The sequence below is a fragment of the Myripristis murdjan genome, chromosome 15 (genome assembly GCF_902150065.1).
Source record: "Myripristis murdjan chromosome 15, fMyrMur1.1, whole genome shotgun sequence".
Taxonomy (NCBI): Eukaryota; Metazoa; Chordata; class Actinopteri; order Holocentriformes; family Holocentridae; genus Myripristis; species Myripristis murdjan.
The window spans coordinates 6,301,183-6,532,072 of NC_043994.1; the positions used below are offsets into that span (position 1 = coordinate 6,301,183).

At 41.1% G+C, this 230,890-nt stretch overlaps 7 protein-coding genes and 1 pseudogene across 11 annotated transcripts in view; 3 read left to right on the forward strand and 5 right to left on the reverse strand.

The window, feature by feature from the left end:
• ccdc88ab (coiled-coil domain containing 88Ab) overlaps positions 1-39,562 on the reverse strand; it is an 87,130-nt gene extending 47,568 nt beyond the window's left edge. For both annotated transcript variants that reach the window (XM_030070319.1, XM_030070318.1), the window contains exons 1-4: positions 38,855-39,562; positions 38,589-38,689; positions 25,765-25,873; positions 5,260-5,329 (exon numbers count right to left, since the gene is read on the reverse strand). In XM_030070319.1, coding sequence (XP_029926179.1) covers positions 5,260-5,329; positions 25,765-25,873; positions 38,589-38,689; positions 38,855-38,917 — 343 coding nt within the window. In that variant the 5' untranslated portion in view covers positions 38,918-39,562. The remainder of the gene's footprint in view (positions 1-5,259; positions 5,330-25,764; positions 25,874-38,588; positions 38,690-38,854) is intronic.
• Positions 39,563-49,974: 10,412 nt separating this feature from the next.
• Positions 49,975-59,575, forward strand: pnpt1 (polyribonucleotide nucleotidyltransferase 1). Its single transcript, XM_030071144.1, has 28 exons — positions 49,975-50,211; positions 50,436-50,496; positions 51,302-51,376; positions 51,550-51,655; positions 51,780-51,829; positions 51,947-52,010; positions 52,124-52,171; positions 52,351-52,464; positions 53,123-53,309; positions 53,710-53,761; positions 53,915-53,972; positions 54,269-54,365; positions 54,482-54,584; positions 55,178-55,248; positions 55,520-55,556; positions 55,668-55,734; positions 55,858-55,947; positions 56,079-56,132; positions 56,221-56,330; positions 56,514-56,585; positions 56,708-56,771; positions 56,880-56,963; positions 57,080-57,163; positions 57,422-57,528; positions 57,831-57,886; positions 58,041-58,119; positions 58,458-58,505; positions 58,616-59,575. Exons 1-28 carry the CDS (start codon positions 50,093-50,095, stop codon positions 58,769-58,771), a joined length of 2,313 nt encoding a protein of 770 aa, XP_029927004.1. The 5' UTR covers positions 49,975-50,092; the 3' UTR covers positions 58,772-59,575.
• Positions 59,576-59,871: 296 nt separating this feature from the next.
• Positions 59,872-74,044, forward strand: ppp4r3b (protein phosphatase 4, regulatory subunit 3B). Its single transcript, XM_030071143.1, has 16 exons — positions 59,872-60,330; positions 60,953-61,008; positions 61,568-61,666; positions 61,922-62,545; positions 64,194-64,271; positions 65,928-66,044; positions 66,247-66,363; positions 66,917-67,048; positions 68,247-68,349; positions 68,590-68,631; positions 69,015-69,173; positions 69,481-69,650; positions 69,783-69,922; positions 71,072-71,220; positions 71,315-71,457; positions 72,670-74,044. The coding sequence occupies exons 1-16, from the start codon at positions 60,207-60,209 to the stop codon at positions 72,772-72,774; spliced, it is 2,358 nt and encodes a 785-aa protein (XP_029927003.1). The 5' UTR covers positions 59,872-60,206; the 3' UTR covers positions 72,775-74,044.
• Positions 74,045-76,178: 2,134 nt separating this feature from the next.
• cfap36 (cilia and flagella associated protein 36) lies at positions 76,179-93,337 on the reverse strand. 3 transcript variants are annotated; one of them, XM_030071145.1, is made up of 12 exons: positions 92,988-93,337; positions 91,549-91,613; positions 91,247-91,348; positions 86,654-86,768; positions 86,473-86,560; positions 83,315-83,474; positions 82,791-82,898; positions 80,708-80,822; positions 79,989-80,170; positions 77,996-78,157; positions 77,523-77,606; positions 76,179-76,443 (listed from the first exon to the last, which is right to left on the reverse strand). In XM_030071145.1, the coding sequence occupies exons 1-12, from the start codon at positions 93,091-93,093 to the stop codon at positions 76,360-76,362; spliced, it is 1,371 nt and encodes a 456-aa protein (XP_029927005.1). In that variant the 5' UTR covers positions 93,094-93,337; the 3' UTR covers positions 76,179-76,359. The 3 variants fall into 3 exon arrangements, with proteins under 3 accessions (XP_029927005.1, XP_029927007.1, XP_029927006.1); XM_030071147.1 differs by lacking the exon at positions 82,791-82,898; XM_030071146.1 differs by lacking the exon at positions 77,523-77,606.
• A 7,160-nt stretch (positions 93,338-100,497) lies between these two features.
• On the reverse strand, positions 100,498-184,222 carry LOC115372707 (inactive phospholipase D5). Its single transcript, XM_030070801.1, has 10 exons — positions 184,052-184,222; positions 125,368-125,504; positions 114,149-114,335; positions 109,787-109,895; positions 109,212-109,339; positions 106,205-106,402; positions 103,867-104,003; positions 102,853-103,018; positions 102,646-102,736; positions 100,498-101,371 (listed from the first exon to the last, which is right to left on the reverse strand). Exons 1-10 carry the CDS (start codon positions 184,220-184,222, stop codon positions 100,833-100,835), a joined length of 1,863 nt encoding a protein of 620 aa, XP_029926661.1. The 3' UTR covers positions 100,498-100,832.
• Positions 184,223-196,024: 11,802 nt separating this feature from the next.
• LOC115372627 (SLC35A4 upstream open reading frame protein-like) lies at positions 196,025-199,537 on the forward strand. Its single transcript, XM_030070676.1, has 3 exons — positions 196,025-196,114; positions 197,458-197,556; positions 198,059-199,537. The coding sequence occupies exons 1-3, from the start codon at positions 196,100-196,102 to the stop codon at positions 198,254-198,256; spliced, it is 312 nt and encodes a 103-aa protein (XP_029926536.1). The 5' UTR covers positions 196,025-196,099; the 3' UTR covers positions 198,257-199,537.
• Positions 199,538-200,962: 1,425 nt separating this feature from the next.
• On the reverse strand, positions 200,963-207,194 carry cd74b (CD74 molecule, major histocompatibility complex, class II invariant chain b). Of its 2 annotated transcripts, none has more exons than XM_030070675.1 (8): positions 207,074-207,194; positions 206,892-206,983; positions 205,483-205,652; positions 204,722-204,792; positions 203,737-203,770; positions 203,411-203,635; positions 202,008-202,051; positions 200,963-201,717 (listed from the first exon to the last, which is right to left on the reverse strand). In XM_030070675.1, the coding sequence occupies exons 2-8, from the start codon at positions 206,969-206,971 to the stop codon at positions 201,709-201,711; spliced, it is 633 nt and encodes a 210-aa protein (XP_029926535.1). In that variant the 5' UTR covers positions 206,972-206,983; positions 207,074-207,194; the 3' UTR covers positions 200,963-201,708. The 2 variants fall into 2 exon arrangements, with proteins under 2 accessions (XP_029926535.1, XP_029926534.1); XM_030070674.1 differs by having other exon boundaries at positions 200,963-201,716; positions 202,004-202,051.
• A 2,841-nt stretch (positions 207,195-210,035) lies between these two features.
• Positions 210,036-224,107, reverse strand: LOC115372870 (solute carrier family 22 member 13-like; annotated as a pseudogene).
• Positions 224,108-230,890: the final 6,783 nt, after the last annotated feature.

A 230,890-nucleotide genomic window follows, 5' to 3' on the forward strand; every position in this document is an offset into this window, starting at 1 on the left:
TCCGTCTATTCTCTGCAACACACCATCCGCCCATCCTCCTTGTTTCCTCCCTTCCTTCCTTCCCTCTGATGTCAGCTATGTTGGGAATCATCAGTAATGCCTGTGTGTTTGTTCCCTACCTCCTTGCCTCCTCCCTCCTTTATCCTCTTGGCAGGAAACAAGAGGTCAGAAGGACAGTGACTAACCCTTCTTCCTGCAATGCCATTGTGCATCTGTGTATGTGGATATGACTGAGAGAGAAATAACAAACTGTGTGTGTGCATGTGTGTGTGTGTAACAGTGTGACCTTATAAGAGTCATTCTCGACCTGATGACTGGTAATTCGGCTACAGAGCTGGTACAAGCAGGCCAATATTGCTTTGACAGCATGTCACGATGAACTCAGCAGACAGGAATAGTTGCCCGGGCCATACTTTCATATTGTTTGAGTGCATTTTTACTTCATAAGACAGTATAGAATGGCAAGGGATATAACAGACATGCTGATGGGTTACAACTCCTATCAGTCATTTGGACCCCAAAAGGTAGAAAACTAGGTCCCAGGTTGATAAATACCAGCATTATCCTTTAAAGGAATAATGCTGGAACAATTCACCCAAATAGATTTTTTTTTTTTTTTTGGTCATTATCTACTCACTCCTGTGTCTTTGTTCATGCAACACCAAGGAAGGTAGGTAGTGCAACTCTGTCGCAGCTTTCTCCAAAATAACTGATATTGCTTTTTTAAAAGGTTTTTAAGAGTACTCCATACAGCTTGTGCAGCATAAACCAAGTTAGGGCTGGGCATTATAATGATATTATATCGACATCAGGGTGTAAGACGAGATGTTGTCGAGGATATTGTGATATGGCATAAGTGATGTGTTTTCCTGGTTTTAAATGCCGCATTAATGTAAAGGGATGCATTTTTCAAGACCTTTCTTACCTTTGTTTTACTGCATTAGAATAAATGAAAGTCAATCAGACAGTCAGCAGAGCAGCCATTCACTGCCATTTGTTTTATATCATGAAAACTGTGACAATTTAACACATTCGAAGTCTTTTAATAAGGGCTTTGAAATTATTATGACGTGGTCTCTGTGTCATTTCATTCAATACCGCTCATAAAATAGCATTTTTATAGAGTCTTAACACTGGAGTCTACAGCACCTCTGCATCTAATCCCCCTCATGATACCACAAAACAATGTAAATATAGGTCTTTTCCTTTCTGATCTGATCATTTGGCTTCACTTGGATGATGTTGCACGAGCTGTATAGAGTCATTCTGTTGTCTTTTTTTTTTTTTTTTTTCTTTTTTGAACCCTAAAAAGCAGAACCATTTGACTTCAGGTGTTTTGTAGAGGGCCGCTGTGGAGTCGTGCTAGCTCCCTTCCTGTGTGTTGTATGGACAAAGACAGTTCACCTGTGTTTCAATTGGCATGGGGGTGATTAGATAATGACAATTTTGGCTGAACTGTTCCTTTAAGTCTGTAAGTAAAATAGATAAATGAATAAATTAAATACACTGGCATTTCCTTCTGCAATGTTCTCCTCATTATTCAGCCATCCACTTTTCATTATCCACCCCAGCACTTAATGTCTTCTCAGTCCCACACACACACACACACACACACACACACACACACACACATATATATTATTGCTTTTCTGTACTTTCATGTGGAAACACTGAACACCACGAGATAGTAAAAACAGACTATCGTACACACACCAAAGTTACCTACACACCCGGAATGTTCCAAGATTAACTTTTCCAGTAAAAGTAGCTGGCTTAAACTTCACACACACACGCACAAACACACACACACACACACATATATCTGTCAGTCCCCCTCAATTTATCCTTTGTGCCAGCTGTCTGTGGAGAGCAGTTGCCTCTCCTGTTGTTGCTTTTGTTCACTCAGGAGCTGGTCTCTCTTTTCCTTTTGACTCTGTCACCCAAATGTTCATATCCGGTGCAAAAGACGATTGCATTTGGAACTGCATCTGGGCTTTTTACAGGGACAGCTATGTAAACTGTGCATTGTTTCCCCCCACAGGAATAGAGGAGTGGAAGGATATGAGATTTTTGTGGGAGCAATGGTTGCAGACTTTTTATATGCTATATGACACCGTCGCCTGCAAGTGAGTATGAAGTGGCTGTGGAGCAGCTAGAGGCCAGTCAGCTCATCAGGAATCAGCCTCAGTCAGAGGGAGAAATATAAGACTGATAGATGGGAGCTGAGAAAGGAATAACGTGGGAGTTTTCACAAGATCAGACCCGATCAATGTTGAAAATACACATGGTTTCAGACAGATTAAACAAAGGAGGTCTATCTGTGTGTGCGTGTGTGTGTGTGTGTGTGTGTGTGTGTGTGTGTGTCCATGTGCATGAAACATACACTACCTGCGTGCACAAGTAGGTGTGTGTTAGTATACAACCATGTATATGTATATTTGGCAGACTAGAGGGCCTGGAGAGACTACAGTGAGATCCCACAGAGCAATGTTGTTAACACACCCCTCCCCCCCTGCACAAAACACACACTCGTGCATGCTCACACACACACACACGCTCACACACACACACACACACACACACACACACACACACAGAGGCGGCCCCTGCCCCCTAATGAGAGCATAATAAAAGCCACATGGCCGATGACTTTCAGCTGGCAGCCACTGAGCCAGATAGCCAGACTCCACAGCCACCGCTGGCCCGGCTGCATGACTGATTATCTGACTAGCTGGGGGGGAAGAGGGCAAGAGCAACCCTGAGGAATGCAGTAGAACACTTACTGCCTCTGAGCTGCACAAGTTGTCCGAGTAGTGTATCGTACATGCACACCGAGGCTATATGTGTGAGAGGAGCTGCTGAAGACACTGTGGCCAGATCTTCTCAACAATAGCTTGCTCTGTTGTTAAATGAGCTGTGACCACACATTCCACCAGCAGACGGACCGACAGATTTTTAGACAATGTGACACCCTCTGTTAGTAATAGTGGTGTCACTAGTCCACTTCTTGCTCATTTGATTGCATTCAGTTTAGTTTTTGTTGTTTAAAAATGTTTTTTTTTTTTTATTTATTTATTAGATTCACGATTAGTGTTAGTTTATTATTATTATTATTATTATTATTATTATTATTATTATTATTATTTGTCAGGTGCAAGATATATGAAGTTCAGAACAGGTATTACAATCCAAACACAACACTTTGTGAAGGCAGTTGACTCCCAGTCCCATAGACATCCCAGTCTCAATAAACATCACTACCAATGCCTCCTCATGTTTCTTTTAACCTAGTTTTAGTTTTTAGTTTAGTTTTAGTTACCTATAATAACCTCGATGTGTATTACACGGAGCAGCAGGGAGAACAACTTTCATATTTCAATCTGCTATAAACATGACAAGATACACTTTATGTGTTTGATCTAAAAGCTTAAAGCTTGTGTTGTGTTTTTATCTCTTCTGTGTGAAGGTGACGGCATAACAACAGAAGTCAAACCTGCCCAAAATAGAAACACAGTTGAACATGGCGCTGCATACAAATGTGTGCATACTGGCTGCAGCTTCTTATTGTTCCAATTATTTGCACTCCACATGAGCAGGGGTGTACGAGGATTAAAGAGGTAACTGTAAACTAGGGACACTGGAAAGAGCAGTGACGAAAACGGCAACAACCATGGCTGTGGTGAAAGGGCGACAAAGGCAGCTGAGAGTGGATGGAAAATTCGAAGCCGTTTGATTGGTTGGAAAGGTGCAGATATCCTCCAAGAACCGAGCCCCGAAACGATTATTTCTCAAAGAGGTCACCACGAGATGCTGGAACAGAGGCCAAGCGCGTCATTTTGTGTACAGATGTGTTTTTGTCCGTACAAACCGGCCAAAATTCATTTCCACAGCAACACCACGGCCTTAAATGTGGAGCAGCTAGTTATGGTCTCACCTCAGTGGCAGACTGTTGGCTTTGCCAAGGTCACACTGGAATATCAAATAGCCTGCCTGGGCTACAAAGGTCAAGGCAGTCGGGGCCCTGCTCCATGATGTTTTCATGAAATTGAAACACTTGACGCTGCGCTACAGTTGCTTAAAGGCCTCCCATGGACATATCAGATATCATGGCTGGGCTCAAGGTCGGGGAGTAGCTGCAAAATGGTTAAATGCATTAAACACTTACTGTAGGGCAACAGAGGCTTATGATATGGCCTGTGGGAACATCTTTTATGTCCCCACAACTCAGATAAAAATAACGGCGATATCATTAACATTTGTGTGTTTTTTGTGGATTTAGTGGAATCTTCTGCATCAAAAGCAATTTGTAACACTGGAAAACCAAATCTATGGACTTATGAACCAGCATAACTACTCAATATTAAAATCATTTTCAATGACAGTTTTGGCTTCTGACGGTTATGAAATGAAGATAAGCAAGATAAAATTATTATTGTGCAGCATTCCGTTTTGCAACAGTGCTCTTGTTTTGTCTCGTGTGGTAAACTTTTCCTTCGCAGCGGCGCCCTTTCAAATTCACTGTGGCATGTTTATATTTAAAGTTCAAGGAAATCCACTATGACTATTTTAAAAAAAATTCAATAAAAGCACATTTCCAAATTCAAAGAGTAATCGTGTTAAACAATCTTAAGATTATTTAACACAATCACACAATAATAACACAATTTTGCCATAATCAAGCAGCCCTACAATGGGTAGTATTGTTGTATGAGGGTAATACAGACATTTTTTGTCCGTGAAAGCAGACTAAATTTTCCCTAGTAGATTTTTTTTTTCATCATCGGGAGAATAAAATCAGCATATTTCTACTTTTGTCTGTGAAATTCCCTTGAACCCCGCAATAATGTCTAATTTTTGGTGGAACAAGTTATGCATGATAGTCACATAAAATGCTGATTATTCAGTGTCGGAGTAACAAAGACAGACTGGATGTGGAAAATGAAATCTACAGCCAGAGAGAAACTCATTTCAAGCATAAAAGCGACGGAGAATTACAGCAGATCTATTGTTGCATTTTAATGAAGTGACAAAGGCTTAGTGAAAGCACATGTTCCCTGCTTGGGATGGGAGCTGCATGCCTGCTTGCTCACAACGTGGCCTAAGACAGAGGTCCGTCTTGTGGATGGGAGGCAACTCTTTTTTGTTATGCTTCAGGTGATTTGCTGCTTAATGTTCAGACGCCTTGAGCATTCTGCCTGGTATTGATTGAAACATTTCTGTATAACCTAATGTGGTACTGTGTAATAAATGGACACATACCAGAGAGAGGGTTCCGGCCCAGCACCAGCACATTAGGGAGAGGCATCATCACCAGCTGCTGCAGACTGTCCTGTTGCACAAACAAAGGAAAATATTCAGAATTAGTCAATACAGTCTCAAAAGGGCCAAGTGCATCAATGAACTGATAATACAAGCCACTCAAGCCTAATGAGGACCGGTAGCGTAACTCCATTGAAACTGATCTTTCAATGGAAGTCAATGGAAGAGTCGATCATTCAAATCACATAAAATTTACACAGTTATTGAAATAATTTACATTGCTGCTGCAAATCAGTCTAACTTAGCAACTTCAACCACCAGCAACAAAAATGTCAGTGTATGTTGACAAGGATTCATAACGTATGCAAGAGCTTTATGTCGCCAAAAAGCCCATGAACTAAATCTGGACAAACGATTTAGTGAAGGCTGATTCTAGCTTTGTTCCTGGGAGATAACTTCCAAGCTCCGTTGTTAGTCTAGGGTTCAGCAAACAACAGAGCTTTGCTAATTCTAACAAACAGACCAGAGGCTCATTCCATTGAGGCTAGTTGATAAATTTAATTAAACTATTGTAAGGAAACATTTTACCCTCTCAGAAACACCCTCAGCACAAAATGCTACTCTGGCTGTTTTTAGTTTGAATTTATTTAAAACAATGTCAATCTCCCTGGCTCTGGTACAGCTTGATGGTGTCAACTTTTTAAATGTGAACAGGCAATTCATGGCCGGACATGTATGATGAGCCCGGCTCATCATACATGTCCAGTTCCACTGGTGTAATGCCAAAATGCTGCCTATAACAAATCATCAGCAAAAGCTTTCAGCCTGTCACATATTCCCATGTGGGGAGATTGAGATGGTGGGATAAGTTTTCAGCCCCATGAGAGACAGTTACAGGAAGAAACATATAGAAGACAATTATGATTATCCTTAAGGCTGTAACAGTGTGGGAGTGACAGGCCGTGGGTGTTAGGCTATAATATCACCTTCAATAAAAGACAGTTCTAGTGGGTGAGAGGCATGAGGTATAGGTTTCATACACAATGTCACAGCGTGGGTTAGGAGTAGATTTTAACCTTCAAAGGCACAGTCCAAATAACCAAGACATCGGAGGGACAGCAATATTAACAGTATCAATCTCCCACAGTGGACAGGGTGATGGTCTCATGTGGCCGGTGATGTCATCCACTGTATGTGTGTGTGTGGTCTGCTGATGCAAGTGGCAGTGGTATGTGAGTGGGTAAATTGCTTGCGTGGCTTGTGCCGCAAGGCCCTTCCTTCACATGTCAATCATGACAGCTCGAAATCCTACACACACGTGTGCACATGCAGAGACAGACTTTCCAATCAGGAACACATAAAATAAGGAAAGAACATTATGTCACTGCAGCACATGAACCCAAATTGGTGTCAAATGTGGAAAGTTTCCACACGGTTGACAAAGTGGTGAAGGAGTTTGTCACCCCTCCATTTATAAACCCGCTTAAACCCCCAGCCAGGTGTACGCTGGTAACAGAGCAGCCATGATATAAATAGCAGGGTGACCACAGGTATCATCATACTAATTATGATACTATTTAAGGTTCAGTTTCATTGAGGTCTAACAGAGCCAGGGTCCTAGTGTGGTTCATGCTGGCTCACTCAAATGGAGCAGAACCTTAATTCATTTCATAAGTAACGCCTGTGTTTACCCTGCTATTTCATGCCAAAATGGCTGCCATGAAAGGTCTATTTATTATATTGTTTACTGGCGCAAAAATAATGCTGTCGGTCAGTTTTTAAATGTGGCTAAGATTCACATTGTGTTGTTAGATACAGCTGGACTATGTGGAGCTGCTAGATAGACATACTGGATTAAACAAACAGCTGCCTGCATTATTCAGTCAAATTGAAGCTATTTATACATGGATTTTCCTTGTCCATCCCCATTCAATATTTGCACCATCCAAAGTTGGCACCAAATCTGGAGAGTTTATCACCACAATACATTTCCTTCTTTTATCCCCCTGTGTGTTTTCCACCATGTAGCGATATTTTTATGTAAATGTCATCATTATAACAAAATATAACCAGCACAATTTCAGTGCACAAGCAAGCTAGCAACATCAAATTACTCACAGTAGACCCATGTTTTCAATTCACCAAATCCAAGTGCTGGCCAAAATGAGCCAATGTGCATTCACTTAGCCAGTGTCTGATGCCTCTAAATCATGCAAGGAGCCTACGTCTAAACAACTGTCCACCACAATATATTTATAGTCCTAACCTCTGGAACAGGATAATGCAAAACACCACCACGACTGTGCTGACATGGAGGGCTGGTTAGTTTAAGCAGAAAGGACACTGATGGTCTGCGGCCTTGAATATTTCATATTTACCTGATGGCAAAGTGCAGACTGCACTCATCTGACCCAGCTGTTCACCTGTTCTGTGCAGTTACTTGCTGATGTCATGAGAAAGAGGCTTACATATAGAAGAGAGGGGCTTTGGAGGAGCCTCTCCCACTGTAACCATCTGTCCTATACATATTGCATTACCTCATCAAGGGAACAGGGGGAGGGGTGGGTAGGGGTCCACAATACTGTAATTTGGCAGTTTTGATTGCTTATGCATCATAGAGATTCACATTGTTAAACTAATCAACCCACCTGGTCGCTGGTCCTGATGAGGACTGGATCATTTCACGCTTGTATTCTAATACGCCTTTTCTAACCATCCTGATGCAGGGTCCCTTTTTTGCGTTTCTGCATCCCTGTTTCCTTGTGTTAACAGTAATTTGTTGAGTACAGTTACAAACACTGCTTCAACTGCATCCTCCTTATCATGAGTTCCCAGCAGAAGCGGCTGTCTGCTGGTGCGACTCAAACCTTTGTTGGCTGTTTGCTCTGACACAGAGACAGAAAACCAGTGGCTCGCACTCACATCTGGCGCCAAGCAGATAGTAGGACAGACTGATAGATACACAAACAAGCAGGCAGGCAAAAGACTGTTTAAACTGTGTATAGAAGATGATTTAAAGCTGCACAGGGCAGCTCCAGACACTGGTAACTCCAAATGGCTCTGAGAGGAAACTGTTTAACATCACGGATGTTCATGTTTGCCAACCTGGACAGTCTGTGATAGCAAAGGTTATCTAAGAAAAGAGAGAAGCACATATATAAGCTTGGCAGGTACAGCTATCTGTGGATGGAGTGCCCACTTACTGCTGTGCAATGTGACTCTATGGCTATAGCCAAAGAGTCATCCATATCTGTCACAATTTCCTTTCCTCCTAGAGAGTTTCTTGGTGTAAACTGATAAGATTCTATATAAAAACGTTGCCCCGTGTTACAATAAAGGTGCTGATCAAATGAGTGCACACAGAAAAGGAAGAAAAAGCATGAGGAACAGAGCTGAGCACTGAGCACACAGCCACCCACCCACCCACACACACACACACACACACACAGCAGCTCCTAAGACCTGAGGTGAAGGTCAAAGTGCAGGTCGAAGTGAAGGTCAGTCATGGTTACCAGCATGGTTTCCATGGTTTCCTGTCAGAGGAGATAAGAGCTCTGACCCCAATTGCCCTGCGTGTCTGTCTGTACTGGCGTGGTGGGACAGGCAGGGGGGAAGGGTGATGTATGTGTGTTATATTTCTATCTGCATCCTGGAAAATACACACGTTCCAACATGTCTCCAACTGATCTTACATTTGGAAAATGACTGATCCTGTAAACGGTAAACAGACAATCTCAAAGCCATATCATCTGCAGCACAGTGTGGCAATGAGACAATTTTAATTCTGAATGAATACTAACAGTAGGGCCGATAATACCAAGCGTGATGATGGTAATGATGACTCTGATAAGAAAAATGATGCTGTCCAGTGATGCTGACAGCGATAATGACTAATGTCATGCTGTTTTATATCACTGACCGGAAAGCCATGATGTTCTAAGGCTAAAACAGATCGGCCCAGCGTACATCAGACAGTCATTAGTCTGACCAGGACAGCTCCTGGCGGCGTCTCTCTCTAAGGCTTTTGGTGTGCCTGACAGCCACTCCTCCATGTAGAATTAATGTGGGCAGACCCAGAGGATTTTACCGTTGCTCGACAGAGTTAAAGAGCCAGGAAACCCAAATTTGCTCCATGAAGTTATCTTTATATGTCAAGTTTTTGGGGCTTCTCTTTAAGTTTTCCTCTGAATGCTTGGGGTGGCTAATTACCGCTGAATGTCACACCTTGTGTTTTGTGCGCAGACTCAATGCATGGATGGTAAATGAGATACTGGGTCAGATGAAAGTCGCAGAATCAGACCAGCGTCGAGCATTTTTGAGAAAACCGCGGGTTGCGCTTTTAGCTTTATGGAGAATGCTGAGTGAGAGTGGAGGAAAAAAAAAAAACGCATCTGGGGTCTCTGGAAATGCATGCACACGCGCACACACAGGAGTGGTTAGAAACTGGACAGGTGTTTTGGGGGCAGGGTGGAAACACTGTTCCTCATCAATACACACACACACACACACACACACCTGTCCCTGTCACTGGCAGCATGTGTTTGCTGTGCAAGCAAGCAGCACGTTTCAAGTTGTGCTTTATTTCAGCTCATGTCTGTCAGGCCTTTCTCATATCACCCAAACATAATGCCCACTCCATTTATCAGTACGGACTGACACCACTACCAGCTATTCACATTTCAGTTTGCACTAGCGCTGAAAAAAAAAACTATGCTTTAAAGGTGCCGCTTGTATGCAAGCCTCATTTTTTACATGAACCGGGCAGTATTTTGGCAGTGCGGTTTCACCTCTAAAAGGAATCATTTGCAAAGCTGGTTTTCTCTCCTTTCAGCGGTCAGTGTGCATGGAATGATCTGGCACTCAAGCGGCTGAGAAGCAAGAGTTTAGTGTTACACTATACTGCCTTTTCAGTGCTGGTTTCCCCTCTTTCCCTTCCCTGCTTAAGGAGCCTTCCAGCCCCTCTTGCCAGTCCGCCATTTACTGTTTGTTCGTGTGAATGATCTTCAGTGTTAGCTTGGAGCTCTCCGACAAGCTCCGGGCTCCTCATGACATTGATGTATCTGTTCTCCCTCGTTTTTAATCTGTATGCACGTCCTTGGTTGCACAAGTGCTTTGCGACAAAGCGTTTGAGTGCTTTGTTTGATTTCACTTTGTTTCGGCGCTTAAAGAGAACAGACTGAGGCTGCGACTGCAAGACGAAGGCGAAACAGAAGCCGGAGAAGCAACACTCCAGTCTAAGTGTTAATATAAGAGCAGCTTTCTTTGGATTTTAAGAATACAGCATTGTCACAACTTTATCTCTCACACCCACTGAGCACAGGGGGGTGTACAGTGCAGATAGTGATGGTTATGCCACATGAGAGGGAAATTAAATCACCAGTTATGAACTAAAGGGCATTCTGAAAGCTTAAAATAACAGTTCACCCATTGTGCTTGATGACAACTTGCAAGATACATGAACTAGAAGAGTTTGGCCAGTTACAAAGCTGTTGGAGCTTCAATTCTGAGCATAAATCATTTTGAAAAAATTTCAAAGAAAGAAAGTGTGCGTTTTTCCTGGATGCTGCACTCATGTTGAGCAAAACATGTACATACAGGGTTTAGGTGTGTTTTAACGTCAACTGTTTCCTTATTAAAAGACAGTGAAGATTTGAGACAAATAATGGTGGAAATATGGGTCTGTTCAGAACTCTAAATAAGTGCTACCAATTCATTTCAGATATTCTGGAGGAGGCTGCTACAGAGTTGTGCCAGCTTCCATCCGGTGTGTTGATAGAGACGAGAATCAAAAACCGGTTCCAGTTGGGGAGGCATTTGATTCCAAGAACTGGAATCAAAATCCTCCAAGAATTGGAATCGCATGCCTCCAAGAATCGGAGCGGTATGCCTTTGAGCCAATTCCTTTTATCAGTGGCGGCATGGAGGTTTTTCGTCTCAGTTTGAGCACCAGCAAAGCGGTGCAATGCAGTCAGTGCCTCCATATTTTCCCTTTTCCTGGTGACCAAAAAAAGGGTGGTTTGCTGGACCACAGGAGAGAGTCAGCAGGATTTCCAACACTGGGAGAAGAAAATTGACCAGGAATCAATAAGGGAATCAATAAAGAATCAATCCAATAAGCAAAACTGATAGTGGCATTGATATCAATATAATCAATTCCCATCGCTGTGTTGTACAGGCCAGTAAGGAGGTAAGTAGATAATAACATTTTCTTTTTAACTTCTCACGAGAGCTCCAATATAGAGCGAGCCAAAAAAACGGCATCAAACAAAGACATTCATGTTCAACCACTTTATAACGTGTCTGCAAAAATACATGATGCTGGTGGTCCCAATACAGATCCACATGGTTGCTGCAAGTCATATATAAGCATAACAGACTGTGTATAGGAAGGGTGTGGGGAATGATATGCTTTGAGGATTAGCTGCATGCTAATAACAAAGCTAAAGTACAGTAGACCAATATGCCACTTGGATTAGCTGGCGAGGGCTTAGCTCTCATACATAAAACATGATGGACACTGCAGGAGAGAGAGCGCAGCTACCACACTGAGCATGTCATGGTGATGTGTGATGAACACCAAGTGGTGCACACACACACACACACACTCACTATGTGACAAGAGAAATGGCCTTGAATAAGTCGCAATGTGTGCAATGTGTCTAATAAAGTACAATTCACAACCCAAATTAGAGAGAGAGAGAAAGAGGAATGGGGGGGGGGGGTGACTGAGAGAAAGAGGGAGAGATGCTGCTTTGATTCCATCACTTCGCACGCAGGGCACGCAGGGCTGAGCTGCCTCCTCCTCTCCTTTCCTTCCTTTCCTTTCCTTTCTTTCCTTTCCTTTCCTCTCCCCTCCCTTCCCCCACTATCACTATATTGCTGTATTATTGATTCCAGCAGGACTTGCAGCTCTACAGTACTGGTTCATCTTACGTTCCACAGAGACCCCGAGACAGACTCATGCGCTTGTTAAAGGAGAGCCTGTCAAACAATAGAATTCACCCCATCAACTCCACACCCTGGGTTTTGCCTGTGCGCATATTACATACAGGGTAATATGTGAACAGAGCAATTACATTACGGTGGGTTAGACCTTCGAGTTCATCTCTGCCATCCTAAATTCAAACCCTAGCCAAAGATCTACTATTTTGACAAGCGCAAATGATACGAGGCCATAGTTTCACGTTTATGTGAACATCCTAGCTCTGCACATTGTTCTGCCTGTAGTACTGGGCTCACAGAGGGTTTGAATGGAGGTGTGCTGACAGTGGGGATAACTGACATGTAATACTCTGCTGAAAGAGACAGGAGGCTGTTAGACTCACTGCAGCACTGTTCTGCTGATATTAACACACACACACACACACACACACACATACACACAGATACACACTTCCTCATGGTTGCCTATTGCTGCAGCCTCAATGCATGGCAAAGGTCCTATTATGGAAAAGACTATGTGAGTCTGTTTGCTTACACTAGCCTGTGTGTGTGTGTGTGTGTGAAATGGGTGTCGATGGAAAGGTTGTAAGGCTTGCTGTATTATGGTCTCACAGGAGCCCTGTCTGTTGAAACAGCCCCACCAACACACACACACACACACACACACACCCCTATGCCCCCCCAACCCAAAGCGCAAGTTCCGCTGCCGGCAGAGCTTTAACAGGGGCTAATTGTACTGCCCATGTGTTTGTGTGTGTGCGTGTGTGTGTGTGTGTCAGTGTGTGTTTGCTCGCACATGCTGCCTGAACCCTGAGAGCCTGAATCACACCCATTCTGCAGACATGGAGTGAGTTACCATAGAAACGAGGAGATGGGTTTATTCTCCCCATCCTCGTGAATCTGACACACATAAATGCGCAAACACCCTCTCTCTCTCACACTCACTCAATCACTCGCACAAACACACACACACATACACATGCACACGCACACACACAAACCCTCTCCTGGGTATGGCACTGCGGACTTCTCTCCTGCAGAAAAACTGTGCCGAGATGATGAACTTGAAAAGACTAGAGGGGAGGAGAGGCGATTCCTGCTACCATTAACAATAGAAAGGGGCATGCTTCCTCTTTCTGCTCTTCTAATTTAACATACACACACACACACACTCCACTGGCAAAACAAGCAGCACTTCACACCTTTCATCACAACATCCACATGCGCTGAATGGAGGCACAGACAGCTCTCCTATTGTTCAGCTCCATAAAAAGTCACCTATGAACACAGAAGGAGCCTGTGCACTGCGGTTCAGCAAATAAAGCATCATCCAGCAGCTTCTTATTGACAAAAGGCTCTCTTCTGTCGCACAATATTCTCCATCTCACGCTCAGGGACTAGCATTTTAACAAACAACTCCGAGGGCTATTGTCCATGGATGCTGAAAGGAAAGCAAAATTATTTACAGGATAACATAAATAGACTCTTTCATACTGATGAGGCCAAATGGAAGCACTATTTTTAAAAGTATCTAATCGTTTCTGCAAAAAAAAAAGAGAAAATGTGGTGCAAATGTTTAAGCAGGAAGCCCTGGGCATCTTAAAGAGATCATAAAACCATATTTCTTTGCTAATGATGTTTTCTAAGTTAAAAAGAATAAACATTAATCCCGTTAAACCAATCAACTAAAGGCCATGTGCTTGAACTAATTCGGCCTGACCTAATGGCCTTTAAAAAACAGTTGCTCTTGCTGCAGCAGCACCAGCCGTGTCCTCCTGCTGACCAGATGGACAGATCACCTCTTACATGAGGAGGTGGAGAGAACAAGCCATTAGTGCCCTCTTTCTTTTGTCCTCCACTGTTATCTATCAGCTAGAGTGCTTTTACAACAGGGCCCCGGGGCCGCAGGGGTGCAGGGGAAGACCCTGCTGCTCATCTCCAAGATAGACACAGGTGGGATGGGGCTGCAAACCCATCGCCCTGGGGTGCTGCTTCCCACTGGCTGGGGAAGTTATTCCCCAGATACTGTAGGTAACACACAACCACACCAAAAACACCGTCTTTCTTCTCATTCAAACCATTTCAACTGCTGCTATTCAAGATGTTCTTAAAATGAAACCTGGTCTTTTCTCCTGATTGTCCCCTCCAACACCAATCTATTGTTGTCAATTAAATCTTGACTTGCTCAATTTCATCATAAACTAATTACGAAGGCGGTTCAATATGTACAACATTGGGCCGCCTGTTATTGGAGGATACTAGGCTAAAAATATAGGTTTTGGCAATATCTCCATGTCTTTTGTCTTTATAACAAAAAGTGGGCATTCTAAACATTGGCCCTGCTTTTTTTGAATGCCGCGGCAGTGCAACTGAATGAATGTGGGACTGAACACCGTAAAACCACTCGAAATTTTGGAAAGCAGCGTGGCAGGCTGGATTTCTTAACCATGCAGAAGCGGCGGCCGCAGAGACGACCCAGCTGCTCTAGTTCAGCGGTGGACTGGGAAAAGAGAAGCCGGCCTCTAGCTTCCTCTTCATACAACAACTCTGCCAGCAGCGCCTAAAATTAGCCCCTCATTTAGCATATGGGAACCTAATGTACGCTGCAACGGTATATGAAAGTCCTCTTCACATGCATGTACTCTCACTAAATGCTCGCATCCATGTGTGCGCGCACACACACACACACACATACATAAGCAAAAGCAGTTATTTTGGTTAGGCAAGGTTCAGCTCCCACTCTAGGCTGTGATTATGTCGTGATTGGTGTGTGGCTCTGGGTGTAAACTAAACACCACTCAGTGGGAAGGGTTTGAAAGTGTGTGTATATGTTTGTGTGTGTGTGTGTGTGTGTGTGTGTGTGTGTGTGTGTGTGTGTGTGTGTGTGTGTGTGTGTGTGTGTGTGTGTGTGTGTGTACAAATATATATTCAAAAGAGAGATTGTTTACAGGGAGACCAATGACACTTGCTAGATTTTACCCAAGACTTGGACAAATATGACCTAAGTTAAGACTTGAACTAACTAGGATGTGTGACTACATTCCTACTAAATCATGTAAAAGATTAAAACATGATTCAGGATGTAATTCATGGCCTCGCAGAGGGAAGGTCTGGTCCAGTTGAGTCAGCCACTGCCAACCTTAATGGGAGGTTATGTTTCCCTTTCATTCTGCCAAATCACTTTAACCCAGCCAAAGTGAACGTAGGGTTGTAGTCTTCTGGCTGGTTGGTCCATTTGCTCTTGTCCAACCCCTGTTCTCATTGGTCAGACAAACGCAGATGTTATTTTCATAAGCAGGAGGGACATATGTAGACCTGATTTATTTTCATGTGCCTCTCCCTTTAAGCATCATCGGATTGGACTGAAATGTCAGATTGATGGGACATGAGCACATTTTAGATGATGTAACTGTTTAAGACATATGACAGGTGAAAAGCATCGTGATTCGCTGAAATGCTCGTGGGGAAGGTGAAATACAGTATGGGATGCATCAGATCCCAGATTGAGATTATGATGCGACTGCTAGTCCGCTAGAAAGAGAGCAGTTGTACACAAATCACATAAAGTAGGTGCAAGGCTATCGAAAAGCTGTGTCAGTGAAGGAGCAAGTACTGCCTGTACACTCTGCTCCAAGCCACAAATTTTATTGAGACAACGTTTCGATCTGACATTTCAATCCAATCCGATGAATTGATCCTGTTCATTCTTTACCTGGCAAAGATCTGGCTTGGAGCAGAGTGTGCAGGCATTACTTTTTCTTTGCTGTTGACCCACTAGCCAAGGCTCAGTGGATGAGAGGCATGTTTGAGGGGGAGGACAGGAGGACAAAGAGGACGAGGAGGTCGAGGAGGAAGATTTAGGTGAGTTGACAAGATTGTAAGATGACTTGAAAATGGGAAACTTTCACCCATGCCGTGAAAGTGAATATCACCATGAGCCAGGGGTAAATATTGGCCATCATGTTCTTATAAAATTGTTTGGTTAAAAAATTATTTAATACACTACACTACACCTTTTTACATTAATTTATAATTCATTTAGGCCACTGGTTAGGCTGGAGTGCACTCAGTGAACTGTACGCTTGATTAACTAAACTGACATGCAGACATCCTGTATTTTTATCTAACCACCAATCGATTGGTGGAAGAGTCGGTCAAATTTCAGTTGACCAAGACTTTCTTTGGTTGCCTACAGCCCTAAATGAAAAAGCCCCCTCCCATTACTGAAAGGAAGATACTGTTACTGCTTTTTATAAGGCTGAACCCAACTGCGCTGAGTGCTTGGAAGCCATGTTAGCTTGTGGCTTGGGTGCCTCTTGGTTTCAAAGGGGAATGACTGCAACATTTCATTTTTAGCAGGGCTGCAGGATTAAGGGTATGCGATAATCCTTATTGTTTTGATCGAGATTTTGAATACTATTATTAGTCATGATTTCTAGTCTTGATCATCTGGATAACAATACTGTGTTTCTGCAGCTTTTCCCTCTTTAATTAACACCTTGACTATTTTCAACTAGAGCAGAACAACACTATAAGGTAACGATGATGGCCATTTGAAGGAGCAGCTGTCCAGTCCTGAAACATGAAATCCCATTCTTCATCACTATGAACTGACAGAACAAACACATCTTTACATTTTCACCTTTCAGAACCGAGCACAGATATGACTCGGGAGACAGAACAGGACAAAGTTTGGTCGTGTTTCCTGTGTTTCATAGTCCAGAACTGATTTTATACAGAGTTCCAACTAGGGCTGCATGATATTATTATCATTATTTTTTTAATCAAAATGAAGCACTTTAAGTATCTTTAGCCCCTCACACTGATAAATCGATTGCTCAATAGCTTGTCAGGAAAACACAAACTTCCCAGTTTCAAAATGTGTCACTAACCCAGAGATGTACAGTGAAAGTAATGTAATTGTAATTTTGAGCATTTTATTCAAATCCAAGCACTTTTCAAACCTTAAATATACCACACTGAAGTATTTTCAAGGATTTCCATAGCTAGAAAATTCAATTTGATTCTATTCAATGTGGGTCAAATTCAAACTTAATTGCATTCTCTTATACAACCCCACTATGTAGACTACAAGTGACAGACTGTTAACAAACCTGCTAGCTACTACCTCATCATCAACAGGATGTTCAGGCCAGCCAACATGTGAGTTTGCATGACAACACACATTCGGCCTGAGGCTACAAGCACATGCCCTAATAAACTGATTTGTTTAAGACTGATGCAGAAAGCAGCAGCAAAGCAAGGAATCCCCGGGGAATTACAGAGATTAAAAAATAAAACAAAACAAATAAATGAAACCAATATGGTGGCAGATGTCTCCATCCAGTAATCCAAAGCAATAAAAATAACCAGTGACTTGAAGTAAAAGCTATAATAACAAAACGGCAACAACACAGAAATGCATTCCTTTCAATATTTTCCATGATGAGGTCCAAGTCAAAAACAAAAACTTCCATCCATAGCTATGTTGACCTAACCAGACTGTGTGTGTGTGTGTGTGTGTGTTTGTGTGCATGCTAACTGCACTCTGGCCCGCGAACAGAGCATCTTTGTGAGGCTTTAGGTCAGCATGAAAGGCTCTCTTAGCCTCCACCAGGCAGCAGCCAGCAAACTACAACCTTAAAAATACTTTCCTTGCCTGAAGAAATTCATGATAGGAAAGAGCAGTTGCAACAAAATAAGTACTGTGTATTGTACAAGCAGTGAAAAAGCATTGCTAATGTAGCTAATGCAAAAAAACATGCTTTGAAAGCGACAACAGAAAAGGCAGAGGAGTGATCGGACCATGGCCGCTCACAGCTTTAACGCTCATACAGAGGATTATTGTTGGTTTTAATGCTTGCAGGGGGGATGTAGATTGTGATAGTGTTACCAATGCTGAACATCTGAAACCTCCATTCACCCAAATTTCCAAATACCACACATAGGCCCATATTCTCCTGAGCACTGAATGCTCACCAGACAGGAAGGGAAGCTCAAATGTAGGACATAGAGGCTAAAAAAATCTGTGCTTTGATGTTAAAAAACTGACTGAGAGGCTGCAGACTGCTGGACTGCTTGTGACAGTCTGTGAGCACAGTCACATGGGCCCAGGGGGCAGCAAAATATTGTCAGCCCTAACTGGTCTCCAACCAGCTGGGTCCTCAGATCGAACAGAGGAACAGTTAAGCAGAACTGAGCCAGCCAGGCCAAAGAGCCTTGTGAAGCTTCAAACCAGACAAGCTCTGGGATAAATGGCGGCCTCTGTTCTCCCTTTAAACTCAGTCAAAACAGAGCGAGCTCGCAGCCTCCCTGCCACACCCCAAACCAAAGCAGCCGCCACGGACAGAGGACACAACTTTCTTTCCAAAGTAGCCGCTAAAGCTTTTTAAGGCCCCGATCAGAGAGGTTACCATAACAACACTGCAATCTGAAGTAGCTTGCATAATTATCAGTGAAAATAAGGCTAAATAACATACTCTGGAATGCGAAGAGCTGTTAAAGAGTGTGTATTGGTGATGAAAACTAAAATAATCAGTTCATCAGTTTGAGCTTGTGGTTTTCACATTGAAGAGTGATAACAGCTGCTCTCTGAGCCCCTTTTTCAGTAAACTGGGATCAACAGATTCACTTAGCAAGCCTTGAGAAAAGCTTGAAAAAACAGGAGTGGAGTAGTTGAGCCGGCTGGGGTACAGTATTACATCCTCCAATGAAGGCCAAACCAAGGCCAGTAAATTAAAAAGAGGCCCAGCGTACCATATATTTGGGCTGACCAACAGAGAAAAGAAACCTTCACAGGAGTCTGCGTCCTGTGCAGAAATGACCAAGTAACCAACCAAACAAACAAACAAACAAAAAATCCACATGACGATCCAAAAGACGAAAATGCATCAGTGTATCATCATGTCTGTTACAACATAACCTTGTGAACATACACATCAAAACACAGGCGCACACACACACACACACATCTGTGCAGATGCATGCATGTGAACGCCCACATGCACACACACAGCTGTTCTGATCCATATACCATATTCTGAAATCAAAGAACTGCGTTAAGTCTGTCTAGACATGGAACTCCTCCTACACAATCTACTGAACAAGAACAATAACAGACACTTTGAACACACACACACATACACACACACACACACACGTGCACTTACACTCTTTTATGCATGCCCAGCCCACGAGTACTGACACTGGGAAATAAAAAAACACTATTACTATACTATGATTATGGCTATTACAGCAGCAAAGGGGCAGGGAGGGAGGAAGTAGCAGATTGAAGGAAAGGAGTGCGGAACGAGAGGGGCAAGGGAAAGTCCCAAGATCCCTGGCTGTCTGCCTCTCTGTCTGCCTATTGATAATTCGAAGAGGTTAATGAGTGAGTCTTCTCTCAGCACTAGAGGACACTTTGCTGACTCTGCAAGAGCTCAAACTCAATAAAGTCCTTCCCCACCTCCCCTTCCTCTCTCGCACACCCCAAACACTTGGAGCAAAAGATGGCACTTTTGTAGAACGGAACACGGTTTAATGGACCATTGCATTTCCCTGAGAAACTGTTCTAGACATTTACTTTATTGGTGTGAATCCAGCTTAAACTATGCTTTACTGGGGGAAAACAGATGACCACTCACTTTATAAAGCCACTATGCAAAACCTGGCTGCCAAACACATGAGCCCATTAGGACTAGTTGGCATACAATCCAATGCTTAATGAGAATAATATGATGTTGGTTTCTACCGTATTGGTTCACTGGATAAATTCAATTAAAAAGAAGTCTTAAGTGAGGTCAACTTATTGAGTCAGACGAAGCAACCAACCATATCAAACCTCTTCCAGCTCCAAATCCTCTTTCCAAAGTGCTGATCTATACAGTAAACTGAAAAGCTGCTACATTCATTAGCTGAGGCTGGAGTGGGTCTGGGTACATCGTCATGGCTCTGGAAATCTGAGACTGATAAGTGATAAAACAACCACAGAAAAAGGGAAATTGCTTCATGTTCGATTATAAAAGCCAATATGCATCACTTTTTCCTCCAATACTTTGCTCCAATTACTGACTTTAGAGGACTCCTATCAACTTTAGAGCAGAAATTTTAAGTGGGTGGGTGTATAGCTGAGTGGGAAGCTGTGTGTGCATGTCCCACAGAGAGTCTGCTCAAATGAAGATATGTCTGCTTCATACCCCTCATGTTTCACACTAATGCAGTGACCTTAAAAACTGGCCTGAGCAGTCCTACCACGGTTACAAACCCTATTGAAATAAAGCAAATGTGACAGTGAATTGAGCTATGCTGTGCTGGCACTGGTCTCTCATCCACTATAGCGGATGTGAAGACCTAAACTAGATGGCTTATTAATGATATGCAGAAGTGTGATAATGCATGCACACACACACCCACACTGAACCTTACTCAGGGCAAAGATAAGGGGGCAGGCCAGGACAGGAGGGTGAATACGATGGTTGTATGTTAACTACAATATTGAACTACTCGTGGAGACACCAACTTAAAAAGCTCTGCAAGTCGTCCATGAAGCTACCTCACCCTCTCTCTCAAAATAGTCTCTTTTTCTTCCTAGGGTGCAAGTGGAAGGCCCTGGAACAGTTTCAGGCCTTTGACTAATGTCTCCACAGGACTCCAGACATGGTCTGTCCTACTGACCAAATGACCTTTTAGACCTGTGTCTCCCTCTTCAGTTGTGCTTGTCTCTTTTTCCCTTATGGCTTTTTCCCTGTATTATTCACATAGGATCAGGCATTGTGGCAAAAACATGAGGAATCTCACCGATTTTAGACTGAGGTAGTGTGTTTCAATTGTTGTAGTTTGTGCCACAAGAGGTTCCACAAAAAACAGAGCGGCATCTGGCAAGAAACTTGAACCAGAATCAACTTTTGTTGCAATGCAACCCCATGTTGCACTGTGGCAGCCAATCACATAAGCCAGAGATCAGAATGAACAGGCAGAGAGTAGACAGACGGGCCATGGACTGACACACCCACACCAGCGGACGACAATACAACAAATCACCAGATTGCCTGATTTTGTGTGAATTCAGCTTTAGTGGTCTCACCTCTTTTATCCTGACCATCTCCTGACCATTACCTATTTGAGTCATTCTTTAGTTTCCAAACTTTATCAAATATCTTAAGACTTAGACATGGGGCGGTGTGGCTCAGGAGGTAGAGTGGCTGTCTGGTGATCGGAGGGTTCTGGGTTTGAACCCTGCCTCCTACAGAGATTGCTCACAGTGTCCTTGAGGAAGATACTGAACTCTTAACTGTTCCTAATGGGCAGCTTGGCACCTTGCACCTCTGCTATCAGTGTGTGAATGGGTGAATGTGAAGCAAACATTGTAAAGCGCTTTGAGTGGTCAGTAGACTAGAAAAGAGCATAGAAATGCAGTCCATTTTACAATTTGATCTTTGCTTGCTCTACTGCTGCATTTATTGTGAGTGCTAACCAAATAAAAATCCCATTACTGATGGTATAGCTCCTGTAAGGCAAAATAGAGTGTGAGATTGAAGAGAAAAGGTATGGATGAAAGCAGCAATCACCAGGGTCTCAACCTAACAAGTGTCCTCTAGTCATGACCCAAGTTCTTGCAAACAACACCTCTTATAAGAACCACACTACAAAAAGGCCACTGGCTTTTGTCTGATGGTTGCCCCATTGTCTATTTTAATACCTCAAAGGGACAGCCTTTCCCATTACAAACTGCTTGAGTGGTCTTCGGTGGCTGGATAAGTCCCTGAATGGCCATCATGGGCTCAGAGAGACAGACAGTGAGGGCAAGTGGAGACTAGGGGGTCTAAAGCTGCCAATGGTCTCGGTGTGCAGACATTGTGGCTGGACAATAGTGGGACCATGAGGTTAACGGAGCAAAGCAGGGATGAACACATACAATTAACCAAATACCACAGAGGAACAAGAGTTTCATTGTTGGCTGACATCGTCCCCCCTAGAGCTAAAACAAGTTGCAGCTATAGATACATGGGATTAAAGCCACCACAACCAAATTATCCTTGTGTGTCTTACCCAGGCATGCCTAGAACACCCAAAAGCTTTCCAAAAACTGCATGACACTACTCAGAAAAGATAAAACAATAACACTAAGACCATGCTAGATGGATGTTGGTTAAACATCCATCTTTGGTGACCCAAATACATGTGTGTCACAATGGCATTGTGATCCAATAACTCAAACCACCTCAGGGATACATTGGGCCAGAAAGCGTTTGTAGTGTGGATGCTAATGTGTCCCACTATGTCCCCTACAATGGCCTAGTTGTTTTTTTTTTTGGGTTTTTTTTTTTTTTTTTTTTTAAGATTATTTTTTTGGCATTTCTGCTTTATCCGACACTCACAGTGGAGATAGACAGGAAAGGTGGGGGAGAGAGGGGGGATGACATGCACCAAAGGACCTGAGGTCAAATTTGAACCCTGGTTGCTGTCATCGGGACTAAGCCCTGGTACTTGGTACGTGCTCTTAGCCGGTGAGCCACGGGTGTGCCCCATGGCCTAGTTGCTTTATGGAAGGAAGGAGCGTTTAACAGAGCCAAGTGTTGGTGTGAAATTCAAATTTGAAAAAGTTTGTTTCTGTGGTGAGATGATGGTGTCTTCAAAAAATAATGCTTGCTCATGAATGGACCAAAGGCAAGTAATAGGATGGGTGGGGAACAGCAGGAAGATAGTTACAGCAGGAAATATAGTGAGGAGAAAGAAGAGATGGGAGGCAGTTGGAGTAAAGTAAAGAGGAATAAAAGTGAGAATAATGGAAGCATTTATCAGATGACCCAGGATGATTTTAAAACCATGTCTGAGCAGGGCTTGAATGCTTTTTCAAAATATTCTAAAATAAATATGCATAAAACCTTAAACAAGGTCCTGCTGATCTTATATGCCCTACCCATTTTCACCATTGTCTTTGCATTTCCGGTATTTGGACTTTATAGCAAGACACCAGCTATCATGGAAACTGAATAAACTATGCATATAGGGACATAACTGAATGCCCAGCTCATTGTCCTTGCAATAGAATTGAGATGATGGAGTACACATTTAAAACACAACTCATGTTCTTGTGTTGTTAAATATGGTATTTATATACAACACTGATTGGGACCCTGGGTGTTGTGTGCATATGCCTTTGTCAACAGAGCCATCAAGCCACTCCCAGCTAATGTTCTTAACCCTTCCCGTCATCTCATCATCCAGCAACACTAGCGGCCACCACTTATCCCCCAGCAGCCGACGACCACGCATTGACTCTGTGACGGATAATTCTGCTAGCCGTTTTGAGGCAGAGCTTTTGAAGGCTTATAGCGCTGAAGTCGATACAATAGGCTGACTGTTTAAATAAGATGACCAGGGAGTGATTAACAGGATGTCTACAGCCAAGATAATACAGATCTGATGCAGCAGTTATCCAATCAAAGTCTCTGTTCACTTGATTTCTGGGTCAGAGCTAAAAATGGAACTTCTGAGTTAACAACATTACAGCAGGCCTATAGATTTAGAGCACACACGGGGCAGTTAGATAAAGCATAATTTCATTACGATAACAGCCCCGAAGCTGCTCAGTGTTATTCCAGCATAATTACATATAAATTTACAGCCCATATGTACTTACATGCACAGTGCAAATACATAATGTAAATCCTTTAAAGTCACTGTTTTCCCAATTTCACGCATCTACGCATCTAAGAGGTAAGTAGCTTCCTCTACACGGCTTCCAAAGAGACCCTGAGGGAAGGGTCAGTCATAAATCCGAAGCGTGGGAAAGCTTTCTTTGTCAGTGCAACTACTTGGCTGAAACACAGTGAGATCCTAACATTCCTGGACTCAATCTAAAGCAGGCTGGATCATGCCCACGTCTTGGTTATCACTGACACAGGCCACAGCAGCATCGCAGCTTATCATATTTTCTCCGAATTGTTTTGATTTGCCAAGGACAACGGGTTCACAGGCAATTTGACCTGCTTATTTGGTACAATTTCTGTCGCACATTACAGGACTGACAAACTAGATACGGGATGAAAGCAAATCATATATAATGCAGATAAGACAGTGTGCAATAATTTAATAAGCAAACAGTCAAAGCCAAAGAGTTGTTCCATTACAGGAGCACATGCCCGGTTGGTTGGAGAGGCTATTTCTGCTTTGATTTGCATTACAGTCACACTGTTTTGAAGTACAATATCAGCAGATATTTGCAGTTCTACGATTTGTCTTGCATTATATCATCATGCTCATCATCTGAGATGTGTGATAATGGATGAGCTGATTTATTCACTTTCCCACTGCACAAAAACTAGGGCCAAGACTGTTACCCACTCTGGAATTGGTTTAGTACTTTTTAAAGAAGAGTTTTCACAGAATTTACAGGGGTCTGTTAGTCATTCAGGATCTCACTCTGACATTTTATCATTAAGAAGCCTCTCTTTCATCTTCCCTCCATCTCTTATACCCCTCACATCCCCTTGTTTATCCTTCTCACTTTGTTCTGTAGCCCACTGGATTATTAGAGTCTAAGACATTGCTTGGGCCGCAAGGAAATGATTAACTGTGAAAACCATCATGTGTGAGGGCCTGATGAGCTGATATGGTAGCAGTAAACACGCCGCTGCTTTGCTTGAGATAAGATTTGACTGCCTCTGACACGGCCTGCTTCTGTAAATTTCACATCTTTCCAACTAGTTCAGCTTGCTACATAGGCTCCGTTCACGGGCTGCATGTTGCCATTTGAAGGTCCTCTTGGAAGACCTGAGACAAAATGAAACCTAAATAAATATACTTGAAACATCAGGTTTATGTGCGGCCGTCCAAGAGGGGGTTGCTAAGTGGAAGGAAAGTTCATTTTGCGAGGAAATGAGGTAAAATATATCACTGCCAGACGTTCATCAGGAAAAAGCGTGAGAGACAGAACCACATCAGGGGCGTTCCATCCATCCGATGTCTCTGTATGTTTACTGGGCCCTGTCTGACATCTGGACGGAGGTCACGGTACCACATCACACAAGTCACACGCAGACACATCTGCAAATATATAACTCTGTTTATATTTCCGAGTCTTGTGTGTTTATGTGGCATGTGTACGTGTGCATGCATACATGCAGTTCTGTTTGTGTATGTGTGTGTGTGTGTGTGTGTGTGTGGGAATGGGTGAAAGCTTGTGTCCCAACTTAATTGCTGCCCTGATTTTTCCACTTGAACTCCATTCCACCAAGCTAAGGCATAAAGCCACCATTTGAGCACAGACCACCCTATCTGAGGTGTATGGGAAATTGGAAACAGAGTGTATGGATTGGCTAAGAGCTACAGGGATGGTAGTTTCTGGCCAAGCCACAGCTGCTAAAATTATTACGACAAGCTGTCTGTCAAAATTTAACACTCTTCTCCTATAAGTTGTATAGAAGCCCTCTACCTTGGCTTCAGTATGGATGTATAACAATAATCTCAGACAGAGCTAACAGAAATCAAAGACACAGTGATCTTTAAAATGCAGCTGTGCTGAAAGCTATGAGACTGGAGGGATTCCCACTCAGCTCTTACCTGATAATAGGCTTTAATCTGCCTGATGAGGATAGTGAGGTTCTGGATGCGCAGCGTCGGATCATTGTTCACTTTCTTGTTGGTCCTCTGCACGGTAGCTTTGGGGTTTCTGCCAACAAAGCGACATAATCTTATTAACACATCATGTCAGAAAATAGATCCCAGTCATGGCAGGCAGTAGCGATAAAAGTAGGTTGATTCTAAAAAAAAAAAAAAAAACTCATGAAAAAAGATTTTGTTCAGAACTTGAAAACTCCCCCACAGACATATATATTAAGATATTCAACATAAAATTATAAAGACAGACATATATTACAAATGATAGCAGGGGGGGTTGTAACATTTGAGCGTTTGCATGCCGCTGGGTTGTTTCAAATGAGCATGCGTGTTTCAGTTTCACGCTATGTTGCTCTGAATGATGGCACTTGTCAGCTTAGCTAAAAGCATTAGCGGCATAGTGATAATGTAGCCTTGTTTGAGTGCGGGCAGCACCATGACCATGTTAAAGTGACCCGAGACCTATGAGGAGAAAGTACATGGGGGGAAAAAAAAAAAGAGTCTCAAACCCTCAATCTGGCAGTGAGGGTGTTTCAGACAAAACATTCTTTCAATGCACAGATATCCAGCCCATAAATTAAAAAAAAAAAAAAAAGTTCCTTCTGTGGTAAATGAGCGAGTTAAAGCCTATTCAGACATCTCTTTAAGCAGCATGGTTAACATGTCCTAAGCCCTTAGGCTACATTGTCACAGATATCAAATCCAAGATCAGGGAGCCATGGTGCTATAGAGTCAGCAGGCTGCCATTCCAACCAAAGATTGCACCAAATACTAACCAGCCATTTCACTGGCTAGTTCCTCTTTTCCGGCTGTGCTTATCAGTGAAATCAGCTGGTGTTGTGTCTTAAGGTTGGAATAAACCTCTGCAGACTCTTGCCCCCCTTGCCCTGTGCATAGTTGCTATTCCTAATCCAGTGAAAGACAGGACAGTGGGTTGCAACTCTCCTGAGCCGGTTCCATTTGTAAAATTAATTAATTTCACTGGCACAGTAAGGGGAGATTTCCAACAAATGGTGGTCTGACTGCGTATTTCTCTGACCTTCAACAGTGACCTGCCATTTGTTCCGGTTTGTTAGAATCGGAGGAAAAAAAAAAGTTCTTACAGAATAGACAGTGTTTGTGTGTGAGTGTGTGTTGCCCAAGGGGTTCTGAAGTTGCATGCATGACTGCTGATGTTATCACGGGTATCAACACGTTTTAGTGAGGGTCATAGACATTCCATGCGCTCACACAGTGCCACCTCCAAAGCCTCGGTTATCAAAACAATCCACACAAGCCATTTGCATGTGTATGGAAATCCCTTGTCAAATCTCAGATCCTTTCTTCACCGTGTTTCAGTGACAAAGGCTCATTAGCCAAACGCCCTGACAAGTTTATTGTTGCGACTGACGGTATGATACAAAGGGGTAGTCGAGTGTTTCCTTGCACTGTGTGCCTCTGTCCCCTTGGAATGTGTGACATGCCAGCTCAGCTATCTGTCAGTTACCTGATCACTACCAATCAGTCATCCATGTATTCATTCGCTAATTATTTTCCCATGTTTGCATTTAGAGAGAGCCTGTCAGGGCTTGTTGAAAGTTTACCGAGAGGGGAAGTCGTATTCACGGAAGAACTCACTGAAAATGAAAACCTTTCACACTGGCATGGCAGTCTTTGGAGACAAGTTGTATGCAGACCTCATGGCCTTAATGTGATATCTACTGATCCCTGTAGGGAAATTCCCATTCCCCTTGCCTCCCCGTCACAGGGAGGTTGGATTGCAGGGTCAGTAACAGAGACTCACTTGGTTGTTTCATAGCACTTTGGGTGAGCGGACGCTTGCCGAAATGCGGGGCTTTAAGTGTGTTTTTTCCTTATTTGCCGTGCCAAACCGTGTCTTATCCTGTTCATTCAAAAGGCAGCCATTGTTCCCAAGAATAATGCATTTTTGCTGCACCATTCCACAATTTTGCCTCCCATCTCAGAACCGTCTAAACAGGCTGTACTATAATATAAAGGTCCACTAATGAATACTATTCATTCTCAACCGGGACTGTCACCAAGTGAATATGCAGTTGTGCAGTGACAGAGTTTGACCTTTAAGCAAGTTTTCATCGTAACAGTGCAGGAAGTTTAATTTTTAAACTTTCTACACTACAGTGTTATTAAACACAGTGGAACATACTCTGTCAGGACACTTTATTTAAACGACCTGGATGAATTTGTATTTTGGTGATGGAATGGTTTCTAAGAACACTGAGATCTCTGCTTGTGGCATACTGATGTGTGGACGTGTTTGCATGCTTCCATCGATCACAACACAGGTTTGTTGTCGCTATGTACATCTTTCTTCAAAGCATGTACATTCCATGACCCATATACAGTGTAAGGATCATTAAACATGCAACTCAGTAAAGGGGGGAGGAGAGTCCTGTGCATGTGTGTATGTGTGTGAGTGTGTGTGCACATGTGCAGTCATGCATGTGTCTGCATGTCTGCATCTGCGCTCCAGAACAACACAGCTATGTTTGTGTCTGTATGGGGGAAGTGCTTAATCATGAAATCTCACAACCCAGTGTGCATTTGTTCGTAATGTTATTCAACTTTTTCGCTTGCGCTGCTCCAAAGGGGAGGTCAGAGCGCAGGGGAGGGATTCGGTGACTCTCTCAATGACACTTCAGCGGGGCGGATGCTTGCTGTCTCATGGGACTTCCGGTTGAGTGACGTCTTCCTAATCACAACACCACCCCGCTGCCCTGCTTCTACCAACACCAGGCAAGCCGACATCCATTTTTTACCCAAATAAATCCACTGGAACCTGGTTCATGACCGGAAGAAAGAACTTTATCAAGCTGCTTCAAAAGTTAAGTGTTTATCTGTTTATTTATTTAATAATGTTTTTACAGTTTAAGCTTAATATTAAGGGAAATCATTTTAAATGAAGCAACATACTCAAAGAAAAGTGCAATATTTCAGATTTGGAGTGGAGAGGCCTTTTTTCTCAAGTCAAGGTCTGCAGTGTGGATGTGTTAATAGGTCTTTTGATCAGCCTCCAACGCCCCCCCACATACACACACACACACACTAATCATGCTAATCAGAAGGACACAGTGTTCTTTCTAACAATGGTCTAAATGAACACGGTCATGTGACACCCCCCCCCGCCCCCCCATTACCCTCCCACCACCCCACACGCGTAGCCCCTTTCAAGGCCTGCAGTGGGGGGTCCTATTTAACCCCGTAATTAAAACGCACAGAGGAGGGCATAATCCTGTCAGGGTGAGGAGGGTGACGTGGTGAGGGAGGTGTGAGAGACAGAGAGGGAAAAAGAGCGAGCGTCGCCCGTTCACACATTCCATCGCCACGCGGACTGGAAGCCAAGAACATGGCGGACACAGTGGCACGACCGTGAAAATGCCACACAATTCTCCCTTCAGCTTTCGTTGGCTCCGTCTCTGATCCCCTGCACACACAAACACACACTAGCACGCGACGGAGCACCCCCCCCCTACCCCATGTGGGTCGGCAAGCATATGAATAACAGGGTTTAGTTAGTGGCGGTTAGGGGGGAGGAGACGCGATCCCAGATACTGTCCTCCTGCCTGTTCCCAATGATACAACAAAGTGAGGACTTTGAAAAGACAGACAGCTTAAAAATAGACAGTCAAGCCAGCAAGTCAGACAACCGATCAGCAAGTCAGTCAGAAGGCCAGTCAATAAGTCAGTCAGTGCTGTCAATAGTCAGCCTTGTGCACAGCCTGGGGCTACTGGGCTTTCTCCTCTCATCTCCTGGCTTTGATTGGCTGGGTAGGTTAGTGAGTAGCTTTAACCCATATATGACAGGCTACATTACAGTCAGCATGAGCGCCCAGGCACACGCACGTGCATGCACGCACACACACAGTGGAAAAGCAGGCTACATTTGGCCACGTGCTGGGGATAGAGCTTGTGAGCCATGCTGTCCAAATATAGTGGGGGACTGTGTGTGTGTGTGTGTGTGTGTGTGTGTGTGTGTGACTGGGAAAGCCAAACAGCCATGAGGAATGTGGGGGATGAGCAGTTATTAGAAGTTACAGTGTCTGAGCTAAACAGCTCAGAGTAAGATGATTGTGTGTGGGTGTGTTTCGATCAAGATCCTCAACTGAAACAGGTTAACGTCAATAGAAAACATGAGGAGTCGTCCACTCACAGCAAATTACAACATACAATTATGGTTGTAAAAATACCAAGGTTTTTGCCTAATGATCCCATCACCAGAGCCAGGACCACATACAGATGTATTATCTAAATGACACAATGGTATGTGGATTGTGTCTTGTTGAAGCTCTTAAGCACAGTGAATGCAAGCTCGCGTTTTAACCCATGTGGCTTCACAGCATCTTTTAGAACTGGACATAACACTCAAATCAGTGGTGTACTGCGAATTTTAATTTTACACTTTATGCTAATGTGACCTAACACATTATACTTTGTAATACTGAATAGCATTTGCAGTTTGTAGCATCTCATGTATGTCATGAGGGCAGGCAAGTCAACCAATTGAGGGACCACTTCACTGCAAAAACTACATATTCTGTATCTTTTAGTCACATCAAGTTGTCTTGAATGCCCAACAAAAGAAGTTTCTAAATCACAGAGAACAAAGGTTGCAAAAGCTGTGGTCATTTCTGTAAGAATGGAGTTGATGGGCAACCTTAACAATTGTCAGAAATTCAAGCCAACTCAGGCCAAGTAAATGTTACAAAATATATAGCTTTTGGGTGAAGTATTCCTTTACAGAGGGCCAACCAACAGCTCATTCTTTAGCCTATATTACAACTACAGGTTTTGCCTGTTTGTAGCTACCAATAAGAAGAGGCAGGGGAAGAAAATCAGTTAGCAATGCAAACATAAATGTTGGGGGCGTACCGTTCATCAGGTCATGCCAAGGTAAACAGACTGTCAGAGGATTGCATTGCACCACAATGAAACGCTACACTGCAAAACCAATGTATTACAACACAAACGTAAGATGATTACATGTGGCATTTTCTCATTGCCCACTCTTTACCCCATGGGAAAAGCAGAATACAAACAGTGACCATCGGACACTCGGTATGTACTTCTGATTGTCCTATTTCCTCGCCTTGGCTTTTTCACAGACCCTATTCTCTCCAGTCTTTGTCTTCCTGTGCATTTCCATGGGGCCTCTTCCCATTCCTCTGCCCTTGTATCCATAGGGACCGCTGCTAAACTCTTTCCTGCCTTGTTTCACAATTGCAATTAAGGAGGCACCCAAAACCACCTTCTCGCTGGCAACGCTGAACCCGAGTCATTTGCAAACCCCAAAGATCAATTATTTATCTGATCCATTATTTTCAACTGGCTACACAGACTCGCGTTTCATTTGGGATTTGTGGGGAACAAAAGGGCTGATACATAATCCATTTTTCACCATTAGCTCATTTAAGATCGCGCCGAAAATCAAGCCCCAGTTTGATTTCTGAAATATTACTGAGGTTCTTGGCAATCGTGGTTGAGCACGGGGGAAATTTTCCAAGACAAATACCCTGTTCCAACTGGTATGAGCCCAAGTAACCAGAAATATTATCAGTGCATCACAGTTGCAATCTTCTCTCAACAGCGAGTTACGTGAAATGCAAGTAGCATGCTGTAGAATTGGTTAGATATGTCACTATGCTATTTCTTCAAGCATGTTGAGACACGGTACAGCCCTGAAATTCTAATTAACATTGAAAACACTTTAACTCGAATGTCCGCAAGTATAAGATACAGGTTTAGCAGTTTGGTTTTGCATGGCTCAGGCTGAGATACACATAAAACAACAGACAGCCCATTCCTATAGGGGTTGCTCCTATGGGCTTTGATATGTCCTTGGTCTATGGGTTTAAAGTGGCCACATTAACACAAGCTTGTTAAAAGTTCTGTCCTCAAGGTCACCGCAGCTGTTTCCTGTCCAACTCAATATGCATCCTCCTGCCAGACTGATGCACAAAGAAAGAGTGGCATGGCGAAAGGAGGAAGATGAGGATGAGGAGTGGACTCTACTCTTTGAAGTAGAGGACTGCAGACCTGAGGGCCAGGGCAGCACCAGTGGGGGAACTCAACAGACAGACACCTCAGCGGCAGGTCTGCTCGCCTCTTTTCTCTAGTCCAGCTGGAATCCCAACTATGCCTGCTGTAACTAGCCCTGGAGAAAACCAACAAAGGCCTCGGCACGCTGCTCAAAGAAAACAGAGAAGGGGAGAAAGGGGGAGGGATGGACAGAGCAAGGGAGGAGAAAGGAGCAGAGGAGGTGAAGCATGGAAAGTGAGGAAAACAGAAGGAGGGATGAGAGAACGGGGGAAAGAGCAAGAGGCAGCAGGGGAGTTGAGGCATGATGAAACAGAGATGACAGAGAGAGGGAGAAAGAGATGCAAGAACAACAGTGAGGAATGAGGGGGAAAAAACAGGTTGAGGGAAAAGAAAGAGGGTTAAGAAGTGAATGCCAAGTGAGGAAAAACAGAGAAAAGAGATGGTATACCGACAAGCTGTGTCCAAGGCATTCAGTGCTCATTAAGCTCTAAACTGAGCGACCCGTTCTTTTTTCTGACCACTTAATTGAAAATGGCAGAAGGTATATTTTGTCAGTTCCCTTTTGTAAGACTAAAAATGGATTCCAATCACATCTTTTGCTTGCTTAAGTCATCTCAGAAGGGCTCCATTGAGGTTATTTCTTGCTCCCGTGTGCCCGAAGAGGGAATTTTTCAATGTCCATATAAAACCTTCTCCACTGATAACGTTATCACCTAATCCTCTGTCAGCCCAGGATTTTACAGCAAGCATAACAGAGGTGAATCACATGAACCATGCTTGTGGGATGTATCTGGAATAATGCGCTGTGAGACGAGCAACTAATTTTCAGTTCCTTCACAAGTACAAGAAGCTGAATGACAGAGATTGAGATAAACTGCAGCCATGAAATCTCTCATGAAAATGCAGCTCTGACTATCAGACAAGACCTTACCTCTATGTCTGTTGTCTTTTCTAGACAGTAAAAGAAGACTCTTTGATCTAAAAAAAAAAAATGTGCATTTGTGAAGGATGATTTGAGGTATTTTTCCAATGCGATTATTAGATGATTGCCTCAAAATATTTACATTCCAGCCAATAATTTATTTTATTTATCCTTCATTTAGCCAGGACAGTCCCATTGAGATACAAATCTCTCCCGGTCAAGACAGCAGCCCGATTCGTTTCATGTTAAAACAATCTCACATGACAGAATCCATACGCTACATGAAAGCAACACAAGGGAGGCACGCAGGCTATATCAGCGATATCCAAACACAGTCCACCTCAAGTCAAGGAAATCATGTAAAACAAAATGTTTCATAGTAGTTTGTAAAGGACCTTTAAAAATAGGACATTTGAAAGAATCCAATTAGTGGATCTGGTGCTATAGTTGCTTGTATGGAAGTATAAAATGCATGGAATATAAGCAGGTAGTTTACCTAACAATGCCGTGGCAAAAAATAGCAACATATGTATTTTTCTCCTCTGGCATAAAGATAACTATCCTAAAGAGTCATATAAAATGCAATGATGAGTGTGTGATTTGTTGCAAAATGTGATGCAGCATGATATGCAGAATCCATATTCTTCAATAAGGATGAAGTTGATGGGTATAATGTTGCTACTATGTCCATGTAAAAAGCCCCACAGAATGAAATAGTGCATTTAACAAACACAGGAAAAATATCTGAATATCTTTAAATATCTGAATATCTTTAAAAGCACGGCCAATCAGACTCGGCTCTCAGGCCTTAGCACTTCATTCAAGTGCCTTCCCTTGACACAAATCTTATCTGCTGTTAAGCTGGTTGCTCATGTGCAGAGTGTGTGTGTGCGTGTTGGTGCTGAAAGCCAATTTGGTCCTGAAAAGAGGCGATGACAGAAGAAGTGCGGACCGCTGCCAGCCAGTGTATGTGCGCCTATACAAGGGCCGTAATGTGGCCTTGAGAGAAAAAAAACAGGACCGCCTGCAGGCTGGAGTTTGGCTGCCACAGAACATTTAACTATGTTCAACAAACCATTTGGCTTCTTGGAATTGCTTCAGTCCTTAGTGAGAATTATGCACGGGAAGTCCATATTGTAACCATTACAGAAAGCCCATCAGACATTGCAAAGGCTTAACATCTGCATTCAAATGGATCCATGGTCAGTGACTCATCAGTTTACCACTGGTATCAATCCCATCCATGTCTGTGTGCTATCTGCAAGAACATGCAGTTGACTATTTGGGGAGTACAATTCACTTTAGGTAGCCCATAGATTCTCTTCTTCAATTCTTTAACCATTAGGACATTAACCTAAAGAGTATATATAACAACAACAACTTGCCCATACCTGCATGCTCTTAACCCAAACCAGCAAACAATCAGTTCTTGAACTGATCTGCAGGGTGAAAGCCGCAGATATTCTGGACATCCTATTGGTGAGAAACAGCCCATGAAGACAAAAGCTGTGTAACTGGTTTGCAAGGAATCATGGAGAATACATCAAGTTGAATTTGTACTTGTGCAAGCATTACACACACCCACACACACACATAGACATTATCCCATCAACAGGTCAGCTGCAGAAGACTGCCTGGTAAAGAACTGGCCAGGAGAGCAGAGAATTCAACTGGACAGTTGTCACTCACACAAAAATTTAATTGGCTCCCTCTCGCTAAGCGGGAAAGCCAATTGGTTTGACAGCACTGAAGATGCAATCTAATTGGCTAGGTGATGTCAGTCATGGTGGGCTGGGGAAGGGGAGGGGGGTCATGGTGCCATCTGGGTCTCAGCAAACCGTTAGATAATCCTGGAGTGTTTTTTCTTTTCTCTCTCTCTCTCTCTCTCTCTCTCTCTCTCTCTCTCTCTCTCTCCCCTCTGTTCCGTCTCTGTCTGTCTCTCTCTCTACCAGTCTCTGTATTCTTGTTACGTGACAACTGCTGCCAGTCTGTCTCTCTGATATGTCTGCCGGCAGCTTGGTTAGAGCCAGACAAAGACATGCACACAGCAACACTATACATTTTAGTGCAGCAGCTGAAGTCACCAGCCGTTTTCACAGAGGCTGTCAAAACCCTGTGCAACAACTGGAGCACAAAAAAAAAAGAAAAATCAATGTTTTTAAAAAGCCAATGCTGCTAATGCCAGGTCAGTTTAGTGTAGTGTGTGGGTGTGGGTGAGAGAGAAGATGAGCATTTAAAGAGCATATTTAATATTTTCTGTATGAATGAATTCCATCCTGGTTTGTGCTTGATGGCTTGTACTTCAAAGTTGCATCCTCCTCTGTGGAGTGTGTTTCTTGGCTGCAGACACCTTTTTGTTGAAGAACAGTGTTATCAATGTAAGTACCAGCAGCTACTGAGTGAAGGAAGGCACCGGGCAAGTCTGATCACAGGCGGCTCCATGCCAACTAATTGTTTACACAGAGTCTTGTGTGTGTGCCCATGTATTGGAACCTACACAATCTCAGTTCATTATCACCATAAGCTCTGCAAAGAAGTCGGGGAAAAACACGCACCTCAGGTTTCTAAGCCACTTTTAATGAGAGCCAGAGAGGCTGAGTGGCACATTGCAAAGTACCTCATTCTTCCAGTCAAAACAAAGCCTGCCGAATATGATCATACTTGTAAACCTGCACCCTATTCAACCAGCTGAATTCTACTTTTGATCTGTATCAAATTATCTGGTAATATAGTTTACTTAACTAATTACCATCCCTTCTCCCCATAATACTGAATGAGCCCAAGTTATGTCAAAGCACCAGCATCTGCACTTCTACATAAAGGAAGAAAAGACATAACTGGCATAGCATATAGTCTTTGCTGGGTGCTTTTATTCAAAATGTATGAGTACATATGAAGTTTATGTATTACAGGTGGCCCCAATGGCACTCACACCCTTCATCCTAGCAGTGTTATAATCCCATGCTCATGTGACAGAGACTCTCACTCATTTACAGCCATGCCCCAAAGAGGATGATGCATGATGATGTGTAATGTGAACATTAGCTTGTGACAAGGTCTGTTTTAGCTGGATAAGCCTGTCGGAGGTGAGCGCGCAGTCATGGCTGAGTGGGAGAGGCAGGCAAAGCGCAGCCTCACCGATGCAACATCTGACAATAGGCCTTCTGTGTGGGAGGGTGGCTGGGCAAGACGACTGCCAACAGCTGCCTGACTCCCAAACCAAATGCAGGCACACACACACTCCCACAGAGGCACAGAATCCCAGCATAAAAGCACACGCGCACACACATATACTTAAAACACACACACACAGAGCTGGTTGTGGACTGGCAATCCCCAACATCCTGTCAGGTGATCAGTAAAACAGTCACAGTTCATTTCTGCTCAACAGTGGCTGTTCTCTGTGTCCACAGCGGTGCTATAGCAACCACAGAGGAGTCCCTCCATCTCATTTCATGTACAGGCCTTTTGTATCCTGAAATCCTATCGAGTAGCTGGTCAGAAATCTCAATATACGAAAAGCTGTGAGGTCACTGTATGGTATTGCCAGGCAATACTGGCAAAACCAAACATTCAATATCAACGTTGTGGCCATACTATAGGGATGACTATTGTTTTTTGATAAACAACCACAAGTGATGTGAATATGATGACCAAACATAGACACAAATAACAGAACAGCTAGAATGGTCAGATAAAGTTGCAGCTCTTGACTGTAATGCAACCTTTAAAACCAGGGAAAGACAACACTTATATCATATCATATCCCAAATCCCACATGATATCTAGTGTCATATCACAATATCAATGCCATATCAATATATCACTCAGTCCTGGTATGTGGCAATCTTTTGCACCTCATCCCCCTCTCTTTGCCTGTCTTGTTTGTGGTTTGATGCAGATTTCTGCACGACCAATTTGGCGTGTCATTTTTTATCTCCCTCTCTCTCTCTTCCTCCCTCCTCCCTCACATCCTTCCGGTTGCTCTCAACTCTATAACGTCCCATAGGGGGAAAATGCTCTAAAAATAATGAACTGTTTGCCACAGCGATGAGGCAGTGGGTGGAAGTGGCAAGACGTTTCATTTAGACCAACTAAGCCTGCCCGTAACTTGAAGATACCACTGTGACAGGCTGGGGGCTTTGTGGAGGAAGAGGAGGAGGGAAAAAATAGGCACGGATAGGGAATAAAAGCAGAAGATGAGAGGGTGGCTGAACCCTGGGTTGGATTAGGAGAGAGAGAGAGAGATACAGCGGAAGAGGAGGAAGTCGAGGACACGAGAGGAAAAGGACACCGTCCGGTGTAAGGCAATGGCCTGTGAGGTTAATCAGCTCCTCATGCCGCACAGCTCCAGCTTAACCCTTCTAACACAATCTGCAGCAGATACCAAGAGGGATACTTTGAACACACAGAGACAAAGAGAAAGAGAGATTTACTTAAGAGACCCTGACTGCTCCTTATCCACACCACCATACCATCCCAGCTTTAGGCATAAGGTAGCCACTGAATCCCGATGACACAATCAATACAGTCTGCCTATGTAAGCAGTTCCGATCTATTCATTTTTCATGACACATTCTACACCCCATCCTTGCGCCCACAAAACTGCAACACCGTTTTCAGAAGTGAAAATCAATCCTATTGTTGAGAGGACTTGGTTGAATGATTCCATAACAGCCAAGGAGGAGGAAGGAGTAAATGCTGACAGTGGGGACCGTGGCATTAGAGTTGAAATGTGGAAAATATTAAAAAAAAAAATGTGCTGCTAGCAGGAAATAGCAGCCCAGAGCCAGACAAAGGAATGGAAAGCCTTCTTATGTGGTGCTATATGTGTCAGGCGGTGACTGGAAAAGACAGATTGATTTCCACATCTAATGCCTCCTCCTCCTCCTCCTCCTCCTCCTCCTCCTCCTCCTCCAGCAGCCTCTCTCTCTCTCTCCCTCTCTCTCTCCCCATCAACAGAGCTGTCAAGCATCTGAATGAAAAGAATTTTAAAAATGTACAACCAGCTTATAATAACCATCAGATCGACTTGTACGACTGTGGCGCCCTGCATTATCAGCGAAGGATCTGAAGTGTTTTGCATTCAGCACCCAGACTCTTTTCAGTGTTTCTGCCGGTCTGCATCTACAGTAAGAGGTCAGACAGAGCGCCGCAGCTTGCAGGGGCGGGGTGTCTTCCAGTCGTCTGCAGATGACGGTCTAGGGCTGCCTGAAAAAACACCGACCGGCCAACTGGAAGCTGATGAGCTGACTGCTGCCTCCTCCTCCTTGCACCAGAGATTCTTGAAGACGGTCCCGCACGGCTCCAGGGGATCCAAACAATAACCGTCTGCAAAGATTTCTGCCGGTGTGACCTATCATTGTCCCCAATACAAGGTCCCATTGTGCCTAGCCTATATTCACACTATTCTGTCTCAGTAGACGATTCACAGGCCTAGACAGAGGCTGAGAGTGATTTAGGAACCGATGGGACGGCCCATGCTGGGATGATCCCGCTTGGGGCCTCAAGGCAACTATCTTCTAGGTTATAGCCCCCCAGACAAGAGGTCACCAATGGACTATGTACACTATGCAAGGGTGATACTTCACATTTTCTAAATTTACATCCAGATAGCTGGGATAGTGTGCAAGTTTATCTGGCAGGGCTATAATTCACAAATTTCAGCTTGGAGTTTTTGGGTCACTTGGGAATGCACGCCCCCATAACCGGCTATGGTTGCCAACTGGGACTCCAGGTGTTACAAAAAAAAAAAAAAATGAAGGGGTGAATATGTGGAAAAATTACTTACATCTCCAGCATTATCTCATTCAGGTAAATCCCATCCACTAATTCTATATATTCCGATAATTTGGTGCCATCGTTCACTGTGGGCTGCCCGACTGTCTTCACCTGCAAATGAATGGGACAGTGCAGAGGTGTCAAGATGATTGATACACACTTATAGGGAATGCATTGGCAGGGCAGGGGTGTGTGAGGTGGGGGGGGGGGGGGGGGGGGGGGGGGGTCGTTAATTAGAGGGCTTAAGAAACAGGAATGGTTAATTAGGCAGCTTACCCAGGAGACCAGAGGCGTGAGCAAGAACTGCTCCAGCAACGGGGTGAAAACCTCGCTTTCCATTTTATCCAGGCCAACGACTTCAGAAAATCTGGGAAGGAGGAAGAAAAAAAAAAAAAACCCTACGAACTCCTTGTCGGGAGGTTCTCTTGAGCGGCGTGTATTTAGACTCCGCTCCTGTTGGTTGGTTCAATTAAACCGACGCTCATTTTGGCAAAGCAGGTAAAGGCAAATGACCAGGGAAAGGCCTCCGCTTCCTTTGAAATATATTGGGGAGGGGGAAAAATGTAATCCAGTACAATCTTCCGTTTCCAGTGCCAGCGAAGGGGCTTGGGTACCTCCTTGGGAAGGGCAGGGAATCACATTTTTTCTTGAAAAGCTTTAGGAGGCGATCTCAGGTTTTGCGGCTCACAGTCAGCTGACCTACCTACAGAGGCGAGGGAAGGTAGACTACATGAGACCTGGGCAGGTAGTCTATGGGGTTTTGAGGCAGGCTATAGTACAAAAAGCCCCATTAGTCAAAGATCCATGCAGGAGCACAGCGCACAGACAGGCAGGGGAACATGCATCCAGCACGCCGAGATAAAAAGAAGCAAATCCCGCTGCAAACGAATGAATCAGAGGCTCCTTGTTTTCTACAAGCGCCGGCTGCTTTTACTCCTCATCTTTATTGGCGAGAAATCCGTCTTGTCTGCTCGCTCGCGTCTCCCCCTCCTCCTCCCTTCAAATGCTGCATACTACTGATTTGAGGGAATTCAGAGGATGACTGGAGGACACATAGTACCGCCTCTCTCTCTCTCTCTCTCTCTCTCTCTCTCTCTCTCTCTCTCTCCCTCTCTCGCTCCCTCCCCATACATCTCCCTCCGCCAACCTTATGCTCCTATAGCTGCCAGAACAAGAAAAATAGGGCACTGATCCCTTTCTATTTAGATTTTCTATTCCAAGTCTCATTAATAGTAATGTAAACACTTTGTATTGGAAAACATCTGGGCATCCAGTTCACTTCATTGATTTGAAGTAGAGTGGGCAGGAGCAAGGTTTTCAAGCAAAGCTAGGTCTACAGAGGAAGCATATGCAGCTCTAGTCCTGCAATGTGTGATATATATACTGCCTATGCTGTCTCTTACGCTTATGCTGTCTCTTGGCTGGCAGAAATACTGGGCACCTACATGCCCATTGTGTGCAGTTAGTCTCCAGCAGGCTGCATGTCTTAGTCAGCAGATAGAGCAGGAAGGCAAGTACTGACACCTGGTGGATAATGTCCATCTAGTGTCAGTGTTTTTGGCAAATGACTATTAAGACTGTTGGCGGTAAGATGCATTGTTTCATGACCAGCAGTTTTGCCTCAGGTGGTTCTGCTCTGAGATGAACTCTGCCCTCGTTCCTTTTGTCAAATAAAATACCACGGCTGAGTGTGCGAATGCATATTCCTGTGCGCTCATACAGATTGTGAGAATTAATGTGTTTAATGTCCAAATGTCATATCATCTAAGGTCATGGCGCAACAACAAACCTTTTTATTTTTTAAATATAGCATAAAGTGGAGATCAAACATTACTATATGATAATCCCGGAGTGACTTGTGATTGATTTGTGGGACACTTTATTTTGAGTTGTGACCTACTTAAAGGCTGAGGATTTTCCAACAATTAATCTCATTTTCAATACATATGAATAGGGGATGATTATAAAGGGAAAAAATAAGGAAAATAAACTAACAAGAGTAGATAACTGATCACTGTTTCTGAGTGAAGCCCTGTGATGTGGGGAAACAGTGCCAACAGACTGTGATAAATGGCCATACATTGTCTTTGAAACAGGAAATGCAAAGTAGATTTGAACTTTCCCAGTAGCCAATAATTACAAATTTCCTGCTACTAGCTGCATCAGCAACAAGGCAATGGATAAAAAAAGGCACTGTGAGTCTAGAACCAAAGTCATTCACTATACAAGAGATAAGAGACACCTAATCAACAATTGATTAATCGCTCTGTTGGTGTGAATAGGGAGCAGAGGCCATGCAACCAAACAGCCAATTAAAAACACAATCACTGATTTGGGAATTAGGGACCCGGGACCTCTCAGGAACCAGACTATAATCAATGGGATTTTTCATGTCTCCTAAAAAGTTGAATAAGCATAATTGAGTGGCAAACATAGTGGGATAGGCAGAGCTGCACATTTGCATTTAGAATAACGGTTTGTTTTGTTGCTGCAGACTAGCTGTGTCTTGTTTGTGCTTTGCTTTGACCTGCCAAACTTGAATGACTGGAGCGGAGCGAGCTTTGGTGCACATGGACGGGTTACAGGGTGAAAAAATCCAGTTTCCTGTGAGTCGCCTGTGAAGCTGCCTGCTTTACTTTTGAAAAGCAACCGTCATTTGCGCGGCTGTCTCTGGAGTAGGAGGAGCATTAAAGCAGTCCAAAAAGGGATTTTATTGCCTCATATTTGATCTAGCACATGGTTTCAAGTGGATGCTGAGCCCAACTGAGGTATATGTGCTATAATTTTAACTCTAAGTCTGTTAATGGTCTGCTACTTTTCATGATGGATGAGTAAAGGCCGGTTTGAAGCAAGACATTCTCTTGATCTACAGAAGTACTTACTGTATTCTAGCTATTCTCTCTGAAACCAGTTGTAAAAAGTATTTTTCTTGCTGTAAAAAATGGGTGGCATGGCTCAGGAGTTATCAGAATCAGAATCAGGAATACTTGATTCGTCAGGGGGAAATTGGGTCAGCTGCAGTTGCTCTCAAGAGAAGAATATTTATAAGCATAAGTGGAATTATAAGAAATAGAAAAAGAAATAAAAAATATGTGCATTAGAAATTTGTGCATAATGCAGTTATATGGGCATTAGTCCTAATTTGTTTTAAAAAAGGATGTGTATTATGTAGAAATATGTGTATTAATCCAACAATAATATTACAGTACTAAGTACAGAAATAAGAAATTGAGAATATATAAAGACTCTACCTATATACACTGTATATACACTGAGGTAATGTGCTGTTATAGTATTGTAAAGTCCTACAGGTATGAAATTATTACACAGTTAAATAGTTAAATATGAAAGTGTGCATTTAGACATTACATTTGTAGAGTTTGATATGAAAACGTTTTGTAGGACAATGCAGAAAAAGATTCTTTGGGTAATTTAGAAATGAATATTTGATCATTTTCCCTTTTTTACTTCAAGTGTAATTCACATATTTAAGTATATAGTTATATTTGTTGTTTATTTATAGTTATTCATAATTGTTAAATTTCTGTGTTTATTTGATATCAGTGCATTGATGTTATTTTGGACAATAAAGTTCATTGTTAAATTGTCTTCATTATATATCTTTGTCACAAGTTTGATAACTGCATTTGGGGGATCATTGGAAAAAATGTGTTTCTGCAGGCCTACATATCAGCCATTGTATTGACATGTTAGACAAATGTTGGAAAGCACTTTGAGTGGTTGGTAGACTAAAAATGCTATAGAAATGCAGTCCATTTTACCATGTATCATAAAAAATATGTAAATATGTATGTTTTTGATTGGCTCACAGGCTGAATTCAAGTACCTATTCAAAATTTTGTCTTTTTTACCTTCTGTTCCTATCCTTTACTACCTTCTCCACCTCTGTGATTTGCCTCCCATGATTGAATTTCCCCTTGGAAATCAATATACCTCATCTTATCTTAATGAGGTAAAATAAAGAGAGGGCAAGTTGCGTCAAAACCATATCAAATCTAGCCTCTCTTGTAAGCTAATAAAACATCCCACACACTATTGACGCCCCATCACCCTGGTGGACAATTAAACCCAGCGGCAGATAATGAAAACCCATCATGACTCGCGTAGCGTTTGCTTACACACGTCGGCCTGAACACAATTAAGTTGTGCTCAATTACTGCGGAGGAGTCGATGGGTAATAAAGCTCAGTGTGTGTGTGTGAGTGAGATTGCTTGCATGCATTTGGGTTGGTGTGGGATTCATTAACCTTGGGCCGCACAGGACCTCATGCCTCTTTTGTCAAAATGCATTATTCATGATGCCTCTGAGTTGTTTTGTCACAAAGCGGCATCCTCTTGCAGCCAGTGACTCAGTGATTATGCAGCCTCACAGCAGCATTCCTTACACACACACACACACACACATACACTCAGATTTCAAACCAGGCAAAACTAACCAGTGGAATTCTCACCTCCTCCAAAGCTGCACCGCCTCTTTTGGGGGAGCTCCTCAAACCTTGCACAGCCAATGCACTCACAGGAGAAATCCATGGAAAATTTTCCTCCGGTTTGTGTGAGCCTAGCCTAGGGATAAAGACTCCACTGGCCAAGCCGCAGCAGCAACAGCAGCAGCACGGCACCAAGAAAGCCACAACAGCCAAAGTACACTCAGAGTTCCCCTCAGAACAACGGCGTGACCTTGTTGTCTGGTCTCACATTCAAATCTCTCTGTCTCTTCCAGATGACTGCTGTTTCCTGTTAGCTATTCTGTTGGAATTTATAAGTAACCACAGACATCTACAATTGGCTCTGTGCTGATCTCATGCTGTCTTTGAATGTGAGGCAGGCTGACTAATGCTGTTTGCTATAAACCTGAATAGAACCTGAATAGAATCATACATCATTTTTGAGACCTTGCCGTTTTTCTTCTTCATAAAACATGCTGCCTGTACTGACATCCCTTATTAAACGAACCGTTCAATACACAATACACCCTACAAAGTTCTCATCAGTGATGGTTGGACCTCCAGGGCGACTGAGAGTTAACTGACTGTGGGTGTTCATTACATTTTGAACTGGGAGCTGCAAACACATCTGCTGTATGAGAGCCATACAAAAACACACTTATAAGTTAATGAATATACTCAAACTATTCTTACGTTTGGTGTAAATTGTCTAAGCAGCACTTTTGCCATGGAAAGAATAGTTGTTGATTTCATATATTGTTGTCAAATCTGTAAATGAAAAAAAATTATTTTTGCAAATACAGAGAGCATGACAACACATTGTTGAACCGTTACATGACTGCTATATATCCATACATCTCTATAGCTATCTAGGTTTATATCTATCCATCGATCGATAGATACTGGGAATATATTTTGTGATAGATAGATAGTCTGGGAAAAATTGATTCACTTAAGTATCATGAGTTTTTTTAGGATTTTTAAAATCAATTTGCTCATTCTGAATCACTTTAAAGAAAAGATGTTGGTATCATATGAGAGCAGACGCCCTAAGAAATCCATTGGTACCAAACATGTCATGTTAGGTTGTTGGTAAGGGGACCAAATATTGCCAGGCTAAATTCTGAAAAGGGAAAAACTGGCATTTTCAGCAGGGTCCCTTGACCTCTGACCTCCAGATGTGTGAATGAAAATGGGTTCTCTGGCCACCCATGGCTCCCCCCTTTGCAGATATGCCCACCTTCTGCTAATCCCATGCAGTTTGGCCTGTTGTAAAATGGTGCATTTGTGCAGACTGGGGCCTAAACAGTCTTGGAGTTGCATCAATTGGGTTTGACTAGAAAGATTTTAATCTTCAAGGTAGTCAAAGCTTCATGAATCTTTACATCCACACACTAGAGGATAATTCAAAAAACAAAAATCACAATAAATCAGAATATCAAAGTGCAAAACTTGAAACTAGAATCGCAGTACACATCTAATACGGACCCAACTATCATGATGGTATCAAATTGGGAGATAAGCATTGTCCAAGCCCTGATAGATAGATGTGATGACTGCTCAGAGGTAATCGGGTCTTTGCAGGTCCCAAGGCTGTGGATCACTTTGTTTGGGACACTTTTTTTTTTTTTTTTTTTTTTTTTTTTTTAGCATTTTGAGAGTTTCACTGGCACTGCAACATTATAATGAGCTTCAAGTCCTGGATCACCAAAATGGCCTGGATTGCAAACAGAGCTTATTAAGGAGTGCAGCAGGGCTATGGTTACAGTGTAATGCCCTAAAACAATCACTGTGACCACAGAAAGATCATGTAAGAGAGGCATGTGAAGAAAAACAACAACAATAAAATGAGAGGTATGAAGAAAGATTTTTTGAAAGATGAGACAAAAACTGGAGCGTCCAGGAGGAAGATGAAGGAGAGAAGACAGAACGGACTTTGAATCTTATGTTATACTTAAAACAGAGTTTAGGCTTTTTCCGGGCTTTGATTTAATATATTTTTCCTGTCATAACAAAAAGACCAGTCTCATGAAATGAATTGATTTTATTTTCAATTATACAGTTTATGCTTGGACTGATGCTGAACAGATGATTCTCCCCATTTAACCTGGTTCAATATGTTTTAAACAGAAACGCTGGCACTATTTTTCCAGTACCCTTAACTGCACCCAGATCATAGAAACTGAATGGAAATCAAATTAACTTTCTATGAAACAAACACTAACAAACAAACAGTATAACCTTCATACTCAGGCTATGAGGTAAAAAACAACAAAAAAGTGGTATGTTGATGAAGACAGTTAAATTTAATTGAGTGTTATTTGTGTAGTGTCAAATCATGACAGAAGTTATCCCAAGGCACTTTACAGAAGCCCAACAAATTAGTACAATCAAAGTCTATGAAGAATTACTTTGCTGTGTCTGATTTCATTATATGACTTTATTTTGTCTTTTGTCTTTATTCTCTCAGGCACTGAAACTTAGTCATTTGACTGATGTGCACTGATTTCAGATTATTGTTGAGTCTTCATTTGTCATACAGGCTTAGACACTTAACCACTCATCAGTGAACCATCAGCCATCTCTTTGCAAGGATTACTTATATGATATCAATGGAAATTTGCTAATTTACATAAAATCCATAGGCCAGTCCTGCCAGGCTGATCTATTAAGTGATCTGTCCACTGGCCCAGGTATCCATGCAGGCAGTGAGCTGGATGGGAGTTTATGTGTGTAATCAGGTTTGGTGCATGTTGTGTGGAGAGCAGAGCCTTTTGGCAACACCAAGCCTGACAGACTTCACTATCACCATGACTCTCAGCGTCCTGGAGGCTTGCCATGCGCCATAATGTAATTACCACGCTTGTGACAAAGGCAATCATGCTTTGCCAATTCAGGTCACGGTGAGCTGTCTAAACGGCGGTTCCCTCAAGCTTATGCATGTCCATATCGGACTTTGGGGGGGAGTCCAATTACTGGCTTCTCAGTGACAGACAGGAGCAACGGTGAGAAGTCTGTCAGCCATAGGGGAGGCGGAAGGCAAGCACCATCAAATACATAATACATGCAATCATCCCATAATTGGTATGTTACAAAAAATATAGAAAAATAAAGGTTTTATTTATAAAGTGCTTCACAATAAATGTGAAAAAGGATGTGAAAGATGATACATAATCTCCTTTTTAAGGCACAGTCATGTGTGGCTGCCAGGGCGCAGAATCCTCAGTTCTCACCCCTGCTGAAAAGCCCTTTGGATTTGCATGGAAAATAAATCACCCAGGTTTGTGTGCATGTGTGTGTATGTGTGTGTGTGTGTGACTGTGTGTGTTCGTGTGTGTCAGAGATCTGTGCAGCACTCATGCAGGCTCTCCTGTTGTCACCTCCTGTAACACCACAGCATGAAAATCAGAAAAGCACTTAAACCTCTTGAGTCCAGAAGTGACCTAGACACACATACAAAATGTGTTCACACACACACACACACACACACACACACACACACACACACATACACCCAACACACAGACACAGATAGAGAGGAACATTAATGTTAAAAATAGCAACTAATTTCTGATGTCATCTGTCAGCATGTATTTATGTTACTGTCAAATCAAAGCATGATTTTAGACTTTGACATTAATCCCAAATCTGGACAAAGGAAATGGGAAGAGGAAACAATCCTGCGCTATGGTGATTTTGGTAAAAGTATTTGCATTTTTAGTGCACCCGTTCAATAGTCAGACATTTGCAAACAAAGAAATGTGCACCCAAGTTGACCAATGCTACTTAATTTTACTATGGCCTATCATGCGACTCCAAAAATAAATAAATGCATTTTTTTTCCTGATCTGTTGGCAAAAACCTGAGTATGTTAACTGCTTGTGAACAAATATTAAGGTGTCCAATCTAAGTGAAAATATGAAGAGTATACATCAACAGCATTGTCTCAGGAAGATCTGATCAATCAGTTGATCCCCACAAATCACATCAGTGCATTGTTGTCTTTTCATAGCAGAGAATCCCAGCTATTACAAAGGTCACAGAGGTCACTGTAAATCTATTAGGTGAGGATTTAAGAATTTATTGATGTATACACCAACAGCTGATAGCTATTGGAAGAGACCAACAGCGGATAGGTGTTGGATTGATTTCCATATCGGTCGATGCGCATTTACATAATAAGATCCTAAGCAAAGCCATCCTTCCCTACCAGACAAAGCGACACAACATGCTACAGCGCTGAACTGTATATATGATACTGTTGTTCCACAGAGCAATGAATGGTCCATTATGCACTAATAGTCCTCTGGAGCCGGAATTGGCTATAACGAGATCTCAGCATGACCTGAAGCCATGGCAACGAAATGAACCTCTCACAATTAATGCTATTAAATGTAGTGTATGTGTGTGTGTGTGTGTGTGTGTGGACATGCGTGATACCCAGCTATTTTCTCCTGCTATTAACTGGATTGCTTGTGTGTGTGTGTGTGTGTATGTGTGAAGTTGATCAAAAGAGAGTGTTAGAGATGTTGACACTCATCTGTTGCCATAACAACTGCAGCAACCACACTGTAGCGAGTTGGCTCACTGAATGCATGCATGGATGGCTGGCTGCCTGACAGATTGGGTAGCTGCTCAGATAGAAAGATGGCTGATTTGACTGACTTACTTGACTGACTGTCTGGACGAGTGCTGGTGCTTACCAAACCCTCTTCAGCCCTGCAGGTCCCTTCAGTGGGTTTGTGACTGCTGCATGGCCAAGCTTTGTTCCGAGGTCAAGGTTTCCGAAGATCCCAAGTATGTCCTCCAGAATTCCTGGGAAAAGTTTATAAAATTATGCAAAAGACACAGAATTTTCTATTTGATGCACTGCTGCAGCAACAAACAATGGAGTCTTAGGTTCGCTCAAAATGAGCATGATGTAGCTTCAATGAAGTGCTGAAATCTGCAGAGAAAGAGCATGAGTGACAACACAATTCAGTTCAATTTTATTTCTATAGTGTCAAACAAAACAAAAGTTTTCTCAAGGATAATGGTAGCAATAATAATAAAACTTCTGATAATAGCAGTAGTAGTTGGAACCATGATAGCAAAAATAGTAATAATGCTAATTATAGGTCTGATTGTAGTGGCAGTTAGTAACATGCAGTATGGAATATGGATATGTGAGAGAGGAGAGACGGGAGAGGGGAGAGAGTGAGCCCAGTGCATCATGGGAGGGCCCCCAGCAGTACAGCAGCATTGCTATGGGACAGTCCTAATTATGAGCTTTATCAAAAAGGAAGGTTTTAAGCTCAAAATAAAATAAAATAAAGATTTACTTAAAAAAAACAACAATCCTACTATTTAGCTCACATGCAGTAAAGTACTACTGATATGTCTCTGTGGGCCTCTCTCATTTCTCAGTCGTACATCCTCGATTCCTCTCCTTACCTCCTATCCTTGTGCCTTATCCCTGCCCACAGGAGATGTGAGCTGAGGAGGTGAGGAAGAAACTGGAAGAGAGTGGAGGCCACGCAACAGATGATGATGATGATAATGATGAAGCTCTGTCTGAAAGCCTTCAGACCCATGGCCTGATATACTGTATGTAAGAAAAAGTCTATTGAGGGTAAATAGTTTCACATCATTACAATGGCACAGACGCATATGATGCAAGTTTGAGACAAATAATCTGAAGAGTAAAAATTAACTGCGTGAATTAGGAGCATCAGGCTCTGATTCCTTCTGTTTCATTTTTTTTTTTTTTTTTTTTTTTCATTTTGTGCTCAAAACACACAGCAAAAGTGCTTTTATTGACTGAACAGCTGCCTCATACCTGCAGGTCAGTTTGCATTTGGTCCATCAGGTGACAGTTCAGCTGTGCTCAGCAGAGTCAGCAGGATATATATAGATATATATAGATATATATATATATATATATATATATATATATATAGATATATATATATATTGAAAATTGATGGTTCGAGTCTGTGTCGAGATTAAAATACAGGGGGTCAGGCTGGACCAGAGCTGGTTCTGGATGGGTATGGAGAAAAATCTCTACAAATAACACATTGATCTTTGAGGAAAAAAAAGGTCTAGAATGATCTATAGAAATAAAAGGAATTTGTATGAGGGGAGAAAGTTAAAAAAAATGAATGACAGCACATGATCCTGCTATAATTCCAAATGCCAGATAAAGCCGCTGGATTTACAGCCATTCATGAAAAAAGTGGAAATACTTTCGTAAAGGATACACCTGTGCATCCTCATGCCTCTCTACTCCAGGTGCATTTTGGGAATTGGGACGTCCTAGAGGCTGAGATCAATTTTCGGGTCAAGGTAGGAGGATGGAGGAGATGAGGGGGCACAAAATAGAGGAATGATACCGTCCCTGTGCAGCTTATAATGCTGCTGTATGAGGTGACCCTGACACCTAGTGATGAATATGTAAAATTGCATAGTGAGAATACAGTGCCAAATACAGTATAGCATCTCTCTATCAAGTGATGCATGTCTTAAGTAGCCACTTCGTTTATTTCCAGTCAATGCCTTTATTTTTTATTCAATTTCAGGCAGAAGAAGCGCTTTACATTTGAGAAACCTGGCATGGGGTTATGAAACGTACAAGACAGAAAGCGGAACGTTTGTGGACAACACGGGGACACTTTTTGAAGTTACACACAAACCTTAATTTTTTTATCTTTATTGTAAACATTCAAATAGACAAATATTTTCAGCATAGTGCTGTACAAAGAAAAACAAGAGTATAGATTAAAAAATTTAAAAATCTAAAGAAAACAATAATGGGGAAAAATAGATTCCATTAATATAAAATCAATACAGAAAAAAATACAACACATAAATTATTCCCCTTTAAAGAATTCACAGCACAGGTTGACGGACACACTAGCCTTGTCCAATCAGAGGACGGCGCTTCATTACGTAGTTCCGCACACGTGACGAACTGTCATGGAAGCCCCCATGCGCAAACCTCCCGTGTAAAGACACACTGCCGGCAGAAAGACGAGTAACTGGACTTTTGTTGTGGTGTTGCTGGAGCCATGAGACATTTGCTTCGGCTCGGGCCGTCGCTCGGCCGCCTCGGTGCCCGGCTGTGCCACCACAGCGCGTACAGCAGCCATGCGACGCCGCGCAGAGTGGGAGTGGAGCTGGGGGCCAGGTGAGTTGACATTCTCAGCCTCCACAGTTTGTTGTAGTCTCCCCTCACTGACTTTCACAGTCAGCGCGCTAGTATTCAAGCTACACCGTTTGGTTTTATGAGTTTATAGCTTTTCTGGTGGTGGTTTGTACCCCTGCTGTCAGCGTCTCTGTGATATACTCATGAATAACCAGTGTAGCTGTTGTTTCAGGTAAAGAGCTATGTTGTGGTTTCTTCTCTTGTAGGAAGCTTGAAATCTCTTCAGGAAGGTTTGCCAGATTTGCTGATGGAGCTGCTGTAGTCCAGGTACAGAAAAGCGGAACCCACTGGTGTACACAAGAACTGTTTTACTACAGCTGACTGGAAGTATATTAACTTTCTTGCTGACCAGTTGCATTAAGCAGAAGTTGAGTAATAACCTGGGAGACATGCAAGTGTTTCCAGGGTCCTGTCTTCCATGGAGTTACATGGTACCTAATGAGAACATGACAAAGGGTGGGGATGTTGAACAAGGGAACATAGATACACTCTGATCACTGGTATTTTCTGCTATTATGAGTACTTCTAATATAAAACCAGTTGACTGAGTAATATCTGATTCTGATCTCATCTATGATCTTAAAATAAAGAGTTGTGCTGTTCTATTGTGCCCATCCTTTCATTCACTCCTAAATTTAGACTCCAGGCTACATGAACTTGAGCCTTGCTGTCCTATGCCAACTTTTTTGGAAAGATCTATCTGAGAAGTTAAGGCTGGAAGAGATATCAATTATTTTTAAATCACCTCTTGACCTATTTTATGTCTTGAATATGAAGTACAGACTGCTATACAGATAAAATTAGAATTGTAAAGAGTTCTTATACAGTTATTAGTTTTCTCAATGACTATAATGTCCAAACTTATCAAAATAAAACTTAATCAGTTGAATTATAAGGACTTTGCACTGGATACTTAAATGGCATTCTCTCAAATATTTCACTAATCTAAGAGATGGACATTTCTTCAGCATCAAATTAGGAAAAACTGTTTTTCTTCTTGTTGTTGCTGGATAAGTCCATGTGAAGTGTGATTTTTCTGTGTGTAAACTGTGCCATCTGTGTCTGTCTGAAGCTGGGGGACACCTCTGTGATGGTGACTGCTGTGAGCAAAACCAAACCCTCTCCATCTCAGTTCATGCCTCTTGTGGTACGTTGCCTGAACAGTATTTCCAAGTTGTCCTCAAATTTAGAATTAGATTGTGTCGTTTATTATGTTCATTGTTCAGTTTATTGTGTTGTGCCATTGGGAGTCAAAGCTGTTAGATGATGTACGTGTTTAGGTGTCCAGGCTGTCTGCTGAATGACCGCTGTGATTGACAGGTGGACTACAGACAGAAGGCTGCTGCTGCCGGCCGGATCCCCACCAACTACCTGAGACGAGAGCTCGGCGTCACTGACCATGAGATCCTCACCAGCAGGCTGATAGGTGAGGGGATCATCATGTGGCTTGTGATGTTTTGGTGTAGCAGGTCTCTGCACTGTTGTAGCATCAATGCCATGCTTCTGACTACGTAAATGAACAGCCTCTCCTGTTTTTCTCTGTCTCATAGATAGGTCCGTTAGACCCCTTTTTCCTGCTGGCTACTTCTATGACACCCAGGTATTTTTACTATTGCACTGCTTATGTATGTGCTGATAGTTTTACCTAAATGTTGTCTGATACCAGGACTATTGGCCCACGAAAAATGAAATGTGTGTCTCCGTGTGCATGTTACAGATCCTGTGTAACCTGCTGGCTGTTGATGGTGTCAATGATCCAGCTGTGTTGGCTATTAATGGAGGTGAGCCAAATGTCAGCCGGCCCCGTCAGTAATGACATTTGCACAGTTTCTAGTCAATGTGAAAACACTGTATTACTGTTTCTAGCTAAAACCAACTCTTTGTTTCCCAAAAGCTTCTGCCGCTCTGGCCCTGTCCGATATCCCTTGGAATGGACCCATTGGTGAGGAATCTATTGGCATTTTTATGGCTGTCTCATATGCACTATTAAATTTCGATGCTTGTTTAATCATATGCAAGTACACTTGGTTAACTGTGTGTGTGTGTGTGTGTGTGTGTGTGTGTGTGTGTGTGTGTGTGTGTGTGTGTGTGTGTGTGTGTGTGTGTGCGTGCGCTGTCCAGGAGCTGTGCGAGTGGGTCTGGTAGATGGAGAGTTGCTGATCAACCCCACAAGGGCAGAGATGGCTTCCAGCACTCTCAACCTGATAGTGGCTGGAGCTCCCAGCAGTCAAGTGGGTATGTTAGCACATATTGTAAAACTTATTTGTTTGCTCCCAAAACTAAAAAGACCTAGAAACTAATATATTCTCCAACGAAGAGACAATGCAATTACTGTCATAAAATGTAACAATATGTCAAATGTAACAGTTGTCCCTCTATGATGCCTGAGAATTAGAAAAAAGTTAATGTAATTCATCATAGAGTAATAACATCATGTTATTACATCAATAACACATTATTACAGAGTCAATGTAAATAATGAATGTAGTGTGCAATTTCTTATGATGTGACAAGTTATTAGCAGGTTTTATTATACATAAAATTTGGACACCACAGCTGATCAGTTAGGTGGCCAGAGAGCTGACATCACTTTCAAATAAACTGCAAATGAAATGAATAAGGTCTACATGTGATCACCACAATTGTGTCACAGGACTGTATAGAATTTGTACAGTTTTTTTTTTTTTTTTTAAATATATCTGTCTCACAAATCAATTGGACCAGCTTTTTTTTTTTTTTTAATCTCAGCTTGTATTCACTTTGCTTCAGTGCTTTATCACTGTGAATTAACTAAAATGAAACCAGCTAAACCAAACATCACTGTGTGTAAAGAGGATAACACCATAACTGCATCAAGCAAAGCTTATTTCAATGTGGGCTCTCTGCCTGTCAGTGATGATCGAGGCGTCTGCAGAGAACGTGCTGCAGCAGGACTTCTGCCACGCTGTGAAAGTGGGAGTCAAGCACACCCAGCAGATCATCCATGCCATCCAGCAGCTGGCGCGAGAGCAGAAGGTCACCAAACGCAACCCCATCAAGATCTTCTCAGCCCCGGCTGACATGGTGGATCATGTTAGGCAGTAAGACCACTGATTAAATCCCAGCAGTTACTAGAGATGGTGACGGGTCAGGGAGATCAATGAGCTGTGCACATGCAGCACAAGAAGTTCCATTAATATTTTAATGTGTTAGTTGGGGAAATCTGTATATAGTAGGTGAACTATACCTGTATCTAGATGTGAGTTCTAGTCTAGTTCTGCTCCCTTTTCATTACTTTTTTCCTGGTGAAATTGTCTGAAAGTTTGAGTAAAGGCAGAAATATATTCAATAATGTTAAAGGAAAGAAAAACTTACTATGTGCTTTAGTTTATCTGCAGCACCAGACACACAGAGATAAGCAGTAAAGTATATATTATGTGGCAAAAACATTACTTATGTTTATGGTCATGTGTGATGTTTTTCCCCCTCTCTTCCATGCAGAATAGCCTCAGAGAGAATCAGTGCTGTTTTCACCGACTACACCCATGATAAGGTAAGACATGGCCTCTGTTCTCCATATTCTGACTTAAAGGGATCTCTAAAGTGACTCTCAATCAAATCTCATTTAGTCTGTTTTTGATGGGAAAGTTCATTCATTTCTGACACCTACCTGGTCTCTTCATAAATAATAATAATCTTTTCTCAGATTTCAAGAGATGATGCTATCAAGAAAATTCGACTAGAAACAGAAGAGGAGCTAAAAGGTAGATCATGCTCCATGTTTATGCTGCATGCAAAGACAGTTAATACCACCTTAACAGTATTCATTCCCATCGCCTTTTGCACAGTCCAAATCACACTTGCCTTAAGGTACAGACATGCTCCTGTTTTGCACACTAATATTTGCACACTGACTGCAACGTGTCATATATTTCCATGCCTCCAGACTATTTTAAAGTCATTTGCAATGAGTTACAGGATGTTCTTCTTAAGGTTTCATGATTCCTCTGGGCTCTCACTTGTCAGCTAAATAGTGTGCATTAATGTTTTCCATGTGTAGAAAAATTCCCTCAGGCTGAGCCCTTTGAGGTCATTGAATCTTTCAACAGCGTGTGCAAAGAGATCTTCCGCAACCTGGTGCTTAATGAGTACAAGAGGTAAGCTTGTAGAGTGTAGAATCTCATTATATCACCTTGAAATTGGATTTTGTGCACATCGCTGTTTCAATGTGTGTGTCTGTGTGTGCCTGTGTGTGTCCATGTGCGTGTATCAGGTGTGATGGGAGAGAGCTGACGGCTCTGAGGAACATCTCTTGCGATGTGGACATCTTCAAACCCCTCCATGGCTCAGCATTGTTCCAGAGAGGACAAACACAGGTAGAAGGCGGCGGACCAAGTTTTGCCTAATGACTTTAACAGACCAGTAGTGTTGCTCTTGTATTGGCAAAAAATCCAATATCAGATATATCAAACCAAATATGGCTTGTTTGACATAACCTAAGTATATTTTGCCCAGTGAATGTGTCCATTTTGAAAAGCATTGTATTTTATGTCTGCATCTGCCAGCCGGCCATCATGGAAAGATTAGATATAATAATGTATTGATTCCACTACAGGAGAAACTTGATGTTCTCTGTAATTAGATGGAAAAAAATGATGTGTGTATATCGATAACAGCGAAACTATATCTGCATCCCTAGCTCACACATTATTTAAGGGATAGAAAGTTCTGGGTTTTGTGGCCGTTTTTTACACTCTTTTGAAAGACACCACAGTGCAGGTTTCACAACTTACACAATGGCAGCATTTCCTGATTCATCATTTAGTTGCACAGTGTATGCATTGTCTGCAGGGGGCTATTGCTTGTTAATGAAATTTTTAATTGACTAAAAAAAGAAGAAAAAAGATTTCAGAGTGTAGAAAAAACAGCAGTAATTTATCTGAGTCCTTGTCTTCTTTTTTTACTGTAGGTGCTGTGCAGTGTCACTTTTGATTCACTGGAATCCAGTGTCAAAGCGGATATCATCACCACAGCTCTGAGGTAAAGGTAGCATTGATTTTCACACGTGCATTAAACCACACTGTGTTTCCATTCATGCAGTTTACCACATCTAGGCAAGGCAGATGATATCAGGTTGGCAGTCAGTCACACTTAAAATATTTTCCTGCTATTTCTAAATCTGCCCACACTCATTTGATTGTCCTCTGTGATAAGCCCGGCTAATCTCGTACATGCACAGGTTAAAATAAACCATAAAAACTACTTGAAAACACAATTTAACCCTGGTCTTCCACACATGTGATTGTAACAGTGGCATCAAAGATAAGAACTTCATGCTCCACTATGAAGTGAGTAAAATCTTGTTTTCATTTTCAAAGTCATATAGGTATAAAATTTATGATCCTATTTTCCTTAGCTTTACAAATGACCTTAAATGACCCTTGAATCTTTAATTTCAGTTCCCTCCATATGCAACGAATGAAACTGGGAAGATTGGAGGCATAAACAGGAGAGAGCTTGGACACGGTTTGTATTTGTTAACTGAATGACTCTTCTTTTTGCATTTTTAATCCCAGCAGGACCCTTTAACCAGGCCTCTTAACTACAATTATGTTGTGACTGTGTGTGTGTGTTTATGTGTGTTCCCAGGAGCCCTGGCTGAGAAGGCTCTGCGGCCACTCATTCCTAAAGACTTCCCTTTCACTACCAGAGTCACTGCCGAGGTGTTGGAGTCAAACGGTGAGCCCCTAGGACCCCAAGCGCTGTTTCTACGGTGTAACACAATTATCACAACAGGGTGTTTGTTTATCGCCTGGTGATTTTGTGTCATCTTTTTTCTGCCTGTCCGCCTCTTGCTCTCCTCCTCTCAGGGTCCTCATCGATGGCTTCAGTGTGTGGAGGCAGCCTCGCTCTCATGGATGCAGGTACTAGGCACTACTACCACTACTACCCAATACAATATATTGTATTGTATTGTTGGCTGGCTAAAATACCCAAATCTGTGTGCTCCAGGTGTGCCCATCTCCTCTGCTGTGGCTGGTGTAGCCATTGGCCTCATCTCCAAGGCTAACTCAGAGAAACCCACAGAGATCCAGGACTACAGATTACTGACTGACATTCTGGTACATACAGCTTGGACTGTGATTGTGGTCAACTGGTTTATCAAAGTGGCGGAAAGAGCAATCTAAGTCATTCAAAATGAAACTCAGCAGGAGTAGTTAGAACTGGATTATGGAAATCTTATTCCCATTCAACTGATATTTTGTGGATTTTTATTTTGGGTTGACTGTTTCATTTCTAAATAGGGAATAGAGGATTATCTTGGAGACATGGACTTCAAACTGGCAGGAACTAGTCGGGGTATCACTGCCTTACAGGTATTGTGTCTGATCACCTGTACACTAATGTAATTGGTGCTATGCTCACATTGCTGATTCTAGTTTCTTTCTATTGCTGTGGTTTCTATCTCCTCTTCACATGACCTTTATCAAACCTATAGGCTGATGTGAAGATTCCAGGCTTACCACTGAAGGTGGTCATGGAGGCTATCCAGCAAGCAACAAGTAAGTACAAATGGAGGGCAAACTTGAAATATTTTTCACCAAAGACGGAAATCACTGTATTTATAATTCTTTTGATTTGTGATTCATTTCAATATGCTCATATTCCAGTGGCAAAGAGAGAAATCCTGGGCATCATGAACAAATGTATTCCAAAACCCAGGGAGAATAGGAAGGAGAATGGACCTGTTGTTGGTAAGGTTTTGTTTTTGAATGTGTACCTGTGCATTTTAGGAAATCAGAAAGAACACCATTGAAGATGCACAGGTTCTGCTCTGTTCTAATGTGTTTGGACTTTATGTTCCCTGTAGAAAATGTCCGGGTTCCTGTCTCCAGAAGAGCTCGCTTCGTTGGTCCAGGGGGCTACAACCTTCGCAGGCTGCAAGCTCAAACAGGTAACGTTCATGTACACTATATGTTCTTTTTTTTTTAACAAACTGGGCTGCATTTTAAGAGCTATATGATGGACACAGATTGAAAGAGATTCAGAATGAGTTGATTCAGTACAGCAACTGTTGCAAATCTCTGTGTGTTTGAAAGCCCACCAGTAACATGACTTTGTGCTCATTGTCGATGGGCACATATGATCATGCACAGTACAAGCTTCTCAGGAGGTTGTTGAAAGTGCAGCACATTCTCTTTTCCTTTCCAAGGTGTTACAATAAGCCAGATGGACGAGGAGACTTTCAGTGTGTTTGCTCCGACGCCAGGTGCCATGAATGAGGCTCAGGATTTCATCACTGAGGTCTGCAAAGATGATGTAAGTTTCGGCCACTTGCTCTGGATTTTGGTGCATGTAACAGTCCTCTCACACTGTCAGACCCCAAACCATAAAATGGTCTTCCATAATCCAAGTTAGGGAAGACTATGAAATCACTTAAATCAGCACAAGACAGTTTAAAATCTTACACTGGTCTAAACTTGAGGTTATATTTTTTGTTACATGAGGTTATGTGTGTGTGTGTGTGTGTGTGTGTGTGTGTGTGTGTGTGTGTGTGTGTGTGTGTGTGTGTGTGTGTGCGCGTGTGTGTGTGTGCATGCACACATTTTTTTCTTTTGCAGCAAGAACAGCAGCTGGAGTTTGGTGCTGTCTACACCGCCACCATTTGCGAGATAAGGTAAACCCTTAACACTAAGTTTAAACATGCCTTCTAACGGGATCTGAATCCATGATGATAACTCTGCCATATTCTGCTGCAAATAAACTATGGATTAATAAGACATTTGTAGCATTCAGACAACTTTTAAAGCTCTCCTCCCTCTCTGCCTCAGGGATATCGGCATAATGGTGAAACTCTATCCCAACATGAGTCCTGTCCTACTGCACAACTCACAGCTGGACCACAAACGGGTTAGCAAATGAGTGTGTGTGTGTGTGTGTGTGTGTGTGTGTGTGTGCACCAGGTCTTAGTCAAATGTGGTTACAAACAGAACAGTTCTCTTTTTACATCACGGCAACTAAGACAGCATCAGTTAAGATATTAGTCACCAAAAACAAAAAAAAAAACAAAAAACATATTTTTCCAAACTCTTTCTGGTGATTGTAAAGTTTCTGACAAGCTATTTGACTTAGGTCTGGTGTGTGTGCAGGTGTACATGATGTGTGAAATAGGTTCTCTATTTGTTTTGGCAAAATCCACTGAAAAGCCCTTAATCAAATCTGATTCATTCTGCCTGGTCCTCTTTTAGATCAAACATCCGAGTGCTTTGGGTTTAGAGGTGGGACAGCAGATCCAGGTATGTATCAGTAACTACAGACAAACCTGTCAAAAGTACTTTTTAATCATAATACAAATGAGAGCTTGTTTACATTCTGGACTGGTCTCTGTCTGGACCCCTGCCAACAGGTCAAGTACTTTGGACGCGATCCAACAGACGGCAGAATGAGGCTTTCACGGAAGGTTCTCCAATCTCCCGCCGCAACTGTTGTTAGGACGCTAAGTGAGAAACAGAGCATCACCATGGGAGCAAACAGCAACCAAGGGTCCGGCACCGATTTGTGACATGCTGACATGCTGTGTTAGGCCAAATTCTGACATTTCCCCTGAGCGGGAATAACACTGAGTGGATACTGCCAACAAACACTGTCCCGTTTAATGTTGGTGCAGCAGTACGCTAAAGAAATCTCCCAACCCCAGAACGTCAGATTTGATCACAAACTGAACCAGTGGTGTACATACAGAAGCTTCCCTCAGTTGCTGTGGGTATGGACTAAACTGCAGCTCATCAGAGGCAATGTACTGCTGTCAGTGCACCACCACAGATCTACACACAACCTGATACGTGCTCCATCATAGCTGGGGGATAACAGGCAGAAAAATGCAATGAGGAAAATCCTGTTCATATGTTTTGTTTGTTTTACAGATGAAAATTAGGTCTTTTTTTTTTTTTTTTTTTTCTTACATATGATTTGCTGTCAGTTTGAATATAACTACACTCAACTGCTCTTATCAGCACATTAGTTAGCATTTCAATTTAATAACATTACCAGAAACTCATTATATTGTCCACTTTATCCCGACACCATATCTGGCTTTTACCATCAGTTGCACTGTGTGTACACCCTTGTTTCCATTGTTCACATCAGGCCATATGACTGATGCTGGCATGGCGCTTCCAATTTTTGCTTTCAGCCAAGTGCAGTGGGTCTTTTCAGCCTTTCTGAGACAGAATGCAAAGAAACATTGGTGGTGATGTACTGTTAAACTTTTTTTTTTTTTTTTTTTTTTTAAGTTTTTTATATATATATATGTATTCTGTAAACGTTGTGTTGACTTTTATTCATGTAAATAAAACATTTAATTGTTGACAGTCTAATACGTCACGAAGATTACTCTAACTATTAGTAGTCTGTTCTGCATGTTTGAGTGGAATAAGCAGAACAGCCGACACTGCATCGATGAGCTGTTTGTGTGTACGATGACAATGTGAAATAGAAGCATATACAACACTTGGGACTCAAGGATTCAACGCTTTCAATTTTGCAAACGTCGGGAAAAGCGCAGTGTGTGTGTGTATGTAGATGGTCGCGCAGATTTTGGTCGAAACGTCCTCAGCGGCACCCGTAGCCCCTCAGAGGAGACCCCGCGGCGCTTAGCGCTTGATTGACGTTGAAGAAGAAAAAGAACACAAGATCGGATTACAAGATGGCGGTCTGTGGACGTTAGCAAAGAGGCCGTCGGAGTTGTTGTGTTCTCTGTGAATTTTACTGTTTGATATTTGGCCTTCCGTAGAATTGGTATACATTCGGGACGTAACATGTTTGTGTAGTAGCAGTTACATTTTCTTCTTAATGCTATCGTGAAGTAGACTCAGACGTATGTGTGGAACATGCGGGTAGAAACAAAGTTAACAGCTCGAGGATAGGAAAACACCAGACAGTGTGAGGTGATAGCTTGTTAGCAGCTAGCTAGCCTGCTAGCTCCGACTCGGTTAACCATGTCGGACACTCGGCGGCGAGTCAAAGTATATACGCTGAACGAAGACCGACAGTGGGACGACCGGGGTACTGGGCACGTCTCGTCCAAGGGGATATCATTATTAGTTCGGGCCGAATCGGACGGTAAGTCACCAGTTAACCTAGCCACACTGATGCTATGGGGGACGCTATTAGCCTGCTAACCCCGGTTGTTAGTCGGAATGCATTCATTGAGAAATTTGTTTACTTGGTTAGGGTCTTAAACTTGATTTTTAATGTCTCGTAGCACCGATGGCTAACTATTCTAAATTATTAGGATTGCTGCTGGCTGCTTTCTCTTGTACAAGAAGCCAGTGTTAACGGTAGTTGATAACTAGCTTGTAGGCTAGTTAGCTAACATTAGCTAACGCTACGCGATCTCGCTAGCATGAGGGCCTCAAAGTCAGCTCTCAACAAACTTGCTGGTTATATTGCTCGATAGAAAACTGTTGTGTGTTTATGCAGAGATAACGCCAAAAAGTAGGCTTATGAAAAATTAGGCTATATAATACGTTCCAGGCGATGGAGAATTTTACTTTTCTGTTATATAATAACATTCAACATCTCACAGTCTTAACTTGGAAGCGTTGTGCTAGGCTGGTTAGCCTAAAAGACAGTTTATTTACTTAACGTTTAGTTGATCAGTTAGCCGTTCAGGAAATGGTGTTTGAGTTATGGTTAGTGACACAAGTTTGACAGTCCAGTAAACACAGACTTTGTGTTTTAGGTTCACTGCTATTGGAGTCGAAGATCAGTCCAAATACCGCATATCAGAAACAACAAGTAAGTATGGTTTTGTCTGGTAACGTTACAGAAAGCATGGTGCCGGCGCACACTTTTTTCTTTGTCCTGGGAAAGTTTAAACTCGCAGCGTTTGAAGTAATTTTCATTCATCTTGCCATTCATGGCTCTGCTCTCCGTGTTGGGAAGTCACAGCTGCCACTACAAACATGTAGATAATAGAAATGATCTAACTTCAGAAGCCTTTTAGAATAAATAATGGGCAAATGCACAATTACTACTACTTAGAATATTAGTATACCTTTGTCTCACGCTATTTGAGCCAGTAACTCACTGTGACAGTAAATGTTAGGTTACACCATAAGTTTGTTGCTTTCATAAAACTGGCCAGCTGAATTAAAAGAACCCAAAGTAAAATATATTAAATATAATTCACGGCAAAGCTTAAGCTATTTTATTTTCCAAACATAAAAGACATTGTATGTATTTGGTTTTACTGTGAGATGTTAACGCATTCTGTATTTGTGAACAAGCGAATGAACACAGTCAATATATTCAGGAGCACATCTTTATTGACCTTGCTGTTGCTTTCTCCTCCTAGGACACACTGATTGTCTGGTCAGAAGCAGAAAATTATGACCTGGCTCTAAGTTTTCAGGAAAAGGCTGGCTGTGATGAGATCTGGGAGAAGATTTGCCAGGTAAAGCAAACTCAGTTTTGATTGAATTTATTTATGTAATTTATAAAAGGAGAGATTCATGAAGCTGATATTTTCATAGTGTCTCTTTATGGCTGAGGAATTGTGGAAAACATTTGCATGCTGGGGAACACAAACATCTAAAGTGGTGCTGGTGGGTGGGTGCTGAAAGTTGGCACTACCTCATTTGGCACGTAGGCACGAAGCATACTGGTAGGCAGATTTTTCACTATGTGTCAATAATTTGCCTTTTACCAGGTGCAGGGGAAGGACCCTGCGTTGGAGATCACCCAGGATCCCATCGATGAGTCAGAGGAGGAGCGCATTGAGGAGATGCCCGAGACAAGCCATCTGGTGGAGCTGCCTGCCTGTGAGCTGAGCCGCCTGGAGGAGATTGCCGACCTGGTCACCTCTGTCCTCTCTTCACCCATCCGCAGGGAAAAACTTGCTCTGGCCCTTATGAGTGAGGGCTACATCAAAAAGCTCCTGGGTCTCTTCCAGGTATGCGAGGACCTGGACAACAGGGAAGGCCTGCACCATCTGTATGAGATTGTCCGGGGCGTCTTGTTCCTCAATAAAGCAGCCCTGTTTGAGGTGATGTTCTCTGACGACTGTATCATGGATGTGGTGGGCTGCCTGGAGTACGATCCTGCACTGGTCCAGCCTAAACGACACCGGGAATTCCTTACCAAGACAGCCAAGTTTAAGGAGGTGATCCCTATCACAGACTCGGAGCTGCGGCAGAAGATCCACCAGACCTACCGGGTGCAGTACATCCAGGACATCATCCTGCCCACACCGTCCGTCTTTGAGGAGAACTTCCTTTCCACACTCACCTCCTTCATTTTCTTCAACAAGGTGGAGATTGTCAGCATGCTGCAGGTAAGGAGGCAAAACAAGTAGCCTAGAACCAGAAAGCCTCTTTGCCATAAAGTATCATCTCTTTACGTGGTTGTGCAAAATTTTATATTGGTAACTGTTTTTAGTAGGTTGACTTGGAACATACATGTATTGTCAAATGGCTTTCTTTTCCACTCTGACTTGAACAGGTTGGGGTCAAGTTGAGGTTGTATTGTTTATTAAGCTAATTTAGTTTATTCCTCTTAATTTTCAAAGCGCTTCTACTGACTGAAAGTTACTTGAGTGACAAATGCAGTGTGTAATATTTATAATTTACAGCATTATTCAAGTGAACCTTAAGTTGACATCTGTTCAGTGTTGATGATCTTGGTTTTTCGTTTATAAAATATTTTGCTTCAGTGGCACAAAAAGCAGGTACATATTAATAACATAACTTTCTTGCTGCCACTGCCTGTATTTACTATTATTAGTGATGTTCTGCCATTATCTTAATTAATTTATTTTGGTAAAAGTGAATCATGGTGTGAAATGCTTGGATTTTAGGCTTCTGCCTTGTCAATTGTTATTTTCAGTTGTAGGAATCTTTTTAAAATGGACCAGTGATGTCACACTCCACTTGTACCATTGCTGTCATCAGTGAATTGCATCTGTTTTTGTTGCTACTCTGGGGAACTTTTGATACCTGTGAAAGTGTGTGAGAAAGATGTCCTGTAAACATTGACCTGTTTCATCAGCATTTTGTTTTCAGCATATAAATTTGTAAGCTATTTAAAATATTTTCATTTGTTTTGTTATTGACAATGAACTTGTTTGAAGCTTGGAATTATTGAAAGAAATTATTTTACCATACTGTTTTTATCATGATTTTAGTGCATTCATTTTATACTTCACTAAATCCGGTGATCAGTTAAGCCACACCTCTGCAACACGCTTATGAAGATCCTGAGAAATTTTTGTTAGAAAAGGTTGCTTGACAAGACTTTGTGGAGTTTTGTCAAGCACGTCTGTTTTTTCTGTCTGGGTAGAAACAAGTTTCCTTTGTTAGCTTAACTACACTAATTAAAATGGATATAAGCTTTGACTGAAGACATAAGCTGTTCACTTTTCTCTGAAGTATGTTCTTAGCATCAACTGACTTGATGAAGGCTTACAGCTTCCGGGCTTAAAGACTTGTAAACAGAAATGTAATGGTTTATGCACCGTCAGACTACAGTAAAGTCTAATGTAGCAAACCAGTCAAAAGTGAGGTTGGGATGGATGTGTGACTACAGAAAATTAGCCCATACCTAGCATGGAGTAAATTCATTGTTGCTGATAGGGCAATATATAGGTAAGCACCAGTGCCCTGCTCCCCTCTAGTGCAATTTTACTTATTTTAACCATCACAATAGCCCTCAGTGTCTCTCCCTTTAACCAACCAGCTGTTTGGCTGGAATATCTCCACACTTTCCTGAGGTGAGATGGAGGCATAGCTACACCATTTTCATGTTTCTGTGCCGATGAACAATGGCTATTGTGAAGATAGATACTTTGTACTTTTGCATGGCTCCGACTACAGGAATAGTTGAGAGTCATTGACTCTGCAGCTTCAGCAACTAAACATTAAATTATTTCAGCCTGGACTAGTTTTGTGTCTTGCTTTGTTAACCTTGTTTTCTCTGTGCCACAGGAGGACGAGAAGTTCCTAACAGAGGTCTTCGCGCAGCTCACAGATGAAGCTACGGAGGACAGTAAAAGGAGAGAGCTTGTAAGTTCAAATGTGGTCAGATCCCAGCCAAGTCCATGTCTGGTGTTTTATTAAAAGGCAGAAACATCAAATGTAGGCCAGATAATGTTTGCATCGATTGTTGGAAGTATGTAGTGCACAATCATTGTTGCATTTAATTTTTTACAATAAAGATGGATTCTGCTGCTTGTATAATACCATTTCCTTCCCTAGTTTCTATGGAATTTGATATTTACTACCTGTCTCTGCTCAGGTATCTCAACACAAAGTTCCTCTTTATTAGGGCTGGGCAGTAATTCGATAATGATGTATTTTCTACTGGTGGAATCATTGCGATCATATCAAGATGCTGCGATATGGGGACAGAGTTTTGTTGCCTAAATTAAAAAAAGCAAGTTTTATCTAAAAATCCATACATTTTCAAGAATATGTGGGGGAAAAGGGTTTCATCACATTTAACATGCAGTGCAATACCATGAATATTTGAATATTTAGTTTATGATTCTTGCATATGTGAACCATATCAGGCACACATTGACATTGTATAAAAAAAAAAAAAAAAAAAGTTGTCAAATTAATTTCATATGTCCCCGTCTCCCAGTAGTACGTGTTACCCATCAGCTTTTAATACAACAAATAAGTTAGCACCCTGACATATGTACCAGGTTTCACTAGTGCACTGGCTTAAGTCCAGGTTCCAACCCAGTACTGGTTCTGTGCGAAGCATGAAAAAGTTCACAAATTTTGTATAGTGTTGTGGTTTGTTGTGGTTTGTTGTGGCTACTGTATCGCAGTGTCTCATCCAATCCTTTGCAGTTCAACCCTCTCAGCCAATCAAAGTGATTGTACAGATGGAAGTCCTTGTATTCAGTGAGGGGAAAGAAGCAAATGTTGGAAAAAAAAAAGACAAAGATAACGATAAATGACATCTTTTACATTGACATCTTTTCAAAATAATCAGTTTTTCATCCAGTAAATCTTCTATGTTTTTGTTAAGCATAATCTGTTAGTAGGCCTGCTTATTTGTATTTTTCTTACTTTTACAATGTGTCTAATGTTAGAATGGCTGGGAAAGGTACTTATTTTTGAATGTGCTTTATTACATTTTATAGGTACGAATAGACACATGCATCCTCTGTACTACATCCATACAGGCCTACAAATCACAAGAAAAGTTAGATATAATGGCTTGGACTTTAGTTGGGAAAGAAGTTTGAGTAACCAGACATCCTAAATTTGTCCCCTCTCTGTAAAAGAAATCATTTTAAAAACCCATCATTCAATTATTCTGCCCCAGCTCAATATGTAGTCAGTGTTTACTTCACTTTCGTTACTCAGACCAGACAAAAACTTTACTCATTACTACTAACTCGCTAACTCATTACTGTGGTATTGCAGGTCCAGTATAATTGCCCCTACACCTGGTCAAACTGACTCAAATTTCAAAAATCAAAATCAGTGCCATTTTGGACATTGGCGCGATCTAATGGAGTGGAATAGAGAAAGGGACTGTATTTGGGACTCAATCAGAACAGAGCTGGACTTCTCCACCTTCCCACTGCTACAGAATATTCCAAATCAAACATTAGTTTTGGTACACGTAGCCTTGAACTGTTTGCTTGAATGTCTCAAATGTTGACCAACCATTATGGCTGTGTTTCGTCTCTGCTTTTTCAGGTGAACTTTTTCAAAGAATTCTGTGCTTTTTCACAAACGTTGCAACCGCAAAACAGGGACGCGTTCTTCAAAACGCTGGCAAACCTAGGCATTCTACCTGCTCTGGAAATTGTTATGGTAAGCCTCATCCACTGTTTAGTAATATTTAAATTGCTGTAAAATATTTTAGATACTGATTATTTCTTTTTTTCTGTGAATAGTTAGGAGTGAATAGTTAGGAGAGAATCTTGTATGTGTAGAATTTCCGCAAGTGCACTATTTTCGCTTTGCCTCAGACTCCTATTTTGCTTCACTTTTTTTTTTTTTTTTTTTTTTGAAGGGAATGGATGACCTGCAGGTGAGGGCAGCAGCTACAGACATCTTCTCTTACCTGGTGGAGTTCAGCCCGTCCATGGTCAGGGAGTTTGTCATGCAGGAACCACAACAGACCGATGACGTAAGCATCTTAACATCACTGTAAATAAGCACACTTGCACTCCAGGATTTTCAAGACTGGACTTAAAAAAGCTACCTGAAACCAAACTGCTATTGTAGCATGGTGTTAGTGTAACTAAGAAAAACATTGAATAAGTTACCAGTTAAAAACTCACAAGCTACTTCCTGGTGTGTGAGGCTAGAGTGTACGCCAGCCTCACAGTGGTGATGCTTGTTCGTTTCTACTGCACTACTTTCTGTCTGACCACATGCAGCATTTTTATCCTGGATGGATTTTATGGTTTTACTAAGCCATAACAGTGCATGTTCTAATCACTGCTCAAAGCAAAAAGTGTTGCACATAAATGAGCATACAGATCTTATAGAGCTGTTCATCTTAAGCGCCGTAATAATTGAATTGTAAGGGCTTTGTCATTGTGTGTGTGTTTTGTTTTTGTTTGCTTATTTTACTTATGGTTTTCCCTCATGATGCTGTGTGGACCGACAAAGACCGACAAAGTAATAACTATTAACTCCATCTTGCATTCTGTATCTCTGTTTAATGTTGGTCCCAGGATGTCCTGTTGATCAACGTGGTGATAAAGCAGATGATTTGTGACTCAGACCCTGAGTTAGGAGGAGCTGTCCAGCTCATGGGCCTGCTCAGGACACTCATTGACCCCGAGAACATGCTGGCTCCCACCAATGTCAGTAGGACCAAAACACCATCACACACAGACTTAACATGTGGCATACTCATGTTCCTCACATGCTGCTTTCTAGTGTACTAGGAACAAGATCTACTTTTCCGTGGTTAGGTTGAGATGAACCCCCAGTCAAGCACCTTTTGTTAAAGTGATGATTCAGATTTTTACATAATACAGTGGTATTTGTTGGTCTATACAAGTGTAATACAGCCACCAAATTTATCTATTAAATTGTTCCCTGTCACAAGAACAAGAGTTTCACTGGGTGTAAATTGCTCCAAAATGAATGAAATAGATACAGACTGGGAAACGATGCAATTTGGAGAGGCGGCACAAAGTTGTACAATACAAGCTTGTTGTGCATTCCTAAAAAGGAAAAACTTCAGCTTTTTGTTGCCTCTCAGAATCATTGTTTTCTGGTCTGTATTTGTTGCATTCATTTTAGAGCAGTACACTCCTGGTGAGACTGTTATTCTCGTGACAGGGAATGAGTTAATCAACCAAACTTTACATATGTATTACACTCGCACAGACAACAAATACCACTGTATGTGTAAAAATACCCCCTTTGACTTGATATTAATTACTAAAACTATGCAAGCGCCGTTAGTAAAGCATAGTTTCAGTTTTTTCAGTTGGGGAAAAACATTTAAATTGGTATTCAAATGTGAAATGATGAAAACAAGTTCTTAATTCTTCAGTTCTCCACAATGCTGACAACAAATTGCCCATGTGGCTCCCTGCTCACCTGTTTTCTAAAAGCATCACTGGCTTCATGGAGAGTATTCTGTAGTGTGAGGAATTTTCCCACTCTTGCTTCATCATCCATGACATTTATTGTTGCAGTGTAATTGTTATTCATGCAGCCCTCAACACTTTTCTGCCCCCATGGTTGTGACTCATACCTCCGCTGAGAATTTTTAATGGAGACCATCCCACAAATGAAAATTTCAGTGAAGTGATGCTAAGGAATAGGGCTTGGATTTGTATAACTTTGTTGAATTTGTCAATTCATATATCCAATCATACTGATCCTTTCATCGATACAGCTTTATCTGACTTAAAATTCTGTTTTCTCAAAATCATCCTGACTACTAGGCATGCTGTGACCAAGTAATAAATTGCCAGCCCCATGTTGTACACGCCAGAGCTACAGCTTACGTTTTACACTTTTGCAATGATATTTGTCCCTTTTCAGAAAACAGAGAAGACAGAATTTCTGAGTTTCTTCTACAAGTACTGCATGCATGTCCTGACTGCCCCGTTACTGGCCAACACTGCCCATGACAAGAATTCTAAAGGTGAACTGAACTTTGCTTTGATATGGAGTTTTATTACTTTTTATCTTTGCTAACAAAGTAACACAGTGAAATCCCAGCATAAATAAACTCTAAAAACAATTGAATTTATTGTAAAAATATATAAATGAGTACACATCCATACATAAATTAGTTAATTGAATTTGAATTGGTGCCGGGAGTATGAAATTGTAAAATAAATTTGACTAAGGCTGATTTTGGCATTTTTGGCTCACTTTTCAGATCTGCAAGAGGGCTCAACTAAGATCAACCCAGTGTGTCCAGGTAGGTGTCACACATTAGCCAGCAACATGTGTGAATGATTAGTGATTTTTCAAGCAAATGCTAACAGTGCATTTTCATTTTATGCTGGTTCTGTACCCACAAGTGATGGGCAGAATAGAATTATGGTCCCCAGGAACATACCAGTTAGCATCAGTTTGATATATATTCCAGCATTGATTGCACACACAAATGGAAAAGAAAATCTGTCTGTCTATTTATCTGTCTGTCTATTGATAGGTCGAGCCATATTTTATCTATATGCACAAAAATGCAGGAATTTAAACTGTACATGGTCTCATTTTCAAGGAACTGGAACATTTGGAAGTGTTGCATATATTTTTCACAGTGGACTCGTGAAGCTACTGTACTGTTTTGTTATGTAGACAACTTCCAGACAGCCCAGCTACTGGCATTGATCCTGGAGCTGCTGACCTTCTGTGTGGAGCACCACACCTATCACATCAAGACCTACATCATGAACAAAGACCTGCTCAGGAGAGTGCTGGTGCTCATGAACTCAAAACACACCTTCCTTGCTCTTTGTAAGTCCACACAGAGACAGTCTCTCTTCCAGTTTCCTTGGCACCTCTGGGAATGTGCTCTCTGGTGCTTTCTTTCCTTTTGTAAATGTGCTTACTGTGTATATGCTATGATTTTACTGGGTAGTGACCAAAGATTTTTTTTTTTTAATCCTATTTGAAGGAAAGACAGGCTTTTTTTTTTTTAACCTATCTATGTATGGGCAAACCCATGCAAAGCATGTCCCTGGCACTGTTTTTCCTCACAAACTAAACCCACAGCCTTGTCAGCCCTACATGTTTTACAAATCTCTTCTTTTTTTCCCTCAAGGTGCCCTGCGTTTCATGCGCAGAATCATAGGTCTGAAAGATGAGTACTACAACCGCTACATCATCAAAGGGAACCTCTTTGAACCTGTAATCAATGCCCTGCTAGACAACGGCACTCGATACAACCTCCTCAACTCAGCCATCATAGAGCTTTTTGAGTTCATTAAAGTAGTAAGTAGACACGCAAACCAGACCTCTACTAAAAAGTTTTATTCACCAAGTGGGAGACTGGCACATTCGATAGTGACTGGTAGTCTCACAGGGATTGTTTGAATTATTTCCCACCGTGCCTTCTCTTTCTAGGAGGACATCAAGTCTCTTATAGCTCACATTGTGGACAACTTCTACAAAGCACTTGAATCCATCGAGTACGTCCAGACCTTCAAGGGCCTGAAAGGACGGTACGAGCAGGAGAAGGACAGACAGAGTCAGAGGCTCAACAGGTCAGAATCTGACTGCTCAGCCCTGTGATATGATGTGAAACCTCAGTGGTGTTCCTCTGCTTACCATAAAAATGATCAGCCTTACCTTTTTTGCTAGAAAGGTTTGATAGGCATCCCTGCTTTTCCAGTACAACCACAACTGATGTTGCCATCCAGCATGTGAGCTTTTAATTTCGAGTATCTATTTTTTTAACTTCGGTGCTGCGCTGTACCCAGTGCAGAGTGCGGCCCAAACCACGCACTATGTGAAAGCCCCTTAAAGCATGGGAATGCATTATTTTACACTACTTAATTCTTGTCATTTGAATTTTATTTTGGAATTTGGAAATTTCAAGAGCAAGGGTTGTATTTAAAAAAAAAAAAAAAAGTCAAATAAATATTGAAATGTTAAGAAATTAATGTTTTTTTCATTGATATACATAATATACCATGTGTAATTGCATTGCTGTATTAATCAACTAATGGGAAAATAATTGATAGTCAAAAAAAATTGTTTAGGTAATCGAAAAATTAATCGTTAGATTAATTGGAAAAATAATCACTAGATTAATCGTTTAAAAAAATAATCGTTTTGCCCAGCCCTAAAACACAGCTGTAAGAGGCCTGTACCTGGGTCTTTGTTTGGTAATATAGACTGGGAGAAAGACGTTTACTGTAGAGTGACAACTTTGAGGTACTAGTTGACTTGGAATAACATTGGAGGAAGGAAAGTCTTATTATAGACAGTACTGTATTTAAATCCCCAGCAACTTGTATGAAGACAAGGCATGAAACATCTGGTCAAGGACACTACATTCCAGAGCGGAAGTATTAGGGCTTTTGTTTTTTCCAATTCCTATGGGTTTCCCATACATTAGCAAAACCTGTCTTATGGTTGGCTCACATCACATTTGAAAATGCTTACACGTTCATTAGAGCTTTCTGATCAAGGTTCTGTTGACTTTTTGTATATTGGATTTTGGGTTTAGCATGCAACTGAAAATCTTTTTGCTGAAGTGCAGCCTTCTCTTCCAACCTGCCTTTTCATTACCCTAGTAGATAGACAAATACGTCTTATCCTACAATCCTGGATTGGTCATTTTTGGGCTAAATTTAGAAACCATGCTGATGAGTTCTTGACTGTTGATTTTAATCTTTTCTACCCCATAGGTATCGTCGGGATGCACGGTCATTGGATGAGGATGAGGAGATGTGGTTCAATGATGATGAAGATGATGATGATGGAGAGACCGTGGAGAAGAACCGGATGGAGGATGACTTCTCTGACAGCTATGGAAAGTACATGGAGGCCAAAAAAGGTATGCCCCTCTATCATATGTGACTTGCATGTATCTGTTTAGAAGAGACTTTCCCAGATTGCATCAGTTTCATTTCTGTCCTCTGTTCCTGCAGGAGCTGCCAATGGAGCAAACGGTGCCAATAACAATGGGAAGGCTGCTGCAATCCCACCTGCCTTGCCAGCCGTCACTCCACACAGCAACACTTCAACTTCCTCAGTCAAGACAGCTGCTCTGCCTGCCACGCCAGTAGTCAAGGTGTGTACACAATATTCAAATCTGGCCAAAGTCATCTTCTTGATACACTTACACATGAACTCAGCTGTTTGCCAGCCAATTTAGATTAGTTATCATCCTTTTTAGTATGTCAGAGATTGAACATTAGCCATGTTGTAAATATGTGTGGTTTGTTTGTGTGAGATGCTAAACGAATGTGTGGCAAATGCTGATCTAACACAGTGTTGGGTTAGGTTCAACATGGTCACAATCGTTTGAGCAAAATCTGATTAATTTCCACACCACAGCACTGTTTCCCATACAGTGTTAATATTTGGGTGAGTTCCCCAAGGAATTTAACAGCCTGCCTTTTTTTTTATTCAGGATTTAACACTGCAAAGTGTTCAAAGTGTGTTGGCAAACTACTGTTCATCTTCTTTGAGTCACAGTGTGGAAAGACAGATGTAGAAAGACAGATGTAGCTTCAGTAGTAAAAATGAATGAAATGTAGAGTGAGTTTAAGTTGACATTAGCTTATACATGATCAAGAGGATTAACTGCCTGAAAAATGATTTGCATGGCTCACTTACTGAAAGGTCAGTAACTGTCTCTAAAAGCAACCCAGCACCGCTGAAGTAAACTGAGTACCTGAAGAAAACACTGTACAATTTTCAGAATTTTAAATCATAACTAAGACCATTTAGTGCCACTTGAAACAAAATGTAATACCAGTTTAATCTCCAAATAAGCCTGAAGAGTCTGTGCTGTTAGGGAAACTTCTCAATAGAGAAGCCGTACAAAGAGGCATGGCTACATTTTTAGAGTGTTTACTTAAAGTAAACGCTGCAGTTAACCAGAGATTAAACTTGATGAGCATGCTTAAAGCAAAGCTTGATGGAGCATCATTCATTTCACTTTCATCTGTGTTGCCTAGTTCATCTGCACAGCTAAGGCAGCTGAAAGTGCGATGAGTAGAGCTAAAATCTGATAACCTTGTACTGTTTAGTATTCAAACAGAGGAAAACAAGAGAAGATGACTGATCTTAGACTACAGCTGAAATCAGATGTTTTTCAGCTCCATAATACATGTCAGAATTTTAGATCAGGTAATGTCATGTCACATACTTGAAAGGTGGCTGTGACAGAGAGAGACCACAGAAAACAGAATGCAGGCTTATAGCAATGCCTTGCATGTTTACTGTTGCCTCTTACTTTTCTGTCAGTGTTTGTTTATTTTCTCCTCTCCCTCCTTAGACTGGTCTTGTGGGACTGGTGGACTATCCTGATGATGAAGACGAAGAGGAAGAAGATGAGGAGGAAGAGCAGTCTCCAAGGAAGCGGCCCCGCCTGGGATCTTAAAAGCATCCTCTCCTCCGATTGGTCATTGCGGATGGACGCAGAGTCCCTCCCTTCCTCCCTCCTCTGGTTGTCTCATTGGTTCTTGGCCTGCCTGTGCCACCTGTCAGTTACTGTCCCTGTCTCACTGAGGAGGCGGAGACCAGCTCCCACTTCATTCCCGCTCTCTCTCTCTGCTCCTTTCTCCTCCCTCAGTGGAAAGAGATGGAGACCTTTTCTCCTCTCCCACTGGGAAGAAAGACAGACCTATCTGCTCCCTCAACCTTTCGACTTCACCTCTTCCTTCTGGCGTTCTGCTCAACAGCCTTCCCTGGGAAAGCTTGTTCTTTCTCTCCCCAAAGAGGAAAAACACCGACCCCTACTTGACTCATTCCTCCCTCCTCCCTATGCTCTCCTTGTTCTAAACCTTCTCTGACAAACCTTCTCCTCCTCAACCACCTGGCTACTTGTGGACCAGAGAGGCTGCAGTGCTCACGAAAAACAGTGCCAAGGCAGTTCCCAGTACTGCCCTGTTGCTATAGCAACAGTAGCTAGGAGGCTGCGGCACTACAAGATCCTACACCTCAGACATCCTCCTTTGAACTCTCCCGTCCTGTCCCCTGTATACCCAAACCAATGCAGACAGAGGAGGAAGTCAGAACACAACCAGCCAGTGTATGAACTCTCCAGCAAGCCAGTCAGGCTAGCAGGACTAGCCGTCATAGTTGTAGGAAGCTTGACTGGCTGAACCAGTGTGTGCTACTCTGCCACAGAACTGTTCATTTTTGTCAGGAACGGAGGGATCTAGGCAAGATAGATGAATTAATGAAAAATGTTGAGTGACAAGGGAGGTAACGAATGACAAAACGTACCAGAAAGAAACCTCAGCAGTCATTATGAGACTTAGTTTCAGAGGAGCAGGACTCGACCGTCAAGAGCCAGGGCATCAGTTTGGTCGAGGCACACACAAAACACAACTCACATGCTTTCACACAGGACTGTGTTAGCCAGAAATCCTGTATTAAATGACTTTGTTAAAAAGTACTGTACAGATGTTTTTTTTTTCTTTTTCTTTTTAATCGTTTGCCCCAGATCTGATTTTAAAAGGGGAGAGATATACCTACCTACCTGTGTATTTTTTTGTTGTTGTTGCACAAAAAGGTGGGGTCACTGTTCACCCTTTTGATCCAATTCATTTGATTCATTGTAAAATGCAAAGAAGTTACAAATGCTGGTTTTAAAAATAACATGTATTAAAACTGCAGTAAAGTCATTTTTGCAGCCAACCTTTTGAGGATGTCTGAAGTTTTGTGTGTATTTCAGTAGCCTGAAGAACTTGCAGGTCTTCTCATCAGTGCAGCCCCATGTGTTTTAATTGGGTTACAAACGTGAGCTGCTGGTGGGCTCAGAGCAGTCCATGTAGTGCACACACGACTCAGGAGACTCAAGCCTTAGCCTTCTCCGTAGGCAGTAGTAGATTTGAGTTTGTGTTGGAAACATGGAAGCCTCGCAAGCCATTGGTTCTCCTCAAACCACTAAACTGGTGATGTAGTGTCTCAGATCATTTTAACTGTGAAGGGGGAGGTTCTAGTCTACATTTCATCCCAGCTCCAAGGGTCCAGTTCTGTGCATCCAAGACAGAATTATCAAGCATTTCTCCAGGTCTGAATCTGCTGCCATTCAACAGTGACCCTGATTGTCAAAGTCAAGTTCATCCTGTCAGCCTCTCCTCAGCCTGCTTCATAGACCTCACAGACCAATGAAGTGTTTAAAGACAGCAGGACTTTGCGGTTTCATTCAGTCATGACTGGTTAAGCTCTTTTAGTGGGTCATGAGCAAAATTTAACCTCCACTTGAGGCTGTAGAGCTTTTGGATGGACAGTGTTGTTAATGTCGGGTATTCCCATTGACAACATAGGAAAGTTGTATTTCAGAGGTATTTCCCATACAGCATCTGGGGGTTTTGCTACAAACACCGAAATAATCCGATGAAGGGGAATAAAAATTGAAAGCTGCTGTCTAAATTAAGCAGTGGTTCCTCTGCATCCTCTCACAGGGATGAAATCAAGGAACAGTACAAGAAACACTGCCATCACGGCCAGTGTCCTTTCTAGGATTTGAGGAGGTACTAATTGAAGCATGAAACGGTAATTTGTAATTCTACCTGAATTCTGCACCACAGTTCCTGTCTGTCAGTGCCACCCCACATTACCATGACTTGAGAGTCCATAGTTGATTTTTTTGTTCTATCACCCATGATGAATTTGTACCAAGTGCATTTACTACCACTATCCTCCATTCGTAACATTTGTATGCATTTATTATTTCATAAGTTTTCCAATTAAATGTGACCCTGGCATCAAACCTGTGAATCTAGAATTATTTTATTGAAGTTTCCAGATTGTAAATTGGATCTACACAACCGTGTTCTGTGAATACTTGAATTGCCTCCATTGCTTTGACCCTCCTGTACCTTTATGTTAGGAATCTTATCTCTGGAATTACTCCTCTCTTATTGGTAAGTTAAAGTTGTAGTATTAGATTCTTGGTACAGATTCCATATTGGAGCCTCCTGAAATAACAAAAGGAGAAAACAAAGCCTTGAACAATCTGAACTTGTGATGAAAGCAACTGCGGCCTTCTCGTTCTCATACACAAACCTTAGGCCAGTCAAAGTAGTTTGTATAAAATTGGATTTATTAAACAGCATACATGATATCATTATTACATAGGAACTGGTGCATTATTATGATAAAGTGAAGACTCTAGATTGGTCCGAAGATAAATACTGAATTCCTCGTACAAATCTCAGTGACACACTGTTGTGTTGGCCTCTTTGTGAACGCACGACAGTCCAGCCTGTTCATCTTCACACCTTTCACAGTGCTGTTTGACTAGAGTGAGCTACACAATAATCACCTAGATGATGTAGCAGCTGACTCCTCTCCCTAAAAACACTAAAGACAGTGGGGGACAACAAGACTGCACACTCATGCCAGCTAATGTCAGCATCACCTTGACATGAGACACCCATCTTAATTGTCTTTTTACTTGCATCATGCCAGAAGTCATTGATTCATAGTCATGCCAGAAGTCATTAATTATAACACATGGCCATTTAGCCGCCATTCATAGCCTAACATTGAATCTATATCCACTTATCTGATCTTTTGACTGGCAGCATGTGCACTTACTGGTGCATGCATCTTTCAGAACGTCTAACAGCGTCTTCAGAACTTGCTGAGGACTTCGACAGATCCATTGCTTGGGCTGGGCTCCAGCTCTGGCTTGGACCACATGCTGGCCCAGCCAAAACACACACAACAAAACCCCAGAAAGGTTTACATTTTTCCCTGTGTCGACAGCAATGAAAAGTTCACATCAGTTCCACAAGCACAACCTCTCAACTGAACGAGGAAGATCTCATAGTCAGTGTGTTTTTTATTTTTTTTATTTATTTGTTTTTTTTAATTTTATGTTTTTTGGAAAAGCCCTGAACTTTGATTTTTGAAATCTGATGGGAGGAGGCGGTGTGAAGGAAGCCGTGAGGTTGAGGTCCGGAGTAAAGGGACAGGATATAAAAGAGTATTGCGAAGGAAGTTGACCTTTTTACTTCTTGATGACTTCCTCTTTCAGCTTCTCAGCCAGGTGTTTTCTCTTCTGCAGCTTCTTCTTCTCCTCAGCAGAGATCTCCTGTGGAGGCCAGGCACAGTGGTTACCAATCCAGATGAATAATGACCATGAGCCTACAGGTTGTGAGCACTTTGCCTTTACCACAAAAGGATTAAGACAAAGTGTTGATGACGAGAAAAAGCACGGAAGAGACTAGCAGCACAGAGAGAGAGAGCTACAGGGACTGGCTGGAAAAACACGCTGGGCGGAACTGGAAACTATGACTACATCACACCTGCTACACAATTCTCTACACCAGGCCTCATTTTCAGGATGCTACCTCAGTAGCTGGCACACATGAGTTTCATCACACTGATTTTCAAGATAGGGTAGAAAAATGCGTCATATACCGTAGGTGTCCAGAGTTGTGTCTAACACTTGAACACAATACCAATTAAAGTGATACTGCTCCATACAGTAACTTAAAATCCAACTTGTTTTGCAGTAATTACAATTTTAAAGTAGCAATAAAATGTTAAAGACTTTCTGAAATTTATAATCAAAATTCCATTACTTCTGCATAAACCTGCATCTTTCTTACTTCTCGTTCCCTTCCTCCCTTCCTCCCTCACTATCACTTCTCTCCTAGCAGAAAGTAAGTCAAAGGAAGAGAGGAAAGGAAGGAAGGGAGGAAAGAAAGTGAGAGAAGGAAGCATAAGAGAACAGAATTGGGACTGTTGTCTTCTAATATTATTACCCACAGCCAACTACAAAGATCTAAAATAGCTGGCATATTCAAAATGTAAGTTACAATAGTTACAACAGGAAGTACATCAAATTATGAAAACAAGTGTCACAAAATTCTGTTTCATTGTGATTTGAAGGTGCAGTGAAAATGAGGCCTCATTCTCTACAGCTGATGGCCTTGCAGAGCTATCAGTTGTAGTAATGAAGGAAAAAAGCTCAGACTACTGTAGTACATTCTTTTTATGCTTGAGGGATAGAGATAAAGATTCAAAAGTCACCACTTTTATAGTGTTTGTGTGTGTGAGAGACAGTGTGTGCATGAGAAAGAGAGCACTGGAGGGAAGATCACAGCAGCGCACTAAGTGTGTATACAGGCGTTCACATCGGGCAGAGCTGGGCAGCTGAGCGGTCACCTTCTGTTTGGAGGGGTTGGCAGAGTGTTGTGCTGGTGGAGGGGGGAGGCAGGCCCCGTTCGTCTGGGACTGGCCCACTGCCCCCTGACGGGCCGGACCAGGTCAGACAAGAGCATGAGCCCGATAAACAAAGTCAAGAGAAGGTGGTGAGGAGTTTGAAGGAGAGGGGAAGAAACATGAAGAGGAGGAGGAGGAGCAGGAGGAAAAGTGAGTTAAATGATTCAGGTGAAATCAAGAATGACGATTTAGAATGAAAGAAAAGATAAATATGCAACTAAAATGAAACTTAGGCATGAGCTGCTGGTGTCATTTATTACTGTGACTCAACTCCAAAGCTCTGAAATTCACTGTATATCAATATTTACTAACTATAACTTAAACCAAGTGTTTTGTGGGCTGCAGTTTCAGCTGAGGAGTACAGGGGATCCAGCTGGGAAATTTATGAGTGGAGGGCAGGAAAATGCTGTATTTACCGGGGTGGGGGGTGCTGGCGTCGGGATGGTGGGCGTCTCCTCTGGCGTGGCTGGCAGCTTGGGCTTCTGCTGCTCCTTCTTCAGGGCCTGCAGCTTGTCCCGCTGCTGGCGTAGATACAGCGCCCTCTGCTGGAGCTGCTCCTTCTGGGACGCTGTCAACTCCTGAAGGCAAGAGGAGGACGAGATCCAGTGAGGGCACGGTACACACAAGCACCCATGCACAAGAACGACATGAATTTTGCTAAATGATTCCTCTGCAAACCATACTGAAATAATTTAAAAAAAAAAAATTCTAAGTGTCAGCTGAACCTTTCCCATGCCATTTCTGGACTGTATTTGTTTTCATCCACAGACACAAAACATTCACAAAATCTGTAACTTGAATTTGTTGTTGAGGGATCTCAAAGCCCCTCTGTGTCTCTACAACAAGCGGTACAACAATGTTTGTTGCCTGATCATGACCAGCTGTAATTAGTAATGAGTAATGAGTAATTATTAATTAGGAGCTGGCCGGTGCCTGTCTCTGCCTTGAATGAAATGCTGTCCAGTCTCCAAATTCTTTGTCTTTCCTTGTTGACCTGATTATACTGCAATGGAGGTTGAGAACCAACTGTATGATTTATTTTGCCTGCCCTCATTTGTGCCTTAAAAACAACTAGGTACACAATATGGTGTATGAAATGTTTGTGGAAAATAGAAAAACACAAAGCCCATGATGATATTTTGATGTGTTTAAAAGGACCATACCAGTCATTCTGTATGTTCAGCGTAACATCTACGAAATGTAGATACTTTGTGTTTCTGTTAAAAAATTTTCCCCAAAGCAGTTGTATTTTAGAACTCCAGTATTATTTTTTCTCCAGCCATTGGTTTACATTCATTCCACTATGATATGATAATGACCTTTCAGAGACTTCAAACTTTCTTCACACCAGTGTTCCATCACTGGAATAACGTCGTCCACATTAGTTTTCCTAACAGCAGCAACACTGTTGTGTTTTGATGACTTGAAGTGAAACGGCCCCTTCACCAGGGGAAAACAGTCCTCGGGGAAACGTTTACTCTACACAGCCAATTATCAGTTCTATGGTTTATGAATGGTGATGACTTTTTATGTTGCAGAAGCAGAACATTATCAGGTGGGTGTTTCAACCACAAATTTAAATTAATACCCCCACATGATTTGCAAAATGGTTTGTTGCAATATAAAATGTGGTTAAAGTGAATGTAGTGCATTTGAATGGGCCAAGAATTGCTGCTGTGGATTTTGTCTTTGATCTCAGTTGACCATGGCCACCTCACTGGCCACCCTAAGCACCACGTCACTGATTTTTTCCCTGTGTGGAACCATTCCTGACCTGCCAGATGCTTTAGCTGTGCACACATCCTGTGGTTATACCAATTTCTCACCCATTAAGCAACCTGAGAAAACACTACGTCATGAGGCAGACCATTTGCAACAGAGAATAAATAAGTTGAAAATCACAAAAGCCATTTGACCACACTGTGTATTTTACTGCACTCTTAAACTGGCTGACAATACAAGGGCTGTGGTGCAGCGTGAAGACAGCAGTGACATGTGACAGTAGAGACCTTGAAGAATCCATAGATATCTTTTGATCCAAATTAAGGACATTCAAACAGCCTATTTTCTTAACATCCTTCTACTGAGTAGAATCAAGGACTTAAGCTTGGTGTTTATTTAGTAGTCACTGTTGCCTAAGTGAGTGGATTAAAGGAAAAGGGACCTGAAATAGTGACTATCTGGCCTACATTGCCACATTTTGCGGAAAAAAAACACTGGACAAGACACTGATTTCTGTGGCACCCCAAAGTCACCACTGGTCCCAGCCTGGCCACCCCAATGAAAACTGTCTGGTTCTACCACTGCTGACCTCAAGATCTTTTCCAGGAATGCTAAATTGTGGCTAAACTCATGATGCAGCGTGTACACCATGTGTGTATGGTGTGTATAGTAGGCGAACAGACTCACAGTGTATGGCTTGGAGATGCCAGCTTCCTTGCGTGCCTCATCCAGCCACATCTCTGCTGCAGTCTGGCTGTTGCTGCTCTGCTCCTTGCTGCTGGGGCCGGAGCTGGCCGAGGGCTCACTGCCCTTCACTGGAACCCTCACTGCTGGAAGGGCTTTGGGCTCCGCACAGTTACTACCACGCTCTGGACACACACATTCAGTTCAATTCAATAACTCCCATCTTTCATAGATGAGTTGTGTGAAAAATGTAATTCCACAGAACAGAGCACTTTAAGATAATTCATATGAAAGACTGCCAAATTGATAGAAAGACAATGTAATCATATTTATGCAATGGACCTTTTACACAGCCGCTATTCTGAGATGAAATAGCAGGTAAACACAGGTCTTACCAATGACATTAATTAAGGTCCCATTCCATTTAAGTGTAGCAGAGTCTTGCCAGCATGAACAACACCAGGACCGTAATATTGAAACGGAATGGAACCATTATCCTGAGTAGTAATGCCTGCTTTTACTCTGCAATTCATGTCAAAATAGCTACTATGAAAAGGGTCTATTCATGTTCAGAACTGACAACTGTCAGAGTTCATTTCTGAACACTAAATCAGCCAGATATAAGTTAAAGTAGAGTTCTAGTGGATCCCAAGAGACAAGCAGAGTTTTTGAAGATTTGGAACTGGGGACAGAGGTTGGATAATGATGTTATTGTGGTCTACCTGAAGGGAGTTTAGTAGAAGCAGAGGAGCTGCTCTTGGCTGGACCTTTCTTATCTCCCCCTCCTCCTTGGGCAGCCATCTTCTTCTCCTCTTTCCTGGTGGGTTTGCCATTGACCTGGAGGAAGGTCCAACAGGCTGTGAAACACGTTACACAAACAACAAAAGAAACAAATCCAGTCCACTAATGCTCACATTACTGAGTACAAACCAGCAGCTACTACAGTTGTCACTTGTATACTCAGGTCTTGTCTACCCGACAGAAACAATCACATGATCCCTGTCACAGTTTCTGACAGAACAGCATACAAACCGTTCACTGAGCAACACATGGCTCTCCTCTCCTCTTGCTGCTGACATTTTACAGTCAACCTTGCCTCTGATGGGTCAAAAACTTACCACGGAGGCTCTTGATTGGTGAATAATTCAGTTGCTGCAGATGCTGACTGCTCTTCTCAGTACTTCACAAAAAGCCAGAAACACTGGCAAGTTCACCTTCAGTCCATACATTTACAGTGCAGATATTCACACAGTTATCAACAGGGTAGTCTACTAGGCTCTATCAGGCGTTAGACTGCTGCTGGATGGTTGTTAGCTGTTATGAAGGATCAACATTACAGGCTATAAAACTACAAAGCTACTACATGGCCTGCCTACTCAGACTGAACAATAATGGTAAGCTTGTCAAAAGATTATGATTATGCAGCCAAGTGCGATATTGAAGTCACATAAGCTGCATTTTTTTTTATAAAGTTAAAATGTATGACAAAATAGAGACATTGGCCTACAAATAACATAATTTTTTTCAGTGGAAATCAAAGTTATGATGCAAAGATTATCATTGACACTAAAATCCTGAATCAGACTGCAAACGCAATATCTGTCAAAACAACTGCAATGTGAATTTTTTTACCATATTGTTCAGCCCTACTATCTACCACACAAGCTGTAACACTCTAAAAGATAACGTCTGCCCTCGGGATGCACTGATACTGAGGTTTTGAAAATCAGGTCGATGTTAGTCAAAGACAGAATAGTACAGTAAGTGGCTGTCCTCTGCACAGCCACTTACTTTCTTCAGGGGGCTGGTATTTCTGACTAATCAGAATAACTTATTGAACTCTTTAAAGATGAGAAATTATGTTTGTTTTTTTTGTTTTTTTTTATGTGTATATATTCAGTCAACAGCCACTTGACTAGCCTGTATATCACATCAGAGACCAGTCGGCTTATGATCAAGTCTGATGAAGCAATATGCAATATGTGTTGCTTTCAATGGCAAAATATGTTCATAGTTATATATGAGATATATAGGGTATAAATAGTTTAGAGTATTTATGAAGTGGGTCTAGAGCAGGGATACAAAAGTAGTTTAGGCCAGGGGCCAATTTTGGAAAATAAAAAGGGGCCAGGGTCCGTTGGAAAAAGTGAGTCATTACTGACCTCTTTCCTTTCAACATGTACATGTCCCAAACATTTGTCCTGCTGTACCCAACGTGCTAAACATACCATGGCTTAAGGTATTCGCCACAATAGAAGTTAAGAAAAAAAAAAAGTATAAATGAGTAGCAAAAAAGTGCAGCACAAAAACTGTAAAATTATAAAGAAAAAAGTGGAAAAATAGAAAATAGAAAAAATGACCAGAAAAACATATTTGTAGTGATTATGACCCACAAAAACAAAAAAATAAAAAGGACTGAAGTGAACTTTGCTCTGATGGTGAAATAAAAGCTTTCAGAACAAAAGCTGCACTATCCATGGGCTCCTGGGGGAATCACAGGGTTAAAGGGAAACTCTGGGATTTCAGTTATCCTGCACATATCCTTTGGAATTTAATTGGCTTTAAGGGGGCACCATCAATGTCCTGGAGGGCTGCATGTGGCCCACAGGCTGGACTTGTGTCCAGTGTCTATGGTCTAGAGCTTTGTTGGTGTGCAGCAAGATGTTTGACTTGACTGTACTAGAAATGAAGAACTGGTAGTGGCAGCGAAGAAGCAGCAATGCATGCCTTAGTTTGGGCAGGAAGCTGTGGTGTGGTTTTATGAGGTCAGTGACTAAAATACTACTACATGGCTGATAAAGTTACCAGTTCAGATTGAGTGGCAGTGTTTCCATTCATTAGCGGGGCCTGGTGACTACTAATGCTGCTGCTGCTGCTGCTGCTGCTGCTCTCACCCTTCCCTTCAGCTTTGGCCTTGACATGGAATAGATAACACATGGACAGGCGGACACGTCAACAAAAGAGAGATGGGGCTTTGAGAGTCAAAGGGAAACTGGACTCGTACACACACCTTAATCATTAAAAATCAGTAGCATATCTGTGGTATTCTAACACAAATTCAACACAATATTTAAACATTCACAAAGCAGAGATTACTCAATCCAATACAGGTAAGAGAATAAATTATAGAGAACAAAGAGAATAAATGATTACAATATGCACTGCAGTATTCCATAAAGATTTTATTCTTACTAATATCAGTGTATCTTTTGTACGGGTGGCTTACGTTTGGTGGGGCTTGAATAAAAGGCTTACAGGGGCCATCTGAGGTTCCAGAGGCTAGCTGGGTCACAGGTCTGATTCAGTGCCTAATGCTTATAATGGCTTACCTTGGCAGTGCTGCTTTGTTGGGTGGCGGCAGGCGCAGCTTTCTGGGCTTCAACGCTATCCCTCATTGGCCTATCCGAGGAGCTGCTGGAGGTAGAGCCTACCTCTTCCTCCAATAGCAGCCTCCGGGACATTTCCTCGTCATATTCCTCTTTTGACTTCCTACAGATCAAGAAATGAGACAGAGTGAGAAAAACAGAGTGTTTGTTTAGTCTTAGTCTGGGTTTCATAGTGTGCATTCTTGGCCACAGGTTATCCTTGACCTTAATCTTAACCTTGGTCTACTTTTCCTCTAATCACAATTCACAATTGTGCCCAAGACATAGAACATTTTTGCTCGGCCTGTAAAGTCTGTAAGTATCTCTTCCCTGGGGTGAAAAAGACAACTAGAGATACAACAACTTTAGTTATTCCCACTCGGTAACCAAGATATGCCTCAGCTTGTTAACAGGCAACACCAAGGTGCCACTCACAGAGAAATCCCTTAATTTAATTTATTAGCAGCTTGGATTTCCTTCGAAAAGACTTCCCCAAAGGATTAACAATAATCATACAGCAAGAAAAGGGAGTGCATGTAAGAGAGCACAAAAGGGCACAGGACAAAGAGAGATGATGTAAGAGATGATGTAATATTTTACTATTCCCAGAGAAGATGTACAATATCTTCACATCTGACAGGGGATCAAGAAAACTGAACATAAGCAAAGACTATTGCAATGAGAAAAAATAAGCAAAACACCAGCATAAAGGCTTCTCTGGTGGCCTGGCCATGTTGCTGCAACCATCCATAAGAGAAGTTGGTAGATAGATAGATAGATAGATAGGTATACTTTATTGATCCCAGATCCAGATTGATCCCAAATTTGATATTTATCAAATTTAGATTTTTATCCCTTTCACTCTTTGATCCTATTGGGTTTTAGAAATGGTACATTGCATCAAACTAGAAAAGCCCAGGCTTTTCTAGACCTGTTCAGGTAATGCACTGAAAAAGATTTACTTCCCGTTGTGATGAACCGAGATGAAATTCTTGCAATCAAACAAACAATAAGACAGTTACTGGATGCATCATACGACTCATTCCCACTTCACTTTCGGCTGCACAGAAGTCAGCGGTCAATATTTTTGCTCTAGTTGAACATGAACTACATCCCACTGAACACACTTCTAAGCTTGTGGCCTAGTTGGATCCATTCAGATCCTAGAGGTTAATGCAGTGCTGATGACTGGCCAAGGTACCCGGGTAACACAAAGGGGATAGAAATACTATTTTTCTCAGTTGCCTGTTTAGTGTCAATCCCTCCAACCTAAATTAGCTGAACCCTAAGGAGCTTAACTGCGGTCCCGCTGCACACAGTGTGTTCTCTACTTGGCCAGGCTGCCACTGGGGAAATCCCATTAGACAGAGAGCAGGGGCAAGAGCCGGTCAAGCTGCAAGAAACCTGCACACATACCACCACAGCACTATGGAGGGAGTATTCAGACTAAATGACATAATGTGATAAATGCATATGCACATAAATAAATACATAGATGCATCAAAAAATAATGTATTTGATATAGCAAATCAAATACACTTATTATTCTATCTATTCTATATCTATTCATTCATTCATTATGTTTACATAATTCATTAAGTTTACATTAATGCCTCCACTTGCTGTGCACAAATCACCTTTTGTGCACCAAGCTGCTGTTAACAATGCATGGAGTGATTAAAGGGAGGGAACTTGCAGCTAATTGTAAGTTCACAGCTTCCAAAAGTTGCTCTGAGTTAGTTGAGGCAGCAGCTAGCTTGATGTGAAAGGCTATTGCATTGATTTTTAAGACACATAGCACATAACTGATTCAGCAGCAATGCCGACAGAAGTGTGTCCATGTCCAGGGCAGTCATTCCTGCTACCGCCTCTATTTTGCAGCCTAATTCCCTACAGAGGCTCCTGCAGGTTCTCAAGCACGGCCTCATCACTGTCATGCTCAGAAACTGCTGATATCAACACAATGTCTTCAGAGAAAGCTTCAATTGGCTCCAAGAAATCATGGGACTGACCAGTTGCTTCCAACACTATATTATGCAATATTTCTAGGTAAGACTGGGCAACATATCAATATTGTTTTGATATTGTGATTTGAGATTAGATATTGTCTGGGGTTTTAGATATCGTGATATTGTGATCTGGTGTAAGCGTCATCTTTTCCTGTTTTTAAAGGAAGCATGATAGTAAAAGCCGCAGGTGTGTGAACTTATCAAGCTGTTCTAGATGTTCTAATATTTGTTTCTAGCTGCTGGGCCATCATATCCAAATTACTAATGACTGTTCATAAAATTCCTATGTAAATAAGTGGTCATCCCTACAATATTGTCACAATATTGATATTGAGATATTCAGTCAAAGACATTGTAATATTTGATTTTGTCCATATCGCCCAGTCCCATTTCTGGGCAAAACAGTTGCCCAGGACACCACTATTTTGTAAGAGGCATGAACAGTTCCATCACCAAATGTCAGCAGTGGTTACAGCCTGCCTATTGATTATGATATATGAAGCTGATACATTTCATCATACACACCACATCTTGCTACACTTAAATAAACTAATAGATGAATGGATGAATAAATGAATAAATGCTATATCATATAACTGTTTATACATTTTGACAGATGCATATGTGATGCATTTCTTATTTGATAACTGTCCTCTAAGATGACAATGCCCCTATCAATTATACAAGATTGGCCACCACAGTGTTTAAAATACATAAAAATAACACTAACCATGACCAAGCCCTTCTAAAAAACCAAATCTTGAATGATCTGATCTTGTATAAGCATACATTGTACTCACAGATCCAATAATCACCACAGATCAAAGTCATTATGATTAGGACTTATCTTGCCCTGAAAGAGATGAATGGACTGAAACCATGTCAGAGGAGTCAGTATGAGGATGCAAAACATCTAGCATGCCAGCAAATATCCAATATGATGTCTTTTGTCTCAACTGACTGGTATGGCTTTTGTTTCAGAATATCTCACAAACATTTGCTAGGATATTTCAAAGAATGGACACACAAGAAACCAAAAAAGGCACAAACTATTACAGCAAACGCATCAGGATTGGCAAAGACTACAAATTTGCCACTGAGGTTGTGTCTTACTTGAGAACCTCCTGCAGGATCCTCATCTCCTGTTGCTGCAGCTCTGTCATCACGTCCACACCATCCGTCAGACACTCCGGAAGAGCCCCTACACACACACATACACATTATTTACAGCATTGCCTGATTTGGATGTGTTTGTCTGTCTGTGAGTGTGTGTGTGTGTGTGTTTCTTGCCTACCGTTCCTCTCCTTTATGACCCTGAGGGCTTGTAGCTGCAGCTCCATGTTCTTCTGGACCATCAGCGAGCGAAACATCTGGAAGTCATCTGTGGCCAGAACAGGCTGGAACACCGTCTGAACAACAGCATAAAACGCCAAATAAAACCACTGTCCTCGGTGGATAATGATGGACCAACAGTGCTAAGACTTGACAGATACAAGTCTGCCTGCCTTTAGAATGAAGTAGGCCAGTGGTTTTCAAACTGGGGCCCAGGGACCACCAGGGGTCATTGAGAGGGGTTCACAGCAAAAGGAAGAATTTAACTTTTATGACATTTCTTGACATTAGAACAAGGAAATGCACAGAATGGCTGTTTCACTTGGGATTCATGGTAATCCTAGTTTCATCATAGTTTGGCTATAATGACTTTTGTCATCTTCTCACCTATTAGGTTTGCACATTTTTGGAAGTTCATTAATCCATTAGCTTGTAACATTTACAAGCAATTGATTAATTAATCTGTTAAAACAACCATACAATTTTGCTTTTGAAAATAAAGCAATAAATGTGTGTTTTTTCTCTATCAAAGACTTAACATTTGAGATGGGTATTAACACAGATATAGAGTACATGTATGAAAATAATTTAGTGATATGAAGGTTGTTTTGGAAAATGAATAGGGGCCAGGGGTCACTGGACATGAGCCATTATTGACTTCTGTCCTTCTCAATCATATAGTATATAGTGGTCAATATTCAAATCATTTACTTAAATTGATTAAAATTAATTGAATTAAATTACAAAAAAGACTAGAAAATTGTAGGATAATTTGTATGCAATTCATTAAAAAGAATACTAGAAAATGAGCAGAACATTTGCCAAAAAAGTAAAAATTACAAAAATACTGGAAACAACCAAAATTTTAGTTTAAAAAAAAGACCAGAAAAAAATATATTAATATATATAAAATATTTGTAGATTGTGATTTTGTATTTAAAATTAAATTACAAGAACATTTCCATCAAATTTCAAGAGAAATAAAAAATAATTCCTCCCAGTATTGAAAAAGAAAAAAGACTGGAGTGAATTTTGTTCAGATGGTGAAAAAACCTTTCAGAGAAAAAGCTCCACTACCCACAGGCTCCTGGGATTTCACAGTAAAAGGCAAACCCTGGGACTGCAGTTCTTCTGCTCATATCCTTTGGGATTTGACTAGCTTTTGGGGGGGACAACCAGCAATGTCCTGGTGGGCTACATGTGGCCCGCGGGCCGGACTTTGAGTATCTTTGGTCTATAATGAATCAATGAGTCATGGGAGAAACCCCACATTACAGACATTACATAATAAACCAGCCTTCAATGAATTATCATTAACAGTAATTGAGTAATTGATTATCAATTAATAATTAACATCCTTACCCACCTGGTCTACTGTGTATCTATTTTGGGGTTCCTTGTGATGAAAAATTTGTGAACACCTGCGTTATGATACACATCTACGTAGACACAGAATAGGTCTAAGTAGATGTGTATACAGTATCTGCCCTAGTATCTAAACTCAAAAAAGTACTTGAAAACAAACCCTTTAAATGATTCTGTATGTTTGTTCAAATGGCAGATGTCTTGCTGGGATCAAACCCTTCCAGCAGGCCAAACCTAAGCCACAGAGAGACAATCATGGGGACTGCATGTTCCTGTCAGGGTGTATTTGCCCCACCAACCCCTGGTAGATCAGGACAGGGTGTATGTCTGGCACAGGAGGCACACAGCTCAACAAGACCCTATAAAAATTAGGCTATGTTTAAAAGAAATGTACTTAGGCTTAATCCTTAGGTAGCTTTACCAGTAACCGTCTGTCATCATTCAAAACTTCATACCTCATCTGGACTAATGCCAGGCAAATCTTTCTGACTCAAACTGGTCATAGATACATGTTCACTCTAACTGGGTCACCTGGTTCTGTCTCTCAACTCTTGTCCTCCCAATTTCCTTTCTTCCCCTCCTCAAACGCTCTCATCCCTGTCCTCTCTCTGCTTGTCTGTCTCTTTCTGTTTGAGGGCTAGACCTATATCCTGTTCCTCTGAGCAACTTAATCACAGATGAAGCTTTTTCTGGCACAGTCAGCTAGGTAAGTCTAAAGGGATATGACACCGCAGCACATTGCAACACAACTTGCTGGCCTCTCTTCATCTCCCCTGGCTGGCTGTGTGACAGCTGAGAGAGCGGCCAAACACCGCTGTTTCACTATGTATTGGCCCATGCAAATTACTGATGAGATCCACTGCTTTTTATTTAATAAATAAACACTGAGCATTAGTTTTGAGTTATGAGGATCTACCAACACTTGTGAAAAGGTAAAAAAAAAGAAGTAATTTGGCTTAGATTTCTCAAATGTGATGGGATTCTTGCTGAGAGATCAGGTATTGGAAAAACTCGGTAGCCAAAAATGTAGAGCTGCAACTAACAATTATTTTCATTATCAATTAACTGTTGATTATTTTCTCGAATAGTCAATTAGTTGTTTGGTCCACAAAATGTGAGAAAATGGTGAAACATGTTCACAATGATCACAGTTTCACGCAGTCCAAGGTGAGGTCCTCAAAAATGTCTGGTTTTGTCCCGTCTACAAGCCAAAGGTAGTTCACTGTCATAGAAGACTAAAGAAAGCAGAAAATATTCACATTCAAAACAATTAATTATCAAAATAGTTGGCGATTAATTTACTATTGGCAAATGGCAACTAATCGATTATTCGACTAGCCTAATTGATGCAGCTCTACAAAAGTGTCTCTTTTCTCATATTTTAGCATTTTAAAAAAAAAAAAAAAAAGACTACTAACAGTGTGCTGCAAATGGTTTTTGTTTCAGCACAGGGGCTTGTGAAAGGAGACCATCATCTTGCTCCAAAGACCAGCCCACACTTTGACCCGTTTTGCACATGATAAACAATTGATCTCAGTGGTAACTAATAAGATCAAACTCTCTTTGAGATCTCATCAAAATCTAGATATCTGTCCCTATCAACATATAACGCCAACATACAGCCCCTAATCACTAATCTCCCCAATGGACCTCTATGGATAACTGGTAAAAAGTTAACCATTACAATTTTTACATCTTTACCTGACAAATGTAATGCACTTCTCAACACTTTGGTAATCAGAACAGGACATTTTGTCCAGAACAGCCTGGGGAATAGTCAGAAGTTGGAATACACATATACACACTTCTAGGCTTTACACGATCAGGATTTTTGGGGCCAATCACCGATCACCGATCAGTGAGTTTAAATAAACCGATCACCGATCCGATCACATGAGGGAGCAATATGTCTATTTAAATAACTTGTTTATTTACGGTATATACTTATATACCGTCTACTGAGTATCAACAAAAGTATTCAAGCATTTTTGCCAATGGTTAACAATCTTTGCCATGCCCCAAACTGACAGAGGTACTGTAGTGTTGTACAGATTGCAAATAGCTTGAGTTTTATCTGTTTCAGACACTTTGAACAAGTCCCACACCACCGACATGTTTGTTTGAATCCGACAATGATTCAAGATTCAAAGAACTTTATTGTCCGTCACATAGTGACAGGGCTCAAAACTAACATGGCGGTGGTGTGGAACTTCTTCCGAGTAAATGAGACAGATAAAACAATGGAATGGGAGCATCTGCAAAAAGTTTCAACACGACAATGACGTCATTGATCGGATCGGTGAATTATAACGTTACAGCCGATCACACAAATTGCATAAAATGCAAAATATCGGCTGATCCGATATGGCCAATCAGATCGGTGGAAAGCCTACACACCTCTATCCAAGGCACCCTCATGTACTGAGAGTGTATTTTTGGTATGATGGGTCCTCGAAGGAATCAAAAACCAAACCTTGGAAGTGTTTTGCTCTATCCATCGAGTTACTCAAGACCAAAAACATGAACACACAAACATGTGCTGCCTTGCACAACCACAATCCCGGGCATGAACATGACATGAACAGTTGGGGTTATGTGCCTTGCCTAAATACTGGTGAAAATGACAACTGTGCATTTCCCTTGCCCAGTTTTTTTTTTTCAGTCTGCCTCATTTTTCCAGCCGTGACCTTCCAACCACAAGCTTGTTTCTCTAACTTTCCACCTTCCACAACATTTTTACAGCCCAAAACCTCTTGCCAGTTCACGTTTTTTTCGATCGAGGTTATGAATTAAGTTAGTACATTTTTTTTTAAAGATTATGAATCAGCATGCCACAGTTATGACCTCTAAATATGCATGGGCCTAAATTCAGTTAGAATAAAAGAATAAATTATGTGTATATAGTAAAGGAGTAGAAACAAAAGTACAATTGTAAATTACTTCTTAAAGTTAAAGTTAAATTCCCATTTTGCTGATTTATCAGAAAAATAAGCACCTCCTGCTAAAAGGGAGTCCGTGAGCAACTAAATTTAGAACCAAAACAGATCTTCTGCCCTGTTAACTGATCAACTATAAGTAGACAAGAGAGTACCCAGGCTTTTGTAAGACAATCCCATCCTCAAATCAGGTTAGTTGGCAGGGTGACAATGGTGGACCGGCAGGACAGATTGCGCAATACTACTTAACATACCTGCAGAGTTTTTGACCTGGCAAAGGGAGAGGTGCATGCGTCTAGAAACTGCTGCTCGTTGATGCCAACCTCCTGCATGTAATTCTCTAACAGCTTCTCCACCTGCAAGAGCAAAGCAGCTTACATCAGGCCACCGCTTGATGAGTCAGTAGAGTGAAAACCGATGAGTCATGGGATGAGTCTGTTGTCTGCTCAAGAAAAAGTTGCACCCATCATTAAAATGCTTTCTGTCGAGCATGCTTGAATGCACACTACAACTATAACAAAGCATGACAGACCCCCGGACCAAGGAGCATACTCACCAGCTGTTTATACTGCTGATGGATTTCTGTGTATGTTAATTTGTTTTCATCTTCTTCATCAAAAACTGAAAAATAAATCACAGATTAATAAAACACTAGACATTCAGGCTGGAGCCAAGGTGTGTATTTTCAGCAATTATGATAAACACTGACATTTGTTACACCAACCCTTGCTATGTTAGACTGCAGATATTTAGGTTGCCTATTATTTTAGTCACCCATACCTGCACTAGATACCTATAAACTAGGGGTGCAAAACTGAACCGTTCAATACACCACACACCCTACAAAGTGCAGTGCTCCAAACACATCCATACACTTGGCTGATGAATTAATGAATATACTGAATGTATTTTTATGTTTGTTTTAAAAAGTCAAAGTAGACTTTGCCTTTGAAAGAATATTTGTTGAATCCATATTGTTATTCAAAATCTCTAAATGAAATAAGTTATTTTAAAATACAGAGAACTTCAGAAATACCTGTGTTTTTTCTGCCGGATGTACAAAACAAACTGAACTGAAACCAAAGTTGTGACCCAAAAACTGCAAGACAAACCAAACTGTGGCTTTCTTGAACTGTTACATATCCTACTATACAACTAAACCGTTATCCACATCTGCTCTGTAAAAAAAATAATAAAAATGTATAATAAAATAAAAATAAAAATAATAAAGAATCAAAATTAAATTAAATAAATTTAATTTTAGTTTATTTTTTATTTGTTTCAGTATTCGTTTTTTTTGTTTGTTTGTTTGTTTTAATAATATAGTGGGGTCTCAGGGACAAGATATAAGAAGTTCACAATAGGTATTACAGTATAAACAGAACACTGTCAAGGCAACTGACTGGACAAATTTGTCAAAGGATTAAAACTAAAGAAATGTTTGTATGTTATTTTATTTTAGTTAGTTTTTAAGTGCACAGTATCGTTTCAGTTAGTTTTCGTCCCCACCCCCCACCCTAAAGTCTAGTTTTTTATTTTATTTCTGTTAACTAAAACGTTTTTATCCACACGTAGTTTTAGTTTATAGTTGAGTTTTAGTGAACAATGATAGCCTTGGTATGTCGCCGGTGTTAATTAGGCATTAGCTTGGACATTAGCTGGGCTACAGTAATATGATTAGCCACCTTTAACTCTACCTGCTGTGCTGTACCATAACACCACCTAACACATGGGCTTTGTGGCCTGGGCTAGCTGCTGCATGTCTGAAACTCTGACTGACGTTACTTCGCAGCGTGAACAGTAACATAATGCTATGTAAAAATGTCTGTTATCACAGCTGGCCAGCAAACGTCAACAAAAATCACCGCAGCCACACGCTAGCGTTAGCTTAGCCACAATGCTAACGGGACACAAGAGGCGTTCCGTAGAGTGGCGACACTTTGCTGCACACCTAAATCTCCCATGAAGACATGACTGGGTATATTTTTTTTCTACCTGTGCATTTGTTTTCCATAAAGTCGGTGACAGGAATGATCCATTCGGGACTGCCCAGGTAACCAGCGATGCTCTCCACGACCCATTCGCTGTCATCCTCAGCCATGTTGGCTGCTGGGGAGCGCTAGCAACAACACCCACACGGCTTCACACAGGCTCGTCCAGCTCCACCGGGGTAAGACGACGCACCACTCAGGCCAGAGTAAAAAGACATTTGGTTTATTGTAGTGGCTAAACTAGTCCATGGCGCGTAACGGTCGCGGGTTCAGAAACGCGCAGTAGTGATTTTGCAGTCTAAAGTAGTGACGCCGTTTAATACACCGTGAGTGACGCCTAATCGGTTGCTATGGTAACCGCGTTACGTCAGTCCCCCGGTGCTCCGCTCCAGCCCAGTAGCCCAGCTTCTCTCTCTCTCTCTCTCTCTCTCTCTCTCTCTCTCTCTCTCTCTCTCTCTCTCTCTCTCTCTCTCTCTCTCTCTCTCTCTCTGAATGAGCTTGAGTTTCCAATATATTGCCAAAACTTTACAGTTGTAGTTATAATCAGCAATAATAATGTAAACAGTAATGATGAAACAGTCCAATAAATTCATAACAATCAATTATAACAATGATTACAATAATAAGCCTGACTATGGTGATAACAGGCAGGTGAAGAACTAACATAGTGTCTTAGTCAGGTGTTGAAGCACTGTTAGGTGCCACAACAGCTTCAGTGTTTCTTTATTTTCGCATCGGTGAAAATTTTTTAAGCCATTTTTTCTGTCAGATTTAGAGGGATATCTCATTTGTCATTGTTTTTCTATTTTCTCACCACACCTACCTCTGTGTTTCTGACATAAATCTATCTATCTATCTATCTATCTATCTGTCTGTCTGTCTGCATGTGTCTCTCCGTCTCTGTGTCTCTGTGTCTCTCTGTCTGCCTGTCTGTCTGTACAGATAGATAGATAGATAGATAGACAGACAGGCAGACAGACAGACAGACAGTAACGTGCGGTGGGGTCCTTGGCTTGGCCAAGGCTCAATTAACGCAGCAGAACTCAAATTGCATAGCACGTGCATAAGAAATATCTACTATACAACACGTAGATCCGACCAAGCAATCTGATTGGTCAATCAGACGTTTAGAATGTGCTCAAATGAGCATGATAGCACGGCTCGCCCTGCTGAAATGAAAAATACCTCATCACTTAAAATATTACTCTGCCTATATTACTCTGCCTTGCCCGAGTCTGTGTGGTTTCTATGGCAACACGAAACGTTTCACGAAACCTGCATCAAAAACCACTGTCAACTTTGTTAGCCTGCATAATGAACCGTTTTACTGTCAATTTTGATTTATTTGCCGACCTAAGTTTGGATGAATGGCTGAACGAGGAAGACAAGACAGAACAGTTAAAGCCGAGATATGCAAGAGTGAGGAGTGACAAGCTGGATCAGCTGGAGAGGTCAGGAAATGAAGCCAGTACAGCCAGTCGTCTTGGGCCATCAAATGCCTACAAGACTACCTGACAACACCTGGCAAACAGCTGATTTCACAACCGTAAGTAAAGAAGAGCTAAACAAGATCCTCCATGAATTTTATGGAGCTTTAATTTCTATAATAAAGACAATGAAACACCTCAGAAGATTCAGCACCACGGACAGTACCGGCGGAGGCAGATTCAGCACTATGGACAGTATCTGCTGAAGTTGATTCAGCACCATGGACAGCACCTATAAGATTTTCCACGGACAGTATCTGCTGAGGCAGATTCAGCACCACGGACAGCACCTGTAACATTTTCCAAGGACAGTACCTGATGAGGCAGATTCAGCACCACGGACAGTACCTGTAAGATATTCCACTGAGATGTGCGGCTATAACTTTGTTCTTGTTATTAATGTGTTAATGTTATCAGTTATTAATTAGCCTATTAATCGTTATTAATTTGTTTATTCTTTATGAGTTGCCTAGGCCATTTATTTAATTAATTTGTCAATTTGTTTGCATCTGTACATTGAAATGAACATTCAATAAATCAACACATCTGTGAAAACTGTCGTCTTTATTTCAGAGATAAATTGATAACCTGAAAAGGTGATTAGAAAAAGCCCCAAAATGTAGGGTTGAAATTATACAACTCTGTACAGCCTTAATGTTACTGCTTACTTTTGTGACACACCCGCAGCTGAAATAAAACATCTGCCGGTGAGTTTTTGAGTGTTTTGGCGCCAACACTTGAAAGCAGTAGCCTATGTTTAAATATAACGGTTTATATAAGTTCTTTGTAGATAAATATCAGCTGTGCTGCTGAGTCATTGTCAGGGCACCTATTAGATTAAAAATGACTGAGAAGTCGGCAGAAGTATAACTGTCAGTCAATGGAAAAAAAAAAATCCAGTGGATATTCTAGTTATAACATGACTTAGCTAGCAAAGCAGTTTTGTGTTGCTATGTGTGGTATTCAATTTTGGGGAATCATGATGTCTAGAAAACATGATAAGCCCAAGGCGCAAGCGCCTCGTTCCAGGCTGCATCACTGTCATGACAATAATAACAGTCAAGCACACCCTCTTGTGTAAGAGAGAGAGAGCAGACGGACCAAAACACCTTAGCTAGCCAAGCTCCCAGTCAGTGCACCCTGTAGCAAAGTAGATAAATGTAGCCTACCTTCCGCCTGGAAGCTAGCAGGTCAGGTCACGCTCCCTGCCTCTTTAGGGCTCACTCACAGCTAAGCAGCCGGTATTGTTCATGCTAAAATAATTTAAAATTTGTTTGGCATCCATATTTGTAATTAATTCACTCCGATCAAGTTTTTTTTTTAACAGACTAACATTAAATCTCTGTCCCTCGCTCATTCCCCTCCCTTGCGCGGTACGCGAACATGATCGGCCCGTTCCTTGGTTGGGATTGGTCAGGTTTTAGGCAAGAGAAGTTCGATTGGTTAAAGTAATATCAGGTAAGCCAATAAGATGCAGAATAGCCCGGGAGTCATCACAGAGATTTAATGTGATGGAGATTTAACTTAAAGAGAGAGAGAGAGAGAGAGAGAGAGAGAGAGAGATTTCATGAAAAGAGACAGTACTACAAACGTTTTGTGTCAAAAAAAAAAAAAAAAAAATCTTTTCATCGCTTTTCGTTCAGGGCGGGCACAGCCCCCTAAAGCCCCTTGAACATGGGTCTGGCATGAACCCACATTAGACAATTGAGTGGTGCAGAAACCACAGGTGGACCTAGTAGTCTACAGAGATGTGGGAAAAGTGATGTGGTCAGATGAGTTGTATCTCGCTGTATTCACAAGTGGGTGCGTGCATGTGTGGCGTCCACTGATAGAGCACTACAGGCCTGAGTGGTGCATAGACCCATATAGCGAGAGGGTCCTAAGGCTCTGTTTCACTGTGGGAGGCATTTTCCTCTTGTTCCCTTGGAGGGAAGCCACACTGCAAATCAGTACTAAGTTCTGAGTGCTCATCTTTATCCTATTGTGAAACATTTCTATCCTGATGGGAGTGCTCTCTTCCTGGATGACCACGATGAAAATGATGTAAACCACACACTATGGCCTTCACACTCACCAGATCTCAACCAAAGTGAACACATAAGGGAACATCTTTTGGAAGGGCGGAGTTCCCTCCCTTCAGTAGAGTTCCAGAGATGAGGAGAATCTGTGCCAAGGATCACTGAGGCTGTTTTGGCAGCATGGTGGACTAATACCTTACTAAGACACTTTATATTGGCTGTTCCTTAAATTTGTCACATGTCTGTGTGTGAAATAGATAGATAGATAGATAGATAGATAGATAGATAGATAGATAGATAGATTAGGTTATCCAGACATGGCACAGAAACAGTAGTACAGTATACAAAATTTAACTGTCATCATTAGTAGAGAGAAATACATAGCTTTAGAAAAATAAACACAATAAACAACAAAGTAAAATAAAGTAGCTAAATATAAAGAATATAAGAAACCAATTTGCATACATAATAAAAAAATAGAACACACAAAAATATATCTATAGAATTTTTTCAATCTTTCACCTTTAAATCTTTGCATTGCATCACTGATCCTCCGATGCATGCATTGTGTGTGTGTGTGTGTGTGTGTGTGTGTGTGTGTGACTGTGCACAAGCTGCTCATGTGAGGGCCTGACAGGCTCTCTGCAGGCTCAGTCAGAGGTCCAGTTAGGCTAATACTCTGCCACGCAGGGCCTGATTGACAGCTGCAGTAATGCACGGGATTAATTGGTAGGGTAAGCCACCTTGCTTTAATTAACAGCTTATGTGAAAAGGAAAGCCAAGTCACTCATACCCAAACACACACTTATTCACCCACCCACCCCCACGCACACACACGAGCACATCAAAATGAACCAAAGATTATGAATACCAAAGATTATGAGTACAGATTTTTTATTAAGAGTAAAAATGTACCGATCATATAATTCAGTATTCAGTGTGCATTAACAAGGATATTCAATAAATATACACCCTTTTTGGATTGAAATATATATCATATTCTAATATTATCATCAGAAGGCTCTTATCTGTGTACAGTTCATGAAGGCAAGGGCATGCAAGCAGCAGTCATGCCGAAAAACGTCAACAAAATATAGGTAGCATTAAAAAGCTTCAACAAAGTGCATCAGAATTCAGAATCAGTAATCGAGCTTCACTCTGTATTACTTGATAAGCTACTTCACTCAAGCACATCTACTCTCCACATGGGCTTCTCTCTCAGGAGAAACGGTATCTTGCACAGACCTCGGTCAGCAATTAAGTAAAAACTTCCCTGCTTTCTTTAGCCTCAGTGCAGTGGGAGTCAGGTGGGCTCCACTGGGGAATAAAGGTACAATAATAAATGATCCAGTTGTTCAGTAGGACCTTTAAAGGTCATGCGGGGGTGAGAATTTTATGCCTGGAGTTTGTGATTTCCATGTTGTAGATTAGACTTGACTTAAAAAAAAAAAAAAAAAAAAAAAAAAAACAGCAACAACTGGTCCCTGCTAATTGGAAAGCAGTCATAATTTTTACACATTTACCATTTCAAGTGAGTCAAAAAACAAAAAAAAAAAAAAAAAAAAAAAGAAGAAGAGGAATGGACTGTAAACCCAGGTGGGGTTATTCACAGAGGCTGTAAGACTTTTCCAGCCTATTTGAAAGCTGTAGGTGACACTCTTAACCTCCAGATGGCAATCAAACAACATAGCAGCCCGTTACAGCAGCGGTTCTGATTTAAGACGAGCTGTCAAACAATCCAGCTCCAGCTCCTCTGCAGCACCAGTGATGAAACAATGGGTGACTTTGTGCTTTTCAACCAAAAAATATCGATTATGCATTCTTGAGATAATTCTTTTCAAGTTATCACTCTGTATGGAACCAGGGCAAATTTCTGTTGTTTGCCACGGTGATTGTTTTATATGACTGTTAGATGGCCTTTTACAGCATTTTACAAGGCAGTTTATGAGGGAATGAATGGCTGTTTCCAACATACAGTACATACACACAGACAGCATGTAAAGATAGGGCACACTTTCAGTGGCGGGGTCTGTTTTCTTGTAATTAGAATAACATAATTATTATTTTTAACATTACTTTCTTTTACTTGAACACATCTTTATTGCTAGGGATTTGCTTTTTTATTTATCTGTATTTGTCCTATCTCTAGCTGAAGCTGTAATCAGTATAATTTCAGTTCAAATCAAACAAGGTAGAAATATTACATCCTTTCCCATGCTGCTTTCCTTTATGTCTTTGCAGATCTAACATGGACCTTGGTTAAAAAAATGAATGAACATGTCTTAGTTTGGCAAAGAATCGAGAAATAGGTTGCTCCTGGTGATATTCTCTAGAGGACACTGGTCATCCATCTCGTTGCGTACGGCTATCTGGGGCTCAAACATTCAATCTACAACTGATATCAGTAGTTTGGCTACATATGTCATGTCTGTGCTCATAGGCAACTTGTTATCATTCATCATGCGGTAAATCCAAGTCTGTCCAGTGAGTCACTGTTGATCTGTTGCACCATACAAAACAGGCACAAATAGACTGGTATCACACAAAAAAGCTCTGAATGGTTGCATGTCTATAGCAGTGAAACAAGAAATATTGGTACATTCTTTTGCCATATTTGTTGCCCATCTGTTATCCACCCAGCTGAAGACTGTTACACTTTCCGTTTCCTGGCAATGTTCACTTATTAAATTGTCCATCCTGTCATATTAATTTAGACAAAACACTGAATACGCTGCCTTTGGTTTCATATCAAAGCACCCTCTAAGACCACTGGGACATTTTATTTCCAAAACAGCTTGCATTCCACTGATAAAGACATCACTGTGCAGCTCCATAGAGAAGGATTTCCCATTTCCTTCATCAGTTGCCTTGAATGTTAAATTAAAACATTGCTTCCCCATAAAAAAAACCCAAGTGTTGAAGAAAAAAAAAATCACAGCAAAGAGTGTGAAAAGGTCTTCATAACTGTTAAAAGTAAATTGATCTAAATTCAGCCGCTGTTCACCAATAATCACATTTTTAGATTTACCTGCTGCATGTTATGGATAACACACTCAGCAACAGGCTACACACATGATGCTACAGGCCGCCATGTCCTTGAGGTGAAATGCAGATGGTGTCAAGCTGTGTTAAAATTTCATTGTATTGATCTGGCCCACAGCAGACCCTCTGGCCTCTTACTTTTACTGCTCTCTCAATATTTGTTCAATAAGTCACAAACGCTGCTTTCACAAGTAAGCCATAGATATCCTATTGATCAATCAACTAATTATCTAGAGGGGTCCTCTCAGATCAATAGCCCATCTTCCATCACTGAAGAGTATCGCACCTATTTTGAGTCCTGTCCTGAAAAGTTTGAGAATCCTTAAGTAATTTGTATTGGTAAAATTACGTTTTAAATAAACAAAAATGTTGAATATTTCAACATGGCACTGAAACACATTGTCCAGTGGCACAGTCAGGGCCAAATTAAGTCACGGTATAATGCAGTTTGTTTTTTACTTTTCTCGCATTAATTTTATTTGATCAGGTTTAACTGCTGTCAGTAAAACAGGCTGTATCACTCAGAGGTTTAGTCCAAGGCTTAAGGTTTCACTGGAACGTGTTGGCAACAAATGCAGGTTATTAAGATTGCAGTGATTAAGTGATTATATTCTTTCAATGAATAGTAACGTACCCAGAATACTGCAGAAAATGCACAAAACTATTTACATAAGGCCCAATTACCAACAACCAATCTTAGTAAGGAGGCTTGAAGAAACCACAGCTTGTTTGTAAAATTGCATGGTAACTGCCAGAACTTTTTCAAAGATGCTTAGAGTCGCTTTGATCGATTCATACCGTTTAAAGGGTCATAAATAAAACTGCCACAAATCGTTGAAATGGCATTCGAAGTTCAGGCAATCGATAACATTCCATCTATTTCCTCTACTTGAGGAATCTCAAAAGAGAGACAGAGAGAGTAAATAAGCAGCAAAGGTTGTAAGTTTGTAAGATTGTAAGTGTTTCCTCCTTCATCTTATCTGAAGATTTACAATCGACCCAGTCCTAATTTTCAGTCTCAGCAGTCCCAAAGTTTTGGTTCAGTCCTTTAAGAATCCCTTAAAAGTGCCAAACCTCAACGGAGGATTTACTGTCCAACCTGAGTTGTTCCGTGTGTGTCCTCCTTCTAGCTATTATCTGGAACAGATATTACTTGAATCTTCAAATTCCTTTGTGTGTTACAAAAGGACAATAATAAAATGCTACAAAGACCCAGTGTAAGTCTGTTGTAAGTTGCTGGAAGAAAGAAATTCTCCAAACATCATTCAGTGAAAGGGAGGTTAGAACCATAATGCTTTGCGGTCACAGGGACCCATTGGGGATTTCTCTGCTGCCGCTGCTCTCTGCTGATTGGCTGGATGCCAGTGGTTCCATTTGGTTGTCATGGTTATTGATTTTGATTTGCACATGTCCACTGTCAAGGTGACTCATTTTGACCTGTCCTCTCTCTTGGTGACCGCCTATAATTGGCTTCAGTCCTTTGGCTGCGTCTTGTTGACTAATTTTGCCGAGTTCTGGTCTGTTGTCATGGTGATTTGTCTTAATTGGCAAGTGTCCATTGTCTTTGGGAGTGTTCCTCATTGGTGCAGGACCATGCACCAGCCCGCTGTCTAAGTGGCTGGTTTTGATTGGCACCAGCCTGTTCATCTGGTGCTTGTTGCACACAGGGATCTTATTGGTCTGCAGGGAGCGGGTGTAACGTGAAAACCAGTCCCTCTCAAACGCAGCTCGTAGCTGCTCCACTATTGTAGAGTTCCTCTCCTTTATGCCCTCTGCCTGGCTGATCACCAGACCTGCGCCGGCGTTGAAGGTAAACTCATTTCCCACCCAGTTGAGGTTACCTGTCAGGACACAGACGAGGTAAAGAAAAATGTCACCAGGCACCACAGTTTTAGGTCCAAGATGCTCTTTAAACAGGATAACAAACAAGACAAAAACACCAAAACATCATCCCTCAGGGCAAAACACATTCAGTGCTTTGTGACAATGTTGCATTGTGAATGGAGTATCAAGTGTCAAGCCAAACTGCAAAATGAGGATATCATTACACCCCTGGTAAAAGCCCTATAATATTGCCTCTCAATGGGTTTCTTTTTTATGGGGAAATGGACTTCCATTTGTTTGTGTCCCTCTCAGTTAAACTTGTACTTGGCCGGCACATTCCAGACAAAACTGATTCATTTGATTTAATTAATCAACATGTAACTGTGAAGCCTCCAGGGCACCAGGTGCTTTGAGACCATGGGGCTTTTGCCCAATTTGCCCTGTTGCTAATCTAAGGTTTTCTAAGGTATTTGGAAATTTAAAACATCCAGTGACAATATTGCCTGATATTGTGTTATACACAAAAACACATACAGTATCTGAAGCAAGAAATCCTCAAACTTGGCAATCAAACAGTTGTAATAAAGAAATCTTGATATTTTACAGTTTAAAAGCAAAATTAATGGATTGACACACTCCACAGCACCATCTGCTCAGCTGTGATATGTTGCTCTGCTAACTCACTGCTAAGTATTGTAAACAGTGGATCTACTGGACAAGCTATTTAATGATACTTCTGTTTTTAAACAATATCAAGTACTTTTAACTACAATATTTACTGTCTTTTTTGAATATTCATCATATATGGCAATATTGATATATGGATATATTGTTGATGAACAAATATCAGATGGTAATTTTGGTCTTGCTATAATAATGAACAGCATTTACAGACAGCATGCCATGTGGTTTCACTTTTTCACACTGTATTTCAAAAACAAAGTTCTAAATCATCAATATGAACATTTGGATTTGCGTTAGTTGGTGGCAAGCCTCGTATATCACTGAAATCAATGGGCACTGCTTGCAGGCTTGCCATTATTATCAATCAGGAATGCTGTCAAAGTGTGCAAGTTCCTTTTAAGATTACTTATAGATGAATACTGAAGCCATTTATCTATAAGGGTGGCAAGTGCTGAGTGATGAAAAGTAAAGGACTAAAATTACAAATAGAAAAGAGTTTCTGACAAATGCATTTTTATGCCTCAGTAAAAATTTAATTTGGATTAAGGATATGAGGTGATAGAAGGATACAGGTGAAGGCCCTAAACAGTCTAGCCAATGAGCTCACCTAAATAAATGGCGTTCTCTGTCACCATAAACCTGTTGTGGTTGACCCCCTGCAGGCTGCCATCCCTTCGCTCTCTGGGGGTGAAGAACTTCTGCACACATGCATTCACAGACACATACACAGATGTGGAGAGATTATACAAGGCTGCAGAGTAAGCAGTGATAAAGTCAACCTGCAGGCTGTGAAGAAAACATGCATGGCACTCACAGCCTCCAGCGAGCAGTTGGCCTGCTCCATACACAGGCTCCTGAGTGACCAGACGAAGTTGAAGGTGAGCGGGTGAGTCTGTTCCCGGCAACTTATCAGCAGACGCACCCGCACCTTCCTGAGGATCAGAGCCTCGCGGATAATGCCATCAATATGAGACCAGTACCTTGGCAAAGACACAAATCACACACACACTTACAGAAACCTAGACACATATCCAAATGGACACATATGCATACATAGAAGATGTATCCCAAAAGCATACTACACACTCATTCAAACCAACTAACCAACTTTTGAGTATGTAGTGTTTGCACTGTGACAGTATGAAAATACAATACACTGAAAAATACCAATATACACACTCAATGAGCCCTGTCTCCTAAAAATTATGTTCTCATGCAACTAAACTGCATTCTCAATTATGTTTTGAGTGTATTTTGTAATTAGATTACATTTTCCCCCAACCTTAACCAAGTTTTCATGCCTAAATCTAACCTTTCCCTAACCTTAACAAAGAGGTTTTGGTGGTTAAAGTTAATGAAAATGGCTAAAATGCCTCCTGACATGATATACAACATATGTTGATTAGAAATATATTTATGACACGTCAGAAACAAACCTAATATTCAATAAAAAAATTTTTTATTAATTTTATATATATATATATATATATATATATATATATATATATATATATATATATATATATATATATATATATATATATATATATATATATATGTATATTTACCTCGAAACATAATTGAGAATGCAGTTTAGTTGTATGGGAACATAATTTTTAGGAGACAGGGCTCACTGAGTATGTATATTGGCATTCTTCAGTAACATAATGCAATATGTTGAATTTTTATCACACTAACTGCCATAAAAGCATACTGTGGAAATGACTGTACTGTGGGTGCTATTTACTATAAGTATGTAGAGTTTAATCACCTGAATCAGATCAAGCTGTGTAACAGCATGTACATGTGCACTAAAGCAGGGTCTCACCTGGGGTCTTTGCTGTTGAGGAGGGGCAGGTAGTCAGTGATGGAGATGTATATGAAGTGGTGGGCCTCCTGGATCACCCTGGAGATTGCTTCCAGGTCATTGCTCCGATCTTTAGGGATGAACACATTCGGGGAGCTCTGTCAACACAAAACATGAAACACCAATAACAATTAGGATGGCTTTCCTATAGAAAAGATCTAATTTCTGATCAATAGGGCACGATGTGATGCTGGAGGTGACCAGGCACTCTGACCCCTCTGAATTAAGGAGGTTAGAAGGACAGGTACAGCCCATAAAATCATAAGTGATGAGTGACCATTGTTGCCATTATGATCATCATGTTTTCATCATCTCTGACTCTGGCAAAAAAAATAAATAAATAAATAAAAAAAATAAACCAACAACCAAAAACCTCAAGACCAGCTACAAAATGATTTCATAACTTCAGCCATGACTGAAAAGCAAATGTAAGCATTAGTATTCTGACAAAGTACTTTGCTCTCTCTCTCTCTGTCTCGCTCTCAGTCTCCCAGGAATCTGTCACTCCTCTGATGCTGGAGTTCTTTCTTTTCAGTGTTTCCATTTCCCCCTCTAAAAGTAAGGCAACACTGGCATGATTATTAGTGAGCAAGCTTTTTCTAAACCCACTGTGTTGGGAATTAGATTTTTCCAAATATGTGAGTGTATATTCCTGTGAGAGAAGCCTTTCAGTGTCCACTGACCAACTAGATAGGCACACACATCATTTGTACCCAATGTAACTATGGGTAGGAGTGTGTGTGCTTATGTGTGTGCATGTGTGTGTGTGTGCATTCATCTTCTGGAGTGGAGGACACTGTCAATTTCAAACCCTGCTGGAACAACTGTTCCCTGCAGCGGGCAGAGTGACATCACTCTTCTCCAGGAAGTGGATGACAGACACACTGTCCTGCAGACACACTCCACATGAAAAACTGACTGTCTCACCTCGCTGTCACCTCCACTGGAAATGGCTGCCAAACTTGAGAATGTGTCGTGCACAGTCACATCCTTCATGTCACTGTTAATGAAAAACCACCAACAAGATATTTGGTCCACCGGAAAGGCTGCTTAAAAAGTCAGGATGAACTCTGAAGCCTCAGATTACAGTGATACTTTTGTTCATTAATTTTCTTATCCCATTACAAGTTAGGTGATTCAAACTGTGACTGATGATAAGTTTAACTTCATACAGTTTGCTATATGCAAAAACTAAATACTCATAAGTCATAGGGCCATTGTATACAATATTTAATGAAACTTTGACTAATTTGGCCCATATGAAATAGAAATAGGTTTTGTGGGGCTCTACAACTGAACCTATGAAACTGTGCAAAAGAGTCGATATGGAAAAAATGACTTTGTTGACTAATTTTTGATATTATGATCTACACATTTTTAATAGTGAAATCCAAAACCATTGGTTCCCCAGTAGCTGTTAGAGCCCTCTGCTGCATGTCTTCCTCTCTCTTTCTCCCCCGTCTTTCCTGTTTCTCTCTACTGCCACTCTCAAAATAAAGCAAAATGCCAAAATAAATAAATAAATAAATCAATAATAATAAAAAAAATATATATATTGTGCTTTTGCACCAAAATAAAAAACATTTTATACCTCTTGGAAAACAGCCTTTGTTTAGTGGTGCATCAGTAGGCACACATAAAAAATGCAGTGAATGATACTGCCACAGGTTTTTTTTTTTCTTTTCTTTTTTTATTTATAGATCCTCCATCCACCACTGCTATCATACAACATCTGCCACCTCATAACTCTGAAAGTGACACATGTGGCATTGTGATACAGAGGTGCTTTCAGTGTTCACCAGTTTCTTTTCTCTAAGACTCCATGGCTTTGTATTTTACATTTTGAAAAAGCTGAAATCTGTGAGAGATCAAAATTAAGCACAAAGCACTGAGCTACTTTCCGTGTTTGTTATGGTCCAACCTGCCCTCTTGTTATGTCCCACCTCAACCTCGGGTTTCACCTAAAAATGCATGAAATCATGGAAACCACCGCCTAAACATCTTCTTATGACTTAAAGAAATGTAAGAAAATATAAATATAAGGATTTCTTAAGCATGTCTTAATCGGCAAGTGTCCATTGTCTTAAGCATCACTTTAGGACAATTGTAGAAGCATAACTGCATTTAAAAAGCCATATTAGCCTTTTTTTGGTCTACCCAGTTATTTCAATATCATCTATAACACACCAACAATAACAGGTAACAGGTATATACATTATTTTCAGAGAGCATTATATCCTAAACTATGATTTAGTTGCAAGGCCAATCACTGACACAGACACACACTGCTTCCACTTACAGAGACGTAGGCCAGAGCTCTGGTGCCGTTGAGTGTCAGGTTCAGAGGTGCTTCTCTGTTGAAGAGGGCAAAGAGGCGCTTGGACCAAAAGGAGGGGATGAAGTCTTTATATTGGAGCCCCCAGTAGAGGCTGAAGACCCTGTGCAGGTCCAACGCCAGACAGCTGCAGTCCAACACCAACACACCCAGCTCCTTCCTCTGGGGAACCAACACACATCATCATAGTTTTTTGCTCCTTGCTCTATCTTTAATTTTCATTTCAAAGAGACACTCCTCAACTTCACACTGTCTCAGCTTGTATCGAAACCCTTTTCTCCCCTACTGGCTCTCTCCACTAGCTGTTTACATGGGCAAAGTGTTCCAGATCTTAAATCCCAGCTACTAAGGTCTAATTTGAGATGTGCTGTTTCATATGCACACATAGTACACTTCGGTCTATGGAGAGAAGTCTTATTGAGCATTTCTTCTTTAGGATGACTTTGGAAAAGATACTAATATAAAGATAAAATCCATACTCAGATACTCACACTGTTACATATCATCTACGTGAGATTCAGTGAATTCCATGAGGTATTTTATGATTATTTATTTTCTACATTCCTGCGTTTCCCAAAATGCTCCACCGCCCCCTGATAATGTACCTGATCTTGCTGTGCTCAGTGATAGATTTTATTTGACATTCAGAAAATACATATAATACTGCTTCACCTGATGACAGTTGTAACATATGTGGGTTATATATGTAGGTGGAAAGAGTGATAGCAATAGAATAAGAATGAGAATGAGGTTTTCCAGCTCAGACAAAAAAAAAAAAAAAAAAAAAAAATCAAGAGCCATGCCCCAAACTCCAAATGCATTGAATGCAAAATGATGAGAACCGCTTACTCTTCCATTTAAAATCCGAGGTGTGTACTGATGTTTTAAATAGCTAAAACCAGGTCCACCATAGCTGTGCTGGAATTATTTCAGTATGATATCATGTGTTAGGCTACATTTGGCCAGTAATTAAGGTTCACAATGTAAAAAAAGTAGACTGAAGTATGGACTGCTTAGACTCAGCTGACAAAAAACATGAAATAAGCATTTAATGTAACAGTGAGACAGGCTGGTGATGAGAACCATGTAGGCTCAGAAAAGAAAAAAGTTGTGGGTCGCACACAGGTATGTCCATCAGCTAGTGAAATCTTTTATTCAGGCTTTTTCAAGCATTTGCACAACAGAGCACTTTCGGCCATCCGGCCTTCATCAGTGTAAGTTACAAGATGGTGCCTGCACTGATTTATCAGCTGTAGTGCAGAGCAGGTGTGTTAAATTAGCTACTCATCTCTGTCAGTCTGCATGTTAACCATGTAGACTCAACCATCACATTTTGTGTTTATACCACATTTTTTATAGTTGAGTCTAAAGAGTCTCAATAATTTTGTGTAATGCACCTTTAACCAAAAACACCAAAAACACAAAGAAATGCAAGCTAGAAATGTATGAATTCTTTAAGAAATTATTTAGACATGAAATTAATATGTAAATAAGTTCTGGTTTGGGGCAGTGAAGAATCTCTACTTGAGCCCTTGTTGCTCCAGGCAGCTCAGCTCCCAAAATGAAGGCTTTTGGGTGTCTAAAGATAGATAGGGCTGACTAACGAATGGGCTGCAACATAATGAACCATCCAAGATTCTCAGCTTTGAAGAAGGAGATGAAAGAATGGCCACTTTCTATTTTTGGAAGCCACTGCACCTTGCTTGCCCCGTGGTCCTGTGCCCTCCGCCCCTCTATGACTTTTTACGGATGAGGACATCAGTCGGCCGCCTGACTGCTAAGTCTAATGAGCATAAAGGAAAAATCTCATCCTGTCTGTGGAAATGTGTTTGGATAGGCACCATGCTGTGTGTGGAGGTTTGTCAGGTTTGTGTGTGTGTATACTGTCATGTGCAGGCAGGGCAGGTGGAGTTAAGTGCTGGAAACAGCAGGCAAGCAGGGTTGAATATTACGAGAACAAAAACCAAACTGGCATGACAGGACTTGAATGCAACTGAACTAATGAGACAAGAAGCAACAGGTGAGCAGACAGGGGAGCAGGCAGGGAGCTGATTGGCTGGGAGAGGGCAAATGAAAAGGTACCACATGGGCAGGGCAAACGAGACAAATGCAGGACAGTCCGCCTTGCATTTATTCTGGGGAGTGCGTAGGGGTGAAAGAAGGCAGGACTACAGGAACCCATGCGGGACACACAGAGAAAACAAGCAAAAACACCAAGAGACAACAAAAGAAGAAAACAGAAACGACACAAATTGCAACCAAGGACATGACAGCGTACATCGACTGAACACTTTGGAGATTACATTATGATTTGCAAACCCAAGCTTCTACAAATACAGATGCAGATAAATGGGATTCTAACCCAACCTTTTTAATTATAGTCTTCATGATACAATTATAAATCAGCACTTTTGGCTTCAAACTGACAAACTAATGGTGTTTTAGAGCTTTGGAAATACTAGATCATCCTCTGAGTTTGACAGTAATTTGATACATGCGCTATTTTGGCAACTCATACATAAATTAATAAATTTAAGCTGCAATAACTGAAATTACAGACATAAGGAGTGTTTAGACTCAACTGTGTAAAAATGAGGACTAAGCATGCAGTTGATCAATTTATGAAAAAAAAAGTTGACACAATGAAATATAATATGCTCCCAAGATTTAATATAAATCTAATCATCATTTCAATTGTACAGATCTGCAGAGAACAGAATAAGTGACTGCGACAGGTGAATCTAATCATCATCATCATCATCATCATCATCATCAATCAACCATGTAGACCCAACCATCAAATTAAATGTTTATTTGACGTTTTTTGTCAGTTGTCACTTAAATCAGCCCTCAACGATTTTGATTATTGCAACTTTAACAAATAAAAAGAGGAAATGTGTGCGAGCACTGCAAGCCTGTGCGTGTGTGTGAGCATGTGTGTGTGTGTGTGTGTTTGCATTTGATGGCGTACCGTGGCCAGGGACCTCCAGTCCATGCTGGCACTGCCAATGTAGAGGTGCTTCCTGTCAACCACCCAGAAGGAGGAGTGGAGGTTGCCCTTGGTCAGCGCTGTCATGTTCACGTAGTGGATCTCAGCACCTGGAGAGGGAGTCGTGGAGCAAGAGAGTGACACATAAAGAGAGAGATGAAAGAAAAGATGAAGAGCGATTGTCAGCAGCACAAAGAGAAGAGCAGAGAGAGAGAGATCAATGGCAGACAGGCAAGGAGAATGATAAAGAGAGAGCGAAAAGCAGACGGGGACAAGATAAACAAGAAAGGGAAATGGAAAGACAGATAGAGATGGGCAGAAATCAAGATGGACAAAACTACTGTGGAGTCTTTTTTGTGTCTTTATCATGCAATCACAAATTTATGTTACTTGCAATAAAACATGTATTGATTGCATCAATAGTTTTGCACTCAAATATATTTTCCTGTTTGATTGCATAATAAAGAGACAAAACCTAACTGAGATACTTAAGCTGATAACTAAGCTGCAGCATGTCTGAATCCACACAATATGACGAGGTGAGAGTGGGGGCTGACCGTGTCTGGCAAGTGCTTTGAGCTCGGGCGAGTCGAATATCCCACTGGAGATCTTCAGCTGGATTTTTTTATCCTTCAGCCCCTGCAGCCTGGACAGGAGAGCCCTGCCCTGGGAGAGACACATGAGAGCAGCTCCTCAAACCACTGCTGTCACAGGAAAATCACAAATACGCCTTTGAGAGTTTATCCATGCGAGATGCGAGAGGCAATATTTTTGGTGCTAAGCATTTATTGCTGTGTTGTTTTTCACTGCACGACTCATCAGTGTGTCCAGCGCTGCAATGTTATTTTTCTATTGGATTTTTGTCTGAAAACGTTTGAATTTCTGTAGGTGATAGTTTGCTCTGTTCAGACACAATATCATTGCCCATGCTTACTACAGAGTTCTTATTTTATTTGAACATGTAGGAAAAAAAAACAACTTCTGTTTATCTTCAGTGAATGCATATGGGCACAACATGTTGGCTCCTTTTAATACTTTGAGAATGATATAGCCAGTCGAATAAAAGCATTAATAATAATAAATAATAATAAGTAATAAAAGACCTACCCACCATCAGTCTTAAGAGCTCCAATGAATGCATATGGCCAAAACATGTTGGCTCCTTTTAATACTTTGAGAATGACATAGCCAGTTGAATAAAAGCATTAATAATAAAATAATACATAACAATAAGTAATAAAAGACCTACCCATCATCAGTCTCGAGAGCTCCAATGAATGCATATGGCCAAAACATACTGGCTCCTTTTAATACTTTGAGAATGACATAACCAGTTGAATAAAAGAGTTAATAATAACATAATAAATAATTATACATAATAAAAGACCTACCCATCATTAGTCTTTCATGAAATGGGCATAAGCTGAATTGCTATTGTATTACATCAGTGAGAGAGGGCATCAAAACAGGAATTTTATTTATAGGAAAATGTTGCAGATTATTGGTGAGGCAGAGTAGTGGTAGTACAGAAGACTCGTTCCTATTAGGATCAGTAACCTATTCCACTATTTGGAGTTTCATGTTGAGGGAGAAAAAAACATACCTCATACCCCTCAGTTAAATACTATTTTCCAGTTTCCAGAGGTTATTCCATGTCAGCCTAAAAGTGCACTGAATATTAGGGATGGGAAAAGAATCAATTAACTTAGGTATCCAGATTCTTTCTTTTCTATTATTTTCAAATCATTTTTCCAATCATCAAATGTATTGGTATCATAGGACCTAGATGACTTAAGGAATCCACTGATACTGAGTATGTCATACCAGGAAAGGCGGAAAGGTGACTAAATATCGCTCCAATGTTAGGCAAAATTTTGGTCGAGGGAAAAACTGGCATTTTCAGTGAGGTCCCTTGACCTCTGACCTCCAGATGTCTGAATGAAAATGGGTGTCTTAGCAGCCACGGCTAGCCGCTTTGCAGACATGCCCACCTTCTGCTAATCCCATGCAGTTTGGGCCGCAAACCATGCAGTCCAAATGTGCTCTTGTGACCTGTTGTAAAAGTCTTGGAGTTGCATTAATTGGATTTGACTGGAAAGCTGAGACTGTTAGCCCCCATAGGAGCCATTTTATTGTAGTGAGCCAATTTTTTTGAAACTTGACACCACTGTATATAATGACTCATTGTGACCTTTTTGAAACTTTACAACCACAAACTAGACACTTAGGGCATTCAGAGAATGTATGGTTTTTCTAGTTATATTACAATATTTGTAGAATCACAATACATATCAAATCAGCATCTAAGTATGGCGATAAACATTTTGTGCCAGCTCCTTTGAATATACAAAAATTCTTAAGGGACACTTTCTCACTGATAGAATGAATCGTGTTAAGAGCCATTGTCGCTAATTAATTTCCCTTATTAAACCTACACCACAGTGCACAGTGCAGCAAATGTAGATAAAGAGAATAAGATGAGTGAGAGATGAAGTTTTAAGCTTTGATTTGATTTTGATTTGGTGTGGATTTTGCAACATGAACTGCAACTTGATATGTGGATAATATTCTGTCCAATGAGTATATCATGTTACACCAGACTTGCCAAAGGGAGCACTGTTGACACTGGAAATTAAACTTTGTTGTTTCAAAACATATTGAGCTTTTATAGAATGACCATTGTTTTTGTAAACTACAAAGATTTGATGAAAATATCACTTGTTGCCTGTGTTGCACCATGCAAGGCTGCTAAGCTGCACGGAAAAGGGAATTTAGCCGTCAGATGACTTTTTACTTGGTGTGATTGGTGGTGTGTTTGCCTATCAGGCCAGAGCAGAAGAAATGAGTCAAGAGAGCCTGAATGGGAGTCCAGAGAAATTGTTAATGTTATTGCCTTCAACAAGCTCATAGTGTATGCAGATAACAAGCAACCACACCACTACCACCACAGTTTGTCTTTTGGCCAATTTAAGTGAGCTGACTGTTCGCCTGCAGAAAAAGTACAGCAGAATGATACACAGGGGAAGCTCTTCATTTTGAACACACATATTGCAGGTAATTACAGCAAGCACTAACTGGAAAATCTTCAATTTTCTATGATTTGAGGCAATGTTGACCAGGGTTGCCTTTATTTCCTCATAAACTTTAGGATGATGTTGTGCATTTGAATGTACCAGAATTATGGTATCACGATGTAGAATGAGGTTAGAAAATGACAGCCAAGTTCTGCAGAAAGGGTTCTCGAAATTTCCCCGCAAGTAAAGAAGCTCTTTACTAATTCTTAAGTAAGCTAATGTTCATGACTTTCATATTATTAAGAAAACGCATGCCAAGCCCATAGAGCCTCTCCACCCAGATCCCCACACACTCATAACTTTGTTGTTAAAGTAAACTTTGTGGTCCAGTTTCCATCCCAGTGAGGTTTCATTTTTTGGCTGGAGATTGCTGCAGGCTGGAGCCATTAGCTGTCCTCTGCCCTGAGGCCTCTAAGGCAGCTATTACTCCCCAATCAATAGCCTCAGCTTTTTATTACACCTGACACATCCCATTTTTTTTAAAAGGAACCTTTGTGTGTGTGTGTGTGTGTGTGGCAAACCTCCCTGGCCAAATGTCTAAAACATCCATTCAGTTCAGCTCTTAAAAAAGCCTGAAAATAGTCTAGAGTGGTGTTTTACCAATAAGTAAATGACATAAAGGAGGTTATTGATTTTCGAGATGACTGTCACTGTTCCAGTTGACAGCATGCTGTTGGTACATCATGGATTTGACCAGTTGGGCCCAAATATAATAATAATAAAAAAACTGTCATTGATCTACTCAGGATCATGCCTGTCAAAACACAGTGGAGTGTGTCAATCAATATTACAAAAAGTGAATTTGCTACTTCAGCTGTCACCAAAAGTACTGAGAAGGTCCCAAAATGGCAAAAAATTACCATAAAACTATTCCAAGCTAATTAAAATGACTGCAGACTTTCATTACAGTTCATGCAGTATAATCCAAGGCTTCACAACAATTGCACTGGGGTTCAAAAAGTGCAGTATTTTCCTTATTTATTATTATTTTGCATTAATTTCCCAGCTCACAGAGCTCTGGTCGCCCAACAGCAAACTGGCAAACTGGAGTCTTAATGTCTTCGCTCCTCATGAGTTTCTGCCTTTGTGTTTTTTAATGAAGGCGGCTGTCTGAGTGATGATCACAGAAACTAAGAGCTCATTTGTGCTGCTATGGAAGAATGAAGAGGAAAACTTAAATACAAGTAAAATTCAGCTTTGACTCTACTACTTAATTTGGTTGTTGAAATTCACTCCAGCTGTAATTTTGGACAGAATTTGAAAGCAGCAAGAAAAGCTGAGATAAGATGATGAGATCAAATAGCTAATAGTTATGAGTAATATGAATCACTTCAGCACTGAAACAGCTCCTCTTGCACACTTAAAGGCACAGTTCACCCACAATACAGAAAAGAAAAGATGTTTTCCTACTTATTCCTGCAATCTATCCATCTAGGTAGGTTCTGTGTGGTTTGACTCTTCCAGTCTGTTTCCAGTATCTAATTTATCCTCATTGGGCATGTGTACATACAGTTTGCTGGTATTTTTTGGCAGGAAGTAGTTCCCAGTGAAACTTGTCACCTTTTTGAATGTATTGGGGTGCTGGGGGTTATGGAAGGTCACAACAGATTGGAAACTTTACTAAATCACATAGAAACTATATGAATAGCTCAAGCTCAGGTTGTAGTTGGGACAATATCTTTTTTTTTTTTCATTATTATTTCATTATTATGTCTAAATGGTGGAGAATTAGTCAAAGAAGAATAAGATTTTAAAAAAATCAAAGAGACACAGAAATTATTTTAAAACATGTCATATTTTAAACTCATGTAGAACCTTGTTCCTGCTGGTTTGTTGTGGTCTTACCTGCCTGGCAGCAGGCTGGAAACTTGATTCATAATCGGAGGAGTTGAGGAGCCACAGTGGGGAGACTATCTCCACAGCTCGGGTGGCACGGTCCAGTAAGTTGTGGAGCCCCACAGAGAGTGGGAGATGGGATGTACCATTGTCTAAAAAGGAGACATCCTCTGGAATATGCTCAACAAGCACAACACTGCAGAAACAAGGACAGACAAAATTGGAAAACAAGTAAAGTAACCAACAAAGTCTTTAAGGTTCCATTTACATTTTGTTACATAATGACAATAGATGGGAGAAAAAAAAAAGTCATCCCGGACCTGTAATTGAAAAAAGCCTGAAAACCACAGAATAATACCATTAGACAAAGCCACAGAGGCCTGTTAATGGAGAACTGTAGGGAAAATTAATGTGAGGTTCTCATTCTCCATCAAGGCAATTATGTCTGTTTGTATTAGACGCAGAGTTATTATGAGCCAGCGTAGATGCACATGGCACTGTGCCAGTGAAATGAGGTTATATTACTTTTTTTATTCAGCTACGAATACTCCATGACACATCAGTTCTAAGCAGCTTTCTTTCCATTTCCCCGGATCGTTACCTTAATGAGAGGAAATCAAAGTTTCTGGGCATTACATGCTCTTACAGTCGATCAAGCATCATTAAATATGGTGCAGGTCACAGTAATGCCTTCGGCGAGGATGAGGATGATGGAAGCTTGATGCCCTGGCCAGCAGTGCAGAGGTTCAATTACACCTAACTAAGAAAAACAGACTCATTTTTAGTTGTTTTTTTCACACACACTACTCCCTAAACTATCACATGGTGCATTTTGGTGCAGTCATCAACAATCTGAAAGGAATGCATATGCAGCAAACAGTGTGCACTGAACGAGATACAGAGACAATGCCAGTGCACTGGGTCTCATTTGCATAGCGAGGAAAACTATGTGTGCCTCAGTGGATCTATTAAAGGAACAGTTCAACCAATATACAAAGAGAGATGTTCAGAGCGTTTTTTTTTTTTTTCAGTCTCCTGCAATCTTGCCTGTCTTCCAACTCGTTCCAACGATGGATATTGTTTTGTGGAGCTCAAAAAGTAAAAAATTTACATGTAAGAAAAACTCAATGACACAGACACTCAGCATAGTTCACAGCCCTTGGTGGCCAACTGTTCTGTTGTGCACAGTTATGTGTAAAAGGACACCAGCAAACTGTATCTATATAATTTGTACTTACAAGGGGTACATTTTTGAATGGTTAAATTTTTCATGGTTTGAGCCCCACAAACAAAGACTAGTCCATCCCAGTTATACTGTGGATGTGCAGAAACTGGATGGACAGATTGCACCTGGGGTAATTGGAAAATATCTTTTTTTGTACTTATTCTTTAAAGCTTCAGTACACACGGTACTGTATTTGCTATCAAAACAGTGTATCACCAACTAGAAATGAAAAGAAAACAAAGGAATAAAAGCTTTCAGTGATTTTTTTTTTTTTTTTTTTTTTTTTTGTACAGTAAATATCACTGTCAATGTCATTTTCTCATGGTTCACTGTCAAGTTATGTCACTAAACATGACTCTCAACTGCCTCTAATGTCTGAGTGCCATTCCAGCCCAACTACATCGTTAAACAATAATTGTCAAGAAACTCAACTTTAATCTGAACACTGCAACAATCTGTAAGAAAGGCCATCAAAGACTATATTTCCTACAGTGGTTTAATGCCTTTGAATATGACCATAAATGAATGGTGCTATTTTGTAGATCTTTCATCGTGTCAGTTTTAACCTTTTCACCAGGATCCTGGAATGGAAACCTGAATGTCCAAAATAAAGACAGATCATCAGCACAAAGCAGAAATCTTTCACTGAAAGGTCTTAAAGGCAGAATTGATTCGAGGAGCCCAGACCGTCCTCTCTTTGAGGCATTGGATCTTCTCCCCTCAGGTCAGAGGGACAAGCATTCCAGGGCAACGTGAAATAGATGTCAATTTTCCCTCGTGCAATACGCATGCTTAACGTGCACAGAAGGTAATGGTTACCTTACACTAACGCCCTTTTTGTTCACACTTAGCTCCAGAGCACTTTATCATATCCAATCTTGTACTAAATCAATGTTTTTATAGATTTTATTGCTGCATTGTTGTGTGTGCACTACTCTATACAAACCCATCTTTTATTGATCTATTGTTTTATTACACTCTACTGAGTGCACTCTTCTAGTTATTTATTTTGTTTTACCTTTATTTTACCAGGGAGTCTCACTGAGATTAAGTTATATGTGTATTACAAGTATGTATAAACAAGCAAATACACAGTTGGTTGATGATAGAAGATGAATGTATTTATATTGTTGTACACAACAAGGAGGATATAAGACAAAGACAGAGTACACCTCAGTGGCCGTCTTTCCAGAATCCTCCACTCAGACAGAACATCATAGAGCTTATAGCCTTTAGTCTCACACATCTGGTTTCCATTACTCTATGGACTTTATATCCACCCTTTACAGGTGAATATACAGAGCCCAGCAGCTCAAACTTGAGTTTTTGGCCTCACCCCTGTATGTCCTTGCAACCCTGACGGCTCAAACAGAATAAGACTTTATATAATGATAACAAGAAATTAGCCAATGATAACTCAAAAGATGTTTTACTTTCACAATGTACTGTCACTGTTTATCTGTGTGCTGCTGCAAGTTGCATTTCCCCTGGTGGGACAATGAAGTACTGAACTGAACCGAAGTAGATGCCTGCAAATGACAGAGGGATTAAGACCGGAGTCAACATATTGAATTGGCTGTGGCAGCCCTTCCAGCTGCAGGCACACTCAGCCAGGCTATTATCAAGCCTGAATGCTCACCACATTCTGCTTCCCCAGCCTGGTCATCGATTCATGCCACTTGCACTGAGAGAGAGGGCTTAAGTGAGAGAGGGAGGATTTCACAAGTCAAGTGCTCACTCAGCGATGGTGAACAGCGGAGATAAAAAATTCCAAGGCTTGTGCTGTGGTTGATTAGTTCTCCGGATAAAATGCTGTCATTGCAATCAGCAGAGCCTATCCTGCCCAAACCTTTACACAAGTGGGGATGAAACTTAGTAAATTTATTATCATAAATATACTGCAGTGTGTTCAGTGGTTAGAGAATGGCTTCATGAAATGTGTCCACACGCAACACACACTCAGTACTTGGTGGAGTGGTGAATGACTTGTCAATACGTCGTTATGGAGGTGCACACCATAGCAGTGAGGCAGGGGATGTAAAATCATTACATGACAACAATTTGTCTCATTTTATACCATTAGTAATGTTGTAAAACATTTGTCTGTGATCTGTAATCTACACAGCGGAGTACTCGCACACCATTAATATTACAGTTCCTTACTTATTAATGTGCCTATGGACAGGTTGCCATTACGAATGGATGTGCAATTAATTTACTTTCTGCTCACATAAAAATGTCATATATCGGAAAGCAGACATGAGTGTAAAATATGGTTACTTTCAAGTTTAATATGCTGCTGTGTAGTCCTGGAAGCACACACATGATGAATTTTTATTGCTTCCTCACATATCAGCTCATACATCATATACACTGAATTTACAAAATATGGAGGTCATCATCGTAATGATGAGCTGCAGCCCTCTTACACAATCCATATCTCGATTTTCTCAAAGCTTAAAACTTCTCTAAATTATCTGCTTCACTTAATCCACATGTCCTCCTTTGTGACTGTTGATTTAACAATAGCTTTCGACTAGATTCACGTCTTCAGAGCAAGTGTCCCTAATGCACTCCAAGTAAAACTGTAAATCTATTGATCCTGCCGAATCAATAGATTTAATATGCGGTTTGTAATTTCGTTTAGCTGGTTGCTGTAACAACATAAATGTGTTCATGCAACATTTAGTTCTGGTACTGCATTCTCATTGGCTAAGAGACGTTTCATGAGTGCTGATATACAGTATAGTATAACAGCACTCTGAGGGAGTGCTGTTGAGGGAACTATTTGTGTTGGTGGAGACAAAAAAAATAGTAGTGTTAGTACTGTTGATAAGTGATGTTGTTGGTAGAACTGTTGTATAAAAGCAATATCACAATCAAGGTCGTGCTGTTCTACTGAACATCAGTGCGGCTGTGATTATCTTCAGCACTACGACTGACTCACAGCCGTGCACATATTTAGTAGAACAGCACTCCATCTTGTGTGATATTGCTTAATTAAAATTTCCTAATCAATCCCTTCCAAAACGCGTGTATGAATTATATATGCACACTTCTCTCTCAGTCTAATCTTTACCTAGCTTTGTGTAAGGAGAGGAAAACAAACCTTTTAGATTTACTGATTTTTCTCCCGTTTTAGTAGCTATTTCATGGGAATGTTGAGGGGCAATCAGTCACATTGTGTTGTTCTCAGGTCATCAACATTCTGGGTGATTTATCTTCTCTGGATCTAATTATCTCATCTGACTCATCAGAGTAATAATTTCAGAAGATTAATGATTCGTTTTGTTTGTCTCATATAGTTTACATTTGACTGAAGTCTGAGTGGCTCTATAGCTGGTGAACCTGGCTGTGTAATACCTAAAGGATCTTAGCCTTTGGACTGATCAGACCACAGGGTCAGCCACAGTGTGACAGCTGGAGGTCGAGGAGACGCTTCACTCAAGGACACCCTGGCAGCAGTGGGTACGGCAGGTGATAATGCACTGGCATGATGTCTGGGCGCCATTTGCCAGCACACAGCTTGAATATATTGCATATTCTTGGCAATCGAAAGCTCACTCAGGTTTTGGAAATGGGCCACGGGTCAAACTGTGGCACTCACACCCTCTGTGATCATAACATACTGATCTTTTCACACAGAAATGGTAATCAATGGTCCACTGAAGTGCTGATGTACATTTTGCTTGGGAGAAATCAGTCCTGGAAGTGAACACAAGAGTGTAAGTGCAACGAAAAGAGAGAGAGGAGAGAGAGCAGGGACAAGAAAACCATTAGGAGGGGATGTGATGAAATTAGGAAGAAAATGAGTGTTTACATCCCACACAGTGTAGTGTGTTACTCTGAAAGGCTGGAAGAGACAGCAAAAACTGGGACAGAGTACAGACCATAAACAGCGCACAATGAAGAAAAACAGGGTATAGATTGAAGACAGAAAGGCAAGGATGAGTTTGTGGAAGGAAGAAAGCAGAGTAGTAATTTTCTGAGCCTGTTCTAATGGTAGTCGTGGGTGATGAATGGTGATTTTGAGTAGCTTGAACAGCCAGAAAAGCCTCGGTATTAAAAGAGGAGAAAGCAGGGAGCGAATTTGTTTCTGCCTGCAGGGAGTTTATCGATTGATTCAGTCTGTGGCGTCCACTGGCCCTCTCCTTTGTAAACCATCTGTGCACTCATGGGTGTGATTCAGCCCCAGCACTTGATACCTAAGTGGTGTAAACTATAAGTGTATGTGCACGTGTATATGCGAGAGAGTGACAGAGAGAGACGGTGTGTGTCTGAATGATAATGGATTCTCTTCTTCACAGTCTGATATACGAAAGCACAGCTTTCCAAAAAAAAAAAAAGTTAATTAAAAAATGGAATGGGAGTAATAACTCAATTTTATTTGTCCTCCAGGCACACAAAGATTGCTCATTAATACTAAGAGGAACTGTTTTGGGTCCACAGGTGTGTGTTCACTGGGTATTTTACAGCAGCTTCGACTGTGATACTACTAACCAGGAGGATTGGAACATTTTTTTTTCTTTAATGGTGTAAGGCTCAAGTAAAAAGAAGACTCCCTGGGAAAAAACAACTAAAAGTATATTTTCTATTTATAAAACTGACAGATGAAAAATATCTGAAATATGTTATGCACAGTTTTGTGTTTTTGCTTATCTGCTGGGCAAAAGGAAAGTAACTTCTGGTTGGGAAGGGGAGTATATAAAAAATAAAAATGAACAAAAATGTACAACTCTAATAACAATGCCAGATATGTTTCCATAGCTCTCCCATGCCTGTGATAACTTAGGTCTGTAAGAATGTTAACTGGGCTCAACAGACACCTTTTACAATATATAGAGTACATAAATACAAATCGACATACTAAAGTTATAACAAATCACTGCAGTATGTTAAAATAACATCGGTGATAATGCTTATTCTATGCAAATGCTTGCCAGCAGCAGGACTTTTGAGTAATAGCAGGGGTTCATGTTGAGAGTAGCTGTGTGGCAGAGGCAGCTGCTGACATCTGATATTAATTATTCATCCTTTCATGCGCCAGCCTATCTTCTGGGTGTATAGTGGTTGTGGTGATTAATGCAGATATCACAGTAGCCTTTTCTTATTGTGTTCCTTGCATGCTATCGATTTTGAAGATAGATAGAGCCCCTGTAAACTCTATTAATGACAAGAGGCTCCGACTCCATCTATTATAAGCTGCGCATTGGATGAAAAATTGAATCAAGTTCAAATCTGTAATCTTGTGGTACATTGAGATGCCTCTTCTTCTATGATCCTCTGTGTTTCAGTCCTAAAATTACTGGCCAACTCATGGCAGTTTGTCCTACCTATGTTAACTGTATTGCATGCGTTTTATAAACGCTGTCAACCTGTTACCATTTCAACACAGTCCACTCAAATACTGCTTTTTTATGAGGTTGGCCAGTTTCATTATCATGCATAAATTGCACCACTGTGAGATGTTTTTACGCTTAAGTATTTTTCTAGTTTATATACAGTATATATCTTTTTTATATACTGGCACAAGCGGGAAAAAAAATGGGCACAACAATAATAATAATTTCATCCTGAAGCAACCGTCTGTTCAGCAGGCAATAGACAGTGCAGATTTTGGAGACATAGCATGTCTTGTTTCCCAAGCTATTTAGTTTCTGTACCTCCACGACAGAGCAGTGGATCAATACTAACCTGCTTATCAGCCGTCTGACACCAAGCAATTACACATGTACATCAGGTATCCATCAGACTTGCATGTGGATAAGATCAGATGAGGGGGGATAAATAGCTCCTAATTTGCTCCCACAGCCTTGTACTACACAGCACACAATGCAATACCAACAAGCCTAATGGCAAAATGAACAGCTGAAAAGGAAACTAAGACGGCGTATGATGTTGTTTTGCAGTCACTTTGGATCTTTCATCATTAGAAGGTTCTGTTTTGGGTTTTACAGCCAGTAAAAGACATTTGAAACAACTGTCTGCATCAGTGGAAGCAAAAGATGTTTTTGTGTGCAGTAAGATGAGGGTGTGATGGCAGCGGCCCAAATGAGGGCCTGCCTCTCTTCTCAGTTTCCACTCCTTATTAGTTACAACTCCACATGATTCATTCTCTATGCAAAAAGCAGATAAAAAGGGAAATCTGCATAACAAAAGCAAGTGTGTCTGACATTTTTAACTTATAAAATTGCAAACAAAAACCTGCTGAGTCATCTTTTGGGCAGTTAAAAGGCAGAGGGAGGGATTTTTTTTCTATATAGGAGAGGAGAGGAACGGCTGTGAAAGCAAGGTAACTGATTGGTCTATTTCAGTTCAATCCAACGTACAATGGGTTTCATTGTCAACTTGATGATTTCTCAAACCATGAATGTAATTGCTTTTAAAATGACTGTGACTGAATATGGATATACATATATTTCTGGCCATAAATTACAAGTACCTCTGGAATTTAAGTGTGCATGGACAAGCTTTGAAGCACCCCATTATGAATGTCTAATGACTAATAGTAACTGGACTTGGCCAGGTGTTTCCCTGCCTTCTACCTAGTGCATGCTGGGATAGGACCCAGCACTCCATGACCTTGATTAGGAAGAAGTGGGCATGGAAAATGCATAATAGTATCTGATTATGACTTTTTGTTTAAGTGCAACAGTGCTTTAAGTTTAGGTATTGCTCAACTGATTACGGGCTTTGAGAGAAATACCCCCAGATTTTTAAGATGTGCAAATAAGAGTGAAACTTTTTCACACTGAGGGCCCTATCTTGCGCCAGACTCCCTAAACCCGCTATTTGCGGATTTAGGATTTAGGAAGAGGCGTCCCCCGTAAAAGTTGCTATCTTGTGCACCTCCCGCTATCCGCAAAACACCTGCGCTACCCGCTATATTATGCATAGGTGTGTTTTGGGCGTTACGCCAGTTAAACCAATCAGTGTGCCAGGTGCCATTGCCTTTAAGGGCAGGATGCGCTATCCTAAATCCTAAATCCTAAACCCGCGATGGAGAGAGGGAGGTAGATTTTCTCAGGGCTTCTACTGAGGCTAAAGCAAGTTGGCTTTATATACATATTATATATTATATTATAGGCGAGTTAATTCGGGAGGTGGAGCCACATGTGTCCAAGTGGACGTGTCACAAGGTTATACTGATTGAGTAGAATCCCTGGGTCACACCACACACACACACAAGAGGCAGAGGTGGAACTATGTGTAAACTAATTTATTGACAAGGTAGATTGGGCAAATTAAATATTAAAAATAAAAATATAGCACAGCTGCTGGCTTATGATAAAACGATAAAACAATAAAACGTGCTGGCGTAAGTGTCCAATTAAAACAGTCTTTCCTCTAAACAGTCTATATGAGTAATATACTCAGTCCATTCCGACGGCGTCCCGGTATCAGTCCGACCGTGTGCGTGGTGAGGCTCCGTCGGGGCGCGCATTGAAGCCGCCTGGACGCGCTCTCCTAACAGCCCAAACTTTAGGGATAGCGGATAGCGGGTGGTCCTGACCACCCGCTATGTGTGCGCAAGATAGCAACTTTAGGGATAGCGCATGAAACACGCCCACGACGCACCTCCAGGCGCAAATGATGCAGTCGGCATAACGGATAGCGGGTAGCGGGTGGCGCAAGATACCGTTTAGGGATAGCGGAAGTTCCTAAATCCGCAATTTGCGGGTAGCGGGTCGTGGCAGCGGATAGCGGGTGGCACAAGATAGGGCCCTGGGTCTATAAATTGCAGCATACACTTGCAATTCTGACTGCACACATTTCTGAAATATGACTGAGCAGTTGTAAAGTCTTGAAATGACAAGATCCCCTGTCACACATAGCAATCCAGCAGCTGCTGAATCGATTCATCCCTCTCTCTCTTTCATTTAATCACCCAATCTACCTTCCAATCTCTTCTTTTCACTTGCTCTCCTTCTCTTTCCATCTGGTTTCATCCCGACTTCCCATCACCCCTTTCTCTCCCTATTTATCTCTACCGCTGCGCCCCGCCGTGCTTGTCCTCCAAAGCCTTGGGGTCCTTCAGAGAAGAGGAGAGGAATCAATTTCAGCTTTACAAGTTGGAATTACATTTTCAGCCGTCAGTGGAATGGGGAGATGTCAGATGGATTTTCTCTGCAGGCTTGGTAAATGGCTGGTTTGGAGGAGGAGAGGGAGAGAGTAGCCTCCCGGACAGACATAAACATAAAAAGAAAGAGAGTGGGAGGGATCCTGGTGAGAAGAAACTCAAGGCTGAATAGTAAATTGAATGATAAAACTCTAATAGAGGGTACCCAGTGGAGAAAAGAGAGCAGGTCTGCTGTATCAGCCAAACAAATGTGCTGACAGGCCTATTCCACTCTAGACCCCCATGACATGCTGCAGTGGTTTTCTAACCTTGTTTTTTTTTTTTTTTTTTTACCTTAAAACCTGAGATTCTATTTTATGGGAATGTGTATCTGTTGTACCATCTGGTTTAAAGCAGCTTTTATAATGTTAGAAACCTATCATTTCACAGGAGTCGGACAGACAATGGCAGCACAATATAGCTGTGTCCTGTCATTCATTCAAATCCACATGAAAACTAATGTCATTCTGATGGATTTCAGACCTTTTAGTGATGCTATATATAGCATTTTGACATCAATACATCATTACCACATTGCTTTTTTTTTTTTTTTTTTTTTTTTTTTTGAGGCAGAACACTAATTACTGTAAATGTAAATGACTGGCAGTCTCTAACAGCCTGTGCCACAGTGAACATGTGTGTGACCATATCAAATTTTGAGAGAAACCTGTTGTATTGTTTCATGGCACGAAAAGATATTTTGCTTTGTTGCACAAAACCTGAAGAGGCCACTGTTCATCTTGCATGAGTGAACCCAAAGCCTTTGGAGTTTCACCCAGTGGCAGGTGGTGGAAGGAGGGAAAGGCTGATGCAAGAGCCACTTCCAACATGTTTATCCCCCTCAGTCAATTGATCCGACAGTTATCACACCACTGAATGGACATTATCAGTCTTAATCTCCCTCACAGGTATGGGTTAGTAGGTCCCTACTGCACCTTTTAGTGGGTCAGAAGCTTTTATCATTTATTCCTACGATCAGTCTGTCTTAACCAGTCAAATGGCACCCTGGAGCCAGACGTACCATGACACAGTATGAAGACCAATGAAGTCGATTATGTAAGGAGGCAGATGGAGTGGTGGATGGGTAAATCATACGGACCTTCACTCCTTCACTCGATGTTTAATTTTAACATAAGCTAGAGATGTTAACAAATATTGCATTAAATTTCCTATCGTTAGCCATTACCTTTTCCTAACCGTAACCATAACCCTTTCCTAACCTTAACCAAGTAACTAACGAAACCTAAGCTAATGAAAGCTAACATGTGAATGGTTAAATGCAACGATGATGATAGGAATAGATGACAACAGCCTTCTGACCCACTAGAAGGTGCAGTGGCCAGCAGGGACCTACTGATCCATATTCTGTGGTGGTGATTACCATGGATAATGTCCATTCAGTGGTGTGATGATGATTGAAGTAGGCCCTTCAGTGAAGTGAAAGAGAAAACAAATGCATGAGGAATGACACCAGGGGAGCAGCAACATCCTCTTTGTTACAACAACCAATATGGTTTCAAGCAGTGTGGTGGTAATCTTGAGAAAAACTACAACTGTTGGCATTAATTACATCGAGGTGTTACAAGCAACTTCAGGTTAATTGATGGTTACAACTGCTACACATAGCACCTTTAATTAGATGAGACTTAGCTATTTCCATAGACGTGCTCATCAGGATGTACACCTGCATGCACAGGAGTTTTTTGAAAGAGCAGTTAACGTTGTGGTTGTCTTAAAGATGCAAGCAGATGTGTTGATAATAAGATAGACCAATATGTGATGGGTGCAGTTCAAATTAAAAACATGCCACTTAACAGCAATGATTTAATTGTAGATGGATCTTATATGATGGTGTAACAAAGTGTGTGTGGTTGCCTAGCTCACCCGCAGTCCTTGCTGCAGTTTTCCTCTGTGATCCCATCCTCATCTTCACCCCAGATGTCCACCGCTGAAAAAATCAACGCCACCAGAACAGCAAAGCAGCACACCAAAGCAAAGATCACAATGCACTTCTGCTGAGACTGCAAGAAAAAAAACAACACAGAAAACAGCATTGATTTACAAGGCTTATTTTCTACTTACCAACACAACCATAAAACAAGGCCAAAGTGCCCCAACCTTGGCTCCCTTTAGCTGACTGCTCTGTCTGAAACCTTTTCTGATTTAATGCACAACTCAGCAGATTATTGAAAATGATACAGAGGAGAGGATTACCAGGGGAGTAACACAAACATGCACAGAGTGTTAATATAGTCCATGACCTCACACATTCGGGCTTTCATGTAAAGGACACGAGGGGGAGAATGAGTGTTTGATTTTAGCTTTGGACTTATTTTTAGCCATTTTTGTTGGACATTTGGGTTGTGTCCAAACGGGTCCATATGGTTGAGAAAGGAGTAAGGGTCACCCTGATCTATGAGGGCGATGCAGACAAGAAGGAGAGAGTTTCACAGCTGTTCGACCACTTAATCACCAACGTGGTTAAACCCATCTGCTTCTGTTGAGTATGCTGCTCACAACATGCCCTTAAGTGTCCGTCTAGTTAGGAAGCAATGCACAGATCTCTGAGGAAAACCATGGAACTGGGGCTTCTGCAAACATGACACTGTAAGCCAATGGAACATTTTGCTTTTTTGTTGATATATCGAGCCAACAGTTGCTTTTGTCCACCTTTGAATTGAATGGATATAATGGGATATAATCATGTTTGTTCAACTGTTCATTGTGTTACTTTTTTTTTTTTTTGCATTTTAATTGTGTAATTGATCAATTGACCAATTGTCTATGGGAACACCTGAACCTGAATTAGTGCTAATGCTACATTATGCATGGATTTTACACAAGCATGCATTATGTTGTTATTATATAACATTTTTATTTATTTTGTTGTTGTTGTTTTTGTTATTGTTATAATAAATCTGGTTTTCACTGACAGTTTTAGTGTCCCATTGTCTAAATGATGTTTCAGATTCTTGTTCTGAGAGACACTGAATAGGTTACTTTATTTGTTTAGTTATTTAATATTTATTCATTGTATATTTATTTTTTGTTGTGGAAATGGTTACATTTGTCCTGGTGTTTATGCATCACCATGCCAGGATTAGGTTTTGGCTTATGTCCCACAAGTCGTATTGGGAACCAATTACAGAAAAGAAAATACAATGTCATGCACTCATCACCCAAACAACCCCTCTGGGCGCAAAATTACTCAGTTGGATCCTTGTGAAAAAACGACCCGAGATCCATTATTGATGAGAGGGGGTGAGAAAGTGCTGCTGTTTCAGACTGCAGCCAAATCCCAAAGGACCTATGGACATTTGGAGGACTCGCAGGCAGCAGCAGCACAAAATCATGGACTATAAACATCATAACCGGAGCTTAGGAGCTGCTTTTACACTATGCTGTCCCATAAATGCAAGCATAGAGTCATAACACCTACACTATACACTGTCAAAAGCTATACATCTTGCTGGTTGACAGTACCTGAACCGCAGCATAAACTACAGTAGATAAATCAAACAGGCTTTTGCATTAATTTAGACAGATGACACACACATAGTTCACAGTATGACCTCTAGCATACAAAAGCACAGCTGTGTCTTAACACGTTCAAAACATCTTACTTCCAGCTGATTAAAGGTCATTTACATACTCCTCATGCTCTGCTGGTGAAGAGGGAGCTCTGCAAGGCGCATTATGCCACTCCGTTAATTATGACCCTCACAGGACACCATCTCTTCACCAGTGTGATGAGATGTACTTATATTTGCAAATACTCTGGAAAAGTCAGACTTTGCTGATTGCTAGATATGCTCTTTCTTCCTCATCGAGCTTGTTGAGAGTTTGTTTTTCTGATTCTTAAGTGTGGACAGTCACTTGTGTAATGTGAGTCATTCTGTGAGTCATACCAGAGAATCTCCTATCTCTATCAATAATGTATATGTCCTATTCATAAACACACAGCATATGGAAATCATTATATTGAGATACACATCAGTTCTGTGATAGAGAGGCCACGGTGCAGCGTGGGAAGTGTTGTTCCAGAGCATCATAACTCCTGCTGTGTGTGTTATTGAGCTCCTGATATACAGCCGACTTGACCCAATTACTGAGAAACACCCCGACGATTTGTAAAACAATAACAGACATATCCTGATCCCTTTGAAAGCCATCAGAAGAGCCAAGACTAATTATCCTCAAACACAACCGATCATTAGCACTCAGCCTGACTCACCTCATTATCCACAGAGACAAATCTCATATCATACAGCACTGACCTCTAGAAGCCAAACACACCCAATCCCATTGGTAATTCTATGGTATCTATGGTACCTGATGTGATTCATACCTGTTGGTTCCCATGTGAGTGTGGACATTAAACTAATACTGTATACCAGCCAGCCGGAGGAGTGTGCCCTATAGCCCAGAGAGGCACATCTGATGCAGAGTAAGGTGGGGATATTCTGTTACAACAACAACTTGCTCCCTCCCAACAAGCCCACTCCACATCCACCATCTGACTCAGCTGATAGCTGCCTTGGGAATAACGTTCTCTACTTGGTGTATGGACATTTTTTCTCTGTTTCTTCAACACAAACAGTCTGTTCAGTCAATTTGTTTGCTCCAAGTCCTCTGTAGCTGTGTTTCCATCAAGCCATTTTTATGCACATTTTGCTGTATTGTAAAAAATGTGTTATAGGAGAAGTAAATGTCAAATAAAACATAAATAATGCAACTACACGTTTACATGCTTGCTTGAGGTGGATGAAGTAATCATTTGTGATGGAAATGTGTATGTGCAAAATTTTTAATCACATGACCGGCTGCTCTTCGACCTCTGACCTCAGACAGAGCTGGCTGCCATGATGCATGCTGGTGACCTCAACAGGTACAGGTGGAATGATGAAAAAAACCAAGACATTCCTATATGTTTGTCTCATATGTACAAGGAATGTAACAGTGATATAAGATGGTAATATGTTGATAGATTTTGTTGTCTGTGTAAACACACCTTAATTTGCTTTATTTTTTAAACTTTTGCAGCATTTACTCATTCACTTGCAATGAATTTGACTGTATTAAGGCGATGCAGTGTCTCATGTTACCCATACTTAAGGGTGGCAGTTGCAGGAGCTCCCATCGAAGAGGCCAAAGCATTTAAGAACAACTACTCACAAAGCAGAAAGCCAGGCAGCTCTCAGGTCTGTTTAACTGTTTGCGTATGAGGCAGAGTGTTACTGTAGAAGCTGCATGCATACTCAGCAAACCTTCCCAGGGTAAGTAGACATTAAAAAACGTTATCGCTCATCAACTGCACCTTAAGCCTGACGTACTGCAATAAAACCCAGTATGGAAGACAGTGTGGCTCCATAAGACTGGATATGCTCTATATATTCTTCTCAGGTTTCCAGTGTGTGTCAGTGTATATTGAGTACTGTGTGCACATGTGCATAATGGCAGCTATATGAACAGGTCTGACTCCAAGTGTGCACTAGGGACAGTGTTATCTGACACCGGAGCATGGCCAGCGATCAATAGACCTTCAATTACAGGAACTGTTCTGCCTTGCAGTAATAGTTAAGAAATGGAAAGGCTCTGTATGAGTGCACCATTCCCAAAAAAGTAAAAGCAAACCACAGCAATCTTGGATAAAAAGTGGATAAGCTGCCAATGAGTCTAATGCAATGTTAACAGGAAAGCCAGAGGATGAGACTGATATTAAAGGCATTGCTCCCTATTCTTCAACTATATGGCTTTCTCTCTTTAAATTAAGTATTGAAAACCATCACTGATGCATTGATGCTCAACTGAATCCCAACTGACTCATATCCTACTACAGTAATGTGGCGCCACATGTTTTTTCCCCGACTCGGTGCTTTCAAGATTTATTTTGCATGTTTACATTCATAACTAATTATAACTGTGTGCCAGACAATGCAAAGGAAACCTTGAGTGACTTGCAAAAAGAGTCATAAATAACATGATTCAGTGAGACTGCTCGCTGGCTGTTTTAAAAAGCTCCCCAGAGCCTCTCTGAAAAAAAAAAAAAAAAAAAAAAACGGCTGACAAGAACCATGCAAGGTGGATGGCAGGGTGCCAAATCCACACAAACACACGCTCACAATTTCTTCCTCTTTCTCTCTGTCCATGCTCCTCTTTTTTCATTCTTGCTCTCTCTAACACACTTTCACACACACACTTTCACACACACACACACACACACACACACACACACAGACAGAGGTAAAGGCGAGGCCAGTGACGGTGGATGTTTACATGTAGGGATCAGAGGCAGGCGGCTGGAGTTTTAAACAAAGTCTGCCCTTCTCCCCCCCTCTCTCTCCAGCATTACATCTCTCTGCCAAAGCCCTAAGTTGTTTAAAGTCTGCTCTGTGCTATCTGTGGGAGAGATTGGCACATTCTACTCATCTTCCGCTGAGATGGAAAACTATGTGTTGCATGGAGTGCAAGGACAGAGACAGCGCGGTCAGCACATCACAGCAAGCTGCATTTTCATATGTCTCTGACTGTTTGGTGCTACTGAAAACATCATATGTCTGTATGACACAAGTACAGCACAAGGGCAAGAGAAATACTGAAGTGAGACAGGAGTTGGAGAAGACAATGCATCAGTCATAACGCCCCGTGGCATGGCAGAAACACAGTGTAGAAAGATTGGAACTATAAAAGAGGGCCCGCAGTGCAAGAAAACGAGTTTCTCCACGGTATAGTCAGAGGAAACTGAGTGTCAGGGACCCAATTATCCCCTTGTGAGCATTTCCTCTTCTCTAAGGCATGGTGTAAACAAGGAACCATGCTGTTCAGAGGGGAAGAGGGGCACTAGAGCACTGCAGCCGCACAACAGCAATCAGGGAAAAACATCAACAGCATACCCTGGGCCCATTTGTCTAACGAGAGCTCTGAACGCCGCAGATGCTGTGAGAAGAGAAAGGGGCGGGACCGGGAGGGGAGGGAAGACGTCACCACGGGCATGGTGACAGAATGTGTTTCACCAACATTTCAAGACACAGGCTTGTTTTTAGTGCAGCCAAGTTTCCATCTGAGAGTGCAGCTGTTATAGAGGGCAAGAGGGGAGATGGAGACGAAAAAAGGAAAAAGTGAAAGGGAAAGGAGAGGACAGGAAGGGAGGAGACAGGAGGCAGTAGTGGCAGTAATAATTCATGCTACTGTGTGTGCAATTCCCTATTCTCTTTGAGGCGGATGGAGACTGTGTTTGTAGTGTAAAACAGATTGGGTCAGGACTTCGGTATTGGTGGTTGCTCCTTTTGATTGCTAATCAACTTCTAAATTATAGCAGCCAATACCAGTGTACAGGATATTGAGCAGCCATACATCTACAAACCCGCACTGAGCTGCTTCACATCAATAAACTGTTTTCTTCTTGGGTGAAGCTCCTTGAAATGTTGCTCTGTGGGATGGAGCTGCAATTCATACTGGAACAATCAGTGGAGCTGTCAGGTGCTCTGACTCCCGGATGGATGAATGCCACATAACTGATAGGCCAAAGACAGATAGCTGACGGAGAGGTTTCACCCATCATATCATGAGATTAAGGGAACAGTTCACTCATAATGCAGATAGGTTCTGAGTGATTTATCAAGGTTTCACCAGCTGGCCAGTACTGTGATTTGTTGAGGTTTCCAGCTGTGTCACCATCTTCCCTGTCTCCTTACACCAAAATGGACTGGATGGGTATTGTTTTGTGGAGCTCAAAAATGTACACATGAAAAATTCAACAGCAACAGCACTTTCCAAAAACAATGGCTAAGGAATCCAGCATAGCACACAGCCCAATTTCAATGGGAACTATTTCCTGCCAAAAAACACAGCAAATTATACCTGAACTCACTTGGATAAACAGTTGTGTGGTGTTCAGCAGACAACAGTTCCAAACAAAAGTTTTCCCACTGATGGCTATCTTTGATCAGTAGAGGGGATTGGGGATTCACTTTTTCTGTGTTTTGGGTGAAATATTTCTTTAAGCCAATGTTTACATACAGAAAAGCACGCCCGACAGACGCAAATTCAAATTTTATGTGAGGATGACAAGCTGGCAAAGTAGTAAAGTAAAAGTAGTGCAAATGCCATGGTAGCCATTAATACTGTGTAACATACAATCTGTTGTGTGCAAGGTTACAATACAAATGATACCAATTGTTCCTGCTTAAGGCACCAAAGAGTCAGAAAAGGCTCTGTGCATAGATGTATGTGAACGAGTGATGCCTCTGTATGCCATCAACTGCTCTCTGTTATACCCGGAACCTTTTATTTTTAGAGAGTGAGATGTTGAGGGAATAATGGCCCTGAGCAAATTCTGCTTGGTATGCCATGCCATCCATCCTCCTCTCTCCACCCTTCCCTCCCTCTTTGCTACTCCACATCCACCCATGGCTTAATCACATTTGTAAAGAGGTAAGTGTCCTGACTGAAAAGACACATGCTTCTCCTCTGTTTCTGGCTCACCTCGCAGGCACAAACAGATGGCTCATACATCTGTTCAAGATTTGACAACAAAAGGGAAACCATAAGCAGACATACATTTGCACACAAACATGTGCACAATTGCGTGTGCACACACCCACATGAGACTTTAGGAATCAAGGCAGTGTTTTCTGAAGACGCTGAAAGGTATGAAAATAATGATGCTGACAAGCTTAAAGTGTGGCCTATTCATGAGATGCTTTTTGGAGGGATATGAACTTGACCAATCTTTTATTCTGTTTTATACATGTTCAAGGTTCCAAGCCCTGGTCTCCATCTCTGTGACCCCGCCTCGTCACTCTCTTATCAACAACAACAGTTTATTATGAGCTAAAGTTACAATTTAAAGTTAAGTGACATCGTTGTCATTGCAGTGGTCCTGTAACGAGACTGTGGTGTAGCATTAAGGAAGCAACAAATCAGACCCAACGCAAGACAAGTTTTTAACACAGTGGGATTACATACAAAGTTGATGCAAAGATGCGATTAGACGTAAATTCATGTCAGGCAATGCGAATGACAGCAAACACAGGAAATTCATGTCATTCACGTATTCATGAGCTGAAACTTTTCAACTTGAGTGAAAAATTCATGGCCAAATTTGCATGAATATCTGATGCAAGAACATGATTTGCATTTGGTCCGACCACACAGTCAGGAAATTCAAATGTTTTTCTTGTAACCCTAACCCTGACCTTTTCCTAACATTAATCACGACAACAAACCTTTCCCTAACCTTAACAGTTGACTGAGTATTTTTAATGGCTAGAAAGCTAGCTTGCTCAGGAAATGGTCCTCTGGGTGTATTAGATACACTCCTGTTTGTCATATTACAGACACTCCCATGGGTCGGAACAAACAGCCTATATGGTCGTATGGGTTGGAGGTCTTGTTCAAATGAGAATACCAAACTGTTAAAAATGACATGCTATGATATTAAAGTACATTCCACAGGAGGTTAATCTGTGTTTCATAAATATGAATTGTTTTGGATGAGGAAATGAACAATATCTGGTTTCACCGCCACTGGATAATGCTGCCTTGCTGTATGGGACAAGCTAACAAAATTTGTCCACTGTCCAGAATATCAACATATTGTAAGGTTTTGGGGCCAATTAAATAGCAAGTTCCTCTTTCTTGTGTCACTTTCCACCATCAATCACACAGGGAGAAATAAAGTGTACAAGAGGCAGAGATCCCAATTTATCCACCTACTCTATTCTAAATAAACCAGAGTGCAATGCAACCAGAGGAAATATTGCATTCTGATTAAAGAGTGTGACCACAATCACAGTCCATCCTCCCTGTGCCCCATACACATTTTGGCTGGGTTTACCAAGTTTATGAAATAACGAAGACCATCAGGGAGGTTGAGAAAGAGGCTGTCAAGTAACCTGGTGAGTTCAGAGATTGATGATGTGAGAAACTTCACAGGGGCTTTTGCTTTTGAACTCTGAATAACAGGCTAGGCAGTGCTGCTGTGGAGTCATTCGACAGCCAGTAGGTATCATGCTTAAAACTAAATCTGCTCCCTGAATATTGTTTTGGACAGTCACATTCCTCAGGCTTATCATATTGACAAGTACAAATGGTTGCACTACTAGCAGACAGCAGCTAAAAGAGGCAGAAAAAAATTTGGCACTCACAGTGACAGGTACAACTAAAACAAAGAGCTGGACGGAAAGTGAATGTGGGACACAGAGAAGGGAGCAAGGGAAGAGAGCGAGAGGTGGGGGAGAGAAAGAAACAGTAGAGTAGCATTGAGTGAATTCTAGAAGCTGATAAGAACACACCTTCATGCTGAATAATGTTGCCTGGAGGAAAAGCCTCTTGATGCATTATCCCTCTTAGTTTATTCACCTGCCTGAGAAAAGAACTCGCCTTTCAAAGGTATTTGATTCTTTCACTTAAAAGATATTGGATTATCTTACATCTTAGGGAAACTGAGAATTTTAAAAAGAAGTGAACCACATTGGCCACAGTATGGCCTGGCATCTTGACTTAGACTTAAAAAGACATTTTGTTTAAGAGCAAACTCACAAGTTGCAAGAGAAAACAGACCAGCAAGCATTTCATTTCTGATTTTAATTTTAAGCAAAGGCTAACCTAGCAGTGTGATCATAAAAGTGAAGGTTGGTAGAAAGTATCCTACTGGGAGGCACTGGCTCCTGTAACTATTTGTCCTTTGTTGTTGGATGTTTCCTTTTTTTAATCCTTTGTACATGGTACTTTTAGGCACTTTGATGTCTTCATGCCTGCCATCAACTTCCTTGAGGTGGAGGAATAACAAGAACTATAAAGGAAACAATTCCAGGACTGTTTTACTGACAATTTACAAGCTTATAGGTATTTCAAAATTTGTCCAGTTATAGACAAAAGATGTCGTAAGATAAGATAAGATAAGATAAGATAAGATTATAAGATTTGTCTTGGACAAAGACAGTGAAAGTCCACATGTACAATTTCTCCAAGTCATTTGGAAGGCAAATCCTTTGGATCAACTAAATGGACACAAACTGTCTTGCATCTAATGAGAATACATAACATTATGGGATTTGAAAACACTTGATTATGGCACAGCTTAACAAACATAAATGGTTAATTTCTTTGACAAATTCACTTATGAGATGTGGGGCCTATACAGGCTAATTACAGTTTTTTTCATTCGCTTTTTCCAGTATAATGAAACTGGGATCCACTTTGTCGTCATCTTCACCTCCAAACCACAGCAGAAGTTTTCTTTTGCAAATGTGTTCATACCTTTTCATTGGATTCACACATTTTTCAGGCTCTTTTGCACAACACTTCTCACATGTGTCATTTACATGGCCCTGACTCCATTGACTTCACTGTGATAGTCAAAAGCAAAACATCTGCTCAGAACTGATAGAAATAACCTGCATCACTGTGAAATCACTAGTGCACCTGCATCACTACCCTTTCCACAAATCACCATTCACCAATCAATCAGGATGCACCTACAAAAAAGGGGCCTATAAATTGTATTCTGTATTTTTTTTTCTCAACTCCTTTGAGTTTTTCTGTGTAATACTGTATGTGACTTACAGTATTTCAGTTTTTCCCATCAATACAGTATAATTTCACTTCAAAGTCTTTATGAGTTTGGATGCAATTCTTTACTGTAAGTTCACATTTGAATGTGCAGCACACAGGAGAACCTTGTTCAAACTGATAGCTGTATTTTGTATTCTGCTGTCAGCTGTGTTACAGTACAGTAAAGCTGATAGAAGAAATCTACTCATTTGGGCAGAAGTTGAGTTGTTTGAGGGAAATATTGGATTTTGCTACTTGCTTTACAATATGTAACTATGTAAATTGTCAAAAATATGACTGCAATACACACAGGAAAAACTAAGGTTGAACCTGCTCAGACTAAAAAAGGTATGTTGCATTTTGGTGTTGAGTATGAAGTGAGTGAGTGGCTGGATTATGTCGCTTGACTGCGAGTTGTATTGGGCGGTGACAAAATGTACTTTTGCTGCATGTCTGAAATGTTTTGTCATGGTAAGAGCCTTTTGCAAACAAAATGTGTTATTTTGGGAAGTGCGCCTCTCATTAGGCCTATGGATTAACTGTTTTGATACCAGCATTTCTGAGTTGACAAAGGAGGTAAAGTGATTGAAAAAAACTGTAATCTGTTTTTCAGTAGTGACATAAGCCCAAAATACAACTGTTGTGAACATCTGACACTTCCTTAAAGCTTCTGTATGTCCAAAGAACCATATTGGTCCATTGTTTTCAGGTGAGTGGTGTCTTCAGTATTACTGTCATTATCTGGGACACTGTGATCTGTATGGCTGTGTGTATTCATGACTTTAGACTGTAGACTTTGTATACTTTCAGGTGAGGTATAGCCGTCACACTGCTGGTGATGTGGACCAGCTAAATAACAGTGCACTGGCCCTTCCACGAAAAAAAAAAAAAAAAAAAACGAGCTAAATTAAATGCACTTTTATGGTCATTCATCTGAAAGCTTTAACCAGGCAAGACAACTGTTCAGAGCAATGTCCCAGTCACCACCAGGACATTGCAGGGGAAAGGGATGATGAAACATATACACACACACTCACACCTCAGTTACTGAGTGTGATCTAATGCATCACACAGATGAAACAACACTCATGAGAAAACAGTGTGAATTTAATAATCCCAAACAGAATGAACCCATATACATTAAAAATTGCATATTGCAAATATTTGCAATAACAAATATTGCACATTTGGCAGAAAGAGACAGTACATTCAGTATGAGAGACTGTTAAGAGCAGCTTGTTGTCCAATTCTCAAATGTCTTTAAACTCTGTCTATAGGAAAACCAAACCCCTCAAACCCGAGCTCACTGGTCTAGCTTCAAAACTACCACAACAACACACACATATGGAACCCAGCCTGTATCAAGTTAATTCTAGCATAAATGATTCCAAACATTGTCATGTTAAGGGGATCCCAAAGTAATGCATGGATCCACAAAATGTTGACCCCATCTAACCCAACTGTACCTGTTGGACACTTGGCGAGCGGAAGCCTCATGATAGAATTTGTTTTGGGCCCAAATTTGGTCAGGGGCAGCTCTGATTAAAAGAAATGGAATGGAAATTGAATTGGAAAAACATATACCAGCAAACTGCAAAGGCAACGCTTGAGCTGGAAGCGTCCCATTTAGATTTGATTAAAGAGGACAAGCAGTGCTCCACATCCAATGGGTCAAGCTTTTCTGTTTTGGGTGGGCAGTCTATTGTGCTTATTGCTCAAATTTTGTGAGAAAGATCTGGACACATTCTTTTGTCTATTTGAGTGTGTTGCTGAGGTCAGAAATTGGCCCGGTGCCAACCGTGTGTTGATGTTGCAGTGAGTGCTGTGCAGGAGGTGCAGTCCTCCTTTAGTTTGGCAGATAGTTTAGAGTATGCTAAAATCAAAGCCATGGTTCTGAAGGCTTACAAACTAGTCACCGAGGCATACCAGCAGTGTTTCAGAATATGGGGAAAGGGAGCTTCGCAGATATATGTTGAGTTTGCAAAGGACAAACAATCCTTTAAAGAGCTGTTGGTGTGCATCAGATCTGAGTTCCTTTGATGACCTCTGCAATCTGACTGTTCTTGAGCAGATTAAAAATTCTGTTCCAGGACAGATTGCCACATACATTATGAAGCAGAAAGTGACTACCAGTGCAGATGCTGCTGTGTTGGCAGATGAGTTTCTGCTGCTCCATAAAAGCAGTAGCTGGACTAGGCGTGTGAGGATCTTGGCCGGCGCAGGAGTACTTTTCAGGTTGGTGCACGTTCCCCAGAACCAGCACAGGCAAGGAAACCCAGTATAGGTCATGCAGCTGACCATTAGTCATGCCAGTTGTCTGCTTTGCCTGTTCCCCTGCACAGATTCTTTCCTCAGATTCGGTGCAATATGAGGTGGCAATTGGTTTGCACCCCACAGTGCCTATTGCGGGGGTGGACCTCATTTTGGGCAATGGCCTGGCTGGTGATTGCATCTGAGCCGACATTGCTCCTCCTCTTCCTGTGGTCACTTCTTCTCCACCTGTTTGTGGTGTGCTCAATGACAGTGTCAGTGACAGTTGTCCTATTGCTGTGACATGGGCGATGAGCCAGCCTGCACCAGAGTTGGCTGTTGAGGACGTGAAAGGTGACAGAGGTGACCCCTTTGCTCTTTCTCTGCTAGAATTTCCTTTGTCCACATCCTGTGCTGATCTCGTAAGGACGCCATAATGACCTTTCAATGTTGAAGACTAAGATCTTGCTCTTTTACCGATTGTGTATTTGCTTTTCCAGGCTAGATTCACTGGCTCTCATACTGTACTGTACTGGAGAAGGTGTCTGACCTTAATTATTTGATTCTACTCCAGAGTGGAGGAGGGTAAAACAACTCTGCCATGTTAATCTCCTTAGGAGGTACTAGGACCGTTTTCAGGGTCCTCCCTGTTCATTTTGCAGATACTGTGACAGAGGGTGAGCCTGAGCTGTGTAACAGTATGTTATATAGGTTTGTAAGGAATACTGAGTTGCTCAGTAAGCTAAATGGTTTACTGGGGTATTTGCCAAAGGCTAAGAGGAAGGATTTGGCTGACTTGATCAAGGGTTAGCCATGTTTGGTACTATGCCTTCACACACACACTGGATAGAAAGTGATGGTTATATGAATGGCACACAGCCAATTAAATGATTCTAACGCTTTTCTTCCTACAAACTGAAATGCTCTGCAAATAGGCTCTGCAAATTTTGTGAGCAAATTTGATTTGCTTCAGGGTTACTGGCAGGTGCTATTGTTGGTCTCTTTTTTTTGATATGATGTGAAAAAAAAAACATTGAGAAAATAGAATACCACTGAGGCAGGAAGAAAGTCAAGGGGAAACACTTAACAGTTATATTTCCCTTATATTTGCCTTCCTGACTAATTTTATCATCATGCCCTCCCTGCAGCTCAGCCCCCTGGCTGTGGGCATAACAAGAGCTGTTCTGGACCAGCTCCCCTCCTGCCTGACATCCACAGAGCATCAGGTCCCCTTCTCTCGCTCCATCAGAGATGAAAAGGCCCTCTCCATCCAGGAGAGGGTCAGACAGAGGTACATCCCTGATGTTCTGGTGGGGCTGCTGAACCTCTTCAGCAGTCGGTGCAGCATTGTTGCCACCAGTCCAGGAGGTTTCTGCAATGTCTGAGCTGTCAAAACATACAGAGGTCAGAGGATGTGCTCACGTGAACTGTAGGCTATAAGACACTGTAATGTAAACAAAAATCTCTCAACTATTTCATTTGCCAAAAATTAAGACAGTTCGTCGTCTTCTTTAGGTGGAGCTACTACTACCAGAAATGGACTCTCCACTTGCTGGACACTCCACCACCACCCATGATGGAGGTACAAGTGAGGAGCCTATCCTGGAGGAGAATATCACCTCCATCCCAGAAATGGACTCTTCTCCAAACTCTACCAACTGTCACAACAGAGGTGCAAGTGAGGAGCCTGGCCTGGAAAGGGAAACCACAGAAGTGGAGTCTGTTGGTGATTCAGCTCCTCTGGAGCCCCCCACTCTTAATTTATTTTCATTTTAAATGAACCATCCTGAAGGAGTAACAAGTATAGTAACAGTACAAGATTAGATTGTAGAGGTGGCACTCAGCAAGAAATGTGATACAGTGTGGGAACAATGGGGCAAAGGGAGAAATATCACTGGGGCAAATGAGAGTGAATGAAGTCTAACAACGCCTCTGATGGAGACTGAAAGACAATGAAGCTTGCACTGGAACACACAGAAAAAAATACTTGTATATTAATATCATTAACAAAAAAACAACAACCTTGCAGCCCATTAGTGGTGTTGACTACAGCAGTACGAGCAGCGGAAGATCCACACATCAGTGAAGCTCTTAAATTGATGAGGATGACGTCACCAAAAGTGCTGAGATCTCTAAAACCCATCTCTGGCACAATGAAAATCCTCCAACTTACTGTAACCAGACCAGGGGTCATCAGTGTTGTCTTGCTTCTGCTAAAAGGAATGAGAATGCATTACCATGAAGAGGTTTAGCCTCTTAGACAAGGAAGCTGTATAAAAGAGGCTCATAAAAAAATTTGCTTAGGACCCCAATTTGGCCATGGGCAGCTCTGACTGGACTACTTGGTACAATTTTAGAAAATGCTTAAATGAAATGGTGGGATGCATTATTCTCATAGATTTGTCAAGATCCAATCTGTGCTGTTTGAGTTATTCTGTGTGACACATGGATGGGCAGACAAATGATGCTGTTCCTTCCTTGTGGATTAGTGTCATTTTCAAAATGCCACAGTGGTCATCTGTGACACGCATCATTCCCCAAAGTTCTGGTAAAATCTCATCATGTCTGAATGTTGTGAGTGATGGATGAACACATGAACACAGATATTGAACACAGATATTCTCCCCAAAATCAGAAAAAAATTGCTAGATTTGTCGTAAGTTGCTTTTTAGGAATAAAGTCGCCAAAGTTGTCTGGAAACTCATTAAATCTAGACCCTGTACTGACTGCTGTCTGAGGCTGTGGTTGCACTTGTCTTTTCAATGTGACTTTTGTCATCCAATCATGATGCATTAACTATCAAGTCTGTACACTCCGAGATCAGATCTCAGACCACATGCCGAGGTGATCTGGCTTGCATTGAGTTTGGATCTCAGTGAGGTGTGGACATCATGTGGGCACAACCCGGACAATCCATGATGGAATACCGTATTGATCTGAATATAAGACGATATTTTTTCCATTGAAAATGCCCTGAAAAAACGCCCTCGTCTTATATTGGGGGTCTAAGCAAATACACATGTATTGTACTTGCATATGTTCCATGCTTGAATGTGTACACTTCCCCCGCCCTGGCACGGTTGGAAGGGGTGTGCTCCAGCACGGTACGGGCGTTCATGCACGAGCACATGAACGGTCACGCACGCAGCGCGCGAACGTGGATACAACGTAAATCATGCAACTTTCCTCCTGCCTCCGCAAAATTGTTTAATGCGAAGCGCGATTACCCGGTTGAATGTAGCAGCCAGCTGACATGCCGCTCCGGTTGTCAGTTGGACGCTTTCTGAAGTTACCTCCGAAGTTGCCACAGAGCTCAAAATACCCCGCACTGAGTTTAAAGCTAGCATGGGCTGGTGTTGCAGAATGCAGTGGCAGATTTAAGAAATTTGGGACCCAAGGCAAAGGCAGGCATGGGGCCCTCTGAGATGAGAGGACAACACACAAAACAGGGGCCCCGAGACACACATAATACGATAAGCATTCTGCTGGCATTTTAGCAAAAGTATTTTAATCAAAAACATAATTAATGTGCGCAAATAAGTAATAACTGTATTAACCATAAGTGTATGAGGAGTTTTATGGGGCCCTCAGGAACTTGGGGCCCTAGGCCACCGCCTAGTTTTGCCTAATGGTAAGTCCGCTCCTGGCAGAATGTCCATATAAAAAGTATTTTTCCAAAAAAGGGTCTTGAAAAAGAGGGGTCGTCTTAAAATCAGGGTCGTCTTTTATTCGGGTCAATACGGTATATCCAATCACTGTCTGATCAGGCAGGTTGCATTGAAGTGTCAAGTCTGGACATACATATGCGGACACAGTTGAGTTCTAATCTTGTGCATCCCATCTCAAAAGCCGCATTGAAAAGACAAGTGTAACCATGGCCTGACTTGGCATCTTTGCAATTGACCTTAACTATAGTTGTTTTGTGTTTGTGTTTTTAATTCTTGATGTGTGACCATTTTTCGAGGTCTGTAAAAGGATTTCTTCTCCGTTGTTTTCCCTACCTAACTGGATCAGTCATCCACACAAGACAAGTTGACCTGACAAAAGCTGACTTGGCGTTTACAGTGCTGACATTAGTAAGATGAAGTACAGGCAGATGAGCTGCAATTATGTCCTGGTTTTCAAGCATGAATGCTGGCTTTTAATGTCTGTGTGTGTGTGTGTGTGTGTGTGTGTGTGTGTGTGTGCGCGTGCGTATGCATGTTTTACATAAGTGATGTCTATAGCTTTTGACTGCGAGAAGTGCATACTGAGTGAGTGAGCGACAGTCAGAGAGCAATATCAGACATAGTGCTGTCACCTTCTAAAGTATATGCTGAGCAGGTAGGTTTGTGTGTGCGTGTGTGTATGTGTGTGTGTGTGTGTGTGTGTGTGTGTGTGTGATGCTTGGAGCAAAAAGCTGGCAACACTTCATTTCCAATAAACTGTCTGGTTTCTCTGCCCGTCTCTTTCCAGCTCTCTGTGTTTAGTTGCCAGATAAAGTTGCGCCCATCATTACACTATAGCTACCTATCTGAGTCAGTGTATTTGTGTTCTGTCTCTTTTGTGTGTTTCTATCACTCTGTATGTTTTTCTCTCTTTCTCTTAATCACTTTCTACTTTCACCTATCTGCACCCTGTCACCCTGTTTGCATACCTGTCATCTGAGCAAAAGTAGTGATGCAGTCGAATGCATCTAAAGCCTGGGGATTAAATGCAGAACAAATAATGGCCTGCTCTAGGCTCATATTTACACACACTCACTGCAGGAAGCTTGCCAATTCAATCAACTTCCCAAATGGAACATTTAGGGTTTATGTGCCTTGTTCAAGGGCACATCAACAGTAAATATAGGGGGTTGAGTGACATTAGCAATTCTCTTTTCATGTTGGCCCTAAATTGCTTGTATCTCTAGCCTTGGGGACCCTCTGTCTTTAAGAAATTGTTTTTTTTTTTTTCTTTCTGAGGTCTGAACTAAGTTTCTGGCTTCCATAAAACTGTCCTGGTTCTGGTGGCATCAAGACCTGAGTGGAGGACAGCCAGTAAAAGCCAGTGTTGCTGAGAATGGTGTACCACAGTTTGGTAAAATGCAGAGTTGAGTGATGCAATGTTTTATTCTGCGAATGATGTGTAGAATTGGGCCAGGATGAGTTGAGAGAAATTCAGCTTCTCTCTCTGGCACAAGAAATCCATGTCACGCCTCCCTGGGATCAAGGTGACGTGCTTCTTCCACTCTATAATGTCCAAGAAGTGCATCAGTATTGAATGGTACAATGATGGAAACATATGTACGACATGTTGAAAGCAAATCTTTCCTGACACCTCAATTGCGAATCATACATTTCAATAGTTAGTGCTTTTGACTAGTGGCAGTTGCAAAAGCTGGCTTCTCTTGACCTGTTATTAACATATTGTCACACACTGTACAGTATAAGTGATGTGTTCAGAAAACCAGAGGTTCAGCATGAGGAGCAGTGAGCAACGGAGATCAATCTGCCACTCTGCTTTTGAAAGGCTGAGTAGGCACACTAGTTATATATGCAGTGACAAGGGAGTAGCTACTGGATAATGGGATTTGATAGGAATGACGTTAAACTTGGATGACAGGGTGCAAAATAAAAAAAATGTGCTGGGTTTTATGAGTCAATGTGTGATGTGCATCTATGAATTGATAGCTTTTTAGAAAAGAACACCAAGAGTAAGATGGCAGCGCTGTAAGTATGAGCAAAAGAAGAAAGCCCACACAGGAATAATTTTCGCCTTGGTAGTTTTCTTCTCTGCAATGTTTCAACCAACTACACTTTGTCATGCTTACTGTAGGCGATTTCACACATCTTTCACAGAATAAGTCACTTCGTCATGCATCAGAGCTTCTTCTGGCGTTCCATCAGTGGTAAAGCTGCAGAGGATCGTCTGTGGGAACGGACATGCACCCGAAATCCAGGTCCTGAAGACACCAGACACTGAATGTTTTGTGCAAATCATGACAAGTCCAGCCTTCAGTGGGACAGTTTATATTGCTATTCATTTTCATGACGTGGCCTGCGTGCCTCTGTATACCCGCAGGCTGCAGTGTTTTTTTGCCTATGACATATTTTTATTTGGCCAGTGTGTTTTTACTCCACTTTTTTTTCCCCATTTGAAGCACTGAAAAATACTTTAGTGTGATGGTGTTTACAAGGGCACTGTCTAAGTCACTTTGAATCTTTAATGTACATGGCTGTTCTGGTGTTTTTTGCAGCAAAGTACTTACTGCATTCCACCTAAATAAAATTTAGAAGTAGATTATTAATATTTCAATGCTACACTTGCAAACTATATATTTGCAAAAAAAAAAAAAAAAAAAAAAAAAAGAGGAAGTCTATACAGCACACCACTGCTTTTTGTCTATTACAACAGTGTCTAGTTGATCTGCCAATGCTTGTTTATGGTTCTGGACCTGGACGTCCCACAGGTTCTTGGCTCAATCATTCCAACCACCCTTTACAGCATCTCCCATCTGGACTTTGGAGGGTCCAGCTCACACTTGGCACAGATGTTCCTGTACACTATCCCCACAACCTGATTGCACTCACTATGTGCTGTTCCCACTTGCATCTTGCACCCTGGTACTTCTGCCTCTGAGACCTCTTTGCACATTCTGCAGCTTGATTCCTGTCTGATGTGGTAGAGCCCGCTTCTCTTGACCCAGTGCCTGCAGTTGTGCTGCTATGATTAGTTCCTCTGTGCTGTTCTTCAGTCCAGCTTTTTCCAGCTACTGTTAGGATTTCTTGATGTCAGCCACTTCTCCTATCTGCTGGTGGTGCATTCTATGGAGGGGCTTGGTTTGCGTGTACTTGCTCTTCATCGGCAATCACTATCTGCTGCTGTCTGAAATATCCTAGCAGTTCATCTCTGGGAGCTTGTGCTCATCAATGCTTTATGATTTTTTCTAGCTGGTGTATAGTCTTGGGGTACTGGTCTCCATTAGTTGTAAAGTAAACTGTTGCTCCAAATGGAAACTTGTTTTTACTGTAAAAATAGTGACAATGTAATGACTGGGCCAAGTATAGTAAATAACATCCACCTAGGTCGTTTTACTGTGATTCATTATCTCAAATTGAAGGAGGAAATCCTCTTCTACCATTTAAAAAAAAAACAAACAAAAAAAACTGACAAATATCACGTGTCTATCGATTTGCATTTCACTCAGAAACAATAAGACAAAGTTAGAGCGCAAGACAAGTACACCTTATAAAGCTCTTAATCACATTAACACAGCACAGTTAACACATGAAAAGAAGTTGCATTCTCACATTGGACCCTTCCCCTTCCCCTCGCACCTGTCTCCCTCTCTAATACTCCCATTACACACTGAATAGGGCTTGTTATGTCATGATATATTAGTTCGTTTGGGGTCTTTTGATACTTCTCATTTTGTTAGGTAAATTTCCATAAGAACATATCATGCAAACAGGCACTCATTCTCATTCATACAAGACTCATTCTGGGAATCCAGAGACAAATGCTGCACTCATTACAGGCTTAACTCATTAAACTTGTCTCTAAGAGAGGAATGTGTCTGCGCTAATTTGTGCCATCATGCTGTTTCCTTTCAGCTACTCCTACTCCAGCCCTGTGGAAAGTGACAGTATGCTGCATTTCTCCAGAGAGAAAGTGTACTCTCACTTCTCAACAGTGACAGTCTTCGGGCCCCCTTGAGCAATCCCAGGGCTCCAAGTGTTCTGGGAGCCGGATGTGCAGTCAGACGGCTCTGCCCTTACTCAGCCACAGTCACAGCCGCTTGCTAAGGATGTGCCATCACAGTGATAGGGCTTATTTTGATATTGAAAGAGCACTGTTAGACAGGTTATGATAGCTGCCTCGCTGGCTAGGGGCCTTTTTTCCATCTCTGGTGCACTCAATAAAGAAATGTTCATCCCCATTTGACGTCATTGGGGAAATAAGAAATAACAAAAATAAAAGACACAACCAGGTTAGCCAAGAGACGTGTGAGCTACACATCATTCTAAGAATTTCCATTATTAATTTTTTTGTACTATCCTGTCAGGTAAGGTGCATTTATGGATCAGCTCAGTTTTGTTTTGATGACTGTAGAATAGGAACTGTTTACTATACAGCCTACTAGACCTAATTCACAAACAAATAAATAATTAATCTATTTAATAGTGGTGTCAACACCATCCTTCCATGAAACCCGATCCCACACTGACAAAAAGCACTGACAAATTCAGAACTGCTTGCTGTATTGGCTCACCAGTAGTAGGGCAAACTCAGCAAATCAGCAAGTTTTCAAGAAAACTGTCAGGTCAGTAATTTTTTGTTTTACTGTAAAAATCCTATGTGCTAAGCAGGTTCCCTCATAACAAGCACTATTTTACTCCATGCCTGACGTGAAGCGTAAGATACAAGTTTGCCCCACGGCTTTTTTCGTGCATAGTGATACATTTGGGAGCCTGCAGTCTAAACCAAAAAGCTCCCATGCAACAGAAGCTAGCTGCTGTATTTCGGTCAAACAGCAGCATGTTGCAGAGGTACAACCCTCTAACCCTGCACAGCAATAACTGGACCACATATGCCTCTTGTCTGTAGCATTCCTTTGCTTTGCTTGATGTAAATCCTTCACACTCACTTGACTGCATCTGCCGTTGTCCAGCCAGGCAGATGCAGTGTATTCTGAAAGCCCAATAGTTTGAAAAATTTCCCATTGGATTGAAAGCCTATTAGTCCAACGGCCATTATCCCAAAAACAAACACCCATTGCTCCAAAAGCTCCAGAAATACACACTCTGGAGTTGTTGGATTTCAGTGTCTGTCCGTGTTTTGCATCCCTGCTGAGAAATGCATCCAGCCCTGTTTACCTTAACCTTTGCTGTGTAAATCCCTGCGTAACTCAACCAAATTTACACAGTAGACATTCACACTATTGGGGTTTTAGAATAATGGCCATTTGTTTTCAGGATAACAGGTTGTCCAACTAATGAGCTTTTGGTCCAGTGGGACATTTTCCATTTTTTTTTTTTTTTTTTTCCAGAATAGGCTATTGGGCCTTTGAACCAATGGGTAGTCCCTGTGTAAAGTCTGTTTGCTAATACAAAGGCTGCCTGGCTGTGTATCCACAGTTTCACTTTCAGTCTGAATTCAGGTGAAGCCAATCAAAAGAACAGGAGCATTATCTATCTTAAAGGCTTAAAGGCAGGTACACACATAAATATGAGCTGCATTTCAGTTTCTTTATCTAATCTATGTAAAGCATCACACACACACACACACACACACTGCAGTTGCAACTGAGATGATGGCTAGCAGGTCAGCATCTTCATCCATATGCCAAAATACAATGAACTGAAATTGAAGCTCAGCCAACAATCCATAATGATGCGAGTTGAATACACATTTGCAACCTGAAAAGGGCAATCTCCGCCAAGCATTTTCCATATTGGCTTATTCTCATTCAGGGTTGTGAGGTGCTGGAGACTACTGCAGAATGCACTGTGTGGCAGGGAAAATACCTCGGATGATGTGACAGTCCATCACAGGGTGAACACACTGACAAGCATACTCACACACACACATTCACACAATTTAGCATCCTCACTTCAACTGACCTTAATCTTTGCACACACCTGAACACTGAACACTGGATTTCTTGAGCTCCATAGCGATTCCATAAAGGCATACAAAGACTTCACAAAGTTCTAATGTTTACAATGGCAAAGTGTCAGATGGCACCACCAGATTTGTTTCACAGACTTTATTTGAGTGGGTGTGGGTAGATATATAGCTACGGCAAGCACTTATTTTTGTAGAGCTCCCTGTGAGCAAACTAACTATGTCAGTTCAAGTGGTTGTCAGAAATGAGCACAGGATTTTGATACAGCACCATTGAATGTGCTGGAGCAGTTAAATGTGCGGTTTTCAAGATTGCCAAAGATTGATTCAAGTGAGAACTCTCAATTTATACTTCTGCATCACAGTTTGGACACAGGAGGACGGGTTGTGCCTCTAAATATTTTCTATCTGGCTCAAAGCAAGACATCTTGAGCACTAGAAAGAGCACGAGCAGACACAGCAACACATGGCAGATTCAGGGGTATACAGCATAACCAGCAATGGTGGCAGCAACATAAATGATTACTTTACCAGGCAGTGGCAGTTGGTGTAGCAAGAATCAATATAAAAGAAGGTAATTTAGATAGACAGCCTTGTTATGAGAGAGGGTTGTGATTTGTGAGTGTAGCCATTAGCTGATAAATGACTAGTCATGCATGTCTTCCATGTCATGCCTGAGCTACTCAAATGCTCCACCTAATGTAAATTGAATTGCACCGACTAATTTTTGAGGCAGTAAGTAAGCCTGGATTGAGTAAAAAGTAACATTTTATAGAGAGCAAGTGGCACACAGTTCTCATTTCCTCATCATCAAGTTCAGACGAAGACCCAGCAAACACACAGCTGACAACACACTTGAACTCAGTCTGCAGTCTGTTATTCACTTCCTATTTAAATTGTTTTGAACTCTCATATCCACTTTTCCACTTATACAAACACATAACTCTTGTCCTATTTGTTGGGGTTTGTTATGCCCTTGTTCTGTCTCTTGCTTTTATTATGGTTGTTTTGTATCCTTTTTTCCTGTAAAACACTTTGTGACACACAGTGAACCCTTTTGCCATGAACGTATTTTGTCCCTGTTTTGTTCCTCCTGAGAGGCATATAAATAGTTTTTTTTTTTTCTAAACTGAATTGCATCTGTGTTGATTAAAGACTCAACTATTCCTCAGTGCGAGCTGGAAGCTAGGAATCCATCACTGTTCAGGACAGTCCAGGGATGAGGGTTGGAGCTGGATGGCCCCAGCAGCTCCAATCTCTCCAAGATTTACTCTGACAGGCACGCACCGTCCTACCTACATGGTGTCAAAAACCTCATTTATCCCCAATCAGCTGGGAACTGTGTTCCCATACGTATTCTATCCATATCTCTATCTGTACCTTTAATCCCTGGATCTATTCCCCAATTCCCACTAGAGACTGGCCCTTAAGGTTAGCACATCTGGCTGCTCACTGGACTGCTGGAATTGTTCCCCATCAAACCTGATCCAATATGTCATGTTTTCAAGGGAGGCTGGGATGGAGAGGCTGCCTGTACCTGCACATGCATGACTAGTAATCCATAATGTGTGCAGACAGTAGTTTGTAGCAATGGAAGGTGTAATTTATGATTTCAGCTGCGGCATGCCGGCTGTGGAGCGTATCCCTGCTGACAGTGGGGCTGGGCCAAAATAAAATGGCTGTCTAAAGGGCAGAGACATGAACAAGACAACTGGGACTTTGACTGATGTACCTCCCTGTCCACAGCACATTAGATGATTGGTTGTTGTTATCCAACAAGAATAGATCTGCTACTTCTTATTGGCTGTGGGGCTTCTTGTGACCCAGACGATCAGGATTGATTGATGGTCCCACAATGGGTCTGATGCGCAATTTATACAACTCAGTGGCGACCTACTTAGAGCTGACTTTAATCCTCATATGAGCTGAGAAATTTATCCACCGTGTAACAAATGACACTGAGACATTCATCCAAATCATGACTTCTGTAATAGGATGAATTCTTCTGGATTCTATTACAATTTTTCATAAAATAAAAAAGCTAGAAAAATAAAAAAAATATATACTGCCAATATAATTCTAGCAATCAAACACCCAAGACAGCTGCAGACAGCTGGTCAGGTCGGCCCTTCCTGAAGCTTTTGGGTTGACCTTTTCTCTGACCTTTTCCAATTACCGACATCACCAGGAAAGGTCAATGGCCAACTTTCACGACGAAACGCCAGCACCAGCCTTGAAGCTCAATTGTGGAGAATGACATGCACTCTAGAGGAGGTGAGAGTGTTTGTGTGTGTGTGTGTGTGTGTGTGTGTGTGTGTGTGTGTATGTGTGTGTTTGAAAGAGAGAGAGAGAGAGAGAGAGAGAGAGAGAGAGAGAAGAGAAAAGAGAAACGTAGTGGTGAACAAAGAGAGAGTCAAACTTTGAGATGCCAGAATTATCATGAAACAAAGATGAACGTTTGGTTTAAAGTTCACAGGAAAGAAATAACAGGAGATATAGTGCGCTGTTCCTGTAGGCGACTCTTAATACTTGATCCTGTTTGGGAGAAGAAAGTGCTACAGTCATGCTGGGTTCCTAACAAGTTCACCCTTTCAGTCAGGGTGAATGCATTATCATCCTTCTAACAGTGTAGCAGACTGCTGAGTGAATTTGGTGCATCCTTTTGTGCGTGTATGTGTGTGTGTGTGTGTCCTAGGCCCTAGTGTGCATGTATTAATGAGATGAAATGAGAAAAACAGTTGAAGGGAGGGAAAATTGAGACAGCAAGACATAAATGAACATGTGCAGCCTCCAGCAGAGTCAGGTTTCAGGTTAGCTATTCAACAACAGTAATGGGCCCGGGCTGCATCATTCTCCTGAACAGAACATGGTAATGACAGTGGCTGTTTTTCTGTCTAATTCACTCTCTCCATGCTCACTGCCACCTCAGTTGAAATCGAAAATTCGTCCAATAAAGACAACCACAATTACAGATGATGACTCTGTCTTTTTAACCATTGTAGTCATTATATGTAAATTATCAGTAAACAATGATGCTGATTTTTATTAGTCTTATTATCATTAAGTCTGTCATTTCTGAGTTACAGGTGCTGGCTCACTGGGTGGAAATAAGAAGGAGGAGAGGGAAGCTGCATCCTCTCAAGTCTGATGCAAAAAATTATATATATATTTTTTTAAGATATCAACAATTTGGCACATATTGCCTTGTTCAGGATAAAAGCAACACATCACTTCAGTGGTATACAGACTATAGGAAACAGGTTTTCTACACCAAGACAATCAACATAGAGCTAAATAATATAGAAGGCCCCTCCAACATAGATTAGAGAATGTGGAATGACATTCATGACGAAGAAAGGCCACTAACACATCAGTGACATTCCAAGACCATGGGCAAGGATGAAGAAACCTCAGAAAGAGCCTTATAAAGACTGTAGAGCAGGCTACTTCAGATGCCATTAAGTCTTAGACAGAAATCATTCATTAAGTACCTTACTCAGGAAAAAAAAAAACATGAATTCTGAAGACCCGGGCCAGCGAAAACATCAACATTAGTACATATGAATAACAACTGATAAATATCGAAAAATGCAAGTCAGTCCTTCAAAATACATGCAGATCAATCAAATACGACATAGTGTAGAAAGAGTCTGAAGTCAAATTGTAGTCTGAGGCTGAGAGGAGTCAAGGTCTGAAATCTCTAGCCTCAACAGCAGAGAGTTGGAGTCACCGTCCCACTTTAGTGAGAAAAACTCAATCCCTACTTATTGCAGAGAAGAGATAGAGCGGTTAGCCTCGATAAATGAGCAGACACTGGATGTGAGAATTTCTACACATAATAGGTCTCAAGTGTTCGGCGATTCAGACCTTTAATTCTCTTCTCGTTTTTCCCACAGAAGCCTTTCCACATGGACAAGTGATCCGATGAATTGTGGCCCAGATGTTTGAATGTATGACATTCCAATGTGCTATTTCACTGGGAACAAGCATTACATATCTATAATTGCCATCTGGTAATGGGGCAAATAGATGCTGTCTGGGCTCAACCTGTGGGACCAAATCTGAGCTGACAAGTTTATCTTTAACGGCTGGAGAGGGCCGCTAAAGGAGGCTGTGAGAGCAGCTTACCTGAGGACTTATCTGATTTGAGTACGTGCTGATGTCTATTTATTTATCGCCTTTTTGAATTGCTCTACACATTTGGAAGATTTTGCAGTGAAGACAGCAGAATGGGTAGGTTGCTGTCTTCTTCTGTGGAAAAGCTCAAATCTTGGTTTGTTTGGGATTTTTTTTTTCTGCATCCATTGAAATTTCTGTGATTGAATAGCCCCACTGACTAAATTTAGAGATCATCTCCTTGTGTTGCATTCAATATCATCTGTTTTTTTGAACACCGACTTCACTCTACAAAGCAAGTGATATTATATGGAAGGCTATTTTTTAGAGGAAGAAGATGATGGCTGTGAGCTTTTAACAGGCTAGTACAATGAGTGGGTTTCTCATACAGGTCTGTATACAAAAACTTAATACTTGCATGGATAATTAGATCCAAAAAACAACTTCATGTTTGTCATTGTCCATTGTGCAAATTTCAGGTATTTTGGATGATTATCGCTGATCCCCAGTTCTATGAAAAAGCCTGGAAATATCATCAATATACCTCCTCCATGCCCTGTTTCTACAAAAATAAATGATTTTGAAAAACAACATAATTATGGTAAAGAACCTCGTTTACCAGAGGAAAGCCAAGTGTCAGATGGTGCACTATGGGGAGGCTTTGGGGAGACTGGTGTACAAAGACTCAACATTGAGGGTAACCCAAAAAGTCTCCTCAGAAAATGATCCTAGTGATTGATCAAAACTTAACATTCAGATTCATTCATTCAGGATTCACTGAGCATGCTCTTGAAATGTCACTTACATGTTAATGGCCTTTCTTGGTCAGGATTGGCATTTCTACATTCTCTAATCTATGTTAGAGGACCTTTCTATATTATCTATGTCTATGTTTATGTTCATTGTCTTGAGGTGATGTGTTTCTTGTATCTTTATATGTAATATATACTGAAACATTGGTGATATCTAAAATTTTAATACTTTTGCATCAGAGTTATGAGCATATGGCTTCCCTCTCCTCCCTCTTGTTTCTGAGCTGCAGACCGTGTTTCAAACCAAATCATTCTGCGATGAACAAGTCCAGCTCATTTGCTGACTTTTGTCTAAATTAACCCCTTCTGCCTAAAAGATGTCACTCTTGTTACTGCAGAGAAGCAGTCAGCTTGCCAAAGTTAGAATCAGGGCATTTTTTCAGTGATAGTTTAAATTTACTCAGAAGACAAAGCGCATGATTGCTGATTCTTTCTGGTTAGTTCCTCTACCATTAGAATTAATAGCTGTCAGCTATAACGACAGCTACGGTTGGGGCACTTAGATCCATTCATTTATTTTTTGGTGAAAGCTTGTAAATTACTTTAGCTTATAGGAAAATAATTTGAAATCAATAGTTAGTGTTGGATGATTAATGTCCTTGGTTAGTTGCAGTGTAATAAGCGGCTCTGCTCTGCTGGGGTCTTGAATCACCCTGTCGGGACTCATTCTGCAATAATGATCAGCTTGCTGTACAGTACATTAACCTTTGTCTCAGTTTTATTGCTTGTTGAGGGATTGCGTGTTTCTGTATCCTCTTTCATTCTAACAGTCAAGTATCAAGCACCATCTAGAGCCTCTGGTATCTCTGTCGTAGGATTACATTGCTGGCTATTGTGTTGGCTATAAAGCACCATCGCCACCCACCATGCACTCATCACATTCAAATTACAGCCACTACTGGGCACTCTGTCTACTCTCTCATTCTCTCTCTTCTCATCTCATCTCCCACTTTTCTCTCTCTCCCTTTCTTCCCTCCCTGCCAAGCAGCTGTGCCCATTGATCCCAGCTGAGCTCTCAAAATCAATAAGTCAATTATGCCTCCATTAAAATGACATGAGAGCCTTGGCTCCAGATGCTGACCATGATGAGACCTGAGCCCGTTGTTCACCCAGCCCTTCATCCTTGGACTGCTCCATCCAGCCACCGGCTCCAGCCCACCTGCTCTCTCCTCCCTCAAAGCCCTGCACAGCTGCTTGAGCCCTTCACACTAAATATCCCTTCCAGAGTCCCAAACAGGCTTCAGTATAGCATGGTGTGTCCATGTCACACAATGCATCTGTCAGCTTCAGTGTTACAGAGGCGACATGAGAAACTACAGGCTAGTTGGCTACACGACAAGCTACTCAAAAAATGTACCTAGCTGCATTAAAGCTACTTCATCAAATTATGGGAAGAACGATCAAATAAGTAATTGCTTTTCTATCTAGGCTTCCTTTGGACAACAATCTCAAACCACCTCAAATTAAACAGGGTGGTGAAAGCGGCAAATTGTTTTATGAAAAGAAGCGTGTAATTTGAAATATTGCAGGTTTGCATAGACGTTGCATGTTGTAGTGATGTGGCACAAATAAGACTGGCTGATAGTGCAGTGTTGGTGTTTATTTCCTTGGAGGGAAGTTGGGCAGGTTTGTTGAATATGTTACCTTTTATCAAATCAGTGCTTTGAAAATCATTGACAAAGTCATCACTAGTGCACATAGTAGCGCTCACAAAGCCTGCCAATAGTATAGTGCTGCTTCTCTCCAACAGTGGTCAGCTATGACACTGTAAGTACAAGTTTGGATTTACAACAACGAAAACGGCCAGATGTTCTTTACTGGCTCAATGATCCTGCAAAACAAGAAAAATATCATCATGAGTTTGTCATCTTTGTTTCTTTCACACGTTTATTGCCACATTGTGTATTTTCTGAAGGAGGAAGTCTAAGCTTCACGCCCAAGACCTTCAAAATCCAACTTGAATTCCCGACATTCCTTTCCTTCTGCTTGTATTTTGACTTTCTTTTGTTGAACATATTCTGTCAGACCTCAAGACCTTCTAGTTGGCAGCAGCACACATAATCACTGAACAGACTGACTGTCAACAGCATGAGAGATTTTTCAATTGGGCGGAAACACAGTTAAAGCAGAATACATGAAAACTTCACATGATGGACTGGTTCCTTCATGAAAGGATTTCATTGAAAGGTTCAGTTCACCTAAAATTCAAAGCACACTACTGATTAAAGAGTTATAAAACAAGGTTAATTCACTGTAAATCTTTCTGTCCAGAATAGATTATGGAGGTAACTGCGGCCTTGAACAGGATGAATATTTGCTGTAGCTGAATGCTGACTGGCTTAGCTACAAAGGGACCCTAAAGCAGGTTATTGACTGCATTTAGTCTCAAAATAGAGCCTTAAATGAGGACTTAAATGGAAATGTTACGCTGATCTTGGAAAGGGCCATGTGTGCTAAAAGTCCGCACTGCACAATTTGTTTGAATTTGTTCATGACACTGAAAGATAAGGGAGAACGGTGCCTCCAACTCCCAACTCTCCACAATCCACATATCCAGAGCCCCAGCTCTTCATCACCCAACCTGTTAAACCAAATGAGAGGAATGCTTTCCCCTTGTTTATGTTGTTTCATTTAATTTATTACCAGGGAAGGCCAACACACTGAAAATCACTCTGTCTTTAACAAGAAAAATCAACTTTTGATGAAAAAAATAGACGTGATGGTAGAGTTGTAGAGTTGCAGGTAAACACCAGCTACCTGCTAAATGTGGGTGTTTACCTGCATTTGGTGGATTAAGCCAGGTGGCCAGTAAATAATCTGGGATGACAGCATACAGCCAGGTTTACATTATGGTGTTTTTAATGTGTACTGGCTGGGACTAATGTGACTCTCATTGTCCATCATACCTATTTGTGACATTAACCAATCAAATTAAAGCTACTCTTATTTGGCTCTTTCTATACCATGTCTGTCTATGTTTTTGCTGTAGGAAACATGTGTGCTATGTTATTAGAGATTTGGTGACACATTTCCAGTGTTAAGCCTCCAAAAAGAAAATATGGGGGCAAAGACAAAAGTCACAGAAGTTGGCGTTCTTGTAAGAGGTTTCGTCTAAGTGATGCAGGACCGCCGAGATCCTGGCTAAAATATGAACCTTAAAAGCACCGTATGTAAATATTGCATGATGCAGTTTTGTGGCTGGTAACAAATATTTATGGCTGATAATTTTTTTCACTTTTCCCTGCCGTTGCACCCCTGTGTCACAGGAGTTTATGCAATAGTCACAAAATTTAATGGACAGATTCATGGCGATGGACACATATTGATCATTCTTTTTGTGCATATGGACATAAATTAAACTGTCCATGAACATTAATTGTGTGTGTAGATTTCAGTAGCTTTAGCCAAAAAAAAAAAAAAAAAACACTATATGCAAACCTATTTGCAGGGGGGGAAGGGTTATGTTTAAGGATCAAGACCATTTGGTTAAGGTTAGGGAAAGGCTAGGTTTAGGCATAAAAAATACACCAAACCAACAGACTGGATACAGTCTCATACTACCCCACAATATGTGGTCCAGGCACAATACATACTTCCAATTAAAACACATTACTTTTAAAATTGTGCTAACTCTCCCAAAAAATGACAATTTGTCTCTGTGGACCCAAATCTAAGTACATTTTCATGACTATGTCACAAACTAACTTGTCAGAAACTTTAGCAGAGGAGACAGGCTGATGACAGTTGCTTGTGTTACAGTAATTTAAATATGAAAAAACAACATCAGCCTGTTGACTTTGACAATACTACTGAACTCACCCACACTCATGTCACCACAATATTTTTTTGGTCTTTTTTTTTTATTAAGATTTTATTTCCATACAGCCAGTTCTTCACTGGACCTCCATGATGGTGTCAGACATGGTTTCTGTGATTGATTGTATTGTATCATAGCTGACCCTGTCCACTCTACCCATCCCACACACACACACACACACACACACACACACACACGTTCCTCCCTCAGACCATTTTGCCTCCCTTTTACAATTCTATACTGTCTAAGCTGATACTCCAAGCTGCCAAAAAATATGATCCTCACAATATGCTACTGCTGTTGGATACATGAGACGTGCCTTTTTGTTGACTACAGTACTCCAGCTACCACAGCGCTCTCGTCTTACTAAAAAGCATATGTTTCTGCCGACTCCTGCATTTTCCTCAACACTTCAAACTATCCGATGGCGTTTCCTGCCCCTGCCCTCCTCTTCATATCTATATTTGTAGGCGTATCCTATTGCCACTGGTCATGTCACTACCAACCACACTTTTTTGTGTGTGTGACTCCGTTTTATGGTGGAATCAGCACGATGTTTAATTACACTAGCTCAGCTGATGCATAGAGAGAGTCTTATAAGTGCACACATTCATGTGTATATGCACACCCGCACACACTCACACACATACACATGCACACACACAAACCTTTGAGAGCTGAAAGTGTTTCATTAAAGCCCTGCCAGTAATGCTGCTTGGGCTTGATCCCTTGACAAGCTGTAGGCCTCTGCTAAATTACCAAGAGGGGAAGGAACAAGGAAAGATTGGGAGAGAGAGAGAGAGAGAGAGAGAGAGAGAGAGAGAGTGAGAGAGAGGCAGAAAGAGAGGAAGCTATGAATTGATCCACAATAGAAGCTCAGGTCTTTGCCTCCATTTGTTTTAATTTGACAAGTTTTGGAAGCTGTGTCGGGACATTATCAGCCGCTTGTAAAACAGGCTATCAGCCAGCCATTGATCAAAGCGGTATATCCTGTGTTTGCGTGCTCTGTGCTTTGAATGCAGAATCTGATGAGGAAGACTGAGTGGGGAGTCAGAGGCAAAGTGTATGCACAGACACACACTTGCTCAGATGGGTGTACTTTAGTTTTACATGGCTGTGTGTGTCTGTGCACATTCATGTACACACACAGACACACACACACACACACATGCACACAACCCCATTTACTAGATTAAACTTCACTCACGCCCAGGCATTTTTTTTTTTTTTTAATCTTTGCTCGTCTTGTGTCAAAGTCAAAGTTCTTTTTTATAGCACACCAAAGTTATCACCTTGGGGACACAGAGCTGTCTTTGCTACAGAACAGTACCTGCACTGCAGCTTAAATACAGCTGAGCAACAGCCCTTTTCCTTGACACCACGACCTTTGTTTAAGTGTAGCCCTTACTGAGAACTTTTCACGATGCGAAAAGATATTTTTCTGCTTTATTTTATAAAGACAGTAGAGAGAGACAGGAACGGCAGGGGAGAGAGAGGGGCTGACATGCAGCAAAGGGCCCGAGGGTAAGGACTCAGCCTTGATATGTGATGCACGTCCTCTGTACACATGTGGCTGTGGTGCAGCTTTGTGCATGTCCAGTAATCAGTAATGGGGTGCTTGTGTGTTTTTCATATAAATCACAGACTGGCAGCAGCTCTAGGACAATCTGTGCTCAAATGTGCTTGAGCATTTGTGTGTGTGTGTCTGTGTGCATGCCTTGTGTCTATGGCTATGTCCATACATTTGGGAATGCCTCTGTTTTCTCCATTTTAGCCTTCCATCCACACTAATCCAGCATTTTCCACCCCCAAAATGAAGCTTTTTCTATAAGGTGTGTGAATCTGAAAATGTTGGCCTGGCACTTCCGTGTGGATGGGGAAAACAGAGCTTTCTGAAAACAATGACATAAGATCATCATGTGATCTAGCATATACTTGGGTGATCCAATCACAAATGGATAGCGGTAAGTCCGTCTGTTCACACCCGGCATTAGAATACATCTCCAAACGTGTCTCGAGTGCCCACTTGTGATTGGCAAATGCATTGTTGTTTTTAACCAGCAGGAGGCAGCAATGCACTTCCTTTGCCTAGTCTACCGCGAAATTAATTTCAGTTTTAGTGGCTCTTCGACCCAAATGGACATGAGACAGTGTGTTTCGTGGATCCGTTTTGCCTGTTTTTGTTGCTTCTTTTTGTTGTCTTGCACTTTAAAATATGATGGCATTGGTGCGTGAATGATTCCATACCCCAGCTCACACAGAGGATGAGTTGAGGTAGCAGTCCTTCAGTGTGGCCCAGGACACATTCACATACACACTAGTGAAAGAAGTTGGCCATTTGTGACCCTGACCATCTCTCAGTGTGTCTGAGTGACTGGATCTCAATGCGTCCTCTGTGCGCCTGTAAACAGCTTTGAGCATTTGAGTGTGGACACAAACTGTGTCTTTGGTTATAGCCTTCAGAGAATGCCAATTCTTCACTGGTGTGTATGCTTTTGAGAGTGTGTGTGTGTGTGTGTGTGTGTGTGTGTGTGTACATGAGCCTGTCTCTGCAGTTATGTGACAGTTTATGCACACATGGGAATGTGCACCTGAAAATAGGTGTGCCTGTGTGTGTGTGTGTGTGTGTGTGTGTGTGTGTGTGTGTGCGTGCATGCGTGCGTGTGGCCCTGACAGTCTGTCAGCCTGCCGTGTCTCTGGCCTTCACTCTCTCATGCAGGCACTGGGGATGCTGATGCTCACAGTAATGAGCTTGCACATCCGCCCATGCGGAGGTGAGGTGGCTGGGTTTACATCAGGACAGGAAACCCAACTTCAAAATCACCAAGAGCACCACTACAAAACTTTTACCTCCTGCACACCATCTGCCAGCCTGCAGAGGTCTTTACAGTTATCACCCCGTCTTAAATCTGCATGGACTATTGCTCCGCCTCGGGAGGAATTTTCTATTACCTTTTGTCAAAAGACATCAAGGAGGCACTGATCTTGCCTGATCTTGGTATTCTGTTGATGCATCATATGACTGAGGACTCCATTAGGAGCTCCGCTGGTTAATTGTACAAAGGGCTTGTACGCCTTTGATATTGGTCATAAACCTAACTTTGCTAACATTGTCACTGCAGTTGTAAGGCCAGGTGATATACTGATATGATATCAAGATACCATCTGAGATTTTGGATATCATAATATTGTGATATTTCACAAGTTTAGTCTTTTCCTGGTTTTAAAGGCTCCATTACAGCAAAGGGATGAATTTATTAGACTGTTCTAGCTGTTGTGTTATTTGCCTCTACCTGCTTAGTCATCATATCCATATTAATAATGGCAAAAATCTCTTGTGCATAAATATGAATGCACCAGTAGTCCCTTTTTAAATTTTTAGGAAACAAGGATGGTACACAAAAAACATTAATCTCAGGATGAGAAGAGATGATTTCTGCCAGATTTAGCTGTTAGCTATTTTCCATTTGTGGTCTTTGGGCAGGTACACACAGAACAGTCACCAAACACTAAAAACATTAATTTACATGCAACACCATTACACTGTCTGTATCACACTTTCAGTTATACAGGCTCATCTATAAACACACATCAACATGCAAATACCGGCACATTCATCCAGTACAACTATAACATAACAATGCATTACAATTACAAATCAGAGTCACAGTCAAATTAATGTTGACATAACTGGTTGCTCAGTATCCTTTTTTTTTTTTTTTGTATCATTTGGAAAAAGAATGTCAAGTTTTAAGCTTAGCTGGAAGCACATTCCAATGTTTGATGGCAATAAACAAAAAAGCAGATTGTTCAAAGGCAGCCTTGCCACAGCCGGATGTTTTAATCTGAGTGCAGAGCAGATCCAGAGGTTCTGCTCATTTGCTCAGAGCGGAGCAGATGTTTGAGGAGCAGCATGGTGAAATATCTTTAATAGGAACCAACTTCTGAAAACACAGAGACTTTCAAAACCTAAGATGCTGTATTTTGGACAATGATGGTGATTTAAGGGTTTCCACTGGCCTGGGTCCAACAGGATGTACTGAACAATACTGAAGAGATGAAAAAGTCATGAAGTTATTCAAAGATATTTTGATATTTAGTCCACAGCTCTACATCATTACTGTCATTATCACCACCAATAACAGTTTACATTGAGAGAACCTCTACCAGAACGTTAGACACGCCTGGGCTGCGGGTCCCTGTATTGACACTGATTGGTTTGTGAACTGTTGTACATCTGATGTTGGAGTGTTGTCAGTTCCACAAGTAGCCTTCTATCGCTGTTTGAATTAATGGAAAAATATGATATATATATTTGGATTGCTTAGATGTAATAAATTCAATAATATTCCCCACTTTGTTGTTCTATTTCAGTCACTGTAGTAACATTGTGTCACAAAATTGCAGTAGCTACATATGAAGTACTGTATGAAAACCATGCAAGGCATTGAATTTTCCACATTCCTAGAAGTGTATCACAGAATGGACTCCACTGAAATGCTAGAGGGCTTTTAGTTTGAAAGATATAAGAAGTGTTGAAATTGTTGAAATTGTGTTGAACTAGAACAGACCATACTACTACAGTTAGTCTAGGCTATTGGCTCCTGTCCTCTCATGTCGTCTCTTTCTCATCCTCTCTGACAATACCTGGAAAGTGTTGGCATTTTATGGGTCTCCTTTTTTCCAGTTGCCTTTTTTTCCTTGTCGGTCCATTTTTCAGTTAAATACTCAAAAAGAACCGAACCATGGTTGAGTTGGATCCTGACTAAGACGGAGTCTGAACCACGAGATCGGTCTGAAAGCCCCCTAAAAGCCTTGATATCAGGTGTGTGCTGTGTGCATAACAGTGATGCTGTGGTAACGCTGTCATGACTGTTGACAAAACTGCACAGCTGCACAGCCACTCTTCCCATGTATACCTGCTTTAAAGATGAAAGCCCATATCTCAATTTTTCTGATACACTGAAAGAGATGACCTTCATGAATGTTGTAGGTCCTGCTTGATTCCAGTGTAATGAATGTGGCTGTTACCTGGACGGTGACAGCAGCTTAATGAGAACAGATGCAGAATGAAGCTGTCACTAACATTAAATAGACAAGCTCTTAGGGACCATCTCTCTCATGGCATCCCTTGGTTAGCCAATTGCTGCTGTTGGTATGAGACACTGTGGCATCAGAGATGGATGATGGGTCTGTGCTGAGCATACACTGAAAATTAAGGCACACGTCCATGCAAATTCCCAAGCAGACGCTACAATATATGTCTTGGTTTTTTAAAAAACAATGCCATCTGGCTAGTAATAGACAGCTATAAAAGTGCATAATTATAAGGATGGATTACTGCAATAGTTACATTTTATTTGGCTCATTTTGCCCCAGACAAAACTATTAAGTCAATGCAGACATCAGGATGTTTTCAAGCCACTGATGTTGTGAAATGCACAGGGAGTGTAAATGAACAGGATGTGTTCTCGCTATAAAAAACAGGTTTTATGTCAGTTGATCAAAGTTAAATCAAGCAGAAAGACAATGAATTGCTAATGAGCATTAATCAATGAAAAGACAACATGCTCTGATACACCCGGTCCCTCCTGTCCTCTCCTGTCCTCTCCTCTTCTCTCCGCTCCACTCCTCTCCTCTCATTCCCCTTGCATCTGATGTAACAAAGGTCCCCTCCATAATTAATGCCTGTATAAATCAGACTGTGCATTCCCTGCTAAGATCTTGTTATGTTCTGAAAGGTGTCATTTGTTTTGCCTGCTTGGAGGCTTGTTAGAAGTGGACAACGATGATGGATAGCATCTCTGTCCACAGTGCAGAATAGATGGCTTCAGGGAGCGTGTGTGTGTGCATGCGTGTGTGTGTGTGTGTGTGTGTGTGTGTGCGCATCCCACATTGTCCCAGTTGTATGTTTCTCCCTCCACAAATAAAAGCATATGCACTATTGAGTAGAGGCAAAAGCTAATGTAACAAATATATGTGCAGGTACACACACACACACACACACACACATACACAAAAGCACTCCACGTAACACCACAGAGAATTTCAACATCTGTCTACAGGTCAGGGATTTTGTATTATTCCTTGGTCAGTGGCTTGATAACTCATCCTTTTTTCTGCTCCCTCCTGCTGCAATGTTCCTTTGACAGGATATCAAGGACAGCTCTCTGAGTGACAGCGCACACAGCACAGCAACCAGCATCATTCTATAAGCCACTATTGCATAATGCATTTTTGTTTTGTTTTTTCTCTCCATTTTTCTTCCCATGAAGAGCTCGTATAATAATGTGAGAGGCGTTATTTCTCCTGTGCAGCAACACAGCCAAGTTTCTGACACACTCAGAATACAGGAGGCAGTCTGAGGACTGTCCTTAATTGAACGCTCCGGGAGGGGGAATTTTATTAGTCAGCTTTTTTCTACACACGCACACACACACACACACACACACACACACAACCGCACAAACGCATGCACGCACTAAACATCCATTAGCACATACATTCTCTTGCGTACATTCAATTTTTATGTTAGCACTTGCAAATAAATTTTTGCATGCTGCCCTTGCTCATTTTAAATTACATTTACTCTTCTATACTACATTTTGAATATTATCTTATTGAAATGAACCGACACGTGACACAAACATACAGTAATAAAGAAAAATAGCGTTAGCTCACCGCTTTTACTCTTCGCAACTTTAAGTGGGGTTTGAGTTCAGGCTGTCATTTCCTGTCATTGCTCTTTGTTTGGGTGTATTTGATTAAAAGTCTCATCATCGCATGTCAGTAGAGCAAGATATAAAATTACAAAGCAAGGTATTAAATTACAGTTTGATTGTAGTCACTCACTTGTTACGAGGAGATTCAAGGTAAGTCCTCTGGCTGACGCCACCTTTAGCACACAACCACACAAACATGCATATGTGTGCAAACGTGGGCAACCATACACACTTATGTGTACAAACGATACACAAAGGCACATTTTCAAACAGACACACACACACACACACACACACACACACACATACACAGACACACTTGTGTACTTCTGTCCATGAGGACCCTCTAGTGATTTGTCCATTCCATTAAGACAAATGTAACCGAATTATAATTCTAACTGCCTCCCTAAACACACACACACACACACACACACACACACACAGACACACACACACACACACACACACACACACACACACACACACACACACACTCTCTCTCTCTCTCACACACACACACACACACACACAGTGTCAGCCCCACTGTCTCTGCCAAACACACAGGAGCCAGTAGTTTGGTTACCATGGACACCACTTCAGGTGTTTTGGGCTTTACTCTCTGCTGGGGCTTTGTGCTGTGGTCTGTTAGTGTGTGTGTGTGTGTGTGTGTGTGTGTGTGTGTGTGTGTGTATGTGTGCATGAGTGTATGTCCATGTCCACTGATGTGTGAGTGTGTGTCTGTGTACCCAGCATATTGATGCTGTCTGTGAGCAGAATTATGAACGAGACCCCCTCTTCTTTCCCTGCCACACCAACACCTCGTCTCTGCAGTCCTCTCTCCCACACCCATCTCTTTCTCCTCTCCTCTCCTCTCCTCTCCTCTCCACCTCTCTTCTCTTCTCTCCTCTCCTCTCCATAAATTTAATGTAGCAAGTCATACTGCCAATTTTTTCTTCTCTCTCTGCCCCTCCCATCCTCTCTTTTCATTTCCTTGTTCCCATCAGCACTGTCACTCCTCCCTTCCCGTCGCCCTGTTTCCATTCCCTCCTCCTCTCTCCTCCCTACACACAGACAGACAGGGTGTAGTAGGTCAGACTGGGCCATTTCATCCCGGCGTCTCACTCGCCAGGAGGCTCTCTGTGCAGCCATGCTGAAAGACTTATGGGAGAGTCACAGAAATTTAGAGAAGAAGAAAGAGAGAGAGAGAGAGGAGGGACTAAGGTAGTAAAACTTGCTGAGTTCCCGGCTGATTTACAGTCAGCAAAGATGATCTGGCCGTGAGCCAAAGTGATGGCAAACATTTTAATATTTATGACTGTTCCGAGAATGGAGACTACCAATGGCTAAAGGCAGCCCAGTTTACAGTGACGTGTGTGCCCGTTCTCTGCCCCCGTTGTTTGAGCTCGCATGTGCTGCCAGATTAAAAGTCTGTCCGTTTCTTGGCATGATCACCTCACTTATGCTGTCAAGTGTTTGCCCTGCCCTTCGTCATCTAGTAGTTTGTTCTCAAAAAGTAGTAGTTTATTCTCTCAGGTTTTCAAAGCCCCCCAGCATCTCCTCAGCATAAGAGCAGCACTTCACAGCTTCCAAAAGTGCGAAGACAGGGTTGTTACAAGGTGTCAGAAACAGTTGGCCAGATGTCTGACTGATGTCTGCTTGGTCGCATGCCTGCAGTTTGACATGGACATGATCGCCGAGTGCACAACCTCCGCTAACTAGGCAGGCTTCCTCAGGTGTATACGCTTGGAAAGTTAGACATACAGTGTGTAGACGCACGCACACAAATGCATTTCAGGTTCCAGCTCCAGCTCATTTCACTGCACTCGGCAAATCAAGTGATTCCAACTCAATTCCACAGAGAGGGATTTTAGAGCAGTTTCCGGCAAAATCTTTAAATCAAAGCACACCGTCCAAACAGGACCCAATAGTCCTCAAATGCCATCCTCGTCACTTCGAGCCACACACACATACACAGTGAGATAACAGTCAGATCACCGGATACTTCCAATAAGACACACTATCAGACTAACATTTCAGCTTTTAGAAAGTTTGAGTGTCTAGACAGACAGACAGACAGACAGACAGACAGACAGATAGATAGATAGATAGATAGATAGATAGATAGCATCATGTCATGAATATGTAGTCAAAGTAAAGCATGAGTCAATACATGGCAGTGCATTTGGCTAAGAGCCTGGTAATATCACAGTCACATTCACATATAAGCAAAGGCAGACATAAAGAAACAGTGATAAAATGCAATGAATAAAAAGCCTGTGACATACACAGTTAAGACACAAATATGCATATAAAACACACACATAAATGATCCAGACACACACATGGCCAGCAGCAACAACCACTATAAAGCTGTGACAGTTTATTGTAAGTACAGCTCACCTTCATGACGCATCCCTCCGTCGGCAGTCCACTCTGTGGCACATGTGCTGCTGTGGGTGTGTTGTGATGAGAGGCAGAGAGGGAAGGACAGAGAGAGAGTGTGTGTGTGCGTGTGTGTGTCCCAGCAAGCTATACACTCTCTTGCTCCCTCCGAGTCACAGGGGAGGGGAGTCGGTCCCTCTCTGCAGCGCAAGTGTGTGTGCGTTTGTGTTTGCATATGTGTGTGTGTGTAGTGTGTGAGTGTGTGTGTGTGTGAGTGTGTGTTTGTGTGTGTTGGAGTGAGAAAGTGCAGCTCCTCCGCGGCTGCTGTGCTTCTTATCTGAATGAAAACTCTGAACACAATAGGACACACCTAAATCCTGACATGATATTACCTGCCTCTCTCTCTCTCTCTCTCTCTCTCTCTCTCTCACACACACACACACACACACACACTCTGACTCACTCACTCTATCTATCTATCTATCTATCCTGATACTTTGTTCTTCAATCCACTCCTCCCTTTCAACTTGCCCTCTTTCTTCTCATTCTCGTCTTTCTTTTCTACCTTACAGTATATCCTCACAGTATATCCTCCCCCTTTCCCCTCCTTCTCCTCTCTCTCTTTCCTTCTCTTCTCTCTTCTATCCCTCTCACCGTATCATGTATTCGTCCTCGCTCTTCTAACACTCTCTATCTCCCCACCCTCTGCCTCTAATAGAAAGCTCACATTTCTCTCTTCTCCATATAGACAGAGAGAAAGCGGGGAGAGAGAGAGAGAGAGAGAGGGAGAGAGAAAGAGAGAGAGAGAGAGAGAGAGAGAAAGAGAGGGAGAGGGAGAGAGAGACTAAATGGATCCTGCAGCTCTCTTTTTTATGGCCCATCCATCCCTCTATCCTGCTTCTCTCCTCCCATTTAATATAAAGCAGATCTGGCCTGCTGTCCTGCTGTTTCTCCTGAATTAATCTCTATGTGATTACACACTCATTCACTCACGCTATGCAATCTATTCTGTTCTATTCTATTCTATCAATCTGTTATGTTCAGAATCAGAAACATAAATACATTAACTATATAGATTTATTTCTTTGTATGGTTGGTGCAGAGGCACTATAGTGACAAAGGACAAAATTGTCCATTTTAACAAACAAATTGTTCTCATATTCAATGTTAAAACCTTGCTTTTCCTCAAACAAGTGAAAAACTGAGCTTATCCCTCCTATTTCCAACACTTATCAACTTGTTCCCACAGTTGTCAGAGTCTGAAAATAATTTTCTTGATCATAGCGGGTTGCCCTATTCTGTTTTGCTTCAACATATTTAAACTTTATACCCGAGAAAGGAACTGCAAACATTATCTCATCCCACTGGCAGATTTTTCACTTATTAAAAAAAGCAAACAAAATTAAAAAAAAAAAAACAAAAACAAAAACAAACAAAAAAAAAACAAGATCTTAATGCTGAATATGAAACTAAATTACATGGTAAAATAGAGAGTTTATAGTTTATTCATTATGCACCGTTTATTTTTCCTCTATTCTATTTGATCAAACAGCAATGCAGTCAGCAAGTTTGCATTTGTTAGGGATCCTGCACGCACACACACACAATGTTTACAGGACTGTTTGCACTGCAGTAGCTGGCAACCTATTTCTTGTCCCTTTGTGAGCATTATAGAAAAATACAGGACAAGACAGAGAGACAGACAAACAGACCAAGAGCGATTTAGACAGATTCATAGTGAGTCATTTACCGTCTAAGAATTAAGCTTATAGACTCAGACATGATGCACATCTCTATCAAGTATCACAAAACAATTCTGTGGGAGTCTCAAAGGCACAAACTCACACTTGTTGGTATGCAGTGACAAGTATTGGCACGACATTGAAATGCAGTGTAACTCTGATGCAGAGAACAGACTCTGATCAAACACTGATATTGTTTGTCAGCCTCCAGTTGTGGCTCCCACTGGTCCGCTGAGTGTCTGCCTGCCCCGCAGCAGCGTACTGACACAGAGCCACCAACAGAGGGCGCTGTAATACTGTACAGGGCGATACAGTGTTGGGAATATGTAGTTTGAATAAATGAATGCAGAGAGAAGAGAAGAGAAGAGAAGAGAAGAGAAGAGAAGAGAAGAGAAGAGAAGAAAAAACAGAAAAGGCATAAAACAAGAATAGAATATGAGAGACACCATAGAATTGCATGGTGAGAAACAGACTGATCTCCTGTTGTTTCTCAGTGTGAAAGCCCATTTTATGCAGATTGTCTTTATGTCTTTTATGGAGTGCCCACCAATACAGCTACCTTCTTGCTTGGCACAGCTTTACAGGCCCATAAACCAACACCATTAACATTTTACACAGACAACTATCACAAATCACTTTCAAGGCTATAAGGGAAATTTCAGCCCAAGGTTGGTATTGTTGTAATCCTTCTATGTCTCGTTGGTGGATCTAACTAAAGAAACACATTAAAACCGCCTCTGATGAAAATCAGGCTTTCAACATGTTAACATGCCCATGTAATGTTCTTCATAGGCTTCAAGACATATCAGGAGTGAAATAAGCAGTCAGCACCATGGCTGAGTTTTCCCACTTTGAAACTGCAGAGTACCAAGGACAGCCTCAGAAAGAGACTGGCTGCCTCACATGGACAATATTAGCGTAACTAAGAGATTGGCTGCATCATCCTGAGCCTGTCTGATTTGAACTATTCATTTCCACCTGTGTCAGCCTGAACCTCGGAGGGATCAGGGTTTTTCTGATCTATAGGTCACATCACTGGTCGATCATTTCTCAGAGGCAGATTAACTGGTATCTAGCAGACTTGACTGGCTCTACAGCATCTGAGTCTACCTGCTGTGACTGTCTCTGAACTCAGCTACTGTGAGGGTGTGTGTGTGCATGTGTGTGTGTGTGTGTGTGTGGGTGTGTGTGTGAATGTCACTGTGTTTATGTGCCCCTCCATATCAGATGGGTGTTATTGAACCCTGAGGTTCAATATTACATTGCTATAGCAGTGAAAATAGGATTTAGATACAATGAATAAAACTGATTGCAGGCGCAAACATAGACACACAGCTTCTTTATGGTATAATACAGAGCTCATATCAGCTAGGAAAAACTCTCACAATGTAAACTGACAGATATTTGTAGTCTGATTCCTCTTCTGGGTCTGTTTCTATATTGTCAAGATGTATCACAATTTCTCTACACACACACACACACACACACACACACACACACACACACACACACACAAAATCTATCTATCTATCTATCTATCTATCTATCTATCTATCTATCTATCTACATAGAGATACTTGTAGTACATCTGGCGAAATGCACATTTCTTATATGGGAGTGTGTATTTATTGAAGTGCAATCATGCAGAGATGAGAGCTCCCGGCTCACTTGGCACCGGTCAAATCAAAGAAAGATAACAACGGAGACTTCCTCTAACCCTGAGCAATAACTCAGTTCATTCACTGACATCATATTAGCTGAACTTTTAAATGAATCTGGACTGCTTGATTCTTTTTCTATTCTATTCTATTTTTTTTTTTTTTTTAATAATTCATTCATTTTCCAAGCCGCTTATCCTAATTAAGCTCATGTGGCGCTGGAGCCTGTCCCAGTACTTATTGGGCGGAAGGTGAGGAAGCACTCCAGACAGGTCGCCAGTCCATCACAGTCTTGTAACTTTATATAAATAAATATTCACAGGAGTGCATGTGTGTGTGCAAACAACAGGCTCTGGTCATTTCACAGCCAGGCCTCCATTGCTAGTGCCAGCTCCAGCTTTCCTTGCAGAAAAGTGGTGGGAAGCCTTCAGATAATGGGCTTCATGAGGAGCCAAGCTGCTGCCACATACAGGTCAGTGTCAGCTGGTGTTATTGCTGGTTATTCAGCACTCTGTACTTTTTTACTGTGTGCTCTGACTTAAAGACTCATGAGTAGCAGCAGGCATTCATGGTCACCGGCTGCTTGCTGCCAACATGCTAGCACTCCAGACAGTGAGTCATTCAAGCAATGCTGCAGAAAATGCTGCAGACCCAATGTCAAGTTTGTAGTGAAGCAACTTAGCATGCTGGACATTAACTGTGGCAAGTAATGATCAAATATATCAATTTTAATGTTTGCTTTGTTTGTTATATGGTAAGCAAAAAGTCTAGTCTTCATTTCCTAACTATATAGTATTTCCAACTGACATTTTCTAAATTGATGTCCGCGTGATGGATCAAACATGTAAATCTCCAGGAAACAGGGGACAGCAACAAAAGACCTTTTTCACAGCAGCCATTTTGACATGAAATAGCAGGGTAAACACAGGTATGATTGATATTATAATTAAGGTTCTGCTTCATTTAGGTATACCAGATCCAGGGCCCTGGTGTTGTTCATGCTGACTAAGTCATTGCTATAAGCTTCACTGATATCGTGTTGCCAATTTTGCACTTTCGTCAACATGGGCTGGGAAGCTTGGAAGCTACTTGGAAGAGCTACAGCTGATCTTTGTCTTTATGTCTGCACATTAGAAATAATCCCAAAAATATGGGGTTCATCTTATTTGCAGGCTATTACTAGCAGAGCTCTCGAGTCTCATGCACTGGGCATGAGACACGCATTTCAACCCGTTCACACACCACACCTTGTATTTCTCATGCAGAAAAGTTGCGCTGCTATTTTTTATAACAGTGGAACAGGAAGAGGAATCAAGTGAGTTCCGGGTAGAGATCAGAAGGCCCTGCCATGCACCAGCTATTCAAATAAAAAGAATATTCCAACGATACATTGATTCACGTGCTTGCTAAAGTTGCCATTTCTCAGCAGGGATACAAAACTCGGCATAACACTGGCAGTCACTGAACTCCATCAACTCCAGAGTGTGAGTTTTCAGAGCAGTGGGCGTTTGTTTGGAGGATAACAGGCCATCAGACTAATGGGCTTTCAGACCAATGGGACATTTTTCAGACTATTGGGGTTTGGGAATAATGGGCCGTCGGACCAATGGCATGGCACCACTTGAGCACGGGACTTTTTGAAAGATACTGAATCTCAGCAGGGAGAATATCAGTCTAGTATCATTTGCGCTGAGGTGTCAGCCTTGTCTACCTCATGTCAGCTGGTTTAAGATGAGATATCATTAGATATCATTTGATGTCCAGTCATGTATTCTCGCTTGGGTATGAGGTAACACCGAAGTAATTATCTATAGACTTTTTACAGGTTATTTACTAGCTTAATGTGATTAAAATTCGTAGAAAGCAATAAGTAACTTTGCTTGATTACTTTTTTGAGGTAACTAACCCAGCACTGCTCTTAGATTAACCTGAAGTCCTTGCCTATGTCTTGAAGTCACACTAGTTTTGTAAAGATGAGCTGTTATCCACCAAGACTGTCATGTAAGCTGAAAATGAATGTGGCAGTAAGGTCAGTGAGCAACTTATCAATAGAAGGGATACAGAGAGGATGAGCTCAAAAGAGGAGATAAATTGAACTGCTCTGTGGGGAACTGGCAGGTGCATTAAATATCCATATATATATATGGCCTTCCTTTTATGTCCTGCTGACTTCCCCAACTGATGCAGGCATAAATAAATCATGAAAAGGCGTGTAACATATTTATGTAAGCATTACATTTATACAGGCACACAGTTGCTGTCCACTGGGACTCACTGTCAGAATGTGACAGCTTGGAAAAAGAGCCACACCAACAAACAACGGCAGCTGTTTGATCCAATTCTCCCTCTCTGTACAAACAAAACTTTTATCAGCACCAGATGGTGATTTGTTACAGGAAATACAACGGTGACTTGAAAATGCTTTGACTGCAGGATTTCAGTGGTGTGAAGACAAGGTAGCAACAGAGCCTAATTAGACAGACGAGGCAAATACACATGTAGCGAAGAAACAGGAGACTCCTTCACACTTCTTTTCTCTCTCTGTTTCCTGCACACACAGAAGTTATGACATGGAATAAAAATCTTTACACTGTACAGGCACCCAAAAATGTCGAGAAACGCTGTTACAAGCATAAAGAGTTGTTTGTAACAACTTAAGAGTTGCTTTTTTCAGTCATGGCACCTTTTAAAAGTATGTAAACTCTTGAGTCACTTCAGTCTAAAAGGTATCAGAAAACAAATTCTCTGCATCCCTCTGACAGCCAACACAGCAACACACCCCATAAGTGGGTATTGAGAGAGAGAGAGAGAGAGAGAGAGAGAGAGAGAGAGAGAGGCCTCTTGATGTAAGCCAGGCTCATAAAGCCCAGTTTACACGAATGCATCTTAGAGAGGTTTAGCAGAATTGCAGTGGTGCTACTTGAAAGTACTGGGTACTCTTTCTTCAGTGATATCCAAAACCTGTCCAAAGCCATGTCTTGAAATTTTAATTTTAATGAGCTATCTTCCGTGATTTTTGCTGGTTGCTCCTGTTCTAGCAGCGGCAAGTCTTTTGAGTTGTAAAGTGCACATGTGCTCCAAGGGTCACAGACCCTGTCACTTTTGCATGCTTCATCATCTTGTTGGCTGTGCTGACTTTTCAAACAAATAAAATACTCTGCATCCTTGCTGGCTAGTGACAGATTTTTTTTTTATTTTTTTTTTTTTATTAGGTGTTTTTTAAGTTGTCTCAAAACCATTGCTTGCTTTGACAGTTTCATACCACATACCAGGCAGAATGCCATGATGGATCCCCAGTAAAAACAAAATCATACAACAAGCAGCTGCCATCGTACTGTCTCTTCTTTGCTGGCCTCTACTACCTTGGCTGCTGAGCCACTGTTATCTGGTTCTGAGGGCTTTCTTTTCCATGCCATTCCATGCTTGTTTGTTAGCTTCATACTACAGTCGTATTGCGCAGTAAAAATGACTCCAGAATTTCCAGAATCAGTCACACGCTGGTGCTGATGCTGACCCTGACCCCGACATTGATGTCATAACATGTAAAGGGGCATGTGTGACAAATTTTGATGATGTATAATGCAGCTGATGATGGTAGGCAGATGGCCGACAACCCAGAGCCAGGATCTGCTCGAGGTTTTTGGCCCTGTTAAAGGGTTTTTTCCTCACCACTGTCACCCTGTGCTGGAGTGAAGATTTTGGTCCATGGATTTGGCCAATATCTGTTGGGTTTCTGTAAAGTGCCTTTACAAACAAAACTACACAAACAAAATTGCACTGAATTGAAATTGAAATGGTTATGTTTTTTCTTCAGCTTTTATCCTTAAACTTTAACCTCAGAAGGTATGCTTGCTGCACTGGACTGTAAATACTAGCATGTAGTAAGAAACCTATTGGGAACGTAGTTGGTGATAAAATATTGTCATTATCGCCACTTAATTACCAGGTGTTCACTGGGAAATAAGTTGCTAACAAAACATACTTACTTGAAAATTCTTTGGAAACTTTATTGGAAGAACTTAAGAAATATCGGGTAAGTTTATGTAAACATATTTCAAAAGTAGATGTAATAAAAATTTGTCTTAACAGTCACACAAAGTAGGAAATAAGTTGGTGAGAAAAAGTACTTGTAATTGTAATTGTAAACTGGATTATCAGTTCTAAATAAATGGTAAGAAGTGGTAAGTATTTGGAAACTTACTTAGAATACAGACTAAAACATTCTCATTCGGAAAGAGCCCCTATGGCATACAAAATAACTAAATGCTAACTTTTTATAAATAAAGTCCAAAGTTATTAACCAGGATTTAGATAAAACTTAAACATTGTAGTCATTAGAGATGTGCACTAGTAAACTGGGCTGTGAGGACTTAATATTTTCCTGGCAAGTATATGAAAACCTAGAGTCACTGGTATTTCCCTTCTTGCTCAGTGCTCTAAGTCTCACTAGCTGGATTTGTAAAATCATAAAGTGCTATGTCCTTAAGTGGACCCTTTTTCTTTCTGCATAATTAATAACAGACTGTTGTCACAATATTTTATTGCCCTCTGCTGCTCAAATAAGTCTCTAAATATTTCTTGGATGTTTATTTACTGCATAGTAGGACTTTGTTTAGTATTTACAGTCCAGCCTCCAGATAATATTCCAATAAATACTTTTGTCACCATCATATTTTCTCGTGAATACCTGGTGATTAATGGGCCATAAAAATGTCACCTACATGTCTGCTGCTTTCACATCAGGTGCTCTGTTGCCACTTCATTTTAGGACCTGATTCGAAACATGGCGCAGTATGCTCACAGTGAGCGAAAATGATTGATCATTCCTTGTAGCATGGAGAAAGATTTAAAAGCTTTTCTACCCTTCCAGCCACAAATCCATCTTCCACTGAAGTTCTGGTTGTTAAAGTGCCTCACGGGTCACCATGCCTGGAAATCATGACCATAAAAAAGGAACGTGCTTTGTTCCAAGGAGTGGTTTGTTCCTTATGACAAAGAACACGTCCAGAAGTTATGTGCCATAGTGCCCAACTACCTGATATGGTGTATGGAAGTCTGATGCTGCAACCCAAAGCTGCAGAATAGCATGCAGCATTAGCACAGGTTTGTTTACCTGGAATGAGTTTATGGGTTCAGCTGTCACAGAGTGAGACAATTTATTTCTTTATTACCAACTATATTCTAACTGGTCTGGTGGCATGACTTTGGATGAATTACATTCCTCTGCAATAAGTTATTTGTATTTTAAAACCTCTCAAGACTGACAGTTTAAAGGAACTCTCAGTCCTGTCTGCATTTTGAAACACTGACCAACAACTCAAATCAGTGTTTTATTGCACTTGGATATGAGAGAAAAGCTAAATTTATTAACTTTCAGTTAAGGTTGGAAAAAGTTAAAGAACCCCATAGGAAAACTATTCTGAAAATCATATATTGTGTCACTCACTGTTATCTGCTGTAAAAGCAAAACTGCAGGTGCCATTAACTTGCAATTATCAGTCACATGAGGCTGGGAATTTTCAACAGTTGGAGTGCAGCCCCCTGGTGGTATGTGAGGGTAATAATGGACTTTTAATGGTGGAAGTCTTTTCTGTTTTAACACATTTCTATTACTTTCCATTACATTACTTGTGGATACTTAAATTTATTCAAGTATATACAATTTTAAAAAGTCAAGATGACATGTACACATGCACCTGAAAATATGAGCTTACTGACTAAAAAACATGAGCTTACTGACTATAATCTAAAAACAGTTTTGATGAAAAAGCCTTTTTGCAAGTGTTGGTTATGAGTAAATGTAAGTAAAAGTGAGTTATTGTCTGAGGGGTGAACATAAATTTACCTCACCCCACACCACCACCAGCGGGCCCCCGGTTGCCTCTTTGTCAGGATAGTTGTCTCTGGGTCAGAGTCAATGGAAAACCTCTGACACAACAACCCAGTCTCACAGCAATTCATGCAATAGTCCTGAAAATAAACTACAGATTCATGTCCATGCACATGAATGAATGGACACAAATTTTTCTGGTATAAGCTATGGTTATGAAAACCAGCACCAGTCTCACTTCCAGCGGGATTGGGACTCAACTCATGTTGATCGACCCATTTGGGTATGTGGTACTGGCACAAAGCATGCATCCAGCTGAAATGCATTATTTTGGAAGTCGTGCTGACTGTCAGAAAACAAGTGTACAATTCGTGTCCATGTATACAACTCTTACTGTATCACAAACCACCATGAAACTGGGCTGGGCATGCGGCATTGACACCAATACTGTAGTGAGATTGTTTGTTTAGTCTTCCTTCCCCAACCAGAAAATGAAACATTTTAGAACCAGACACAGTTATTTTCAAGCAGTCTATTGATGACTACGGTCCAGGCGGCACCCGTGACAAATGACACCCTGGAAGCCGTGGTTCACGAGGCTGAAATGCTCCTGCTGCAGAGTCTACGGCAGTGAAGCATGGGAAAGAAATCATAATTTTTACAATCCAATAGGTTTCCAATTGGGCTCAGGAAGGGAGCAGGGTGGTGTCAAAAATAGAAAAATTATACCCTCTGTGCACTTACTTTTTTACTCATTTTTATTAGGTTGGATCAAAGGACAAAACTGCATTAAGGTAGGTTCTATTATCTCTTTATGTTATGACTCAGATGTGCATGTGTATCGCTCTCTCTTTCCCCCACTCTCTCTCTTTCACCCTCTCTCTCTTTTTCTCCTGTGCAGACAGAAAGTGTGGCTGAGACAATGTCTCATTGTGTCCCTATGGAATCACAACACAGTAAATTGAGCAGTTGAACAAGTTTGTGTCAGGTTGTCTTGCACTGACAGGAAGAGACTGCAGTGACACAGCTGATCCATATGGAATGAACACCAACCAACCACCACACACACATACACACACACACACACACACACACACACAGAGAATCCCTTATTACTGTGCTCTTGCTAAAATAATACAGCAGTACAATCTTGTTCCCGGGAGGATTTTTTTTTTTTCTTTCTTTTTGTTTTCAATTGCATTTTACTCCTGTTTCAGGCGCTGGAAAGACATAAGGAAAGGTCTGGTAACTTGCTGACATAGAAACTCAGTTGTTTTTGTTAACAGTGTGCTAATTTGGTTCTACACTATAACTTTCAAGGAGACTTGCAGCACTAATGTGCTATAGATGGAAGGTTGATACGGTAGTACATGGAGTAGGGCTCCCTCAATAGCTACTATCATATAAACATCCTTAGTGTTTTCTATTGGAACAGGTTTACTGTACTTAGCTTATGTAACCATTACTACTGATTGTGGTTGAATCAGCCAAACAGCTATCTTGTACTCCTTGAAGGAATACCTCACCCAAAAGTGATATATTTGGAACCAAAGAGGCTCCAAATACTGGCACTATTTCTTTTGGCTGCTTGGCTTCTTGTTTTGACAGTGATGTTCTAATTGGCTTCAGTCACTACACTAACTCCTAGAATTTGAAGCAGATGGTTTCAGATGGTTAATCACAGACTTTAAGATTTTTCAAAGACTGGAGATCTTGCAGGGTCACTATTGGCAAGACTACAAATAGATTCCTTTGGACACTGTCTGATGAATATTATAGAAACATTATAGTGATGCTTCTTCAGGTAATTCATAAGGGGTGGATTATGAGTAAGACTGGTGTGTGTGTGTGTGTGTGTGTGTGCGTGTGTGTGTGTGTGTGTGTGCCTGTCTGCATGTGAGTCTGTGTATGTATGTGTATGTGTATGGCTGTGTGTGTGTGTGTGTGTGGCTGTTCTATTGGCTGTCGCTGAACTTGACAGTTTGCCTAACACTAAACATGTTTGATTTTATCAGAAGGTCAAGACAAGAACAAGACTCAGACAGCGTTTGATCGCCTGATACCAAACGAACGAGATGATGAGAGCACGCCCCAACTTAAGAAAAACTCACATGACATCACTTGAAACGTTGTCTGGTGTAGGACTGACATAAGACAACTCAGGCTGAATAAATTATACAAAGTAGATATTTTTTGGATGAAGTATTAAATGCATCTTTTAAGAATTACAATACATAGTTTGCACAGTGCAGGAGAAACATCAGTTCACTGGTTTCTCTTGGACCTAGTGCTCATAAAGTATCACCCAGAGGATCTAATGAAGGATGTCCTCTACCAAGACAGCTAGACAGAGAGTGACTGAGGCATGGCTGCCGTCAGCAAAGGTAGCTGGCAGGGTGGCAAGGTGCCCTAGAGGTCCAGCACTCAAGAGGGTCTGATCCCCAAAGCAGCTGGCATCTGGCTAATAACAGCCAGTTGAAGCATGGGATAAACGACTAAAACTGTGAAATGGAAATGCTACTCCCCACAGGAAGCACCCATACTTCAGGGGGACATCCTATCTGCTGAAAAATAGTCAGCCACTTCATGGTGCAGTTACACTGAGTCCCTAGCACTGAATCATTGCACTGAGTCAGCAGTGCAGTGGGTGCCACTGGAACTTTAAGTGGCAGGCTAATTTATTGGCCCTTGAGTTTCGGAAATCACTGCAGGCATCAGTGATCACCTTCCTCCCTCAACCCACCCACACAGACCCACACACAGATATCAAGGAGGTGACAACCTCTGTTATACAGACATCAAGTGCTGAATCAGGAAAGATCCTAATCCCCACCTGGCACTTCCTCAGATATTGCTCTTTAATAGTGCATGAGCAGCAGGCCTGGGGCACAGCAACCCTTGCCTCTGCTCTGTCTCCTCCACTTTATTGGACTTCACAGGAAATTGTGAAGCCGTTCAGCTATGATTTCCCTCCTACGATGATGAGCACTGGAGCATTGTTCATCTATAGAACTCAGCACAAGTGATCCATACAAATGCAGATATTACAGAAAGCTGAGGTGAAATAAAAAATGAATTATAAGTTGCCAAAAGGAGAACTCCCTATTTAATTAGTACTGTGGCTGAAGCAGTGTCTCCACATAAAATATGTAACTTGCACAAGAGACCCAATATAAGGATGCCATTTGCATTTTATTTTAATGTCATTTTAAATTAAGCGATCTTTTCAGTGACTCCCCTCATTATCACATTTACTTCTGTCAAGAGACAAATTGCCTAATTAGCTCACCTCATCCAATTAGCATGGATATGGTTTCCAGTAGCTTTTCCACTATTCATCTATCTGGGCAAAGCTTCATGTGTGTATGTGTGTGAAATAAGCCTCTTTCCAACTGAGAAAATGTACGGTCAGAAATACCACATAATAAAGAAACCCCTCAGAAAATAAGCAGTATCGTCTATGGGACTAGATGATGTGACAAGGATTGAAAACACACACGAGAAACCAGCAACACACTTCAAAGCCTCACATCCTGGTGAGACACTCAATTAGGGGGAGCTGAGACCGATCGTGTTGATTATCATAGTGTGAAAAGCACTCATCCGTGCACACACTGCCGTGCACATGCATCGACTTTCAAACATATATATATACTCAAACATCCACACAGACACATTAGTGCACACAATCTTTACTATGAAGTACTATGAAGATTTTAACCGCTCGTATCTACCACCAGTCCCCCTGCACTTGTGCTGTGTTGTGTTGTTTTATACAATAGCTCCCCCCACAGTTCCTAAGGTGTAAGTGGTGCTAATCAAAAACAAGAAGTTTGCACAAAATCATTCATTGTCTGAAGGTGTATCCATAGTGATTTATCAGCTTAGCTTTCACCTAAAAGCCTCTGGGTATAGCAAATTCCACAATAACTATATTCCAATCTCAATTAAACTTAAACAAATTGCTTATACGTCAGGAGATTATCTTGATTTATTGTCAACCCGTTTCCCTTGGCTACCATAGCTTTGCCAGCAACAGTAAACATATGTAAAAAGCCCTCCCCACCGGGTCTCTAAGCTTGGATGTGTGCCTGAGAGCTGTCTGCCAAATGATGTACCATACTCTCTGACCAAATTATTATGCATACCTCATGTAAATATAACATTTACTGGAGGTGGATTTATTCCAAAGCGGATTTCAGAGGTAGAGACCGAAATAAAGTGATCTGCAGCAGATTGCGTCTGGCTAGCTATGAGTGACGATGTGGTAGCAACATGACTCTCCTGGCAGACGACCGAGGAGACAAGTTTGAATGGTAGGAGAAGTTGACATGTGTGTGTCATGAGACATTTTGGTTCAGCTATGACAACTGGGTGAGCGAAAGGCTTTGCAATGAGACACATCTTCAGCAGTTTGTGGCATTACACATACTTAGCAGTGAGCAGATGGAGGGAAAAGCATTAATTAAAAGTGACTGAAACAACCTGGAGAGGAAGTCAAGTTATTGCTGGTGTGAAGCTGAACCAGGGGCCAAGCTGTCAAACATGCAGCCAAGCAGCCCAAACCTCAATTTAATTGGAACCCAGCATCGAGCACAATCATGAGTGTGTCGGCAGACTGAAAATGGGCGATGCAGGTGAAGACTATGGTCCAAAGACACAGAGGCACCTTGCTATCCATGTGGGTATCTACTTACTTATTCATCTATTGATCTATCAATCTAGCTTTATAGGGACTATGAGTTGTAATTGCACTGGTAGCTTGTGGTGAAATCTAATCGCAGCTTCCACACCCTCCCTCTGACTTTCTCCTTCTTTCACGCTCTGCAAAAGACCCTTTATAACTTTGCCCTCGCCTCAGAGAAAATCTCAGTATGTGAAATCTCCGCCTGACTTCAACCAGCCCACTGCGGGCGCTGAAGAGATAGCTCAGACAGCAAGTGTCCTCTTTCATTCCATTGGCTTCGCCTCACTGGCTGTCTTCCATCTTACCGAGGAGACAAGACAGCATACCTAGCGAGTAAAAAAAAAAAAAAACAACTCAAAACTCACACGCACACATCTCAGAAACGTTTCTCGTTAACGATATAACCGATAGCTCGTCTGCCTGACAGGCGACACCGAGAGCAATGTGTTTTGATCCAGTTCAGGTCTGAGAACACAAGATGACACTGAAAGGGAACACTGACAGATCAAAGACCTGTAAGAGCTTAATAGGGAGCGTGTTTCATGTCTGTGCTGAGAAGCAGTTAACAGTGTGACGCTCAAGGTGAATATTTGCCCCTGTAGTCTGACTGCCTGGTAAAAGTAGCCAATTAAAAATGAAAAGGAGCACACGAGTTTGAAAACATGTCCATCTTTAAGTGGAAAGGGGAAACGTCAACCTCATGCAGCTTTGAAATTGGAGACACAGCGCATCCCTCACCAGATAACAGCGGCGAACAGCGGCTACAGCAGTGCAGCTTTGTTGGCTTGAAGGAAATGGTGGAAGAAATGATGGCAGCGTTAATAGGGCTCTGCTGTCTTCACTGAGCAACCAGCCTGTATCAGACAGGATTTGCAGTGATTTATGTGCAGACTTTCCGTCCTACATTTGAGATAATCCTTGGGATAGATGAGTAATTGAATTTTATTCCATGATTTGCCCCTCTAAGACCAGGCTCATCATTATGTCTGTTGATCTTTTACCTGCAGACATCTTCATCACTAACCAAATTTAATTTAGGCCAATGTGTAGAGACTTGCAATCAGTATTGGTATCAGAAATCCCTTTATCATATATTTGCTTTTTTTTTTTTTTTTTTTTTTTTTTTTTACCTTTTACTCTGTTCTCTGAATCACACCTTTATTCTTTGCCTTTCCCTCCAGGATCAACAGTGCTAATCTTATTTTATCTTCTCATCATCATCATTCTCACCTTCCTCCATGTGGTGACTTAATAGTTTTTACATAATCGAAATGCAGGTTAGTCACGTCCTGATGGGCGGCAGGATGCCAGTTTCACGTGCATAGAAATAAAGTCCATGATTTCTCAGAGAAACTTTTTATTTTTCCAAAATTACACCCACAAATCAAACAAATGAGGCTAGATGACTACTTCGCTTCCCTGGTTTCCCTTCCTCCCCCCTCCATCTGGCTAGCTTTCATCACGTCCCCAACATACAATTATTACTGATAATTCATACTTTTAATCAGCTCACAACAGTGATCAATCAGATTAATTTAAAATGGAACTCAGCAAAATTTATATTACAAATGGCTCCAGCAATCCTCTTTATCATCATTCATCTTGACCATCATCACCTCCTGCAGCACGGAAAGACTCCAAGCTCTTAGACTAGCACTTACTCAAGAGAGAAACAGCCACAGGGCCCTTTATAAGTTGGGCCAATATTACCACAGACGGAGGTCTATATATCAACTCTGCCACCGTGGAATTGAAAATGCAATCAGTGTGGGGAGCAAACTATACTTTGAGCTGCCAATTCTTAAAATTCATCTGGCAGATTTCACCTTAGATCCAGTCTTAGCCTCCCAACGTGCCTATCATCTGTCTTCTTGCTCGCTTTTAGTCCAACTCAAGTGCTCAAAGCTCCTCATTCCACCCTCAGCACCTGAAACGCTACACATTCTTACATTTTGAACAATGCATCCAAACATAGTTAAAGTACCTCTTACTGGTGATAAGGACTCAATTTTTCCCTCTTTGCTGATGTGATGAGCAGATATTGATATCATAACAGCTGACAGTCCCGCCCTTTCCTAGTGTAAACTGATCCCTATCATAATAACAATGTAAGTAACTTCACTGTGCAGGAGTCTCTATACACAGACAAAATGGAATATCCATTCAGACATGAACTGGAGACTCTTGATGGTGTTAAATGCATTTGGGTGCACTTACCAAGTCTTAAAAAGGCAATCACTGGATGGAATGGTAATTGCAAGGAGAGAGAGACTCTACTCATGGGCAGACTTCAAACAGTGTGGAAACTTTGGAAGGAACAGGTTAGAGGTGTTATCTGCTATCTTCCCAAAGCTCGAGACTTGACTTAGTCCACAAAGTAAATGACTCAGCACTGATGAGATTACACTGAACTTGAATCACACCGCTGTGACGGCAGCGCTCGATACTGTATGTGCATGAAGCTCTTTGCATCCAGCTTCTTATCTCCCCCTCGCACCTTATTGCCCATTTATCATTGTTTGTCTGCAGGGTACCTGGTGCTTTTGTTTAATGTAAGGCCAAGTTGGCTCCTTTGTCTCTTAACATGAGGAAAAGTCCATTATTGATGAGTTTGCTGAGCACTGAACACTTCCACATAGAAAATACATGATGTGTTGCTTTGTGTGTGTGTGTGTGTGTGTGTGTGTGTGTGTGTGTGTGTGTTTATTATTATTCATGAAAAGAATGAGAAATCTAATCCACTGATTAGGCAGCAAACCATTTTGCAAATCATGCAGGGGTACTAAAGATTTCACAACATATCATTAAAATCCCTCCATTTTAAATATGATTTTTTTTATTATTATTATTTTTTACCTTATAATGTTCTGCCTCTGCGGCTAACAAAGTCTTCAACAGTCATTCAACACAGGACTAATAATTGCCTGTCTCAAGAAAATGTTTCCCTGGGGACTATTTTCTCTGGCGGAGAGACCGGATCACCCGGCCGAAGTTCAAGCCATTAAATCCCAACAGTGCTGCTGCCTTTAGGAAAAGTGATGTGTGGGGCTTTATCATGGTGATGGAAAAAGTCTGATGTCTCTGAAAGTCCATTTTCATATCATAGTGGAATGAATGGAAACCAAAGGCTGGATAAAAGGGGAAAAAATTACAGTTGTAAACTACGACTGCTTGCTTGGGGACAAGATTAGCAGAAATGTGAAGCTTATATATTATTGCAGATATTATGCTAAACATGTAGAGTCATTGGTATGGTGCTTTAAAGGAACAAGACTCGTAATTATATGGATAATTTTCATAAAGCCTTGCATTTGTAGTTTGGGTTTAGGAACTTGCCTGCAACAGTAGGACTGAAGGGTTCCCATTTGGCCCTTTGTAAGGAGGATAGAAAGCTTAAACTTTGCAGCACTGTGTGTGTGTGTGTGTGTGTGTGTGTGTGTGTGTGTGTGTGTGTGTGTGTGTGTGTGTGTGTGTGTGTGTGTGTGTGTGTGTGTGCGTGTGTGAGGAGTAAGTCTGGTGTGGACGACTTAAACTGTAGAAATGTCTGTTTCTGCCAAGGGACTGCTGCAGGCTTGTCTGCGTGTGTGTGTGTGTGTGTGTGTGTGTGTGTGTGGCTTCATGGCTGCAGAGCCTCTCTCACAATATCTGTGTGTGTGCATGCATTTGTTTGTGTGCCTGCGTTTACATATATATGTATGTGTTTATATATGCATGTGTTTGCAGGTCTGCAGAGGGGGTTCAGGCTGATTCACTGTCCTAGTTGGTTATGCAGACAGGCGGAGAGAGCAGCTCTCTGGACATCGCTCTGTTGCCCTGTAACATCAAATATTCAACACACACACTTTCCATTCCTTTTCCTGGTGCTAAGTCTCATGGCTACGCTCATGAGGCCCTCAGGAGAATGCTGATACTGTTTACCTGCATGTAGTGAGCCTCCTGCAGACAGAGAGGACCTCTGCAACCCCTGTCTGCCAGACAGCAAGAGAAACTGTTGGATCGTGTGACAGGGAGGGATAATGGACTGTTGCTAACAGTAAAGTGAAAAACAACTCAAACCAGAATGGGACATCACAAGTCTTTATGGATGCTTTCTCAGCTTTGCTGAGCAACTTTCCTTCCCACTAAGCCGGTCACTTCCTGGTGTGTTGGTATTCTTGTATAACTTCTGACCTGGCATCCTCATTATGATATCCGCATTTTCTTTTTCCAAAGTAGCCCCTAGTCCAAACATTCTACCTAAAATATTTTATGTTGTCTATCAGTGCCTCCAAGTCCAGCTCTGGTTCAAAGCAAATCCACACTGCTCCTGTTAGTACCAACAACAGCATTCATAAACCACAGAACTAATAATTGCCTGTGTACAGCAACCATTTCCCTGGGGACTATTTTCCCTGGTGGACGGACCGTGTAACTCCACCTAAGCTCATTTTCATATTGTAGTGGAAAGGAAAACAATGGCTGGATAAAAGGGAGGAAAAATGACATTAGAGTTCTAAAATACAACTGTTTGCTTTGGGGAAAGATTAGCAGAATCACAACATTACTATGCTGATTATATTATTGTAGATTAGCAGAAATGCGAAGTTTATACGCAGAACACGCAGAATTATTGCTATTGTGCTTTAAAAGGACAAGACTCAGAATTAAATGGATAATTTTCATAAAGCCTTGCATTTGTAGTTTGGGTTTAGTAACTTGACTGCAACAGTAAGACTGTAGGATTTCCACTTGGCCCCTTGTAAGGACGATAGAAGGCTTAATGTGGTTTCTAGTTTATCAATCTAGTCCAAACATTTTATTTACATACCTCAATTTTAGTATTTAAGTCCCAGCTAAGACCTCTGTCATCCTGATCCTGAATGGTAATGGGGTGTATCTGCATACAAAACAGCTGATGAAAAGTAGGTGTGCGGGAAACATCCCCTTTGTGCATTAAAGAATCAAAATGCAGCCTTGCAGCGGGAAACCTGGCCTCTCACTACTTTGTCATCCTTATCTAAACATCAAAACTCTCATATTCTTAATCCTATGTGATCAATAAGGAAAAAGTGTTCCAGTGGGTGCTGAAAAAATGTAGGTGTTGTTTGGGTAGGAGAAAAAAACACATGCATGCATATTTAAGAATGTTACCAAGCAACTCTTCCTTTTGACCAAATGTTAAAAAAATGGTGGCAGGCTTTAGCTCACACAGCTCTTTTTTAAACCATTCCAAATAGACTAAACAGTGAAAAAAAAAAACAAAAAAAAACTTTTGTCACAAAGAGGTGCCTCTCTTGAATATTCATATCTAACTCAGAGATTTGAGTTCCTCATTTGAGTTTCCTGATTTTACTCCTTAATATTTCAGGTCTGTGTCCCTGACTCTCATGTCTTTCTCCAACCCCAGCTCCAGCCACTGGACTTACATGTTCCAGTTTTTCCTTCCTGCGGAGCCAGACGCTGGCTGAGTAGTCCTGCTGCTGCACTGTCATGTAGACGGAGCTTGCCGGTAGCCCGGTGCCTGGGCTGCACACCCCCAACCCCTGCCCCTTCAGGTCCAGGCCACCCATGGGCCCACGGCTCCCTCGCAGCTCCATATTGCCACTTGCTTGGCTGCGTTGCACGGCTGACTTGGTAAAGTTATCAGTCAAGTTATTGACCTGATTATAGCGTCTGAAGAAAATTATTTCTTGTCAGGGTGCATCCTGTGAATATAGTCTGATTGCACCTTATAGCTCCTCTGTGCATGCTGAAAAATCAGTACATTAGTATAACGGTCCAAAAAAGCAGAGGGGGTGATTTTTCTTCCGAAGTGGTTTGCAGCGAGCTTTGAGCTTCAGCAGCTTATCTTCTGTCAAGGCGTTAAGAATTACTTAAAAAAAGAAAAATACATAGCCTGTAATGGTTGCCTTGTTCTCACCCCCTTTACCGAAATAAATGACAAAGAATAAAGTTCTGCATGTGAATATGTAGTCCTTATAACACATCAGCAACAAGCATTCACTGCTGCCATACCTTCATATTCACGTGAGCATCCCTTTCTTCTACCAGTAGTGGTACAATTTCTGACAATACATCCACAGGCTGAGGGAAATCCTCCTCCAGAAGATCGTCTGCTTTCCGTTCAGAGCAGCTATAGGCTGGACTGGGCTGGTCTGGGTTTAGTTAAGCTATGACCTGTTCTGCTCAGCTGTCAGCAGACCAGGGACTCCTGTCACTGTGACCACGACTGCCACTGCTCAGGCATCCCCAGCATGGGAGTGTATGTGTGAAGAGGATATAGATGGAGGGAGGGAGGTGAGGGAGAGGAGAGGAAACAAGCGAGGGGAGGGGTAGAGAAACACAGAAAGAGAGAGAGAGAGAGAGAGAGGGAGAGAGAGAGAGAGAGAGAGAGTATGAGTATGAGGCGGTGCTGATGCTGCATCGTAGTGTTAGGAGGACCCCCTGTTTTGTGCGGGTGGCTCCCTGGCAGCCCTAGTGGGTGAGAAAAGGGACAGCTGTGACAGACACGCCTGCACCTCTCACAGTCTCGCTCGCTCTCCCTCATTCTAATTTTTTTTTAATCACATTTTCCTCATCAACTCCTTTTTCACATTCTCCATACCACTTTCTTTCACACTTTCATGACTTTAAAAATCCTCCTCTCCCTCCCTCTGACCCCCTGCCTCCCCCTTTACGTTGTCAACTCTCGCCCTTTCTCTCTCTCTCTCTCTTGCTGTTGTTTGCTGTCTACAAGTGCAGCCACGCTCTGGCTGTCTGGCTGTCTTCTAACCACTCCCAACTCAAGTCTCGTAATTTTTGTTTGCATTTTGCTTCCTTGCCTTTTCTTTTGGCTATGTGGAGGATCGCAGAGTGTCAGCCCAGGCTGCACATATGCACTCAAAAACACACACTCAAACACACATGCTCAGGCAGACACTGGCACATTACAGCAGAGTGCTGCAGTGAGGCTGCAGTACCTCTCCTCCCCTCACCTTGGTCCCTTCTGTCAGGGAAGCAACAGAGCTTAAAAACTTTAATTGGCTAATGTCTGGCAACTGGACAAAAGCAGTGTATATGCTGATATACACAGGCATGTAAGGAAGTACGTGCTCACACACACACACACACCATCTGCACATTCAAATAATTAGTGGCAAACACCCAGCTCACCTTAACTCTCTGAAATCGAATGAATCCGTTTTAATTGCCTGCCTTGACTCCCTGTTTCTAGCAGCTTCAATTCCTTATCATATCAACTTGCTAATAGCCAGCCAACACAAATATATGCTGTTCATTAACAATGTTTGGAATAGGAAAGTATAAAATCATGAGTCCTTTTCTGTTAGTCCTTTTCTGGTACCACAGAGAGGAGAAAATTTATGATTATTTTTAGTTGGGTGTCATCCACAGTCTAGGTAACTTCCACTTCCACTTTGCAGCCTCCGTCCAGAACAATTCATCAGTCGCACCATCTCTATCACTATCTGTCGGTGTGGTGAAAGAAGCACACAAATACTTTGCTTAAGTTGAAATAAGAAGAAATGTTCTCTTAGAATATTGTTCAGGTTGAGACACCAAACCTTCAAAAACTTAAAATTACACTAAAGTAAAAGCACTGCAATACTTACTTGAGTATCAGACAAAAGGTACTGTACGTGAGGTTCTTTGCATCTCAGTGCTTTGCAGCTTCAAACATCAATGCAATAATCTTCAGTGGTTAAATTAAAGGGATTAGCCATCCACTTGTGTATGTTAATTCCCTTACAGCTGTCTTACATTTTGCGGGCTTACACTTAATTTTCATTAATTTATATATTTGTATGCAAAATCCTTTTTTTTCTGCAAATGTAGTGGACTCAAAAAGCAAGATAACAATGAAATGTAGTTATGTTTAAAGTCCCTGAAATGAAAATGGTCATGTAAATTGCATTTGGCTTGACGTACAGTAGCTGAGTAGATGTATTGTGAATTTGAGTTACATTCCAACTGAGTATACAGAGGGACAGAGGGCTCAGGCAGGATTTATTGCCATGTCTGTATCCAGCCCAACAGGTGGATTTCGGAGGGCACATTTAGAGAGAGGAGGATATATTGCGACACTAACTGCTAATCTGCTCCCCGTCACTTCTCAGCACTGCTTAGGAAGCTAGCAGAATACTAAAATTGACGGATGTGTTTGTGTAGATGTCTTCATAACGCCCCAGATCTCCAGAGTGTTAAATAAATGGAAAGCTGCAGTAGTCATTTCAGATGTGATCAGCAGCTTATCACCCTTAAGAACCTCTCTAGTACAATTCTCTCGATCCAAAGGACCTCAGCCTCTGCCAGCTGGCAGCATCTGCACTGCCTATAAACCATCCTGGACTTATTTCTGCATGTACAGTCACACAGACCGGTACATATCAGACCAATTTCCCAAGATGACTGCAGAAATACCATGGATTAGGATGTGAGCGATTTTTAGTGTTTGCTGTCTGCTTTTACAGAAATGTCTGCTCTATAGTGAGGTCATATTTGACAGTCAGGTCAGGAAATCCATTAAAGTTACTCCACAATCTCTTCACACTGGGAACTACAGACCACAACTGGAGACAAAAGACCAGATAACTGAATGAAGTGCCAGCAATGTTCACTTTGTTAATGATGCCCACATCCTGACAGCTGCCTGCCTGAAACATGAGTCTGAAGGAAAGCACAAATCAAACAACCCAAGCTGGGTTTGTCGCAGAAAGAAGCGCTGGGAATGTTAATTTTCTTTTGTATGGAGTGTCCATCAATACTCCATTTTCACACAGACACCTGCATGGCTGAGACAAGGCATTCTGGACATAATCCCAAGCCAAACAACACAGCTTGGGTTCCTCACAGAAAAAAAGAACAAATGAATGTCTTTGTAACATCTTGACAGGATGATAAAATGCAATTCCTTTTCCGCATTCATTTGTTGCCTTGAATTGCTTATTCCTTTTCAGAGTTAGGAGGGATGATAGTCAGTCAGCATAAACTGAGCGCAGGGCAGGGATAAACTCTGAATAGATCACCAATCCATCACAGACTTAACACAGACAAACACACCCACACCCAGTTCACACAAAATGGGCAAAGGCCAAGGGAGAGCCTGTGCTAACTAATAAATAAATAAATAATGCAAAAATGTATTTCTTCCATATGAAACTATTCTGGGTAGTTTCAGTAGTTAAATAAATAGTAATAATGATAATAAAAAGCCTAAAGTACAGAAACCAATACCCCCCCCCCCCTCCCCCCACCACACACACACACACACACACACACACACAAAAAAAAAAAAAACTACTAGTATCAACCTACTGCAAAACTGAGTTAAATCTGTAGGGCAGCAGCTGAAAAGAGAACCTCTGTTTGGGGATCAGTTTCGTACACAGAAGGTGATTTGATCATTTTGTTGGCAAAATGACCAGAATGGATCCCCCTTGTCAAGCTGCCAACCCCTCTCTCCATCCGCAGAGAGAGGCAGAGGGGTTGTTTTATTTGAAAATGTTGATCTAATCTACCTGACTCACTGATCCTTTATCTTGAGTGAGGTTAAAATCTACGGCCCGACCACGGCTCTGAAATATCAGCAGCCTCACTGTGATGTGTGTTGATAAATGCATGACGCTGTCCGTGGTGCTGAAGTAGATTCATTTGAAATTGTGCCTTTTTCTCTCAGTCCCACCCTCTCTGTCAGCTTTGTCTTGGATCTATAATATTCTCCAAACAATATACTATAAACACTCAATTCCATACCACATTTTATATCCTTAACAATCAAAGTGACAAGTAGCAATATACAGTCGAGCAAGAAGAGCAAGAGGATAATAGACACACTGCTGCTTGTGGTATTCCTAAAATATTCCTTTAATATCTCTACGATCATATGATCATGGGGTACTACAATGGGCAAACCAAAATCAAAACGCAATTACTTACTCATGTTTCGGTGAGATTAGAGACCCCCTGTAACACCGGTAACACATAATTTTTCCGTTTCCACCACGTCTTAGCAATGCTGAGTCATGTGCATTTGCAAGGAAGCTCACGTCTCATACCAATCTAGCCCCATCTAAAAAGTGGGTTCTTTCCGTCCAATTGTATTCCAATCACATTTCCCTCCGCTGGCAAAGTATATCGGTGAGCCATCAGGGGAAACTCCAGCTGAATACTGAACACTGAGGTCAATGAGGGAACTTAACTGAACACGAGCCAAGTAAGCTCACAAAAATATTGAGCCACACTAAAAGGCTTTCCAATTCACGTCATGGAGAAGTGCATCTGGCACACTTAGGAAGTGTCAGTTTGATGAAATGCTTTCATTAAATCAGCCTGGCTCAAAAGTTATCTTTGAACCCAACTTACTACAAATTAGTATTAACCAGTTACATCCCATTGCAACCAGACTGCAGCATCACACAGGCTAACACAATAAGGCGCAAAACAACAGAACACACAGCACGACAACGTAATGCAATGCAAAGCAACACAGAACAACCAAATGTATACACAACAATACACAAAAACAGGAAGGAATTTTATTATTCAAGTGTGTTTTATGCTTAGTGCACTAACACATCTGGTATTAATCACTGAAAATCATTATATGATATGTGTTTGCCTTCAATGAACTCAGTGCATGTTGGTATACTTGGGTGTGTCTCACATAACTCACATAAATCCAAAACAAGCCAAAGACACAGCAGCCTAGCAGAGAGAAATGTAAAATGTATTATACATTCATGCCTGATAGTCATATCATTAAAATAATGTAACTACTTTTATACCATATTCACAGATATCCCATATTCCATTCCATTCTCATTCTCTGTTCATATGTTTTCGGAGAGTTTCTACACCAAAGAACCAAAACAGCCTCACACACTGTCCTTGCTGCATTTTTGTCTGGTCTTCAGCTGTGGTTAAAAACCACTGAGTCATGCTTCTGAAACATGACTAAGAGACTGAGGTTTGTGCATGGTACAGTAGTGCGTGTGAGATTTTTTGAAGGGTTCTTAACCACTTACATTTGCCACCTTTTCTCTCCTAATATGGACCTAATATGGATTTTGTTTTCTGTTCAGCAGCAGCTTTAACCATTCCGACTGTAACCAGAAGGTATAAGAGGTGAATTTTATTTTTATTTTTTTATTATTATTAAAGCTTAAGAAGACTACTTTGACTGTGTTCTTCTTTAGTAAAGAATTTCACATGAAAATCTGGACACGGACAGGATTCCTAACCTGAATGTTGTCAGCTTACAGGGAAAGTGGCTCCAGAGGCAGACGACTTGAAGAGTTTGGGAACCTAACAGCAAACTGTTTTTCTGAGACACCAGAAGATTTTCCTTGTTAACTGACAGACACCAGTAAGCGATCCATTAAAAGTGTTTCGACAGTCGAGTAGGTCACTAAGTTCCAGGTCCGGGGTGAGAAGACCCCAAGGAGGCGCCTGGGGTTTCAAAGCACCTACAGCTTGAAAGAAAACAACAGTGTTCTTATAGGGATTACATAATGTTATCTGACACAACACAACACACTGCACAACACAGAGCAGCACAACACAGCACTGAGCCTGCAGCAGCAATAAGAGCGGAAATGCTGCAAGGCTCCTGAGGCAGCACTCCTGTTATGAAATCATACAGTAAGTCAGTGTTTAAACACAAGCTGAAGGCAACACGGAACAAATGACAGAAATCTAAAAGGCAGCCGGCACAAGCCTTCCTTTATTTTAGTCTGAATCTGAATCTGAATCATCTACATGGCATCTCTCCTGAAAAAAAGCAAAATCTCTCTCTCTCTCTCTCTCTCTCTCTCTCTCTCTCTCTCTCTCTCTCTCTCTCTCACACACACACACACACACACACACACACACACACTCTAACACAAATCAAGTGCCATATCACAGAGGACATACATACTTGTCAAACCTGACAGTTAGATGGCACTAGTGTCAAAAGGCTAATTCCTTTGAGAAAGAAAGAAAGAAAGAAAGAAAGAAAGAAAGAAAGAAAGAAAGAAAGAAAGAAAGAAAGAAAGAAAGAAAGAAAGAAAATGAAATGAATGAAAGGGGATAAATGTAGACAGTTCACTGAGCTCTAAGCATTTCCAAACTTCCAGTACATTCAAAGTTCTCGTTATCATCTCTGTTCCTTTTCTGTTTGAACAGCAAATTTAGTGGAAACATAATTACAAGTAAATTGAAAATTAAAATTAGCCATGCATTCATACATTTATTTTTGTAATAACATTGTTAGCTGGAAAAGCAGTGAGTGCACTGAAATTCCTGTTTAAGGTTACTATAAAAAAAAAAAAAATAGTTTGCATATGCCTCACATAACTGTTATGCATGATCAACCAAGGCAGATCAATTAACAACACACCTGCAAGAGAAGCAATATAGCTTAGAATAAAATTTCAATGAATCACCATGTGAAAAATTGTTCCTGATTACTGGGAATAACTCAGCCAACGTACCCAGGCCAGATACTATACTAGCGAGGTCTCCCTGAGTGTGTGAGGAAATGATACAGCTTCTCAAGGAACATCTTTTTTTTCTTTTAACCACACGAGGTGCTGCCCTTCTTGTCTGTTTGTGTGTTTTTGTTATATCTGTGAGCATTTTTTACTTGTAGTTTTTTATTTGTTTTTCCATTTTTATCTCTTTAATTTATTCATTTTTTAGCTCACTCTGCACACCAGTAGCACTGCATTTTAAAGCTCCATCCTACCACCACTTACTTCAGTTTTAATTATTTCCATGTGTTTTTATGATCATCACTGAACTAGTTTTCTACATGTTCATTTGTATGATGTATGTGGTATGGATGTTGTCTTTTATTGATTTTATGTGTTTTTTATGTACAGCACTGGAACAGATTCCAACTCATACAGCTGAAATGGCAATGAAGTGTTGAACTGAATCCAAATTGAACAGAAATCTCTAATTGGTTCCCTGTTTAGGACAAAGCTGTCCTGTTACTGATAAGCATAAAAACATTTTGACTGTAGGTAGTTTGCTCATTCAGATTTTTGTCTCATATGCAGGTGTATACAACAGTGAGACATAAACTCATCAGGAACATAATTTTTATGCACTCAATGACCTTTCAGTCCCAGCAGATCTTCATCAGTTTGTTAAAAAATGCATAAAAAAACACCTGAGGGAACTAAATAGCAATCACACAGGTACATCAGCCCAAATGTGATAAGACATATGAGACTTTTCTGACGTCCTGCATGCACTGCAACACTGTTTGATCTCTCCAGTCACTGAGCAGTGTCCGCCATGACTGAATCAGTAGTCCAAAAAAAAAAAAAAAAAAAAAGAATGAGTCAGCACCATGTAAACGATACCAATGCAAAGACAATTAAGATCCTTAGTTGTGTTTGACACATGAATTACCAGTAATATAAAGAATCACAATCAGAATGAGAAATACTTAATTAATCCCTGAAAGGTATTTGGGTCAGCTGCAGTTCCTCGAATTCTCAGCAGTAGAATATATTATGAGCATAAGTGAAATTATGAGAAATAGAAAAAGGAATAAGACGTATGTAAATCTGCATTTAAAAAAAAAAGTATGTGCATTATGTAGAAGTATGTGCATTAATCTTAGCTGTAAAAAAATGCGCATATTGTGCATTATGTAGAAATGTGTGCATTAATCCTACAAAAACATTACAAAAATATTTCAAAAGAGTGAAAAAGTCCACTTCAGGTGGCAGGTTGAGGTGGTGGATGGGTCAGTCAACAAAACACCACTGTGTGTTTCTTGTTTCTTGTTAGCTTGTTAACATCAACCATGTCCTTTCCCTACCCTTAACCAAGTAGTTTTGGTGTTTAAATCTAACCAAACAAATTAAGTTAATCAATGTTAACTTGATGTTTGTGTGCATGTGACGGTTTTGGCATGGTGGTGGGAAAAAAAAAAAATCCTGGCATTGATTCCGTAGTGTTGGCACATAATTTTAACTCAATGTCGCATATTTCAGTTTGAAAAAATTAAGGAAGAGGTGATTATCACAAACGTGGTGTACCTAAAAATCAACTAAAATACCTTATTTACAGTATTGTGTACTGACAAGTAAGATGCTGAATTCTGTGTGCATGTTCTATATAACAAACCACGGCTAATTACTCACAGTCTATAGAGGCAATCTGTCTCTATAAACAGTGTGGTGTACGCGATAATCTGAGTAAAGAGTGAATTTTGAATGATGGCTCCTAATGTGCTGCAGACTGAACTACTGTCTTCATGCCCTGTAAAAATCACTGGGCACACATTACTTTCTATTCCCAGCCTCTGAATTATAATTGCTTTCTCTGACTGCTACCTCTGCACAAACAATCCCTGTAATTACTGTTCACAGTGGTGTCACAGTCATCCTAAACGCCTTCACTGTTGGCTCAGTAAAAAATCAGCAATACTTGGTGAATAATGCATTGGAAAATAAAAAAACAAACAAACAAAAAAAAAAAAACTTTAATCGTAAGGCTATAAAAGTCATTGTTTTTTATCGTCTATATTTCAAGCATCTTGTGAGCACTGCAAGGTTGTGACAGATCTGGTTTCCCTTTCCGCAACTCATACACAGTCAAAACACAAACTTCATCACAAGCCATGAAGAATCACATCATCCCAAAAGGAATGACAGCAATGACTGCACCATGTGCCTCTGTGCTCCCTCATTGACAATGGCGTCAAAAGATTAGTCAGCTAAATATGCCTCAGCCAAAATCAATAACCCCCCAAAACGATCGACAAGAGTGAGGATGAAAAGGACCTTACCTCCATCGCTCTCTCCAGCCCTGAAATGCCTGCAGTCTGGAGTGTGCAGGCGGTGGGTCCTCCTGTTCAAAACCATGCAGTCGCTTTTGTTCCAGCTTTAATAGACCATTAAATATTGTGTCCCATATCAGGCTGGCCCTGGGATAAGCCAAAATAAAGTAAGGTTAATGGTCAGCGTGTTCTGCCGAATGAGAAGATTAACTGTCTTTGTGTCCTCTAGAGGAAAAAAAGGACTAATAAAGAAGCCACCAAACAGCGTTTAAAAGTTCGACAAAGATGAAGCAGCAGCATTTTGTAATCACAGCTAATTAGAGGCTGCAGCTCTGAATACTAAATAATGCCATTTGTGACCTGTCGAGGCATAATCATGCTTACTGAGGCAAAATGAATCTTTTAATCTTAGCCCAAAGTGAAAAAGCTCTATTATTAGACGCTTTTATATATTACATGCAACCTTTTCTCTTTTCGGTTTCAGACGTTAGGCCATGCTCTGTCTTTTTGCTCACTTGCTCTCGGATTTTGTATCTTTCCATCTTTCTAAGATGTCGGACCTCTCATGCTCTGCTCGGCCCTTAACTGCTTGAACGCCCATTTTCCCTTAATTTCCCCTTAAGTAGCTTCAAAGTTAGAAAAAGAAAACATTTTTCCACTGCACCTTTATCCATATCTGCGGATTGAAACATACAAATTCAAACCCATGATTCCATTGTTTTATGACTACACTATTATATTAAACAGAAAATATCTGAATGACTTGTGCATTGTTTTATACATACTTCCCTGTAATCCAGCAGGCCATATTTTATATCTTCACTAGAATTTCAAATAATGTTTTCTGGGTTTGGACACAGCAGGATGCATTTTTAAAGATGACTTTGCTTCCTTTTGTTGTTTTTGTCTGTCTTTTTGTGTCGATCGTCTCTTTTTCACATTTTTCTGACTGTACTGTTCACAAACTCTCTGCACATACTGTACCCACTGGGATGAATCATCCACACACTCTCATTCTTATCAGGCCAAAACGTTTAATCAGCGCTGAAGCTAATTAAAAGACACAAAACTGGACCTTTACTTAAGCACAGCTCTGCCGAGGCACTGTGGTTGTTTCATATTGTGTGTGTGTGTGTGCGTGGGGTGGAATACTTTTCTTTAACTACTCCATGCTTTTTGCCATCTTTTTTTCCCCCCTCGGCATGCTGCGAGGTGTTGAGAAGTCAGTGTGAGTTTAACAGCTCTGATTAATGAGAGCTTCTCAGAGCTTCCGTGACACTCTCTCCTTCTGTCTCTCTAATTATTTACTCTACCTCTCTCTGACCCTCCTCCCTCCCTCTCTCCCTCTCTTTCTCTCTCCCTCGCTCTCTCTCAGAGGAATGCACCAGACAGACTCTCCAGCCCCAATAAAAAGTTCACACTGTACCGGCAGTGTGGAGGAAAGCAGAGCTAATGAGCCATCTCCTTCTAAGACATGGCTCTGTTAGGAGTCGGCAGTAGGATGTGTATTTGCTCTCTCCAAACTCAACAAACTTCCTGATAAAGAATCAGGAAGTTTGGACAAATAGATCGGAGCTATCTGTTGACAGCTTTGATGCAGACTGTGGCTCCTGCAGAGCTCACATGGCCACTGGGCTTCCTCAGAGTAGAAGGATTTCCCTGTCATCTGTGTCCAGGGGTGCAGCCAACATCTCAAAAGTGAGGGGGGTGGAATATTAAGGAGGTAATAAATCGACAGGTTTGTGTCACTTTTGTATCACTTCCATGGTGTATATATACAAACCCTTTGCACCCGAGCAAATTTGCTTGATTTCTCTTGAAAACATTCTGTATTATGCATTAAATTGTAAGAAAATCATCATAAAATTACCACACAATTACAACAAAAAAGGGGAGGGGAGTGTGGATAAGAAACTTAAATTTGTAAATTCACTTTTTTGTTTGTTTGTTTTTTTAGTTTTAATTTTTGTAAGTTTAAAGGTTTGTAAAGCATATTATCAAGACATTGCTGAATGTCACAGGAGCTTTTAAGAATGACTGGATGGAAAAGCAGTTTTGGTCTTCAGGAATCATTATCAAACCAAAACCAAACCAAACTTTATTTATATAGCGTCAAATCACAACAGAAGTTATCTCATGACGCTTTACAGGTAGAGCAGGTAAAGACCACGCTCTACAAATTATAGTAGAGAAATTATAGCCTAAGTTTATCACTGACACTCAACTTATGGACTGTCTCCTGGCTAAAAGGATAAGAGGGAGTAAGCAATATTTTACACTGACCAGAAACGGTAAAACGATCAGTTATGTGCAATATTTTGGCCTGTCTTCACCTTTACTCATCTGAAATAATAAAAAATTCTTCTAGGTTACTGTGAAGAAATTCTGAAATATTTTGCACACTACACCAGGGAAATATCATTGTCCTTTAAATACAGACACAATACTGTTATATTATCATTACAGTGTGAACAATAATACATGGTAGTCATTGACTCCTATGGTGAGCAAGGGACAGCTTGCCTTACTTTTTCTCAGGCTGTTACTCATTACCTACCTTCCTTCCTCAGAGGCCTGCCCTGCTGATACTTTTGGCTGTAGCGGCGCTCTCCGCTAGAGGGCAGCACGCCTGACATGGGCCTTATGTACCACACAACCACACGAGGAAGAAAGAAACAGCAGCTCGGAGTGAGAAATCATGGCAGATGACAAGGTCGGTGTTCTCAACTTTTTCATTTTAACATATGAGCAAAGACATTTATTTTTTCTGTATTAGGACAGTACGCCCCCTAACCTACCTTGTTTACACTCCTCCGTAGTTTGCATGCTAACGTGAATGTTGGCTAACCCGCAGTAGTTGAGGTTAGCTAACTGTCAGCTAAGTAGGCTAAGTGATCAATACAGCTAATGCTGGCAGCTTTATGCCAACCAGCTGTTTTATTAAACAGTGTTTCTTTGAAAACGGCACACTGCTGTCAGTAAAAACAAAGACTGACGCTTAGCTAAGGCAAGTCCTGGTAGCTCAGTCTTGAGACAAAGACTGTTGTAGGAGTTAAATTACTAAAAAGTTCACTTCTGGAAGTTTGTCTCCTGCTAATTGAGCTAATACCTCACGTTAATTAACCTTTTTCGTTGCTGAGACGAGTGAGAGGAACATAACGTACCGTTTGAAATACTTTCTAAACTCAACTTATGAAACTCATTATTTATTGTGACCTGGTCAAGGAGCATTACCCAGTCAAAGAGGTGTTGTCTTAACTTTTATAAGATAACCTCAGAATGATTTTCTCTACAACAGCGAAGTTATGCTACAGTGTCTTTTGAGCATTGCATTTAGATTAGTGAGTTATCTGTTCTGTTACTAGCTAACTGGTTATATGTGTAACAACATTATACAGTATGCCTTCTCATCTCACAGCATGTTTAATATAACGTTACATTACACAGACTTTACTGGTCCAATCATTATGATCAAGCCAAGACTTGACAAGTTACAAGTTACAAGACAAGTTACAGTATTCCTTGGCTGCTGTTGGTTTAGGCAGAAGCCAGTAAGTTAGTCAAAGTCAGCAGTCATGCCCTTCTTCACAACTTACAGATGAGTGTGATGATGCAGAAAACTCAGTGTTGGGAAATAATACCCAGTATTGCCAGGGATTGTTGAAACTATCTTAGTTAAGATGACTAGATGTTTATTTAATTTGCTGTAACCTTGTTTTTTCTTTATAGAATGCATATATAGGGAGGGAAGATGCTACAAAATGATACAAAAGTTGTACCAAAATTTTTATCATGGGCATTTTTAATCTTAGTTGTAAGAAACTGTAGTGAACTCCAATAAACTTTTCTCTCAGTCTTTCTTTCTCTCACTTGTGATGGAAAAGAGCGAGGTTCTGGCCAACTCGTAACTAATGTGACCTACAGCTACAGAGAAAATTCCTTATCACCACTCTGTGGTGATAAGGAATGTGTGTGATGGAATGTGTGTGTGTGTGTGTGTGTGTGTGTGTGTGTGTGTGTGTGTGTGTGTGTGTGTGTGTGTGTGTGTGTGTGTAGGGTTCTCTGGGCCAGCTGAAGGACCTGATGGAGTTGAAGGACCAGCTGGAGGATATCCAGAGAAGAGTGGAGGATGAAATTCAGATTGGGGTTCCTCCGGTAAGACAGGCACAAACATGTTCATACAAAGGCTTCAGCTCACTGCGTGTAAAAACTACTGGTTTGTGGACGTGTGCATAAAATATACAGCCTGTGACTGTGGCCAAGGCATATAAAAGCGATTTGAAAACAATTAGCTGTTAATGCCAAGTAAAGGCTGGCATCTGGCATTGGTTCATTATTGCGAAATGATTTGAGCCTGTAGTGCTTATAGTGCTTGGTGTTATAAAAACACCAAGTATAGACACTGTTTTGGTTACTTGAGTTCTTATGTCTTTAATAAGGCTGTATTTCGCTTTTTGATGGTATCAGGTCTTTCTTAAGATTTCAGTTATTTGACACAGCACTTCAATCATTTGTAATTTAGGGTTCCTGTTTTTATGCATGTCCCCCTTTTTGTGTTGTCCTACTAAGTACACTACAGGCACTTTCATTTGCATTATTATAAACCTTCAAATGCCCACAATAAATCTCCTCTCCTCTCCTGTCTTCTCCTTCCCAGGGCGGCAGTCTGCTGGGTTCTCCTTTCCTGAAGGGCTTCCTGGCCGGGTACATTGTTGCCAGGCTGCGCTCGTCAGCGTTGTTGGGTGTGGCTGTAGGAACGTGTACCGGCATCTACGCAGCACAAAACTACGCCGTGCCCAACGTCGAACAAACCGTCAAAGACTATATCAGCAGCCTGAAAGGCGGAAGGAAATAAGAGCAGAGGAGGAGAGGAAGACGAGAGAAGAATGGAGGGGAGGACGAGTACAGAGAGGTCAGGAGAGAAGAGAGAGATCTAACTTGTGCCAGTACTCTGTAGCTGCAGACAGGAATGTTATGAATTTGAAAATATTTCCAGTGTTTTGACTGACACATCACTTCCACATAGATGACGAAACTCAAAAACTAAAAGCCAGCTTAATCTTAAAGGTAAAACAGATCCTTTTAATTTGTTTTTGAATTCAGTTTAAAACTGTTTATCTGAACCCTTTCGGAACTGAGTGAACGGAATGAGTGAAAGACATTCAAAAAAGTTGAAAATAGTATGCATGTACTCTTGGAAACATCTAAAAGTCTCTGCATTTCCTTCTTAGTGCTGTCAATAATTGAGATTTAGGCAAAGCACTCTCAAAATAAGAATTTCTATTCTAATTTGCACAGTTCTCTTAATGGTAATAGTCACAGATGTGGGAGACAGTGTGTAGAAATGTGCTGAGGAAACTTATCAGCACAGCTTCTGTGTGCAGCTCAGTATGAAAACACTGGCGGTCCAACTGCTGAGCGCTGCCTAAAGCCAGTTCAGGTTATTGTTAGTTTACATGTTTGGGAGTCAGTGTGACGTCTGTGCTGTGCGCTGCTTAACTACCTTTATAAGGATGTGGATGACATATCTGTAAACACCACACACTCCTGCTTCATGTGGCTTTAGGTTGATGTTGCACTTTGGCTAAACATCTACAGTTTTAAGCCACACATCTGTATGCCAAAATGAAATATTACTTTAAACATGTAGTTTTTATTGCACTTCCTTGGGTTTGGGGTAGGGTGGGGTAGGGTGGGGTGGGGTAGTAATACATATTAATTAGTAGGGCTGCCAAGGGTGCCTCGTCTGGAGTCTGGATATCATGTAATTAGGGCTGGGCAATAAATTGATTAATTCAAATTTCTGTTTTAAAGTGATGCAGAAGCACTTCGCAAAAGCAATTCATTCATCTATATAGACAATAAAAATATAGATTAATGTTGTGAAAAGGCCCCAAAAAAAAAAAAAAAAAAAAAAAAAAAAGGTTTTTGGCCATATTGCTCAGCTCTAACTGTAACCATCTCTTGTCATATGTGCAATAGCCTGATGTGGATGTGGTTTTCTGTTTAATTGAGTTGTTCTGTTCTTGTTGTGATTTTAAACAGTGCTGTTAAAAAAAAAAAAAAGCTGAACTTCTGGTGTCTGTATTGTGGGAAAATGCATTTAAAGTATTAAATGCAGACTAGAGTGTTTCTTGGCCTTTGGAGAGATTTCAGTGAAGTAATGAAGAGTGCTGTGGATTTTTCATTAGGGTGTTGCTTTTCAAGACTCTAAAGTTATCTTCCTGAGCCTAAATAATGGAGCTATTTGGAAAACTGCACAAAGAAACAACATTTGACTATCAAGCTGAGAAAATATCGAAATACATAGACAATATACAGTAGACCTACTACATGGTGATAGGGGTGAAATTTTCATTTTACTGGTTTGAACATGGTTTTGAATGTTTGAACCCACACATAGGACATAGGCTATAATTTGCTATTTGCTGCCTGATGCCACAGAGCCATACCAGTGCATCCATGTTTCCTTTTCCATCAAATATTACATCTTCAGAATAGATCAGAGAGTATTATGTCACTTTTGGGAAGTTTGAAGCACCAAAGAACTTGTTTGGGGTCATGTGGGCCCAAATGAAGGCAGTCAGGCTTCAGAGTTTAACTTTTCTTTTTCTATTTTTCAATCAAATTTCAGTCAGCAAAATGTTTCCCTCACCTTATGGAATGTGTAGTGTTATGGTATGGTAATGGCAAGGAGGATATTAGTGTACTGTGGACTAAGTGTGTGTAAAATGACAGAATGGACAGGATTATGTTGGGTCCTTAATCCTCCCACCATCTCTTGTAGTGGATTACAATACTGATTAAGGTTCATTTGAGACAGAGCTGTTTCTCCAAAGTTATTATTTCATATTTGGACTGAAAATCTTACCATGGACCATATATTTTTGAAATCATGCAATTGTATTTTTGTGGTTGTACTGTGTCCCAGTCCTGGAACTTCATCTCCACACCAAAGATCATAGAAATTCCCCAAATTAAAGGCAGAATTACATAAAGGTAGTTTTGGTATGGCAGAAGAGTGAGTTATCTCTGTGACTGGGCTGCTGCTATGGAAGGGAATGTCAAGGCTGAAATGCACAAACTTGTAAGAGGCACTAGATAAAATAAGCCATAAAGAAAAACTGGAGATTATGATCGATTTGACTTGTTACTTTTTGTTTTCACTTTAACTGGAAAGTATATTTGTAGAATGGGTGTTGGTAACTGCAACTCAGTTTGTCACAAGTTTTGCCAATTGATTATTGTTCTGTTGACAGTTATGTCTTTATTGCATGCTCCTTGTTTTATAAGTTGTGTCTGTCATGTATTTGCATGTTGTCTTTTGCTATTTTCTAAGTGATGTCTTTCTTTTGAACAAAATGCTTTCATGTTCTATGTAGTTTATAATGACAGATAAATTCATGGTACTTGATTTTTCTGTTGAATCCGCACACTACAGCGTGTCATGGTTGTATTGTTAAAACAAATCAGGATTATTTTCAAAAGTATTCATCTTACCTGTTGTTAGATCCCATACAAAAATCAACTATTGAAAACCATTGCAACTGTCTTTTAAAAGGTTTATTTGTGTTATTAAAATAAAATGGGCAAACACATTTTGCAGGTCTTTGTCTCTTCATGTGGTCTGTCTCCCGCTTTCATAACTACACAGTTTTTCTAGATTGTGTCAAATTATACCTGTGCCTTCTATCGCAGAATGTTGTCCTTTACTAACTTTGTCAAAAAATTCCCCGACCTGAGTGCCTGCCTTCTAATCAGTGAATGATATTTCATCTACATTCGCCCCAATTCTTTTGTTAACAGCGATATACAGAAGTTGCACTTTGCCCTCATCCCACTAGAATTGTCCCGTACCTTATGCTAAATTGTGGACAGACTACAGGGTTACTAATCGTCAGGTCAGCATTCACGACAGCGGTGACATGTTGTCTTTCACTCCAGTTTCATTTACAAAAACACTTCTTAGCTTACTAGAGTGCTCTTTTAATCAGGCAAAATTAGCAAACAATATATATATTTTAAGAAATAGTTACTATAGCAGATATTTTTTTTTAATTGACCTATGATAAATGAAGAGAAACAGGTGATTAATTCTTATATTGTCAATAGCAAATGAGTCACAATAATTTGATCACGTGACAGAAGATTAATGATTACAATGTGAAAAAGTAGGAAGAATGATTTTCTGCATAGCTTGATAAAGTTCAACTTCAACAGCACGGCGACTGAAAGCTGAGAACACGGTAGGCTTTCATGATTACAAGAAGCATCGCTGGCTCTTGGATGAGATTCCTTTGGCGTGAATTACTCATCTAAGAAAGAGAAAACACAGATAATGGAGAGGAGCAGAAAATTGGTTAACACATGATATTCATGCATATTCACTGTAGGATTGAGTACATGCACATGCAGATGAACAAGCATTCAGCGTTGAAGGGTATGAAGCGTATGTCATTGTATGAAGACAATGACATTTCTCATTGGTGTGGATATGAAAAACCCCACATGCCAGCCACGAGCGAGAGGCACACACTCTCATACTCATAATCTCATAATCAGTCATGTATGGATGTACACACAAATTGAGCAGCGTACTCACCATTAAGCTGCAGCATGTCAGGCACAGTCAACATTTTGGCCAGCCGTCCTACAGAGACAAAGGCAGAAGTTTGAATGCAAACTAAATGGCAGGTTAAATCACGGGGGCTGGGCCTAAACTAATGTGTTGTTCATTCATATGTAAATGTATTTCCTCAGCTTGACATCTAGGCTCATAAAAGTATGTTGTGGCTCACAATAACACACAGGACTGCTACTGATTTCCAAGAATTCAGGATTTTTACTTGATTTGTCAGTGGTCTGCTGGCATTAATATCTGTAGGAAAACACAATGGGCCCTATCTTGCATCAGAGTCCCTAAACCCGTTATTTGGGGATTTAGCACTGCGTGAGACGCGTTCCCCCGCAAAAGTTGCTATCTTGCACACCTGCCGTTATCCCTAAACACTTGCGCTACCCGTTACATTATGCATAGGTGTGGTTTGGGCGTTACGCCAGTTAAACCAATCAGTGTGCCAGGTGCCATTGAAGCCGCCTGAGCGCGCTCTTGTAAAAGCCCAAATGGGATAGCGGGTGGTCCTGAACACCCTCTATCCGCTTTCCCTAACGTGTGTTCAAGATAGCAATTATAGGTAAAGCGCATAAACACGCCCACGGACACACCTCCAGGTGCAAATAACGGAGTCTGCATAATGTATAGCGGGTAGTGTGGCCGCAAGATACCGTTTAGGGATAGTGGAAGCTGCTAAATGCATAATTCATGTGTAGCGGGTAGTGGCAACAGGTAGTGCAATGTAAAAGATAGAGCCCATTGTCTTGATATGAAGAATCTTGTGTCTATTATGTAGCGTTTTGTGTTTCTGAAAATTAAAAGTGCACTTCCCATAATTCCTGCAAAGGGGAAGTTACTTCTTGTTCCCTCTCCCTAATGTCACTCTATGTGCATTCACAATAATAATAATAATAATAATAATAATAATAATAAAAAAACTAACATGGAATTGAAACTACACTGAAAGAAAAGTGGAAGTGGAATGAAGATGTGTGTGAAACAGTAGACATGATTCCTTATTTGTGACTCACTGGCACAAAATGTAAAACACAGTGTGGAGACAGTGTGGAGACAGATGCTGCCAGTTATGACAGTGATGGTCATGCTTGCTTATGGTGATTATAATAAATTAGTTTGTCTCAATCAATATGGTAATATATTACTGATGTTTAGGTGCTTAACATAGCACTTTTAAGTGACTAAACTAAATGGCTCTGAGCCAAAGAACAGCATAAATGAACCAAAATCATAAATACTGCAATGCAAATGTTTTAAAAATTTGTAAAAGGCATATGATGTTGAAAAATGTCCTTGGTTAAAGCAACGGTAATGGCCATCAAAATCTTGTGTCAGCCTGAGATTTAACTGGTTTTGGATCAGTGATCTGCTCCTCACCGGTGGCAGCAGCAGGTCTGATGCCTGCAGCGCAGCGGACCGGTCCGTGCCGAAGAGACCCAGTGATCTGTGTCCCGGTGGCAGGGTCCACACACCAGCACTGGTCCATCCAGCACTGCTGGGCCCGGAAGCGGCCCTGCTCATCACAGGCAGGGCGGAAAGATGGCAGCTGCATAGGCTTCAGACCAGCCGCTTGCAGCTGGCACTCGGTGTCCTGCTGAGAGGCTGCGGAACGGGACAGGAGAGGGGAAGCAGTCAGCTTGCTGAACTTTGAGGGAACAAGGGAGATAAAGCAGGACCGAACGACTAGACAGACTTATACATACCTGCCTTCTTTCCAGGAGTCTCAGTGGATGCCTCCTGAAACAGGAAGAGGGAAATGGAGCAGAGAACTGAGAATAAGTTTGAGACCACATCATGAACTGGGTTTCAGAAAAAAGGTGTTTCTTTGTTTCTTTTAATCAATCATGGCTACAGACTTGGGATGCACGATACTGGATTTTTTGCCGATATCCAATATGCAGATATTTTTTGTTCTACCTGATTGGAAAGCGCATCAAGTCTCTCCTGGAGTGGAATTAACATTAATATGGCTACTTTTATTGCAGATGCAGACATTAAATACAATGCTTTTCACTAGGCAAAATAAGAAAATGACTTCCAGTTTGTGGTAGTGCAAAACACGCCATATTTATTTTTACATAGCCTACATTTTCTTTCAAACCAAACTGCTATTACACAAGATTCATCCCTACTTAAACAGGCGTGGATGATGCTCTCCCTGAGACAATCCTCACAACAGACACAACCAGGGCAAATCTGACCTATTTCACATGTCATATCAGCAGAAATTTTCATCTCAGGTTGGTACCAATATTTAATTTTAAAGCCGATATCGGACGATATTGATGATGTGCCAATATTATCATGTATCCCTACTATATACACTAAGATTATTGAAGCATACACGATGGAAAAAAAGTTGTATGTCCCATTAAAAAACAAGTCACATTCAAACAAAATATAGTCCTGGTGTAAAAAAAAAAAAAAAAGTCTTTATTCACAGAAATAAAATACTTAAATAAATAAAAATCAAACAAACCAGTATTGGATGGGAGTAACTCTGCAATGGGCATAATTTTAAACTTGTATAGTTTGAGAGTTGTGCTGAGTTAATACGGTTGCCATGTGGGAAGCCACCAGAAAGAGCTGCGTCACCCACTTTGGGTGCTGGTGTATGCTTTAGCAAATACTGGCATTTACTGTTTAGGCCAACTAATGCCAGGGCCAAATTGGTCTGGTTTACGTTACCTCTTCGGTGAAGTCATCGGTCAGCATGGGCATGATGCTCATGGGCCTGTGGGCCTGCATGGGCACGGCAGCTAGACAAAGAAAGCAAGAGTGTGTGTGAGGAAAATGGAGATGGACTGAGAAAGGATGACTTCAGTCAAAGTGCATGTAAGACCCAAAGATGGAGAAGGAATAACTTAAGAGAAGGTTGAGTCTGATTCTGAGGTCAGAGGCCTCTTGGCCAACACAGCTTGTTCTGACACAACTGGACCTGTTACTCTGTCAGTCTTTGGGACAGACAGAACAACAGGACAAAAGTTCTAGTTGTTTTAAACTAACATAAAAAATCACAGGCATGTTTTCTCCTGACTCTTCAATGGGACTGTGGGAAAAGTCCCAAGCCTGACATCTTGTGGTGAAAAGCAGGTACTGAGTCTTTGGCGGCAGGTGACGTCACCTTCTACGGAGCACAACAGGAGGTTGCCAAGACTCAGTACCAGCCTTTCACCAAACGATGTCAGGCGTCACCAATATTTGTGTTTGGGGTTTAACTGCCAAAATGAAGCCATGCCAAAACATTTGCTTGGCTTTCATTTTGGTCCTTTGCCTACTTTGCTAATGACAAGATCATGATGAAATTTGCAGGCGACAAAGGAAGATCCCTAATTATCCCTTCATTTTGGTGTAAGGCAGCTTGCTATTATCCTGTTCTTGCAATTATAACAGGGGAAGCCTGCTAAAATGCCTGACATATGAATGTGACATTTCCCGTCGCTTCTCACCAGAGCTTCCTTTCTTCAGCTCATCTCTCAGGTTGTTGTTCTGGTCCTTCAGGGACTGGATGTCGCCCCTCTGGCTGAGGACAAAGTAGGCCACCAAAGCCTGGCCTGCGATCAGCACACAGGCCAGCAGGGTCAAACCGGCCACCTTGTAGGCCCGGGTCGAACTGCGCCTGGGGGGGGGGTGCCAAAGAGAGAGCAACACAGGGGAGCATGGAAGGAAGAGGGAGAGGGAAGTAGAGAAGGACAGAGAGACATTTACATTTTGAAATGGAATAAGGAACAGAGAGAGAGACAGAGAGTGGAGGAGACAGAGGTACAAAGGAAGTGAAACAGAAAGAGAAGTCTTTAGATTCAACATGACCAAAAGGCTGTCTGGGGAATTTGTTAGTTTACTTAATGAGTACAAAATGTGATTTCTGCTTCTTCCAGGCAAAAGGAGATTAAGATCTGAAACTGAAGTGAGAGAAAGAGCCATGTGGAGAATGCAAAACATGTCTGTGGAGTTACAGTAGAGCACTCTGAAAGAGGGACCTCAGCTACTGTATGTGCGTCACATCTAAACTGAGTGACAGACACATAGCAGCTTTCACTGAGTGTCTGTGCCGGTGGCTATCAAAGCACATTTCCTCCTTTCTCCAAAGTCCACCTTTGGAAACCCCCATCAGTTCAAATGAAGAGTTCCTCTCAGCACAATTCACTTGATCTCTTTTTATCTTTCATTTTCTGTTGGTGGTGGTAGTGGAGGATTTTAATTTCTTTCTCTTTTTTTCTTTTTTTGCAATTTCTTGCTATTTTTCAAACTATTAATTATTATTACATTTAACTAATATATATATTAATATAATAATAATTGTGGTTGGTTTAAATTATTGTTTATTAAACCTAATAACCTTTTAAACATATTTTTAAAAAATAAATAATAATAATAGTTATAAATTTAGTTTTCTGGAAATATTTTTCACTAGTTTTTTTTTTTTTTTATATAATTTTCCAGCATTTTTCAACATTTTTTCCTCAGATCATTTTCTTTTTCTTTTCTTTTTTTTGTTGTTGTTGTTGTTTTCAGTCCTTTTCCGCATGTTTCTCTCATATTTCAAAGGGTTAAATGATCATGAATGGCGTCTGAACACAGCCTGCTTCTCACAATCATTAGGCACAAGAAATCTGACATCCATCCAGGTTTCAAAGGGTTAATATTATAATTATGATAGATAATCCAGACTGAGTGACACAGAAACACTGTTAACTTTGATATGTGTGTTCCGGTACTGATCTGTCTTATCTGCTATCAAAATGAAAGAAAATAAACAAAGTTGGAGGATATGACCATACTGATGAGCTTTTGGAGAGTAAGAGGACCAATAGCACACACACACACACACACACACACACACACACACACCCCTTACCCTGCTTGTTCTCCAACAGCGACGGCCGTATGGCTGGGAGCCCTGATAAGAGGCTCGGTGGAACCCTGTGGGTCTGACATCTTCACACACTCCTGGAAACACACACATGCACACTTTATAACAGTCTGATATAAACACATGAAACCTTATGATACATGCGTACATACACACACACACATTACCTGTGTTAGCTGGCTCTGTCAACAGGTAGCTGGCTGTATCACTTCTACTGTGTCTAAAGAAGAATCAGGGGCTTTATGTGTGCGTGAGGAAGAGGAGGAGGGAGAAGGAACTGAGAGGTGCAGGCGGGGTTTACCCACATTCACAACAGTAGCATGCCCGCTCTAGCTTGTCTGGGTGGATTTTTTTTTCTTTTTTTTTGACCCAAGTGAATTTCTGATTGGCTGTTCATGCTGCTGGATCATCAGTTACCAGGGCAGACCTCATTCAAATCATACTCAGCAGTCTTTGAGGAGACTGTAAAGAGAAGAAGAGATAAAAAGACGAAATCAGCTCAGACTGAAGCAATAATGAAACTGATTTTAACCACAACCTTCAGATTTCCCTCGACTGTAAAACAGGCCTGGTTTGCACTGTGAAGATGGTCGGCCCACTGTATATGAAAACACTGTCCAGTCAAAGTCCCACTGTAAAATCACGATTTACTGCAATTCCAACTTCTTTACAAACATTCACTCATAGAAAACAACTGTTCACAGCCCACAGCAGACACATCAATAACCCTATGTATCTGTGAGGATGAAAAACACACGGCTGGGTCAATAATGAGAATGTAATGAGAATGCATTCGTTCTGACAGAAGATCTTAGTTATCAATACATTTGATTTATGAGGATATACTTTTCATTCAACTTCTTCCCTTTACCTTTTCCCCTTGTCTGGGTCAAAAAAGTATACTAAGAAGACAAAAAATCAGATTTCAGTGATTTGAATCGTAAGTCACATCACTGGAGCTGTTTTATTATGCTATTAGAAATGTGACTTGTATGAGATTGTAGACCTCTCAAACATTCAAGATATTACAAGTGGAAAGTGCTTATTGTCTCATGATTAAGAAGTCACATACAGATGCACCGTTATTCTTATTATTTCTAGTAGTAAAAAACGTAATAGTTCTAGTGCTAGTTTTTGTCGTTGAACATGAGCTGCTGTTGGTGGTGATGTACACTTGTTATTTGAGGCCAACTGGTCAGCTTTTAAACTGTCTCGAGGATATTCATAAATTTCCTAAAACTCACTCAAAAAAGAAAAGGGATTCTTCTAACTGGCACTGACTCCTCCAACACTCAAACATCAAACTTTCTAGGTTCATAATCACAGTGTCGCAGTGTCTTGGTGTTTTCTCTGACAGCAGCCTTAGTTCAAACAGTCATATCAAGCACTTAACACTTAAAATTTCCCCCTATGATTGCAAGAGTGACATGACAATATATTGGCACGTCTGGCCAAGTGGCACCATCCACAGTGCTGAAAGGAGCACTGTGGGATTTCGCTCTGGCAGGTTAAATGAGCATTTAACCTTTTGTTTTGCTGCATTTGATCACATCTCTTTTGTGACTGGATGAGGAAATGACAAGGCATGAACTTGACATCACCTCGCTGAGAGTGAAAATATCACGCTACTTGATCAATGACTTTTGTATGGATTAATATATTTCTGAAAATGCAGTAGTCAAGTTCAACTTTTGTAATTGTTTTATTTAAAATCATAATTTTATAAATGTCACTGTAATAACTGCAAGAAATAGCCTAATAGGCTCCATAGTCTGTGCATGCTCACTGTGATTCTGATTTATTTTCACGAATGAAAATGTTTCAGATCTGAACTGATGGCCCACGCTTTATACCAAGACATGCTTAGAGGAACAGTAAGGTTGAATGTCTGATGTTGCTGAGTCCCACTTTCTCGTGGCAGAAAGTTTTGTAATTTGCTGTGGCAATTAATTCTTCAGTACACATCACTTAAATAAGCCACATACAGGCCCAAAAAGTCTGTGAGGTCCAGCCTGAGATACAAGAAAGGCCTGATGTCAAAAGCTTCAGTAAGACTCTTTGCCTTCATATTACAGCTCAAAATCCAATATAGCTCCCTCTTTATGAGTAAAATGTTAATGTGACCATCAAACAGTTTATGGCCACACAGATCAGTGTCCTGCCCACAGTACCGTCATATAGGGGGGGAAGGTGATGACAATTCTAAGGGCCCACAGCCCACTAGGGCCTACATACAGTTAAAAAAGTGGCAATGAATGGGATAGAGGGGCCCACACTGATATTCTTTCAGGGGTCCCAGAATTCCTAGCAACTGCCCTGCCCACCCGCTGTCAGTAGAGCAGAACCCAGCTGTACATCCCACAGATGTTACAGATTGCTGTCTGTGCTGCTACCTGTAGTTTATTTGTGTAAAATGAAAATGATGCACATACTCAGTAAATGTGTTTTTGCACTGATCTCTTTATAGTTCTTTATAATCAAATGGTATGATAAGGTATGAAATGATATTGTTATATGAGATCTCTGTAGTGAAGTACACAATCAGTCATCACAGTGACATTAACTGGCCAAAAAGCCCTCTAACACACCCATGTCACTGCTGCCACAACGGCAGCAGTTCCTCTGTAGCATGTAACCTCTATGGCCTTTTCCCAGTTCAGTTTTAGATAGCAGCCAGTTAATTAACATCAGCAGTTCATATGCAGGTAAATTAAGTTCAGAAAAGCATGAAGTGAAGACCACGCCCAGTTGGAAAGACCTGACAAAGCTACAGCTTGAAGTTTTATAACCAGCAGCAGCGCCCAGCTCCGCTGAGGCAGTTCAGGATGAGTTGTCTTGCTTCAGCAGAGTTTGTCAGAGGTGTGTTTCTTTTTTCATTCATGGTGTCCAGCCCTGTCTTGGCATTTACTTGTTTTCACAGATATCAAGTCATGTTTTAAAGTTTTCTACCATCAGTAACCAAAAAGATGTAATATTATTTGATTCATAAAGTTTCCGTGTAGAAAAAAGGCAAAATAAAAGTTTGACCACAATTTAAATGATTAAATGAATTATTACTTTTATTATCATTGTTATTATTACTACTATTTTTACTACTACTATTATTATTGTGATTGATTATTGTGATTTTTAATGCTGATCAGCATTTCCGGAGCGGCGGGTCAGTCTCTTCCAGATTCTGCTAAAAAATCCACGCACTCCCTTCTTCTTTTTCTTCTTCTGCTTGTTCTGGTCCTCATCTGTGGAGTTAAAAAGTACTGCGCATGTAGAGATGCTCTCATATGAAAGAGTCTGCACATGGGTCTTTTTTTTCTCAGTTCCATAGCATCTTAAATACTTGGTGCTTTTTGTTTCATGATATTTTCTCCTGTTATCAAAATGAGCAACAACTCACCGTGACTCTCGACAAGCTCCACCCTGCAAACCTCAGGAGTCTGAGAAAAAAAGCACAATATTAAGCAATCAAACACAAATAAGTAGCAGCAACAAGAAAAAGGAAACTTATGATTGATAATAAAACTGACTGTCTAACTTCAGTGTAGATATGTTTCTGTAGTATGATGACATTTTTAGGTAAGCAGTCAATTCTTACCTCATCGCCACTGCAGGCTGACATCTGTGGAATGAGGTTCTCCTCCTGTGCAGCATCCTGAGTGAAGAATCAGAGAAAAACATTAGAAATGATTCAGTATGAGATATTTTATTCACATACAACAGTTTCTTTCTTTCTTTCTTTCTTTTTTTTTTTTTTAATATTTGGTTTGTCTCCTACCTCAAGGATGATGTGGGCCGTCACATTCAAGTCAGCAATCGGAGGCAGGGATGCCCCCATCTCAGAATCCATGGGTTGGACCTGCAGGTCAATCACTGTGTCCATCTCGGTCTCCATAATGACACAAGATGCATTCTCAGACTGTGAACACAAAAGAATTTCAAGTCATTTTGATATAAATACATGTTCAAGACACCAAACATGCTGTGATAGAATGTGGAGACAGCCGTGCTTTACCACAGCGTCCTTGTGAGCAATCAGCTCAGTAGCGGCCTCCGTCTGCTGCAGGGGCTCCTCTGCACACAGCTCAGAGCTCTCCTCAGAAATGTCTGCAGCCTCTTCCAGTCCCTCTTCCACGGCAGCCTGGCACCCGCCATCCATGTGCTGAATGGCCAAAAGGACAGCCTCCCTGGCACTGAAGAAGCTGTCATCATAGTCTACAAGCCTGAAAGACTGCAGCCTCTCAGCAAACCTGCTGTGGATCTGCGCCACCATGTTCTGAGCTGCAGTTTTGGACAAGCATTTCAGAAGACCGGAGGGGAAATGCCCGAACTCTGACAGGCAAGGGGCCGCTGTCTCGGCCAGCAGTTTGCCTGTTTCAGCAACAGCAACAGCTCTGGTTGTATCAGCAGCTGCCCTGATGAAATCCTGAGCCTGGGAGTGTTGGTCATGAAGTTCTGGTCCCTCCAGGAGGAAATCCAGAGCTCTTGCCACTATCTCCACTACCAGGGTGCCAACATGCTGCTGAAGCGCCTTTTGCAGTGAGGAGATGCTGTAGTTTCTTCTGAGCTTTGAAGCGGCGTTCTGCAACCATCCGAAGAAGGACAAGAGGACGACTTTGACATCCTCCTCTGCTGCAGGGCGGATGGCTGACAGGAGCATTTGAAGGCCCTCCAGTGTGATCTTCATGTGACAGGGAGAGAAACAGAGGAAGAGTTCATGTGAGTGACTGTTACAGTGCAGCTGCTACAACACAGAATGTGATGGATTTAGTTTGTACCTTTCTGCCAAACTGCAGTGAAAGTTGCTGCTCTTTATGAAGCTCTGCCCAGAGCTCTTCCTCCATGTGACTGAGGCAGTGGCGCCTCGCCATAGTCCAGGCCTGTGCACATCAGCAGCGTGTTAGTCTCAATATGAACATCATGTAGCTGACGCTGAGCATGTAAATAGAGGTTTTAGTATCTCGACAGCCTGAGGATGCTCTGTGTTATACTTACCAGTTCAGCTAGAAGCAATTCTTTTGCATCAGCCCTCTCTGCTATTCCCTGGAACCTTCAAAAACATGAAAGATTTTGTCATCTCTCTTTTCAAAATATTGCACCTTTTGTATCAGTTTGTAATGTAATATGTAATGCTATTTAACAAATGAAGAGTTGACTCACTCCTCCAGGAAGCATCGTCCTGACAGCAGCCAGGCCTTCATGTTGCCAATTGATACATGAGGAGGAACCTCATCCTGCTGCTCCATGAGCAGGAACTGTCGCATGATCTTTTTCTGCAAGACACACACACAGTCTGTTTGGACCTGGAAAACACAAGACGCCCTCACCAAAATTCATTTTTTCATTCCCAGTGAGCAGACTCACCTCTGCTTGGTACAGATCATGCTCCCTCTCTGAGAAAGAGGACGGTCTCATCAGCTGGACCTGCTGATGGACAAATTCAGTGTCCATGTGTGACACTGCTGGTTTACCTTGCGAGCAGAAGCAGAAAAACATTCAGTCCATGAGAGTTAGATCATCATCAGCATCACTGAACACTACAGATTTCAGTCCACACCTACCTCACTGTGACACCTGAACTGAACAGAGCTTTTGTCTCAACTAGCAACAAGTAAATAATCAGCTACAGAAAAGGTGTGTAGAAAGCTGAGAGTTGAAGGTTGACTGACATTCTGCCACTTGCACCCTCTGACTTCAGAATGTGCCATTGTGATGCAACAGTGTGTTGAATTTTGGTTTGGACACACGTGGGCACACTGCTGCACAGTCCACACAACGGCCTGTTTCAATTCTGCACTGTATATTGTTGCTTTTACTAATTACAGGAAAGCTTTTCTGAACAAAATGTGTGAAATTACAGTAACTAGCTCCCAAAAATCTATAAACCCTCACAGTGGTAAATTGTTCAAAGTAATATTAATCACAGATTGTCATAACCAACAAACAAAAATACTACTGTTGACTTTTTTGATTTTATGTTTGTGCAAAGTACTCAAGCTGTCCAATCCCACAGATTATCATCACTGTCAACTGTAAGAAATTACACAAAAGGCAACATGGAGCTCAGGACACCTCCTCAAAAACAACAACAATATTGTTTTCAGTACATATCATAGCATCAACCCTAACTCCTTAGTTGGCAAAACACACAATTTAAAGAGATTTCGCTAAGAGGAAACAAATAATGACAGAAAACTCATGTACAAACCTGCAACAAGGAAAACTCGAGGTGTTTTGATTGCGGTGTTTTAAAGAAAATGTGCTCTGAGGGTTTAGACAGCTCAGCATCCACGCACCAAATGACTGATCCAAAGATCCACCACTCAGGTGTACAAGGCATAGAATGTAGGCCAATATTCCATCACCACAGCGATGGGCCTGTTGTTGTCAGGATAAAGTGACCAATGAGACAAAACTCCAACTGTTCTTACTATTACAAACATAGTTTTATTAAATATATAAAGACCAGATTGCAAGCATCAGGTCAGCTTTGGTCTAAGCTGTAATAGTTTTCCTTTGTGCCAAAAATGCCAGAGCAAAGATAAGATGAAACTCCACGACAAGAACTTTTCCATAGCACACTGATGTAAAATAAATGAAACCATTTTGTTTTTTGTGTTAAAATGATTGAACTTCTAATTATTTAATTATATTTTAATGTGAGGGCTGGTATCTAAGCAGGGAGCACCGCCCCTAGTAGCCAGGGTTCAAGAGCTCCCATATAAGCACAAGTGAGGGCAGGTAGCGCCTCTCTTTTGGCACTTTTCCACTAGTACCTACTCGGTTCGACTCTACTCGGCTTGCCTCGGTTTGCTGTAGCTAGGACTGCTTTGTTTGTGGAGGGGAGATTTGGAGTGTGGATGCATGGTTTAATGGGCATTTTGAGCCATAAGATTTTACTAGTGTTCTTGTATGTGAAGTTGTGGTGCGGCTTCCCAGAAAATATGAAATAACCCTTACATAAAGTTTTTGTTGTTGTTGTTGTTGTTTTAACAAATTGAAAATAAAATAATACATTTGCCAAAAAAAAAAAAAAATTAAATTAAAATGACAAGAAAAGACAAAGAAAATATTTTGAAAGAAGATATGTACTAATATATAGGAAATTGAAATATTTAAAAAAGTATTTAAACATTTTTAATCTCCTTTGTGACCAATAAAGAACGAAAGAAAAAAGAAAAAATATTAACCAGAAAAAGAAAAAAATGCATCTTCATCGGTTAAGATAGCTACTTGTTTAAATAAACATTGCACAAAAAAGTAAGGAAATTTGTATTTGGTAGATTATTTCTTTGTTGTAACAATGCTTCTTGGCAATCAATCTTATACCGTTGGACCTGTTTATTTCCCTTTTAAATGGTGCCACATTTGTAAGAAACATGAATTTGTGGGATGAGCAGCAGAGCTGAGTATGTGGGTTGTGCCCATGAAAAATTTGTCAAATCTTCTCTGCCAGTGCCTAACAGCTTATTTTGTTGTTGCTACTGACTCTTGTTTTGAGCCTCTGGTACCCCCAGGTGCTGCCAATCAGGTGCCTGATTGGCAGCACTGATTGTGGGGCAGCATCTCCCTCACTGCTCATCCCAATGCATGTTCCTTACAAATGTGGCACCATTTAAAAGGGAATTATACAGGCTTTCCAACAGTATAAGATTTATTGCCAAGAAGCATTGTTACAACAAAGAAATAATCTACCACACACAAATTTCCCTACTTTTTGTGCAATGTTTATTTTGGAAAGAAATTAAGCAACTCTCCTCCAGCATCTAGAGGGTTAAGAAGGTTAATGAAAACCCTTTGAGGAGTTTTGAGTAAGCGGTGTCCACTGGACAAAAGAAGAGTGATATTATAAGAAACAGCTGGTTTTGAATGACAATGAGAGAGATGCACAGCCAGCCAACAGAGCAGAGTCTTCACAACATCCAAGGGATGGCAGAAATATGATATCTTTGATGGAGCATATTGCAGGGATGACTTGGTGTTTTTATAAGATATTTACACAAGATTTTCAAAGATGCTTAATACTGTTACTGTAGTGTAAGATTTGGAAAGTGTGGTCAAATGACTGTCTATTGTCATCTTCACTTATATCCCTGCTACGTTTTTTTTTTTTTTTTTTAACATTTAATATGTTTCACAGGAGAAAAATAAATAATTTTGATGTGTTACATTATATATTGTCTGTGATGTGTTGCACTGTAGATGGTTTACAAACCAATAAAAACTTGTGGTTACAACTGGCAGAGGCCATTCTGTGACAAAACAAACACAAACCTTTCTGAATGTAAGCATAAATAATTGCATTAGCTAAACAGGAATCTCAAGAGCTTTTGCAGTTTAAAATGTAACTTAATTGAAAAGAGCAAAAATGGCTTTGCACAATATACTAGACATGATGCAGCAACATAGGACTCCCACAGGCAACAATAAATATTATGTATGTAAAAATAGCTTTTGAATAACTGTACTGTGATATTCAACGAAAGCTGTTTGTGTGCACACACACTCAATGTCCACTTTCTCAGCTCCACCTGTCCAGTCTAATGCAGTTCAGGTCAGCAGCTCTGCCATAAAAAGTTTATAATGTTCAGTTTGTGTTGACATTGTGGAGAATGTGTCAGTTTAATTCTATGTTTATTACTGAGGTTGTAGTTCACAGAGGTCTTGTACTGGACTACATTATATTGAGAGGTGTTTCTAATTTTTGTCCTCCCTGTTTATATACAATGGCATGGACAGAATAATGGAAACAGCTCTCAATAAAATGCAGTCCAGTCCAACAGCAGCACTAACTATGAGCTCAATGCCAAACAGAAGTGAATGAACACCTGTATTACTGTGACAACAAGAAAAGCAGAGCATTATAGGCAGCAAGAAAGAAAACTTTATGGCACCAACAGTTGGATTGGATTGGATTAGATTGTACAGGTGGACCTGATAAAGTGGCCACAGAAGTTATATTTATATGTGAAAGAGATTGTTCAGGCTTTATTTAGGCAGGGTGCGTCATGCATTTTAAATGCCGTGCACCTCAGACTGAAATAATACAGCTTTCATTTTGTACTAACTAAGCAAGTGCACTCAGTGGAGTGCAGATCTCAGCCAGGCGTATCTCCCCTCTTCCGGACTGCTGGCCTTTTCTGCTGAGACTTAGCAGCCAGTTGTAGGTTGCAGCTGTCAAATGATTTCAAATTACAAATTAAGTGTGTCTGCTCTGTGTTCTGTTGACTTCCCTGTCATCAGCGAGTAAACTCACCCAAAAAATGAAACGCACATCCAGGATTTCTTCACTCACTACTACTAGACGTGAATATAGTGAGAGAGCAGAAGTAGCAAGAACAAATGTTTTTCAAAGGTTTTGAATCACCACAACCATGAGAATTCATTCATCATAAAGGCATAACCGTGCAACAAAAAGTAGGTGAATATACCCAGTAGTTTCCAAGATTAGCCGTGGACAGACACACTCACATATTAGTCAGACATTTCTATTTACCTGTCGCACAGATATAAGATATTAGTAGCTAACGTGACATTGCCCTGGATAGAAACACTGAATTGTGGGAAAAGGAGAGACATGGTTGTCTTTATTGTTATCATTTGAAAAGGCTGAGCTAAAACATTTTAAAGCAAATAAAACACATAAAATGCCATGTCTGTTGTAGCGCATGGAAAACCAAGGCCAAAGGTCAAGCTACATGTCATTATCCAGAAAGGAGAGAGATGATATTCCAATTTTAAGGGAAAAAAAAAACAAAAAACAAACGGAAAATCATTGATGGATTAATTCCGACAAAAGTTTGGCTGATTGTACACTCCTGTTTTCAGGCATGGAAACAGAGAATGTTACTTCAGTGAGCTAAAACGGCTGAATGGCTAAAAATGTAGGATACATTGTTAGATCCAACCACTGCTGTACTCTCAGAAAGGCACTATTAAGAATCAACTGTCAGCCCGTCCTACTCACTGTAGTAGTTTGTAGTTTGAACCACTAAAGGAAAGACAAAAAAAAAAAAAAGTGTATCTATCTAATTCAATGCACCAGTAACATTCAAAAAGATGATATTCATGTCCTTTTAACCTTAAAAGGGAGGACAGATCATGGATAAAGGCTCTCAAAAAATTATATTGGGCTCATCTAGTTTTTCCTGTGATGATATAGTTTTAAGATGTATTAAAAATAGCTTATACTGACAAAGCTAGGGGCGCTTTTAGGTAACAAGAGTATAATCTATCCACAGTGGTCTAGCAAAACAGCACATTTACTTTGATAAATGTAATACTGTCTAAACTGTGGAATATCAGCTAGTTAAATATCTGTGCTGACACAGTGAGTCAGCTGTTGCTCAGTGAGTAAGAGTTTAACTACTTGCCATTGTCATACTGGTAATCTAACTGTAAATGGAGGTATTTCTGTATATCTGTCTTTTGATTATCTCAACATCCGTCCCTGCAATTGACTTCAAACTTGGCAGGTTTATTGCTGAGGAGCCAAGGGAGTGCAGTGTCGCATGTTAAGCTGTTTGGATGAGAGGTTGTGCACAAAAACCGAGGCCAAGCAATCAGCCCGTCACAAACACTTACTGCGCTGGTTTAGATGGAGGAATCTTTGTATGCATGTCTGACTTTGAATTTTCTCTGCAGCCGTTCATCCGAATAACCTCAAACTTGGCAGGTGTATTGCTGACTGACACTTTGCACTGTCTAATAAATGCATGTGGTGATGGCCTTCATCAGTGTTATGAGGAGGCTGTTAGCTTGCAGCAGTTTACCTGTTGCCCTCAGCCTCTTGAGCTGAATCGGGTAGCTCTTTCCTCACAGTCTCAGGCAGCAGGAAGATGAGAGCCCCGCTGACCAGTGAGAAGCTGCTGAAGACGATGGTGGGTATGGTCCAGTGGTACACAGCCAGCATGTTGACCAGTGGAGCCAGCAGCCCACCCATTCTGCTCGCGATGTTCCCCAACCCTGAGGTAGTTTGTCTGAAATAGGAAGTGCATTCCAATTTGCATTCCAGTTTTTGTGACTTTTCCAAAGTTTCCCAATTTTTTCAGTTGCTCGACAGCTGGATGGACCCAGGGCCAGATAGTTGTCAATAAAGGCAGCAAAACCCACTTCAAACAAGGCAGCATACAAAGTAATGCAGTCTCCTTCATGGCCAGTCAGAAACAAATATAGTATGTTATGTGACCATGTTTTTAACTCTATTTGTGGCAGCCTCTACAAATTCTCCAAAAATCTGATGAATGGTTTTTAAGAACTTCCGTGCAAAAGAGGGAAGAAAAAAAGAGGAACGGCTAGAGGGAGGCCAGTCTACAGCACTCCTCCAAATTTCAGCAGAAGTGGTGATGACATCTCAAGACCAAGCCTACCGGACAGATGTCGGGAACAACTCTTGAACATATACGCTGCATATGCCTCTTGCCCAGTTCATGAAAAACTGGCCTGCGGTGGCGAGTGTGGTAACAGCAACGGCATTACCTGAAACAGAATAACTGGGTGACAAGTGAGCGCAAAACCACTGAATTTTCCTTGACATACAGCGTTTCACCTGAGCGTGTTACCTTGAGGAACAGCGAGGGTGAAGATGCAGAGGAATCTACCAGTCATAAGTGTTGATATCAGAGACAGTTTCCTCCCCCAAACCTCCAACAGCCAAGGAAGCAAAGGAGCTGAGCTGGCAGTTCAGTGAGCTCGAACACAAGCTGGGTCACGAAGATGTCCAAGCCAAAGTTTCCGACACTGAATGAAAGGCAGAAGTAGGTAACATTCAATGAAAACCTTACGCAGGCAAGAAAGTATCAGTCATTCAGGAATTAATGTTAATATATAACATGCAGCCATTCAACATTTATGTTTTCAAGGCTATTTCACATGTAAATAGATGGCACATTACTGTAAAACTTGTAATTTTTCCCCAGTTTTTATTGGCTCAATGGAGTTGTCACTGGGGAAATTAACTTACCATGCAAATGCTATAGCAAAGATATGTTTCATGAGTACAGCTGATCTGATAAGAAGTCATATGCCTCCCTTTTCCACAGTTTCCTTCTCAGCAGTCTGTAATGGGTAGATAACCATTTTTGAACTGTTCACCTAAGTTATGTATACAGATACAAAAACAGTTGTTTGCTATTTAATAATACTCCATATTTTTTATTAATGCTCAGATGTACCAGAACCACATCTAAAACTGGAATGAAAAAGTAATTTCTTGTGAAGGGACACTACCTCTTCCAGAAGAGAGTCTGGAATGGTGCGCTTGTTGATTGATGCGACCTTGAAAATCCACTTTTTTGCTTCCTTTGTCCTCCCTCTGTCTACCAACTGGCTGATTCTGGAATAAACCTGATAGAAACAACAAATATGTAGGTAAAAATCACACTTCACAATAATCAGTATTGTTGTACACTTAAGAGTCCTCTGAAAAGATATGGGATGAATGCACACCATATGTAAATAGCAACCACAACAAGTGGTGCCACTATGACCATTTGGGCCAGCCTCCAGTCACGGATGAAGTAGACCATGCCGGCAAGCAAACTCTGCCCAACTGCAGCAAATGACTGACTCAGACAGGAGCCCAGGGATCGCTTGGCCACCCCAGTCCATTCATTAGCTGCAAAGAGGAAAATTCATAAAATATCGATAGGCTGTAAAGCTGATGAATGACATCCTCTTGTGCTTTTGTTTGTTTGATTTTTTTTTTTTTTTTTTTTTTTTTACAAGCAAATACTGAAAAAAAAACCCAGAAACTTAAGACAACACCACTGATGCATTCAAGTGTATCTCAACATATAAACAACCATATGTGCTCACAATCATGCAAAATCAAATTATGCAAAAATCAAAACATGTTTGCCCCTTCTCAGCTATAACTACTGCTAGAAATTCAGACTGTCTAACCAGGCCAGTAGGCCCAGACCAGGGTAGGCATCCATGTGCCATGGAGAGCCGAGAGGCTGCAGGTTTTCATTCCCACCAAAAATTCCACCAGCTGATTTCACTGATTAGTTCCTCCTCTCTGCTTGAAAGTGAGATCATCAGTGAAATAACCTGAGGCCTGTACCATAAAGCTGGATTTTGTCTTAAAGAGGTAACTTCAGGGTTAACCCTGGGTTTTCTGTACCACGAAGGTGGTTTACTTTTTATCGGGGTACGTTGCCGTGGTAACATACACTGAACACCTAACCTGCTCCGGAGCAGGTTAAGTTCAGGATAAGAGCCCAGCAGGCATAAAAGCCCCACCTACTGACCAATCAGTTCTCTTGGAATATGGCTTGCCCATTTGATGAGACAGTGTGAAGAAGTAAAGGCTTGTACATGTTGGAGGCTATATAGCTTACAACATGTACACTACATGTATAAGATATAGTAAGCGTACTGACTACTTTGAAGTATGTTTTTAAACGTATTTTTTATTTGCTCCCACGTTTTTTTTTGCTCCACTGGGGTTGCATCTGAAATAATAAGGCTAAAATCACATGCCATACCGACAAATCTCATAAACACATAAATTTATGGAACACACAAATGTTACTATAGTCAGATCTAGGCTACTCGTGCCATCATGGTGGGGAAGTAATATTATAATCCCACTAATTTACGTATTGACACAGTCGATTTTTTGCCAGCATTCCTTGCGGCTTTTGGCAGCTGCAACTGTGTTGCTTTTTGCCTGGATGATGGATTTATATTCCTCGTATTTATTTCAGATTATGGTCTGCTCCTCTGTCATAAAGTATGTGGCTCAGATGGATTTTTTCATGTCTGTGATTGGTCGTATGCAGCAAACACCGCCCTTTTTATGTGGGTGCACACAGATCTAGATTGTAAAACCCTGGGTTGAATTAATGAGCTGATAACCGGCTTCATGGTACCGAAAATCCGGATTGCGGATGTCTGGTTAAGTGAAGTTAGATAACTAAGAGAAACCCCGGGTATGTCAATCCAGCTTTAAGGTACAGGCCCCTGGTGGAGTTTTTGGTCTCTCAGCTCTCCATGGCACATGGTTGCCTAACACTGTAACCTATGAATAAACCCTGTCTCCTAACAATGTTCCCATGCACCTCTTAATTACATAAAGGGGAAAATGTATTTTGTCATGGATTGTTTGTTTCTGATGTATCTGTCACAGTTCTGTGTTTTGACTCTTGTTTTTGGACTTTATGTTTGGACACTTCTCTGTTTCTCCCACCCTGCGTTCCAAATCGCATACTTTTTACTTTTAGTATGTACTGCAGCTGCCCTTAAAAAGTATGTAGTTTAGTATGTATTGGGACATACTAATTCTTTTTTCCCCTACTAAATAGTATGGTAGTATGGGTATTGGAACGCAGGGTAAGTGTTTTCGGTGTAGTTTCCTGTGTCTTCTGTGTCAGTCTCGTTTGCCCCTCCCAGCTCCCCACACCTGTCCTGAGGTCCTGAGTTTGAGTGATCAGCCCTGGTTGTCATGATCCCTCCCAGTGTTGCTCTCAGCCAATCCTCTGTGTTCTCCAGTCTTATGTTCCCGCCCCTTCCCCAGGTGTGTCTTGTTACCTAGTTAGTTCCTTGTGTATTTAAGTCCTGTCTCTAGTTTAGTACTTGGTCTAGTTATTGTACTTGCTATGTGTGTTTCTGGTGTTTACTAGCTTAAGATCTTAAATTATTGTATACTTTGATGAAACCTGCCTCAGTGCCTGCTTTTGGGTGCACTTTCTCTCCTCCATGTGACAGTATCACAAATACGCTTGTAATCAGTGTGCCTTGTTCCCATACAACTAAATGAGGGAAATTTTTAATTTTTATTTTTTTTTGGACCCTGCCAAGATGTGCCACAGGAAGTCATTCTTGTGACATTCAGACTTTCAAACGCTTCCCTTGGAGGGTCAGATACCCTGAGGTAATGGACTGCATAACTATATTTAACTGGAAAGTAATTTTATACATGTAGAATGGCACAATAATTCAACATGCTTTATTCTTTGTTTGGATCCCTATTAGCTTCCAGAAAGGGGTCGCTAACCTGCCTGGGGTCTATGTAAAAACAACCACCATAAAACCAAGCAATAATAAAAATCATACTGCATCAATAACTCAAAAAGACAAAAACAAGGCAAGACCAGTAAATAACTCTACATGAAACAAAAATTGTAACCTATGATGAAAACAAAAATGAAATGATCAGATATATCAGATACAGAGCAAAAAATGAAAAAAAAGTGACAAAACCATAGTAATCTGTAAGAGATTCATAAGATTTCATAAGATTCATTCATAAGATTTTTTATTTTATTTTAATTTTCTTTTGTATGGACCTTGCTCCTCCACACCTGCCCTGACTTCAGTCTTTAGCTCCCAGTGTTCCCCCAACCATTCAGCTGGGAGAACACTGTTCTCCAGTCTTGTAGCTGGTTAGTGAATTAGTTCAGTTAATATTTAAGTCTGGCTTTCAGATCAGCTTTTTGTCTGTTCTTGTGCTCATTGTCTTCCTTAGTTACCAGCACTTGTTAATAAATACATGTGTTCTTCATTCATTTGGGTCCACTTGCACTCTCAATTCCTCTTTTTCTGTATATATTGTAATACTATTGTGGGATTACTGCACGTATTTACAAATTTATAATGCACATTTTATGAGCATTATATCTTATTTTCCTGTTTCTTATCATTTCACTTATGATTATATATTTTTTTTTCTCTCAAGAATTTGAGCAACTGCAGCTGAGCCAGTTTGCCCGGGGTTTGCACGCAGCTTTTGGGTGTATGACCACCAGCTGATTGGGGTGTGGATCAGAACGGCAACTGTGCTAATAATTTACTGTGTTTTTTAGAAATCTGAAACACCTGAACTCCTCTGCTTTCTCTAATGTCTGGTGTCAATTTGATTCCTTTGGATCAATGCAGTTTGTAGTTTTAAGAAGCTGTCTTTCTTGTTGATTGCAAGGACAGTATATAAATAAATGCTCCACCATCTGCAATGCTCACATCTACTCGTATCATTGTTTATCCATTATTTTTAATATACTGTTCAGACCGGTGTGACCAGACCAAACCTCATTCTTGAGATAATATCCTTCTTTCTATTTCTGTGCTTCCTCTCATTCTACTGGCGTCACCTGCAGCGCACTCTGGTGGATGGTTGTGTGAGTCACTGGCAAAACAAGACAGTGAGTGTGTGTGTGTGTGTGGGATTGCGTCTACAGGTTTTGAACCCAACACAACAGTACACACATTTTTTTCCCCAGTCAAACTCATGAAGCTGATTACAGTGTAAATACAAATGCCTAAATAACTTGTCAGTTTGTATTAATAATTAATAGTTCCACATCTGGGCAGCGGCCACAATGCTGAACAATAATGAGAACTGTCCTCTCAGGTGTAATAGAGTATACAATACCCAGTATGACGCTGTTCAGGCGATAACCTCCATAGCCGACCCCCACCATAAACTGGGATGCTATATATAGGTAGAAGCTGGGACACATCCCTGTTGTTATAGTAAATATAAGCATGATAACCACTGGAATTTGAGTTGCTCGTTTGCAGCCAAACCTGAAAGAGACGTGACAGTTTTAGTCAGAGTCACTGGTCTTGTGGTGTATTTTCATTGAACTGCATGATGCAGCATGAAGGACACATACTTACGATTCAGCAAAAGGTCCAAATAGGAGAGAACCAACAAGAATACCAGCCATCATGATCGTTTGTGCCACTTGAACCAAGTTTACTTTGTCACAAGCAAGATCAAACTATAACAAACAGAAATCAGACAGTAAACCAAAGATAGTATGTGGTATATGAAAATGATTTTATGAAGGTGATTTAATAGATCATGCACACTCAGTCAGACTCACATCAGTGACTATGGTGGCTTCATACAGAGTCCTGTCATACTTCCATCCACTCTGGCAGCCTGTGGTTTCACTAAGTCCGTACTTCCTGATAGTGTCAATGTCCCAGTCCACCGGGACAAACATCTGGCACTTACTGAAGGTCCCATCCTTCTCCCGGGGCAGAGTCAAGTTCAGCTGCTCCTCTGTGGTCAGGTTAGGGCTGACACTGAGGATCCAGTCAGTGTTACAGTGTCGCTCCGGGTCTGACTGGACAAAAAACACACTGGCAAAGTGAAAAGGCAGGATGAGATTTGGGAAGCAGAGAGCAAAAAGAATGAGTTTCTGAAATAATCCAAATCCCCCGATGGCTTTAAGGATCTCTCCAAAATCAGACATGTTGACAGTGCTGATTACCTGTTGATACCGGCCAGATGATAACCCTGGAACAATGTTAATTTTTAACGCCTGCATTACATAATTCAGTGAGCATGAGCCAGTGGATATCTGAGGATTTCTCTGTTTTCGTGAGTATATAACTGTCCCTTGGACAGCTGTGCCATGCTCTTTGTGGTTTATATTATTCAACACATATCCAATGTCATTAATTTGCTTAGAAATAACACAACTGTACACTTTCTAATTGCATGCAGTGCATATGCCAAAATCCAATTTTGCATGCAGGTGATGTGCCGAGCTTTCCCACTATCTTCCATGGAAAGCAGACGCACCCAAATACCACATACGACTGTAAATTACAGTACCAGCAGTTCTGTTACATGCTTTGGTGTGTTACTGGATCAGCATATGCACTGTGCGTAAAGTGGTTGGTTGTAAAGTGGTTGTAAAGTGGTGTTATTTGTATGCAGGATGTAAAGACAAGGCTGGGTTCTTCGACATGTTTCGTGCAAGGGACTGAAGGGCACAGGTTTACGGCAGCATTCTTCAGAAACACATTGTCAACATGGTTTTTAAAGGCATCTTCATTTGAGTGAAACAACTGGTACCATAAATAAATAAATAAATAAATAGCAGTAAAATTCTAAATAGGCCTACCCCAAATCTTTCACTTACTTTAATTCACCCTAACTCTGCTTTGTCCAGAGTAATAACAAGTACGATCCCATGATCACTTTGTTTGTGTGACTGCACTGGGATGTTGCGTTTTTATAGGCTGTTTAATTTTTATCAAGACATTATAATTTATGCTTATCTCTTGCCAAAAGATAAGCAATAACAGCATGCTGACTCAGACTTCAGGCTCAATTCAGAACTGCACAAATCATTTCAAAGGACAAAGGCAACTTACTCTCATGAAATTCTTTATTGATTTATTTATTTTCGAGTTTTGTGCATTCAAGTATCCATCTTTGACTGTTACTTAGCTCTGACATGGTGGCTGTACAAAAAAAAAAAAAAAAAAAAACTGTTTTGCAGTGTGTGGATTTCTTGTGGTGTATTGTGTTTGTTACAGCTGCCCCTGTGATCTGTTAGGGCATATTTCTGGTGAATGATTTACTTATAAATGAAAACACAGAAAGAGCAGCAACATATTATTAGCTAGTCCCTAATAGAGAGTGAGCTGTGCAGTCTAATACTGTCAACTTTTTGGTGAAAAGTCACAGGAACTCTTTGAACTTAACCCCTAACTTAGGGGCAAACTCAGCATTTTATAGTTATAATGAAGCTTAGAGATGAGATCAAAGAAAGATGAATAATGTTGCTCTTTCTTTGCTTTGACATGAGCTTTTTTCATGTTTTTCTTTTCTTACTTTTGTCATTCATTCATGGATTTATTTTGTCACACACACCCTTCCTCTCATTTCAGATAATGTCACTGCCTGCCCTGTGTGTGTCCCTGCCACTGTGACTGTTTAATTTGATCCTGTGTAAGAATTGTATGGTTGACTCCCTGCCTGTTCTCCATCAGTGGTCACACTGTGAGGAGTCGGACACAGTTTACCGGCGTTGAGTTTTCACCCTTGTGTTCTGCACTTGTTACACCTGTCAAATGGTGTCTGAATTAATCAAAGAAAACAGGACATGAGCTGCCTGGTCTTCTTTTGTTTACTGATTACAGTCAGGCTCACTGCCATCTGAGGAGCACAGCACAGGCCCACAGCTGGAATACCCAAAGTTAAACTTTAGATTAGACAGATAACCTTTAGATTTCAAAAATGAACTGAGTAAAATGAATAAGGAGGCAATCTGCAATATGCACAGCAGTGCAATAGAAACTACACAGCAAAATAGGCAGTATTATCCTGTGTGCCACACACTTGTCTAGGTTTGAGTGTAGCCACTGAGCCACACTATTAAGTGACAATAAGGGATTCACTTTGCTTGTTAATGACACTTAGTGACTTGAGGAACTAATTAGGGGCCGGGCGGCCTAAGCTGCCAGGACCCTCTTGTATTTGTGAATGTTTTTCTTCTTCTTTCTTCCGAGGAAGTCCTACTTCCCATGCACGAAAAATCACCAAATCCACTTATGGAGCAAATCAATCATTGTTAAAAACAAATGATCAACATCTCCATGCTGTCTAGATACAATATGTGTATTTTCAGATTTTTGTCTTAATAACTAAATTTTTGACAGCTGTTTAAAATCTGCCTTTCCATGGCTGGCTGCTGCCCTACAGGTCAGTGATTGGCTCAGTCAGTTTGTGAAGCTACATATGAGGTTTTAGCTCAGTGAGATAGAGGCCAGTCCGCGGTGCCGAAGATTGTGAGTTCAAGCCTCAGCTTGTGCAACATTCCCATGTGCGAAAATTCACCAAACTTTGCACAAAGGTCCAGTCCCATGCCAGATAATCATTGTCAGATTTTTGTCTTGATGACTGTTTTTTTTTTTTTTTTTTTTCTACAGTAAAGTGACTGGCTTAGTCAATTTGTGAAGCCTCAAGTGAGTTGACACTTGCCAATTAGCTCAGGGAGATAAAGTGTTGTTCTGCATGCCAGAAACTGTGAATTCAAGCCTCAACTGATGCAAAATGCACATTAAAATGCCACCTTTCTTTTCATCTTCCAATTCTCCACTTGTTGCTCAGAATTGCCTAAAATTGCCCGGCCCCGACCATTGCTGCGCAGCAGCTATAATTCACTCTTGCAGTGTGCCAGGAAGTGGGCTTCCAACAACAAATGAATGAAAATTGTAAATGACCAATACAATATTTTCATTTCTTGGTTTTCAAACCAAGAAATGACAAAAATTGCATTGTTTCTTTGTGGAAGAGGCAGAACAACGAAAAAAGTCCATTGGTCTGTGTATCATCATATAATCCACCTCTTCAGTATAGAGCTGTGCAGATATATCTGTGTTGCTGCTCTGGCTACTTTTTCAGTTGCACCTCATGTACAGGCAACGCTGGACCACAGTGGAAGCTACAGATATTTAAACAGGCCTCATAACTGACACCAGCATACATTTAATAACACCACGGTGGTTCACCTTCTTTCACTGCCTCTTGTATCACTTTTTTTATCCTACGTTTTTATATTGCTTTTATAATTCATGTCTGTTTTGACTGCTGAATTTTATTTGTTTTGGTAATTTCTCCAAGTGGAAATAAACATTTAGCTTTTACCTTATCCTGTCTTATTTAATTAAAATGCTTTAATTTACTGTTTTGTTAACTCCTACTGACCTATGGATGCGTCCTGATATCTGTTATTCATATCACTACATTGTCTGGTCCATGTATCTGATGAAATGCACCAGCACCACCTAGTGTCACAAACAAGTCACTGTGTGGTTATTGCATTGAAACTTTTCTTCAAAGTTGCTTTCAATCAGAAAAGCACAACATCTCATCTACATTTTCAGCATTGTTCTGGATTTTGTCACATACATCCAGGGGAGACTGCAACCTGAACATGATGTGGGTACAAATCCACTTCTGACAGCAAGAACTTTTGGGTTGGAGGTGAAACCATGACACATGACATAATAGTTTCAAATGTTGAAAATGGGTTGTCAAACATAGGGAAAATATCCACAAAATATGTGAAGAGATTCAAAACAATGAAAATCACAGAGGATGTCTCATGTTCTCCTGATGAAAAGCAACTTTGGGGAAATACTCCCCGTAATAGCAATGATAATTGTGTTCCCCTTGGAGAAATTACATTGTTGTAGCACCAAGAAATACAGTGCAACAAAACAAGAATAATAAACACATCATAAAAAGCAACATAGCAATAACTATAAAACTGTAAAACTAACTGTACCAACTAATGAATCAAGTGGGCAGTGGAAGAACATAAACACTTTTGAGGTTATATCAAGTTACGCTTGTGTCAAGCATGTGATCTATATAAATGTGTGCAGCTTCTAAGACATTAAATATCTGTGTTTTCACAATTCTCTAAAGGCTATACTGCCATGTGTATTGGGTATATATGCATACACTGGGAATTAATTAATATCACAGGTGTAATATTCAATCAAATGTATCCAAGCAAAGTGTGAGGTTTAACACCTGCCTACATCCCACCTTCACATTTGATCATTTTGTTTTTTACATATTTAATTTGGCCCATATACATACATTTATGCTCTAGATCTTTGTAAGTTACTGCTAATGGTCTGATTTTTTTTCCCTGCTGCAGCTTGACAAGCTTATCATCCCCGTCTTTGGGTGAGAATAATCTGCCCTGCATGATCATTCAATAGTCACATGAATGTTGATGATGCTTTGACCTTTGACCTCTTTGCCACTGATTGATAAAACACTAGATAAGAGTCTGGAATGCCTTGAATGTGGTTTTGTTAAGTTCTTTGAAGTCTGGTGCATATGCCCTGTCCACTGTCTACATGTGGGACATCAAATGCAGACAAACACGTGGCAGATAGCCCCCCCTGCTGGTCAAAACCGTTGTTCAGAACATCCTCATTGAGTAAATGTACACATTTAAACATGGGAAAAGTCCCAAGCTTTTTTCCCATCGTGATCCTGGATGTTGTTTGTTTCTATCTAATCATATTAGACAGAGACCAGGAACCCAGGACACAATGGCTGGCCTATTATAATCCAATAGTCCCATGTCATTACCCTGAGGCTTGTGTGGTGATTGGTATGATGGGAAAAAACAAATCCTAGTTTTGGACTGCTCTGGTTTGTCTCCTAGTATGCAACATTCAGTCCCGCAAATCACTGTCTCCTCTAGCTGGGACCTGCTCAGGAAAAAATGAGACGATGATGATGATGATGATGACGGTGATGGTGACGGTGATGGTGGTGGTTTTTATAAGTGTGTCATGTATGCTAAATATGTCCAGGCCACATGAGCTTACAGTGTGCAAAGGGTCCACTGTGCAGTACACAATTTCCCCAAAACAATAGTACACAAATTCCAGAATTTTAGATAAATAACCCATCTTCTTAAGATAGAAACTCATCTTTTGAGACAAAATTAGCCAACTTAATCTCCAATCTGCCAGCCTCAGTAACTCAAGGACTGACACCAGTTATTAGCTGGGAAACTAGAGACCTCTGACTGAGATAAATGTCGGGTAAGAAATGGTTCATGGCCGTATTTTTGCTTAACATGGACAAATGTGCATAAAGAAGAGGAGACTCACATGTTTACAGCTCCTTCTCTCTTTATTTCAAATGCACAGGTAGTTAATGAAGTTCTTAACAGCAGATTCCGGTTTTTACTGTAGGAAATGAGCCTGGACTGCTGATTCCTTACAGGATGAGCGTGTTACTCAGATTGTCCCTCCCACCAGATTAAAAAAAAAAAACAAACAAAAAAAAAAAACATGGTAGTGTATGGTTCACATGATGAATTATACACTCTTGTGTCTTTTCTGTGCTCAGAGAGTAACATATCTTACTCTTACATCTGTAAATGTCATAAATTCTGAAACATATTTCAAAGACACATGTAACTTGTGTGTGTGTGTGTGAGATCACCAAAACCACATTTCCTCAGTTGTGCTGTGTGTCAATTGGTAAACAAGGTTTTTTGTTACATAAAGACGAGTGGGCAGTTCACTCTGTTTGCAACACACTCACATGTAAAGAGGGAATCAGATGATGCGTGAGAAGGATGTGACCTTCAGTTAAACACATGTTTGCTGTGTTAATAAGCTCAGCTGTTTGACTCTGGGCTTTGGACTCCACCACAGATAGAGACACATAAATGTCAAGAAGGACAGGCTGGCGGACAAGGACAGACAGAGTACTGTAACACAGACACAGAGAGAGGGACAAACTGAATGATCAGCAGCATGGCAACACGTGTACCAAGGGCACAGGTTTCACTTCAACACGGGGGGCAGAGATCGAATTACAAATAATAGTATTTCCCATTTTTTCCCAATATTTTTGTCTAACGGAAAACAGAAGATTTTGGGCATGACCATTGGCTGCCTCTGAGCGGGTCTCTTGAAACTAGGCACCTTGAGCCAGATGCGATTTCATAGCCGGTTTCTGTTCAGTACATGTACTGTTTACATTCGGGCACTGGTTCAATATTTTTTTTCTCTTTTTTTATTTTATAGTTATCATCATTGATCAAATAATGACATGCAGATGGATCATTTTTGTCCCATCTTGCCCAGATAACAAGCCAGGAGATTCACTGCTAATTTTCATCTTAAGGTGACCGTTCAGGTTTAGGGTTAGTTTTAATCAGCATTTGTGCTCATCTATTTAGTCCATCCAAAACCTCTTAGCATCTTGTTTGACCAGATAATCTATTTTTTATAGTCATGAGCATCTTTCTTCAGCTAGAATACTGGGAATGGTATTAAGTAGTATAGTATTTGGGAGTATAAGTGACCCAAGTCTCTTTGGGTATCTTTTCTTTGTTTTTGTTGTCTATGTATGATGTACAGTGTCTGTGAAACTACCTTTTTGGCTGGTTGATGGCTCTGTGATGGGCCAATCACTTTCAATACAACAGATATCAATGTAAGAATATGTCAATCCCCAAAGGTTCATCAGATTTGACCCAAGAGTGTCTGACATATTGAGCATGATGCCTAGAGGCCCTGTTGGCCAGGTGGCGGCGTTATGGTGGGCCATTCAGATTTTTAATCAAAATGCTGGACCCTAACGTCAAAATCCATTATTCTTCCAAGTTTTGTCCAAAACAGGCCAGCAAAGGCTCAGAAATGTCATGACACACGGACGTAGCCCAACCCATTGTCTCTTCCTTGATCTGTGATTG

Coding starts and splice junctions, on each gene's coding strand:
- pnpt1 (XM_030071144.1), top strand. CDS start 50,093: ATGAGACATTTGCTTCGGCTCGGGCCGTCGCTCGGCCGCCTCGGTGCC. Junction 54,366..54,481: donor GTGCTTAATGAGTACAAGAG/GTAAGCTTGTAG, acceptor TGCGTGTATCAG/GTGTGATGGGAGAGAGCTGA. Junction 54,585..55,177: donor TCCAGAGAGGACAAACACAG/GTAGAAGGCGGC, acceptor TTTTTACTGTAG/GTGCTGTGCAGTGTCACTTT.
- ppp4r3b (XM_030071143.1), top strand. CDS start 60,207: ATGTCGGACACTCGGCGGCGAGTCAAAGTATATACGCTGAACGAAGAC. Junction 60,331..60,952: donor AGTTCGGGCCGAATCGGACG/GTAAGTCACCAG, acceptor TTTGTGTTTTAG/GTTCACTGCTATTGGAGTCG. Junction 62,546..64,193: donor AGATTGTCAGCATGCTGCAG/GTAAGGAGGCAA, acceptor TCTGTGCCACAG/GAGGACGAGAAGTTCCTAAC.
- cfap36 (XM_030071145.1), bottom strand. CDS start 93,093: ATGGCTGAGGATGACAGCGAATGGGTCGTGGAGAGCATCGCTGGTTAC. Junction 86,769..91,246: donor CCAGGTCAAAAACTCTGCAG/GTATGTTAAGTA, acceptor GCTGTTGTTCAG/ACGGTGTTCCAGCCTGTTCT. Junction 82,899..83,314: donor AACAAAGCAGCACTGCCAAG/GTAAGCCATTAT, acceptor TTCCATGTCAAG/GCCAAAGCTGAAGGGAAGGG.
- LOC115372707 (XM_030070801.1), bottom strand. CDS start 184,222: ATGGAGCTGCGAGGGAGCCGTGGGCCCATGGGTGGCCTGGACCTGAAG. Junction 109,896..114,148: donor TCCAGCCTGCTGCCAGGCAG/GTAAGACCACAA, acceptor TGTCTCTCCCAG/GGCAGGGCTCTCCTGTCCAG. Junction 101,372..102,645: donor AGAGAACGCCATTTATTTAG/GTGAGCTCATTG, acceptor GTGTCCTGACAG/GTAACCTCAACTGGGTGGGA.
- LOC115372627 (XM_030070676.1), top strand. Junction 197,557..198,058: donor TTCAGATTGGGGTTCCTCCG/GTAAGACAGGCA, acceptor TCTCCTTCCCAG/GGCGGCAGTCTGCTGGGTTC.
- cd74b (XM_030070674.1), bottom strand. CDS start 206,971: ATGTCAGACCCACAGGGTTCCACCGAGCCTCTTATCAGGGCTCCCAGC. Junction 203,771..204,721: donor CCGATGACTTCACCGAAGAG/GTAACGTAAACC, acceptor TTCCTGTTTCAG/GAGGCATCCACTGAGACTCC. Junction 203,636..203,736: donor GACTCCTGGAAAGAAGGCAG/GTATGTATAAGT, acceptor CCCGTTCCGCAG/CCTCTCAGCAGGACACCGAG.